A 288358-nucleotide genomic window follows, 5' to 3' on the forward strand; every position below is an offset into this window, starting at 1 on the left:
GACTTGACATGAGTACGCGTCAAATGTGTTTTGCTTCTTCTGACTCCCTCCTCCTCTAGGCATAGCTGTGATCCCCAATACCTAATCACTTCTTTATCTCGACAATAGGCACAGCATGTGTCTTGCAATTGCTCTCTGCAATTGTTTGTATGCAGCAGCAAGTTCAGGGTACCAGGCTATAGTGTAGGATCCTTCAGCTAAAGGGCGGACTCAATTACAGTACATATGTTTGGTGTGAGCATACATAGGTAGCACTACTACAGCCAGAGTTATATATTGCGCCAGAAGATTGCCAGACACCATTCGAAAGGGTAAGCAGCATCAGGCCCGCAATATTGTCATTAATTTATTTGCAACCTATTTAGCTCTCTGTGTTGATCCAATTCTTCAAGCAGTCTTACGCTTCCCCAGTCATGTGGCACCACCAGGGGGCCCTGCACATGCCCTGCTCAGTATTCCTTATAAATGTTTGTGAGTATAGATCAGTCAGGAGTTTATGCATACCCCTTCGGTGCAGGGGGAGTAGCCACAGTCACGTTGCTTCTGTTCAATATTGTTAGTACACTGACGGCACTTCCGTCATTCCAGGTGCACACAAGTACTGCAAGCATGTCTGGGGCAGCGAGGGGGGAAAGGGAAGAGCGGGTGTATACAAAACGGGCCACTGTTTGTTTCGGTACCTCATTTGAGCTGGAGCGGTCTCCATGGACTCGTTCTGCCGTCAAGTGATTTTTGCAGTGGTTTCAGCTCCAAGGGCTATTCACAAGGAGATTGCGATGTCACGTTTCTCATTCTCGCACCCAGCAGTCAGTGGCTCGTCCAATATGTTTGCATCTAGCAGCTGCTCACGAAGACACGTCTCCAATCGAGACCCTGCATTGTCCATCAGCCGACCGCAAGGTTTTGTAGCGTTCTCAAAATACGGGAGGCCATCGCAGCAAGGAAGTACCGCAGCAAGGAGGCAGCTAGTTGTTGCTCGCTGTAACTCTCACGCATCAAGCAGGGGGTCTTCTCGGATCCACTGCTGGCCATTTTCATTCTTATGATGTGCTTTAGACAGGCCATATAGCATATGTATTAGGTGCCTCTCCCAGGAGCTCAGAGAATGGCAGCCATCTTGCGGCTGCTCAACAGCGCCACCCGGGGGTCCAGTTTGATTCTCACCCACAATCTAAACATGCTGGGTCTCTCTGGTGAAAGACAAGAGCTGCAGATTGGATGAGCCAGGCAAGATTCTCCTTCCCGTTTATGATGCAGGCCCAGGGTTGGTGCTGCGCAAATGCAGGGGGTCCCTGTGCCCCTCAGGGTAAACGTGAAATGGTGTTGGTCCAGAATCACTCGGGTGACCACCCTTGAGTATGGGCCAGACTGTTGCTTTTCACTCATCTCTGGATGACCAGCATTGCAAACCTCTGAGTTATGCAAGTCGTCTCCCAGGGTTACCGGATAGAATTCTCGATGATACCAGAGATGACTGGGCCATTTCTCACCCTTCCTCCAAGGTATCCAATGAGGAGAGCAGCTCTGGTCATGGAAATGTAATGTTTGTGCCTGGGGAACTATTGTGAAAGTCTCACCCAAAAAGAGAGTATTGGGCGGTAGTTCAGTCCGTGTCCTCAGCGGGATTCCGTCTAGTCTTAAATCTAAGGAGGGTCAACCAGGTTGTTCGGATGGATTGCTTCAAAATGCAGAGGATTATTCCCCTCATTTCCACATATAACCTCCTTAATGTCCATTTTCTCATTCCCATTCATCCTTCATGCTGGCAGTTTCCGTTGGGAGCCAGGAACATTTTCAATTCTAGGTTCTTCCTTTTAGGCTGCGCTCAGCTTCTCATGCATTCACCAAGGTGTGGGCTCCTTTGGTGGGGAGACTTCACGAGGAGGGGATAACTCTCTACCTTTATTTGGATGATTGGTTGCTAGAGAGGACCTCCCGCTTGGAGAAAGAGAAGAGTGTCCTCAGGTCCTGCGAGATGATGAGGTCACACAGCTTTCTCATGAACCCCAGGAAGTTTCATCTGAATCCAACCAAAACATTACAACTACTAGGCGCTGTGACACACACAGATGCCCAGCGTGGTCCACCTCCGAGAGGAGAGGTCTCTCTGCCTTTAGGAGGGGAGTTTGGAAATTGTGTCAGCTCCCTCAGGCCTCATCCCTTTTCAGGTTATAGATCCAGGGAATAATGCTGACAGACAATGCTCCCCCTGTACAGGGACTTTGAGGCTGTGATCTCTGGTTCCCCAGCTCTGGTGGACCAATTGAGGCAGTGACTCTTGAGGGAGAACCTTGTCAGGGGTTTCCCATTGAATCCTCATTAGGAAGGAGCGTTCGCCACAGGCGCTGGTGCCACGCAATGAGGATGCAATTTAACCAGAGAACAACTCTAGGCAGCTCGTCATTGAGGGGAGAAGACTCTCCTGTCGAACTGCAGGGAACTATAGGCAGTGAGGTGGGCTCTCATCTTCAGGAAGGAAGGCCAGGGTTGCAGGGGCCTGGTCAGGATGGACAACACCTTGCCTGGATACATCACCAGGGAGGGGCGAGATCCATGTCACTGAGCAATATTGTCTGCTCCTTGGGTGCTTGGGCGGAGTTCAAACTCCTCTCTGGCAGAGCAGTGTATGTCCGCGTGGTGGACAACTCCTTCCCAGATGCCCAAAGCTGCTCTTTTTCATCATCCACAGAATGGTAACTCTTGAGGAGTACCTTTGTCTCTCTGTTTCAGAAGTGGAGCATTCCTTGAATGGACATGTTTGAATCATCCAAGAATGTCCTCTTGCCCTGAAATTGAAATCGTTCTGCTCGAGGTTCTAGGGGCAGGGGATCTGGACAGCAGATGGTTTGACTTTTCTGTTGGCCAAGGAATTTGATCTTCTCCTTATCTCTGATGTGGACTCAGATAATTATTGTAATACCAGGTTGGTCCGGGAGGCGGTGGTTTGTTCACCTGTTTCTAATGTCAGTTTCTCCTCCCCTAATGCACCCACAAACCCGCTCCCCCTGTATTGCACCCAGATAAATCCCCACTGTTCAACATTTGGCTGAGGGGAGCCTGGCTATTGAAAGTAAAGGCCTGAGACAGTTTGGAGCTTGGTATTAAGGGCAGGGCTTCCTCATCTGTTCAGAGTTCTAGCCATCCTATGTTTGGCATTGGGCAACCTTTGTCATCTAATGTAGCAGCCAGTTCTCTTGAGTACGGGCTTGGGGCTTTTTCCAATTTAAGCAGGAGAGTTTTGATCTGGGGCTATAACATTCTCCCCGCGGAGCACAGGGGGTGGCTAAAAGGGCTTTTGGAGAAACTTTGCGGCGGGGTTGTTACAGCCGCTACGGCAATAGCTTGTCTTCTGAAGAGTTTTTCTTTTGCTCGTACTAAGGTGAGGGTACTAGCCATGACTTGGGATCTTCCTCTTGTACCTCTGGCCCTTCAGATACCTGCCTTCGAACTTCTTTGCTCGATCGACCTGACATTTCTTACACTCAAGACAGTCTTGGTGGCGATTGTGTTGGCGAGAAACAGTGGGGAGTTGGGGGCTCTCCTCTGTTTCCCTCCTTCACTGTTGGTCTCTCCCGATGCCATCATGGTAAGATGCGGCCCTGTTTTCCACTCTTAGGTGCATCCCTCCACTGAGGAGGAGGCCATTACAATGGCCCATCTGGATGTCCGAATGTCCTTCTTTAGTATCTAGCATGGACAGCTGAGTTTCGAACTTCGCCCAACTTGTTTATTACTGGTACTCTTCATTAGTTCTCGTTCTACTCTCCCTCGTCCTAGTAATTACGTCCTGCCCCCTCCCTAGTCCGAGTCGCATCCAATATCATAGTATTCCAGGAAGTCAGATCGAAGGCCTGTCCATTTTGGGGACATTGAGGTTAGGTGAGTGTTGGAGCTTAGAATATTGGGGTAGTTTAAGCAGAGACATGTGACGCCTTAATCTAGTAAGTACTGGGACGAGAACCTGGAATAATAAAGAGCACCAGTAAGTAATCCGTGCATTGCCCAGCTCCGCTAATAACATCATGATGGCGGGCACAATAGTTGGTTGCGGGAAATGTCAGGCAAGGCAAGACTCCCATCAGTGCTTCATTGTGAAAAACAGTACAGCGACATGTATGTAATATTGGGAGGAAAGTAGGTTGCTGGAACCAAAAAGGGGCCAATGGCCAAGCAGTCAGAGTGACATAAACCCGGGGCATCATTAGGAAGGCTGCATGTTCTCTGCTTCTGCCAAATGTTGAAGTTATTCATATGGTTTACACTCTTGAGAGCATGTGTTTCAATCCATTGCTTGTGAATTTGTCATTGAAAAATTGTGCTGTTATTTATTCAGTAATAGAAGTCAAAGCTTATACATTTACACTTTCCGAGATAACAACTGAGGTAGAGGTCATGTGACAACAATTCAACTAGCCCTGTGAATTTGGTTTAATAATGTCAGTGCCCATTGATCTGATAAACCAGCAGGGCTTGGGTGCTAATCACGACCCCCTTTTTAGATTGAGCTATAAGGTGGCGCTGGTGCCAACTATAAGCCGAAACGATTGCATTAGAATGCAGATTGGGAGAAATGGCATATGAGGAGGGACACAAAGCTTGTAGGTGTTGTTTGGTATTTCCCCACCCATTGACTGCCCATGGCCATGTTAATCCCTAAGGCCATTCGCACCCTGTTCCTGCCCCACCCAAAACACCTCCTCATGTGAACTCTTTGAGCTTGCTTTAATCAAGCCTTACCATCAAACTTTGCACTCGACTTGCCTGACAGTGTTTTTATATTGAAGACCTGTTAAAAACAAGCATTGGCAAAGCCACCCGTTTTGGCTTGTGCATAAGTATTAGACATTTGGCATGCCCTGCTATCAAATGCCCAGGTACTCGCACCATTTTGCATCTGCTACTATCAATGGTCAGTAAATACCACTACGTTAGTGCCTGGCAAGTGCCTTTCCCATACCTACAAAAAGCCCAAACTATTGGCATTGCCAGTGCTTGTTTTAAATCCTCCTGCTACTGTGTTAGGGCACTGCTGTGTTGCAGTGGGTCATGTGCTGCTGTTTTCTGGGAACAGTTGATTATGACTTCAGTTTAGTGTAAAAGTCAAACATAGCTCCGCGTTTGACCTTTCTACTGGCACCCTGCTGCTCCCTCCCGGCCTCGCCTGTCCCTCCCAACACCATTCAAATATTGACCTGTACGTGCGATTCCTGCAGCTAGTTGTTTGAGTTCCGCCGCGGCCTCCCCCTGGCCACGGTGACCAAAGAGCTCACACCCAGGCCTGGCGCCGATCAATACCTGGAACGCAAACACTGACGTCACCGCCGCTTCCACAGAATAAATATGAACTCCGCCCTTTAAAAAGACAAAGACACATTTTTCACTTTCTGTATTTTATTGTCTTTCTTAGCTTTGTAACTTTGTCTTTTCACATTCAAGTGTTAACAAAAAAGCAATACAATCACATTGCACAAAAGAAATTGAAAGAGTTTGACCAGTGAGAACGTGCATCGAAAGCCCCTTGCCTTCTTGCCAAAAGTAATATCTTAAATACTGGTTGGTCTTTCGGAGGATCTGCAAAGCATCCTACTGTATGCTCGCCTGCTCCTTCCTTCTAAATTCTTTCATCAAGTAAATTACCTCTTGGTCACTTACTTCACTGAAATTACATCGCGGCATTTCATCGATATTTTTTCCTAATGGGCGTGTCACTCCGGCACCCTCGCCATTCCTAGTCTCCCTCCACCCAACCCTGACCTATAACCATAAACATGTTTAGATTTTATATCACCACAATGCAATTTCTGCAAATTAAATTACCACGCGTTTTATGTACCTCTATTTCTGTGGGGAATATTGTTCCATGGACAACATTTGCAAGAAGCGTTTTTTATTTATTTGGATATGCTGTTTTACTGTTCCTCTATAAAGAATATATAGCCGCATTCACAATTCATGTGAAAGTGCTCTGTGACTTTTGAAATGTCAGTTCTACTAGATTTGTGTCATTACATATGCAGCTGCGTGAGCGTGAAACTAATCACCACTTTAAATTCGCTTTCTTTGAAAGTCTTAACCACCAATGTGTTTTGCTGATACTTTTATATTAACGAACAGATATTCACTTGTTGAAAAACGCAGAACATTGGCTTCCAAAGTTGCACATCGACTGGCCACAGATCGACTCTTTCAACAAAAGCACTCTCTCGCAAACCACCAACAGCGCCCACACACGTGCCTGACCTATTTGGGCTGCAAATCGAGCCTAGTCAGCCACCTAAGTCCTAGACCGGCGAAAATGCACACACGCATCTCCTAATCTAAAACTCTTAGAACCTCGGCACATTGAGGGTGTTCCAACCACAAAGCGCATTGAGGCCATACAAATGGGGAAAGAGCGCTATATAAATAACCAAATAAAAATACAACTATGACACAAAGATATATCTCAATTTTTAGGGGGTAACCAAGGTTTCCAAGGAGCATCACCTAGTTGTGGATTGCCTTAAAGAAACAAAGGAAGACATTCACAAAAATCTGGGCTCTTACTCACAGGACCAATGAAATATTCTCATGTTGTTCAATTGGCCAGAGTCCATGGATCATTTTCCGTGGCAGCACAAAAGGTGCGCAAACTCAGAGGTCTTTGATAGCGACATCTTTTACTTCCGAACTAACTCTGCCACTAGAAACACCTCCCACCACTTAGCAGGATTCAACTGCTACCGTTGCAGCAGGAGAAAATGGCCTTCATCCTAGTGAAGGTATCATCACGTCGTGATCCTTGCAATGATTTATACACAGTTATCCCGCAAGTCCAGAGAGCACAAAACCAAGAGTCAGAAGTACTCTTTGGCTAGCGCTCCTCGTGCTGCGCCAAAGGCCACTGAACAAGGAAATATCAAAATCCAAGACATTCTCCATGCTGCAAAAGCCCCTGCCAAGACACAATACCATGGGCCTCATTACGAGGACCCAGGTCCGGTAGAAATGCTGGAATAATTGACGGTAATACTGGCAACCAGCATTTTTAATGGACCGGGGAAGCCCGAGTTTGCCGGTGGGACTCTGATCTACCGGCAGGCCTAACCTCCTGTTAGATCAGGCCCCTACAGGCAAAGAAAGGCCAGAATCACCGGCACCAGTAGTATGGTGCCAGCAGGGCTTTAAGTGGGAAGGGGCCAGCTGGGACAAACCCCGGCTTGCTCAGAAATCTCGTTTTGAGGAGGGGCCCTGCCGGGGCTCACTAATCTCCCCTGGCAGCCCCGGCCACTACATGACCAGGATTTTTTTCTAAAGCCTGAAACTCTCGCTCTTGTGCGAGAGCTGCAGGTTTCAGAAAAAAATGCTTTTCATCCATAATGGTGGCGCCACACCTGTGAGGCATCCCTTCAAGCAAGAGATGCCCGTGGGGCGGTGCCACCATTATGGAGAGAAATGTGAGACCGCTAGAAGCAGAGGCCTTGTTTTCCTAATCCTGAAGCACCCCCGCATTCGAGGGAGTTTCAGTCTTCAGGAAAAAGGCCTCTGCTTCCAGCGGCCTCACCCTTTCAGTCTTAATGGTGGCGCTGCCCCTCCACAGCTGACGAGGGGCAGTGCCACCATTAAGGCTGAATAGGCGAGGCGCTGTCCCCTGCCAGGCAAGCCTATAGAAAATAAATGCAGAGATCAGCACCCTCTCCCCAATAGGGGAGAGGGTGCTGATCTCTACAAAAGGCTGCCTGGCAGGGGTGCCAGTAGCCCATTGAACAGGGGCTCGTCAGGGGGAAGTGGCCTAATGGGCCAGCAGTTGACCCCCCCCACCTGCCATTAGGCCACGTCCCCTCGATGGGCCCCAGCTCATTTTGCAGTGCCACTTAAGGCACTGGGTGCTGGTAATTCCGGCAATACCATTCCATTGAGTCTTATGCAACTCCATGGAATGGGAATTTACCACCGTCTGTAATATCTCAGTAATACCAAGATATCAGGCGGCGGGGATGATAGGGGCAGTTTCCCGCTATCCTGCTGGAATTACAAGCATGATACCAGGAAACATGTAATGAGCCCCCATGTCTCCAGCGATCATCCATTCCTCTTTCCAAGTAGACCCCTCAGCTTGGCTGCTGCTCTATAACGGACTCACGAGCTACAAGTCTAGAGGCACAAGATCAGAAGGCAAAGCGCTCCATCTTATGGATGCAAACCAACAGGGTTCCTCCCTCCTCAACCTACTCGAAAGGAACTCCCTGGAGTCCAGGAAAGGACTGAGCTCCCATATTTTTAGAATGGACTTCAGCCAGGATGAACAAAGACCCTTGTCCATTGTACTTGGCCTTACACCGAAGATTGACTGACTGACGGCCAGGTGTTTGGTGGCCTGTTTCAACAAGACTGTTCCATCAACAAGTGCACTCCTATATTAGGTCACATCCGAAAGGAAATAGATCAACCCCGCCTTCATGGCAGAAGCGCTAAAGTGTACCTCTAGTGCCATTACTGGGTTATGACGTTCAAGCCAAGGCATGCCTAGTATTAACTGAAATCTCAGAGCGGTCATTAGGTCAAAGGTTATACTTTCTCAATGGCCGTCTTTACACAATATCTCTACCTCCTCGGTGCATAGCGAGACGGGTCCTGATATCAGCAGCGAAATGATACGATGTTCGATGAATAGCGGCGTTACCTCCACAAGCGACCATTAGCAGTTCACCGTAAAATAACCAGTTCTTAGCTCTGTCGTCAATTTCAAGGGCATTTAATGTCCGGGTTCAGACAGAGTAGCGGCGGGACACCTGGGATTCAGACTGCGTATCAAGAAGAGAGTAAGAACTGGAGGAGTCTCTACGGTGCAGTCGCCTCACGCGGAGACATGGACGGAGTGGACATTATCCGATTCCATTGACCACGAAGGCTCCACTTCCAGCTCACATTCTGCTAAAGAAACTGAAATAAATACGTATGTTTTCTGCTCTCCTCTGGCACATGCCGCCCCACACATTTCCTGACCAGCTTCTCTGAGGATTGTGTTGCACAGCACCAGGCGAGAGGGGTCACTACGGAAACCAGCTCGCCAGAAAGCCTGCTTGCATTGTTTTGCTGCTCACGCGCTAAACCCAGCAGGTCTCCAGCTTTACCCGTTAGCTCTGCGCCCTGGTAACCATGCTGAATGGTGATTCTATCCACACCGCTTTTGAGGCGAAGCAGTGCCACTGATCTGCTGCTACAGCCAGCTGACTCTGCCCCAGGCCTATCGGCTTTTCAAAGACCCCCTTACGCTCCCAGCTCATTAGCAAATACGCTTTACATGAATACATTATGTAATTGTTAACAACCCTCACAGTCTCACATCTCCAGCCACAGCGTCTCGAGTACCTTGTATTCTATACCTAAAAAAAAATAACATTTTCAAAACTTCATCCAGCTTTCTTTACATGTAGTTCCTTTTCCAAACTCGAACTTGCGCCGCTCATTTTGAGGTGGGCGGTTTATGTTCCTTTCATTCAGCCCTGCTTCTCTCTGTCTGATTCCCATAACATAACATGGCGTGTGAGATGCTTCAGCAAAACCTGCACCACATTACCCCCCCCCCCACTGCACCCCGCAAGTTGGGAACCCCAATGTAACAGTCATACCCAGGACCGCGTGCAGTCACTAGCCGGCGGCAAACAGATATTGATCAATACAATGTAAAGAATGTTACATTCACCTAATGTTACTGCTTTTACATTGTGCAACTTCTGCTATCAGCATTTAGGCCCTTTCTTAAGCAGGCTTCTAGCTTAAGTTGCAAGCTTTCTAATGGAAGCTGCAACCCACCTTAATATCTGAAGTCACAATTTGGTATGGTCATTATCATTCATTTTTTTAGATCATGAGAATTGCATTAGTCAGTCTGATCTTAATGAGTTGCTAAATATTTGAACGACTGTAAAAACTATTCAATTGGTGTTCATATGTTGTCGATTTGCTTAAGATGTTGCATGGTTCCTTATGCAATATTTCCTGTGGATGTAAACCTTTATGGTATGACTTGTTTTTCCCGAATTAAGAGTGTTGACTGACCCAGCACAGGGCGAGTAGCGTGCATTGATCCTGGTGGGCCCTTCTTGGTCTCGGGTGCCTTGGTTCACGCTACTGCCTGCCGCGCTAATGGAGGTATGCCGTGATTTTAATGAATTCAATTACAGAAAATGCTGTAAGAATGAAAATGTTAGAACGAACAAATATCGAATGGTAAGGGGTTAAAACGGGTGGGGAGGGGGTTGGGGTGGATTTAAAAGCATAGGGAAACGGGGTTTAGGGGGGACCCCATAAATAAAACATTTGATCTTTTTTTGTTATAACAGTTTCGTTAGTACAGCATTCTCTGTGATTTAATTTGTTAAAATCACATGTAACCCTAATGGACCCCCTTCTATCTTTGAGTGAAGCCTTTCTCTCTGTGCTCTGCTTCAACTTGATGGGCTGAAGACGGAACTAGAATCTGCAGGATAAATATCAAAGGATAGTCAAATATCACTGGCCTTCCTTTCAACTTGAGGAGAGTATGGGGATGCGTATCCTAGGATCAGAAAATCCTGACCTTTGTATCAGAAGGCTTTACAATGGATCCTTCATTATCAACTCTTCAGTCATACTTAGCTTCTATCAGAACTTGATCTGGGTTTCTCCCTAACATTTCTAGCACTCTTCATGGGAGGTCATGGAATCTTATGGTGGTCCATCTTCATTACACATTCATCTCTTCAAAGCGCTGTAAGAAACAAACATGAACTGACTCTTCTATTTGCAGAAAATACATGGGCCATTCTTATTGGTGCATTTTTCATCACAGATATGGCATTCTCTCTGGATGTGCTCCTAGGACTTTAACCAGGCTTCATTCCCAAAGTCTTTACTCAATTAAGATGTCACCGTATCCATGTCCTTCTTCATCTGCAAGGAAAGAGCGTTCCTGTTCCACCAATCAGAATCCCCTTTCATATTGATTGGAGGCACAACAATGGGGAGAAACCTTCCTCTGCTCTACGACCCTGGATATAGTCAGCCATTCCCATGCGATATTCCCAGGCCAATATGCCATTACTGGAGTTGCCTCAGGGCCCTTCTGCTGTATGTATGGTGGCATTGTGGGTCGAAGCACAGGGTGTGTCCATGAGAGAGATCTGCAATGCAGCACCGTGCGCAGCTCCACACGCCTTTGTACAGCACTACCTGCTATCTCCTGAACTTGATTCCAGGATCATACAAGTCAGCCAATTATGAGCAGTAGCATAATACATTCACATTTGTGCATCTCCTATGTTTCATGGATCATTTTTCAGCCTGAATGTCCGACTGATGGTCGCACTGATGCTGTTTGGTGCATGCTCACATAGGGATGACAGTGTGGAGGAAGAGGGTTTGCTGTAATTAATTGTAGCTACTATTATTGTAACTGTTCATCCCATATGTAACTATTGTACCTTCTCAAGAAATGCGCCCAGACGTCTCCGGGCCAGGCGCGCAATACAAATAAACTAAATACAAAATGACAAGATTATGTGTTGTAATAATCAATGCTCCTACTACTTGAGACTCGTCACAGTCCTTGCATCCTGCCCTCCCACCCCTGCTCACTACTTGCCGTCATCGGCTTTCTACACATGGGCGAAAGGTAGAGGAGTGAGTGCCGGGGGCTTTTGTAGTCCCCCTTACAGGTCGGTGATATGTTGGAGAATTTGGGGCATGTGGCCTGGGGCAGCCTGCGCAGCAGGAGGTCAACCTCCAGCTAGGAAAGTCTTTGATGAGCCGGGAGGACTGGGAGCAAGGACGATTACCACACTGTACGTAAAGTTGGCAATTACATGTATAGAGTTTGTTAGCACTATGCCGTCCACCGGTCACAGAGAAACAGACAAGAAGGTAGGAGAAGACTTGCAATGGAAGGGTTTGTGGAGCTTTTTACATTTAAGGACTTACGTGATGTCTCAGACCAATAAGATGCTCTCTCTGGGAATGGTAGAGGGTAGCACCAGATTCTGACGTGATTAGCGTTAACAAGGAAAGGGCTGTCAGTTAGAAAAGGGGCTTAATTGATAAACATTCATTAGGTCAAGAAAACCATTTACTTGCAGGCTTCACCTTGAGAAACGTCACAGTGGTTCCACTCTAGATGGCTAATGGCTTATGTCTGACCATGTCCTAGCTTGGTATAACCGATTCAGTATGGAGAGGCTCTGCGTTAACGCAGGACAGGCATGTCCTTATGTTCTATTTGTGATTGTTTCAATTACAGTTGCCCTTCTGCTACTGAGGACATTGTTGTCTGTTACACACGCATGGCATGGGAGGGCAGGATGGGTAACAACTGAGAGGAACCAAATGAAGGCATACAGAAGGGTGCCAGGCCAGTATGTCCGGCATCTGTGGAGGTGAGTTAATCAGATGCCAGGCCCGTGCTTCTGAGAGACTCGTGCAACAGTATAGACTCACATAGCAGGCTAAGGCTTTCAGGGATGGGATCGAGTCAGTCCCTAGTCATGCTCAACTCTAAAAAGCTACTACTCAGCCAGATGCCAGGCTCGCCACTGAAGGACCGGGCGAGCTGGTGCAGAACCCTGTGATCCGAGCCATGGTTCTGAAAGGCTCCTGTATAATCAGTCTGCTGCCTCTGAAAGACTGATAAGGCTGAGAAACGTCAGCCACAGATTAAGCTGGTGACTTTGAAAAGACTGTGGGCTGGAGCCTAGGCAGTGCCATATCATATTTATTTCTTTATTTTCGACACTTATACAGCACTCCAAGCCGAAGGCATCTAGGAGAAGGGTCCAATTAACCACATGACAGGCCAATGCTTTCGAAAGGGGAGTGGCCTAGGGTGAAGTCGGTCACATATCAGGTTAATGCTTCAAAGAAATGGGCAGGGACGGTCGCAGCAGTCAGCCAGATGTCAGGCAGCTACTATGAAAAGGCTGGTAACAGGTGTCATAAGAGTCATAACAGAGCAGGGATTCCTTTGTTTCTGTATGGGGGCGGAGGAGGGGTGCTGAAGAGCTGTCATTCAGGCTGGTGACTCATGAAGCAGAAATGCTTGCTTGAGCCAAGTCTAAGTGTACTCACGCTTTCCGTAAGCCTCTGTTTACATGTCTTTCCCTTTCTGTCTTGAATGGAGCTTTGCGTGCAGCGTTCGGGTCTTCAGGTTGGCTGCCCATTTCCTTATGCGCTGCCAGGGAAGTGTCATGCACTGTGTGCTGCTTGCCCATTACCGCCACCACAGCAGACCTCGCCTGGGCATTGCACTCTTAAGCGCCAGACATCCTACGTAAATGAGGACCCATCCATATGTCCTCCTCAATCAAAGGGGTTACAACATTATTAACTCACGTGAGAAAGCCAGCCCCACGAATTCGCCGTTCCGCTCCAGGGTGGCAAGAGTCTAAGTGTTAATGCATATTAAAGCAAAGCACCCCGCCATTGTGGCAATGCCCACTCCCTTAATTAAAACACCGTGGTTCTAGGAGAATCTGTCTAATGAACAGCAAAACTGCATATCCCCCGTGGTTCGAGTCTCACTTGGAGAGCCGCCATTTTAAAACAAACCATTGCGCGCCTTAAACATTTTTCAGTTCAGGTTCGGTTTTTCCCCCCACTTCGGTCCCTTGTGCTTGGAACATTTTGCCTCCTTCTGGTGGCGCCCTGGGCAGCTGCTTGTGATTGGTCGATTGTAACCCTGGCTCCAGGCATTAAATATTGACTGCATTTGAAGTGCTAATGTGGCAGCTGACGTAGAGGCAAAGGTTGTTGAATGAAAACATTGCACCTTTTTTTCTGGTGGCTTCAATCAGCCTTCTTTTCCATGTAAACTGGGAAAACTTGCAAATACTGGATTTGGCTAGCCTAATTAACAAATCGACACATTGTTTCTTTTTATATAGCGTTTGGCTAGCATTATACAAGCAACTTAAGCTATAATACATATACACAAAGCATTTTACGGTATCTTATATTCAATTCTGATATATACTAGGTCCTTATGCAGTACCAAAGGTAGCCAGAAGGGTGCTTGATGTCTCAAGCAAGGATATGGCTAGTCAAAATGAAGGCTACCCAATGGTAGGCATGAAAAGGCTGGAGCAGTTTTGTAGAGGCTAATTTGAAGAGGTGGGTCATCAGTGCCCTAAGAGCTTGCAGGCCGCATAGAAGTTGCACAAATGATGTGCAATGGTGCTTCAAGGGCTTGGGACTTGGACCGCTGGGGCACAAAATCTTTAGGTGCAATGCATAGCAGGATTTTCAGGGTCTCGTGGTACATATTTGGAGGACAAGACTTCAGACTCAACCCAGCTCCTAATTGGTAGTAGGCATACATTAAACAATCTAGGCACCATGCCATTTCAGGACAGTTATCCATAACTGAAGGACTGCCCTACTGGACATGGGTTGTAATCTATGGGTTTATTATTGTGGGGCAAATAGGTGGAGTTCCCCAGTACAGTCTTGCCCAGACAGGAGTATGATATGATATTTTATTTATATCGCGCTTGTACACGGGTGTTCCAGAGCGCGACCAGGCAAAGGGAGGGGAACAGAGGAGAAAACAAAAACAACGATCTTACTAGGCCCAGTGTGGCTCGGATAAGTGAATTACAAAGGGAGTGATGTTTCTTCTTTGGCCAAGATGGGTTTTTGATGATTGGACAATGGAATTTATAGAACCCCAAGCGGTCATTAAATTTCAGCACTGAAATATAGTATAACCCAAACAATTGGTTAGTTTTTCTTTCTTTTTGTTGGGATGACTTAGCTACCGTTCAGTCCGTAAGGTGCCCACCTCAACTTTATAAAAGTGCAATAATGTTATGTGCAATATGCACAGTAAAAGTTATGCAACCAGAAAGGTCTTCCCCCTCTCAGGTTGCTGATTTTATTTCCCAAAACCCACCGGAGCTGAGAAAAGTAACCTGAATGTACCTCGGTGGGAGCGCCGTGCTGCCAGCAATGGCATCTCCTGAACATAGCACTGAGTGCCTCCTACACAGAACATCACCCGGCCTCTAACAGATCATGTGGCATGTGAGTCGATGTACAGTGTGGCAGCCACACAATAACAGGTTACGTTAATTAAAGCTAATTCAGGAATACAAAATGCTCATTCTAAAAAGCCAACCCACTAATCAGCTGTACATGACAAAAAACAAGGTCCACTGTGCACTGCCTGAAATGATTGCATGTAGGGAGCGCAAATATAGTTGCGGGCTTTCCCGTCAGAAATGGAGCACGAGGAAGGAGACAGCTTCCCTTAATGGGAAGAGTTGTCTCTATGGGAAACTAGGGGTTTGGGGGGGCTATAGCCCCGGGTCTATTGCTTGTAGCCCGGGATAGAAGCTCATGGGCTACAATCAAAAGGCTAGCTAGCCACGAGTTCCGACAGTCCCGACATGAGCGGAGCCCCAGATCTTTTCCAGACCTAGCAACAGCCGTGTTAATGGGGTTGTGCATTCTGCACGGTATAGTAACGGGCTAACCAACATTTTTCGTGCCTATTTTATTTATTTGGGAGATAAAGAATTGCTCAAGGGAACAAAATATTCTGCACAAAATCAGACGCTCAATAAGTAACCCAGGCCTACTAATACATTTACAGAATGGAACAGCGTGCGAGGGGTTTTCATAGGCCTCAGGGCCACCATCCTATGACTCACTTTTATCTGAGCACAGGAGGCAATGAACTCCAGTAGATAAGCTCTGAACAATCGCTGGATTGGGTAAGAGAAACACCTGGCATGGCGCACTTGCAAGGAAGGTTTCATCGTGATTAGCAGTATACAACAGATAGGAATGATATTTGTAAGAATGAAAACATTAGGCAAAATAGATTTTTATCACGCATGGTAGCAAATCAAAACGGAAGTGTGGATGGTAGTAGCAGGCTCTACCAGAAACGTGGACGTTTTGACCTCTTCCAGTCCCACGATCTCTCCTGCCCAGACTGGCTATGCAAAGAAAAGGCTTACCTGGGCACATCCTGGCAATGTTTTGTCACTCGTGCCTTTGTCTTACATTGAAAACCTCTTTTGTGTGTTATATGGCAACTGACGTCTAGTCGAAAAAAACTTTGTTTTAGTCAGACTTCTGAAAGAGCACTTTCCCCCATGCTGGTATTCCCCATCATTTCAGTCACACCATCTTTTGAGTTCTTCTGTCTTTACAGAATCGAATAGGAACCATTGCCTACTCTTCAAGATGGCCGACAATCCAGCTCACAGAAGAGGGCCAATGCTTCCATTCTCTATTGGCTCTCACATAGCGAGGGAAACGATCTAGCATATTCCGCAGATTCTGATACAAGATGCTTCAAGCGTTTGCTCTCTTTTGTGGATTCTGAAACAAGATGGCCGACATGTCGGACATACTACATACTTTTACATATCATGCCTGAAATGTCCAAGCATACCCTCCAGATCATAACACAAGATGACTGGCAGGTCTAACATACTGTTATGTAATGTTACTGGGTTTTATATAGTGTACTGCTGCCATTATCATGGTCTGTTGGCAATTCTAAACTTGGAGGGAAATGGGTGTGGAGATGAACAATCTGAAAAAAGATGGCATTTGCAACACGAAATCCATTCTGTGCAGACCATGAATGAAATTGACGTTGTGGCGAAATATAGCAAACACGATACAACAGATTTAAGAAAAATCAAACCATTTGGTGCTTTTTTGCCAATCGATGGCAGAAGATCACAAACTACTACACATTTGAGATCGGTGTTGTCTGATGTATCTCCACCACTGCAACACACTCTCCACAAAATAAAATAAAAGAAACAGTCTTTGGGTCCTGGACTTCGAGGTCCTCTGATCTATGTAGATAGTTTCTGTCCAACTCTTCATTCACTCTCTCATTAAAACCTCACTCCTTCATACCCCAGCTCTGCCAATTTATGCCATCTCCTCTTTCACAACTACTGCCATAAAAGCAAACATATTGTGCCATGAGTATCACCGGGATCACACTCAGTTGCCCCACGGCCAGTCCAGAGTTGGGTCAGCAGCCTTTGCAAAAATGGGATTGGGTGGCCTCTGAATGTTAATGGCTTATCTGTAAAGCTTAAGTGGCCCATTACCCCTTTTTTAGGCAGGGAACACAAGTTTGTAGATTACTGCACTTGGTGTCCTGGATTCCAGTTTCTTGTGCAGTATTTAGGCATATATTAAAAGTCTTTATGCATATGTATATCCATGTACATTAATTTATCCACCTAGTCCACCTTGCAGGGGCTAGAGCTAGTGCCCTTCATGGCAGTGCAATGACCCTGCATGAGTGTGACAGCAGCAGCGACTGGGAAGGGGCACGGGTGGCACTGCAGCCTTCTTGAGGCTACTCAACTTCTTGGCTTCAAAGGCGTCCCTCTCGTCCCGGAGTTTCTTGTTCATCTCTCTAAATAAAAGCAAGACAGGGAGAGTTGAGTTAAGAGCTGGACGGAGCCCTTGCATCTACACTGCGGTTAAAACCCAACACAGCATTCCACATTAAAGCAGCCATGATGTGGAACAACCTACCCATCTCTTTAAGACTAGAACAGAAATACACAAGTTTCCGGAGAAAACTCAAGACACATTTGTTCAAATGACAAACCGCTCCTAGGAAACTGATACCCCCAATGACTTACTGAGCGCCTTGTCCTGTGATTATATGTGTTTTTGTCCCTACGTCTTCATGTCAGCGCCCTGATGCTTGCTAGCTGCTGGCACTATATAAGCAAATAAATAAACTGAAGATAGGTGACAACTGCTTTGGAAATTCGCTTGACTGCTTGACTGATTCAAAGAGATCAATTGCGATCAAACAGGCATGAAGGACATATTCTTATAGTCATTCTGGACACAAGCCCAAGAGATCTGTAGGGCCATCCCGGTAGACATTGACGACCACAATTATTGCGATAGATGACAGAGTTTTAGGGTTAAGCTTATGCCATGTTGCTGCAACTCTCTTGAATGCTCACTCCACAAAGAAAGTGAATGTAACATTACATTGCTGACCAGTGATTTTGTAGCCTACATTACCCTCAAACTGGGGCATGCAAATTGATCTGCATACTCAAAAGATGGTGGGCAGGCATGTGAGCCCCATTGCAATAACTTGCCACTCTACACGGTGAAGGCTGCTTCATTTGGCCCCACCGGACCGTCTCTGCAGACGCTGCAGTACCACTTTCATCTGAGAACCTATACAGTCCTGATCGATGGCACCTGCCAGCTCATAGTTACATGAAAAGTAACAGTGTACTCCAAAATACTTTGGTGTTTCCCTGAAGAAGCATGGCTGGAGAGGAAACGCACATCCTCATGGGCTAGGTAAAGTCCAAGCTCTACATTCCAATGAATTATCTTCCAAACCATATCAGCTGTACTTGATACGTCAAACCTGGGAACATAAATATGTCTAATCGGCTGATACCAGATACCTGGCAAGAAGACCTGGTGCTGAAGAAGCAGCTGTTACGGGTCCAGTGTCGCACCAAGCTGCTCCATCGACTCAGCATTTGTACTTAACAGGAATACTTTACATTTGAGACTGTGCTTGTCACGGTCTAAGATTCGGACCCCAGTTTTCATGTTAGGCTTCCTGGAGGGTACCTGGTGTCTTGTGGAACACTGTATTGGTATTCTGACATCCGCCCTTGAGAATTCCCAATCACAAAACGCTCCCCCAGCTTTCTATCTCCCGTGGGTTCATTTTGCCAACTCTATCATGGCGTTGATCCCTTCTGGGTGAAGAGTAGTTGTCCCAGAAAACCCATTATATTTGGCACGTGCATGCAAGTGTGTTTGCGTTGCTTCCTCAAAAGAGCATCTCGTGGTATTTTGCTATGCCTCATTTTACCCATTGCATTTTTCCTCCTCTGCTTCTCGTTGTCCCCTCTTCTGACCTCCCAATTGCTCTACTGTGCCCTTCAGTTGCTGATCGACTGGACATCAAGTTCATCTCCAGCTGGTCATCCGTGTGCCTACTTGGAACCTTACACAACCTTTGTCCTCCTACTTATAGAGGCTGTGTCTGCCATTGGCCCCTTTCCGCTGATGCTACTCCCTTCTGGGCGCCTTTGACATTACCTGCCATGGAGGTAACACTGTGACCTCAACAGAGGGCCGACCATACCCGTGTGTTCCTCTAGAAAACCAGAGAAGATCAGGTAAGGGCCTCAGTCAATTGCATCCTCTCTGCCTGTTCAGCCAATAGGTCTCTGATACCCTGGACCTTTGTTAAAGGAGGAGCAATGTTACTGTGGCTTGGAGCCCTAATTGCATCATCCTGGTTATGCTATAAGCATGTTCATGGTAAGTGCGTCTGATGTTGCAAGAGCATGACTTAATGACTCTCTTGAACAGAGATTCATGGGACATGTAAAGAGTGTGTACAAACCAAATGGTTAAGGGCACTCCAGAAACTGAGCCTGATGCATACACATAGATGTCCATCGCTGTTACCAGAATCTTGGGATTAAGCTGAGAAAACAAAGTGAATCCTAACTAAATCTACTCATTATAAAATTCAGAGCACTGTGGACGTATAATGATGGAGACCGCTCAGTCCCACGTACCGCCTAAAGCCATTGCAGTAGTGAAGTGATTCCGTGTACCGAAGCTTAATTGTTCTCTCATTTCCTCCTTTTACTGCAGCATGGGGCCTCATTTCCTCCTGCATCTACACAGCATGGTTAACAAGTTCAGCCCCCATTTCTTTCCCCAACCCTCTCACCTGAGAAGTTCCAGCTGTCTCAGAAGACTCTGTTTCTCTTTCTGCATATTCTTTGAGACTTTGAAAACAACCCTGTAGGAAATACAAATGCCATGTGGTGAAAAGGAATCTCTTACATGATGATATGCCTTTCCATCCAAGAATACGCAGCAACACAGTCAAGCCCCAACTTCACCCTCCCGCATCCAAGCGGATTCAGTAATTTAGTATGGAAACAATAACCCAGCCCTAACCAAACAATTAAAGAACTCGTCTACCTCAAAGTCAATAGGCTTGATATGCTACTCACTTTCCACTGAGTACCAGGCACTCCTACAATTAGATATGGCAGAATATACCTGATCTTCTCTGGTTTTCTAGAGGAACACACGGGTATGGTCGGCCCTCTGTTGAGATCACAGTGTTACCTCCATGGCAGGTAATGTCAAATTAAGCTCCATCACACACCATCAACCATTGTAGCCAACCAAAGCCTCCCGAGGCACCTTGCCGCCCCCTTAAGATCGTCCCCTTGAATGCAATGTAAGAAGCTCTCACTGCCCTGGCATCCTCCTGCACTCCAAATGACAACCCCCTAGCCAACACTCTCCATCACACCATAAAACATGCTGCCAAGACGCAAGAACGTATAAAGTTATAAAAGAAACAGACTCAAGACCATTGCACGTGTAGTCTTACCAACAACAAGCAGACCATCCGCTGACTAGAAAAGATCTGGAGAAAAAAACAAGCTTCATCTCGAAGATCTTATTAGGATGCAAGACAAAGACAATTACTGCTGTTAAACCACAGCAAAAGCATTCAATAAGAGCAGATTCCTCAACAAAGTCTTCAAATACTGCTTCAATACTTTGCTGGAACCCACTATTCCTGGATACACTGACAAATGACACAACATCAGCAACCTCTTACCCTATCAAATAGACACTTTCAGACACCATATCAATAGCTTCAAACACACCAGAGATGGGCTCTTCCACTCATCTTTCCATGTGATAAGACATGATGGAGCAGGTTCAGGTTCATAGCCCAGTAAGACCTGTCCAAGATGTACATAACCTCAAGGCCACCTCTTATGACGACACAGACATAGGTTCCCTGATGTTCAACTGAGGAGAAGCATGTTCTCCACCCTTCTACACAAGCCATGACTTCATCCCCACTGTTCTAAGTACTGGTCAAATCCTTTCCTTGCTGAAAACAATCGCTCTCGGGCCATATGACATAGTAAATTACTGTCCAATCAGACACATACCTTTGATAGGGAACAGCAATGAGAAACCCTTCTGCCCAACTAGACGAGAAGGTCACCCAACATATCTTCTTTCATAACTACCAGTATGTCTATCGAACGAGATGTCACAAAGAGATCGCCAACATCTGGGTCATCAATGGCACCTTTATCGTCATGGACAAGGAAGACCAATGATTACTGAGCATGCTCAACCTTTCTATTGCTTTTGAAACCATCAGTCATAAGGTTCTCCTCGATATCGTAGCCCAGGGGTCTGCAGCATGCGACTTTCCTGGTGTTTTGAATTGCGACTTCCATCCTCCCTCACTATTGAACATGCTGGGTACTGCTGGTGGGAGATGTAGTTAAAAAAATATGGAGAGTCAAAGGTTGCAGACCCTTCTAGCCACTCACATGAGATTCAACTACATGGTGCTGCTGTGGTTCACCTCCCACCTCATAAGCAAACTCCAACTTATTCTGATGGCCATATACAGATACCAATTCCACTTGAGGAGAAACTTGAGGAGAACCATCTCCGGTTCCGGAAGCACCTCAAGACCTTCCTCTTTGCTTCTGCCTTCTCTCTTCCTCTCCCTTGCTGATTGCCTGCCTGAAACTGCACTGGTCACCTGGCTACCCTCTGATCTAGGGCCCAGGTCCTAGCCTGCCCAATTTCAAACCTGCACTGCCCCCCCGGTAACCCTTGAACTTGGGTCTGTATCTGTAACCCTACAGCCCCCTACCAGCACTTGGACACTTGCTGTATGCACTTACCCTGCACCTGCCAATCGTTGGCCGCACTTCTTGTTATTGTGGGATCACATGTACAGCACTTCCCCCACTCTGCTTTCCCCTCACACTTTTCCCCAACCCTCGCCCTGCACTTGCGCGATCTCAATGTCACTTGGCCTAGTATGATCGTTAAGTCTGGTACCTACGGTCATGCCAGCTAAATGCAGAGTGCTAAACACATCTATGCTAAACCCGATACTCTATGGGCTCTCCTCACACCTGAAGGAGAGGTCAATAAAGACCCAATGGAGATTTACTTTGCACAAGATTGCAGGCAGTTGCTTGCAGATTTGGACCTACATGATGTCTAATGAAGGAGAATAAGAAGGATCATCGCTTAAATATGGTCCACTTGAGAAAATTAAAATATGCCCAGGAATGTATTGTCATTATAACAGGTGGACATTCCTAATACATTGACCTATTGCCTAATACTCGAATATTAAGACTTTACATGGTACATTGGAATGTGCTGCACCATGACAGAAAACTCCACCTGAACATCACATCTGTACATTGTGTAAAGACAGGTTCTGTGCCATATCTTGATGGATGGTGAGTGTTTGATCTGTTTCCAGGGCAACTCTACGCCTTCTGATCCTATGTATGATGATCTATGTGGAAGATTTCTGAGGGGGGATAACAACAGGCTGATAATGGCTGGGAATGCATGCTGGCCACGAGATAAAAGTGCACATTGTTTTAGACTGTAATTGCATGATAGGATAACCATTGATGTTTTATAGTTTCAGATTGATGTATCGATATCATTGATAGTGTCAATGGTTTGCATAAATTGATAAAACAGTAAGTACATTTTAAAAAAGAGAGCTTCCCTTTCGGGTTTTGAAAGCGAATCAATCCCAGGTTTTAGGTCCAAGCATCTGTTGCTTTCCTGTGGTTGTATGACATGTCTGAGGCCAAAACTGGGAGGCGGGATTGTAACTGTTCTCTGCTGCTCTCTGTTGCAGCCAGCTTTGCACTGTGTTGGCTGGAGCAAGAAGAGCCTATACGCGTAAGCTTGCGTTCGCCTAATGTGGGTGGTAATCAACTGACTATTAGTGGTTTCAAATTTGGTGCTCTAGTCTCCAACTCCACAGGGACCCCTGAACCCTAAGGTCCCGTTTTCTGTGCTGCCATTGTAGCATTTGCTCTTTCCATCTGCCTTGATTACTAGCTTCTGCAGCTCTGTACCTGGCATACAGGCTGTTCTGCTTTCCAGGATTGCCTTGCTCTCCCCAGAGTTTATGCCCTTTTCCCTCCTCAGCTTCCCTGTATTGTGCTGTGTTGGCAGGGACCGAATTGTGCTTTTAACTGTGTTTTTTCGCCAAGGCTTTCCTACACCTCTGCTTTTTGAAGCCTCAGGTCAAGGGCTGTGTTTTCTGCATCCGTCTTCTCTGCTTTCACTTGTATGGCCACACCAGTTTTTTTTCTCCATTCCAAATCTGTCCACTGTTGTTGCATTCGCCCACGCTAGGTAGAGAGTGTGGTGCTGGGTAGTCTCCACCCAGCTCAAAGAAGCGTAAGACTAGTGTCAGACCTATGTAGTCTGTTGAAGTCTTACCGTTTGACCAGTCTGTGTGGGAATGGGAGTTTTTGCTGCAGTATATTTGGTCGAAGGAGAATGCGTTATGTTTTTTGACGCATATATATGTGGAGGATGGGGGAGGGAAATAATGAATGTGGGAGGGTACAGGGTAGACGAAGCATGGGGGTCTCCCCCCCCCATATATATGTAGCAAAATCAACCTATTAAAAATAGAAATCAGATGAATTCTCCTTCGACCAAATGTTTTAGATCAGATCACCCTGAACCGCCTGTGTACCCGTCACTCAGATACATACATTGCGTACAGCAGTTTCTTCATCATGTCTAATCTGTGACTCTTCTGTTTGCCTGTTGTTAGTTAGAGTAATCTGTTGGTTTAGCTCTCAAGTGCTTGGCCTAAGCCACCCAGAGATGGCTTAGAATATAGCAGTATACCCCTTACTTGTTACCCATCATCAGAGGCGTTGCTAGGGAGGCTGAGGGGGCTATAGCCCCCGGACTTTAGGCTGTAGCCCCGGATAGAAGCTCAGGAGCTACAACCGAAAGGCTAGCTATCCCCGAGTCCTGATAGACCTGACATTAGCATAGCCCCAGATCTTTTACAGACCTAGCAACACCCCTGTCTAGCATAGGTCTGCTTGTTTTCTGTTTATTTCTCTGCAGCCAGCACCAGACTGCTGCAGGTACTGTGTACCTTTCTCCTGACCTGTACTTTGTTCTACTTATATACTAAGGGACGCCTCCAGAACCCTCTGCACCTTCCATGCTTCGCTGCAGTCGCAGGCAGGGGATCACACATGTAAAGAAACTTCACATAGGTTACATGTAGTGTCCTGAGGCGATCACCAGCAGCAGCCCAGCCGGCCCTGGCTTTACCTGTCCTTCTGTTCTTGTTCCAGCTCGGCCTGCCTCTGGAGGTTCTGCAGCTGGCTCTGGGCCGTCTTGAGGTCCCACTTGGTCTTCTCCAGCTGGTCCAGGAGGTCCTGATTCAAATGACGAAGCTGTTCATTCTGGACCCGGGTCTCCACCTGCTCTGAGTTCACAGCCTGCAGCCGCTGCTCCAGCTGTCAAAGGAAATACACAGAAAGCGTCCCATGTCAATGAAGGATGACATCGGCTGTATACATACCTTTCAACCTGGTGAAGCTACAAAGTGGGTGAAATCACATTTGTTTTGTCGGGTGAGAGCAATGGGAAGTCTATAGAGTGGTATGAGGCTTATTGCAAGTGTGAACCAGAGCGGGTGATACCTGTCAAACAAGGGTTAGCTGAGAGGTATGGGTACATGGGTTTAGAGAGAATGGACTGATAATGCTTACTGTGTACACAGAAGTAAATTCTGATTGCAAGGGAGTCGGAGGAAAGACAATAGAGAAGCCAGGGCTGGCACCCAGAACCCGTCCCCGTCTGCATGAGAATAAACAATTGCATATTGATCCGTATAAACCACTTCTGATTGTACGGAGTGGAAGCATCTACAGGTCATGAGAGATTGGATCATTACGCAACAAAGGACCCAGAACCCACTACTGACGTGCAAGAGTCTTAGAGCCTGCAGTTTCATGGGGATTGGCCCATTATACCATGCTGTCCACACAGTCAGAGTCTTAGACATGGTAAGGCCTGAGCATGCAAGGCCCCTCAATATCTGTAAATGCCCACTCACCAGCACTGTGTGGCCATTTACAGATGTTACTGTCACTGGGCTGGCCCCAACTACATTAACTTCAAGTAATTTTGTAATTGGCTATTTATAACACGCTTAATACCCAGAGGTTTCTAAGCACGGACCCGGGGATCGAACCTGTGTTGCCCCGCGATGTCTTGCTTCCAAGGCGAGCGCCTTGTCCCCGAGTTATCCTCCCAGCCAGCCTCACTGGCCCAGCTTGTTAGACAATCCTGGCTACGCCTCTGCACACAGTATGTCCCTGATGCATACGAGTAAGACATTCTATATGGCATTACTCATCGAATGAATAAACGAATCCTGATGTGTGCACAAAACACATTTATGACTGCACAGTAGCAAAGGGCTTCAGACATTAAGTTAGTCCACCCCATGACAGAGAAACCATCCCTAAGCGAAGCAGAACGAGGAGAAGAGGAAAGGTGCACATATGACGAAAAAGGGAGGAGCATCCTCCATGGCAGAACTAATATAGGGCATTTAAATATAAAGGAGGGTGACTCGGGCACCCAGGAGCAGCCACCTGTAATTGCTTGCCTTTTGGATGCTCAAAGCGAGTGAAATAAACACATTGAGGAATAAGAAAATAAAGAATAGCATTCTAAAGAATAATGATGTTGAAGGAAATTGAAAAATCCCTGAAAGGTATCAGGACATTGTGAGGTGTCATAAGTTAGAGTTGGACACAAAGGCATGATTTTGTGGCTATAAACATTTATTTACAAAGGAAGGGTTGGATACATTCAAATCATTTCTACAGCTATTAGGGTGGTTCACTGCCTCAATAAAACTAACAAAGCTATCAGTCAGGATTTTCAAGTAAAATGTCTTCTGTCGTGTGTCCAAAACTCTAATCTGACCCGCAAACTTTAAACATACCAAGACGAGATGAGCATAACATTCGTTAGCCACACTTTTAAGACCTTAGCCTAGCCCATCAAACACAAAGTTCCAACCTGACAAAACAAAGTGTAAATGTTCAATTGTTCCCAGAGAAACAGGAAAGAAGGACTTTTCCCTTCCCCATGAATATTACACAATGTTCTAGCGCTCAGACTTTCAAACAATCCAAGTTGCTTATTAGGTTCAGTTTCCTTTGGGAACACCTGGTGTAACCTCAAACCAGGAATCCCAATTCTCCTTAAACAATTACAGGTTTCTTTAGAATGCCTGGTATACTCTCCTGCCAGAATTCCCAATTCATAATTAAGCAATCTTCAGTTTCCTTTGCAATACCTGGTGTACTCATGTGTCAGGATTCCCGGTATTTCATTAAGCAATTTTCACTTACACAAGACCTGGTATACTCACCTGTCAGCTTTTTAACTGTTTGCAATGTGCCTGGTATACACTCCTGCCAGGACTTCACCAGACTTCTAATAGTTTTCCTTTTCTCTAGTATTGGGCCCTTGACCTTTTTCTCTTGACATTTGACAAGATTACTACAATTTCCTTCTCGCCCTTTCTCAGGGTTCTCAACCGTTCAATGGATTCTCAAATGTCTTTCATTAAGGGTTGTCTCCCCTCTTCGAAATCTTTGAGTTTTTCACATTTTAGTTATGGTCTTTAGCAAATGTTTGTTCAGCTCCTTGATTTATCTGTGTTGTGTTTTCAGTGTCATAACCATTGGTTTTATACAATGCTGCTTCATATACCTGCCTTCCTTTGCAAATACTTTTAATGTCATTACTATTGGCTTTTAACAATACTTGCTCATTCACTCGGCTTCCTCTCTTCAAATCTTCAATGTCATCACTATTGGCTTTTGACAAAGTTTGATGATTCCGTTTGTTTCCTTTCTTTAAGCTTCAATGTCCTTAATATTGACTTTTGACAATGCTTGTTCATTCATTCGTTTACTCATCTCTGTCGTGCAAAGGCTTGCTTCTATAGCTGGTTTGTGGTACACGCACTGAAGCACCCCAGTCCCTTTATGGCATCCTGAAGGCTAACCGGGTCGTCTTGGTGACTTATGCGTCCTCCGTTTTGTGAGAGTTGCGGGTTGAACCTCCTCCTTTCAGCGAGTGCTCCAGCCTGTTTCGGCCCGCTCACTGCTTCAGCCTTCACTCTGGAGCTTCCCCTGGTCCCAGCTTTGCGACCACAGTCTCAGACTCTTTGCCACAAGTTTTCTCTGGTTCTCTACCGTCTGCCTGACCACATCACGCCGTTGCGGCTTCCCGAACCGCGTTGGGTTACAAGAGTGTCCATCTTCTCGGTTCCCTCACATTTTTAAAGTTCCCGGTATTGATCATATGATGAAAACAACTAGAATGTTCTAGTGGTTTCTCTGAAGGAGTAATCTTCATTACTCAGTTGTTCTTCTTCTCACTACATTGACGTATATAATCGCAATCAAGAGTTTACCCCTGCCTCTCTATCATACAATATGACACACACACAGAGGCTAGTGTAAAGTTATAGTTGTTATTGTGAACTAGAGGGGAATTGTATGTTTCCTTTTGTAATAAGGAACTCTCTTCCTCCCGGGGTTGGTCTCTCCCCAGATCGCCAACCCCAGGGGTGGTGTCAGGTATCTTCTGCACTTCCCTGTTCACCTGGGAACAGACTGTTCCTGAGAAGTTAGTGATGTTACATTCAGGTTCATCACAACAGCTACCGGAGAGGACTTGCTAGCAGTTCCTGGCGCATCCAAATGTCAGTGGGAAGTAGACAGGACTGCTTTTAGCGAGCTATAAAAGCAGGTACAGGGAACACAGAGTGCTTGCCCAAAAGGGCATTTCTAATGCAAAAAACACAGCTGGAAAGGTAGGAAAAGGAAACGGGAACAGGAGGCTGAAGCAGGCAGAGTCGCAGGGGAAAAAGGGAGGTATAGATTGAAGAAGAAAACAAGAGGTTCCCATGGAGTAAAAGGTGTGAAGGCCACAGCTAGGTATGGTCTGGAAAGCTCCATCTTGAGTTGGGTGCTTGCAGAGCTTTCTGGCAGGGCTAAAAAGTGGGTGATAAAGTGTGGAAGGGCAAAGCGCCCACACAAGTAGATGGAAGACGGTAACTGAGGAAGTAATAGTAACAATTAGGTTAATAGGCAGGTAGTGTTTACGACAGTTTGTGAAACAAGAAATGAAAAACAGGACCATGTAACCACACTTTCTGCATGAGGGGACGAAGAGCAGTCTGGGGTGAGAGAGGCTCCTTGAAACAGAGAAGATCTAGGAGGTCACAAGTGCCTCTACCACAGTGCAGAAAAGAAATGACGGACAACGAACAGGTCATCCGGAGTGCAACCGAAGGAAAGAACACGGGACGTGAAATGTAGGGCACCCTATCGAACAGAAAGAGAGAACATGGAGCGACACCCTGAGGACTAACCCTCTCAAAAAGGAACAGTGGCAGCCATTCAGGTCAGCAATGAAGGCAAGAGTATGTATGTTATTCCGTGGAAAGCAGAGAGATCAGCCAGAGAGTGGGACACTGAAACCGGTTGAGACAATAGTGTATAATAATGCAGGTCAGCCTCTGGTCAGGAGAGAGATTCCAAGAAAAGGAACCCAAGAGAAGGGTACAGAGAAGAAAAAAAGGGGGAGATGCACAGGCATTGCAGAGTAGCAGGGGCAGGTGAGTTCAGGGATTGGTGTCAGTAAAGTGTGTCACAAGAAGGAAGGATGGGAATTCCAAATCCGTCAGGAAGGAATGTGGACCAAGGGGGTGTGGCTGTGGATGGAGGTCGGGTCATAACACAAGGAGAAAGGGGAAAAGCAGGGCCGCCAGTAGGAAGTGGGGAGAATGACCAGTAATGAAGGGAATCGAGAGAAAGAGGATGAAGCCAACAGAACAAATGTAAAGGGAAGAAGAGGACCATGGTGGCAGGTGTGAGATATGTACACAGCATGTTGGAATAGTGGGAAACAGAAAAGGAGAAAGACACCTAGCTCCCACCAATGGCGCATGTCAACACCGAGCTCCCACCAACCCTGCACGTAGACACCTAGCTCCCACCAACCCCTCACATAGACACCTATCTCCCACCAATGGCGCATGTAGACACCTAGCTCCCACCAACCCCTCACGTAGACACCTAGCTCCCACCAACCCTGCATGTAAACACCTAACTCCCACCAACCCTGCACATAGACACCTAGCACCCACCAAACCCGCATGTAGACACCTAGCTCCCACCAATCCTGCACGTAGACACCTAGCTCCCACCAATGGTGCATGTAAACACCTAGCTCCCTCCAACCCGCTACGTAGACACCTAGCTCCCACCAATCCCTCACGTAGACACCTCGCTCCCACCAAACACGCACGTAGACACCTAGCTCCCACCAATGGCGCATGTAAACACCGAGCTCCCACCAACCTTGCACGTAGACACCTAGCTCCCACCAAACCCGCACGTAGACACCTAGCTCCCACCAATGGCGCATGTAAACACCGAGCTCCAACCAACCCTGCAAGTAGACACCTAACTCCCACCAATGGCGCACGTAGACACCGAGCTCCCACCAACCCTGCACGTAGACACCTAGCTCCCACCAACCCCTCACGTAGACACCTAGCACCCACCAGACCCTCATGTAGACACCTAGCACCCATCAAACCCGCATGTAGACACCTAGCTCCCACCAATGACGCATGTAGACACCGAGCTCCCACCAACCCTGCACGCAGAAAACTAACTCCCACCAACGGCGCACATAGACACCTAGCTCCCACTGTATTCAACACTCTCTTCTTGACTTCTTGTCTTGTTGCATGTTTTACACATGGAATCGCACAAATGATGCTTCATTAAAGCTACCAATGCACCTGCCTGTCTCCATGCAGACATCTGGGGCAGCGTGTCTGCTGCTTTTTGAGGAGGCTTCGAAGTGAAGGTGGACATCCCTGTCTAGAAGTCGGATATAGTTGAATGCTTGGCTGGGGGAGTCTTATCTTCTTTTGGGCATTTGAAACTGCATGAGACACCTCTCTGCACAGCCCATATGAAACTTAAAAAATGTGGAACCACACTCTGATGTGGGTGGGATGTACCGCAAGCAGACATCTGCCACGTACTATTGTTGCTTTCTGTATCAGCTGTGTCAACCCGGATGCATGAATCACCTTTCAAAGGAAAAGTCTGGCGAGAGCATACCTGACACTCAAATCTTTTGGTTTCTCCGAATGCAGATGCGGGACTGCGTTTTCAAGGTGGTCAAGCAGGTGAAGGAACGCATGCTACAAAGTTAAGTGGTCAAGTTGAATGATCCCATAGTTGTTGCTAAAAGGGGGTCAAGATGGGCCATCGCTAGACTAGGAGAGTTTTTTTGATCCGATCCACAGAGGAGGATTCGAAAGGAGGCGAAAGGAATTGAGAAGCCCGTCTATAGTGCAGGCAGACTGGCTGGCCACCAGATTGGACCAGGAGAACAAAGACTAGGCTTTCATATAGAGTAAGGAAGTCCAGGAGACCAGACAAGGCCCAGAAATGAGGACCATTTGGTGGCAGAAGGAAAGTTTGGGTGGGAGGCATGAAGTCATTAGGAGTATGGGATTAGAGAGTTTGGAAGCTCGAGGTCAGCAAAGGAGTGGCCATGAGTTTTGGGCGGGGTAGATATGGAAATGACCATGAATCAGTTTACCATTTTGGGGCATTTTGCACCTATTGTAATTGGGCCAGTGATGTGGCACTTGTGCATGGCAACTTTCCTCTGCAATCTTTTACTGACTATCTATAGCACAGTCCGAGCAGATCATTTGCACTGCTCTTGGTCTCATCGAGAACTCGGCATACGCTGCCAGTCTCATTACCGACCGTACAGTGGAAATATCACACGCAGCCCATAGGGGGTGGTAGCGAGCAAACTGCCTTGAATGTGGTTCCCCGGGAAGCAGAGTGCTGTAAATGAGTAGTCTGAAAGGTACGCATCAGCTTCATTCCCTTATCGTGACTGTGGCTGGGCAGAGCTGTGCCGGAAAAACGATGGCACTCAGCCCAGATTCCTGGGCCAGGCCTTGTGCCAGGGGAAAGCCCAACCACAGCACACCCGAGACACTCCTGCGAACAAGGGCCCCTGAGCTGCGGGTGCACTTTGTACTCTAATGCATACCAGCACAGTCTGGCACTTCCCTCCTGACACCAGTTTTTTCCTCTTTGTGCCACCCACTTCTTGAACACCCTTCTGCTTTGATGCCTGGTCACTGCACATGGCTAGGCTATACCTCCCCGCCCCCAGTAGCGCACCATGCCAAGCTACTGGAAGTAGTGAGGTGGACCTGACATTTCCTAGCCCACTGCCGTGAGCCGGTGAGACACCAAAGTCCTGCATCATAGATATGTGTGGGACCAGAGGACAGGTCGCGATTTTGGCATTTGGCAAAGCCGTCTCACTGTTTCAACCCTGAGAAGATGACAAAAGAGTTGTATAAAGATGGACACCATCCACACTTGCTAGATACAGGCCGATCAAGCTTGAAACACAACCCAACACAAACCCATGAGCACTAAAGCGTATGGAGATGTACACCAGGTTAAATTTCAATGACCTTTTAGAGCCCTCAAATCTGCTCATTAAGAGCATACAAAACTATTGGAGTAAAGCTTATGGTGCATAGAAAGGTTTGACGCGGCGTGAGTCCAGGTTTAGAAATTTGAGGGGAGCTGGGAGCTATTCAGCTCCTCCTTTTGGCCTAGAAGAGCCTGGTGAGCTTGGCACCAACAGCGACCAGGGGCTATTTCTGGCTCCCCAGGCCAACAAACACACTTGTGTGATTTTAGTTTTGCTCTTGGGACAAGAAATAACTAAGCCTAAGGACACATCTATATGACATTTAAAGCATAAGGGGTCATACAAAAATAAGCAAAATGTGAAATGTGCCTCTTATGTGGAGTTAGATTTGCGGAACGCTGTGTCCTAGCACCTGGTTCCCAGTGTTAGCTCCTGCTCACTGGTTAATGACGGAAACCCAGGAGCTGCTTTTAGCTCCTGTTGATCTAATCTGAATTTCGACCCCTGTAGTCCAATTTTAACATTCAAAAGGATCAACGTCTTGATTCTATGCTCGGATGTGCACGCAACTTCGAAAGCTGCTGCATTGTATAATGTAAGCAATATTTTTGTTAGTCATGTAAAAGGCTGGATTTTTGTTTTGTTTTGAAGAGCAATTTTCAAATTTTAATAAGAAACTAAACACGTTATCTGCAAGTTCCTGTAAGTTAATTTCACACCCACTTTACACAGGGCAGTTTCAACTAAATGCTCTGAATGTTTCTTTTTTCTTTCTCAAACATAGCGGCCGCGTTGCATCAGGGCGGCCTTGAATTTTAGCAGCCCAGTGCAGTTATTTGCTCAACCCAGACTTCCTCAGCAATTTTGGCAGATTTTTCTACTTTTTATAAGCCCTTATTGAAGTTTGTGGTATGAAACCTAACCACTTGGCTCTCCAACTTTGTTCTATTCAGAACACCTTTTTTGTTGTAGTTCTTTGTTAGTGTAGTTACCCATGAGGCCAAGTAATGTTGTGTGTATTTTTACAGAGATACTGCACCTTGGTTACAAAAACGTAGTACCACAGTGCAGCATGTCGCTGTGAATGCCTCTGTCCACACAGCTAGGAAGCAGGCAAGCAGAGACACCCATGCCCTCTGCCACTGACAGGCGAAGTGAGAGGTGCCAGCTATTCCTGCTCTGCCCTGCGCCCTCACTGCCCGCTGCAGTTCCCCCTCCTGCCATTACGAGGCAGGCATATAGAGGGAGGTTGGGGTGGGAAGCAACAATGACATGCCTCTCTCCATGCTGAAAGCAGCAGACGCAGACAGCAGCTTCCCTGCTACTACACGGAACTGCAGGTTACCTCATTATCTCTGTCACTTTAGGACATGGAAGCATGGAGGTGTGGGGGGTGGGAAGCTTAGAAATGCGCCATTCTAGCTCCTCTCTTGAGCCCGCACTTAAAGACAGCAGGACCGGGAAAGAATGAGGATGCTTCACGCTCTACTGACGCGCTGCCTGCACTTTAGCGCTGCCAAGTGCAGGAAGACTCGCACACTTGCATAAAGAACGAGATAGCGAGGTGTAGACAGGGCACTCCTTGCATTTGATGGCAATCACTGGGTATGTGGTGAATGCCTGGGATTCTGATGCCAATCCCTGGCAATTGAGGGATGTACCTTAGCATTTAATGTCAATCATTTGCAAATGGGTGAAGACTTGGATATTTGATGGCAATCCCTAAAAAGTGCATAGGTATTTGGAATTTGATGGCAATTCTAGGCAAGGTTGTGGGTATCCGGGCATTTGATGGCATTCCATGAAAATGCCATGGTTTACTTGGCAATCTGACAGAGGTGGAAGTACCTGGAATTTTGATGACAAAACCTGGAAATGGTGCAAATACCTGGGCATTTACCAAGAAAACCTGGGCAATGATGTGGGTACCATTGACTTTCATGGCAACACCTGGTAATTGGTGTGAGTACCTGTTCGTGGCTTTCTAAATCCAAGAAATCGTGTGAGTCTCTGTGTATTTTATGGAAATGCTGCAAATGGTGTTTGCACCTACACCTTTGATGACAATCAGTGGCAGCTGTTTGAGAATTGTGAGAGCACCTGAACATTTGATGGAAAGCCCTGGCAAGGGTTAGAGTTCCCAGGCCTCTGATAAATATACTTTATAATGCTAGGACTAGCGGGACTTTGCAGGTAAATGCCTGGCAATTGTGTGGCTACACATTGTATGTCAACTGTGAGAGCACCTGGGACTTTGATTTTGAGCCCTTTCCAGGGACGCGAAGATTGGAACAGAATCGACTTTCTTTCAGAAATGTCAGAAGTCGTTGCTGTTCTTTTCTGCTTTAGACTCATGTTTTCATCTCATTTGGACTTTGAGCATGGTTCCATGTCATTTCCACAAATTTACTTCATGGAAATTACTTTGACTGTTTAGTTCGTTTTTTTTCATTTTATTACGGGGTGCCCTTCTTTCACCTTCACTAAAATCCTTACCCCAAACCCCTGTAAAGCCCCCCTTTTACTCTTTAACCTACACACAAATACATTTCGAAGCAAACTGTATATGTAATTTCCGCAAACTGAATTACCACGTAGGAGTTTACTTTGTGGAAACAATACGAGATCTTGAGGATTGCTTCAACTTTAGTGGTTTTCCATATTCCTCCTTGTATCCAGCTGTGCCACATCTGGCTGCCCTGAGCCAGCACTTAGCCATTCTTAGAATCTGTATGTTATGTTATCGGCGCATTTCTAAAGTGCCGCAACTGCAGCGGCTCCTCTGCACCAGAGTAGTAGAAGGATAACACAAGCGGAGTGAAACACAGACGCGATTAGGCTGAACACAGGAAGGTTTTTAGACCTTTTTCTGTAAACGAGAAGGTCTTCATGGAGAAAGGGTTTTAAAACGTTACAAGGCTGAGGCGGCAAGGGCTTTGACAGAAAACATTATTCTGAAAGTCCGATTTCTCGGATACTTTGTGTACATCTACTCAGGGATAAAGGACGCTAAGGAACAATATCCCAGAATTTTGTGGTCGACATTGATTTTGAGGATGGAAAGATGCCACGCCCCTCATGCCTGAGTATACCAAAGCAACGCCGTGTAATAAAGAGTTATCCCCTCACTAGACACTGCCCACCCAACACTGCGCATGAACCCTGACGCCCGGTCTTCTCACGTGCGCCACCGTGCAAGTTACACAGATACTTGCATATATGATTGTCCGGCTGGCCATTGTTGAGGACCGCGAGGTGACTGGGTGCAGGCGCGGCTCTGAAAACTGACGGTGCATTCATTGAAAAAAGCCAACCCATGCAAAGGTTTTGGAGCTAGGACCACCCCGTTAAGGCACTTGAGGTGCTGTATTTACAACTTTTTCAGAACAACCAACCCTGAATCTGTGCAGGGAGGCTGTGCCAATTTGGTATTGCCAACTCGGTAGGCGGGAGAGCACATTTCATCCAGTGGATCTTTTCGGATTGCTTCGATAACTGTCATTAGCAGTTCTATGCATAGGGAACATGCGCAACACCTAGAGCACCGGCAATGCTGTGGACTATGGAATTCCTGACCGACTCATATGAAGGCAGGCAGACGCGCTCTGCTAGAACCAATGAGTGGCCATTGGCCCTTTCCACCGCAGCTCCTGGCCACTGGGCAGACTTCTATCCCATGTGGCATCCCTCCATGTGATCCCTTGTAGCGGGCTACCCTCTTAGCTGGGGGTCAATCTGTGATGTGTCACAGGGCCTGCTAACCAAAATGGTGCCTTTTCAGACCCCAATTAAGGGATGGCAGGGGTGCCCAACTTTGCTGATGCACACTGGTGAAAAGTTGCTTTGTCAGCACCATCGTAGTTTTTAAGAAAATTTGCAGTATTTATTTCATTTTCTCTATAAAAAAAAGAAATAGCGTAAGTACCTATCGCATGTTTTGCCCCAAATTTGCTGTTTTTTTACCCCATGTGCTCATCCAAAATCCAAAGAGGAATAAAACCGCTGACCTACACACACAATTTGAAATTGTGCAGGAGATGTATTCGTTTTCTGAAAAGATCAAACTAGAGTATAACTCACTGTGTGCCTCAACTCGCTAATTCCCAAACAACGTATCCGCGGATCATGGCAGAAGCAATGGGTTTTGTGGCGGCTTCTAGTCACGTACGGGGAGTGGTGGGTGGATTATCAAGGCTTAGTGCTTAAGACGGGTGTTGGGTTCAATGAATCCTCAGCGTACAACAGCAGTAGATCGAGCAAATAAAGCCATGCCCGATCATTGGTTTATGAGAGGAAAAGGACTCCTTTACACACCTCACAGCGCTGGCATTGCCACCGTTCCCCCCTCCACTCTACCCACAGAAAAGGGGAATTCAAATCTGACCCTTCCTTTGAGTAACTCTGTATTCAGCGATTCCCTAGCATCGATGATTACCTCAACATCCTCTTGATACACCCGCCATCTTGTTGATGGCCTCATGTTGGACGATCTTCTCGGCAGCGATTCCGTGACTGACCCCGATGGCAGGAAGTCCCAACCTGAGGTAGGCATCTACTTGAAGGAGGACTGTGGAAGGCTTGTGGCCAGCACAGATGGATCTGATTACAGTCAATGGCTATTTTCAAATCTCACAAAAAGAAGTTGGAATATTCGAGACCAACCACTAGCGGGTGCACTTATGACCAGCATGTGACTCTAAAACAGATTCGAGCTGCAACGATGAATTTGTTTGTTGCCTTCATATGCCAGGGCTGCAGCCATGATATGCCATATTTTGACCCAGAACAGCCATCATAATAAGCTGGGTACATTACAATCATATGCCAGTACAGATCATGTGTAGTTGCAGCCTAACCTGCTTGTGCATTACCATTATATACCAACAAAGGGTGGGCCCTAGTTTGGAACACTTCCAGCGCTTCCCTCTGAAATAGGGTGAGTTGGTTGTATAACTGCAAAGTCAAGGGTTGTGGGAGGTGGTGCCCTCACCTCCTTTTGTAAAGAGTAAAAGGCAGGGTCCCGGATACCTCGCATTTGTTTTTCAGGAAAGGATGAATATCATCCTTTCCTGAAAAACAAGTGCGAGGTATCCGGGACCCTGCCTTTTACCATTATGTACCAAGTGTGGTTTGACCGACCTAGGTATGCCAACATATGTCATATGTAGCCTGATATGTGATGTATAGACATCAAATGCTAGATACAGCCTGCCATATCCGGGTGCTGGTATCATACGCCATATGCAACCTCAAATGCCCTGACACTGCCATCATTTGGCAAGTGTATCTCCCATTGCCATCCCATTCTCACGTGCAAGAACACTCAGCATCGATGCCTGGACAGTGCCATGGACGGTGGGCCGGTGTGGGAGAATCACCCATGTTCATCTGCCGGAGCAAGAGACAGTAGAGAATACGCAATGGCGCGGAGAGAACGCCTCCTCCTCGCACCACCCACTCTTGCCCAACAATCTAGGGTCCTACGGGCTACATATTCAACAAAATACAGAATTCAACCCTTAGATAGAGGATGACAGTATATTCACTTGTTCTTTTTATATATAGTCACAAATGATTCAATATTTTCATTTAGAAAAAACATTTTAAAATATTTTTTGTATCAAAAAGCACCCAACGGTGTGCAAATTATTAAAACATCAACCATAATTTACATTTATTTGAGATCCACACAAACATTCAACCCTACATACCATTCATTTCACTTTATCATACCATCATTCACACAAACATTCTGTAACCTTACACATTAGGTCACCCTACAATATTCTAAAATATCTTTGTTCTATTTAGAGCCTCTTAGTACAATCTTAAACTATGAGTATCTGTCTGTCTCTCAATCAGACAGACAGATGCTCAGTGTAATGTGTAAGGTTACAGAATATTTGTGTGAGTGATGACCACCCACTCTTCTGCAGCATGATCATGGCCTTTCCAGGGAAGCTGGGTCCACATGTCACCCACCCTGCCCGGTCTCTTCATGGTGGCATACTTTTCTTCTCTCTGCCGTTTCCTGTGGATGTCGAAGAGGGCGGCAATGCAAGTAGGAGACTGGGCTGTTATGGCAGGGGGAGAAAAAGGGCAGGAACTCAAGCCCTGAAAAGGGCCCATTGATTCCTAATGCTCCACAAAAATCAATCATTAATTTCCATACCTAAATTCCCCCAAAGCCTCCCCATCTCTTCCTCCTTCTTCCAGACACCCTCAGCCCCAGTCACAAACCCACGGGTCCTCTTGGAGAGGCACGGGCATTTGTTCTCCATCTTCTGGACATCCACATTGCACGCCTTCACCCGTTCGCCAACAGCAAGACTTGAGCTCACATTACGTTCCATGCGGGCAGAAATCTCATCAACTCAACTTGGCCTCAGCTGGTCAACAGCTGCAAAGCTCTCCTTGCTGGATCACTGCAATACACTCTCCTTCCCTCTGGAGAACATCCGTCAGTTCACCACCTGAATTTAATGTTTGACCGACCACCCCAACATCAACATCGCTATTCCTCCTTCAAGCAGACTGGTCCTCACTACAAAAGAGTGCCCTCTTCAAATTCATCCAGAGGTCACACAGACAACATCACTCTAAGCCCCTACCTGATGATTGCACATGCAATGCCAACACCGACGGATTGCCCCCAAAGCCCCACTACCCTGCCAAGCGATTCGCGATATTCACTCTCCTGCACCTGCAAGTACGGCTATGCCCTGCCCTAGTACTACAGCTGATATGCCACTGGCAGCATTCAGCACAGAACTCAAAGACCACATATCTCTTTAGGCGGCTGCCAACGCCCCTTCCCTGCAGGCACTGATCACTGATGCCAGTTCTTGCTATGCCCTGAGCAGTGTGATATGCCCACCCCTGACAGTCTCGTCAGCTATCAATGCCATCATCCCGATGATCTCATGCCCCACATTTACATTTACATTATCTCGGCGCAAAACGTCTTGTGCAAATCCTATTCCTCTCCTATTCTTGGATAATTTGCCAGGTACTTTTGTCAAAGCAGAGCACAATTAAGCGGCATACCTCCACCTCTGATATTAGCACAAGCAGCCCTACGAGACACTTTCTCTCCCCAAGAATAAGCAAATACTCCCAACAAAAAGAAATGGCGGCTGAACGTGCCCCCAATAAAACCAGGAAACCACGAACACTGTGGGGCCTGTCGCTGCTGTCACCCACACAGCTCCACTGATACATTCGTGTCAGCGGTACCTGCAGAGCAGCGCCTCAGGAAGGACTTCCTTCCCTGAAAAGCGACTTCAAGGGAACAATTCACTGTTTAATATTTATGAATTACTAGGTGGGAAAGTGGTATGGAATACCAAAGGATATGTATTTGAGTTCTAATATGTTTGTACAAATGAAAAAAAAGTCCCATTAGGAATTAACATTTTACTCCCTAAAAATAATTTTACTCCCAACTTCAAAAAATAGGGAGTAAAATACTCCACTTCAAAATCTTATCTGGAGCCCTGAGCACAAGTGATTGGCAACACATTCCCCCAAGGGATTGCACCATGTGCCTTCTCTCCTTGGGCCGGTGGCTTCTCTTTTGCCCAAGTGCCACACCTTCATGCCCCAAGCCTCTTGCGGCCTAGGAAGTGTCCCTCACCTCAGAGCCAAAAGCCATCACAGTCAGTGTCATTCACAGAGCCTATACTAGCAAAGGCTGCTCACCGTTTAGGAAACGCAGCATATCAGACTGAATCCAACCCTAACCCCTTGGTACAGAGCCTAACATTATTGGGTGAGGTGGAAAGTCAGGCTAGTCGTGTGAAACGACTGCCTTCTCTCGTCCTCTCCCCTGCTGATCTTTGTCTGTGACTGCATTGGGCACCTGGCTACCCTCTGATTTCGGGCCCAGATCCCTGCGCAACCTGCCACTTACCAGCGCTGCCTCCTGGCAACCCTTGCACTTGGGTCTGCATCTGCAACCCTACAGTCCCCTCACTTGCACTTATTAGACACCCGTTGTCTGCGCTTTAGTCATGCACTTGCCGCCCCGCTGGCCGCAACACCTGTTATTATTTTGTTCTTGTGTTGATCACTTTCCACGCCTCCCCTACCCCCTACACTTTCCCCCTTCCCTGCACTTGCGCGTCACTGGGCCTAGTAAGATCGTTTTTATTTTCCCTCTCTGTTCCCCTCCCTCGCCTCGTTGCGCCCTGAAACACTTGTGTATGGACGCGATATAAATAAAATATATCATATCATATATTATCTTAAAACCCTTAGTACCCTACCAGGCCCCTTTGTTTATCAGCACGGTCTCACCTTTAGGAGGAAACGTCAGGTGATTTGGGGGAGAAAACAGACGAAAGGAGAAAAACCACATTATGAGCTCTATGAGGCAGAGTGCACAACCGTTCATTTCTGAAGCCCTCCCACCCCCGCCACCCTTTCTTGGTTCACTCCCAGTTCTCCTTGATGGTTTGTGCAAGCAGGGCCTAAAGGAAGGATAGCAGGAGAAAGTAGGGCACTAACGCATCCCCAAAGCAAAGAGGCCCTCTACTAGGCTTCAGTGGGCCTCTCATTCACTGCCCAAGCACAGGCACCTGGTTGGCCGCAGAAAGATACAGATTTCCTTGAGTTCAGGCAGAGCCTCCTGGTGGTTCGTATTGCGCTGAAGCCTGGTTACCTGCTTCTGTCGAGTAATGATGTTATCCAGCTCCTGCTCCTTGTTCTTCAGCTCCTTCTGTAACCGTGTGTTTCTGCCATTCTGCTTCAAAGAGTCCTGGTGAAGGGGGGAGAGACAATCGCAGAATGTCAACATGGCCCAGTAGCAACATGGGAGCAATTGTGAACGGCAAGGAGGAAGAGGGTGTGAAAATCTCCTCAGTTCCAACTGCCCTCACCTTGACAGTAGGAGGCAGTAAACGCAATCCACAAGGCAAGTGAAACAAGCATTTACAATGCCAATAGTTGTGGCTTTTGTATGGGCACGAGAAAGGCATTTGTCACGCACTGCTGTAGTATTATTAACTGGCTATCGATGGTGGCAGCAGCAAAATGGTGCGAGTACCTGGAGTTATATCATAGCAGTGCCTGGCAAATGTCTAATGCTTATAAACAAGCCAAATCTCTTGGCTTTGCCAGTGCTTGTTTTTAACAGGACTTCAGAGAAGAACATACATAGTGCTTATAACATGAGTGGGTGAAGGAATACATGGTTAAGGCATTTTTATTACACAAGTAGTACGATTACAGCTTCAATTAAGTCCTTCACTCCCAGAAGACTGCTTTGAAAAAACACTGGTAGGAACTTCAAGCACAAAGTTTGATGGCAAGGCTTGTTTAATCTAGCTGAAAGAGATCCCAGGAGGATGTTTTTGGCGGGGAGGGGCAGGGTATAGGTGTCAATGGCCATAGGGATTAGCATGACCATGGGCAGTCAATGGGTGGGCACAAAAAACAAAAAACACCTGCACACTGTGTATCCCTCCTCATGTGTAATTTCTCCTTAGCTGTACTCTAATGCATTAGGCACGGCTTATAGGGGGCACAATAGCACCACCTACTAGACAAAACTAAACAAAGTTGTTCCGCCGCCTCTCTTTTTGAGTGGTAGTATGCGTTGACGATGGAGTCGGACTTGATGTTTGCTGTCATTCTCTAGGATTTCTCTGGGCACTGGGAGTGTTTGAGTACCCCACGCTGCATGTCTGCAGACCACTGCCCTGCAAGCATGGGAGGTCTAAACATAAGGCTTTAAGTGGGCCGGGGCCTCCCGGGGCTGAGCCCCGGCAGTCTCCGAAATTTCGTTTTGAGGCGGGGCCCTGCCGGGGCCCAGTAATCTCCCCTGACAGCCCCGGCCACTACACGAAAAGGCATTTTTTTCTACAGCCTGAAGCTCTCGCTCGTGTGCGAGAGCTTCAGGCTACAGAAAAAAATGCCTTTCAGCCATAATGGTGGCGCCGCACCTGCGAGGCATCCCTTTAATCAAGAGATTCCCGTCGGCCGGCGCCACCATTATGGAGAAACGTGAGGCCGCTGGAAGCAGAGGCCTTGCTTTCTAAATACTGGAGCTCCCGAGGATTCGCGGGAGTGTCAGTCTTTAGGAAAAAGGCCTCTGCTTCCAGCGGCCTCACCCTTTCAGCCTTAATGGTGGTGCTGCCCCTCCCCAGCTGGCGAGGGGCAGCACCACCATTAAGGCTGAATAGGCAGGCGCTGTCCCCTGCCAGGCAAGCCTACACAAAATAAATGCATACAAAAGGTTGCCTGGCAGGGGTGGCAGGAGCCCATTGAGCCGGGGCTCGTCGAGGGGGCGTGGCTAACGGGCTATCAAGACCCCCGCTGTTAGGCCACGCCCCCTCGATGAGCCCCAGCTCGATTTGTAGTGCCACTTAAGGCACTGTCTAAACATACCTGTTCTGTTGCGACCAAAGTTCACAGATACGTGCAAGTAAATGCAGAAGGTTATTGTAAAAGCAAGTGCAAATGTGTATTACGCACACAATATTCATTTAGTTTAATATGAACACTAATTAGAAAAAGGCGGACCAGTGGTGAATTGCCTAATCATCAGTTCATGAATTCCTTGGGCGAGTGATCAGTTTATGATTGCCCCGGGTGATCAGTTTGTGACTTCTCCTAGTTTATGATCAGCCCAGGAAGGCCTAATGTATTTTTACCCCAGTCCAGGGTGGATCAGGAGGTCAATTCATGTATGGCCTCTGTGAAGAGTGGATGAGGCCCCCAATTAGGGGTTTGTGATGCCACACGGATGTAAGCCCCAGGTGATCAGTTCTTGACATTCAGATTCATCAGTTCACAACTGCCTTGAAATTAATTCAGGATGCCCCAACGAATGGGCTCGGTGTGACCCAAGCGTGCAGTCATTAAATAGTTAATTTCACATCCTTTCTGTTCATGGCCTGTAGGAATGTCATTGTATTTTCCCTTGTTCCCTTCCTTGCCTTGAAGCGCTTTGAAACACATTGTGTATAGGCACTATAAAAATAAACTGTCATATCATATCATATCATAGACCAGCTGGTTGGGGTATAGTGCCAGCTAGTGCATACCAACTAATACAGAGTTATGTAGAGGGGCTTTGCTGATTCCCGCATGAGGCTCCTTTTCCTGTCTGTCCCTGCTAAAGCTCCTGCTGTCACCTCACACCCCCCTGTGAGGCTGGGAGATAACACCCCCTTCCACCTCCTAATCTGCAGGGGGCCAGCTGACATGTACAGTAGATCCCGCCGGGGCCTCAGAAACTCACCCAATAGTCTGTTCCGGGTGAGCATTTAAATTGGGGTGCTGTTTTTAAGAGATGGTTCATTCATGTAACCATTGCTTTCTACCCGATTCTAAGTGTCGGTTTTAAGAACTGCAATCAGGGCATTTTTATGCCTAACACCCACACAAAGCACTAGTCAGCTACACAAATCTTCAGGACCATTACAAAATGTGACACAAATGGCCTCATTACGAGTATAGAGGTAGCCATGGCGCTATTAGCGCCATGGCTGCCTCCAAACCGGGCTCCATTACCGGGTTCCTGCAATGAGGACTTACCGGGTCATTCCGACATAGGAGGACCCGGTAAGTCCTCCTTGCAGGAACCATTCCCCATTCGCATTTGAGCCCCCATAGGGCTCAATGGGAATGGGGAGGGAGGTTATAACGGGCCCGTTACAACTGGCCCGTTATTACCTCCCTCTTCCCCTCGCGGGACCCGGAAAGGACGCCTGATTTTACCAGGCGTCCTTACAGGGACCCGCAAAGGGAACCTCGTAATCGGCGCTCCCGTAATGAAGGGGGCCGGTCCTGTACTGGCCCCCTTCATTACGGGGGCGCAAGGGTCGTAATAAGGCCCAAAAAGTAAAATAATAGCTCCCTTGTTTTCTTCTAAGCTTATTTGACACGCTAAAAAGCATTTCTTTTTTGTAGAATGTCACATTTTCCTCACCTCATGTATGAATTAATCAATCAAACAACTTTGTTCGACATAAAGTTAAAATACAACATATAGAATCATAAAATACAAAAGCACCTTATTAGAAATACACACATACATTCAAGTAAGATGTTATTGTCTTCAGCCAATTCATAGTTAGATACATCACAATTAATCACTTCTTGGAAAGGTGACACATTTCTAAACATTTTTTTCTTCCAAGACAATTCATAAGACCAATAAAAATGTTCAAATTCTTTCCGAGTAGCCATGCTCTGTGAATGTATTTTCCTACAGTAAGCGTTGCCTCCTCATTCTGTGTGTGTTTGCAGTAGGAGCCTCTGTCATTCAATGAAAAACAACATAGTTCCCCTTTCACAAATTATTTTTGCTGTGATTATTTAAGTCTTGAAAGCACATTTCCAAAATCCACTTGCCAGTTATCCTGGTGGTGAAATTGCATTCTGGCATTTGTGGTCTTTGCTTCAAGCTGGAGGCACATAAAGCTACAATCATACTCTTTTAGCAAAACCTTTTTCAATAAAGGAATTCTATTTTAATATTTGTCTGAGTACTTTATTAGGATTTGTGTACTTTTCAAGTCGCCTCTATAAACCAAAGTATTGTTGAAAGCCAATGTGAGGGTAAGGGAGAGAAAGGATGGGAACATTAGCTATGGTGGTTCACCATGGACGTGGAATACATTGATTGCCCTTGTCCCAGCAATGTGCTGATTTTGCAATCATTTGAAGACCTGCAAAACTGCCTACTCTAACTTCCTCAAGAACTCCCTCGAAAATAGGCTCTCCATCGATCGCACTATAAGCCAATGCTGCAGCTGAGGCACTTTGCTCTGTCTGACCCAGGCCCAATCCTTGCCCTAATGTCGTTGGAACCTATGGTCACAGCAAGGAACATTTGGCCTCATTACAACTTTGGCAGTAGCCTTGCCGGTAAAACCAGCAGGCTGCTGCCAAACTTGCACATTTTTATGGTACCTGTGAATGGGCGATTACCGGGTCATTACAGCCCTGCCGGACCCAGTAATTGACCATTTGCGGGCGCCGGAATGAAATGGGAACAGGGAGGTCAGATGCACCAGCACCATTCAGACAGGTTCTGGTTGCGGGTGCCGGTACACCATCCAGGCCAGTCCTGGCGGGAGGGAAGGCACCGCAAGCAGAACTCGTAGTTTGCCGGTCTGGGAACAACGGTACCGGCAAGCTTACCGGTACCATTGATACCGGACCGGAAAACTCATTTGAGGCCCATTGTTTAGGTATGCAACTAGCTTTATGTTTTTAAAATAGTAAAAGCAATGGGCCTCATTACAAGGTAGGAGGTAAGGGATTACCGGCACCGGTAAGGATGCCGGTAATCTCTTACCTCCATATTTCGAGGTCACTTAGTGGGTAGCACTTGAAGGTGAAAGGTTAAGAGGGAAGGGCAAGGAATAAGGAGAGGGGCAAAAGGTCAGAGTGGTTGTGCTTGGGGGGAGCAAAGAACCCAGCATTCTCAAAAGTCTCTGATGCTACCCAATGTAAGAACTTTTGTTTGTTTGTTGAACTGTGTAATGAGAGGCCTATACTTGGGGAAGGTAAACCTGAGAGGTCTGACCTGAACTGTTTATTCTTTTTGTTTGAAACTGGAAGTCTGAGCTTTGGGGAAGGAAACCCCAAGGGACCCAAGGATATTGTGAACTTTGTTGATTTGCTGCATGAGCCCTGCATTGAAGGTTCTGAGGTCTCACCCTTTGGAAGTTAACTATACTACACCCACTGGTAAGACTATCTGAAACCAGCTGTGGTTTGCATTTCCTTTTCTTTGAAACACTATTTTTCCTTTGTCAAAGGCTTCCCAAGACATTTTTTTCAAGAGTGAGGGCATGCATAAGTTTAGACACTGATCGATTATCATTCTGGACTTTCAGACATTGGCGGCCCTTTGAAACATCAGTTAAGGGAACCATCCCTTTAGAGTTAGGGCCAGCTAGGCATTACACCAACCCAGGAACCTTAGTAAATAAAGGTTTTGACCCTAACATCTTTGGGTCTGTGTCTCTCTTGATACCATGCCTGTCTCACAGAGCACATAAGGGGATTCCTGGCAGGAGAGTATATCAGCAGATCCATGAAAGTTGTTGTTTGTTTGAATAAGATCCTTTCTGTTTGTGCACTCAATCCAAAGCTGGAACATATTGTTTGCCTAAGAACTTTACTGAACTGAGTACAAACATCCTTAAGAAATTGTTGTCTGATGGAAACTCTTTTACAATCCTAAAGGAACTGTTGTTTGAAAAGGATACCCATGCCATGTTATCTAACCTATCAGGGGGAATGGACCCACCCTGTGGATCCAAGGATTTCTGTCATGAGCGCTACTCCCAAGGAGCCAAGACTGGCCCAGCGTCCCCGGAAGCATGCTCATCATCCACACCCCCGGTTCCAGCAGACCCCTACAGGGGCCCTTTGGACCATGTCCTGGCGCCTCTGGCGCCAGGCTCATAAGTAACCACAGTCCCGGCGCCATGGGCGCCGGGCTCATATTCTTAAAGTGTGCAGTAGTGATTGGGTGGACTTACCTGTGGCAGACCATGCTGCATACTCACCTAGAACAATCCAAGCTGGGTGAAGTCCCAGCCACCGGCTGGGAGGGACCAATCCTCTGTTACAGGAACTCTTTTTCTTACCTGGGTGGGGCTGATGCTAATCCTCTGACACTGGAACTCTTTTCATAGCAGGGTGAGGCTGGAGGAAGAATACGCACCAAAGCACTTCTCCACTATTTAAACCACGCCCGATAGAATTCACGTGCTTCGCGTTATTCTGCAACAGCAGCAGGACGCTCACCGAGTCGGCTCCTGCATTCCAGGTCCAGACACACCCTCAGCTTCTCGAACAACAACCTGTGGATGAAGAAAAGGCACAGGAACATCTACTCACCAGAATTCAGCCACAAGAGCCCAGTCTCCGACAACCTGCAAATAAAGACATAAGGTTAGAAAACGGGCAACACGCTCGCAGCTGCGCTCGCTTATCTTATCCATCCGTGATCACACCGGAGTTTACCACGGCCTTCGCTTCGGCAGCATCGCAGCACCTGGAAGACAAAAAAGACATTGTTAGTGGTGTCCGAGCCGAAGGGTTCGCAACTCAGTTATACTTACGTGCTTCTTCACACGCAGCAGCGGCAGCATCGCCCTCAGCATTTCGGCATCTGAAAGAAAGGAAAAGACATTATTAGAGGTGCCCATTTTGAAGTGGCCACAATTCAGTAATACTTACGCGCTTCTTCACGCGCAGCAGCGGCAGCATCGCCCTCAGCATTTCGGCACCTGAAAGGAAGAAAAAGACATTATCAGAGGCACCCATTTGGAAACGGCCACAATTCAGTTATACTTACGTGCCACCGCACGTGTAACAGCGGCGGCATCGCCCACAGCATCTCGGCACCTGAAAGACAGAAAAGGACATTATATATCAGAAGCGGCATCAGATCTTCTATACTCACGAGCCTCTTCTTGCACAGCAGTGGTGGTGTCACCAACAGCTCCTCGGCACCTGAAGGACTATTACAAGCCACAAAAGGACACTGAGCCTAAACACTAAAATCATCCAGTGACGTAACTGGATTCCACGCGCCCCTGCACCAGAAGCAGGATGGAGAGTTCGGCTTTACTAAACCAAAGGTGAGAGTTCGTGGAGACCAGTCGAGAACCAAGAAGTGGGAAAAGCAGAAGATTGGTGGGAGAACTTATCCAACCAGCTTGTAATTACCCCTTTTTCTTCCACCTGCAGAAAACTCACCTTACAAGCCAGACAGTCAATATTCGGAGGTCCTGCCCAGAGCGTCTTCCGAGTTCTAAGCCTCATCATAGTCATAGAAGCAACTGTAGCAGTTCAGTTTGGGTCAGCGCCTCCGTGGGAATCAGGTGAGCGTTACAGAATGCAAAGCCTACCCATAATCTCCTACCCAGGCGCTATGGAAACTTCCGACACAGACCAATTGGCCCAGTTGTTGGGGGAATTAAGAGCTGAAGTCCATACTGCTCGCCAGGAAACGAACGCCCTTAAGAGGGAATTGATAATGTCAAAAGAACGAACTGACAATCTCGCCAGACAGTTATTACAGAGTCAAGCGGGGCAAACTCCTCTACCTAACTCAGGGGGGAATTATACCCCAGTTACTTCAACCAATCCCGTTCAAATCAACCTACCTGGAAATGTGCCATTGGCACCACCTGAACGCTTTTCTGGTGACCCTAAAAGATTTGCAGTGTTTATAAACCAATGCTGACTGCACTTTCTTTGTAGACCCGCAGCCTTTCCAACTGACCAGACCAGGGTAGCCTTTGTACTTTCGTATCTTAGCGGCAGCGCCGCTGATTGGTCGATCCCTCTGGTTACACAGGATGACCCAATTCTTCGGAACTTCTCAGCCTTCCAGGCGAGTATGGAGAGACTTTTTGCAAGACATTCCCAAGGGCAGGCCCTGGACAACAAACTCCTCTCCCTGCGACAGGGCAACCAGGACCTCTTAGCCTACATTGCATCTTTTAATAGGTTAATCGTGGAAACTAGATGGCCCGAGGCTAAAAGGACCACGCTATTTCACAGAGGTCTGCGTGGTGAACTTAAAGACGTCCTTGCCCAGGTCGTGAATCCTCCTCAGGACTGTTCGGAATATATTGATTTGGTGGTCCAATTGGATCATAGGCTCCAAAACAGAAAGGCAGACCGATCCAGGTTTGAAACCCGAGTATTCACGAAAACACAAAGCAACGCCAAAGGGGTCGACACTGTTGAACCTATGCAGATTGGGGCCGTAAAGGGTCCCTTAACCCAGAAAGAGCGTGACAGAAGACGACAATTGCAATTGTGCCTCCATTGTGGAAACTCTGGACATTTTCTTCGAGATTGCCCGGTAAAACCACCTAAGAAGACAGTAGGAGCTTCTGACAAGAACTGAGCCGGGAAACAACCTCGCCCGACAAGTGTAGAGGTCCGCTTGCCGAGCTTAAAAACCAGTTCTTTGACCTCGCACTTCATAATGCCTATGGTCCTCGTAAACCCAAAGCAACCAGAACGTTTGCATGCTATTAAGGCATTCATTGATAGTGGAGCAATAGGAAATTACGTGGACCGCGAATTGGCTTCCAGGATGAACCTACCTCTTTGTCCAAAGACGGTTAAAGACATCATTACCACGGTGGATGGGACCGAAAACGCCTCCGGACCGGTAACCCATACCACTGCTGAAGTGACGTTACTAGGCCAAGACGGGCATCGGGAGGTAATTGTGTTCGACGTGATCAAGGCTCCTCAATTCCAAGTAATCCTAGGAATCCCTTGGTTGGAGAAACACAACCCTCAGATTGATTGGCGAGCAAAGACGATAATGTTCCCTGAGTGTGCACCAACCTGCTATCCACGACCCAGCATTGGCCTAGCGTCAGCAACGACTGACGGTCCACAATTACCTCAAGAGTATCGAGAGTTCCAAGATGTTTTTCAAAAGGAACAGGCTAACACCTTGCCACCTCACAGATCATACGATTGTCAGATAGATCTTCTACCCGGTGCAACTCCCCCTTGCAGTAGGATTTACGCCCTCACCGAGCCTGAGAACCTTCATCTGCGACAGTATTTAGACCAGTATCTGGCCAATGGCTTTATCCGCCCGTCAAAGTCTCCTGCATCCTCGGCTCTGTTCTTCGTACCAAAAAAGAAGGTGACCTCAGACCCTGTATTGATTACCGTGCTCTGAATCAGATAACAGTAAAAAACAGATACCCCTTACCTCTGATCCCGGAACTCCTCGACCAGGTGAAAAACACCTGTATTTATACCAAGCTTGATCTCCGGGGAGCTTATCATTTGGTACGGATCAAGGAAGGTGATGAATGGAAGACGGCATTTCGCACTAAGTATGGGCTATTTGAATACCAAGTGATGCCCTTCGGACTATGCAATGCGCCGGCCGCCTTCCAATATTTCATGAATGACGTCCTCAGAGAGCTCATTGATGTCTGTGTTGTCGTCTACATAGACAACATTCTTGTGTACTCATCTTCGGAAGCTGATCATCGAAATCATGTTAGGGCGGTCCTTGAAAAACTTCACCAACATAAACTCTTTGCCAAGCTCGAGAAATGTGCCTTTCATGTCACCGAGGTAGAATTTCTGGGATTTATTCTGACACCCAAAGGAGTCCACATGGACTCGAGAAAAGTTGACGCAATCCTCAAATGGCCATCTCCTACTTCCGTGAAAGGCGTTCAAAGCATGCTAGGCTTTGGCAATTTTTACCGCAGGTTTATTCCAGAGTTTTTACGAGTGGTACAACCCATCACATCCCTCTTAAGAAAAAATAAGCGCTTTGAATGGTCTGCAGAAGCTGAACAAGCCTTCCAAGAGATAAAGGCCAAGTTCACCTCGGCGCCAATACTGAAACACCCACGCCCGGATCTCCCTTACATCGTTGAAACCGACGCCTCCAGCTTAGCAATGGGAGCAGTTCTATCACAAAGGGATCCAGAGACTAACCAACTGCATCCTGTGGCGTTTTGGTCTCGAAAGTTCTTGGCGCCTGAGATTAATTACACCATCACAGACAAAGAGCTTTTAGCTATTAAATCTGCCTTTAAGGCCTGGTGGCATTATCTCCTCGGGGCTAAACACACCGTTACGGTGATCACCGATCATCGAAATCTACAGTATCTGAAAACCGCCAAAGCTCAATCCTCCAGACAGCTTCGCTGGGCTCTATTCTTTGCTGAATTTGACTTTGTGATCACTTACCGCCCGGGCAACAAGAACGGCAAAGCGGATGCTCTTTCCCGAATTGGAATGGGAGATAACGTTGTCAATCCCGAACCCGTACCAATAATTCCTGAACAAAGGATCTTGGGTCTGACTTCTTTGCAATCTATCGAGGATATTGAGGCAAAAACTAAACAACTTGTGACCCCATCAGACTTACAGAGCTGGTTACAAAGAGGAGAGAACTTCACCGTAAACAATGACTTGCCTTATTTTCAAGGACGATTATTCCTACCACACGCCGATTTACAAAAACAGGTAATCTCCTGTTATCATGATTCATTAATGGAGGGTCACCCTGGCATCGCCAAAACCACAGAAAAAGTGAAGAGACACTTCTGGTGGCCTTCATGGAGAAAAGACATAAAAGAATTTGTGATGTCCTGTGGTGTGTGCGCTCAAAACAAGGGTCAAAAGAAAAGGCCGGCTGGTCTTCTGCAACCATTAGACATTCCACCGTGTCCCTGGCATACGCTTTCCATGGACTTCATCACAGACTTACCCTCTTGTTCCGGGTACAACACTATTCTCGTTATTGTGGATTTGTTTTCTAAAATGGCCCGCTTCATTCCGCTAAAAGGCTTACCTTCAGCTTCAGTACTAGCCAGAGAATTCCTTGAAAACATTGTCCGGTTACATGGCTTCCCGTCGGTACTAATCTCTGATAGAGGAAGCCAGTTTATTTCTCACTTTTGGCATAGTTGTTGTCGGTCAGCTCAAATCGATGTAAGACTTTCAACCAGCCATCACCCCCAGACCAACGGGCAAACCGAGAGAACAAACCAGACTCTCGAACAATATTTACGATGCATGCTACAAGAGTCTGAAAGCAACTGGAAGGACATCCTTTGGATAGCTGAATATGCATACAACAATTCAGTTCATTCGGGAACCGGGAAGAGTGCCTTCTACATCTTGTATGGAATTCATCCTCGAACCTCCAACCTCGACCCACCTCAAGATCTTGGAATACCCGCCGTAGATCAGTTGCACTATGTTATTACCCAAGCTTTCAAGGAAGCGACTGCACATCTACAACAAGCTAAAGAAAGGTACAAAAAAGGAGCAGACCAACACCGAAGCGATGCCCCTCAATACCAGGTTGGGGATCAAGTCTGGTTGTCCACCAAACATTAATCGCTAAAAGGACCTTGCACCTTCAACCCCAAATACCTGGGACCATATTCAATTACGGCCATAATTAATCCAGTGGCCGTTAAATTAGATTTGCCAACCCATATGAGAATACATCCTGTGTTTCACGTATCTCTTTTGAAACCCATGCAACCTGGAACCAGACTGACCAGACCTCCAGAATCCATTCAGGTGAATGGAGAGCCCGAATTTGAAGTTAAAAACATTTTGGACTCCAAGATCATCAAATCAAAACTATTCTACCTAATCGACTGGAAAGGCTACGGACCCCAGGAAAGATCCTGGGAACCCTATGACTACGTCCATGCTCCTCGTCTAGTCAGGGAATTCCACCGAACCTTTCCCGATAAACCAAAACCCCCGGGGAGGACAAGTTTGGGAGGGGCCTTAAGGGGGGGTGCTGTCATGAGCGCTACTCCCGAGGAGCCAAGACTGGCACAGCGTCCCCGGAAGCAGGCTCATCATCCACACCCCCGGTTCTAGCAGACCCCTACAGGGGCCCTTTGGACCATGTCCTGGCGCCTCTGGCGCCAGGCTTATAAGGAACCACAGTCCCGGCGCCATGGGCGCCGGGCTCATATTCTTAAAGTGTGCAGTAGTGATTGGGTGGACTTACCTGTGGCAGACCATGCTGCATACTCACCTAGAACAATCCAAGCTGGGTGAAGTCCCAGCCACTGGCTGGGAGGGACCAATCCTCTGTTACAGGAACTCTTTTTCTTACCTGGGTGAGTCTGGAGGAAGAATACGCACCAAAGCACTTCTCCACTATTTAAACCACGCTCGATAGAATTCACGTGCTTTGCGTTATTCTGCAACAGCAGCAGGACGCTCACCGAGTCGGCTCCTGCATTCCAGGTCCAGACACACCCTCAGCTTCTTGAGCAGCAACCTGTGGATGAAGAAAAGGCACAGGAACATCTACTCACCAGAATTCAGCCACAAGAGCCCAGTCTCCGACAACCTGCAAATAAAGACATAAGGTTAGAAAACGGGCAACACGCTCGCAGCTGCGCTCGCTTACCTTATCCATCCGTGATCACACCGGAGTTTACCGCGGCCTTCGCTTCAGCAGCATCCCAGCACCTGGAAGACAAAAGACATTGTTAGTGGTGTCCGAGCCGAAGGGTTCGCAACTCAGTTATACTTACGCGCTTCTTCACGCGCAGCAGCGGCAGCATCGCCCTCAGCATTTCGGCATCTGAAAGAAAGGAAAAGACATTATTAGAGGTGCCCATTTTGAAGTGGCCACAATTCAGTAATACTTACGCGCTTCTTCACGCGCAGCAGCGGCAGCATCGCCCTCAGCATTTCGGCACCTGAAAGGAAGGAAAAGACATTATCAGAGGCGCCCATTTGGAAACGGCCACAATTCAGTTATACTTACTTGCCACCGCACGTGCAACAGCATCGCCCACAGCATCTCGGCACCTGAAAGACAGAAAAGGACATTATAAAAGGTTGCTCCTTCAGAAGCGGCCTCAGATCTTCTATACTCACAAGCCTCTTCTTGCACAGCAGTGGTGGTGTTGCCAACAGCTCCTCGGCACCTGAAGGACTATTACAAGCCACAAAAGGACACTGAGCCTAAACACTGAAATCATCCAGTGACGTAACTGGATTCCACGCGCCCCTGCACCAGAAGCAGGATGGCGAGTTTGGCTTTACTAAACCAAAAGGTGAGAGTTTGTGGAGACCAGTCGAGAACCAAGAAGTGGGAAAAGCAGAAGATTGGTGGGAGAACTTATCCAACCAGCTTGTAATTGCCCCTTTTTCTTCCACCTGCAGAAAACTCACCTTACAAGCCAGACAGTCAATATTCGGAGGTCCTGCCCAGAGCGTCTTCTGAGTTCTATGCCTCATCATAGTCATAGAAGCAACTGTAGCAGTCCAGTTTGGGTCAGCGCCTCTGTGGGAATCAGGTAAGCGTTACAATTTCCCCCTGGAAAAGACTGTTTTGGTTAAGTTCATTTTGTTTTAGTTGTGAACACTTTTTGCCAAACATAACTCAAACATTTCCTTGCACCCTTAGTTGTTTGTTCCTAGTGTGAGGGTCAGATTAGTATGTTTCGGAAACAGGGACAGTTTATATGTTTTGAATATTGGACAAGGACTGGTCTTTAGTTTTAGTTTTCTAGGTAGCAAAACTCTCTTAAGGCTAGGGACAGAGAGGCCTTTATTCAACCCTTTTATTTTAATAAAGATGTTTGATAGTGAAAACATTACAACTTTTTGTCCGTCTCTCATTCCTGACCCCTCACATTTGTATTGCAATCCTGGCTTTCCTCAAGCTTTGGATCATAGGGTGCAGCCTACCCCCATGGTCTGGACACAGCACTGTTTCCCTCTTCTTCTCTCACTAACCTCTTTCTTTGATCAGAAATCTTTGCTTGGAACACTGTCCTGTCTCCCACAAATTCAGCCAACCTCTGCCTCCTTTTACATTCTGTTTGATTGGGTGATTGACTAAACGTGGATCCTGATTTGTGGACCCACTTTCCTATGCGATTTGTGTCCTATGATTGGACCTTGGGTAATAGGTCTACCTTCTGTAATGGCTGCTATTTGTAATTCTCTGCCCTCTGTAGTGCATAATCTGGCAAGAATGGTCACCATTTAGTTCCAGCACAATGTAAGGGGGGACCCCCACGCTCTTCCTACCATTCCCCAATCCCCACCCTCTTCCCATCTCATATGGCCTCACCCAAACTAACCCAACATTTTGCGACAACAAAACAGTTTGATAAAAAAAAGATCTGTGGTCAGTTTTGTTTGGTAAAAAGACTGGAAATACCATAGGCCACATTACCACCAGGTTAGCCGGGAGCAATCTCACATGGTCATGCGACCTGCAATAGTTTAGTACATGTTCTAAGGTGTCCATTGCAATGACCTGGCACACACCCATATGGCTGTGGGAAGTGGGCTTGCTCCAAGCATCTGGAACAATGTTGCAAAGCATCAATGTTTTCTGGGGTGACAGCACTGTCTGGGGCTGGTGTAGTGTTTGGCTGCTGGTGTGAGGGCCACTGTTGAGGTCTTGGGTGTTCATCCTAATCCCGTGCATTGTGCTCCATTATACGGGGCCACAAAGATGTGCCACTTAAGCACATCTCCAGTATCATGTTTTCTTGCACAAAGAGCGGCTTTAAATGATTTTCTTTTGAAAGTCTGCAGTATGGTCGACTGGTTTTGGTTGACCTGAATTCAACCTTGTTTTGTTGTTATGGAGGCCACCCCTCCACCACCATGCGCCCCCTCCCTACTCCGCACCCACACTTCCCCCACTCCCTACCCCCATCTCCATTCTCCTTCACTTCTACATACACATGTACATATCCATGCATATGTATGCATATTTGATCGAGTCGACCAAAATGCAGGCTTTCAAAAGAAAGCCTTTTAAACAACGGGATACCAGTGAGATGTTCTAGGTCTTTTCACTGCTCATTCAATTCCACACTATGGATTTTTGTGGTGGGCTAGGAAAGTGTGCGCATGTCTCAAAAGCATGGTGTTGGATGTCTGCCTTCCACATCCTGAGGGTTTGCACTTTCAGATCTTAAAGTTAGTGTTTGAAAGACATTGTACACAGGTGTATTTCCCTCCCATCTCTGTAACTGTGGCATTGTGCTCCTCTTCGGCATCAGTGGTTCCATAATCATGTTTTGCATCCTGACCTCTGATGGGCCTTAGTTAGTCATCATCGTCTTCGTTATTCAGACTTATTGGAGGTGGTGGTGCAGACCAGAAACTTCACATAGTCCTGTACACTGTTTATTGTGTCTCCTGGCACGCCAGCTCATCTACACGGTGTGTTTCTCACAGCTCAACCGACCATAGATACAATCTGCACCGCTCCCCACTTTGTGCGCAGAGATAGTGAACTAAGCATCCTCCTCCTCCTCTGCCTGCAGCAGCAGAGCAACAGGTCCTGCTGCCAGTGAAATGGATTCCTACACACTCTGGAATGCCCAGTGCACACAGCATTTGAGATTCAGCAGAGATGCTGGCACTAAAGATGGTTCTTTCTCCTCCCACTGACAAACTATCATGTACGCGTGTCTCCCAAGGTGGCCACCGAGATTCTCGCCTTACTAGTACTGGTAGCCACTAGATGGGAGCACGCGTGCCTCACGCTCAGTTACAGCCACCACATGTCATCTTCGGCCTCCAAACAACTCCAAGATTTTCCTTTTGCTTCTGGTATTTGGTCTCGACACAAAAGTGAGAAAGCGCTACGAGACAAAAGTGATAGGCAAAATAAGTCATGCTGTTGTGCCTACCGAATTGCCTGAAAATGTTTGTGCCTTCTGTATAGTGTCCGCATGTATTTATTGTAACTTGTGTACACTGTTATTTATTTATTCAGTATTGTGTTGTTATTGATATGTGAAACATATGTGACATTATTAGATGTTTAATGAGTAATAAAATACAGCGTTTCTGTAACATATCTTGTTATGGAGCTCCTCTGGATTTGACACCGTACTGCGCTATTTGTGCTCCAAGTGATTAGATGGATGTATTCCAAATATTAAACAGGTTGTTATTAATCTCACGTGGTAGCTCTCTTTGTTGAGCTGTCACAAAAGTCTGACACGCTCAGTTACAGCCACAGAAAGTATTTATCCATCTCCACACAATTGTAGGATATTCCATTTCATAGTATTTTCTATCTCACCAGAAAAGGATGGCACACTAACTGAAGTGTGCCATCCTTTTGTGATGCCATCCCCTGTGAGGTCATCCACTGAATGTTTATCCTGCATCGAAACAGTTCAATGATTTTCTTTTCACGACTACTATTTTGCCACAAAAAGATGGTACACTCAATTACAGCCCCAGAATGTAATGTCATTGTTGGCTCAAAAGAATTCTGGGATTTTGTCCTCAATCCTTAGAATTCTGGGATTTTGTCCTCAATCCTTAGAATTCTGGGATTCTGTCCTCAATTCTTAATCACTAGCCAGGAATTTCATGTGTATGAATGCTATTCAAAGTGGCCATATGGATGATCTCCCTATGTGTTAAAAAAAAATATGACCTTGTGTATGTCTCACTTAACCAAATCACATTTTAATGTTCGACCTCGGCTTCAACTACATCCCATTTTAATTGCCCAACTCTCCCTGAACTAAGTCCTATTTTAATGTTCTCCCTCTCCTTCAACTAAATCCAAATTAAATTGTATACCTCTCCATCTACTGCTCTAGCAAACCTCTTACTTCTACCTACAAGACAGGGCCACATTAAGCACTTTTGGGGCAGTGGCATAGACATCCTTGAGGCCCTGCTCCACCGAACCACTTGAATTAAGGTATCCAGAATACCTGGACACCCCCCCTTTTCCGGGATCACAACTCATAGCTTGATATACTGCCTTGCAGCGATCACAATAAGAATGGGTACTCCCATTCAGTCCCTTACCCTCTTCATTCTTGCTGTAATCGGAATGATAAGCAAGTAGCATTTTAAGGGAAACATTATCAGTCCACGACAAGGGTCCTTGTTTTCTAGAAGAAGTATAGGACACTTTTCAAAATTAGTACCCAGCGGGCGGGGGTGGGAGTTGTAGAGGAGGGGCAGCCTCTCGGCCAATAAGATGTCTCAGAATGGGGGCATACTCCTTCTGCTCCCAGCCTCCTCAGGACTGGAGGCCATCATTTTCCCTGCAAGAAAAGGCTCCCCTTTCCCTCCTCCCCTGCTCCCCTCCCCCTCTACAGATATTCCTTCCCTCCCCTCTCCCTTCCCTCCACTTACCTGCTTTTTTCATAACCTTTTCGGGAGCAGACGTGCTGGAAACACTTCTGCCTCCAGCGCGTCCGCTCCCGATCTGCGACACGCCACTATGGAAAGGAAGAAGGGACTATGTGTAGTACCCCGGCCCCGATGGGCCGGGGTACTAATAGCAACAAGCCCCTTGCCAGGGGGGCATTATCGCTTCAGGTCTTCGCTCAGGCCTGTAACTATGGGCCCCGGGGCATTAACTGGGGCAGCAATGCTGCCCTGGCTTGGGGCTTATTGCTTCAATAGCAGCCCCGAGGAAGGTATTCTGACCATAATCTAAATACAGAACACAGATTGTATGTTAAAAGGTCCACATAATCTAGAATAGACAGATGGCTCAGGTTAGCTACATCACAGAATGCAAAATAGTTCAAGCATGGATACAAATATCAATTGGATGCAAGGAGAAAGATATGCATACCATAGCATAGATAGTGGATGGAGTTTAGAAGCTACTGCAAATGTGTCTGTATCCATATACACTGAGGTTAGAAGAGGGAATGGTTCTCAAGTAGTGTTGCCATTAGAGAGCAGGGAAAAAGTGGCTGTGGTGTGCAATATATCAGTGCTCACTATTGTCATAGAGGAAGCAACACTATAGCCAGTGAAACTGTAAAGCTTTTTTTAAGCTCATACCCTGAGAACTAAATCACCCTGAAGAGTGACAATTTTGAAAGAATCAGAGACCTGCAATTTTGACAAGTATGGCAATACGAGATTAAATGCAATGCCCCGGATGACACATTGGTTAAGAGGTGATGCTGGAATTTGCACCCACCCTGCAATGCTGACACTTTATTGCTTTATTTTCCAGTTCTTACCATGAACTAAAATAATCAAATTTTATAGAATTGACTTGGAAGGTGCACAAATAACATAACCACAAGTGGCAATTTTTAAAAACAAAATGGTATAGAAGTAAATTATGCAAAATTTGAATTATTCTAGCTTCATTGGCTCCATCATCACAGGAAATACATAAGGGCCAGCATAATAATTGGTGTGATTCTAAAAGATTTTATCTGGTTTTTGCTTTTGTATTTACCCCAAACACAGGCTTGTGCAGCTACTTATAAACTTGCAGGAAAAAAATCGGAATTGTACAAAAAAGAAAACAGTTTTTTCTGTCATACGAGCAGACCTTAAAGTATGCTTGCCAGAGGCTTGCTATAACCTGTTCTGCTTTCTTCTGTCTAGAACCCCTTTCACTGAAATGGCCCAAAAAAAAAGAAAGATCCAGTAATGGGCTAAACAATGCCATCAGCATATGAGAAGGCAAACCATTTCACAAAAGAAGACAGCACAGTAATGTTAGTGATAAGATGATTTGTCCAGGATCACTATATTGTCTGCTGGAAAAGCCAAGATACAAGCATGAATGCTTTGGTTCCATGGTCCTGAATATAGATACCCAATCACCTCTCTATACTAATACTTTATGCTCATCATTGGAGGTGTCTGCCTAGGTTTTACAACTCCCCATCTGAACAACCCAATTTCTAGTTTATTTTTAAAGTGATCGCTATCTGGTGCAGGTACATTGCTGATAATAGCACCCGTTGCGCTACAAAACAAAGTACATATGCATGCAGGCTAATCATCTTCAGACATGGGAAAGACTGAGTCGACCTTGCTGGAATATGGTATTGTAATCTTGCACACTGCGCTATCTTTTGAACTCACTCAGATTTATCAATATGCATTTCAACTTATCAATATAATCCCCACAGAAAGGTTGAATGCTTCAGGAGTTGTGCCAAAGTGAACACACACACTACGTATACCACAGTGAACACAGAAAGCATTACAGAATGATTTCATCAAAGCAGAACGGACTTGTCAATAACAGACAGCCAATAGGTTTAGTGCCTCAGCAGCACGCCCATAAACTATTTGATGTGTGCTATTTGAGTTTGGTGATTAATGGGAACTGACCTCTTTAGCTCAGGCAACCTTGTGGGCCCCCCTCCAAGGTGGGGCCCCGGGGCAAGTGCCCCTTTTGCCCTCCCGTAAAGACATCTCTGCTACCAGACTGATCACCAGCTGCAACCGTACATGCTTGATTTATTAATTTGGTGCTCGACTCACCTGAATCATGTGTCCGAAACCCGGAAGAAAGTTCAGAGATGCTCAGCTCGACAGAATGACGCATAATTCGGCCGATTCAGTATACAGCTAAATACGTTCGCCAGGGCTTAGTTACAAGAACCAGATGAAAGATACATACCTTGCCCAGCAGTCGTTCCTTCTCAGCTTTGATCTGCTGCTCCATCTCCTCATAGAGGCACCTAACCTCCCGCCCATGATCTGTCTCCTTCCTAGAATGGGAAAGAAGGGGAGCAATTAGGGGTTCATGAGATGTACCGTGGGAGCCGATGACAACCTTCCATACAATAATGAAACCGGGATTCTATAGCTACGGGGGATGACGGCAAAAGCACTTAGACCTTTCTATTTCAATACTGATCAGTCTGGTCATGATCATCCCTTTGGTGATATGCTATGACATGATAATTTATTTATATCACACTCATACACAAGTGTTTCAGAGCGCGACAAGGCAAGTGAAGGGGAACAGGGGAGAACGAAACAACGATCTTACTAGGCCCAGTGACATTGAGAACGCTCAAGTCCATGGGAGAGGGCGAGGAGGAAAAGTGCATGGAAGGGGGGAGAAAAGGAAAGTGCAGAGCAAGTAGAAACAGATAAATAAAAATACATTAATTAATAAATAATAAAGGCAACAAACAATGGTAGTGCAGCCAGCAAGTGGCAAGTGCTGGGTTAAGGCTGCAGACTGGTTAGGTCTGAAATAATTGCAGGAAGAAAAAAAGGGGCGAGGGGACTGCATGGATACAGATACACACCCCAGTGCAAGGGGGGCCCAGAGGCAGTGCGGGAGGGTTGCAGGGTGAACAGGTACCTGTGCCCGGAGCACAGAGGGTGGCCAGGTGCACAGTGCCAGGGGAGAACAAAATCAGCAGGGGAGAGGAGAGGTGAAGGCAGAAGCAAAGAGGAAGGTCTTGAGGTGCTTCCGACACCAGAGATGGTTCTCTACAAGTTTTAGAGTGGCAGGGAGGCTGTCCCAGAGGGTGGCCCCAGCCGTGGACAGAGATCTACCCCCAGCTTGTTTCTTTTAAAAACGACTGACCCCGAGGGAGTTAGAGGTAGAGGAGCGGAGAGCTCGAGAAGGGAGGTATTTGAGGAGGGATAGCTGAAGGTATGTTGGACCCAGGTCCCAGAAAGCCTTGTGGACAATGCAAAGGGTTTTCAATTTAATCCTTGCATCCACTGGGAACCAATGGAGAGATTTCAATCTCTCCATTGGCTCCCAATCCCATGCCGATAGAGATATTCGATCCCAGGCCAAGGACAAGTCTTGCTGGACCCTTCCCAACTCCACATACACATGGGTTATATATACAAGTTGCTACTTCAATGAATTTGGCACCCAAATCCTGCTACCAAAATTGCTGTGATCGTAACTGTGCCAACATGACAACCACAATACCGTACAGAGGCATATGCACTTTTTTAATGTGCACATTACAGAGTTTATAAAATGTGAGGTGTGAACTCTAGTAATTGTACTGTAATTAACAATACATTACAATGATAGAGGTAAAATAGAGGTAAAATAAGCTATTTCGGAGGCAGTAATTGATCACAGTCCAAGTGGTTGGATGAATACTGAGTGTTAAAAGTCGTAGTTGTTCAGTTTTTGGTAGTAGTGCAGTGACTATGTGTCAGCAGCCCTACTCGTTATGAGAACATGCACACAGAGTCCTTGTGATTGGGTAAAAATGCGATCATAACCACAACAGTCAAGCTAATATATTGGAGCACAGTGATTGTGGTGGGATGAACAGTGTGTTCTGCTCAAAGTAATAAAAACTCTAAAAGTGTACACAATTCCCCACAATTCTTCTCACCGTTTTAGCGCCTGCTCCATGGACTCCTTCTCATGATGTACTTCCCGGATGTACGAGGAAACCCGAAAGAGAAATTCTTCAAAATTGGCCAGGAGCTCCGGCCGATCCTTCCGAAGCCTGGCCCAAAGCTCCCGGACTTCTCTCTGACTAGGAAAAAGAAAGAAAAGACAGTAGTTGAATGTCATCTGTTTCAGCCACATCCAGATGGCAAACTTGCAATTGGGCATTCCACTGAAGCAGGGGAAGACATGAGCTGCCCACCTTTTAAAAGCACGCAATAGGAATTTGAGAGACTGAGTGATGTTTTGTTGTTTCTGTATTTAAGGTCAACAAGCAACTACACACATTCAGAAGATATGAACCCTTTACTGAAGCTCATCAACAGAATGAGGGCTTTCAATGTGGATTGATAAAACTATCCCCACAATACATTAATATCAGTATCAGAAAGAATGTTCATAGGCTGCACAGCCCCAAAATGCTGTCCCTCTTGACTTGGACACCGAAATGATTAGACCGTAAGAATCATAAAATGTCACTCTCTGCATCCTGAAATTTTATCCACCCGCACACCATCCTTCTTCCTCCCATTAGTACCCGGTGCACCGATGCTACGGGAAACACTGATGTGGATTGGCTCAATTGTGAGCCTTACCACAGTGTAATCCCGTTTACGCATTGGCGTGCATCTCGCTCACCACTATCCTCTGCCATTTCTAGAAACAAACTTGCATAACCTGCGAGCCCGATGTTGTCACATCTTACTACATTACCTCCCCATTCATTACTACGGATCAACTTGCCCCAATATGGCACCCTTTGATCCGTAGTAATAAAGCAGTACACGCGTTCTAGTCTCTCCAGAACTAATGCGTACTGCAGCGGCCGCCTTTTCAAATGGCACAAACAAATGCTGATTTAAAAATAAAACAACACCATTAGTATCCCGGAGCTTAAAATCCCGGAATACTAATGGCAATAAGCCTCTCGTTGGTGGGCCATTACCGCCTGATGGGCCTACGCTCGGGCCTATAACTATGTGCCCCCACAGCATTACCTTAGGCGGTAATGGCGTCCCGGCTCGGGGCTTATTGCCACATTAATGCTCTGATGCGGCCAAAAGGCGAGAAATTGCTTTTATCACTTCCCGGGATCCTTCATGGCAACCCTGCTCTAGCTTGGCACGGTTCTTACAATAACGGGGACCCCATCTACTGAAAAAACGTTGCCTCCAGGATCTTCACACTTAAGCCATTTCTTTCCCTGTGAACACTTGCACCTGACTTCTCACCCAGAACTCCCATGTGTGATAGCTAAGAATATTGTTGAAGACATCCTTGTCACAGTCACTCATGAAGTCCTTACAATGCAGAGCACAGTCTTTGAATGGCACTCGCACACATCTGCCTGTGTGTTGCATGTGATGAACATGTAACACATAGGCTCACTAGCTCCGATAGATGTCTCAGAAATACCACAAAGTGCCTGTAGAGCAAACATCTTAATGGTTGCTGACAAAAACGTATTACAGGTCAATGCTGAGAAATATAGTCAGAAGATTGTCCCATGCCATCCTTTGATTACCCAACCAGAAAAGACCTCAATCACTTGGAGGGCACCCTAGACCCACATAACCAAGGCAACCAAAAACACCAGAAATCAGACAGATTAATCAGACCATCCACAGGGACAAATGGCCATTCAGTCACTAGACATAACTCATAGGGTAATTCCAGAGATGCCTTCCCTGACCAGCAGAGTGAAGGGCTCCAAGAAAGAACACCTCACATGGGACCTCAACCTACATGATTGAGGACGATTTTCCTCAAGAGGGTGAAGACAAAATTGTAAAGTGGGAGCCACCGACATAACTTACTTATTAATATTTCTTAAAGGGTGACCACATCGACAAAATAATGAAAAGAACTATAATTAGCAAAACCTTTCAAACTAACAATGCAACATATCCATGAGGTATGCAATGAAAACGGAGATGACAAATAGTGTCTACAATAAAATGCATTTTTTATTTTTCTGAAAGAACATGTAATCTTCATCCAACCTAATCTCAATCGGAACTGAGTTCCATGAAAATGTTTCTCTGAGCCTCTTGGACACCCCCCCCCCCCTTAAACAAGGGACCTCCAGCCCAAGGTCATCCCGACTGGTGAAGTGTCTTGCTCTTGTCAAGTATGTACCTCCGTCTACTATCTGCTAAGAAGAAAAGACCCTACATAACTAGAGAGGTCAGAGGGATTGAAGATAACAAACTACTCTGGGGCTACCAGGACAGCCATCCTATTTTCAACATTACAAATGTAGTGTGAAGTCTAAAGGTTGAGAACAATTCTTCATTGCTACAATTGGAATCCTCAACTCAACCAAATACAACCATATTTCCGAAAAACCTTGGGCAACTCCAAGGGAGCAAATCCAGAGTGGACCAGGAGACACTTTTTGACTACATAGTTGTTTGTCCGAGAATCCAAACTTGAAAAATCGCTGCCTGAGGTTTGGCATGCAACCCTCTGGGAAATGCTTGCTGATCCACAAGGAGACCCTTAGGCTTTGTGTGGAGACTATCCCACGAAGTTCAGTCCAATTCCCAAGAAAGCTGGAATATGCTATCATTCACTTCGAGAAAGTGAAGCCTTTAAGATGCGCTACCTAGCACTGCCATTGCGGCATTGATTTCTCCCACTTAGTGAGAAGAGGAAAACTACATAGCAAGAAATAAAGTAGCCAACAAATGTGAAACAACCTTGCAAAGACAAGGCACAACTTTGTAAATCATATATCACTTAATTACTTTGGTGAAGCAAACATTGTATTTGCATTTCATAAGGGGCCCTTAAGCAACAGATCAAGACCTGGTCCCAAACACACCAGAGATCAACCTGCGAGCACCACAATGGATGCCAAAAAATTCCAAAGGTGAACTTTAAACCAGGCCTCAGTCATTGATGCAATGTAACTATGAAAGAATGGCCATCTGGTGAGGGTGGGATAGTCCAGGTTTTTATTTATTTTTATTACATTATAATTATGCTGGCAAATCGCTTTCTGAAAGGGAGCTCTGCAAATCAGACAAATTTCATAAAGGCTGCATGCCAATGTTATAGTGAAAACATGTGCCTACTGATACCTTCACCACCACACCTGCAGCAGCACAGGACAGCGTTTAAAGGTTGCATGTGCATTTCTGACTGCTGCTGGAACACAAAGTGACACAGGCAGAGGTCGTTTTTTTAATCTTCAGGCACTCTGGGTATGATTTCAGAGGGCAAAAGGCATTTGTTACAAGAGCGTGGCTTTGTTCTCCTTACAATGGGCTTCATTTGGGCCCATCTATTTGGACATTTTGCCTTTATAGGGAGGAGGGAACCTCTCCTTTGATTCATCTTTAGACACTCAGGATTCACTGGATCTCTAATGGGGAGCAGCCTATCCCAAAGACCTCTGCCAGAGAGTTGAAGGCAGATGGAATCCAAGGGCTCTGAACCCACACTATCCCTACAGAACAGTGGTGGTGAACTGCTGCCGACCGAGCCACCTCTGCTAGCATTTGCACTGGAACCAGAATTCAGCTCATTGGAAATGTAGGATCCCATCCTATGTGACAGCCAACTTCCGGGACTGCAAGCACAGAAATTAAGCACTCACCTTCTCCTGGTGTCGGTGTGGTCGAGGAGGGTCCCCATTATTATGAGGGATACATTTTGCGCACAGCATATTGATGACGGGGGATGGCAGCGTACCGGGGCAGTGTTGCAAATCCATATGAATTGAAAGGAGTTAAATATATGTTACTTTTAGTGTTACAATCATTGAGAATTTATACATATTAGATCTTCACGCACGTAGAAAAGATACAATATTAAAACTGCAAATACAACACAAACCCCCAAATGGGGTGCTTTGCTCCACGGTTAGCTGTTACATACGAATTCTAAGTAGCAGGGACATTCTTGATGAAAGAATAATGAGTTACCTAGTAAGAGGTCAGTGTAAGAATAGGAGAAGGTTTACAGTCCCGGAAGGGAATAGATGTTATCTCGCCCTTTGCATTAAAATCTTTAGAGAGGGTTAGTCATTTGTTTGGTGGTAATAAACATGAGGCCCGAGGCCAGGGTCCGGAGGTTACGTGTTTTTCCAGGTCATCAAAGGCTGCATGGGGCCGCATAACGTAGGTGGTCTTTTAGAGGCGACAGGAGTCTGGGGAATTGAAATTGCAATCGGTAGTTCAAGGAAAATCCTGTTTATGCAGACCATCCTCTAATTTCTAAAATATGTAAGCAGACCATGTGCAATCACACTTAAAGTTAAAGGCCTTAGGCCAGTTATTGCTAGCAGTGAATTATGTTTTCAATACCATTGTTTAACCATGTACTGATGTCATGACCGACTACGGACGAATCCGATGAAGAGGTGTGTTTTGAATATGAACAGAAGATGATAATCAAGATAAGACTGGCTAATGAAAATGGAAGAATTGGGAAAAGATTGCATTTCTTTGAAGAGGTTTTGTCCAATTATATTTGGGGGTTGGATGGTAATAAATTATCTGGGAGTGTTTTACGTTGTTGCAAAAAGTATATAAGCTGCCAACTGATGTTATATTGTTCAGACTCGGATTAGTTTGGTAGTGCAACAGCATCTGAATGCTCCGGAACATTGTACAATGAACCTGCTTTATGTACAACCGTGTTCTCGCTTCTTAAGTGTGGGCATGTTTTGGGTTAAGGTGGTTAAAGGCCCATCCCCACACTGGACACCCTGGATTGGGCCTGCCAGCCACCCAGAAAACACAAAGCAGCTTGGACCACCCCGTTTTATCCCCTCATGACATCTGCAAGTAGGCACAACCACACTCGATGCATTTCGAGTCGCCACATCCATGGACTCGCCCATCTCACAAGCTGACTCAACCGCCATCATGAGCCATTGGAAGCCATTGATTTGATCATCACGAATGCCAACTCGACCCAGCGTGAGCCCACATATTGAACAAACTGCACGCTGACTCACCAGTGTGAGCCAACTGCAGTGTAAGTGACTAGAAGCCCTGCTCAATGCTGTCAAGCACCCACAGCCAACAATGATTGTATTTTGAAGATGCTCATAGTGACTTTTATGCCTTGTTACTTTCCAAGTACATATGTTTGAACAATTGACATTGTTGCTAAGTCTCTTGCTAAAAAACACCCCTGATTATTAATCCAGAGGCCCCTTTCACAGCAAAGTTTTTCATTTTCTGTGTTTCTTTTACAGGGGTAAGTTTTTTACTGTTTTTAATTAGTTTGCTTGGATTGATTGTTTTATTAAATGTCCTATTTTTCTAGATCCATTGTGCTCTGTTTTGATTGTATTATTATCAGGTCACATCCTTGCTGAAGAGTATGGGTCTGCCATTGGGCCAAGCTACCAAAAGAGCTGAAGGATTTATACCTGTCGAGTTGTGCCTCTTTCATCTTTGTTATTGGGGGTCACTTCTGGTTTAGAAGTAGGGTGGGGCTGAGTATGCGGTTTAGCCACTACTCAGTGTTGTGCTCCTGCACAGCAGTAGTCATTTCATCACAGTAACAACACTCACTGATCATGAACATAAATTGTGCAGTGACATATTGGAAGAACGCCTCAGCACCCCTGCTTACGGGGTACTCACAGTAGACAAACCTCCATACAGTGGGAGATGGCCCATTCAGAAAATGGAGGAACCAAAGAAACATGCATTGCAAATGAACTTGAAAACAGAACAATATTTAGGTGCATAAGTTAGGTGCATAATCTCAACATCAGCACAGTGTGACTGACACCTGTAAATAGATACCGAAGGCTTACATTGCAGGTGACTGATGTTTGACTCGATTGAAGGTAATATATCCTTGGTGTTGTGTTTGACCAGAGGCATTTTTAATGTAAAAGGCTACTATGCATAAGCCAAATGACAGCTGCCACTGTGTAATAAAATGACTCAGATGCCAACAATACTTTTTCACCATTGCATAAAAAGGGGCATTTTTCAGAAATTTGGTGAAGCCACAGGCATCATGCGAGAACGTCCAGGATCCCTGCGAATTTACATCATAGTGTGCTTTAGGTTGCCCTGCCCTGCCTCACTTTATAAAATCAGGATAGGTCATTGCAGCTTTAATGTAATGTGTAAGTGATCCAGGAGACATAAGTGAGAAGGCTCACCCGAGAAATCAACAACCAATCTGACGCCCTCCCTCCCCCCACTCCTCTCCACATGGCTCTACCCTGGAATGCTTAGCCTCTGCCAACACAGGAGAGAAAAACGAATTAAAACGGGCTTTTAAAAATCTGCTTATCCTCAAGTGTGAAGGCTGTGCGCCCTTGAATGTCAGAGAATGCTAGTTCTCAAAATGGCACGGCTGTAAAACCAGAAGTTAAATTATAACCCTCACCACCCATAACTGTGCCATAGCCATTTCTACCTATTCCACTCCCCTCCACGCCAGAATGTTTTCCTGCGATCAATAATAATGGATCTTTAAATCGCCTTATTGTAGTTAACGGGATATCCAAATCTCTACAGCTAATATGCACTCGGTCAACCTTCAGGGATGCCATTTCACCAAAATGCCAGGGGTAGGGGAAGCGACATCACACGACCCTTGACCTCTGATGACATCACAGGAAGGGACAACACAGGAAGCAATGGGACAATACCTTTCACCCCCTGACAATACAGGAAGTGGCATCACATAGCATTGCTCCTAAGTACACTGCGAAAAATATGGTTACGACATCACTGTAATGTGACATACATTTCATACAAGAATGGATCACCATATGTATCGTTAAGATCAGTGTGTATAAACCCATATTACCAAATTACTGTGAATGCAAGCAGACGTCCATGACCAAATGATAATGATGTGTTATTATGCTTAAGTGCTTTATATAGAATAAATATACATACAATATCACCCAACCTGTGTTGATAGTCATTTATCAACATCAGAAAGATGAAAGGCTGAGTTGGCCTTGCTGGGATTCTAACATGAAACCTGCAGATCACACACACATCGCAGCAGCGAGCACTCAACCCACTGAGCTATCTTACCAGCTATAGTAAAATGAGCAATTATATGTCTGAATGTTCTCAAAGTCAGAAAGAAAATTGCAATCTGTTCTGGATACCATTAAACTGGTAACTGAAAGGTCAGTTCATCTGCAGGTCTGGTGCAAAATTGGCCACATGTCAAGCCTGCGTGGATCTACTTTTCAGGCTTCAGAGGTTGACAAAATACTTACCGTCGGAAGGGTTCATAACTGTGTATTAAAGAATTTAGAGTAGCAGAGGGAAGGCAGTGCACTCACACGGCATCCCGTCCTCTGGGCTTTCGTTACCTCATACATGCAAACAAACATCCTGCACAGCATGCCAGGGAGATAGGAAAGATAGACACATTACACAAAGCATTAATTGTGGCACAATGAAATCAAGGGCCACTTGATGTGCTATGGTCAAACATTTCTACACTGTACACAAGCTTTAAGGCACAAGGATTTTGTCAAGTGACCGAGGACACCGAGATGGAATGTCTTGTGATGATCGTAACAGAGACAACGGCAGAAAAAAATATGCTAATGCTATAATTGCAACCTGTGAAAAGCAAAATATATACTCCGAAATGGATGCTTATTCTACTTTAAATGCTTTCTGGATGTTTTTGTCTGCTTTGTCAATTTGAGGTGTTTAAGAACAGACTAAACTAGTAACTCACCCCCTTAAGTGTGCCTGAAATAAACCTTTAATGAGTCTAGCAATTATTGTACAGAATTCCAGAAAGATACATTATTGGTTATTCCTATTCTTATTTAGGGTCACTGCTCAAAGTCTTACACTTGTGGAACCCTCTGTTATTTTTAAGAGGCCTGGACAAAAAAACGCCAGCCACTACAGAAACAAAGAGCCTCGTGGCACTGGCCACAGCCCAGGAGCTTCAATAAACAAAAATGTAAAACATGTTTAGGGGTATGAAGGGAGACCAAAGGGGGAGCAAGGGATACCACAGGGGTCGCAGGTGCAATCCCTGGCAACCCCCAGATTATGTCCCTGTCAACCTCTCAAGGATAAAAGGCTAAGCAGGCCCTGCCAAGAGTCAACCTTGTGACCTGAACCATTCTGCCTGCATCGGATGCAATACCTTATCAGCTTTTCCCTGAATTGATATATTAATGTAGAGCAAGAGAGCAACAGTGTTTGCACAGATGGAAGATTAAAATTAATAGCATTTAAGGAACCCTGCCCTAGTCACCGGACCATTTCATGTCCACGCTTGAGACACAGACACTCTCCAGATAGCTCACAAGTTTACCGCCCTCCTCAGACATGCGGTCAGGCTACACTTCGCCAATTCAAATCGTCAGCCAGGGCCTCGATAAATTGAGTTCCATTGAATTGGAATAGATTAATGCTGCATGAAGTGTTATAGGTTATTCCCTGTGATCCAATATTTATACAGCACTCACCACCCCTGTGGTGGTCTTAGGGCACCTGGCCTTGTCTGAAAGATGGAATATTGTGACCCTGACAGGGTGTCTCCAGACCTTAGCGTGTGGAAAGGAAGGAGGGGTTGAGGAAGAAGTGAGAGGAAAGAGAAATTAGACAATAAAATGACCAAAATCAGAAAGGATAAACAATTGGGATGAGTGGGCGTGGATATCGTTGTCGAAGTAGGGCGCAGGTTTCTTAAATGTGATTAGCTATTGGTAAGAATGAGTGAAGGACTCAGGGGAGTGCATCTCGGTTTAGAGCAGAGTTCTATTTTGATGGCAATATCTAGACCCCCATGAAGCATGGTACTAGGTGTAGCTGGTTGGTAAATGTTTGCATGATGGACTTGCGTTGCTCAAGAATTCCCTTGGAGTGTGGAGGCTTTCAACAGCTTCGTTTGTATGAAACAATCCCTGTATCAAGGGAGAGCACTGGGTTTGCCAGGACAGCTGACGGAAATGTTAGTGCCAATAGTTGGACGTGTATAGAGGTATGCCTGCGTAGGACACGGAGATAGTAGTAGGAGAGGGGAAGAGGAGACACGATGGACTTGTGTTTAGCACACATTAAGTCCTGAAAGCTACAAGCTAGGTTTAATTCAATGTAACTTAATACAATAAAATTCATAATTAAATAGCTCACGAGACCAGCTACTGAAGCTAGGAAGACAATTACAATGCTAAGCGGAACGTTTATGGCTTCTTTCAGGAGGAACTCCAACACACACTGGCTACGCAACACCACCATTCTCCAGATACGACAGAAAGCGCCCGCAAGGCGAGTTGTCTTCTCATTAATGCTCATTCTGTATCCAAATGACAACAGCATCTATTAACTACTACTTTAGGACAGCACACTTTTACTCTTTGTTCTACCCAATTAATATAGTCAACCTCATCAGTAAAAGGAGAGAGAGAATCACCCACAAACAAGATTACCTTGACAGTGACATTACCCACCACTAACATCCTGATTATGACGCCTGTCAGTATTTCATGTCATGGTTATCACAAGCATTTTAGAACACTAATTATTACTAGCTATTGCTGGACTGTTTGCATTGGTAGACTGGTGCAGTGAATGGGACCCAGAAAGGTATGGAGAAGGAAAGAAAGGAACTGAGAGGTTTTGCAGCAGAGAGGGAAGGTAGAAGAGAGAGTAACAGCAAGGAAAGCAAGGGGCAGATGGGTGGAAAAGGGAGGTGGACACAGGAAGAAGAAAGGTACAAATTAGACAGACGTGGAGAGAAAAAAGTAGCAGAGAGAAATAAAAGGATAAGGAAAAAGGATGACAGGGATAGAAAATGGTAAATGGGTGAAGGAAAGTTAAGGGAGAAAAGAGCAGAATAAGCTATTGGAGATAGAGTGGAGATGGCAAGAAAGGAAAATTGAGGTAGAGGGAGTGAAAGAGAGGGAATAGTGATATATGAAGAGAGAGGGTGAGTTACACACACACACACACTTTGAACCCATATCTCCATCTATTACAGTCAATATAAACACACAGATCATTACGAAAAGCTTTTGCATATTCTGGGTGGGCAAGCGACAGTAGGCAGGCAGAGCTCTCCTTTATTGAGTGGGTGTCCAGTTAAAGGGTCGAAAGCAAAAGGGTCGAATGCAAAAGGGTCCAGTGCATTCGACCGAAAACCAAAGGATCGAAAAAAAATTAAAATATATATATTTTTTTTTTGCTCTAGTGTAGCTTTAAAGGGTGTTTTTACCCCAAAGAAATTCTATCCTTTTTGCGGTCGAATTGCCTCGACCCTTTTGTCATTCAACCCTTTTTTTTTATCCTTTGACCTATAACCTATTGAGTGTAATGCCTTGCCTCTGAAGCATGAGGCTGTGAAAGAGGTCAGTCCTTGAGCCCAGCTTTCAATGGTATCCAGTCATTTTATCAGAAACAAAACAGAGTGGTAGATAACAGAGTGGACAATAACACCGAAAAACACTGAAAAGTTAAAATAAATATATAAATGGTAGTGGGATAAGGGGTTAAAATAGGTCGGAATGGGGTTGAGTGGCTTTAAAATGATGGAAAAAGGGTTTGGGGGGGGGGCCAAATTAACAAAACAACAACAGAAATCGGTGTTTTTCTGTGTTTTGTCCACAATGAAATGTACCACTCTGTAATTGGGGTCGGTAAGATCACATATAACCCTTTCAACCCTGTCTCCAAATGCTCAGGATGCTAAACATCACGTGTGAAGTTCAAAATATTAAATCACGTACTTCATGCATGTTTGCTTCACCAGGGTTCCTCTTAGGGCTGGCCAGGACTCCACCTTATCAGATCGGACCCAGCCCTATATTTTCCCACTACTGTTGCTTTTATACATGCGCAGCATATTTATAGATTTTTTCCGCTGTGTTCATTGTGTCAGAGACCAGCAAAACATCAATGTTGAGCGACTACCTCCTGTAACAGAGTAGTTACGACAGCAGCCTGCAGCAAACATTCTGCATGGCATGAACTGGAAGCTGAAATATACATTCTCTGACACCTTGAACATATTTGAATATTAGCAAAATAAGTACACAATGGGCCTCATTATAAAATTGCCGGTCCCGTAACAACAGTGCCGGTAGGCTTACCGGCACCGGTGTTACCGGACCGGCAAAGTACAAGTTTTCAGGCAGGATGCCCTCCCACCCGCCATGTCTGACCTGGCGGGGTCGGCCGGCACCCGCCCGCAGACTTTGACGGATGTACTGGCACTGTTGCACACAGTGTCGATGCCTCCGACCTCCCCATTCCCATTGAGTCCTATGGGACTCAAATCGGAATGGGCAGTAACTTTTTCCGGTGCCTGACCGTAGGGACCGCCGGGTCTGTAATGCCCCAGTGATTCCCCATTGCCAGGCACCAGCTATAAAACGCTATAAAAAGACATATTATTATGAGGCTTTATCTGGCACTAAGTGGCATTACGGGGTAATCGATGCACTTGACACATGAATGCAGTAATCAGACGTGTGCCTGGGCCTTAAATGTAATCACTATAAAAAAACAATAACCCACATAAGTATAATTTCTGGTTATTTTATTTTTATTTATTTATAAAGCGCTTAAGCCTTTGGGTGTCAAAGTGCGTCCAACAATCAACAAGGACAAGACAAAGAAAACATAGAAAACGTACACAGAAGCAACAAGGCAGTAAAGACTGGTCCTCAGAAAAATCCAGCCAATGCGCGACTACATGCGAAGGTTCCATGTGTTAATACCCCCGCAAAAATACTGCCATACGCATATTTCTGTGGTGATATTAAGGCATGGAACCTGCGGGGGACACCCCCATCGCCCCCCATATTATTTTAAAGTGTGCGGCGGACACACCCGCAACCCCTGCTCCCAAAACCCCCAAATATTATCCCCACTAAAAATATCGCCTATGGCCCTTCCCGACAACCACAATTACAGCAATATTTTTGGTGGGGATAATATTAGCTGATACCCATGTGAAGTGATCTCTCAAAAGATGTGTTTTCAACTGTTTCTTGAATGGTCTGATATGGAATGGTAATGTTTATTTATAAAGCGCCTATACACAGGCAAGTGTTTCAAAGCGCTCAAGGAGGATGGGAAACATCGGGAAAAAAACAACAGTCGCTCAGAGTCCTTGAATTTCCGCGACGATAACGTTGTGCAGAGGCAGATTAAGTGAAAATGATACATTTAACAGTTTAGAAACAGCAATTAGGCCTGACGGCGATTCTGCTGTTTTTTTCAAGTGCTCATTAAGGGTTGAACACAAGGGCTCGCCTACCTAGCCTCAAAGGGGAAGTTTCCTCCTTGGGGAGAAGGGGCTAATTCCCTCGATTCATCACAAGTGTCACATATTTATGTTATTTTAGATGAGAAATATGGGGCAAAGTTGTCAGTAGTGAGAGAGGAGGATAGGCAATTGTCTTTTGTAGGGAACAGCGTAGCCTGAATTGAGAGCTTGTGTTTGGGAGGTGGGAGCAAAGACGTTTTTATGGGAGGGCAAAAGGGGCACTTGCCCAGGGCCCCCACCTTGGAGGGGGCCCCACAAGGCTAGCTGATTTGAAGAAGTAAGATTCCATTGTTCACCATTCTTAAATAGCACGTCAGGATATTTTATGGGGTCTGCTGAGGCTCTAAAGCCATTGCCTTTCTGTTTTGGCAAGTGCATTCTGCCTTGATCAATTAATCATGTATTGCTTTCTGTGTTCACTGTGGTATACATAGTTTGTGTGTTCCTTATGGCACAACTCTGTAGCATTCTTTCCTTCCTGTGGGAATTATGTTGATCATGTGCAATAGGCAATGGTAAAATGCATATTGATAAATTGAGTGCCAGAATGGTTCAGAAGTTAGCTCAGTGTGTGAAGCACCCATTGCGGAGATATGTGTTCATATGCAAAATTAGAATATCAAATTCCAGCAAGGCTGGCTGAGTTTTTCCTATGTCTGAAGTTTATAAACCTGCTGCATATGTACTTGGTTTTGCAGAACAACATCTGCTATTATCAGCAATGTACCTTTACCAGATAAGGGTTGCTATAAAAACTAACATATCATCCGTACGGTGAAGGTCTAGAAATTGGTTTGATCAAATGGGGTGTTGTAAAACCTATGCAATTGCCTCCACCGATGGCATAAACTGTTAGTCCAGGAGGTGAATAAGTATCTAAATTCAAGACTATGGAAAGACAGCCTTCATATTTGTATCCTGGATTTGCCAACAGATGATACACTGATCCTGGTCAAATCATCTAATATATCTTACAATACTGTGCTGTGTTCTGTGAGGTTTGCCATCTTGCATGCTGCTGGTATCGTTTAGCCCATTACTTGATCTTTCTTCTTATGTAGGCCATTTGGGTGAAAGGGTTAGTAGACAGAAGAGAGCGGACCATATGTTGCAGGCCTCATGCAAGCATATTTTAAGGTCTGCTTGTTTGACACAAAAATTGGTTTGCTTTTTGGTAAAAGGTCAAAGGTTTTTATGCACGTTTATAAATGAAAATGTCACAAGCCATTGTTTTGAAAGTATTTAAAGCTTTAAAATACAAAAGACAAACCCAGATTAAATGTGTTAAATCACATTGATTGGTATGCTGGTTCTTATATACTTCCCTTGTTGATGGAGAGAATGAAGCTAGAATAATTCCCATTTTGCATAACACCCTTCTATAATATTTTGTTTCAAAATGATCATGTTTGGTAATGTGATTTGTGTACTTTCCAAGTCCGTTTAAAAAAAAAAAAAATGAGATCCATTTTAGTTCATGGCAAGAACTGGAAAAGAAAGTGTTCAAATGCAGACATTGCAGAGTTGGAACAAATCCCAGCTTCACCCCTTCACAACTTAATCCTGGGCATCTCTTTTAATCTTTTATTGCCTAACCTCTCAATATTGCCAGTCCCTAAACCTTTCAAAATGGTCAGCCCTTCCGAGTGATTTACTTCTCATGGTATGATCTTCATAAAAGCCTTATTAATGGTTTCACTGTGTTAATAGTGAGCATATTTATATCGCACACCACAGGCATTTGTTCATTTGATATCTAATGGCAACACTATTTGAAAACCATATCCCACTTCTAATCACAGAAGACACCTTCCTGGTAGCTTCTAATCTGGCTCCACTATCCATGCCTCGGTATGCGTAGCATTCTCCTTCCTTCCAATTGGTCTCCTCTATCCATGCATGAGCACCTTTGCATTCTGGGAGGCAGCTAATGTGAGTTCTCTGCCCAAAGGTAACTTTGGGTTACATGTACCTTTTACATACGGTCCTGCATTAATACTACATCTACCTTCCTGGATGTTTTTGATAACACTTATCCTGTATGTACTAGAACAGTAACCCCTTTGTAGACTGCTAATGTTGGTCTTCAAATGCGACTTGTTTATCATTCTTATTAGAGCAAGAATGAAGTGGGCAAGGGGACTTAAAGGGAGTAAACATGCTTATTATGCTGCGAGACAGCATATCAACCTATAGCTTGTGAACGTGACAGGTGGGGGGCGCGACCAGTATTCTTGATCCCTTCATTCCTTTGGTTTGGTGGAGGGGGGGCCCCAAAGATGTCAGTGCCCAGGGCCCCAAAACTGCTTAAGATGGCCCTGGGTGGGAGCGGAAAGAGGCAAGGAGGTACATTTAATAAACTGTTTGGCAGAGCCAAGGGTGACTTTGGAGACAGCACTTACCATATGATGGCAGCATCTGGACCCGTTAGGCTGTATCTTACATAATGTGAAATACCTGGCATGTGAGGTTATTACAGGTATACAATGGTAGCATCGGTTTATAGTAGGCAACACTTGGCATATTATGCACATTAAGCATATTATGACTATGCCTGCTGTGTAAGGCTAGAACTATATGATGGCAGTAGATGGGCATATGAAGACAGGGCATCAAGCCAATGTTGGTTCTTCTGCGTGTAACCTGGTCACATCATGAACTCGCCCATGGTATGTCAACGCAGCCCCCTAGTGATATATGTTTGGTCACAAAAATAGGTATTTTTCTGATTCAGTAACTATTTATTATTTTATTAATCGTAAGATTTTTTAAAATGTTTTTTTACATCTGCAATGTCACTTTCGGGTGTGTCACCGAAGTTGATGTGCCACCACTTCCTGTGATGTTATTGCATGTGTGTCGTAATTTCTGCTATCCCTGGCATTTTGGTAAAATGTCATCTCTGTCACTCGTTCAGTAGGCAAGTCAAAAAGACAAAAAGAAAAGACAGATTCTGCATTGTTGCTGCTTTTAGAAGACATGTATACTTGACACAAGATGCCCTGCACAAAACGTAGTATAGCGAGGAAGTGTTTCCTATGGCTAACAGTGTATCTTCAATGAGGAGGTGACCCATACAAAATATACAATCAATGTATACAACAGTATTTGTATTTATTTAAAAAGCAGAGATGCCAATTGCGATCAGAAATTACTTACAATAACACATTTACAGATGGCGGAAGCATTCCCACAAAGGGTGCATGTACAATAGCATAAATATGAAAACAGGTAGAGAATAAAAACTAGGACATATACCAGGGACAAAATAAAAGAAACAGAAACAAAATGTATATAGGAGAACGGATGACTTACAAAGGTCACATTAACCTCATCTGGGAAGGTGCTTCAAACTAAAGTGGAGTATTGATTAAATATACAAAATTAGATTATTAAATGTCACTGGAGGAAGTGGTGGGATTAGGCAGGGAGAATGGGGAAGGGGGTAGAGGAGCTCTCTGTGAAGGTTAAGGACAGCTTTGAAGAGATCAACAGCTGGGCTTGCTTTGATTCTTATGGGCAGTGGGTTCCAGTGGAGTGAGTGAGTAGCGAGAAAGAGTGTAAGTGAGAGGAGGGACAGGGGGGGTCTGTGACTGTGAGGTAGAGTGCAGCGAAGGATCGGAGGGAAAAAGATGAATACACTGAGGTACAATCAGACAGGTACGGAGGAGCAAGACCATTAATAGCTTTGTAGACTAGGAGAAGGAACTTGAAAAGAGAGCTGTTGCACATAGAGAGCCAACCAGCATGTTGTCGGTAGGTAGAAGTGGGTGACGATCTGGGTAGGTTGAGCACTAGAGTGGAGATTAGAGTTTTGGTAGAGTGGTTAGTAAGACAAAGATGAATATTCTGAATGTGGAGGAGTTTAATATGCGCAACATAGGCAGTGGTGAATTGTTGCAGTTGTAGGTAGGGATGGCATTGGAAACTGAGAGAAAGATAATAGTTCAGCATGAGGCAGCAGAGAGACATCCAGTAACGTATTGCAGTGGGGCAATTCATAATCTGTTCTGAGATGGCTGGGGTGAAGGAGGACAGGAGACAAATATTTGAGTGTCAAAAAGATGATGGTGAAAGCCCAAGGATAAGATAGGTCTTCCTATGGTAGAGGTATACTGGGTGAAGAGCAGAGGTTGAAAGACTGATCCTTGGGTGATGCAGACAGGGAGAGCGATGGGTCAGAGGTTTGCAAGTTCCAAGAGATTTTAAAGGATCAACCTTCCCAGTAGGAGTCCAGGAAAGCGCAGATTTGCAAACCCCAAGGTCCTGGAGAGTGAAGAGGAAAGAGGAAGGTAGCAGAAAGGTACAAAAGCATGAACGCAGAAGATAGCTGGGAGTGGTGAGCATTAGGGAGAAAGTTGGAGACATTCAGGAGTGCAGTGTCAGTGGAGTGTTTACTACGAAAGCCAGATTGAAATGGATCTCCAAGGCCATTATCTTTAAGGTTCTTAGTGACCTGGTGGAAGACCACGCACTCACTGGTTTATGAAACTGTGGAAGGAGAGAAAACTGGGCGATAGTTTGAGTTGACATTTGGGTCAGCAGCGAGTTTCTTCAATAGTGGTAAGACAGGCGCAGATTTCAAGGAGGCATGGAAGAGTCCAGTGGGAAGAGAGAGGTTAAAGAGCAATAAGGGCAAGGTCAATGATTGGAAAACACATGGGACCTGTGTATTCCTCTGCAAATGCAATCCTCCCCACACCACAAGCTTTTGAGGAACTGTTTTAGATCACGCTACATGGCACCAATGAGACACCTGACAGCCAAAACTAAAAAGAGCCATTAACAAATATTAAGAGAAAAGATCAAACAACAAATCAGACGCATTTCAGCCTGCCCTTCACGTGTAAAGAGATCCACATGGCTGCCCCGGCTCGTTAAAAAGGCATGCTGCCCTCATCAGACCAAGATGCACCTCTCAAACCATGCATCAAATGAGGTCAGTATCAGTACAATATGTACCCTGGGGTTGGCATCCTGAGTGAGGTGGCCTCATGATCAAAGGCCTGTATAAGCTCAGTCTCTTTGGACCCGACCTCCCAGCTACCCCTATGGCAAAAGAAATCTGCATGAGCACAAAGCACCCAAATGCCAAGAGACAACGTGCAAGGATGCGCAGAAGCATACCTCAAGGGCCTGGTAAGGCATAAATAGTGAAGGATGGAATTCAAAGAAAAGACAGAAAAGGATATAGAGGAAATAGATTGAAATGAAGTAATACATTAGCTAAAAGCAGACATGCATGGTCTAAAATTAAAAATAAATACATCTAACTATTAGTGGGGAAACAGGAAATGAACAAATGACAAAACAAATGTAAAAGCATAAAAAAGACATTGCAGAACTAAACTAACATTTAGATGACATCACCAAAATGTGGAACATGAAAACTACAAATCTGACTCGATGACAATAATTGGGGAAAAAGCATCTACCCGGGAAAATAAACAAACCCTCTAGATGTGTTAGAATACAACTTCCGTGACCCCTCACAATTGCCTGTGCTGTTTAGGGTTGACCAGAGTAATAGTCCAGAACATTTGAAGAACCAAAGGATGTAGACCCCTGATCTAGAGGAACACAACTGCACCAGGGTGCTTCTCTAAATAACACGCATGGAGGTGATTGCAAAATCACTAAAAACACAGCTTACATGCACTATATTCATTTGCTCAAATCATTGATGAAAGTTGCCAGATGATCGTGAATTAAAATACCAGCAATATAAGACTTCACGAAAGAATTTGAAAAGACACTGCTTTGATGCACTATTCATTTGCCCAATTCATTGATGAAAGTTGCCAGATGATCGTGAATTAAAGAACCAGCAATATGAGCCTTTAGGAAAGTGAATTCATATGAAAAGACACTGCCAAGAAAGACAAAAAAGGAAATACTACCAAACAAAATTATCTCAGCACGAACAGAACCTGTACTGAGTGAACAGTACTCAAAATGCAATAAGCAAAAACAACCAAAGAGATGGAAAAAAACAAAAAAACAGGTACACCAAACAATAAAGAAATGCTCTTTCGCCTATGCAATCAAATTTATACTGGTATTTCCTATACTTAGTTTGGCGAAAGAGTTCATAAGAAGGTCTGTTTAATGTTGTAGTGAAATGTGATGCCATCTCACATATCACATATCAATGACCGAAATGCCAGGGACGAAAAGGAGCTAGACTTCAGACGCCGACAAAAGATAAGCAAAACTATGAGGCGAGTGTATATAACGTTTCATTAACATGTTTATCAAAAACCTCAAACAACTATGGCAGACGGTCATCAAAAGCAGTGGCAGGGCATTAATAAACATGAGAAATATTGTATTTTAAATTCCCAGTGGCCGGCAAAATGGAATTATCTAGGAATGTGATAATCGACTCTGCAATCACTAACTTGAAACTTAAATAACTATTAGGGACCAATAACTGAATCAAGTATATTTGAGAAATAGTCCCAAAATGTTTATATGCACAAACAAATAATTAAACAAATGATATATATATATATATATATATGCATAAATTATCATAACTATGAGACCGCAAAGTGCATTTATATCAGTCAAAGAGCCCCTAAATTCGAAGGCACTGTCACCTAAAACTCCATCCCCCAAATTACTGTCCAAGGAATGCAAAAAGAAAAATGACACAAATAAAAAATAATACAACCACACAAGATTTTGAATTCACAGATAACAATTTCGTAAACACATCACAGAATTCCAAATATGTGAAACGAGCATCAGGAGATCCTAATGCACTCTACATCCGTCAACAGTCGAATCAATAAAGCAAGCATAAGACAAGCAACCTGCCTTGATTAACCTTGTAAAGCTCCTGGGAAGTGTTATGCAATCATTGGCTATCCAGATGTTTCCAACTACAGCTCCAATCAGCACTAGCCATCATTGTCAATCATAAGGGTCCAGGAGTGTTGCTCTCCCATGAGCCCAACGCTGATGAAAAAGGTGAAACAGAATTTATGAAAACACGGGCTATATAAAAGGAGACCTCAGAGATCATTTATAAAGACACTCATCCAAAATACACACAGATCACCCTGGACAATTTCCAGCAACTGTAAGAACATATGAGATGTGAAATCGTCTCTCCAGACAAAACACATTGTAGACAGGTTACAATTGCAAGAGAAAGCACTGAAACATCACGTCCTTAGATAGACCTATCCTTGTGCAGGAAAAGAAAGTGGGTTCGGGTTCAGGCGTGATCCTAAAATATAGCTCTTCACAAAACCAGCAAAGCTTGCCAACACTGCTTAAACTAATGCAATAATCTGGCACAATACTCAAAGATATGTGTCTAATCCAAGTAAATCCCTAAGGGTCTGTGTCAGCAGAGCAAGAGTCTGTGTCAGCAGAGCAAGAGTCTGTGTCAGAAGAGCAAGAGTCTGTGTCAGCAGAGCAAGGGTCTGTGTCAGCAGAGCAAGAGTCTGTGTCAGAAGAGCAAGAGTCTGTGTCAGAAGAGCAAGAGTTTGTGTCAGAAGAGCAAGAGTTTGTGTCAGCAGAGCAAGAGTTTGTGTCAGCAGAGCAAGAGTCTGTGTCAGCAGAGCAAGAGTCTGTGTCAGCAGAGCAAGAGTCTGTGCCAGCAGAGCAAGAGTATGTGTCAGCAGAAGTTTTCAAAAACACATCATCATTGATGAAAATTCAGTGCACATTTTGGCCAACACAATCCAAACTGTGCGCCAAAACACTGAAGCACTGCACCATTATAACTTCACTTTACAAATAATAAACAACAAAGACGACAAAGCACAGCCTCAGGTAACATATGTGCTAGAAAGTGCTGTATTCTGGGAAAGTTGGAAATCCCATGGCAACACACAACTCATGTATTGGTCTGTCAATTGTTTGATGAAGGTGCACGGCACGTATACGAAACTGCTGCCCTCCAGATGTTTTCCGCCCACGACTGCCATGGTCCCTCTCTGTTGACTATGCAGGCGAGGTCTGAGGTGAGTTGTAGGCCAAAAGCATCGGGAGAGTTGCAGGTTGCCCATCACTGTTATCAATATCAGTGCTGGTTTAGGCGTGATCGCAACCTCTATCTCAGGTATTTACCAACCCAGCTCCCTTCAGTGGGACCACACATCTAGGCAAAACCGACACATTCTCTCTCCCGTTCAGGAATTCCACTAAATGAACCAGACCGGCTTGAGACCAAGTGCAAAAAACAAGACGTGCTGACCCATTTGAAAAGGCACAAAATCAAGATCTTCCAAAAAGCCAAAAGCAATGCAGAGACATTTACATTTTACATTAATGATAAAGAAACATCACAGTAGGCAAAACCAGCTAAATGAACACGCCTGGGAGACATTAAAGGGCTGTTAAATCCATTCAGGAATAAACACTCTGCATTCCATAATATGCAGAAACCTATGGACACCTTCAACTAGTCTTATCCTCTGCACGTCCCATATAATTAATACAAAAACTATTTGATAGTAGAATTCGGCTCATTATATTATTTTGGGGAGCATTCGGGGTCCATATTAGGACAAAAGCCCATAAAAACACTGCAACGAAAAGCCTGCCATTACAGACCACAGTACATATAAACTGCGCGAACAATAGCAACAGAGCACAACTAACACAGTTTTGGTCACAATATGAGTTTACGTCTCTATCTCTTTTCTCACTTTCTGCAAATGAATCGAACCCTGCCCAGAAACACAGACACACTCCTATGTGGGCAAGCAGCACTCACCTGCATTTAGTTTAAAATGAGTGATATGCACACACATGGCAACCTGGAGGTTCTCTCCTTCTGCAGGCTTCCCTTGTGGTCTAAAGGTATCTAATATACTTCTATTTCTGTAACAGTGCCTCCACTGTGCAGAGAGACCTGGAGCAGGAGACACACCTCCTTCTACCCGCCTCTACTGTTTCGCCACCCCCACCCCCACTTAGCCCCGGAAGCATAAAACCATCTCTTCCATGCAAAGCCCCGGCGAAGTCCTGGCAAAGTCCCAGATGTCTGCTTCAGGTAGCAGCATGCACTGTTTTCTCCACCATGCTATTTCGCTACTAATCTTCTTTGTTGTTCCACATCCTTCTACCGCCTGGTTTCTCTTATTGCCTCCTTTAGCCAGACTTCAGCCTAGCCCTTGCCTGCCTAATTCCAACTGAAATTGAATCCCCGGTATTACCATCTTTGTGTCCATTCGCATGCCAATATTTCCTTCGATATTTTCGATGTCTCATTCTGGAACCCTAGCCCATTCCTGCCACTGTGCATGCACCCAATTTTGCCTCTTCTCGCAACCCTGCCAATCTCATCTAACCTCCCTAACAGATCTTTCCACAACTCTTGATGTGACTCTCGGGAGCACACGTTCTTTGAATAACAAAGGTCACTCTGTATTGCACATTTTCTCTGGTTTTCATCTGCACTTTCTTTGTTTATCATAAACCTGGATTCCTCCAACAAATTCTGTCATTCCTGCTGCACTGTCTTCCTCCTCATCTTTGTTCTCACGTACTCCCCCCACCCCCCGCCAGTCTGGTGGTGTTGTTAATCCCTCTCAGCCACCCTCTAGTTCTGTCTCTGGTCCCTTGAGCAAGCCAATATTCTCTTACTTTTGAGTACCACTATTCTACCTTCTTCGAACCTGGCCCTCTGGCTTTTCTTGTTATCTATCGTCCTCCGTGCCTGTATCGTCATTTTGCGATGACTATGATGCTCTTCTTTTTTTCGCTTCTTCTTTCTAACTCTCCTCTTTACTCTTGGGCACTTCAAACTCATCTTTCTTCCTCCCATTAATCTGTTCCTTTGTTATCCATACTTGACTCTTATGATCTTTTCCATATTCCTACTCGTTCTTCTCATACATCTGGTTTCACCTTGGATCGAATTTTCTCTACTATTTCTACTTCTTCATCTGTATCAGCTGTACCACTCTGTTCCAACTATCACTTTCTCCTTTCCTTCTCATCTATCCTCCCTCCTATTCCTGTTGCCTCTCCTGCCTCTGCTACCTTCTTCGCAGTGATCTCCATGCTTTTCAAATTTCTTCCTTCACCTCTCCACTCTCGTCTCGCCTTCCATCTACTGAAGTATTTGTTTCTCTATCTATTGACTCTGCTTCTTTTCTCTTATCTTCGAGCCTTGCAGACACTCTTCATCTTCTCTACCCCACCTCTGCTTTGTCCCCTCTTCTAAACCATCTCAGCCATGGATGAACCCTGCACTTCGCTCAGCCTGTCGCTCTCTGTGGAAGGCTGAGCAGTGTGGCTTAATTCTAGGGCTACCTCTCATCTACACCGGTTATCTCTTCACAACTCCTATGATTATTTACTTCTTGCTGCTAAGCAAAGCTACTTCAATGATTGGTTTCCTCTCTTACCCATTACCCTCAATGTCTATTTTTGAACCTTAATCACATTCTTTCACCTGCTTCTCCCGATCATTCAGCCCTCTGTTCTCTTTCAGCATCTGACTTTCCCAACTACTTCTCTTCTGAAATGCCTCTTGTTCGCTCTTCAATTCCTTCAACATCCACGTCATCTTTCCCATACCTCTACCTCTCCACCTTCTCTTATGAGCGCTTTTTCTCCTCTCTCTGACTCTGGCATTCCTTTCTTCTTGCGTAAAGCCCACCACACTGCCTCCCCTACCCACCCTCTCCCTTCTTTTTCACTTCTTTTAAGCATGCTGCTATTCACCCGATCCTTAAAAAACCCACTCTTCACCCTCCTCTACCCTCTAATTTCCACCCTATTTCTCTTCTTCCTTTTCTCTCAAAATTACTTCAGTGGATTGTCTATTCCCATGTCTCTAACTTTGTCTTTCTGCACTCTTCTCCCTGCTTGTCAGTCCGGTTTTCCGGGTCTACCACTCTACTGAAATGGACCTTCGACCTGTTTCGGAATTGTTGCTATCTTCCCGCTATTCTAAGCACTCCTCACATCTTGAATGATCACTCGCCTTTAACATGGTTGATCACTCGGTTCTTCTCTCCTTTTTCACTGAGTTTGACTTTCGTGGTCCCGTTTGTGACTGGTTCCGCTCTTACCTTTCCAACCATACTTATTCTGTTTCCTGGGTTGGGCACTCTTCTTCTGTTTTTCCTCTTCTCACATTGTGTCCCAGGGATCTGTCCTTGGCTTTCTACTGTTTTCTTTGTTCACTATCCCTCTTGATGCCATTATTACTTTGTTCGGTTTTACGTATGACCTCTACACGGATGATACACAAATCCTGCTACGATATGATATGATACGATATGATGTTATTTATAACGCACTTAATTGCCACAGGTTTCTAAGCGTGAAGTCGGGGATTGAACCCGTGTTGCTCCATGTCGTCTTGCTACCAAGGTGAGACGAAATAAATAACCCCTCCCCTTTACCCTGGTCTCCTGCGTGACAGGCGGGGACACAGACCACTATACTAACGAGGAACCGCTGTCCTTCTCTTCTTTCTCTGAGTTTATCTATTGCCTCTCTGTCTAAATGTCTGCTCTCCATCCAAGCACAGAGGTCTTCCCAATGCTTGCATCTGAATCCTTCAAAAATGGAGGTTCTCTTTTTTTCCAGGTTCCACTATTCACCCTCCTCTTCCCCCATATCCATTTCTTTCCCTTCTTCTCTTCTCCCTAACCCCTCTTCTGCCTGTGACCGAGGAGTAACATTTGATACTTCTGTATCTTTTTCCCTGCACATTGGTTCTACCTCTCAGACTTGCAGCCTTCAGCTTTATGACATCCACAAAGCCTTTTGCTTTCTTACTTTTGAAGCTACTAGGCTTCTCATTTCTTCTCTAGTGTTCTCACATCTCTTATATTGATCCAGTCTTCTTGGTCTTCCTGCCTATCAGATTGCCCCACTTTACTCCATCATGCTTCCAGACGTGTCCTCAGTACTCTCTCTCCTCGTGACTATCTCTGCCTCTTTGCAGTCTCTTGGCTGGTTCTCCTTCGTCTACCCTTCAATTTCTTGTGTATAGTGTTTAAATGTTGTTATCTCTCTTCGGAGGAGTAGCCAGGATTGTCTAGCAAATGGGGCTTGGAGCTAACGTAGTTGGGCCCACTGCACTGACAAAAATCTCTATTTTAACTCATTCTACTCATCCCCTTCGTTTGCAAGCTCTCTTTCTCTAGTGGTACCCATCCTCCCTGTGTTTTTTCCTGCTTCCGTTCGTTCTCACTATTAGCTCCAAAACATTGGAATTCTCTTCCTTTGTCTTTATGATCACTCTCCTCTATGCTTCTTTTTAAATCCCGGCTCAATGACCACCTTCTATCTGCCTAACTCTGACTTCTTGTTTATTTTGCTTTTTCCCCAACTATTGAACTGTGAGTTTGTTCTTCGTACAGCGGCTAGGGTTCAGATGCTAGATGAATACAATTTCAATATAAAAAAATACCTCAGCTTGCCAAAGACAAGAAAGCAGGTGCATAGACATTCCCATACAAAAAACATCACAAGTAATCAATGTGTGTGATGAATTATTTATTTCAGAAACCATTTCATAACTGCAGCGACCAAAAAACCACCAGGAAAGCTCTCTTCTATTATTGCCCTTTTATATGATGCGGTATAATGAAAGACAGAGGACTGAAGCATTACGTCCCTGTGGCAGAGACATCCATGTCATCCAAAATTCTTGTGTGTGATGGGCTCCCGTCTAGAAAGCTAGTACTGACCAAAGACAGTATTAAACATTGTTATGACCGTTTTGCTGCACTAGATAAACTGTGATTCATTTGTTGATTCTTTCATTTTATGTACTCTGGGTGGTCATGATCCTTAACTGACCACACTGAGTGACAAGGGATAGCCTTCTTTGTTTTTAAAATACATTGAACTTCCCTTAGCATACAGCATGAAACACAAATGTTGAGCTATTCCAGATATCCCTTACGTCATTGAAAGACTCTTCGGGAGTTATTACACTGAGAACTCTCAATAAGATTTGCACCCATCACATTTATGCCCAGCCCAGGAAACAAGCCACTGGGTATACCAATGAAAGTTCACCACACGCTGAAGCTGCCTTGATGAATGCCTGGTCAGCAGTAAGTAATGCAGTTGCATTGGAAGAATTGGATAAACACGAAAACTTGGATTTCCTGTTCATAACCGAAACATGGTTTACTGATGCCTCCTCCTCTATGATCCATTCTCTGGTACCTTAAAATAATTCGATCAAATGGCTTAATAGAGCAGCCCACACAGGTGGTGGTATTGCAGTAATATTTAAGTCCTACTTGAATCTATCAAATCTTGTTAAACTTAGTTGGGATGTTACATCTCAGATTGGTCTTTTCAACAATTGTATTGTCTTCGGTGTCATCTTTCAAAGTTATCTTGTGCTACCGCCCTTCCGGCTCTGCCGCTACATTTTGGAAAGCATGAAGGAATGTTTGGCCTCTGATGCTCTTAGATATTCTATCATCTTGCTATTAGGTGATTTTATTACATGGCTGGATGTCTCACATTTACCTGATTCAGTCTGGCTGTGGGACATATAACACAGTCATGACCTCTGGACTCCCAAGTACATCGCCCTACCACTTACATGGTCATTGTCTGGACTTGGTTTTCCTACGTGAATCTGGAGTTAGTATGGGGGATATGTTGACCATCTCTTGGTTGGGTCATTTTATTAAGTCCATTCAAATTAAGTAATGTCGGCCATGCGTTTACTCATCCCAAAGATATGATTCTGATACATCATCAAAAAGAGTTTGCCAAGATTCCGGGGGCTGAGTTAGCCTCTATGGCCTAAAGATGTGATAAAGGCTCGACAAGTGATGTTTATTTTAAGGCAGTCATGAATGAACCGAAACTAACCTGTGATAAATTCACCCCGCTCCTGCTTAGACCATGGAAAAAACAGTCTAATCATTGGTACTCTCTAACGCTGGCAAATCTAAAACAAAACTACAGGCAGAAAGAAAGGGCCTGCAGAAAAACTAGAAATTTAAATGCCCTCGGCATTGTGAAACTAGCCTTAAAGGTATATAAGAAGGCTATTTTCGAAGCAAAATCTAAATTCCTACAAAGCAACATCACAATTGCAGTGAACAAACCCAAGGAATTATTTTCCATCATTACTAAATTTCTAAATCAATTGTGTGGTGTTTCCAGACTAACCCCATCTATTGATTTAGCTAATGAATTTAAAAAAAGATTTCAGGGATAAAATTGAAATGAATCAAGAAAGATCTGTTTCTCGTTTCTCGCCTAGCCAGAGAGAACCTCCCAGCCTCTGATGGAGGCACCATTTGACATTTCATGGATCACTGCAGACACTATCCCAATGCTTTTACTGAGCTTAAAACCTATGTCACATATATCTGACACAATTCCAGCATGCACTGCTAGGATGCATGCTACCCATTTTGCATCATCTATAACAACATTTGTGAATTCCTCTTTAGAACAAGTTGTGGTAACAATGGAGCTGAAGTCATCGGTGGTCACCCACTTACTAGAAAAAACGTGCCTGCACTTTAAATTTACAAAACTACCGACCAGTCACTGGGCTACCCTGGCCGGCAAAAATACAGGAAAAAGTCTTGGCTCTCCAATTGCAAGCTCACGTGGACAAATCCCAAGCTTGGACACCTTTCAGTCAGGCTTCCCTCCTTTGCATGGAATAACTCTGATGAAGGTGATTTAACACTGTTGATCATGCTAGATGTATCAGCAGCGTTTGATACAATAGACTCAGATATTATGAGGTTACTGGAATCTCTGAACACCCCTTTTTGTTTTGCTCTTTTTACAGCAATCATTTACAAATTACTCATCCTTGCTGATTTGGTCTCCCTATGACATTCACACCCAAGGTCAAGAAGCTAGGGTGTATTTGGCAGGCAAATTTAAGGTGTGATCTACAGGTTGGAGCAATTGTAGAATCCATTTTTTTACAATTTGAGGCTGCTCATGCACGTCCTCCCATATATTCTTTGAGCAGATAATGTTATGGTGGTGTGCTCTCTGGTTAATTGAAGTATGGATTATGTGAATGGCTTGCAGCCAGGCATATCAGGCAAGAAACGTAATCAATAACAGAGGGCTCAGAATGCACCAGTTAGACCTACTTTTTAAGCTTCCCAAAGTAGCAGCAGTTTCTGTATTCTAGATATCCCCGCATTGGCTGCCTTTCAGGCAGAAGATAGCATTTAAGGTATTGTGCCTGGTATCCAAATATCTAAATGGATTGGCCCCACCATATCTAGCTAATAATATTGCCCATTATCAGCTGACCCCTGCTCTACATTCAACTAATTTTCACTTGCTAAGGATTCCATCATCTCACTGCGTCTCTAGAAGTGATAGAGGTTTATCTCTCTATGGGCCCCGGCTGTGGAATGCACTACCACTCCCTTTGCGCAAACCCCTCTCTTTTATGATCTTTAGGAAAGCACTGAAAAACCTTCTTTTTCAGTGATTCGTGTTAGTATTTTATGGAGCATTATCTTCATTCAGCTGAGGTACAATGTTAAAATCTGCACATAGATGTGGTTTGGTCGGTGGAGTGGGTGATCTAAATACATTAAATCAAATAAAAAAAGAATCAAAGATGAACATGCAAAAAGGGTTAGTTTGCATCAAAGTGACCCATTTCTTTAGCACAAAAAGACTTTTAAATACACTGTGGCATCTTTTAGTTCATCTTTTCCAGCAGACCTAAGAGGAGGTTTCCATGTATTTACATCTGTGCCTTTACATGTTTATGCATTTGCGTTTTTTAAATGGGGGAAACAACCCCCTTTTATTTGTAAACCCGTAATTTATAAAGTACAGTATGGACTTAAGTAAACAGTTAAAAAGAAAAATAGAAATAATTACAAATTTTTCAAACATAAAAGTTCAAAGAAGATATGCTTTTAGTGAAAAGTGAGTGGAATGGAAAATGCATAAGCAGGGTCTGAAAAGAGACAGAAAGAGCGTTCCAGAGTTTAGGAGCGAAACGTGTGACGGAGCGGAAGCGTTATGCACAAGGAGGACACGGAACACTCAGAAGAAGCAAAGAGGTGGAATGAAGCGTATGAGGAGGTGCAAACAGTCCCGCAGATAAGGGGTGTATCATCCACTTCTACTCACTAAAAATAGGCAAACACTCTGTGGTAGGTCAGAAGAAGGGCACAGACTCTGATTAGACATTCTACTCATGATTTTATTAAAGAATAAGATAAAGCCTGGTTTCCATATTCTATATGCTTCCCTACCTAACGAAACTAACTAGAGTGCTCGTCATGCCTCAGTGAATGTCCAAAAATGAAGAAATGTCCAAATCTATCCTATCTAACCCTACCACTGTTCTAAACAACTTGAAGGCAGGAGGATATCTCTCCTGAGGTCTCTTGGCATTACTTTTAGTTACTCTTTAATAAAGGAGCTTCAGATAGTTCTTAGTTATTACTTTTATCAGTTCATACAGTTCATTTAGTGAAGTCTTGACTTTAGGTTTCTTCTCTTGATTTCCCTTATAATGGTTGATCCCTCGTTCATTTACTTGGCTGCTTTACCAAGATTTACTTTTCCCTCCAAGGTTATTTCTTAAGAGTTCATCTTTCTCAATTCGTGTATTCGCAACTTTCTGTGTTACTTTTACAAAGTATGGTTCATTATTAGTTTCCTCTTTTAAGGCCGACTATGGTATAATTTCTGGATTTGCATTTGTACTCTCTGGTACATTTTTTCCCACCGGACTGCGACGAGTAGGAGCTTCACAAAACGGACTCTCAATGTCTCTTGATATTCTTTCTTTCTCTTGACTGGGACAAGCAAGAGCATTCAAATAACTATTCTAATTTACTTCTATTATATACTTTACTTTTGTGACTATGATGAGTAGGAGCTTTCCAGTAATGATCGTCATTCACTTTTCTTATCTTGTTATTCTCCTAACTGTGATGAGTAGAAGCATTCCTGTGATGATCGTTATTCACAATTGTTATTTTATTACTCTCGTAACTATGACTAGTAGGAGCAGTTGAGTAATGATCTTCATTCACTCTTGTTATCTTATTACTCTAGTAACTATGACGAGTAAGAGCAATGAAGTAATGATTTACATTCCCTTCCCCAGGTCTCCCGTTATCTCCTTTACCTACCATGGTGAGGATTAATGTCACTGGGTTCTTCACGGGTACCGAACTGGATTCCTTCTCGTCCTCGTTGGTGTGTGTCTGCCAGTTTCACTCTTCTCGCTTCTTTCGGGTTTGTGGTCAGTTATCTCGGGTTTGCACTCTTCCCGAGCCTGTCGTGGATAAATGGTCTTGGTGCTGTTGTTTGGACCTCCGGTCAACCATGTAGATCCTGTGCTCACATCACCGCTCTGTGTGTCTCTCTCTCGTCTCTTTGGGAGGCTGCGCATCAGTGTCCTTTCTTGTCTCAGTTCTTGCTACCGACTGTAGCACTTCCGACAGCTTGAGACTCTACACGACTGCAGAACGCTGCATGTCTCGCCTCAGCTGTTCATATTCATCATACTTCACCTTTTGAATCTCAAAGGCTATATTTTTACTTTGCCATGCTCCTCACCTCTCTGGGTGACATAGCTGGAGAGCTTCCCCTGTGTGAGAAGCCATTTCTTCTTCTCTTTCTCTACTTGGTTCTCTATGCCTCTAGAGGGCATCTTCTTCGTCCCAGTAGCTTGGGATTGTAAAAGGATATTGTTTCTGTCAGGTTGGCAGTAACACATTTTAACTTATTCTTCAGAAGTTTGTCATCAGAGAGATATACCAGTGTTATTTTGAGGGATCCTCTAGGCAGTTCATCCTGAGAACGGGAGTCCTTGTCCCCAAAGGGGAAGTGTCTCCCGGTGAGGTCCTGCCTGCCTCTACCCCTATGGAGGGTATTGTGGAGCTGACTCACTTCCCTAGTCTCATAGAGGGGCTCCTCCTTGGGGGGAAGGGATGAATTCCTGTGACTTGTCACTACTCCCAAAAAATAAAAATGGGGTGTAAAAATATGTCCAATGAAAAAGTCGAAACAGACACCTATGGTGCCGGCCTCCCTGCTTTCATCCACAAAGCTCCATGGATATGTTTGGACCAAGAGTCCATGTAATGCAACAGGAAGAAACTCTACTATTTTAATGCCTGATCTTAAGATGTAAAAGTGTATCTTTTAATGTGCATGAATAGCTAGCTGCAAAAAATATTTCAGTTTAACAGTTAAGACATAGTTTTTTTTACTCCCTAATAATTCAAGTAACCCCCAAATTAGAAAAGGGAATAAAATCCCCCCAATTCAAAATCTAACCTGGAGTACTGCGTACCAAGACTGAAACTAGAGAACAAAGACAAGGAGGTGCAAGTCCAGGGATACACGTAAAAGTGATGCACAGCGCGGGAAACTGAAGATGAGCAGAAAATAGAAGCCAGTGAAGTGCGGCTATGGACGGGACAATGGAAAGCGGGAAGAGACCATACAAAGCAGGCAAACAGCAGTATTGAACATAGACTGGAGGGGAGCAAAAGCATAAGCAGGGAGCCCTGCAAGGAGAGACGAACAGTAAATGAGGTGAGAAAACATCATGGTGAGAATAAGGGGTTAAGCAGCCGAAAAGGTAAGAAATGATCGTATTCTTAAAATGTTTAAGAGTTGGCAGCGCCAGGACCCAGCAAGAGTAGAAATATGTTGGGAAAAGGAACGAAAAGAATCAAAGACACGACCTAAGTCACATGCAGAAAACTGGGAGGGAGACGTGGTATAAAAGGAAATACATGAACGAGGGCTGTAACCATGAGGGGAAGGGGCAGGAAAAAGAGAGTCTCGGGATTGGGAAGAAGAGTGTGAGAGAGCATCCAAACCTTGACAGCTGAGAGACAGCAGGAAACATAAAAGTGTGAATCTGAAAAGGAAGAAAACGATAAGACGGTCTGAGGTCATCCAAACAGAGGTCAGACTGTAAGGCAAATAACTAAACAATAGAGGAGAGAGGACTAGTTTATAAATTAAAGAGTAAGGGCTCGAGGACCATACACCTTTACCTCTGTATTTGTTCTATAGCACTTACTCTTTTTAAAATCTCTTTTGTTCGTTCCCTGAAAATGAGCAAAACCAATGTAAATGCACAGATGTAAATTCAGCATTGGAAATGCATACATATTTAAATGCACAACTGTAAAGACACATCATGAGCAGGAATATATTCAATGTAAGGAATATATTGATCTACAAGACCTTTCTACCACCAAGGATTTCAAACGGATTCAGGGAGTGTGTTCACTAGTCTTTGCAAGTGCTTACATTTGTGAGGGGTACTCCAGATCACCTTTCGTTGGCTTATATGTGTTCCCTTTTTCCTGGGCATTGCATTTAGTTGTGTCTCGGTCATTCCTGCATTTCTAACTGTGCTCATGAGCGTGCAGAATCGTATAGCCTGCAAAGTGAAAATGTGCTTGTATGCAGTCCTCTCCATGCTATTTTGATTGTTTTTCTGATTCCATGTAAATCCTGCATTGGGTGGAGATGAGTTTCCATGCTGTTTTACACAAAATGGCATAAAACATTGAAAATGCTGTATACTGTGTCTGTGCACCGTAGAGTGCTTTCCATGAATTTCTATGGACTCCGCCTGGTTTTGACAAGGTCATACAAAGAAGCATGTCGATTCCATGCAGGGTGTGGCTCTGGGCTTTAGAAGAGTACTTTATGCAATCCCCCCCCCCCCCCCCCCCAAGTACTTTTCTTGAAATAGACTAAAACTTCATGGTCCATAATTTACCAACAGTACAAAATGCTCCCCCTCTGCATGCATCAAAATGATACCCCACCCTCTTCCACTCAGCTGGATTTGATTTGGAAAGAAAAAAGCAATCCAAACAACTCTACTCCACCATCTTGCAGTTCCATATGGGTAAATGTGACACAAGCTCCCTGCAGTACCAGGCATGCAGTGAATACAAAAGCCACCTCAAAGTACTATACAGAAACACTGCCAGGGTATGAGAACATCTAACTAGCGCATGGGCTAGAAAGTCAATACATCATCCACTGGCAAGGGCAGCTGCAGAATCCCAACACACTGGTTGCTTATAGATCTGTGTGCCTAAACTGCAGCTCAGAAAAATAGCTCCCTTTCCTAGACATGCTGTCCACATGCAGAAGAATGAAACAGGTCAAGACAAACAGTAGTGGTCGCCTTGGAGCAGCAGCATCAGCATCTAGTGCTGTGGTCTGCAACCTTTGGCTCTCCACATGTTTCTCACTCCAATTGCCATGCTATCTGGCTACTGACTATGCTGATCATAGTCAGTAGCCAGATGATGGGAGTTTTAGTACAAAACATCTGGAGATCCAAAGGTTGCAGACCCCTAGATCATGATCTAGTGCGACATGGCAAAAACAGAATACGAGCCTATGGTTTTCGTCTCTGTGTTTTGTACTGCATTCCAAACAGATACACTTTTTTCATACCCTTTGTGCTAGGCTCAGCGATAACAAAAGCCAGTCGCAAAATTGTTTGGTAAATGTATCTTTAAAGTGGTGCAAAGACCTTTGCCTCGTTGTTTGCGTCCAACCCGCATAGCGCCGCCAGCCCACATCAGGGGCCTGTCCACACATACTCAACAGTCGTCCACGCCCTCTTGTCCACACTCCATCGATCCAGTGCCCCTCCTTCCCCTTACAAACCCACCGTCCCCCCCTAAATAAAGAGGCTGGACCAGTTGGCTGAGTGCACCAAGCTTTATTGAACATACATAAAGCCAGGAGTTATCTTATAGGTGTTGTGTTTCTCCGTCACGCCTCACGATTCTGGTTGAGCATGGCATCCTCACCCCCCCACCCCCACGGTCCTTGAGGACCATGTTGGGGGCCACCTCCCTCCCTAGCCGCCCCTCTCTACTCTTGGCCATTTTTCACTTTACTTTTTTCACTTTACTTTTTACCCTTTACTTTTCACTTTCCTTCCCCTTCCTTAAACCCCAGTGCTGTCCATTTTTCAACGTTTACCCTCCCCCCGGCTGCTTCTCCAATTCTGTCTTTTCACCCCTTCTGACCCTTCCCCTAGTCCTTCCTACCATCCCACTTGGGAGAGGCCTCTAACTACTATCCCCTGACCCGGTCTATCTCCCTCTTCTCCCCAACCCCCCTGCTTTCGACTCTGGTCCAACCTCCGCAAAACTCTCACTTCCCAGCTCCTTGTCTTTTACCCAATTCTTTCCCCTACCGGGTTCAAACCCCATTTGCTACCGTCTCCCAGGCTTCCGTTTCCCAGCACCTTCATCATCTTCATCCCCTTTCCAGTTCCGACCAGTCCTTCCCAATTCTTCCCAATTCCTGCTCCTCATAGCCCCACTTCCCACTACATTCCAATATCTGCATCCTTTCTGTTCCCAATTCTTTTCCTATGCTGATCCCTTCCGTTCCCCAATTCCCTCCTATCACAGATGCTTTCCGTCCCTCTTTCCCAGGTTCCATTCCCCATTCCATACCTACCGTAGATTCCCCACTACTTCCCAGAGCCCCGTTTTCCCCTAAAAGGCTCAACCTAGCGTCGCCACCTGATGACGCTTCTGGCCCCCACCCCAACCAACCGTGGGTGGTGCGTTCAGGATCCCCCCCTCTTCTCCTGACCCGGGCCAATTGGGCGTCCACGATAATGGCGGCACCCGCCAAGAGCCTTTTGCAACGGCGCGGGAGCCTGGCAAATGATACATTTGTGGCAAATCAAACATTATAACATCTTGTGTAATGTCCAGCAAATTAATTTCAAACGTGTAGGTTAAAATTAGGCAAAATTACATACTGACCCGTGGGTATCTGGAATTCAGTAAGCGCAGGCCAAGGTCAACGAGCCGTCACTGTGTTATACCAGGCACTCTTGAAACAGCAACTTTTAGGTTTCAAAATTGTACTTAGTACATTTTTAAAGGTCTACATTTCGAATTTCTTTAATTTGTTGTGAGTTAACAAGAGGAGTGTGGCATGTGGTGGCGGCGTGTGAGAACGTCGTGTTCTCCATGTTGGGCTGCAAACCCAAATGCACCACAGGTCTTTTTTTCTGAAGTAAATTCCTTTCCCTTGGCAGTGATTTCCCCCTCCCCCTCTCCCAGCTATTTTCTATCTATCATGCAGGGCCTTGTGCCGTAAAATGAACCCGAGACATAATCTTTGACTTTATTGCACATATGTTGGTTCTCTTTTACATATTCTGTATGGTGACCAGATGTCTCGGTTTTGCCAGGACAGTCCCGGAAAAATCTCCCTCCATCCAGGGGTCCGGAGAGTTTTTTAATTTTATAAACCCAGTCCTGGGATTGAAAGGGTGGGTGGCTACGATCCCGGTTTTTGACTGGATCCGATTTCAAAATCCCGAAATCGGGGCTTGGCTCGAATCTTCTTGTCGATGAATGGGGGCGTGAATGCTTTGCATGCCCCTATTTCCCCCGCTTTCCCCTCCCAGGCCGCTCTCCTCCAATGAGAGGAGTGCGCCTGTGAGGAAACAACCCCTCCCACCTCCTGCAAAAGGCCAGTGACATAAAAGTAGAACCAGTGTTATTTATGTTTACTTTAGTCCTACCTCTATGTCTATGGCCTGTCCCGTTTTTTTTTTTTTTTATCTGGTCACCCTAATGTTCTGTATAATTTGCAGTCACCCACATTTTCTCTGTAACTCACGTTCGAACCATCTTTGTTGGTGTCACAGCCCGCCCAATCCGACATTTGTGCTAATTCAACCTTCAAAATATCTTGTAAAAAAACTCAGAAGAGATAGTGTGCCAATTAACCTTCGTTTTTCCCCCTGAACATAATTTGAGTATGATCTTTGAAAACACTATTATAACTTATGAAAGCTAACGGTCGATCAGAACGAAGCCCCGCGAGCGAGTAATGCTGCTTTCAAGGACAGCGAAAGTATGTGCTGTGTGTGCGTGTGCAGGGCCACGGAATGTGTGAGTGGGAGGAGGCGTCGCATAAAGGACACGGCTCGTTTGCGGTTTGAAAGTAAAAGAAAGCGCCTGGGTGTGTGCAAAGTCGCCCCACAGAGTCGGTAAGCCAGCAGCGACCTGTGAAATGCGCAACTGACGCTTCGACAATGCCAACTCCAACAACGAGAACAGGTTGGCCCACCACAGTCTATCGCCTTTGAAGTCCCCGTACTTGGCACAGCAATGACCCACGAAGCAATCCGCCCTGCAGGCTTCTTCAGCTTTCCCAGCACAAAAGACTCCTCGCTCCCGACGACCGTCTCCGGCCACCAGGAGATCACGCACAGTAAATGTCCAGCATCTTTCGGACCACTCCTAATTTGGGCATTTATTGGAAATTATGAACAGAGAACTTAAGCGATTTGCCTAACTCTCACAATTGGTCAAGAAGAGAAGCAGGGATTAGAAACACAGACTCAATGGTGAACAATTCAGCCCCTACACCACAACTTCTCTCTGCACAGGTACACTGTCCTGCAGACAGGTCTGCCTGCGTGTCAGGGTGCGTGAAGGAGGAATGGAGACGCCTCAGGGTGCAGTTGTGATAGAATGGGAGACGAAACCCCCACTCTACATGGCTGAGAAACTCACCTTCTCTACAGGCCAACACACCACCAGAAACTGTGACATGGCGAGAGAAATTAAACAAAGAACTGTAAAAAGGAAACAAGCGAAGAAACGAGTATTTCCTGGTTAGGCGCCCCAAGGTACCAGTGCAGATAAGAGCTCCCTCGATCTTACACACGTGGAAGATACCACACTTCAAATAACATCTCACCACTCACTGATAGCTCCACTCATCCCCACTTCTACCCACCTGGAGCTTCACTTCCATACTCCGCTAATGCATTCCACATTGCTCGTTTACCCCCCAACCAGGCATGCATCCCCATGTACAGCACTGTGTAAATCCCATCCATAGATACATGCATAATGACAACATGAACTGCACTTGGAATGAGCAGGCCCCGATCTCTCTTTCTGGAGTGTATTGCTTCTCCCTGATCCATTGAGCTAAAGGTAAAACTAACGAAAGGCCCAATAATGGTGGCCGTGCAAGAAATAATAGCCCTCGTGTTGGGAGGCGATTACTAAGAAGAATTGGGAAAAGAACGTTTAGGCCACAGAGTGCTTCCTGCAAACAGTGACCGGGAGGTATGAAAGAGCCAGAGTTTTGAAAACCAATAACAGTGGTACTTTGAACAGCACTACAATTTACCATTTACAGTTTAAATACCACATATCAGCAGAAAGTGTGTGGACGGGGTGGGACCAAAGGACAAGGAAGTCATATTCTCGAGCGTGACCCAGGAATAGGGGGAAAGTGAGTGAGAAAGTGGACAGAGAATGGAGGGTCAGAGTCACTCGGAGCTAAGCTCAAAGGGTACCCTCTGGATGCTGAATGGGGAAGGGGGCAAGGGTGTGGGAAATGAGCGGGCAGAGAAGTAGAGGAGGGCCAAGAATGATCAAGGATAAGCTTGAAGGCTGTATTCTGGGTCCTAACACAAAGGCCATGGAAGAGAGCAAAGTGAGAAGTGAGAAGAGGGTCATGGATGGTCACATTTTAGCTTGAAGGCTGTGTTCGGATCTCTACTGCGGAAGAGGAGAAAGGCAAAGGAAGAGAGTGATAGAAGGGAGGGGATGGTCAGGGGACAATCACAGCTGGGCCCGAAGGTCACATTATGGTTCCTGACAAGACAGAAGAGACTATAATAGTGGTGGGGGGGGGGTTACAGGAGAGAAAAACAGGTTGAGGTGGGGGGACAATTCTCTAAAAGGATAGACAATAAACTAGCTCTTATGGCACATGTAGAAGGATGTGGGGCAAAGCAGGGCGTTTCTGAACAAGAACATTGTTAAATACACGTATTTGAAGAAGGAAGCACAATTATTGAATGGGTGTACTATTGAGTACTTATTATTACAAATTATAATTATTGAGTACTTAAGTGCAATCGCAAATATTCCCACTTTGCCCCATATCCCCCTACATAGGCCATAGGGACTAGTTTATTGCCTAAATCTCAAATCAATGAAGTAACAGCAGCCCTTTTCATCCAAAATGGCCTACCCTGAGGTACAAGCCTCCAGACTCACAGATCTGCAAAGTACCTCTCCGCTTCAGCAGAGCACATGTTTGCTTCATTGTTTTAGCAGCCCCCTCATTAGTGTAGCAAGATGACTGGGGGAGCAGTAAAGAGAAGAGATTGGAAAAGGTGAGGAAGGAAGGGCTGCCACACCACCATCCACTGAGGTGGTCTTACCACAGAAAGAGATATGGTGGCAATGTTGGCCAGCTGTCTTGAGAGGAGTGAAGTGCTCATCAATAATTGACTTGGCAAATGAAACACACAGGGTAAGGTTTTAGGTAATCCCAGAGCCATAGTTCTGGAAACAGGATATGGACCACTACATTTAAAGAGAATTGCATGAGAGAAAGATCTTGGATTATCAATTGGCTGTACAGCTAGGAATGCCTGATGAACTGTTCACAGGAAGTTGCATGGCACGCAGGCAGGAAGGCATAGTGGATTCTTGTTGCCTCATGGAAAAACTGTTCCATGTGAAATAATGGAGGCAGCGCTAATTCATTATACTGAGAATTGTACTAGATTCGTTTTGACTTGTCCTAAAGATGGCTGCTTCTACTGTCATGCAGGGTCGCTCATATAATGCTTCTGGGGTAAGTTAATTAACCATAAACCTGGATGTGTATGTTATTGTGCTTACAGGGCAATGCGGGAAAAGCCTCCAGTTTGGGCAGGGAAGATCCCCAGAGATTCTGCTGTTCCACAAGTTGATTCCTCGTGAACTCCATGAGACACAGTCCTACACACCTGTGCCTCTTGAGAAATGTGACATCGTGGCTTGGGTGATCCCCTGTGCATGCTGCTCCACAGCCGGGGGTGGGGAGGAGATGCAACAAAGAATGTTGCCACATAAATCATGGAGCCCTTAGTCCCAGTCCTTAGCTGAAAGAAGGCAAAAAGAACAAAGGCAGCTTTGGCCAAGATTTGGCAGACCAACAATCGGAAGGGAAAGGTCCTTAAAGGAGGCCTTACTGGGAACAAGACATACACCGTGTTTTACAGAAAACTTTCAATCACAAGGTTGCAGAGACAGGACACGGTGGGCTGTGGGATGTTTTTACCCATGCATCCGAGCCCTACCAAAAAAAAAAAAAAAAACTGTGCATTACTGGCATTAAAATCATCATGATGGCCAGAGCTTCCCAGAAAATGCCCAGGGAAATGCATGAAGAATAGGCTGCCACCCATTTTTGCCGATGTTATGGGCACAGAAGGGCACTGCCTAAAACCACCATTGGACTACCCACACAGTAGCCTGAAACCATTGAGAATGGCAATGCTGATTGCCAAAAGCAACCTAGAACTGTTCGGAATTCATTTTCTTAAATCCCAAAAATGGTTGCATTACCAGTACTCACCACTATCAGAAAGCCAGCGTTTTAAAACCACCAGACTTTTGTGTAAAACTGAATAAATGAACCCAAAGCAGGCCAAGGAAAGACTTACTGAGAGGTGGATACAATGTAAAGTTATATTCTGAAGTGACTTGAAGGTTTATAACAAGACTGGCTGAGCTCTGCAGGTCTGCAGCGGCTTAAACTGATACTGGATTTAAAATTACCAAAAATCGAAATGTGTAAATAAACTGAGGGACAGACTTGTGACTGCCACATAGTTTGTCACTGTTAAAATGTCATAGTTTTGAACTTAGAATCAGCATTCTAGCTGCATATGTAAACATTGTTAGTTTTATTTGAATGCAGAAAACTGGGTAACTAAAAGTGACATTAGCTGGGGCCTGGCTTAAGGAACTGGATTCTGCTGGACAACTTCCCCCCAATTGGAGTGAAACTGGATCCACAGCAGTTCTCAGGCCTGGCTGCATTCTGAGGGGAGGTTACCCCTCTCTGATTGAATTACCAAGGGACTGCTAGAGACTAAACAAAGGACCCAGGCAGACGGTTTATTGGGGGAGGCCATAAATGGCTTCCTCTTGAACAATGGGCCTTCCAGGGCCCAGGCAGATGGTTTATTGGGGGAATCGTAAAATAGCTTCCTCTTGGCAGAAGCTGGGAGGGGCAGGGTCTCTGAGCTTGGCAGAAACTGGATAAACTGGTTTCTCCACCATGTGACCTGGGAAGACACACCCCTGTTGGCCAGAATATGATTTTAAGAAAGATGTATAACTCGTGGTGCGGACTTGTCAAAATTATTTAAATTATACCATAATTCTTGTGATTTTTCTGTGCACGTTTTAAGACGCGTTGGGAATTTGTGTGATGTTCTGGGGCAAAACCCTGCTATTTATGTATACTACAGACTCTGTGTTTAAGCTAGAGACATGGGGATTTACTGGAGTATGTATGGACAGGCCGTGTATATGTGTATAATTTTTAATGAAAAACCAATATTGCAAAACCAGTTAAAAAACGCAAAATGTTGCCGTTTCTGAATGCAAGCTCTTAGAAACATCAGAGTTTGAACAGAGTATACCTCATGTGATACGTGATGGGTGCATGTAATTTCAAACCACTGTGTATCTATGAAATATGTCTTTAGGTCAAATATAGATTTGTGGGCAAACTGACCAGGGGAGGATCCTCTGACCCATAAAACCTACAGCATCACCATGACACACATTTCCTTCCCCCAATCAAAGCAGTGCGGAAAGCTTGACCAATGGGCAGTTGAAAGAGGGGCTGGCTAGTGATGCTGCACACACACCCACTTTCAAAAGACATAAAAAGAGCCACTGGAAGCTAGAGAGGAGATTCAATTCCATTTGTTGCGGAGCATGCTGCCGGACCATACAACATCCAGAAGATACCAGATTCAACACTTAGACTTTAAAACTCCAAAGAACTTGATTCAGAACTCAAGGCAAGGGCCTAAACCCACAAACTGAGAACTCTTCTCAGTAGGCCTCAGCATCTAGCAAACCTAACAGCCGTAGCAGCATCCAGGAGCCGTGCAGATCAGCGCTGGGTCCAGAGAAAGCTGTGCAGAAAGATCCAGAAGCAGTGCTGTACCCAGAGAAAGCAGAGCAGTATCCAGAACCAGAGGCCAGAGATCCAGAGTGACCCAGACCACTGTTAGCAGAACCAGAGAGCTGACCCAGATCACTGAAGTGCCGAGACCAGAACCGGAGTCCAGTACAAAACCTGACCAGATCCGTGGGGAGGCCTATTTCAAAATATATTGTGAGTACCTAGCAGAACTGTGCAGAACCAATCTCTTAGTTAAAATAATATAATTCAATCTATTTTAAATCTACCCAGAACTGCCTCCTAACTGTCACCTGTCATTTGCAAAGCTGTCACCTGTCATTTTCTAGCTGCAAGCTGTAACCTGTCGCTTTGAACTTTTAAAATTTCAAATCCGAAAAACTACCTTTATTTAATCGTCCGTATCTCTGGAACCGTTTGTGCTAGGAACTTGGTTTAACTTTCCTCTGAAAGCTTAGAATCTCAGCTTTCCAACAACCGACTTGCTACTCCTGATACTTTTGCCGTAATCACGATTCTCGCACTCGCGAATTTTGCTGCGATTTGCGATTTGGCCTGATTTCTTTACTTGGAAAAAGATAGCTGCTTTTGCCTGAACTGTTAAATTTCGTTTGCCTCTTAAGAACCATCCCTGAATCATTGCTAGAGTGAGCCTGAACTCATATTAACTAGATACCACTCACCCTGAACCTCCTGAAGGGAATTAAAAGTATTTTCAGCATATTCTCGCTGCATTGTCACCATATTCAAAGCATTTTGCCTGTGTTTCAACTTCTATCCGTAGTCTAAGCTTGCTGGGGTGAACTGAATTACATTTGATTGCATGTCTGAGAACTGTGTGCTACTCTTCATTTCCTTACATTGTATAAGGGGGGGGGGAGTGGATTGCCAGAGAAAAGTGATTACATTTTTTGTTCAAATCATATTGAGTATTTTCTGTACTGCCTTTCATTCAACATTGCATCCATCTGAACTTATATAAAGCATTCTCTACCACCTTATTCTTCTGTTCCTATTCACAAGTGTGCTAGTGCCAGACTATCCATTATTGATTACTGCTCAGATTAAGTGTGATATTCGCTTATTAATTCATTATAAAAGTGTGATATATATATATATTGTTTACATTCTCAAATAAACCTTTTAAACTTGCAAAACAGAACTACTTCTTGGCTCAGTGGGGTCAGGGGGATTCCAAGAGAGGGGTGTTATATAGGGGTAGTCGTCCAGAACTCATGAACTGGACATAAAGATATATCAATAAGGGTTTCCATTCAGCATCACAGCATTGACTTAGCTGTAGTGCTGGATTGAATCCTCTTACAGGGCGAGTGATATGCCAGAAAGACCGACAATGCTGATCCCATCAAGTCTGAAGATTCTTCAGCACTCAAATCTTAACCAAAGCACACATCGACCATACACCCTGCGCTGTAGCTCACTTTCCAACCTCTGCCCACTGACCACCCGCGCCTCCTCTCACTTCCACTCCTCCTCCCTGCACTGGAACTCCCCTCCGACCTATATGAAAAATGCTGCCAATATGCACACATGCTAATCTGCACTTAAACTATTTTGCCTCCTGAGTCAAGAAGGACTACCTTCTAACTACTCCCACCTTACTCCTCTTCCCTAACCTCACTGATCCCAACTCCGTGGTGCAGCCTAAACGTATTCACAGCCAGTCGCCTCTGGTGACCGTGTCTATTGTTCGTTATGACCCTGCCATTTGTAACATTTACACCCCGTCATCCGCCGGTCAGTTGCTGACTGTCCCCACTCCGATGTAGCCACCTGATTCAGGGTTGCCCTGGTGGCTGTGCATTGCCTTGTAGGTGTTTCTGGGAGAGACACTGGTTGCCTGCAAATAATAACAAATGCCAATGACATGGGCAACATATAAAGTCATAATCAGAGGTGATATCAAGCTTTTCTAGAAAAAGTCAAAAAGAAAAAAGGCAAATGCTAAATGAAGCGACCCAGGATCTCTGGAGGTGAGGTGTCAGGTATCAATCAAATGTGTCACCTTTTGAGAATGGATCATTGTTAAAGAAAGACAAGGCTCACCCTTCAAAGATTTGGGCTGCCCCGAGTTGTTCCATCATGGAACAGAAGCGCTTCTCCTCACTTTCGGTATCATCCATGTCATCCGACCAGCCCGACTCAAAGGTCTCCTCCTGTCTGGAGTCCTCCATGCTGTTGTCCACAGGGAGCAGATCAATCCCAAAGAGTTTTCCTGTTAGTTGGGATGGAGGGAAAAGAAAGACAGAAGTAGAGATCAATGAGGGAAAAAAATAGGCCTCTATGAACATTTGGACAACACTGTCTATGCTCCTAGAGAGACACGTCTGCCTCATCACGAGTTTGGCAATAACCCTTAAATGGTAACGCTATTACCGCCGCATTTAAGGGTCCGCCCAATCACATGCTTGGAGGAGTTGCCCCCAGCTCTGAGCTCGGGGCAAATCCGCTGTGATTTTGCTGATTTTCTGTAATATTACCGCTGGCAGTAATACCGCCGGCAGTAATAGCGCTGAACATTCCACATTGGGCCCAATAGGTAATGGGGAATTCTCAAATGGGCCCAATGGGGAATGGGACTTACCGTCCCGCCAAACCTGTGATCCGGTGCTAATAGCAGGGGGACAGGGGGGTTGGCAGTAACCCTAATAGCCCTGGTGATAATACCGCTGGGGTTACCACCCAACTCGTGATGATGATGAGGTCCTATGTAAAAGGTAGGAGTTCACATCTAAATGGCTCTGGCTCGACAGGTCTTTGGAGACATTCTGAGACATAACGTACTCATAATGTTCAGTATTATGCACGTTTACAAATCATTTTTGTCAATAGTGAGGTTATTGATGATATCATACATTTGTGGTCTCAGATGTGATGTCATTCACAGAACCTTATTATTTGGATATCTAAAGTTTATCTAACTTAACCAACCAAATACATTGGGCCTCATTACGAGTCCAGCGGTAGCCGTGGCGGTAAAACAGGTAAGCTGCCGCCGGACTTGTGGGGATTTACCGGCTCTGGACTTGCCCGAATTACAGCCCCGGTGGTCCGGTAATTCCAGAGCCGGCATTCCGTTACTCCCCATTCCCTTGGAGTCCACTTGGACTCCACGGGAATGGGGGCTGTGGAAACACCGGCACCATGTGGTAATGGTGCCAGTGTTTCCACGTCCGTCTGCGGCCGGTGGCGTTATGCCTGCCAGGTCAGACCTGGTGAGTGTAACACCACGCGGCCACAAAACCTGTAGCTAGCCGGTCCGGAAAATGGTGCCGGTACGGTTTTACCGGCACAGTTAAATCCGGACCGGCTAACATTTAATGAGGGCCATTTGTGTTTCTGCTCTGGGAAGCCAGACATTTTACTTTTGTCTGAAAGTTGGAAAAGCCTTTAGGTGGCCAAAATATTACAGAAGTGTGAGGTTCCTGTATTCCCGTAGAGATATAGAGCCTTTCCTAGGCGTTTCCTCATTTTTGAGCACATCCCTTTCACAAGTGAAAACAAGTATGTTGGGGCATTTTACTTTGGTACCACCACATTTGAGTTGAGATACAAATTGACAAATTTTTGAGGTTATATGCATCATCATTGGGTAGCTAAAGAAATACCAAATTAAGTACATCCATCTGTGCCCTAATCAGGCAGGCGGTAATCAAAGGTGGTATTGAAAAAATCTGTTTTTAATGCAACCGTCTGTCTCATATATATATATATATATATATATATATTATTTTGTTCCTTTTATAAATCGCAGAGAACTCTGGGGAATCAAGGTGATGTTACAAACCAGTTACACACAAGCAAATGTCAAAATGGGGTCCATACAATAGTGGGGGCCCTGGAGGCCTTTAACGAACAGCCAGATGTTTAGGGCTCTTTGGAAGGACAAGTAAGATTGCTCCGCTCTCAGTGCGTTCCATTGGATCACTGCCACAGTAGGGAAACGTGTGCCCCCACCTTTGGCTCGTCTGAACTTTGACTGGTGTGCGTAGGACAATCTCGCTGGCCTGGACGACTGGACTTTCGTTAATTTCTGTGATAAGAAAGGCGGGACTGAGCTGGTGAGGCAAATATGTGTAATAGATAAAGATTTGAAAATCATCCATTCACGGATCGGGAGCCAGTGGGCATCTCTTCTTGCCGCAGAGATGTCCTCTCGTTTTTCCTAATGTTAAGGGAGGCTTGGATGGCATTTTTCTGGATCACCCGCAATGTGACCCATTGCGATGAAGTGAGGAAGCAGGGATTAGACATTGGGTTTCGAGGTGTATAACTCATGGCACTGTTCTCCCTCTACAAGAACCCAGCTGGCTCTGCGCCCAATTAACTCTTTATTTGCAATATTCCTGGTCGCTAATGTATTAATACATTGGTCTTTCTGTGACACCACTGTGCAAGACTAATGGATTTAAACCAGATTATGAGTTGTTTACAAATAATCAAAAGGGCGACTAGACATGAATCACACTTGAGCGCAGTCACCTACCATTTCACGTGTTGATATTGTCCACCAACTAAGAGTTTTCGTTTCTCCCCGCTTCTTGGAGCAAGAGTTTCTGTTTAATTTTTTATCTATTTTTGACTGATTTGAATTCATTATTCTCCCTAATCCATACATTGGAATTGGATTGCCGAATCTAGACAGTGTGCTTCTTGCAGTGTTTCTTTACCACAATAAAACCAGGACTACAGGTACCAGAATACATGGCAACACCAAGGCTAAAAAAGCTGCAAGTTCCTGAAATGAAACAGCTCATTATGAGGCCAATCACCGTATTTAGTTTTGGCCGAAGGTTGGTTAAGCCACCTTAGTGGTCAAAATAAAAACTATTGCACAATGTGTTCACATGTGTGCAAGGGACACACACTGCCCCCCGCAGCACAGACACAAAACATGTGAACTCTGTCTGGGAACTTTGGTGTGGCATTCCAGCACAGAGTTTTCTTGCACCTGGAGATTGTAATGTTGCTAATTTATTCCACAGGGTAATAGAAATATACGGTCCCATTAAAAATATGCCAGTCCTGCTGTTGAATGCTGGCCTGTCCCACCAAATGTGCAGTAGCCTGTCTGAGAAGTGCTGGTTCTGTCCGGTATAAAGTGTAGTAGTTGATAGTGGTTAAGTGCTCCTACTGCATTTACTGCAGATTTGGCATTTCAGCTGGTAACTGCATATCAGCCCTTCTACAGCTGTCTCTCTAGATCAGCTTGGCTGATAAGTGATTTCAATTGAATTATAAAGGCAGCAAAGTGGACAGGGGATATTAATGTCAAATAAAATGCATTGCAATCTTGCAGAAAATGGTGTAAGCCTTTCACTCTGCCTGCCAGTGTGCATCAAATGTGGTAGTGGGATTGAGGAGTGAAGACTGCATGCCCAGTGATTGGTTGCCCCCCACATGAGACTGACCCACAAGTGAATATCTCCTTCACATAGATCAAGTTTGAAAACTATAGACACCGCCCACAGTAAGTAGGGGAAAGATTGACTACAACAAACCCACACACAGGGGAATGCGCAGGGAGAGGCCCGCCACATTGAAAACCTCAAGCCAGTGAGTGATCCTTCTTTGCGTGGGAAACCAAGAGAATGCACAGTATGGTGCCCGTCCAACCAAACTCGCTGCTGAATACAGTGCCTGAAAGAATAACAAAACCTAGCCAACAAAAAACCCTGCATTGAAGATGCCTCCATAACAAGCCATCAAACACAATCACATCATTTCCAGCAGCCTCAAAAGAGAAACTTCTGGAAAGGTTTTCCAAATTGATCTAAAGCCTTGTGCATTGACATCAGGCTGAGACAAGTGCGTCCTGCATTAACAAAGAATGCCATATAGGGAAGTAAACTGCCAATAACCAGCAAAGAGTGTACCATCCCAGGAGATACCTACGACAATCGAGAACTTGACCAACAACAAAGAGTCGTGGCCACTTTTCAAGGTGCTGCAGTCAACGAGCACATGAAATATTTTTGAAGGCTGGGGTGTGAACCGTTAGTGAGTCATGTGTGGGTTATTTGGGTCCTTGTAGTCAGTCCATGTGGAAAACATTCGGTTGAATTGTGTGTGTGTTGACAGTCGAGATGTATGTTAGTATGAGAACACAGAAGCATCAGGCCCTATATTGATATGTTGCCATGTCTAATAGATGCACTCCTGGACTGATTCATGAAAAATAAAACAACTTGTTAACCATCACCAGTCCAGTCGACCCTTTTCATATAAACTAGTGTCCTTGAATCACGCATTTTGAATGTTTCCTGATTGATTCAATTATTAGTTGCCATTGGAACTCTATGTGAATTAGACTAATACAGCCAGGGCCGCAGACCGATAACCAAGCTATACTTTAAAAGAGTGTGCTTGCCCTTAGTTTACTTCGGTCCCTTTTTTATGTCTATGGAAACAGCACGGTCACATGGGGTTTCAGTGTACCAACAAGCAAACCTGCTTCCTTCTTAACAGATAAGAATACCACACATTTAAAGCACTTGAAGGGTGTTTGTGTTTCTCTGGCATAAACCAATAACATCTGTTCCGCTGTTTCTATGGCCTTTATGAATTTGTAAGAATACTTTTATTCCAGACGATTATATTATAATTAAGCCTGTTACCGTATTTTTAATGTAGCATTACGCCCAGGGGTCAAGTCCTAAAAATTTAAGTGCGGGGATTCATTAATAAACATTTTGGGATGTGACGTGGCCAGAAATTAGCATATCATTGTGAAATATGCACCTTTCATTAAATTGGCTTTGCATTACCACCCAAATTGCACAAGACAAATGGCATTTGCCTTTCATGAAATTAACACAAACAAAACCAAGAGAGAATATTTTCTTTTAATAGTGTTTTTGAAAATGTTAAAAGGTATGCTTGTTTTAAACTCAATACAAATGATTTCCCTGGAATTTGCAGTACTGAAATGTGACATTTCACCTTTAGTGTGTTATTCTTCACCTGATTATATACTGCAAACCTGACAACTGCGGTTTGATCCCCTTGGCGTTAATTCATGAATTCAAATAGGACATTCAATGTTTCCCGTTTTAGCTGGGGGGATTGAGTCCACCCTCTGAAAAAATTGTGTGGACTCCGTCCCCCCGCGTGTACCCTCGACTTGAGCCCTGGTTTACGCCCCACTTTCGGCCGTGTTTTAGCGAGGTAACGGCCTGCCAGGCCGAGCCAGCCCGAGCAAAGCGTGGGTATCAGCGAGAAGGGCGAGGGGAGTAATTGCACTCATTAGCCTGGTTCGATGGGAAGCAGCACCCAGCAGTTTGGAATGCGGGCTCATGGGGGGTGGGATTTAAGACACTGATTGGCTGGCATACCCACACCGGGTGCTAATTGTATTCCAGTCTTGATTATATTGTTTTAATGATGTTATTTTAAAGGGATCTGATGGCGGAGTGTAATGTAGTTGATGTTGCAAGAAAGAAATTGTCCTCGGATAGAACGGGGTCATATCTACGCGGAGAGACTGTTTAAGCAAGAAAGAAGACATTCAGTGTAGAGGGGCGGTGCTATGCCATTCAGAAAATGTAGGGTTGCAAGGAGTTAAACATTTTTTGTGTGAAATTCTGGTGAAAGAGTTAGTAAAATCTGCTATCATTTGCTGCTTTTCCTAGATTGTTTTAGTGTTTTTAGGTTGTCCAGCAGAGGCACCATATTTTTTCATCAGAAGCTGAACGCATACGCTTCGTGTCCCACCAATGCCCATTACGTTATTTACCCTCAAACAAAAGGTTTGTGGATGTTGAAATAGACAAAATAATTGGTCCAAAGAACGTTTTTTTCAGCAGTAATGTGATGGGAACCGTACTTTACTGGGGTGTGACCAACTGGTTTTTTTCTCCCCCCTGGCAGAGTTTACTTGAAGGGAGTGGTTGAAATGGTAGCGAAAGGGATTATGTTGGGACCCCGTCAGAAGGCCTGGTTGAGAGCTTGAAAAGAGTAGACCCACCAACACATTAAAGATAAGTATCCTCTCCCTCACACTCTCTCACTTGATGTTTGTCTTAAAAGTAGTGGTTGCTTTTAAGGAAGTGAGTCTTGGTATACTTGTGGAGGACAAACATGACCTCTTTTCTGACACTATCGGCCCCAAGCACTGGAAACCCACTCCGATTGTTGGCCTGATGGGGTATGCCAAGAAGTCAAACCACTGCGAGGAATTCAACCATCTGCACAGTGGCTGTGCGTTCGCCTGGGCTTTTTTAAAATGTTTAATCAAATTGAATAATGGTAGATCAACCTCCGGCAAATATGTGCAGCTTATCTGCACACATTTTCCTATGCTCACTGCATGACATACGCATAGGCCCATGTACTCATGGTGGAAACAGCCTACAGGCGCAGTCCCCGCTGTCATATTTAGTTGGGATATGACAGGAGGAGTAGACGATGCATCTCGAGAAGGGGAAGGGCAAACCTTACCCCTGTCATGGCCAGCCTAATTAACTAACAAAGGTTCCATGGATCCACCCTGTCCTTTTGTCAGGCCCTGTAGCTGGTGGCAGCAATTCACTTACTAATCTGAAAGTAATTTAAACAGGCTGACATGGGGCCTGGCTACAGAGGCTAACAAAGGAGACAGGAAACCCCAAAAACCTTTCATATGTAACTGTGTCACCCTGATGCCACTCCCATCCTCAGTATCAATAGTGAAATGTCATATCTGGAACTGCATGTTTACAGTAGTCATCCTCGCAGAGGGACCCCATTCAGAAGGTACAAGTATGTGGTTTGATGGAGCCAGGAAGTCTGGTCTCGCCGCAGCTTCAAGGCAGACCTGCTGCTTTAATCAGGAACCACAAAGAGCCCCATTAACAAGAGGGACCCTTTGATCCACAACAGACCGGAAGATGGGTGGGACTTAGTATTACATGTTTTAATCGCTTTACATTTTGTGTTGAAAAACTCTCTGGTTATGACCTCACCCATACAGGAGACTTCAGACTTGGTTAAGGTAGGCTTAGCCTACGCCAATCCCTGTGGTTCATTTGGCTTTAATAAAGGGCCATGCACATCTTTTGGCAGATCATCTGAAGACTTTGCAAGGAGTAGAAAGAAAAACGAATAATTGGACCCTGGCTGAATGTACAGTCTGCCTTACATCTTCCGCCAGTGAAGTAAGGCCAGGACCTCCGAGACGGAAGCAAGATCCCTCCCCTAAAAACCTCTCATGGAACAGAGGAAGATACAGAATCCAGAAGACCCTCCAGCAGCTCAAGAACCGGTACCCAAAGAGCACATAGCATGCCCTGCTAGGTTCTGGAGCAAGCTTCCTAGGTGGGAAGTGCCAGAAAGTCTCTGAACCTAAAACCAAGGACAAAGGCAGATAACCAACACATTCCTCAGCTTTGGGCCGTTTGCCTTAAAGTATGACACAAGCCCAGTGAAGAAGCTAGGAGAAGTGTATCGATGAACATCTACCAACATCCACCTTCAAGGACATTTTCAAGCCAGTCGAGTTCCTTGAGCTGCAACTGGCTGCAATGCCGACCGTTGTTACGCGGCTGTTGCTTAAAGACATCCAAGATGTCTCAACCAATGTTTTAGAACCGCCAACCAGCACTGAGATGATTGCTGACCCCAAGCCGCTGTGCAGGCCAGCCTGCAGCCATCCAATCAGCTGCGCTCGATGAACTGTTTGCCGGTTGATACCCGCAGCTGTCTCCCATCTTGAATTCTGTCACAGAAGCTGCAAAGCAACCTGAAACTGACTCGGCCCTGTCGAGCACGAAGAACACCTACAAGCACAAGGTACATTGTGGTTCTGTCCCCGTGGTCCTTCTCCAAAGGGCCCTAGAGACATTTTAAGACACATTGCTCCCTTTGTGCTGAAGCCAAGTATCCTTGAACTGATTATTTACTATACTGACCCTCAAATTGTCAGTATCCAGAGTAAATCCCTGTCCTCTGCATTTCTTTACAGGGTGGGTTGTATTTTGTAGTGTTGCTATAACTGTCAGTTGTGATAATAATAAAGAAGAACTTTTTATACAACCTTGTCTGGAGAGTCCCTTTTATCATTGGTTAATAATTGTATTTTTGCTGTGTTGCAACTAACCAACGATTCATGACCTTTTGGAGATAAGAATGCCGTTCCGTCCGCATTACCAAAATTGGACAAGGAGGTTTATAATTTGCTTGCGTTTCCAATCTGATCGGATCCTGTCTGGTGTACTAGAGGTATGGGGCTGATTGATGGTTTAGAAACCGATATTCACCCCTGGATCACTGGTGCCCCGGAAGTTGATTAGTCACAACCACAACATGTGCAAGCTTGGGGCAACACAGCTTTTTTTCTTTTGCCTGCACTTCAGTGGGTCACTCAGAGCACACATACAACATTTGCCCTGCACATATGCTGCTATGATAGCGAAGGTGCTCAGACCATATTCTTGCATAATAAGCACTTCAGTAAAGAGACCTGCAATGAAGAGGTGGCAATCACACCAGAGGATGCAACCACCTGCACAGACAGCCCTACCCACACACACACTCAACCACACTACAACAAAGGTGGTTGTGAGACTCATTTCTGTTTCATTGAAAGCATTTTGTAGTCTGGTCACTAATCTATTTTGCACTAGACAGTTATTGTGACAGGTGGCGGATTCAGAAAATAATACTACCAGGTGGTCCTGGAAATGTGGGTCAAGAAAAGTGTACACATGGTACATTTCATGGTCATTGATTGAACAGATGTTTGGATGAGCTCACAAGAGAATTTTTCCACATAGGGTCTCCAATTCCTAATCCTCTGCTGCATCATCTTGCACACACCCTGAGCCCCTGTGGTGTGTGTTGCCCAGGCACACCTCTAGAAGGAAGGATTTTACCAACGCATGCTTCATTGTGACTCACAGTTGCCTCCTCGAATGGCCTAAGCACCTTGCACAGAAGGTGAATGAATTGGCACTGACGCCCCTACGGAGTGTTACCTTTCTGAGGTGCCATTGTGTAGTCATTTGTGACAATAAATTGTACAAGAAGGTGTTAAAGCATATAGAGAGTGGCGCTCCAGTGAATGGCAGCCTCCAGTTTGAATTGGGGGTGTGGCAGATGGTGTGTGTCCTGGAAATGGGCCAATGCATTCCAATCAGTGTAGGAGTGGCTGTAGTCTTTGCAAATCTTAGAAACACTATGCAGCATGTCAGCAAGGATGGGAGCTGTGATGGCATCCTTAAGCAAGGCACAGACAACAGATTCAAAGTTTGAAACAAAATGATGTATTTAAGTAAATGTCACTATGGTAGAAGGCCTAACTTGCCCTATACTAAGGTGGGATTTCTCCACCTGAACACAACTAAGAAAGTCTGAGTCAAGGAGTTCAACTTAAAAGTCTGTCTGTGTCCAAAACCTATGCTTGCCCTCACAACTAAAGCTAAACAATGCGTAGGGATGTCAATAATAAAAGAAATGGTGATTATCCTAAAGTTCTGAGCTTCGTCCAGCTCTTAGCTTCCTTCTCAGCTCCCCTTCCCCAAGTTCAAGAAAGTTCAACAAAAGTCTCAAGACTACCTTTTCCCAGTTCAAGGCAATACAGTTCCACACAATCTTCGGGGTTCCCTTCCCCAAGTTCAAAGTAACACATTTCAAACGAAAATGGTCGTGAGGCCCTGTCCTCAAAACAGAATTTGCAGTTCATCAAATATCAGGGTTCCCTTCCCCAATATTTCAATGTAAAAACATACATGGTTTTCAATCTTTCAGCAGTTCAACACAAAACTAGGTTCACTTGACCCTCCTTATGATTTGCTTTCTCTGTTTACCAGTGGTCACAGTGTGCAAAAAGAAGTAGTGGAACTATGTTCCCTACAGGCCTGCCCCCATTTCCCACATACCCCATCACCATGCCCCCTCCCATGCACAATACAAACCACCAAACACATGTGCCTGCTGTTTAAGGGAACGTACAGTGCAGTGCACTGAAAGTGCAAGTTTCAAGTTCTTCCTACACTTTCATTTGAAAACAAAACCATTCTGTAAAGTATTAGGAACAGTAAAAATGTAGTAAGGATGTAGATGAGCGCCGCTCGCAACTGCTTCCGCCCACTTCGACCACTACAGTTTACTCACAGTGATCCGTCTTGTTTTATTTCACAGTGGCTTTGACTTTCACCATTTAGGACTCCCTGGTCTAGGCGCAGTTGTCAGACCACACTGTTCACCTATCACAGGTTGTGCAACCAGCAACCCCGACTTGTTTCTCTTTATCAGCCTCTTGGCTCTGTGTGGACTTTCACATCCTCTTGGTTTTTCCTGGTTAGCCTCTTGGCTTTGCCACAACGTGAATCAGTCTTTGGCGTTGCCGAACTGTTTCATTCATACAATTCACTTTGTGGTGGTCTTTCTCACTCCCCACCTTTCTATTGTATTTCTTTCATACTTGTGCTCTTATGTTGTATGTTGCACTTTCATATATTTGATATGGCTTTTGCCAATACTTGTTCCCTCTGGGTCTTTTGGCAATGTTCATACTTTATTGGCTTTAGCCAATGCTTGTTTTCTCCTCTTATACATTCTTTTCTTAAGGGATCTGCTTCCCAGGCATTCTTATAACTTATATGTATTCTTGAATGTTTTACGAGTCGCCACACTCCGTAAGGCTTGCAAGTGTTGTTTTGTATTTTCAAACAGAGTGGGAAATTCAAAATTGCTTTTCCATACAATTTCATTCACACGAGTGCAGTCCTGAATTACGGATCAACTTGCTTTTATGCGCGGTCGCGGAGGGAGCACTTCAGGCCATAAACACACAATGGACTCACTGGTATGTTGGGCTCTCCATCTCAGTACTCTGCTTACTCCTCAATCGTTATCTCTCTGGGTTTCTTTCTCCCCGTCTTCCTTGTCGGGAGAGAGTGTCCTTCGCTGCTCGTCGGTACCAGGTAAAAGGGTAGCTTTCTTTGCCCCCAAGCAGTCTCTTGCACCTGCCAGCCTTCACGGCTTCTTCATGCCCAGGTCTCCATTTCAGACCTATGGCAGCCTTTTGGGACAGCCTCTCGCCTCTGCGTTCGTGTTCCGCTGCACGGATCAGGTCTCCTGCTCTCTCCCGTCCCTCCTCGTACTGTTTCTTGGCATGCACCAACTTGCTCCCTTGGCTTCTATCTTCTTTCTTGCTCACCTCTATTTGCACCTGAGGAAGGTATTTATCCTGCCCAGCCTTGCCTAGGTGCAGGTCATTTTCCTCCCATTTTTGATTATGGTACTTTTGGTACTCAAAGTCCATCTTCCTCATTTAAGTACCAGACTGGTTTTTCATCCTCTTCTTCGTCTCAGTACCACAGTGGTGTTCTGAACTTCGATTGTGAAAGGGAGCATTGAGAAAGGGTCTGCAATAGCCTAAGAATGCTGGGGTAGGTTGCTTGTCAATAGGGGAAGGTGGATACCATATCTTGCCTGTGAGCACCCCACCCCCAATCCCCAACAACCCTCTACCAAGGTGTTGCTCCCTCGCTTCTCCACCCCCACGGTCGGGTTCCAAGAGCGATGTCCTTTCCCTGGCCCCCTTAGCAAAGGATCCAGGGGGAGTAGGAGTGAGAAGATCCTCAGGTTTCTCACAGAACCATATGACAATAAGGTTGATCACATGAGCAAAGCATGCTATTTGGGTTGTGTCAGCCTGGTTCAGGGCCATCACAAAATTGCTGCCATTGTCTGCCATGACAAAGCCAATTTTAAGAGTGCATGAACCAATCCATTCAGTGTTCATCTCTTCAGGTTTCGAGAGTATATCTGTTGCCTTGTGTGACATCGAGTCAAAGCTCTAAACAGAGCATTCTTTGTTGGCATTATGTGCTGGACGACGTGGCACGACAGTGTGCTGGAAGATCCATCACAGCTTGTTATCTGCGCAATGTGTGGCTTGGCAAAGGACAACCAGTGTGCAGTCACAGTCACTCAGTCAATGCTCTGCGCACTCGTCACATGTCCATTGTGAAATGCACCTTCTCCTCTTCCGACTCTTGAAGTGCTTTCCGTAGCTCTACAATAACCTTTCAAAATAGCTTTGGAACTGCAGTGGCAGCTCAGAGTCTTTCACCAGAGTGCCACAAACAGCATCAGTTCACAGAATCTACGGTCTTCAACAAAGGACAATGGCGGGAGATCCACAGCGAACATCTTCTCTGTCAGAGCCTCGGGTTGGCGAGCAAGGGGATGTTTGCTGTATGGTGAATGAACCAAAACCCGTCCGATAAAAACAATCACAAATAGGCAAATAATTAACGCACCTTTTGCAAGGAAAACAATGTTTTATTACATGCAAAAGTGTCAGACGGTCCCATAGAACCGAACTAACACAGAGCTCACCCCACCCAAAGAAGTTACATCTTTTATAGCAAAAAAACACAAATGAACAGAACTATGCATAGAGAAATTACAACATGATCCCACACTCCCCATTGGCTAACACCAATACACAATTCTAATTATCCCCTATAGTCCATTACCCTATTGGCCACATATTATCTAAACTCATTCCCCTAAACATGTGACCTATTACATTGTCACTATGAAACGTAGGAGTTGTTTAACTACCAGGTATATTGCAACCATAATACATGTCTTTAACGAGTAAAACATTCCTGACCATCACGTGATCTGCACCCCTCTGTCGGGTCCTGATCAAAGTGTGAATAGTGAGGACAACTCTGCTTTGATAATGTAATGGCCCTCCTCATTATACCAGACACTGTGGCATGCACAAACAGGTCCCTGAACTTGGAGATACATTTATTGGCATCACCTCTGCTCATCCCAAATCATAGTACAGCCCTAGCACGTCTACCCCCTATCGCTCTGGGAACCCAGGTGCCCATGAATGACGCGATCGGGGCACCACTCTTTGGTCTGAATTTTGCTTATTTATTAGTTCCTAGAGTGCAGCCCCTGCAGATCAAATAGGATTACCACTGTTTGGGTGAGGGCAGTAGTGCTCTAAATCTTCACCAAGCCTCTTAGTATCACAGAACCCCATGCCCTGCTCACATGAATTTAACTTTCAAAGGACGCATCCCTACCCTTCCTCCCTGGACCCAACGAACCTTTGACAGCTCCACCGAGCTCTGCAGCTTCACTCAATTAACTTATCTACACAGCATGGCTGTCTGTAACCTTGACATCCTAACTTAAATCTGGGGGGAAGGAAGGGGGACTTATCTCAAGATTACCTGGACAGAGCAGCAGTTCCATGTTGAGCCTGTTTCTGATGCATTCAAAAACACGTCCTGTAACATGACTTAAAATCCAGCATGGCAGATTTCCTGCTTCATTAGCCCCCGTACCTGCCTTTACCACAACACTTCTCTGACTCCATCTCAAATGCCTACATCTGTCTACCTGCTCAGACATCCCTTAAAACATAACACTGTACACTACCCCTAAATGCAAGCTACATCCCCCTATTTTCAACCTCTGCAATCGCCTCATAAATACATTCTGGCTCTTTCTGTATGCCAACATGATGTTTCTAAAATGTGCTAAAGCTAATTACAAATGGGTACATGCGCATTCTACTGCACCCAACGAGAACTTCTAGCACTGGGACGCCTGCTAAGATATTGTACGCAGTCTACATCTCTTCACCTGACTAGGCCTTTGCATTTGCATCCCAACATTACGATCATATGGGGTTTGCTTTTCTAATGCCTCAGTCAGCATAGACTGACACTTATACCCTCAGTTCCCTTGCATTGCAATTGTTGCAGCCTGCATTGCCTGCTCTTGCACCAGAAGCCCATCAGTGGTATTACTCATATTGCCAGGTTGGCCCCATACCAACTTGCAGGGCTTTCTCTTGTGTGATATCATGCCCGATGAACCCAGAAGGGAATATAACTTGCCCCGGCTAATCATCTTCTTGAATAGGTAACAAACTGCAATGTTGCTCCTTGGTTAACAAACGTGAAGCAGTGCCACATTGCTGAATTTGTGTGGGATGAGGTGAATTGTCTGTTTCATTCGGTTTGGTTGGCCTGGGGTTGGCACTGGTGGGGTACAAGCTTGTTGTTTGGGGTTGGGACATGTTTCTGCCAATAAACTCCAGTGCCATTAGGGGTTGTTTGTTGAATTGTAGCTGGTAGCAGTGTTCTGCAAAGGATGGTATTTGTAATGAGATGTAAGGCCTTCCTTCCGCCTCCGTGACTCCCGGAATTACCGGGGCATTACAACCCCGGTGTCCCGGGAATTCCGGAGGCAGAATAGTGTTAATCCCCAATCCCATTGAGTCCCATAGGACTCAATGGGGATGGGGATCATGGAAACACTGGCACCATCTCGCGATGGTGCCGGTGTTTCCTCGTCCGCCTGCAGGTGGGCGGTGTTAAACCCGCCAGGTCAGACCTGGCGGGTTTGACGCCTCTGCCTGCAGGAGTTGTGATCGCCCGGCATCAGGGGCGTTGCTAAGTGGGGGCTAAGGGGGCTATTGCCCCTGATCTTTTGGTTGTAGCCCCGGATAGAATCTCAGGAGCTACAGCCAAAAGACTAGCTAGCCCTGAGTCCCAACAGTTCCTACATCAGCGTAGCCCCAGGTCTTTTCCAGACCTAGCAACTCCCCTGCCCGGCATGGAAACAGCGGTGGCGGCGGGTTTACCGCCACTGTTTCCATACCAGGCGAGTTATAATGAGGCCCATAGTGTCTTGTGGTGGGGACCGTACGTTTTCATACTCCGTGACAAGCAATAATATTATTGACCCGAGAGAGGCATAATAATATTGTTAAACAATATCCTGGCCCCTTATATTGTTTAATCAAATCTCCGGTGGGCATTTTCTTTTACTTATTGTTTTTTTGTTCTGAAAAGCCACCGCGTTTCGGAACAGAAAAAATGCTATTAGTACCCCGGGCTTGCGGGCCGGCGTACTAATAGCAATAAGCCCCACGCCGCGGGGGCATTACGGAGTCAGGTAATGCCCCAGGGCCTTCATTAAGGACCTCGCTTCGCTCATGCCTATAACTATGGGCCCCGGGGCATTAGCTGACCCGGTAATGCCCCCGCGGCTCGGGGCTTATTGCTTAAGTAGTGGTAGTAATAGGACTAGTAGTAGTAGTAGTAGGAGTAGTGGTAGTAGTAGTAGAAGTAGAACTAGAAGTGGTAGTAGTTGCCGTCTTAGTAGTAGTAGCAGTAGTCGTAGTAGTAGTAGTAATTCTGGTATGCAGGATATTTAGTGCTTCTTCCCTCAATGTTTCAGTGCATACATAAATGAAACGGATGGAAATCAACATGTTGCATTGCAATGACCAGCAATGGTTTCTGTTATCAACGCTCTGTCAGCCAATTGAAAGCACTTCTCGAAAAGACTAAGTTAAAAATACCCTTTCCTGCACTGAAGGAAATCCTCAGGGATATGAAGTGTTTGTGAATTTGGCAGAACGGAGTTCATGTTTAGTTTACGACTTCTGTCTCCACCCCAAACAAGCTCTTTCACAAGATAAGCCACTCACTGAATACGGCATAGTTGGGTCTCATCTCTGATAAAACAGGACAGCGTAACATTCTGCAACAGCAAAGAAAATAGAGAGTGTGCGGAGAGGGTAAAAGTGAGGGAGGGAGGGAGTGAAAAGAGAAAGGAGAGACAGACAAGTGTCGGGGAATGACTGTCTTGGTTTTGTGCACTAGTAGTTAATCATTCTACTAGTAGCCAGTGTAGCCTTCCTGTTTTCCTTTTCTTCGCCATCATAACCAGCTTGGGTAGCATGATCAGTTATATTATGCTGCAGCCCCAATCTCTCCTGAGTAATTCATAATGAAGAAAGAGTTTGGGTATAAAAGCAATACTTACAGGGGGTTATTAACCAGCCTATTTTAACAGAGAGCGAATTTAATGACAAGTTGGACTGAAATAGCAAACACTAGGATTCAAATCTGTGTCTTTCGGCAGATGCTTGCAACCAGAATGGGGTTCCAGAAAAAACAGCTCTACTTTTGGGGGATTTCAAAAGGTTCTCAGCCTTTCATTCGTACCAGGCGATTTGGCCGCTGCTGCAAGGTCAAAACTGATCTTGTGTCCAGCTAGAAAAGTCCTTAACCAACATCTGAGATTACGAGCCATGAAGTCACTAAACAACATCTCCCCGGAGGCCTAATTTTGTACAGGAAGTAATCAATGTAACATTACTCATAAAGTACAAACCAATCAATTGGGGTGAGACTTGTTTTAGATGAGCAGGGAATTATAGTTACAGTAATGAAATGGCCCCTTTAACCAGAACAGTCCAGGCAATAATACACATTTTTCATTGCAGATTTTTAGTACTCCAAAGGCTGTTTACATTTTTAGATATTCCCACACTTTGAACACAACTACTTGCTTTTGGCCTGAAAATCTAAAGGGTCAACTACGGTAGAAACCCACACACACGGGTGGACATCTTGAAGCCGCCCGTTCCATCCAATTTCCATCTCATATGGCACGACTTGAATTAGTGCATTGAACCCTATGCTTTAGGGGGCGCAATGAAATTAGGGTAGTTAGTAAATTTCAGCATGGTTATTAATGGTAGATTGTAAAATAAGTTAGCAGGTTGAACACTTGAGGTCTGTGGGTCGTCTCCAGATGGCAGGTCCAAATCCTGGCAAGGACAATTCAGGATTCCATCCTTCCGAGGTCGTTAAAGGCATACCAACTTTGGCTGGGTAATGATAATTGTATAGAACATTTTTCTATGTGCAGCACTTTGGTCAAAACGCTATATAAAGACTACAATAGTATTATTGTTATAATTATTAATAATGAATTAAGTAATTATGTAGATTTCATTAAGCTGAGCTTCTGTTTCAAATCCAGAGCAAGAGGAAACTTCACAAAACTCAAAAAGAGAAGAACGCTAGTGGAAGACCAGATATACAATATGATAGTTTTATTGGCAAAAGAGAATGGGCCTTATTACGAGTCCGGCGGTAAAACCGCCTGGTTACCGCCAGACTCGTATTACCATTCCGCCTCCGTGATTCCCAGAATTACCGGGGCATTACAACCCCGGTTTTCCGGGAATCACGGAGGCAAAATGGTGTTAATCCCCATTCCCATCGAGTCCTATGGGACTCGATGGGAATGGGGATCATGGAAACACCGGCAGCATCTCGTAATGCTGCCGGTGTTTCCTCGTCCGCCTGCAGGCGGGCGGTGTTAAACCCGCCAGGTCAGACCTGGCGGGAACATCACCTCCCGCCTGCAGGGGTCGGACTCAGGCGGTCCGGAAACAACGGTGGCGGCGGTTTTACCGCCACCGTTATTTCCGGACCGGCTGGGTCGTAATGAGGCCCAATGTGTTATACGAAGACAACGATCAATTGCACTTCTATGAGTCATTTGGGTTCATATCTAAAGAACTTTATGTATGATTAACTCTTTTGCCTTACCCTTTTTTGAATCTTGAAATTCTGAAATGCAACACTTCTATGGTAACATTTATGCCCAAAGAATATCCTTCCTTCTCGCTCTGCCCCCACATCAACCTCTGTGACATTTATATTTGCAGCTCCGAGGCTTTCATCTTTCTACTAACATCCAATGTGTCACTCTATTCAAGACCACTTTTTGATCATTTTGGGCTGTGGGTCTTTTTGTTGATTCTTGCCTTTTATGTAAAACTTCAAGACAACCCCAAAAAAGATCCAATATGCCAATTTTGGGAGATTAGTTATCAAGAAATGTTGATAATCAAAGCAACGTGAGTGTTCACACACAAAGGCAGAGATATAACAATTCCGTAACACAAATAAAAAAATGGTTGCAAGCCTTAAGTGGTTTAGTTAGTGGTGTTCATTAAAATGAAGAACGTAAACTCTTTTTGGGGTGTCTTGACATTTGCAGTGGGAATGGGGTCACTCTCAGCCATAACCCTTATTGATCATGTAAGCCAGATTTACAAGTGAAACTTTAGGCCTGGGGTTGTTAACCAACAGCAGTGCACTTAGGACACTCTGGGCAGTGTTTTACAGGCACCAGGACAACATTACGTAAGTTACTTACGAAGAACAAATGTACCACTTCCATTGTGGAGCGCCATTCACCACACCATGCAGGGAAGTACAAGTTCAAGGAGGCCTTTTTAACAAACAAATAGAAACGCCAAAAAAAGGAAGGTGGGGCTGGTCTCAGGATCTCCCCTATGTTTACAATAGTAGAATGTACATATTTGAAACTGAGCTGTGTCCCCTATGCAACACAATGCACGTCATGCTATTCTATGTTAGGTTATAATTCTTGGCTGATCATTTGGAGTGAGGATCAGGGTCAGTCAGCAACGTGGCACGAGGACCGCAGCACTGTTTCCGGGGACGCAAAAACTATACAGTGCACAAGGACAGACTGAGAATTGCTCAGCGATATTCAGGAGAATAGAGAAGGGCTCATCGGACATCTGTGAGGAGCAGTAGGAGGTTCCCGCCAACACCCATTAGGTGCAAAAACAAAGAGGGAACAATCCACATGCTTGACCAGAGATAGAGCTTGGAGGCGTGCATCACCAAAGGCCCTTTTGCCTGATATCAAGATGGGGGAACTCAGGTTTTAAACTCTTTGGGCCTGATCACGACTTTGGCGGTAACCCTTAAATCCGGCGGTAGCGCTAATACTGCCGGATTTAAGGGTCCGCCAAATCAGGACTTCGGCGGATTTCGCCCCAGCTCTTAGCTGGGGGGAAATCTGCCGAAATTCGCGCTATTACCGCCGGCGGAAAATCCGACGGCGGTAAGAGCGCACATTTTCCCCATTGAGCCCAATGGGGAATGGGGCATTCCCGAAAGGGCTCAATGGGGAATGGGGATTAACATTACCGCCGAACTCATGATCCGGCGCTATTAGCGCCGGGGAGTTCGGCGGTAGGGCTATTACCACCAGCGCTAATAGCGCCGGCGTTACCTCCCAAGTCGTGATGAGGCCCTTTGTCTGCATTCAGAGAAGTAGTTGGGTGACTAAGGAGGAACATGAGGAAAAACATCTATACCCCGAAGGAGCTGCTCTAGAGAATTAGAAACATTGGGAAAAGGAAGGATACTAGATAATCCCATCCAATCATGTAGCACTGCTCCAAAAAGTAGATTTCCTGAACCAGTACCCATTGTACTATAAATGTTAGGGGATGACAAAGAGACTATTAAGTTGCGGAGAAGAACAGACCTTGAGGGAGTTGGGACAGCGATCCAGAGAGGTTGTGAAGAAGGAGAGAGATCAAGCAGCCACAGCTTACTGCAGACTATGACTCAGTCCCTGACACGAGCCAGAAAGAAAGGAGAGCTCATTGCAAAATGTGCTTGTAGCCTGCTCGCGGCTATAGCCCAGATCCTGGCAGAAGCCTTTTACTGCCAGAAAGAGAATAGTTGCAAGCCAGCTGGGGAGATAAACAAGACTCTGGCAAGAGCTGGTCAGCAAGAAAAAGATAGAGACAACGTGTGGTGTAGACTCAAGCCCAGAAGGGTCACCATTGGCTGGTGAGTTAAATAACTTCAGTCTGTCTAGAACCCAGGCACGGAGCGAGAGGTTCATGATGACAAGGTATCCATTAATGAGGCGAAACTAGTACTTGCTGGTAGGTGAGTATTACCTTAAGGATCGTGGGAGGGTGATCCGTTTTCAGATGGTCACTTCTTCAGACCCCGTAAGAAACCTGTCAGAGAACCAAGACAAGAGCTGGATGCACTACATCAGGACTAGGCAAGTTTAGGGAGTTGGGACTTGGACATTAGGTTTTGTTAGAGACTAAGGCATTCTAGACTCTGACATTAGGTCTTGCATAGAACACAACGCTAATTCACATATTTGTGTAGGCCTCCATCTTGGCACTATTCTTGTAAGATGTCCCTTTTGAGTTCAGTGAGACTAGTAGCCGTTCATCCCACCCCACCCCTTCACAGTGCTAATCCCAGGAGACAGATGGGGAAGATGAGAGAGCAGGTACGAGATGGAGTAAGAGAACGAGGGAGAGATGGCATGGCCCGTAGGTGTCCCATGGAATCCAGAACAGTCACTTAAGCCCACACAGCCATTTGTGCACTGTGACTATATAGCAAGCTGGGTAGGCATTCCCTTTCATATAATGCAAACACTGACACTTGCACATTCCTCTAACCTCTCCTTTTAGTGCAATAAAAGAGTCATCTTGAATTGGAGTCTCAGATGGTCTGTTGACCCTGTAGAGTCCCACCCAACACTGGTAATCTTTACGCATGAGCTTGGTTAACAATGAATTTGGCATAGAGGTTTGAGCTTTTAGCCAAGCAGGTTCCCCGTCTTAAATAAGGGAGCATGTAAGTCCCTTTTTTCAAGAAGTGGTTGGGCGCTGTCTGCCTGGGAAGTAAGGCGTCATACTGGGGCAAAGCCTTTCAAAAGTCTATAGATGGAGCTGCAAGTTTGGCTAGACGCTCTGGGGCCGGAGGCAAGAATGAAAACCGGTTTTAGGAAAGGGGTCTCCACAGCACAGCAAATCTAAGCATTTGATCTAAAATTCCATTTTGTAGAAAGCACATCTTCTGTATATTTGTTGTATAGATTTTGAAGCCACCTTTGACCATGTTAACAAAGTAAGCTTTGTGATTGGGAGGGACGCTGCTCGAATCCATCTATGCCCTGCCTGAGGGCACATGGTTTTAAATCAGGACCAGCTTTAATAAAGAATTGTGACAGAAAATCACGAAGCTTAAAGATTTTCCGTCAGGGGTGCATGTTAGCACCCTTACTTTTGAAACTTAATTTAGCAGATTTTCATGAATCCATTGAAACATGGAAAATGCTCCCGCTGACGCTTTATGGTCATGCTGCCATATACAGACCTCATGCAGAAGATAGTGTTTTGTTCGATCAGACCTTAATGGGGAAGCACCAATCCACCTCATGATTACTGGTGCTTAGTCATCTTAGTTATCGAAATGTCAATTCAAATGTTGGCTGTTAGCAGGGGGAAAATTACCTCAGTAAGTAAGCAGACTTTGAATAATTGGAAAATACATACATTTGGCAAGAGTCTTTGACGTCAAGTTGTTGTGGAATGTCCTTGTGCCGGAACGAAAACAGAGCTGGGTTGATATTGATATTTTATTTGTATCGCGCTCGTACACAAGTGTTTCAGAGCGCGGCAAGGGAGGGGAACAAAGGTGCCTACTGCAACAGGTGCCTACCTATCCCTGCTTATAATCCCAACACTGAATCCTGCCCCGAAATTGGATAATGCTGAGTCAGGCAATTTGTTTAGATATAATGAGCCTCATTACGAGTCTGGCGGTAACCAATTTCCAGCAGGTTACCGCCGGACTCCTATTACCATTCCGCCTCCGTGATTGCTGGAATCACCGGGGCATTACAATCCCGGTGACCCGGTAATTCCGGAGGCAGAATTCTGTTAATCCCCATTCCCATGGAGTCCCATAGGTCTCCATGGGAATGGGGAAGTGGAAACACCGGCACCATGCTGTATGGTGCCGGTGTTTCCATGTCCGCCTGCAGGCGGGTGGTGTTAAACCTGCCAGGTCAGACCTGGCGGGAATGACACCTCCCACCTGCAGGATTCTTAATCAGCCGGTCCGGAAAGAACGGTGGTGGCGGTTTTACCACCACTGTTCTTTTCCAGACTGGCAGGGTCGCAGTGAGGCCCAATGGTTTCAAAATTGAAATCAAGGGCTGTAGCTATTGTTGGATAACTTGCCTATGAGCAGTCCTGTGCCTTATAAAATAAGAGGGAAGAGCCATCAATGATGGTAAATATGTATAGATCACATGACCTACAACCACAAAGGCGTTCATGAGAATAGCAGGATATACAGCTTGTCGGAAGCTTGACTTGGGACAACTGCCCAAACCACCTTTTGCTGTGCAGTTCTCTTTTGAATTCACGTATCTGGGGTTTATTTACACAGCATTAGCTGAAAGAAATCTATGTTCCTGAGGTTTGCATAGATTTCTGAAACTTAGTTCTAAATTCCAATATTGTCAGTTGTAGTCATATGATAGACAGGTTTACATAGGTCACAGTGATGCTTATTGTGCAGACTCCATGTAACCATGCTCCACTTATTTGGTTGGTTTTAGTCTAGTAGTTGGATCAACTGAGAACAAAACCACTTTGGGGCTCATTCTGAATTTGGCAGTGTGGGAAAAATGTGGCGGTAATTCAGTTATTGACACTTTTTCAGGCGGGAACGGAATTACCTAATTTTTTCCAGCCCCACCAAATTATACGTTTTGGTGGAATTACCATCGGTGTAAATCCCACCAAATTTTGCTGGAGGTAAATCCTCCACCTTTTCTCCCAAAATCGTTAGAATTACCACTCTGTAATTCCACCAGTGGTAATTCCCACAGTGGTAATTCCGCAAAAAATCCCCAATGGAAATGGGGACTAACACTGACCTACCAGCACCTGTAATCCCGCCAAGTGGTGGCAACAGTGTGCAGTTTAGGCAGTAATTCAATGAAATTACCACTGAATTATCACCAAATGGGAATGAGCCCCTTTGTACTTTTGACAAATAAGGAAGGAAAAATGAAATCAAATATGTGTGAATGAAGGAACTGGGTCAAGTTTAATTTATATGAAATGATAGAAGTCGGTAAGGGCCTGAGGAAAAGGTAATTGCATAGTTTCAATGCAATTGATTAGCAAATCACTTTAATAGATTCCAGGCAATTGTAGATGGTTTGAATGTAATTAATGACAAATACAACGTGGATGATTAAATGTTGGATAGTAAATGAATTGTTTTATCTAACAAACAGTATTCAATTAGACAAATATATTTGTGTGTACATTTCCAAGGTTATACGCTTTTCCAAAACTGTGAATCTCACTTTTGAATAGCTACAACTAGAAATCCTGTGGTAGATCCAGACGCATCCAGCCGCAATCGCTGCCAGTTCCTGAGCGAAAGATTGCTGCATTTCTCGGCAGGTCGAGGCCACTAGCCTCGGGACCCAAGCATATGCTTCCAGCTGGGTGCTTCCTTCCGTAAGTAGAAAGCTACGCCCAGGCAAAAAGATAGACTGTGGCCTTTTAATGTGCTTAATGATCTTGACTCCTCTGCTCCTTGCCAGTGCCTCCACAATGTCATTTCCAATAGAACTGTGCCAAAGTAAAACATTCATTCCGTTCTTCTGTATTTCTTTTTGTACGGATTTCTGTTCATAAAGAGGCCATTATCCTAGATGATTTCCCCACGAGCACAATGTGCCGCTTACAAAATGGAAACTGTTCTACGTTGTTTGATAGGTCTGTTTTTTGGTAGGGGCCCCCCATTACTCCATGCTTGCCCCGCCCCCACCTTCCTATTCTCCTACCCTCATACAGACATCTACATATATATGTAGGAGCTGGAAATAGTAAAATGGGACAACATAAGGCAGACATTAAATAGCTCTTCAGTAATTAAAGTATGTGGCTGAGACCCGAAGGTGAGGCCTGCACGTGGGATGAGAGGGACCCCTCGTGCGCCCCCTCGTGCGCGGGAGCGGCCACCTGCTAGGTCGTTCCGGGTTCCCCATTCTTGACCTCATGCTTAGAATCAATAATGTACCCCATGTAATGTGTAGATGAAAGAATGTGGGTAACAGTGGGAGGTTTGAGAACTTTGCGTTTGTGAATGATGGCTGTGATGGCGGCCACTTGCTGCCCCGAAACAATTAGGACACGCATGCGGATCACAGTCTGCACCACAACTGTGCACAAGAGTGTTACCAAGTTTCACCTCCAATAGAGAACAGAAGTGACTTGCAAACTGCTTACCACAGCAATCCTAGGGAAACTTGGCGCATGCGCTATTGGAAAACCAAATCCCGTAATCAGGAGCAGGCAAGATAGGACTTCCCGCCTCAAAATAGTGTTGCTCCATTTAAGCCTTTGCCCTGTAAAGCCATGACCCAACAAGGAAGGAAACAAGTTAGCACTTAAACTGGGGAAGGGGCGGGACGCACAGTCATTAACCAATCACAAGGCCAGAATAAAATTGTTACACTGGTGTCTGCATTTACACCCTTATTTTCTCAATTTCCTGTCAGCCGCTGATGTAAAACGGTGCCACATTTGGGACCAGATTTCAGTGGGAGTGTGGAAACTAGGAATTAGCAGCAAGTTGTGTGGAGAAACAAGCAGAGGAGAGGGGAAGGAGGTCAAAAAAGGGGGCAAGATTGAGAGAGTGAAGGAAGAAGAGGGGAAGGCAGAGATTATGTTAGAAGAATGGGAGACCAGTAAGAGAAAGAAGGAAAGAAGCCAGCGGAGGGCACGAAAATCCCTGGAGGAAGGAGAGAACAGGGCGAAAGCTGACAGCAACGTGAATCCGGGGCTCAAGGAATGACCAGGGTCAAACATGAGCAGCTGTAAGACCAGACTCAAGCTTTCTGGAAGAAACATTCAGGATGCTGGAGAAGGTAACAGAACCACAAAAAGAACATTCTTTTAGGTTGCTAGCAGGCCACGGAAGGGGGTCCCCAACTAATGCCGAGTCAAAAGCCTGGGGGCACACAATGACTGAAGTTGACCTATGACACAAATAGACTGCCATCGGTCCGAAGTGAAAATGTAGCTTTATTTAGAACGGAAAAAATAGATCGATTTAGAAAGACCTCTCTGTGACTGCACAGAGCGGTCGTTCCAAAACGAACTGGCATGCCTCTGCCGCACACGAGTGCACACAGGGGCTGACAGGCACGTCAGGGTCAGGACCCGGAAGAGCTGTCCCAGGAGAACATGGAAGTAATTATGTGTGTGTACGTGTTGCGTGTTTGTGTGTTTTATGTTTCTGGGATTTCTTGGGTTTGGAGGGAGGCGGCAGCCGAGGAAAAGGAATTGGGGGGGCGGGGGGGGGTGAGACCCCCTGATTACGAAGACATCCTGTGAAAGAGGTTGGGGGGGGGGCAAAACAATGTCATATTTTTGCTTTATGCAGGACGCATAGGATAGGCCGAAAAAAAAACAGTAATTTTATTAGGCGACCTACAAAAAGCAGAAATATGACATAGAACCCTGCCATCGGAAGTGACCACCGCCCAGGAGATCCATCATATGCTAGCAACCATCTGGAGGTGTGCCTAGGACTCTGAACCCTTCAGAACGTTGGTACACCATGGGAAGGGCACACCTTGAATTCAAATTGTTGTATATTGGGACTTTTGACTTTTGATTATGGTCCTTACCTTCAACTGTTTTTGCTCTTTCTCAGTTATCAAAGACCAGGTTTGCCTTAACCTTAATCCCCATCTAGGTGTTCTATATAATATATATACTTGTCTACAGCTACTACCTGTGACAAGTATGCACAGATGTATAGTGATCTGCTGTCCAGTGCTGACACTGATTGGAGTTCATGAAGGTGGGGGGGATTGGTTGATACAATTATAAGACTACAGAAGATGGTTCTTATGGGGAATTCCTAATTTTGTCATTGTTGGAACGTCCCCCATTTCTGTGGTTGAGGACTTTCGGTGATGGGGTTGCACGGGGTGTGAAGGAGCGAAAGCGGGAGGCAGCACAGTGTAGAAAGCCTACCTGTTCTTTAATAGTAAGATTTCGGGCCAAAGAATCCGAGGCCTGAGATTTCAGCAAAAGGTCACCCTCTGCCTTGATCTTGGCAGCACTTTTTACCACTGCGTTGGAGGCAGATCTCATAACAGACGGATTGGCCGAATGGTCACCAAGGCGCAGTCCCTTCAGCCTGCTTCTAACATGGGTAACCCACTTCAGAGAAGTACTCCCTTGCTGAGACATAACATCCAGCAATGCCTCTTGATATTTACATAGAGTTTCATTTGTCCACAGCCGGACCGGATAAAATACTGGTCATAACTTGGAAATGGACTCAAACCCCTGCATCCCGGTTTCTAAAAGCACTGCTGTGCTAGGCGCACAAATTGGCAGCCCAAGTACATTTTTCAAATATTTATTTTCCACCACTGAAAAGGGCTGTGCATTAGTCTGTCCCCAACGTTCCGCCCCATACATTGCAGCTTGCCGTGTCAGCACTTTGTATGCCTCCAAGGAGACATGGACTACGCCATTGTCATGTTCATTCGTGAACCTGGAGAGGGCACCACAATGCTTGGCTAATGTAATCTTACCTGTCTCCATATGGAGAGACCAACCACAGGATGACATACATCTCAGGCCTAGATAATTACAGGAGGAGACTTGCTCAATTGCTCCTACATCCAGGACCAATCTAATGCCCTCTCGCTTCTTCCTGGGGTTGATGTTACATATCATGGACTTAGATTTGGTGATATTCAAACAGAGCCCGTTCTTCTTACAGAAGGCAACAAAAATGGCCAGCTGCTTGTGGACGCCATTGGGTGTTAAAGATAAAAGAACTGCATCATCCACAAACAGCAGGACTGGTAAATTGTCACCCGCCAAGGATGGGGCATCAGTTTGCACTTCAAAAAGCTCTCTCAATACCGCATTGGGAAAAATACAAAACAGCATAGGGGCCAGGACGAACCCGTGGTGGACACCCTTCTGGATGTCAATACTACCAAAGGTGCTTCCATCAATTCCCCAACAAACCACTGCAGTATTGCCGGTATATAAACTCTGGATAGCAGACAAATGTGCAGCCAGGATACAAAGTTCCTTCAACACCTCCCATAACCGTAGTCTGGGCACTGTATCAAAGGCAGTTCAGAAATCTACAAAAACGACATAAATGCTGATCTTTCTCAGAACAATGTATTATTCGCATACCAGCCGCAGGCGTAGGGTTAGGCCTTCACAAAAACATTCCTGGCGGTGATCAATTATTTTGTTGTCCTTAACCCAGGCATCCAAGCGGAACAACAATGCTCGGGCGAATGTTTTCCCTCTGGTGTCCCAAAGTGAGATTGGCCTGAAATTAGCAGGGTTAGCTCAAGCGCTTTTTTTTAATGTATTGGGATTCAATTTGCGCACATGTCCATGACTCGGGAACCAAGTCTTTGCTCAAAATAGCATTAAATAACTTGGTCAAGTACGGCACACAGACTGCGAGCTTGTTTTTGTAAAAGTCAATCAGAACCCTATGCGGCCCAGGTGCTTTGCCAATCTTTTGGGTTGTTGGTGCCTTTTCCACCTCATATGGGAGAGTATCAGCAGGGCCAATGTATGCTCACTCCCTGCAATTTCACTCATTGATGTTGAATTAGACCTCATGGAGATACCCCTTCAGCGTTATAAAGGCTCCCATAATGCTCTACCCACTTTTGCTCTGGGACAGCTCCATGCAAAACATTCTGACCAGATCTTCGGCCTGCCCCAATCAGCCTCCAAAAGCCATTGGAATTGCCTCTTTCGATTGCCTCCAGGAGTGCTCTCCATGTAGCCTCGTGCCAACCCCTCTTCTTGTCCTTCAGCAACCTGCGATATTCCCTTCTAGCACGCTGTGCCTCCCCACCCATATAAGACAGAGGGTTCCTCACGGCTACTATGAGTCACCCCTTGGCCAACCTACACTCCTTATCCTACCAAGGGTAAACTTTCTCTGTGAAATTACAGACAGTTTTAGCGGATTTGGAAAATGCGTCCCACTCGTGCCACTACTTCCTCATGTATGGAGATCAGCAATACCACATCACACGGGTCAACCCTCGCCCAATATTTCAATAATAGGAAATATCTTCATAGGCTCGCGGCAGAGCTACTGTGAGATCCAACTTTCCCCACTTAACATTTTTCCTAGTATGTCCCAGAATTTCCAGGGCCACTGCGGTTTCCCCGGGGCCAGGTGAGCTACGTCTTGGAACACCCTATAAATGCCCATTCGTCTCCAGGAGCAATGGGTGGTGATCGCTCTCAACCCCCTTGATGACGAGAATGCTCTTATCGCACCCCACACCTCAAGGTTCACCAGGATATAATCAATTTTGCTCATGGTCAAATTGTTCTCAAATGTTGATACTGCTGGTGAGTCCCCACGGAATCGGCCGTTGCACGCCCTCAAATTAGCAGACAAACATAACGGCTATTTCCTCTGCAAACCTGCGCTGTTTCTCTGGAAATACAGAATTTAAAAGTCCCAATCTGCAATGGCTATCCTCCTTCTCCATGATATCAACAAACCCCTGGAGGGGCTCAACCTGAAGATTGAGATCCCCCATAACTAACATTTTCAATTGTCCAGTGTAACCCAGCCTCCAGTCCAATACTTTGTTCCCTATTATCTCAATGAGCCCCATGTGAACCCTATTGTAGAAATTAATCAACAATAATGTCGAATCGTCACGCACTTTTATGTTTAGTGCGATATAATCTGGGGAATGCATATCGATTGCGATAGCAGCTCTGAACAAAGCAACATTTATCCACGTCACCTAACCCCCACTCGGACGACCCTTAACCGCTGGGATGCAAAATGTAGCATACCCTTGAATATGGGCATGGTCCAAAGCCCAGGATTCTTGTAAACAAAGCACCTCGGAGTCCCGTACGAAGGCTAGTCAGTAAGTATTGGAGAAGTGTTTATTCACCCCTGCCATGTTCCAAGACATTGCCCGCACCCCAGGTATAATCTAGGTCACACCATCACCCATTTGGGGGCTCCGAGTTGCTCGCAGAACCCTTGGATGTGTTGCCAGGGTGAGAGCAGATTGAACTAAACACTGTCCCTGCCCGGGGCACCCCGGCCTTCATTCGCTACAACCCACCTCCTGGCTCCCGCTGAGTTGCAATAGCCTGTGCTGGATCCCAACCGCATTGGGCTATTACACCCTTGAGCCTCCTCCACCACTATTGGGATCCATTGCAAAAAGAATTTCTTATGTATGACTATCTTTCTGTAAAAAAAATACCCAAGCATTTTTTACACAGCATAAGAGATTTAGTCGTATACAACGGGTCAGCTCAAATGTACAGACTCCGATATTTTAGCATGGTAAGTAGCAGAGATGTACTGTATGAAGTAAAGTGGTTCTTATATAGTTGTGCTTTCAATACATTGATGCACAAAAGTAATGAATGAGAATGGGTGGACAAATGTGCAAATGGATAACGATTAAGTAGTTTTCTAAATAATAAATAATTTACTGATGAATGCGTATAGAAATGTTCTTATCGTTTCTGACCGATTATGTGGAAATGGTTGGAACTGTGAAGGCAAGACACCAAACACTCATTGACAAAAGGATCTGTCCATACTTCTAACATTTGGCCGGGAGGATAGCTCAGTGGCAACGCGCTCACATTGGAAGCAAGACAATGCAGAGCAACACAGGTTCGATCCCCGGGTCTACGCTTAGAAACCTCTGGGTATTAAGCCCGTTATCAATTACAGGAATTACAGAACACACTCCTTGGTGGATGACGTTTAACACAAGATGTGTGTGATGAGATATTGTATGCACGGGGCACACCTAAACTAAATGGAGAGATTCTAATAGTGCGAGTCATAGAAAGGATCTCAGGCAAAGCTAAATTCAGGAAAACTGACCCATCCCATCCGGTGATGTACTTACCTAAACCCATGCTGAATTCAACGGGTGTCAGGTAGCCATTGTTACTCTGGTCTAGACTGTCAAACACTGACTCCAGCTGCTCAGGCGTGAGGGGCAGTTCACTCTGGAGCCTCTGTGGACAAAACAAAACTTTAATGAGTGCCTGAACAGAGAAGGAACAATTCAAGACCTTTCAAAATGGTCTGCTACTTTTATTGAGTCGTGGACTATACTTAGGCCTGCAATGGATCACAGTGGAGTCCTACCTTCTGCCAGCTGTGGGAAGCCAGTGACCCAACAGTCAACAGACCCAAAAGTGAAAGAACTAATCATGATATTCACAGACAGCTGCTCAGTCATAGCGTTCATGAAACTCTGCTCATTCATGAAGATTCATGAAAATATTATGAAAATGTGGTTGTGCCACCCCAGAAAAGATTAATTTATCCTGGATTGTATAACACCCCTATACTGACCCCTCCCCTAAAAATCCAACATTCTTTAAGGCTAAGCCATAACTGAAGCCCTCAGGTCTTCAGTGGAGACCAGGAGCAGGGTATTGGGTAATGCAGAGTTTCAGGGGGGCTATTCTACTGAAAAGGACAGTGCACTCATACTCTGGCAGCCCAGGGTCCTAATTATGGCAACGTTCATAACCACAGCGGAAGAATACATTGTGTGCCAAGCTGCCGCGCATTAGCGTGTGCAAGAGGAGCCGCAACTGATCAGGTCAAATATCCTCATGCCCCGTAAATGTCTGGACTCCATGTTCTGCTAGATCTAACAGACCAGTTTCCAAAAGCAACATAGCTCAGACATATATTCCCATGATCCAGCTTTTGTTGGGTTGTCCACTGTGACACATTTTATTAACTCAACAAAATAATTAACAAATATGGACTACTAACCACTGTGGTCAACAAAAGCGAATTCTCTGGCCTTCTGCTGAACCAACACACGCAGTATGGTCTGCACAGCTGAAATCTTTCTATAGTGGTACAATGCGAGGTATCCAGGGAGAGGACAAAGCTGGGCTAGTACATTACCATTAGGAACTAAGATAGATGATTTCTTCTGATGCTTGTCTTCACATAGGTTTCCCTCCCTTTCTTCACCCTTGCTCATGCTATTCGTCTGGGGATCCCGGGTGCCCTCGATGAGGATCCTGCCCTTTGAAACTACTACGGTGGTCATTATTTATGTATTTATTTATTTATTTTATAGCATTTGTTAGAAGCCCAAACCTACAGGTATCAGAGCCTTGGTTGCTTGAGAACCTCACCTGGTACAGAGTTAGGATAATGGTTACATACATACATACAGCTACACCATGTTAAAAACAATGACAGTATAAGTAACAGTCTTAGTCAAATTTGCCAAAGAGCCAGGTTTTGATCAATGTCTTGAATCAATGGTGTGATTGCTCATTTCTAATGTGTGCCGGTAGCGAGTTCCAGAGTGTTGGTGCTACTACTGGGAAGAAAGAGCCTCCCACCCATTTGCTCTTGTGGCGAGGAACATTCAGGTAGGTACTGGTACATGATTTAGGGATCTAGTTGAGACCTTTTGGGTTATGCTGTTATTCTATTAGGAAGGGGCATCATTAAGGATACATTTGTGGACAGTGATTAGGGTCTTAAAAAGGATTCTTGCTTTGACAGGGAGCCAGTGGACTTCTCTTGTTTAGCCAGTGGATTAGGCGCAAAACAAAGCAGAGTTGCATAACAGAGGTGGGATTTGCATGTCTGATAAATGTCACGGCACCTTCTTATGTAGCACATCACGTGGGTGAAAATCAACATGAAATAAAAGGCCAAATCATTGGAACGCATGTCACATGGTAGGGAGAGAACAATGCAAAGTTTGCAAAACTGTTTGACATTTTTATCGGCCGACTTAATCAAGTCAGACAAAATTCGGTGAAGCTTGAAAAGCTTAGATGTGGCCAATGATACCTTACCATATAGGTGTTCCGAGTAAGGGTCGGCACAGAGAAGGTAGAGCGTATTCAGGAAGGACACCCCGCCCCTGATTTTGATGGGACATGTGCACTGCGGTGGCGGCACAGGGCCAAAAGCAGCCCACAGGCTTCTCTAAAGGCGGATTTTCATGCTACTGTGTGAGCTTTCAGAGTGCAATGGGAGTCACAGGGAGACACAGTGCGCTACACCTGTTTTCAGCCACAGCACACTGTTATTCAATGCACTGCATGTCAGTAGGTAACACTGCCCTACCTCTGTGTGCCCCCAACACTTTTGAGAGCTAGCAGTAGAGTATGTGACCACTCTGAATGGATTTGTGGAATTTTCATGCTTAATTGGGGCTACTTAGGGGCACAGATGTCAGTGCTTGTGAAGTTGTGCCAGTGATATAGTAGTGTAATGCATGTGAGAATGACACTTATGTGCGACAGACGATGGCAGTTGTTTCTGACAGGACTCCAGCAGATGACGGTTGGAGGTGAAGGGGTCTGTCTGAGGAGAGTTGGGTCCTTAGGGTTCCCGATGGTTTTGAGAAGGAGAGCGTAGATATGTCGCAGGACTAACGGGTATTCCTTGTAACACTCCTAGCTCTACCTACCATTTGTTGGGAGGGCGACCCAAAACATACAGACGCATTACTATGCGTCTGTATGGCTTATTACAGACGGCTGGTATTAAAAAAATACGTTGTTCTGAGAAAGATCAGCATTTATGTCATTTTTGTAGATTTCTGAACTGCCTTTGATACAGTGCCCAGGCTAGGGTTATGGCTTGCTGACTGCCAAGGAAACCTTTCAAGTGGGAGAAGGACTCGGAAGTAATAAGCTTAGGGCCCTTTAGGAACGTGCATATGTAATGGATGGGATCAAACAATAATTCCGAGTCCAAATAACCAAACCAACTCAGGAAGATGGCAAAGTACTGCTTTATTAACAATGATCTAAAACAGGGAATTTACAAGGAACCTCAACGGACGTACGCTCAGTCTCTCAGCGATCTTTACACACCAAAAAATACATCAGAGGTGATGTCATACTAAGTGGCAATAATGAAAAACCTATCAAGGGTTGGGGTTGGATTTTAGTGAGGTTAGTTTGATGGTGTTCACCTTCTGGGCTCCACAACTCCCTCCCCCCACATTTGTAAGCATTAACCTCATTTGCAGGAAAGTCTCTGCAAACGCGATGTATACTTTAATGTGGCAACCATTGAAGCCAGTCAGATTGGATGTTTCGTAGCTTGCCTGTTGTGTCACTGCCTTCATTTTTCCTTCCAGTGGTCCTGAGCAGCTGTCTGATAATAAATGTAGCTCCTATCATGAAGTGCTATGTTGGTTGGTCTTTCCAGTGTGCCTCAGCAGGTTCCCTGTTCTAAATATAGCGCCTCCACTGAAGGTCAATATCAGCATTTCTTTTTGTATGTTTCAGCGGCGCAGTATTCGAAATTCCCAGACTTAACAGCAAAGCAGTAGCCTTGGGAGAGCCATTCCGGGACTATGGACCAGGAAAGGAACTTGGCAGTGAGCTACTCCGGCTACCTACCCCCATGACACCCCACCAGCTATTCTAGGTTACAGGCTGTACTGGGATTCTGGGCACTGCATGATTTATTTATTGAGAATCAGAATGAACAATTTCTTGTGCTTTCACGTGAGACACCATCTTGTACTAGTATTATTGCCCAACCCAGGTGTCTACGAAGTAAGGGGTATAAACATCCATTGTATAATATAGCCACCCAAACCATTCAGTCGATCATGCCTCCTAAGCAGGACACACTTAAGAGTGTACATCTTGATGATGACACCAGCCTTCACTTTGCAGGGATTCGTGAATAAGGCACCCTACTAAGAGGCAGGTACTTGCCTCCACCGTTCAGGGATTTATACATTAGACAGCACCTGAAGGGGAGATAGCCATCATAGTCTGGGTACTTATGCATGAAACACACCACCATATTGCGGAAGCCGCCCTTCACCATACGGGAGGAGGATTGGGGGATTACAATAAAAGGCAAAAGGGGAGATGTTGAGTCACCAATTAAAAGAACACCAAGGAAGCATTTTGGATGGAGAAGAAGAACTGGGAGCGGACATAACAGTGATACCTGAATCATTTTAGGATTTGGAGAAAATATATTAGTATTTCATTGAGTTAAAGGTGACCAGCAATTTAAGCACATTGAGATAATGTATTCGCCTTGAGATGTGTAACTCACAGGAAACAATGGATGTGGGCTAGCCTTTAGGGAAATTGTGAGGTTTGTTGACAGTTTGCTGCCTGTAAGAGGACAGTAGGGCAGGGAAAAGGAGTCACTTGTCAGGATTTCCTCACATGTGTTTGACTTCCCAATCCTACATGCCATTTAGCGATCTTGCTCTTTAAAAGGCTTATAACATGGGCCTGCATCTTGTGGCTCTTCATATGTTCTGGCCTGCTATTTCCATGACCCCTCGCATGGACTATGCAGGCTAGTGCTTCGGGCAGTCGTAGTCCAAAACATTTAGAGTGACAAGGGTCGCAGGCCACTAGTTTATAGGATGGGACAGACTTGATAAGATCTCTTCCGCAAACCACTTTTGGACTGTCTACACGGGCTGATGATAACCTTTGCAAAGAAATATGTTCAAATGAACAGTTAACACATATTTCAAAGGTCAGTGTGAGATTGGAAGTTCGTGGACTTGATGCTGTTATTGATGGGAATGACACAACTGTTCACAGAGGATAAGAGGGAGAGCACATGCACAAAAGATATCAGTTTCAGAGAAATGCTGCAGGCTCCTGGGCATGTGAAACTGTGAAGAAATGACTAACGCTCTGCAGGAGAGCAGGGATGCTCAGCCCACACTACTTCAAAACCAGTAGTGATCCCAATCGTAAAAGTGAAACAGGCACAACCAACAGATATACCTCCTTCCTCTTTTGTGGCAACGTGGGCATAAAGACAGGTGGCTATATTCTTAGGAGGGCTCGGAACTGATAAAAGTAACAACCCAACAGTAATAGTACAAAGGCTCCAAAATAAAAGAATATCGGGAAGGTTCTATACAAATATATATACTTTAATTAAACAATCAAGAATGCAATACCCAAATAGAAAACACAAGCAAAGCCCTCACCTGTGGATGGAACACAGAAAATACATGCAGAACCTGTAGAGAATAGCACTCTACATACAGGCAGGCAATTACATCATTGTCACTTTAAAGTATATGTTGTTTCAAGAAAGGGGCAAAAAGCTGCTTAAAAGTCACTATGGTCCCGGAAAGTGGACCAGGGGGAGGGGGGTCTTCACAGTACCTTCTCCTTGTCTTTGGAAGCTCAACAGTGTTGATCCAGGTTTCTAGGAGCTTCCTGTGGTGATGATTCAGTGTTGTGTTGGTGAGCTGGTCAGCTGGGTCCAGCACACAGTGCTGTCCAAGGAGCAGTTCCAAGTGGCACAACGAAACCTGGCATAGGCAGTGATGTCTGGGTCAGTGGAGCTCACAAGTGATTCAATGCAGCTATCTATCAGGAGCTAGAGCCGTTCCTCGACTTCTGGGTTGATGGGAGGCCTAATCTGTTGTCTCAAAGGACAAGATAAGTCATTCTTTTGCACTACCACTTCAGGGAGCTTGGCTGGCACCTACAGAGTATCCATCACCTCCAGTGAGCAGTGGTCTGTTTCCAGTGCAATCAACAGGCATTAGGCCACAGCAGTTGAGCCCCACTGGTCCTAGGGGAAGACTAGGGGAAAGAGGGCTCCTCTGCATTGGACGCACCTGTCTTCCCCTCTAAAGCAGACAACCTTGGAATGGAATGTACTCTCAACAGGGTTCCAGAGAGTCTTCTTGTTGTCCAGAAAAGAATCAAGAAGGAGTGGGAAACCCCTTCCTTAGAGCATAAAAGTTCACAGGGGATTGGACAGAATTAGGCCTGCTGTGAGGGGTCCAATCCCATTTGCTAATCTGTAACACTCGACCCTTGCCTACTTGCAACACAACTAGAGTGTCTTGTTCCACAGGAAATGGATGTCAGGAAGGATAAAGAGCCCCACAGAAACTCAAGATGGATGGTACACCCATCTCTCAGGTCCCTTTCTCACTCTGGCTACTCTAACTATGCCCCTTTCCACTGCCTGTAACTTCAAAGGCCCTTTAGTGTGCAACCCCCTAATGTGAGGCTGTCCGTTGTTATTGGAGTGCCCATTTGAAAGGAAGATTTTCAGTTAATCTCCTGGTGGGACCTGATTTGCCCGAGGGGAGAGTGAGGGTGCAGCAGTAAGACTCTGACACAAGGATGGTATTCTGATTGGCAAATACTTTTATTAATAACAAAAACAGGGGTTTCGGAGGAAATCCTAACTAGCCCTATCTACAAGAGGGGGTTCCCTACCTCAACAAAACTAGCTAATGAAACTCTTTGTCAGAATGTCCAAAGTAAAGTTCAACGTCATGTGTCCAAATCCTAACTTGTCCCTCACAAACTACACTTAATATATGCTGAAAAGGGAAAATGTCTCTGGGCTGGCCACCCGCAGCCCTGTTTTGTAGTTCTCCATCAAAGTTCAAATGGAAAACATTTGCTACAAACAAAGTTCCCCAAAGTCCAAAGGGATTGTTTCCCTCCATTTCTAGTCTCTTCAGGGTTCATAAAATGTCTCTTCTCTTAGTTGAAAAGAAACAGGTGCCAGACCCTGTTGAGCCAACCTGGCTCTCGGTACAATGATGAATAGGAGCAGCCTGGATACTCTCTTCCAAGCTTTGTCGAGGGTCCCAAACCATTATGAGCCGACCCGGCTTCCAGGTACTGCAACAAAGAAGAACAACCTGGATGTCTTTCCCAAGCTGCATTGAACCTCCCAGATCCTTAGCAGCCTGGATACCCTCTTCCAAGCAGTCTTGAGGGTCCCAGACCCTTATGAGTAGACCCGTCTTCCAGGTACTGTGACAAAGAAGAACAACCTCGATGTCCCTCCCAAGCTATATTGAGGGTCACAGACCCGCTTCCAGGTACCTACTCCTCTTCAGCATGCTTCTTGCTTTGCGGGTCTCTCACAGGTCTCTCACAGGTGTGCTTCTCTTCTGGACACGTCTGCTTCTCTGCTATTCATTTTTGCACATAGCTTGCCGATCTCTCAGTCCATTGCTTCACCTCAATGATCCTCATTACTCCATGCCTCTTCCTCTTCCCAGTGGCCACTACTTGGGATAGACAGCAAAGATACATTGGGGCACTAGGTAGTGTGGTAGAGGAAGGTTGATAAGGGGGATGGAATGGTGAAAGGGGTACTGCGTTCTCCAGGATCATCAGCACTCTCAATGGAGTTCTCCCATCCCGATGAGATCCTCCCTCTGAGTACCATCCCCAGGGGGACTCTCGGGTAGTGGCCTCACCTCCCAGGCCTCATGGAAAGGATCTCCCCCATCAAAAGCAGTGATGATCTCCCAAGATTTGTCACAGGAGCCATTAACTTTCTGACGGGAGATCAAAGGAGGACAGCATCCTGCCTACTGTATTGCTGGGAGCAGTACAGACAGCCAGGCTTCCACAAATACACATTGCTGTCACATAGTTGGTCTGGGCTGGTGGGGCTTTATTAATATTTTGTTTTCTTATCAGTCACCATACGATAACCAGGCATCCCTTATTCTTAGAGTTTACCCTGCCACCAAATGGATAAGGGCAACAATTATTATACTTTGGATCAGAGGCGAAGATGTTGATGTTAAATGCAGCCTTTGTCTGCAGTGACTTTGAGTCACAGCAGCTGTGAGGAATGCACATGTGACTTTTGAACCTGCCCTATGCCACTGAAGGGGAGGTGCAGCAGTTGTCAGGAGAAGCAAGGGCACATGTATGCACTATGCTTTTGGCATGATTAGCAGACCCCCTTTCAGGGACAGAAATACCTTCAACATTTTATTTTTTAACAAAAATCAAAACTACTCAGGCAATTTCACCCCCACCATATAGCAATCCGTCACAGGATGAGTGTAAATCAACAAAAGAGGCTGATTTTTTTAAGCACTTGCACCTGTGCTGGTAGTGTTCCTCCCTGCTGACTTGATTGGGCTTCTAACTAGGTCAAAGGTTATGTTAACACACAGGAAATCCAACCAGCTGGGGAATTATAACTATTAGAGCCCTGACAAATTATCCAGAATGCCAAAGCCCAATTTCTGGCACGGGAAACCACTCATAAACTGAGCATGAGCCATTTCTTCTATAAAAAAAAAAACCAGCAGCTGCCATGGAAATAGTAAACAGAGCTCAGAGTCCATTCTCTAGTTCCATGGATGGCTTTAGCAGTGTGGAGAACGTTGTGGAGATGGAGCCAAGAGAGTTCAGCAAAGCATTAAAAATGGAAAGGAGGAATCAGGGCATTGGTAGTTGTCAGAGATGGGGCAAGGGGCTGGGCGTCCATAGGTTCTGGGAGGCAGGCACTGTTCAGGAGTAAGAAACAGCGACCAAGTATATTGTGGTGCGACAGCAGAGGAGGTGTCACAGGAAGTGCTCTAAGCCTATCAGAGGGCTTGGGATGTGGGCCACTCCCAACAAGTCATGCCAAATTACAAGCCCTCTAAACAGCTGTGTTGCAACGCACACATGCGGGTTAACTATGGCTTTATGTTATTGATGTAGCAAGGCGGGATGATTTATGGCAATGGATCAAGAGTACTCCAAGTCACACCCAACAGGTAGGTGGTGACCGAAGAGAGGACAACGAATAACACTGGAACAGCCCTAAGGACATCTGCCGGCAAAGGCAGAGATGGCAAATGCTGAAGCATGGTTGGCCGAGACCAGGTGGTAGATGGTGTAGATTTCTGGGTTAAACTGGAACCAATCCTAGGTAAGGCATACAACAATAATTTGGAAAAGAATTGCACAGATGATAGCATTTGGCCGGGAGGATAGCTCGGGGGCAAAACGTGTGTCGTTGAAGCAAAACAACAGAGAGCAACACAGGTTAAAATCCCAGTTTCCGCGCTTAGAAACCCGTCCCAACTATTAAGCACGTTATAAAAGATTAAGGTGGTCATTACGAGTTTGGGGGGAAATCTGCCGGAAGACCGCCCAACAAAATTACAGTTGCTGCCGCTTGGTCCGGCAATATAACCGCCAGATTACAAGTGGCAGTGTAAATCGCCATTTCTTTTAGCCCATGGGACTCAATGGGGCATTTTCGGCAGAATTAATGTGGCGGCAATTCTGCTGAAAATGGGCAGAAAGTTGGCGGGTTTCCCTCCAGCTCATAGCTGGTGGTGAATCGGCAGTTGGGCGGGGAATCTCCTAGTTGGCCGGTGCAGTAATGTTACAGTATATGGTAATACCGCTGCATTTTACCTGCCTCGACCAACTCGTAATGACCCCCTAATTCATTGTGGGTAGGTAGCGGTCACATGGAATTGCCTCCTATTTTATCCATCTAGGAACTGATGACATACTGAGTAGATCTTGTGTGATTGGAACTTGACAGTTTCAACAATAATTTTAAATATAGCTACAGCTGGCTTTCCCTGATATTAAAACCGTTCAGTAGTGGCTGTGTGAGTCTCTACCACAGGGGTGCATGGTTCTTACCTGCAGGTCCTGCTTGGTAATCAGCCCTTTCTCCTCCTTGTCACAGAGCCGGAAGAGCTCCTGAGCCTTCTCCAGCATCTCTTCCCGCGTGTCTCCATTCTCTTCTCCCACGCCCAGCAGAGATGGGGAGTCCTCGACATTGGTAGCCAGGTTTTCCTGTAGCCCAGTGGGTGCCTGCCTGACCCGCCGGATGCTCCTCGTCCGCTCTTTCCTGCGTTCTGTCATCTCCGGTGAGCTTGGCTCCGACAGGCTAGTGGCCGTGATAGGCATGCGCTCTGCAAAGTAACATAAACAGATTTATAAATCACCACATACACATACACATTGATGTCACAAATTCCCATCAGTACAACAACAAATCCCTAGCAGCGGGTTCAGACCCAGATTTATTTTTCTGAGGGGAGGAGTATGGACCACAGAGAAGAGGATGGGTGAAAATGGTTGAGGCATTGAGGGTGAAGTGAGGTGAGGGGACGGGGTAGAAGTGGGGTTGGCGGTTCAGCAAAAGGAAATAAGGATAGTATTGTAACGCGAAAACTACAGGAAGGGTAATGCAATTTGGACCAGCCTGGGGTCAGGCAGACAAATAACAAATGTGGTGACGATAAGACTGCTTGCACACAGTGGTGTCAAAGAGGTTTCTTCCAGCAAACCAGCTAGGATATTGCAGCACACTAAAAGGCACAGGCTTTAACCCTAAATCACGTATGCCTCAACTAACTCATATGTCGCTCTTGTCAATATCTCTGTAGAACTCTCACCCTCTCTGGGTCTCCCTAAAATACTCACAGGATTCCCCTCCGATGCATCAGAATCCCAGAATATCCCTCAAGTGTCCCCTGGCACCCTCTCACCTTCTCTCACACATGATCCCCCAATTTATTGCATTGGTCTTGGCCATGTCTGGTTCCAGTAGCCGCTTCTACGTAAATCCCCACATTGTTACAGACTATCGGAGGGTGCAACCATAACCACAAACCTACCTTTGGTATCCAGCTGCTCCTTCAATGTACCCACCGGTCTCTTTTCACCAACGGAACTGTTCTATCCACTTTGCATAACCTAACCTTTCTGTTGATTGGAACGTCCACCCTTACCCTCCCCAACTTCCACCCAGGGACAGGGGTCCAAAGTGTCACAAAAATAATTAATTTTCTCTTAACTAGCTAAACTGTCCTTTTCTGAGTTCCCAGGGCACTGAGTTCAGTCTGTGTCATGGCATCAAAACTGCAACCTACACCCTGCACCAAGCACGCGCATAAGTAGGAAGCTTAAGTAGGTTATTCAAGCATGCTGCATTAATCCAAGCAAAACAAACAGCTGTGAAGCAACAGCCACAGAGCGCAGTGGCGCCGAATTCATGACACGGCATACTCCACGAGGCAACCGATATGGGATTAAAAAATAATCAGCTGTCCAAGCAAGACAGGCATCAGCACTTACTTTAGGGGAAAAGGTCAGGTACTCAATGGGCATGCTTCACTTGGCAAGAGTAGTAGGTATCCGCCTCCCTGTGGCATTTGGCAGCTTCTGACACTCAACATTTGACATTTCTCCTGAGGTGTTCTTTCCCTACCAATGACAGTCCTGCGATGTATAAGGCACACACTGCACAGTAAACTGGCTTGCGTAGAGAACCACATGGGATGTCTCCTCTACCTCCCACCCCACAATACAGGGGTCTCCAACTGCTAGAAGTATGTCTAGAAGATACAAGGTGAATGGATGTAGAAAGGAACTGTGTATTGAAAGTTGTCAGTCATACAATGGATGTTGGGGGGTAATTGCCCCTTTATTATAGACACTTGGGTTAAAAAAACAGTAACCACATAATAAGAGGACAAAGAGGGTGGGTACATGATCAGCATGAAGAAAATGTCATGGTAGCTTCTCTTTTGCAGTAGTAATGGATAAACCAGGGGTCTGCAACATTTGGCCCGCCAGATGTGTTAGCACTAAGATACTGATCAACCTTAACCAGAATAGAAAATGGTTGGGGATCATGGGAGCCATTGTCTAAAGCATCTGGAAAGTTGAAGACCCCTGGAAGAAGTATCCACTTGTACTTCACTAAAACATGGCCATTTGCAAGAGTGGGAAAGAACTATGGGCCTCAGTACAAGTTTGGTGGTGCAGGAAAAAAGCGGAGGTAATTCCGTTACCTCCATTTTTCCCGCACCCCCAAATTACAAGTTTACGAGTGGCAATGCCGCCAATTCTTGGAGGAAAAGTGGAGGATGTACCTCCAGCTGAGAATCCTTTGAGGTGTCATCCCAGAGCTGCACTAATGCATCTGCACCGATTGAGAGGTGGCTGAAGATATGCATCCATTGCTCGGCGTGTAGAAATGGAGGGGGGGTGGTGGTGGTGGGGGGCGGGTGTGTGTGTGTGATATATATATATATAAGTGGGTTGGCGAGCCTCCTGGCACAATCCTACTACCGAAGCACCCTCAGCTTTAGGGGGTCTTATGTTCCAAGCGCTCTGCTGCAGCCTATCATCAGCGCAGGGAAGTCAAGGTGCCCTCCTCCAGCTGCAGTCTCTTTGGCAACAAGGCACACTCACACGGCTGCAGTCTCTTTAGCAAAAGAGGGGATTTCACAGCCCACTTCTATAGGAGCAATCACAGCAGCAGCACATTGTTTCAATGAACTTCTGAGCTGTCCCATGAGACAATGTGTCTGTCTAGAAAGTGAATCCCTTTATTTTAAAACGCCACTGCCTGCATTGCCACCTGCCCTTACTAGAGCCTTTTTATTTGGATAGATTGGGAGTTCGGAGTGCGAGATCTATTTAGGGTTCTTGCAAAGACCTGCATTCTGCTGACAATGGCCTGATATTGAGATGCAGTACTAGACATTTTAAGTCTGTTTGTATTCGTTCCCAGATTACTTACTGCTAATTTACATTACTCAGTCATGGTCTTCCTGCCCGCCAGTCCTGCTAATGTCAGGCGGCCCGCCTCTCGAGAACCCCTCTGCCAAGGAGAATACTCAATGTAATCTTTAATTGGCATTCCGAAGATTCCCCTGGGCCTCAGGGATACATAAAGAATTACCCCAAGCGAGGATTCTTCTGCGCGGTTACATGTGATTACAACGAATCAAAAAATAGTGAATGAAAAAATACCCAATAATACAATATTTTTGTTTTATTTGGTGGGGGGCAGCCCCTCCCAACCCCCCACACCCCATTTCCCCACGCTCTTAACCCCACCCCGAACCACCCCCACACGTTATAACCCCTTACCCCCACACTTTATAACCCCTTGCCCCCACATATTTATTTTTAGTATTTTTTGGGGTATTATTTCATCCGTTTTTTCCCTGATGTAATCACTGCATACCCTTCTTGCCCGCATCGAGCACAATCTGGAGCAGATTCTGGTGGTGGTAATGAAGGTGTGAGGTAGGGAACGGGACAGGGACAAGGTTGAGCAGGAATCAGAGAAGGGGCTTTGAAAGGAGAGGTTGGGGGGCTATAGCCCCGGGTCTTTTGGTTGCAGCCTTGGATAGAAGCTCAGGGACTACAACCAAAAGGCTAGCTAGCCCCGAGTACTGACAGTCCCAACATTAGCGTAGCCCCAGATCTTTTCCAGACCTAGCAACACCCCTGACTCAGAGTAATGAAAATTACCAGTAAGGAATGGGGGCATTGTCCATGGTCCCTCTTCCTCACTCTAGTCCTAACAATGTGAGGTGTCCTGGCAATGGAGACCCCTTATTCCAAAAAATACTGCCAATATAATCTCTAATTGAAAATTCCACTTCTAATTTGTGAAAATATGTCAGGCGAGGTTCTCCAATCTCCTATTGTAGTTGTTGCCCTAAAATGTACCCCATTTACCATTTTTACAATACAGATGTGTTATAAAACTGCTTTGCATTCATATTATTTGGTAAACAATGAAAAGGAGAAATGCAAAACCCTGGCTTCCAATTGGTTACCTTAAGCCTATGTGGTCTTAGAAGGGCTTTAATTTACCCCCATCAAAAAATAAGTTACTCACGGTTATGATCTATATCTCACGGTTATGATCTATATCTCACGGTTATGATCTATATCGTCTTAGTATACAGTCCCCAACAATAATATTCACACCATAGGCAGGCACCACAGGCAACCAGATTTCTTAACATGTGGGCGATATATCCGTGTAGAAGTCTGTATTTCAAGCTCCATCCAGCAGCCCACTACTGTTCCTCACGTCACATTCCCCCCTTTTTGGCCAACCCCCACTTGCCTGTTCACCACCACTTCCCCCTCCTCTTTTAGGCCAGTGCACCTCAGTGTCTGCCATTTTCCACCTTAGAAATGGAAAAGGGGCTAGAGCCCTGGCTGCTATTTCTCAGAGCAGTTGTGGTGGCTATAGTTTCCTTTTTTTTGTTTTGTTTGAAAGATTAGCCGCCTTAGTTAAATGTCCTCACTGCACTCTGGCCTAATAAATTGGGGGGACAATTTACAACCACCCAGTATGTCGCGCCAATCTCATTATTATTGCTTAAGTAGCATAGTGTTGCCCCCGAACGAGGACCAGAGCTCTAGATCAGCATATTGCAATCAAGGGTTTTATTATAGCTCTCCTACAATGGATCCTGTCAGTGACTTAGATCCTTCCTCTGACTTCATGGCAGTTCTAGGAGTTCTCTTGAACCCCAAAGCTGCATTTAGGAGCGGTTTCTAATTGGGTTTGTACAATACTCTGACAAACATAACCGGTACAATGACTTTAATATCCCTTGGAAAAGTGACGTTTTGTAATCCTGAGACGCTAATCCAACCACTAACCTCTCCCAAGTCCACTAACACATGCACAGCATGTGCTTCAAATAAAGCACACACAGCCAACCACTTTTGCTTTGCACCAGGGCTGTCCCTATTCACTAAGGTGCTTACAGTATGACTACATGATAGGTTATTTAAAGGCGCTTAATACCCAGAGGTTTCTAAGCGCATTCCCGGGGATCGAACCTGTGATGCTCGTGTCATCTTGCTTCCAAGGCGAGCACGTTGCCCCTGAGCTGAAGCACCTGAAGAATGCTGCCTCATTCAGGGGTCCTTGTCTTCGACTTTGGCAGAGAGCAGCTCCTGCCCCAGCCCCATGATATGATACGATTTGGCATTTATAAAGCGCCTTTACACAAGTGTTTCAAGGCGCCAAAAGAGTCTGCAGAGTCTAGCACAGTGTGACTCTTATGGCAGCCATTCCTGGCCCTTCTTCTTTCTATGTTTATGCAATGTCTGGCCTACTCTCCCTCACTCTTCTGCAACGACCTCCATTGCCTCATGGTGCCTGCATTTCGCTGCTCACGCTAACTGAGCTCTAGACTGTCCTGTTTTATTCGAATGAAGGGCGCAAACTCAATGCCCACCCCTCAAAAGGATTTTCTAGGACTGATATCAAACACTTGTCTTTGCTCAATCAGAACCTTCCAGTCAGTTTCGACCGCGTTTCCAGGAACTTGGCTGTGAATGTGTGATGGGTACAAAGAGGGTGTAGCTCACCTCAGATACAAAGTGCTTTAGACTTTTTTCCCACCTCATGACAATTCTTTGGGACAGAGGCTTCAAAAGTCCAAAACCTCCTTTAATTTTTCGTCTCCTACCACCCCGCACGGCTCAACTAGCTTTCACTGTCCCACATCCTTCATTAATTGCCATGGAAGAGAGGGTCCTCTTACCAGTCAACATGCAAATGAATTGGGCAGAAGAAGGGGCACATTGTGGTTCTGTATTGGATTGGATATCAGCTGTTTAAAAAGAATGCTCGTTCTGTTCCGATTTCGCACTGAATTGCAGTTATGGCGCCCAGCTCCTGACTGACATGCGCTGGATACAACGAGAGAGCAGGTAACACACCGGACAGTGGGAGAGATGTGGAAACGCATCGGATCCAGTGAGGGCATTGGCCAAACTCAGTACTTAAATGGGTTGCGTGCAGTGTGGCCGTTCTGGCTACCACTTGGAAACGCACCGGACGCAACACTTTTCCAGCCAACGTGTAAGGTATATGGGCCTTAGTCCCAAATAAGGTCCCATCCCATCTGCACAACAGTCTGGAGCACATCCAACGGCTTTGGTACCCCAGGCTCTCCTAACTGGAAGAATCTGTACCTGTCTATCAGCTCCTCAAATGCAGTGTGCAGCCAAAAAACAGGAGGCTTTGTCCGCACAAGATGGATGCCAGCCATGTTTGCTTGCTTTGGGGTGTACGGAAGCACAAAGGACCCCTTTTGCTGGTCAATAGGTGAGTGATTTAATGACCAAACCTAAAAGAGGTCAGGTCAGAAACCGCTTACAGATGTGTTTTCTCCAGTGAATTAGACAACTCTATGCTCTGAGTATGGATGGAAGCGGGAGAAAGATTTTGAGGAAATCCCATGAAACAATTTTCCCCAACTAATCTTTCTTTGAAAAATGGCATCTTGAGTATGGCTCAGTCACTTGTATGGCGGGATTGTCTAGGCGAGAATAGCCGCCACATGTTGGACGGGCAGAGAGGACAATTGCAGCATAGAGTTGTGGAACGTGGTTCAAGTTTTGAACTTCCTCTACTCTTCAGCTCCATCATAGTCTGAGAATCAGGCGTATCTGTTCAGAATTAGGCGCCACATCTCTGCAAAGAAGAAGACAAAAGGGAGAGTTTCCAGAAACCAGTGGCCAAAGCAGAGACTGTCTGAACTCACAAGACCTATCAGGAGGGACCTTCGGAATCTAAACCTGGGCGTACTGGAGGGTAGCGGGCAGGGGTATTATGGATGTTCATATTGCTATATGGACTAAGAGTACAAGAGGCAATCGATTTATAGACAATGGTACTCTAAGAGCAAGGGGGCACAATATGATATGATAGGTTATTTTTAGCACCCTTAATACACAGAGGTTTCAAAGCGCGGACTCAGGGATCGAACCTGTGTTCCTCTGCGTCCTCTTGCTTCCAAGACGAGCGTGTTGCCCCTGAGCTATCCTCCAGAGTCAATACCAGAGTCTCTAGAGTAGCATTAGAAGCTACATATTGACAGAAAGGGCAGCCAATGCACTGTTCTGCCTGAAGTGCTGAAGGAGAGGGGACAAAAAGAGGAAAAAACATAAAAGGAGCAGACTAACAGAAGGAAAATTAAGACTGCTGGGAACGCAAGGGTAAGGCTGGAGACCATGCTAGATCTATGTGTCAGAAGAGGCAGGGAGACAGGTAGATTGGCTTGGCTGCGTGGTTCTTATTAATCATCAAGTTCTATATTTGTCTGTACTTTGACAGTCAGAAGTGTGTTGGATGCTTTCTTTGGAAATCAGAGAACAATACTGCAGTAATCTACTGGGGCATCGAGCATTTCTATGGCTGGCACCTTCCTCACTTTTCCTTGGGTAGAAAACAAGTTGAGTCTGATCCAGCTCTATGCCCGAGTCTCCGTTTGACAAGGAGATTAATGTGTGGTAACCACTTAAGGGTGTGTTCTCAACAGCGTGCCACAGGGACGGACTGGAAACTTTTGGACGGGGGGAGGGGAAGATTATAATTTTCTGGCCCAAAGTGCTTTGGCCAAAGCCCACAATGAGCGGTCCCAACCTGTACAACAAGTAAACTCAATACTAATCCTCTCCCCGTACCACACATTCGAGTATATATAGTAGACATTATTGCCATCACTTTTCTTTAATGCAACATATCTTTCAGTTATGTTTGTGGTTTCTTTGAGACCCAGACCCCAGCAAACTGTCGCACATACCAAACATAGGCCCTCATTCTGAGTTTGGCAGTAATTCCACTGAATTGCCACCAAAATCAGTTACTGTTACTGCCACTTGGTCCTGTGGGTTTACCACCGGATTACAAGTGGTGGTGAGGCAGTGTTAGTCCCCATTTCTGGAGTCCCTAGGACCCCATGGGGATTTTGCCAGAAATGTCCACCAATTCTTGGTGTTAAAGTGGAGGATTAACCTCCAGCATGATGCTGGAGGTTAATCCTCCACTTCAACACCAAATTTGGGATGTGGTTGAGCAGTAAAAACAGCAGCAATTCCCAGAATTTGTCCAAAAACGGTGTCAGTAGTGGAATTGCCACCACTTTTTATTACAGCGCCGCCAAACTCAGAAAAAGGCCCATAGTAAAATGATTTCACCAGGATAATATTATTTGGTGAAATGGAATGCTGGGATTTGAGCCCAGCTTCCCTTCTGTCCAAGCATGCAACTTGACAGTAGGTTACATCTCCTCCCTAGGGCTGGGGGAAATTGTGAAATTCTGTTCCGCCAGCGGAGAAAGTGAAATCTGTAAGATTTCGGTCTGTGTAGCCACAATACGCCATTCCGCCACCCCTGTGTATCCAAAAGAGCGGTGCAAAGTTTCTTGTGCTGTCTTGCGAACCGGAACGAGCTGTGAAAGGTTTCTCCTATCGCTGCACGAACCTAGCATGGATCAAAAAGAGTGACACAAAGTTTCTTGTGCTACTGCGTGGACCTAAGGTGAATTGAAAAGAGCTACACAAAGTTTCTCCTGCACAAACCTACCACAAATTGCTGCAACGGAAACTTAGCACAAATCGAACAAAAAGCTGCGCAAAGTTTCTCATGCTGCAACAGGAAACTAGTACGGATCTAAAATAAGACCACAAAATGCTTCACTAGCACAGATCGCGGAAAACCACACAAAGGTCCTTCTGCCGATGCACGAAAATAACACAGATCGAAAAAAGACCTGCATGAAGTTTCTCGTGCCGGGAACCTAGCACAGATCGAAAAAAGATCTGCACCAAGTTTCTCGCAATGCTACTCAAACCGCAAATTGAAAAAAGCAAGCTACGTTTCTCTTGGCACTGCGCGAAAAACCAACTCTTCCCGCCCCACAAGAAGCCACTTTGCCAACCAACTCCGCATACCCCTCATAAAAAGAGCCAACTCCGGCGGCATTGGCTTCCCTCAAATAGCACCAAAACTTTGGAATGCCCTCCCCAACGCATTAAGAGCGGAACCCTCATTACTCGCCTTTCACAAATCCCTCAAAACCACACTATTCATATAACCCTCACTACACCAGGGCACCCTAACCCTCTCCGCCCTGCTAACCTCCTGTACCCCCATGATGAACCTGTATGCAAATTCTTACTACCTGCCTGACCTATGTATCTCCAAGATGAACCATAAATGCAAATATCAATGTAACTACTCCAAGATGAACCGTAAATGCAAATATCAATGTAACTACTAAACCCATCCTTTGTAACCAGCAATGGATATATGTAACAGCGCCACGATGCCCCTGGGCTGTTGTGCATTTTAAAAATTATGAATAAATAAATAAAAATAAAATAAATAGCACGGTTTGGAAAAACATGCATGAAGTTTATTGTGTCACTGCACGAAACTAACACGGATTGAAAAAAATAGTAAACCCATGCAAAGTTCCTTGTCGCACTACACAAAACTAACATGGGAACAAAACACCACGCTTCGTGTGAAACCGCACAAAACCTGTTGAAATTTCCGTGGCAGCGGAACCGTAATATCGCCTGCACTTTCTTGCTTTGCGGACAAATATTTTGCTCCCATCTTTAGTTTTAGACAAATGTAAAGAGGTGGCAAAGCTAGAGAATGCAATGGTAGACCCGAATCATTGGTGAACCAGGGGGCCGGACTTCACTCTCAGAGGCAAACATGAGCTGACACGGCAAAAGACTCATACCTGGCTTCCTGCCTCCCGAGCCCAAAACACAAAACCCAGACCTGGCACCCCGTACACACACCATTTAACCCTTCACTCATTCCCATTCCCTTACCTTGCATGCACCCTCTCCCCTTGCTTACATTGCTAGGTCACCAATTCCTTGACACTTAACCCCTTCCATTGCCCAGGTCCACATGTAGACATTAGATCACTGATCACCAGACATGACATAAAGATGTGGTCTGGGTCTTACTGGTAATTGTGACTGTACAGTCTGCACTTGGATGATGCAGAGGGGAAACCGCAGAGGGGACTTGGCTTTTATTGTGCTCCCAAAATGCACTTTCTTGGAAAGTCAGCTGCATATTTCAGTTCATGGAAGCCGAGGGAACTGCAAGGGCAAATCACCCTGATTGGATGGAGAGGGAGCAAGAGTGACCTATTATATGTATTTGGCCCTCATTACGACCCTGGCGTTGGACCATGGTGCTAACAGCACCATGGTCCATGCCGGTAACTTACCGACTCCGCCATGGCGGAATGGGGAATTACCGCCCCATTCCGAGGTTGGCGGGGTGGTAATTCCCCATGCCGCCATGGCACTTCCCCATTCCCATTTTTGCCCCATGGGGCTCAATGGAAATGGGGAATGCGCTAAGTACGGTGCCGCAAATTGCGGCACCGTACTTAGCACCAAGGTCCCTTTGCGGGTTGGATTTTAATGCCTGCAAAAAGCAGGCGTTAAAATCGCCAACCCGCAAAGGGACCTCGTAATCAGGCGTTAAGGGGTTAACGGCACCGCCACCTTTTACGGCGCCGTTAACCCCTTAACGCCAGGGTTGTAATGAGAGCCTTTGTGTTTTCAAGGAAGGTGGAGAGGATGTGTGTTTTTTTGTGTATGTTTCAGTTTCTGTGGCTGTGTTGATGTGTTTGAGTGTATTTGTGACTATGTAAAGCATAGGTGGAAGCATGTATCTGTGAATTTGTATCAATATATCTGAATATGTGGTTGATTTGCATGTGTGTATTTCGTTAGCTACATAAGATAAGAGTGTTCTGAACAAGACAATGAAAAAGGAGTTGGGTGGAAAATGGTAAAATTAGCGGTATTTGGCAACTACAGCCAATTGTACCATCCATCCAATTAAGGTTTTGATCAAATACTACCAGAGGTATTGCATGGAACTACTGGCAGCAGTATTTTAGGCAGACATTCTGGAGGAAATACACCTATTTTACCACAGGAAATAAATTCAAATTAGCCCCACATTTTTAAAAACTTTTTTACCACACTAGAATCAAACTGAGTTAGTTAACGCTGCTTTCGAATTCAGCCACACTAGAGTTGTACAGAAGTGATTTCCCCTTGCTTTTAAATTTAGCCACACTAGAACTGTACAGAAGTGATTTCCCCTTGCTTTTGAATTTAGCCACACTAGAACTACACTGAATTAGCTAATGCTATTTTTGAATTTAGACTGACTAGAACTGTACCGATTTGGCATTTGCTGTTTTTGAATTTAGCCATATTAGAAATGTACTGATTTAGATGTTTAGATTTAGTTTAGACGTGTGCCTCTACAACCCATAAACCTGGAGCAAATCAAACTCAGGACAAAAACGAATGAAGAACTGACAATAAAACTACTCACCACCCAGATATGTTCCCGAAACTAGCTAACCACCCCCTTCTCTTTTTCACGCCCTCACACCTCTGACGTGCTACACATGCCCAGAGGGCTAGAGAAACAACCCAACAAAATACAAAAACTGCAGACCCCTCTCTAATCATACCACAAACCCAATAACTGAAGACAACAAACAACTCAAACACTGGATGTGACCCTTACAGACACAACAGGCCCAGTGCACAGAACAAAGCATACCCAGAAAGCTCACATGCACAGACGCCAGTTGCTCAGGGTCTGCACGCTTGAACAGATGAGCACAACCTCTATCCTATCGCTCTCTCCCTCACTACCCAACCCTGCCCACTTTTCTTACAGAGCCACGTGCACAGTATAAATCAACATAACATAAGTGCTTCCCTCAGCAAAACCAATAGGTGATGGCTGGAAGGTTTTGAATCATTCATAAACAATGGCACAGCAATGGCAACCCTCGAGACCATTGTTTTTCAGTCTGCCAAGTCATTACAGAAGAGGAAAGACCATTTGCAAATGAGACTTGGTCCCACCCCACAAGAGGCCGTCCAGCCCAAACTACTGGGTCACATCCCTTCTGCATGAGACCACAAGCATGCATTTGAACAGACAGAATGGAATAGAATTGATCTGGCTTGATAACATAATTGAGATTCGATTTACTTGATTTTAGGGACATGAATATTGGGGTTAAGTTTTGCAGAATACTTTTATAAAGCAGAGATGGCTGCCATGTATTGCTTAGGAGCTGGACAGCCAGCTATTGGCAGATTAAACAATTCCTGGCTAACATTTTGGTGCCATCATGGCTGTCTACCTGTATGTTGTTCCACACGAAATCATCTGTGTGTTCCAAAATATCCAATAGTATTTATTAGATAACCAATTCTTATGAAAAGGTTCATATGAAAGCGTGAAAGTAACTGGATGTAACCAATCTCATGACGACATGTACCTGTCTGTAATCATATTCTTAATCATAAGCGCCCAGATGCCTCAGGGTTAGGTGCGCTATATATATGTAATAAATAAATAAATATATATGTGTGGGGCTCCATTTACTCTGGTTTCCTGGATAGGTCTTTTGCACATTTAATGTGGGCAATCGCTGAGGGTACTATGTCTGATGGAATATATGTGCATAACTGGGGTCAGTGCGACTGATGGGGTAACTGTGCCTGATGGGGGATTACCCCACAATACTGCCCGACAGTACTGGCCTATATAAATCACAGGACCCTGTAAGCGCTATGCCCCAGGAAGATAGATGGCCCACTAAAGGTGTGGAATTCCATTTACCAGGTACACATTAGAAAGAATGTCCCCAGGTGCTGTATTCAGTGCCTTGGAAGGCCCCTCACAAAATGTCAGCAAGCTTTGGTCTCCCCCTTGAATGTCCTCCACTCACCTAAGGTAGCTGTGGTCAAGCGGCCAAGGCACAGCTCTTGTATGGTTGTGTAGGCCACACAATGTGTAACACTTTATTCCAATGAATAAACAAATAGCTTTGTTACGTAAATTCAGATACAACGTTCAATTTTTGGTAAGTAGAACGAATATCTAGAAGAGCGGCCAGGTAATGCAGGTTAAATATCAAAACGAAATGTAAAGAAAAAGTGTTTAGGTCAATGTTGTTCAACAAAGCTTATGCAGCAATACGCAGAAACAAGGAAAGTACAGATCCTTGGTCATCAAACGCATTGCCCTATGTTGGACTGCATCTTTTCTGCGTGACCGAGGTGTCCAGAGCAGGTCAGGGTCCTTTCTCTCTGCACTTAAAATCTCGAAGTGTGAGGGCCATTATTTCTCCTTCCAACCCTGTATGAGTGGCCCACAGATTGCTTTCAGGCTAGTAGGCGGTCGCGTCAACGGTTCAAGTCTGATTGCATTTTGCTTCACCGGTGTCCGCCACTGAATGCCTGTGAACATTTGCATCATTACAGCAAACATTTTAATCATGAGAGATACCACTTATCCCACCAACTTCTCTGCCCTTTTCTTGTTCTTCTCTATGGGTTTCCCAACTAACCTGGTCCTTGAGGCTAGGAACTTGCCGGCTATTCATGACGGGCTCTTTTCCTGTACCCTGCAGGTCCCAAAACGCTGACATTGCACTCCTAGCTCCACACGCTCAAGTAAATCCTTTCTTTCCTTCATTTTTCCCACAAGGTGGAAGTAACAAGGGCCTTGGGCTTTGCTAGGATTGGCCACTGCAACAGCGTTTACCTCGGTCTGCCTACAATGCTACACCACCAGATGCAGGTCATAGAGTGGGCAGACTTATTGTCGGGCTGAAGCCTAAAGACTTCATTACGCTCGTCAGGAAATCCCTTTATGAACTCCCAGTAAATGCCTGGGTGGTCTTCAAAGCCCTTTGCATCATCCGTGCTGCATGTTGGGGCACAGGCCATGCAGACAGGGACCAGACACTGCCGCTCTAGGCTCTAAAATCTGCCTCTTTCAGAGTGCTGGTGCTGCCCGCTAATCCTCTGCATCCCCCCATCTTGAAAGCCTTACACTTGTTGCCCGTGGTCAAAAGGGTTAAGTTTAGGGCCCTATGTATCGGTCATTGGGCCTTTTACAAAACAGGGCACGAATATCTCCAAAACAAATGTGGTCAGTATTTTCCTCCTCGCCCTCTAAGTTACTCCACTGCCCTGCCTAGCCTTGTGCCACATTTTAAGTACTCTCATGTGGGAGATCACTCTTTTTCAGTGGCCGCTGCTCTATTAAGGAACTCCACCCCGCTGCCCCTTCGTGAGATTTCTGACCATTTGTCCTTTTGACGTGCCCTGAAGACTTTCTTGTTCTCAGTTTGAGTCCAGCTTGTGTTGTGGTTGTCTGGCAGTCTCCTTTAGAGTTCAACCTCCTTAGTGACATGATGCCCTAGCTGGTGAGGGCTGCACTTTAGAAGTGTATCTAACAACATAACTTATCCTTGATCGGCATGCACTCAAAGAAAGAGAAGTTGCTTTTGGCCCTCATAGTGGAAAAAACACTGTTGCTTCAGAAAGTGACTTAAGTCTGTTCTCTTAAAGAAAGCATTTGATCTCCTGTGGCCTGTGGTGCTGGCTTCCTTCCCTTACTTGCATACTGTGTGGGAGCCCTGCAGCTCTCTCTCCTTTCTTCGACTTGCTTTCCCGACCTTCCACCATGCTCTGGTAATATTGTGTGTTCCTGGGTTTCTTGCACTTATTTGTGCTGCCGCTTCCTTCTGTCCCTTTGCACTTCTCTCCTTCCCTTACCATGCACTTACCTGATCGGAATGTTCTACGGATATGAAGATCAGTTCCCTACACAGGCCCACTTCACTTTTCCCCTTCCGCTTGGGGAGCATATGAAGTGACTGTGTTCACACAGGGAAGCTTCGAAAATCTCCTATAAATTAGCAAGCAAAGCGCAGAAAACAACAATGATCATATTTGAGCTTTCCATCAAAGCAGAAAAGTGTTGAGATCAAAGCTAAACTTGCGCTCACCAAGAAACAACAATCCTTAGAAGAAATCTTCTGGTTCATAATGTTATGGGTGCTACAACTCATTGGTGTAGGCAATCTGTGACTTAAAGAAATGTAGTGGCAGTCATTTGTTCATAATTCTTTCATGTTACAAATCAGCTGGTGGGCCTCATCAGCAAATAGCTTGATGTCACGTGATTGAATTTGTGTTTCCGGCTCTTCTCTGGTTCCAGGCCTCACCTTTGGTTCGAGTTCACAGTGCGGTGTTGCAATAAAGGCCTTATGCAATGATCCAGCCGGTGAGGCAGTTCTTCGGCAATGGCAGTGCTACAATTACTTCAACGGGTGGGCCGATTCCTTTTTAAATAGCCAAACACTTCACTCTGGATCCGCTCGGGTCAGGTTCTCCTCAGATCTCTCTAGCTGGTTCAGGGATTCAAAATGTGTTTTGCTGCGATATACAGGTTTCTTTGTGTAGCTCTTGAAGTGTTCCCTGGCAGTCTCTGTTGCTGCTGTGGTGGTTCCAGAATCTGTGGCTACTGTTCGATGCTGCAGCAGGTGAGAGGGATGGCTCGGGCACTAGGAACTGTACCCTGCGGGACACAGATGATTTTTGAAGGCCCACTTACGATGCTTAACACCGCCACTGGTCACAGACTCTAGAGGGTGGTGTTGCACTCAAAGTTCTTGTATCCACAACATTTTGAGTCATGAGCCATGTAAAGTCACAGACAGTTATTCCAGGGTAGAAGGTCCGGAGAGACAGCAAATCAGAAGGTTATGCCAGGAGATGGGTAGAGAACACCATGACAGGCTTCTCTCTGGTGACTGGAAGGCTTGTGTGTGCACAAGCTGGCACAGCTTTAACTCAGAAAGGAGTCTGGGAAGGTTGCACGCCGGCATAACTTCCTCGTGATTCAACTTGGGTTGGCTTTTTCTGCTGTTATGGAATTCATCCACTGGTCCTACTTGCATCGCTTCAAATGATCTGCATGCAGACCCTCTGATTAAATGGGAATCTGGGCAGCTGAGTGGCATCTCAGCTTCCAACCACAGGCCTGAATGTAATCAACCTTTTGGAAACCCCCAATCACTGGGGATTGCCACATTCAAATTTGCCTGGGCACATTTCTGGACTTTCTCCCTGATGTGAATTCTACCAAGGACTTCAGAGGCCATTCAGATAACTGGTGACATCTGGCTCTGCAGCTCTTGGTCTTCCAATAGAAGTAGACCCTGCCACTAGTTTAATGAGTTTAATCCGACTCTCTTCTCCTGATGGGTGTGCTTTTACACTTGTCTTCGTTTCTTTTAGAGTTCTTGTTAATTTTCAATTTTTAAATAGTCTTTTGTTATCCCTTTTTATCACTTCCTGTAACTCCCTCATGGGGCTGGTATTCTTTCTTGCCTCTTTAGTATGGGATTTCTCTGCCTTTGTCTGAATCATTTGTTTTGTTTTAGAGGGTTCTGAATAGTCTTGTATAGTGCCTTCTCCTCTGGGGCTTTGACATTCCAAATAATGATATTTCGCCTTATCCTGGTATGGACTTTCTGGTACAAGGTTTACCCTAGGGATCTCTATGGTATTAGTTCAAAGTTATCGCTCTCTGTTATGGTCCACTCTCTTTCTTGGATAATGGGTTATTTGCCCTCTTTGCAAGGTTGTGATACACCAATTCTACTTCTCTCCCTCTTTGGGGTTTCTATGCTTCTCTTTATCACATTAATATGGTTCAAGTTGCTTAACTTGGTTTTCACGCTTTCGCATTTGTCATTTGTACTGGAACAGGTTTCGTGGTCAGGCCACCAACGGGCTTTCTGCTCAATCCGTCTTCTTGTACACAGCAGGCTTCCAGCGCTTATTTCTCCTGCTCGCAGCAGTTCTGAATTCACTGTCTGCTTCAGCTCCACCTCCTTCAGGTGTTCGAACCACAGGGGGCCGCCCCTGTCTGCGTCTGCCTTCCACTCTCTCTCGCTCTGTCTCCTCTTCCTTTGGCATGTCCTCCCTCTTCAAAGCACTTGTCGCAGTTAATTGGAGATTTTTATGTAAAGAGGCAATTTCTCTTTCTGGTAATGGCATAAGTTAATTTTCTCGTCATCCCAGTATTGAAACTTGTAATTATTTTGTGCATTAGATAGTATATTAGATAGTCCCAAATGTGCCATCCTGTGAAGGGTATCAGTGAGTACCCCATGGGAAAGGGAGGGCTTGTCCCCAAAGAGGGAGTCTCTCCCAGTGAAGTCTCAGTTGCCTCAACCACTAGAGAGGGTGTTGCGGAGCGGGCTCACCCCCCTGGCCTCATGGGAGGTGGGGGGGTTTGGGGAGGAGGGATGCATTTTCTCGATTCATCACAATATATAAAAGGATACAAAATGTTTATGCCTAAAAGACAGTTTGGGACGAAAAAACAGGGCCTCTGGTTTTTTTATAATTAAACAAGGCGCTTACACAATAGGGCACCCAGCTCTCAAATTCTCAGAGAAGACGCGATCAATACCAAAATCACATATTTAAAGGCTGCAAACTTGATACAGTGAATAAGGTTAAAGGAAAGAGGCTGGCGAGTACACAAAAGGAAGGGAAAGTTCCAGCTGAGAGCTGAGGGTGGGGGCTGGTGGGGGGATTGGTCGCCGTAACACAAAACCTTTTTTAGGAATTGAGATCCAAGGGAAGAGCTACCTTGAGTCTTCCCCAGGAATCCCACGAAGCCTTAACAGTCAACCATTTACTTCTGAGGGTTGACACAAGCAGGGGGAGGGAAGAACCATCATTGATGACCTTGAGATTCAAAGGCTGGGGATAATCCAAGGGAGGTAAAAGAAGCTGGGGCAAGCACTTTTCAGAGGAGCTCCAGTGTTTGGAATAGGAGGACAGAGCAGAATGGGACTGCGGAACTGCTACGGCTGCCTCTTCTAGTGAGCCCTTCTTCCTATAATCGCTGCCACCCAACCTCAATACAACTAGAGGGAAGGGCCTCTGAGGGAGGTCATCCGTTCAGTTTATTGACCTTTTCAAAAGAATGTCATTCAGCCCACAATTCATAAACACAGTTATATTATGCAGACATAAAATACAATTCAATCCTGGGGTAATATGGCTCTGCCCTCTTGCACATTTCTGTCAGAACCCTGAAAATCAGACTGAAAGGGGAAAAGCCATTAGGAACCTTAAGGAATCCTCAGGAATATGTGTTGCAAATGCCTGGCCCTGGTTGTTCCAGCAATACTGAATCTAAATCTGTATGGGGTTGGCATTTAGCCTGGCCCATGGGATGATAAGAAACTGATGCCGGCATGTAGTGCTGGACTTCGAGCAGGTTCTTGTTACTGCATGAGTTTGTCAGGTGCGGAGTCAATGCTATAAAGGAGCGTCGTTCCATAAGAGCGACTTGACCAAATGATGTGCAGAACCACGTTGCCAATGAAGGTCAGATTCTGGGTGGTATAAAGATGGGATTAGCGCCTCAATTGATGAGCAACCCAACAGTCTGAAGAAGTTACCTTATGGTAAACTGTTGGTTTGTGTGCAGAGCTAAGGAAGACATTGATACCAGCCAGTCGTCCAAATATAGAAAGGGGACATGTACAAAAAACGGTCTAGAATATTCATGAATACTTGCAGAGCAGAATTGATCGTGAAAAGGAATGCGCTGTACTGGAAATGCTACGTTCCAACTACGAACCTAAGGTACCTCTGAGGTTCTTGTGGATTGAAATGTGAACGTATGAGTCAGCCAAATTTAATAGTACTAACTGGTCACTGTGGGGTATTAGAGAAGTAATCTTCTGTAGGGTTTACCTCTCCAAACAGGTGAAATAAACGTAGTGATTAAGCTTGTGGGGTCCAGAACTACGTAAAAGCTTATGATAGCTTATTTACCAGTGTGATGTTATGTTAGCACCCTGCGAGTGGGACCCGGCCAATCAGGTGGCTGGAAACGTGGGCTGATACTCCCGATCTAGCCTGCGTTACAATGCGCCTGGTGGCCGGCTCCGCAGCCCGCCATCTTCCCTCCAACCCCTGTTCCCTTTTTTTATCCAAAACCCCTCCTCAGTCCCACTTACCTGATTGTGGCGGCCATCTTGGCAAAACATTTTCATTGATTGAACAGGACATGCGCCTGTCCTGTTCAATCAATAAAAATGCTTTCTTTTTTTTAGCACCCCGGATACCTCTTTGGTAACCCGTCCCAATGGGCCATACCGGGGGTAACGTCCCGGTGCCCTCATTAAACGCCCTCGCTTTGCTATGGCAGTTAACTGGCTAACTCGGGCTGCTGGACCGTTACATGCGGTAAGGCCAGTGGAACGGGTTAAGAACGCCATATTAGACTACTGCCTTGGGGGAGGGCTTGTCCCCAAAGGGGGAGTCTCTCCCAGTGAGGTCCCTTCTACTTTATTCTACTTTATTCCAAGAACGGGATGATAACTTGCTGTGCTTGGAAGGCCTGGATCTCTTATTTCATTGCCAACCTCTTCAGGGAAGAATAGGAACATGATTTAATCAACTTGATCTTGTGTGTGGGTGTGGTTCAGAATTCCAAGCAAGGAAGAGTTTGACATCACCTGTGACAAGCCCCTCCAACATGAGCGGGGAGGGGCTTGACTGTGATTATTAACCATCTGGCCTGTGCCCATTAACCCTGTTTTAACCGGATAAGCTAGCCAGTAAAAGGACATTAATGATCGTCCCCATACACTGACTCCACTCCAAGGTCAGCCGAATCCCACTTTCTTAACCCTTCGATCACTGGTCCTGGTTTACTCCCTGGGAACTCTTGGGACACCAGTCACAGAAGCGGTGTGGCAGTAGGTGTCTGCTCTGGTGACGTGAAACTGGGGGAAACCCAGAACCCACTGGGAGTAACCAACCTCTTTCGGGTAAACGCGGTGGTAGTTGGGATAGAGTACGGTCTGCCATCAGTCATATTCAGGCGTCGTCAGGTTCAAGTAAGTTCGCTCAGCGCGTGCCCCTTAGAATTCAGGATAGCGAAGGCTTTTTGGCAGGACCCGCTTCCTGCGCATTTAAATGCCGATTCCAGTGGTTTTCAAGCATAACTCTTCGCCAAACACAGCCATCTGGAATGGGGGATACACACACGCACACTCAAACAACTTTGACGAGATAGCACACAGGCATTTAGAGGACAGCGCGCGACATGTCTCACCAGATGGCAAAGTGCAGCGTGGTTCAGCATCCTCGGTGGTGCCAGCCCGTGGGATTGCAGCCAGGGAGCCAGCAGCTGCTCGCCTTCCTTCTGGCGACGTCCCTGCCCTGGCAAACAGAACATCCTTCCAGCAGACAGCCTGTGGCGCACTACCTAGATCTTGAGGTGGGGTGTCCTGCAAGTTGTTCCCCATCTTCCTCGACACCCAGGGCTTGCCTGGCACACCCGACACGCGCTGCCGAGAGGGGCATGAAGTTTGTTTTAAGAATACAAATGCGTGGGATGAACAGGGTGCCCACCCACGCAGATTCCGGGTTTCTGCGCACTATAAGCCGCTTGACCGCATGCACGGACATACATGGGTCCTGGAGCCTGGGAGTCGCTCCGTGCTGTGCTCGGTCGGCATGGTGGCCCAGCGCTGCTAGGCGGCGCAGTTCCGGTTTCCCCCGCCTCGCGAGTTTCCTGGCTCTCTTCTAGCCCTGCCCTCGGCTCTCAGTCACTCGGCAGCCAGGAGATAGCCGGGGGCCAGCGCTCGGTCTCAGGCACAATAACAGTTTTGACAATGACCACGTTCTGTTCCCACCTTCTTCTTTTTCATCGAATTGTGTGATCCTGGACACGTCACTTGAATATGAAATGGGTGGCTCAAGTCTTTACGCTGTTTTCCCGGATTGTTTTTTTCTTAAACCTGAATTTCAACCCCCCCCCCCCGGATATACCCCCCTCCACCCACGCCCTCGATTGCTTTTTGCCTACCCTAAATTCTGACTTTGGACCCACAAGTATGGCTATTTTCCATGTAATGTTGATTAACTTAGTTTTGCTTTTCTTTTTTTCTGATGTAACATTTTGGATCCCCTCACCCCAAAAGACGCTTTTTTGTGTGTTTTCATTTTTCCCCCTCATGTTTCCCCATTTTTTTGTATTCCGCACCACTGCCTTTAATCCACTCCTCTCTCTTGAGCCCCTCACCCCCTGCTCTAGTTCGAGTACTGTGTTTAAATTTCTTATAACACAAAAATGATTTTCTGTTAATGTGATTTGTACAGTCCAACGGTTCCATTTGCATTGCCTCCAGGCGCTCTCGCAGATCTGAAAAGAAAGAGGGGGAGGGTGGGGTTGTTAGTGGGAGGAGAGCGAGAGCTCAGGAGTGCTTTTGCTGTTCTGTTTGTAGTTTTAATTCTGAAAAACTGGTCACTGTGTGTTGAGCTTGCTTCTAGGTGGTGTGGGTGGTGGGCGTACTGGTGTCTGAGTCTTTATAGGTTTTGTGTTACTGTGACGTATGGTTGCAATTGAGCATGTTGTAATTTAGTGAGTTCTTGCATTTTATTGTAGGATTTTTGAGTTTGTGTAGTAGTCGTGTGTCAGTGTTGCATTTGGTAGGTGTGGTGGGTTTACAGGACTATGGAGAGTTTTAGTGGGGTAGTGGTGGGAAGGGAGAGATCCTTATGCCTATGTTGCATGGATTGTTTGTTGTTCAGCCTGTAATTCCTTGAGCTGTGGTTAGCAATATTATGTTTTATTTTGCTGGGCCTGCCCAGTTTGGTTGACTTGACCAAGGAGGTGCCAAGGGGACCCCATACTTTGTGGTATACTTCTTTGTATTGAGGGCTGCACGCTTCTTGTACACTTTTTCTCTCAGGCTTTTTAGGCGGGCAAATCAAAGAGCCAGGTTTTTAGTGATTTCCTGAAGGTCAGAAGTTCCTTTATCGTGCATATTTCCTTGGGAGTGAGTTGTAGAGTTGTGTTGATTTGTATGAGAAGGCTGGTCCACCATATTTCCTTTTGGAATATTGTTTGGGTTCACGGTGCATGTTACGGCTGGGTCTGTTTGTGTGTATAGTTTTCTTGGAGGAATTCTGCTGCTTGGCCATGAATTTCTCTGCTGATGATGCAGAGTGCTTTGAAACAAACCCTTTTCTTGACCTATGGCCATTGTTGGGGTTTTAGTGCTGGTGTGATGTACTCTCTCTTACAGAGTCTGAGGAGAAGTCTTGCCGCTGCATTCTGTATCCGTTGCAGTTTATTGGCGAGGTAGTCCTGCATTCCAAATTAGCTGCTGTTGGTGTAGTCTGTACCTGACTTGATGAGAGAGATGATGGCAAGTGGTCTGCGTGGGAAGGTGAAAAAGGTTAGTATCCATTTGATTATGCATAGCTGGAGGAAGCATTTCTTCACTACTGCATTGACTTGCGGTTCTAGTGTTAGGTCGTTGTCCATTAATATTCCGCTATTTCTAATTAGTTTGGATGCTTCCAGTCTAATTCCCATTTCAGTAGGCCATGCTATGTGCTGTTGAATCAAGCGGTTGTTGGCCGTGATCATCGTTGCTGTTTAGTTCGGGTTGAGTTGTTGCTGCTCATCCTTGCGTTGATTTGTGAGAGGCAGCTGGTAAAGGTTTGGTCAGTTTCTCTGCTGGTGTTAATTTTGAGAGGATTTGCATGTCATCTGCACAGCTGTAGCAAGTGAGTCCATGTCCTTTGAGTTTCATGAGCGGGGTCATGTAAATGTTGAAGAGTAGTGGTGAGCAGGATGAGCCTTATGGAACCCCACAGGTGGGTGTTCGAAGTGCTGAACTGAAGAGTGGTAACCAGGTGATTTTGCTTCCTTCTGTCTGGAAGGATTTTATCCATAATAGTGCTTTGTTGCTTTTCCCTATTTCTTGGATTCTTTTGATGAGGGTTGCGTGGTTGACTGTGTCGAAGGCCGCTGAAAGGTCTAGTAGTATGAGTGCGGAAGTAATGTTGGAGCCCAAAATCATTTGTATCTTGTCCCAGATGGAAACTAGTGTCGATTCCATTCCTCTCACAGGTCTGAAGCCGACTTGTGCCCTGGTCCAGCAGATGGTTGGTTTCTACATATGTCAGCACTTTCCATATGCATGTGTTTCTAAGAGTGTTGCTGGTAGGGGATGTTTGATATATGTCAGTAGTTGGTGGGACTATCTGTTTCTTGAGGGATTTTGAGAAGTGCTGTAATGTAGGCCACTTTAAAACTCCTCCCTATGGTTCCTGTCACAAGCGAGTGGTTCATTAAGTTGCAGAAATATTCTGCAAGCGTCTGTTGGCTGAGGATGTTCTTGTAGAAGTCTGGTGGGCAGGGGTCTACTCGCAACCCAGCTTTGTTGCTTTCCTTCACTAGTTTAGTGAGGTCGTCTGTCGAGATTGGTGTGAAGTAGTTTAGTCATGTGGTTGCCTCTGGAGTTGGGTCATTGGTAAAGTTGTTTCACATGAAAAGGGTTATAGTTTTGTGGGTTTATTTGTATGTTGGGAATGGCAGAGGCATGGGTGTTTTCAGGGGCATTAGACCTTTTACAAAAACTCCATTCAGCTGAAGTAATTATTAATGATCGATTATTTGCATCATCCCATTTACATTGCCACCATTGTCCATGTGCCCCCATGGCCATCTGCCTCATCGTCAGGGTCATCCACATGCTTGGCATCCTAGCAGACATAGGCACAGTGTGCCTGGTGGCAATTTTATTTAGCGCATGATGCAGTGCAGTAAGTAGGAGGCCGTGTTTGACATGTATTGAACTCCATCCCAATCCTGTCGGGCACCCACAGTGGTTATTTGGCACCCCAATCCCTGGTTCTGGTGCTGATGTGAGCTTCACTGTTACAGTGCCGCCTTGCTGTTACAGACTGGCAAAGTGGTGTCAGGATCCACGTTCATAGTGGGTTGCAGAATCCCCTGGATGGAGTGCAGGGAGATATGAGCGATAGTTGTGCTTGATACACTGACTTGGGCCTGGGTTCTGGGAGGTGTGGGTATTTTCTACTTTTTAATGAGACCGAGGCTGTCTCTTGGAGGGTTTACATCTATTTTTAGAGTGCATAACCAACAGGTTAGACCAATTAGTTAATCAAAGGTCAAGGATTACCATAAAGGTCTGAGCACTTAGGAATTCTGGAGAACTCCTTGAGGGCCCTTCCTTTGTCATTACAATTCACCATTGGTGCGCCAGATGAAATGGTGTGGTCATTAGTAGGTGATAAAATACTTTTTTTTGCTACAGTATGTGATTGCCTTGAGTGACCTTGTTGAGCATGTTGTCTCCCCTCGCCTCTTTTTCCACTCATAAGTGAGTGTTGTATTGGACACATATGCAGCAGCCACGCCCCCTCTTACTGTATACTCCCTCCATGAAGCCTGTCAGACATCTGTTGCACAAGATCCTCCTGTCATGTGTTGATCCTGGGAAGCGTGCATACATGTGTGAATAGTAGGTGACAATCCATTTCCAATATGCTGCTGCGCTGTATGTGCCTGTTCTGTAAGGCCCGCTCAGAGGTCCTGGGGATCGAGTGCTGTGTGTGTGTAGTTCAGGGCATCAACCACATTAGGGAAAGGCCACTGCATTAGGGAAAGCAGTAATGGCATGCATGGAAGCTGTGTCACTGGGGAATGTTATAAGGTGCTCTGTGTGTCACATATGGCATACAGACCTCTGTAAGGATTCTGTGGACATACATTTCAACGAGTCTGCACTCTCAGCTTTATGCTGGTGCTACAGCAGACTCTGTAGTGGTTTAGAGGCCAACTAGTTAATTTCAGGAAAATCACACCTCTTGTTAGGATGTGTACTTTATGTTAGGACTAGTTTACAGGCCTGTGTACACGGGCCAAAGTGCAGGTTTTCATTAACACAGTAGGACCGCTATGGATCCTAAGCCTACAGCTCCGTCTAGTGGTGACAACAGGCGATGCAATGCAAATTGGACCACTGTATATCCTAAGGCAACAGCTCCCTCTAGCAGAGCATTCTGTGCGTTCGTGAAGCCTCTACTGCGCATGATGGCATCAGACAAACATGCATCTGGCCTTTTATTATATAGAATAAGATGTGCAATAGCAGTAGCTGGTGTTTTACACACACAGCAATGACTAAAGAATGTGATAAATACTGGGCAGATTTATTCTACTAACGTCTAAACAAACCAACAGCTTTTTTGTAGCTCACCTGAGCAGGGGTTAAATACACAAAACATTGCAACAAAGGTGCATTATTTGTGAACATTGATTACAATTCAGATATTTGGACATGTGGATTTCAAAATCAGCAGATCGAGTTACAGACTATGGGCCTGATTCATGGAAGTGTTTTACGATGGCGCAATCCCATAGGGAAACGTTCCATGAATCAGGGCCTATATCTACAGGTGTAAATCATTATCTGCTGCAAGTGCTCAGCATATTATTTTAACCAAGGATTCTGGAGAAACAGCGCTGCGTTATGCCATGTCCAAGTATTGTGGTGCCATAAAACAAGCCACCTGCACAGGTATGCAAGGCACTGAGCAGCTTCAACATGAAAGACTGGGCTTCCAGCAGATTTTGCCTCTTTATGCAGGCATCAAAATGTGGATGCTTGCAGCAATGATGCTACGGATGCCGGCAGCCAGATTCTGGGTTGTCTGAGACTGGAGCCCAGGGTCCCCTCTGAGCATTATTATTATTAATATCATGGTGTTTATTGAGCACAGACATAGCTTCGGGAAGCAACAGAGCGCTTTACAGAGGTAACAGAACAGTTATACAGTGGGGGTGGGGTACAGAATGGCACAGAGGAGGGGTACAGCTGTATCGGGGGATGGGGAGGAGAGGGGCGGGCGACGTCTAGTGAGTCAGGTGGCACAAGGGGCGATGGGATGGCCTAGTCGTTGAGGCAGAGAGATTCCTTGAAATTCACCTTGTCAAAGTCATGCCATACACCATAACAATACAAGAGGAGGTGAGGAAGGTTTCAAGGCTCAACTATCACGGTCTCGGGAGGATAGCTCAGCGGCAACGTGCTTGCCTTGGAAGCAAGACGACACGAAGCAGCACAGGTTCGATCCCTGGGTCCGCACTTAGAAACCTCTGGGTATAAATAACCCATCATATCATATCACTTTCATCACTAGGGGAAACCCACTACCAGCAGACTAGAATCTGCCATGAAACCTATGGCTCCTTTCATCTTGCGGGACCTTCACTCAGCACACTTAGTCCAGTGACATAACACATACATACCCTAATAGAAAATACACACAAGGATTTTAGCATAGTTGTAAGACTTGACAGTGAGTCCCCTCCTCCCCCCAGGAAACCCACTAGTGTTAGACTCGGGTCTGCCAATGAACACGATTATATGACACTACTCTACGGCGGTGGGTTTTAGGAAGGCCAAAAGACCTAGCACCTCCGAGTGATCCTCCCTTGGAAACGCCACCACTGGTAGACTTAAGTTGGCCAAATAAGCCAATGGTCGCCTACTTTAATAGCCCAAACAGCCTTCAGTGGCCAGAGGCCCTGGTGATGGCAGATAATGAGTTTTAAAAATACATGAAAGCATAGCGAAGCCCCCCCCCCCGTTTTCATGAACCAGCCTATCCTGTGAATTATCCGCTGCAGGTGACTGCAATGATTTTCTTCACTAATAATTGATAACAGTCACCTGGTTGAATAGTTAAGTGGAAGGCATTGCTTGGACCATTGGCAATCACAGGCATTAAGAGCATGCACATGTTCTGTACTTTTAGGTAACTGATGATGAATTGACTGCAGGTAATTTCCAGGAACTGATACCCCAGTGGTAGAAAATAACCCGAGTAAATGTGCAACTTCCAAATGAGTGAATGAGGACTGAGTGGAGTGCTCTCCTTTTAACCATAATAATTGTCAGCAGATGCTGAGTGAATCATTTATTAAGGGGACAATGGGGTGAGGCAGAGAACAGGACCAGAGACATGTTTGAAGGTCAATAATAAATAAACATTAACACTTGCTTTCTTTGTATAGCACTTTCTGCACCAGTGCTACAGCTTCAACAGATGAAAAGCTGACCCTTCTCTCTCCCATCCATCGCTCCCTCTCCTGCAGGAATGCACCAATCCCTTACATATTTCATTGCATGGGGATGTTTTTGTCTTTTTTCACAAAGACCTTTCTCTGAATCTTGCATTTATTGTACCTATCATTTTGTGGGTCTGTCACCATACCAATCATAGCCAGCCTATTGACCCCTTCCTATTCCCAGGAGTTGCGGGAGGGGCTAGGTAGTGATGGCAGGCTATCCCCTTGTTTTCTGGGATCAGACTAAGCGCGGTGGCCATCCTTTTCCCCCCACCTGCATGGTCTATCGGCCTCTGCACCAGGGGCATAACCAGAGCCTCCGGAGTAGGAGAGGCCATCTGGACCTCTTCGATCAGTGATGTGCTCTTCATCAGCGTTGGAGTCAGAAAGAGGCAGCAGGGGGACCCCTCGGCCCCAATTGCAGCCCTCTGCCATCATGGTGGACCCACCCTGCCACATGCCAGGCTGGTGCTACCAGCACTCTTTCATTGATTTTATAAAACTGTGCACTGGAGAGAACTCCTAAGCGGGCCCTGCAGCCCATTTGTTGTCATTGCTAGGATACCAAGTGGTTCCCCACTGCGGCCGCACATAAATATGTATCCCTCCTTACATTCCTTGTTTCGCAGCGCAATGATGAGTCCTGCACTCCGAGGCGCGCGCTTGCGTGTTTGCGTGTTTGCGTGTGTGTGTGCGTGTGTGCGTGTGTGTGTGTGTGTGTGTGTAAGGCTATGACAATGCCACCATATTCTATATGGATTACATAATAAAAGTGATTTATAGAATGGTTGCTGGGCTATATTGTGGCCACAGCTTCATAAAAGTGATTTACCTGGTGTTTATTGTCAGTGCAGCATCACGGAATTCCTTTACAATATGATTTCCAGCATATATATGAGGTGGGTGCAGTTTTACTATTATTATATTTGGATTTTTGTAACACGTTTAATACCAAAGAGGTTTCTAAACGGGGACCCGGGATTGGAACCTGTGTTGCTCTGGGTCGTCTTGCTCCCAAGATGAGCGCATTGCCACTGAGCTATACTGCCTGTGCCTCCAAAAGCTTAATGAAAGTAATTTACCCTAGCTGGTCTATGTTGTGGGTTCAGCCCATGAAAATGATTTGCATCGGCAATGCTGCTCTATTCTGTGGACAGAGGCATCAGGGAAATATGTAAAATGCTACTGTGTACGAACATCTTTGGGATTTTTTTATGTGGTATCTTAGAGAACCAATTGTCTCGGAACAATTGGGCTCTAAAGTGCACCACTGCAACCCATGATTTGCAAAATGTTCTCTGAGGAACCCCCGAGAGCCCCCCAAACCCGCTTGCATTATTTTGAGCTCCCTACCTATGCTCTGCTGCTCGCACTTACCCATGCTTTCTTTATGTTCCTCCACCGAAAGTATTCACCAGCCGCCACTGACCGCGAATCATTTTGAACACACGTGTCCCCTTCGAGGTGCCTGAGGGGGCACCAGAAGCTGCCTTTGCCACTGCTCAGCCTCGGGCAGCAGAGTGTATTAACCCTGCTTGTGATACTAATGGCACGTGTTGTTGTTGTTTTAATATCGGTTTGTGAAATGAGCGTTACAAGTACAGGCATTCCATTGAATGTCAATGTTATTTAACTTATGCCAACGAATGAAGACACCCTGCTGTGTCTACAGTTGGTCTGTGAAAACTAAATACAGGTGTAGGGGGGTCACTGTGGCCCTCTACAGGGGGGCGCCATCATGTTGTGTTCTACTACTGCTCTCCCTGTAACATATGTTGGACTCTCTCTTGCCATTCATGACACTATATGATTGCTCAAACTATTCCTTAACATGTTGGCTGCTTCTTCACAGTTCCAGTGGGGATGTTACAGGGCGCCCCAGGGAAATAAAGAACCACCACCACAACGTAGTCATAGGGTAACTGAGATCACCTACCTCAGGGCCACAGTAGAGCCCTCATTTGGTCTCCAGAAGAATGTGACACTATAACTGTAGAGTAGAGGGTACTCGGAAGCAGTAAACAATGGAGAAGCGGCCTTTAATTGCATCAAAAAAAGGCATAGTGGCAAAGCAGACGTGGCCTTTGACCTGGAAGAAATATGTCCGGAAGGGATACCATTCAACTGGAAGTTATTATATTATTTTGCTGGGAGTGAGACCCATCACCCGGAAGTAATTATAATGTCAGTGCAATAATCGCCTTATTCCTATGAAATTACAGCCGCGATTATTAATGGGTTGCCTGTTGGTAAAATGTACATTTCATCAATGAAACTTAACGGGCAATGGGTACTGTCTTGCTGTGCAAATGTTTTGCCTGGGGAATGAAACGTTTGGGTTGTCAGCCCTGGGTAAGTAGCAAAGAAATCTGCAACGACAAGCCTGGCTGCACGCAGTGTGTCATCCATGCTCATCCAACGTTTCACGTTCAACACATTGGAGCCACCTCCAATGTTCATACTATGCCGGCGACACAGCATACCCCGGCGATTTCTGTGGAAGTAAGTACCCTGAGGCACCTTCAATGTTCACACGATGCTGGCGACACAGCATACCCCGGCAATTTCTGTCGAAGTAAGTACCCTGAGCCACCTCCAATGTTCACACGATGCCGGCGACACAGCATACCCCGGCAATTTCTGTCGAAGTAAGTACCTTGAGCCACCTCCAATGTTCACACTATGCCGGCGACACAGCATACCCCGGCAATTTCTGTCGAAGTAAGTACCCTGAGCCACCTCCAATGTTCACACGATGCCGGCGACACAGCATACCCCGGCAATTTCTGTCGAAGTAAGTACCCTGAGCCACCTCCAATGTTCACACTATGCCGGCGACACAGCATACCCCGGCAATTTCTGTCGAAGTAAGTACCCTGAGCCACCTCCAATGTTCACACGAAGCTGGCGACACAGCATACCCCGGCAATTTCTGTCGAAGTAAGTACCCTGAGCCACCTCCAATGTTCACAAGATGCCGGCGACACAGCATACCCCGGCAATTTCTGTCGAAGTAAGTACCCTGAGCCACCTCCAATGTTCACACTATGCCGGCGACACAGCATACCCCGGCAATTTCTGTCGAAGTAAGTACCCTGAGCCACCTCCAATGTTCACACTATGCCAGCGACACAGCATACCCCGGCAATTTCTGTCGAAGTTAGTACCCTGAGCCACCTCCAATGTTCACACGATGCCGGCGACAGAGCATACCCCGGCAATTTCCGGTGAAGTAAGTACCCTGAGCCACCTCCAATGTTCACACGAAGCTGGCGACACAGCATACCCCGGCAATTTCTGTCGAAGTAAGTACCCTGAGCCACCTCCAATGTTCACACGATGCCGGCGACACAGCATACCCCGGCAATTTCTGTCGAAGTAAGTACCCTGAGCCCCCTCCAATGTTCACACAATGCCTGCGACACAGCATACCCCGGCAATTTCTGTCGAAGTAAGTACCCTGAGCCACCTCCAATGTTCACACGATGCGCTCTGCCGACGCACGTCGTTCTGCATAGACCCAACGCGCAGCAGTCCGAGTCGTAAGGTCCCTCGTACAGAGAAGTGCTCAGCTGGAGTTCCCAAACGGAGGACTGTCAGCATATGAAGGCCCGCGAAGGAGGCCGCAGGCTGACGATGAACTGAGGAAGGAAGCTACTGCAAGAACTGCCTAGGAAGCTGTCAGGTATCTGAAATGGATCCAACTTTCGGTGGAGGGGGATTTAGTTACCCTGCCAGATCTGGAACCCAAAAGGACCTGTTCTGTTTAAAGGCATGGGTGAGCCTAAGTGCTAAAATAGGATCTAACCAACTGCAGGCTTCCTGTGGTTACCTTTCGGCATCAGCGATCAGGCTTTGGTTCCTTGCACAAGCCTAACGTGCATAGATGGAGGAGGTGTGGGGGGGGGGATATCACGCAACACAATAATGACCACTCACATGACTGCCGCTTATTTTGCAGCCTGTGGCACGTCTGTGCTCAACAATTTGAGGGAGTCATACGCATGACAAGGCCTGGCCGCATTGCTCCGCTCTGCAGGCTTTCCAACCTAGCACTGCAATGCATGCGTGCCGTCCACCTTGCATGTCCTGTGCTGGACCCGGGTGCTTTCGGAGACGGCTTCTGTCATTGCACGTCAGGCTGGACTCTTTGCAGGAGGGGGTGCATTGATTTGTCGAATGCAGCAGTTCATCACTCCTTTGAATATCTGGAAGTATAATGTGGATCATCAAATGTATCAACTAGTTAGAGCGTTTCCCTTCCTTGTTTCTGGCACTGGAGTGCAGCGAACAACGCAGACAGGTTCTTAATCCGCATAGTTTACAGAGTTGCCTTTGAATGGCATGCATTCTCATGTCTACTCATTCCCCATTTCAGGTAGAATCATACTTGTTTTGCCTTGCATGTTTCTACAACGATGTATTATATTCTGTAAGGTTGGTTCACCATGTGGTTTGGTTCTTTGCAAGCCAGGCTTTTTTGGTCAGAATACTAGTTTAGCTCTGGAAAGACTATTATGATAATGATGTGTTATTTATGTAGCGCCTTAATCCAAAGCGCTTTACAGAGCATATATTTACATACAATATCACCCAACTGAAATTGGTACTCATTTATCGACCTCGGAAGGATGAAAGGCTGAGTTGGCCTTGCCAGGATTCGAACCTGCGATCGCAGCAGCGAGCGTTCAACCCGCTGAGCTATCTTACTGGCAAAAGGATTGCACGTTGGACAGCACAGGCGGAAAGACAGTGTACTGCCAAATAAAAAAAAACGAACCAGAAAATATTGGATTAAACCTTGGCTTCCCCGCTTGGGCACATTGTGTAGTTCCCTCCAAATCGCTTTACCGCACGGTGCCTTATTTTAATTGGATGCTACTGGTGGGAATCAAATAGAAAGGAATGTGTAATGTGCACTGTGAAAAAAGTCTGAGACTAGTATTGGTCCATATATGATAACAGTGACAAGTTGTAGAGCACACACCGCAGGCTAACTCGCCACTTAGCTCGTTCTTATTATGATGGTGATAAGTGTTATGATTAATATCGTTAATAATATATTGTTGTTCCTAAAGCAGAGTACGCAGGCACTGCGTGTGCATGCTTGATAAATGACGCCCTGCCAGTGCCACCTGTTCTCCCATGCCCCCTGCCTGAGGGCGGAAGGCACTCAGAAGCAGGAAGGCAGCCAAGAAATACTGACACTTGAGCTCACCCACAAAGCCCCACGCCACCAGCGGCCGATGCCCTTCCTATTGTGGACGCTTGCTACGCTCCCAAGGCGGAACACCAGGAGACTTCTCCAATACTCCCCTCGCCCCGGACTGATTGTCTCCGTGATCACAGACGCCGCTTTGATGTTTGCCGCAAAATGGGGTTTTCATTGCACCCATGGAGGCCAAATATAGAGAAGCCCCCAACAGATGTCGCCAAAACACACCCCTCCCGCAAGGCACTTTGGTTTTTCTGGCCTAGGTGGGCCTGCTGCTTGTGAAAGCATATTTCGCCTCTCCCATAACACCTCGCGGTAAGCACCAGGAAAACGTTTAAACCTATCTGGGATGCCCACAAGGCAAGGCATGTTAACTAGCATCCATCAAAGAGATTCATCAAGAGGACAGCCCGGACCAGTTCTTCCATTTTGAAAACCATCATTGTACGGCTTTTGTTGTTGCCTTCTTTGTCCCCTGGATCGATGTCCCCGAGAATGCGGCATCAGGTGACTGCCGGAGGCGACAAGGCCTGGGGCGGCTTGAGAACAGAGAACCCTTTATTATTATATCAGTGCCCCGCCCTCTCCCCCACCGTCGAGTCACCACTTTCTGGAGTAGTTTAACGTCAATAGTCCTGTCATTTTCTCTTATCCATCAGAAAATCCCAGCGACAGAAACATCTGGTGGAAATCAGCGGGGAAGCGACATTTCAGAGGGTTGGTAAGTACGACAGCAGAGGTCATGCCCGTGTGTCCGACTCATCATAAAAGCATAAAAGCCTGGCGGCAGGATATGTTCTGAAAATCCTAGGGGTGGGAACATTTGACAGGGTAGGAAAATAGGACGGCAAATGTCTGTAATGTTCTCCTGCCCCTCAGAAAATCCTAGCAGCAGGAGCGTAAGCTGAAAATCCCACGTGCAGGAAAGTTTGACTGGGTTGGAAAATATGAACGCATAGGCTATGTCACTTTCTCCCATTGATCAAAAAATGCCATGGGGTGTGTACCATCTACACACTCATGAATGTGCCCATAACATCTGCCTCAGCTGAAACACACGGAGGAACATTTGACAGTGCAGGAAATCTGTCAGTATAGGTTGCCACGCTCTCCCATGGAGCAGAAAATCCTTGTGGCTGGAAAAAAAAACACACTGAAACATGTGGCTCCTGTCCCAACGACATGCCCATGAAAGTGCCCCACAACATCACTCTCAGCTCAAGCAGAGATGCAGGAAGGGGTGCGGGAGAGAGGTGATGGTCAGAGGCATTCTCTGTGTGGCTGGGGTACTACCCGTAGGTGACATCATGTGTTTGTGCTTTTACAAATTAACAAGGGGGGTCCTGGGAGTCCCTCTGCCAGACATTAGTCCTGGTTACGAGAGACTTACCCAGAGTCTTTAGCTCACTATCTTTCACAGAGAAGAAATATCCCAAACATATCAGTCTTTGTCCTGCCCTGGGGCAGTCCAGCACCGAAATGCTAGGCAATTCTCCTCTGAACAAGAGTACCAACAGAAACCCCAGACACGTGTTTCGGTCTGGTTGGACCTCATCAGTAGGGTGGATCTGTGCCTCTCTAAGAGTAGTGAGCAAGGGGTCCACGTCTGGATTCCCCTAGTAACTTAGGGTGAGACCCAAAGTTACTTAAAACTGCAAATTAACAAGGGGGGTCCTGCGAGTCCCTCTGCCAGACATTAGTCCTGGTTACGAGAGACTTACCCAGAGTCTTTAGCTCACTATCTTTCACAGAGAAGAAATATCCCAAACATATCAGTCTTTGTCCTGCCCTGGGGCAGTCCAGCACCGAAATGCTAGGCAATTCTCCTCTGAACAAGAGTACCAACAGAAACCCCAGACACGTGTTTCGGTCTGGTTGGACCTCATCAGTAGGGTGGATCTGTGCCGCTCTAAGAGTAGTGAGCAAGGGGTCCACGTCTGGATTCCCCTAGTAACTTAGGGTGAGACCCAAAGTTACTTAAAACTGCAAATTAACAAGGGGGGTCCTGGGAGTCCCTCTGCCAGACATTAGTCCTGGTTACGACAGACTTACCCAGAGTCTTTAGCTCACTATCTTTCACAGAGAAGAAATATCCCAAACATATCAGTCTTTGTCCTGCCCTGGGGCAGTCCAGCACCGAAATGCTAGGCAATTCTCCTCTGAACAAGAGTACCAACAGAAACCCCAGACACGTGTTTCGGTCTGGTTGGACCTCATCAGTAGGGTGGATCTGTGCCTCTCTAAGAGTAGTGAGCAAGGGGTCCACGTCTGGATTCCCCTAGTAACTTAGGGTGAGACCCAAAGTTACTTAAAACTGCAAATTAACAAGGGGGGTCCTGGGAGTCCCTCTGCCAGACATTAGTCCTGGTTACGAGAGACTTACCCAGAGTCTTTAGCTCACTATCTTTCACAGAGAAGAAATATCCCAAACATATCAGTCTTTGTCCTGCCCTGGGGCAGTCCAGCACCGAAATGCTAGGCAATTCTCCTCTGAACAAGAGTACCAACAGAAACCCCAGACACGTGTTTCGGTCTGGTTGGACCTCATCAGTAGGGTGGATCTGTGCCTCTCTAAGAGTAGTGAGCAAGGGGTCCACGTCTGGATTCCCCTAGTAACTTAGGGTGAGACCCAAAGTTACTTAAAACTGCAAATTAACAAGGGGGGTCATCAACTCTTTTGTTTTGCTATTGTCACCCCGAGTGGGAAGGGTATGCCCAGACGTGGGTCCCTTGCCTGCTGGGCCTAGAGACCCAAGCTACTCCTCACTGATGACGCCCAACAAGGCTGAAACATGTCTGGGGATGCTTGTGGTCTCGTGCAAAAGGGATGTGACCTAGCAGTTCGGGCTGGACTACCCCTTTGGGGGTGGGACCAAGCCTGATTTGCATATGGTTTTTCCCCTTTTGTAATGGCTTGGCAGGCGAAGAACGATGGTCTGGAGGGTTGCCCAGAGCAATGCCAGAGGTCAAGATTTATTCTAAACCTTCCAGCCATCAACTCTTTTGTTTTGCTTTTGTGCTTTTACAGCCATTATTTGTCACTCTTGCTCTTAACAATTTCATCTTAGCATTGATGGGGAAGAATGGGCGAGGAAAGGGAGTTTGCTATGTTCCTGCTATGTAGTGTCGTGTACTGCGGATCATGGTCTAGTGCTGCTGGTGTGACTGTGTGGACGGTGACCAGAGGGGAGTGGATGCAAGTTTGGAGCTAGTTACATTTTTGTATAGAGCCGTACTGGAGGCTCCCCTTCAATGCATGGGTATGCCTAGTGCCCAGAGGGGCACCACTGCATTAGTTCCTTATCCAAATTGGGCAACGAATGTTGTGCTGCCTTTATATAAAGTTAGTTGGCTGGCCGAGACCTCCGGTAGTGTTCACATCTCTTGGGTACACTCTTGCTGATGAGGCGAGACAGTCTGTCTGGGTTAACGGTGGAGTATGCGCCTAAGAGAGTCAGGCTGTTAGGTTCGAAATACTCCCCTGGCCATGGATGTTCAGACTTTGAACCATATTTGGAAAGATAACCTAGGAAGATGATGGTGGTTCAGTTGATGCCCCCACCCCACCCACTAAACATACATGGAAGCATGTAATCATTTAGGCATTTCCACTTTGCCGTTCTAAGGGTCTGGTTGGCCAGGGTATCTCCTGCAACACTCCACTGAATTGCCAGAGTTAATGGTAATTAGCCAATGTCAGTATCTGCTGACCTACAAGCGTGCTCTTTTGATACCCATTATTTCATACCCTGGCAAATGGGGTGAATGATATTTCCATAACCCGAAGTAAGGACCGAGTATCTTCTTCCTTTGCAGAGGGAGCAGAGTTGAATGGAGAGGATAGACCGGTTAATACAGAAGCGCCTTTGGTGTACTGTTTGACTCAAATATACATAGTGAATATAATTTGCTGGGTAGGGATCAGCCATCAGGGATAGCTTTGATACTTATATGTCACCCCAGTGGGTGTTATGAATGTTAGCCCCACACAGGATGGATACCAATAGTCCAGAAAGTGCACCGTCAGTGCCCCCCGTTTCCCTTTGGCGTTTAGGATAGCTGATATGTGAAAGCGTGTGTAACCCGATTGTACTGTGGTTTCACTGCCCACATTCTCGAAGACCCCATATTAGGAGAGGACTCGTCTGGCGTGCAAAGGCAGACCGTCTCTCTTTTGCGGGAAATTGAACATAGTCACATATTTACCATTCCTGGGCCAGTTTCTAGGAAGCCCCCACTATGTTCATTGTAATGATGAAGCAATTGAAAGAACTCATTTGCCAAAACCGAATCAGAGGAATTCAATATCTCACTAACTACGCCACAGTCTATTAGGGTGCCACAACCTTTGGCTCTCCAGATGTTTTGGACTATAACTCCCATCAGTTGTAGTCAGGATTGTCAGTGGTAAGGAATCATGCAAGTTGTAGTCTTAAACATCTGGCGAGCCACAGGTTGCAGACCCCTGGAAGTCCCTCCAGGCTCAAGATGGAAAGTAGGGATCACGGTTCTCTTGAGGATTGTCAAAGTATCTGTAATTTGCAATGTAGCAACATGGAAACCCACCCACATATTTTGCAATAAATTACTGCTTTGAGTTCGATGGCCGAGGGAATGCCTTGTCTTCCTTCCTGGTGGAGGGGATGTGCTTGCGGTTGTATTCAGTGTTCATTAATATTCAAGATTCAATGATGTAGTTATCAATCATAAAGATGAATTATTAAATTCGTACTCATCCACCTCCCAAGCAAATTCAGGAATAGGAAGAGGTGTTATCACCCCGGTATCGTTTACTCGGAAAGCGGGCTAAACCTCACAGTATAAGCCCGCGTTCTGAGCAACCTTGGAGCTTCCAGCGCCCGCCCTACCATTTTGCCTTCTTCCCCAGCCGTCTCTGCGTCTCTCCTCTCCCCACACCTCCCTTCCCACGTACCTGAAGTGGTTGCGCTGCCACTCCTCTCATGTCCACCAGCCACCATGCAAATGGGAGAGGAGCTCCAAATGGAACCTTGCTTTCCTTTCCGTGGTGAATATGTTAGAGGAGTATTTCCTTCAAAAACAGTTCCCACGCTCGTTGAGACCTGTTTTTTTCAAAGAAATAAATGCCTATTTGCACCTTGGGACATAAACCGAGGGTGCTAATAGCCTTAATGACGAGTTACCTGGGGTGTAGCGAGTGGTAACGTCCCAGGGCCCCTGTTGAAGTCCCTTTCGAGTCACAACCTTATTCTCCTTCTGCCACAGAACTTGAGTCTGAGCCGTCACTGCACTAGATACTGGGACAGTGGAATAGTGGTTCTCTTGTCTCATTTTCTCTTGTGGCCACACGCATTTCTGGCTTAAAAAAGCAGCATAAATGCCAGCTTTGCAATAGATATATACCTTTAGCTATAGATTTTACAAAAGGATATATATTAAATCTGCTTCAGTGCTTAGGGTGTCCATGTTGTGTCTAATACACTAGGGTTTGAGTGCTAAGTATATCACATACAGGTCTTTGTCACAACGAATGGCAACTGCACTAAATGCTACAGTAGGAATTCCTGGGGCAGATGATGAGTTATTCAAAGTGTTCTGTGATAACAGTCCTAGGAGGATCTAGCAAATCTTAGGAATCTTAGGAAACTTAAACTGATGGGACATGCCTCTTCAGCCATCCTATGCAGCACAGCAGAGTGAGGGCTGGAAGATTCAAAAACCACTAGCAACGTTCCAAAGTATCGTTTTTGTGACTGCCATACCAGCACAGAAGGGTAAAGAGCATACGCAAATCAGTCGTAGTCCCACAAAAGGGGGAGTCCAAACTGAAATGCTATGTCACATCCCTTCTGCTCGAGACCACAAGAAACCCAGACATGTTTCAACCTCATTTGGCATCATCAGCGATGTGTAGCTTAGGTCGCTAGGCACAGCAGGCTCAGAATCCATGTCTGTGCAGGCATGTCCCACTCCGGGTGAAAAATGCAAAACTGAAGGTTGATGGCTGGACGGAAATAAATGAACCAGAACCTCCAGAAACCACACCTTAAAGGTGCAAATCAGTTCTCTAATCCAATTGGTCAATCTATGGGATTGGACAGTGTTCTAAAAGTGACATCACACCAAATCAACCTCTCTGGTGTCATTGGGCATGTTAATGAAGGGACAGACTGATTGGAGTTCCCCTACCATTTAATGGGATGTAATCTTGGAGATTTCTGCATTAAACATTTGTAACTTTTCAATACAGTATATTCCCCACATGTGATCATATCACTAATCAGTTTAGCAGATCTCTCTCATTCAGGTAAATTAAATGATGCTAGTCTGACCTTGAGATGATTTGTGGTGCATGAGTTATACATATTTTGGCTTTTTCGCTATGAAAACAGGTCTACAAAAATTGGCTTTCCATCTCAGAAATAATGGGCTATCTGGCACAAAGGGTAGGATATGAGACCCATCAGCATGCACCATTTCTGCACAAATCTATCCATATTTGCCTCATTTGCATAATGAAGTTAACTTAAAACAATTGTTGTATGACCATCAAATACGTCCTTCCAAGCTGAATATTTTTAAAAAAATATCTCTCTACGATATTTTGAATTAAAGTTATCAACAAGGAGGCCGTTTGGGGGCGCTTTGATGCTGGCAGTACAATAACATGCTCCCGGCCCACTGAACTGAAACAGGCCCTGAGCCGCTGTCTCCCCCCCACTCTCCCAATGACCTACAATACAAGGTGAGATTTCCCTTCCCGACTGCACGCTGGTCGAATCCGGGGCTCGCTGAGTGTAGCGGTTTCCTCACTGTGGCAGCATTGAGTAACGGCGACAAGAGGAGTTTCTCCAACGCTATAGAGGGCTCCACAACACATCACAGAGGAGCCTGGGCTCCACCGCTCTCTCCATCTGCAGGCCGTGCGAGTTGAGAAGCCCACTCTGTGGTCCCAGTGCCCGCTGAACAGGGATGGCAGCTGCGGCCCAGCATTTGCCAAATGGCCTCAGGGATGACAGAGATTGCGGCGGGAGGCTCAAGATGGCCCCCCACAACCAGAGGATCTTCCATGCTGTCATGAGCCCAACCCCCTCTCCTCTCATACTACATCATGGGCACTGGCAACCATAAGTGGGGCCCGCAGGACCATTTTGTCTCTGGAGGATGGCCCCCTTTCCACAGTCTGATACCTAACTATGAGAAACACCGGGGGAACACTTCTCTAGACTGAATCATCCCAGGGGAGAGCAGCCTCGGGGCTATATCCTGCCCCACCACCACAGTGGGGCCCTGGACATCACAAGTCACTAATTGGGCTTACACAGAAAGTCAATTGGACTGGACTTGCAACCCGGAGGAGCCCCTTGCGCCATGTGAACCCCATTCAATCTGGATGGCTCTATCTGTGTGTCACCCCCATGTTGGCTCAGGGCTACAGTGCTGGGATTATGTGGTTGGGGAGGGGGTCAATGAGATATTTGGCTCCCATATCGACTTCATTGAGGCCTGTTTGACAGGGCCACTGGCTGAACTTGACAACACTGATAGACAATCCGGCAGACCAAGGAAACCCTCCCTCTTTGAGCATAGCAGGGCCAGTGGGGCCAAGGAGCCAGAAGCAGGAATTTATGCCATATAGATTGATGGTACTCTTTCACTTTTCACTTAATATCCACAACAGCTGCCTGTAGTCCCAGGAGGGGGTGAGACAATTCCGCTCTACAGCAGGCCACTCGGCGGAGGAGTGGGCTCGCTACCCCACAATGAGTTGAAGAGAATCGCTTCCGTAATCCACAAAACAGGACATTGCAGCTCTGTTAAAAGAAATTAGAGGCATAAGAACAGACATTGGTCACAGGCTGGATGAACTACATAAAAGAGTAAAAGCTATGGACGATCGGCTGCAGGGGACATATTGGAGACACGGATAGATATGAGACTCTCAGAACTAAAGAGGTGCAAGGAAGCAGTGACTCTCAAAATGGATGAATTGAAGAACAGGGAGAGGCGCAACAACCTCAGATTCTTTGGTTTTCCTGAGAGAGAGAGTGGAAATCAGAGTGATATAATAAGAGCTATCTATGATGTCATCAAGAAGCTATTTGTGGGCGAGAATACCATGGAACCAACCATCAATCAGGCCCACTGCCGGGGTGAGGGGACCAGAGGCCTGAGGTCCGTGTTAGTGTGCTTTCACTACTATGGCAAAAAGAAATAATCATGGAAACGGTTAGGAAGGAAGGGCCCATAGACATTGGGTATGGAAGGATAGCTATTTTTCAAGACCTCTCCAGTTTTCCATTGGCAGAACATTACCTGTGTGCCCCCCTTACTCAATAGGCTCACCAGCAAAGAAGTGCGATATTGCTGGGGATTCCCGTTCTCAATCACTTTCGAGTATGAAGGAATAAAATATTGTCTCATAACTGAAGATGACAAAAGAAGGGTCCATGTGGAACTGATGGGGGAGCAACAGACAAAAGACATTGATCCAACCCAAGAGTGCAGAGAGTCAATGGGCAGAGAGAAATAGAAGGGCAGACAATGGATTCCAAGCACCATTAAAGTTTAAAATGATGAACACGCCTGATAGGTATTGGAAGTAGGGACCTTGACTGTGATCGTCAACGAAGCAGCAAAATCATGAGACCAATAGCCTGAACTTACCCTCATAGAGATCCATAAAATGGGACCAGATACTTCGGAGGGCACAGGCCAAGAGGAGGTGAAGAATATGGTGCGGGGAAACCAGAGGGACGTTTAATTGTTGTGTGGATGTGGTGACCTCCAAATTGGGAATTAGAGTACACAAGGGGAGACTTGCATTAAAAATCTTATATAAATGATGAAAGGTGGTTCAGGTTCATAGAAATTCTTATGTTGCTGGCCAGTGGGCCGCAGGACGCTGGTGATCCAGTCGGAAAACAGGTACTTGGATGTCTCCTGACTGGATGCCGGTGGAGGATTGGGAGGGCGGTATGGTATTGTTGGGATTTGTAGGTTGTTTTTGGGGAAGTTCTACAGTGGTTGTATTCTGGGAATTCTCTGGGTTTGACGTTGTGCTTGTACATACTATGGGTCGATATCGGGATTACTGGGAGACACTGACTAAATCAGCTATTTCCATTAGTGTCGGTTCCCTCAATGTAAGAGGCCTGAATTCCCCCACGAAAAGGTCTGCTGAATTGAAATGCTCCAATTTAGATTTATTATTTTTATAGGCGAACCATTGGATAAAGGGCAGGGAGCCAGTTCTGAGGGGTAGTTCAATAGAGAGGACATTTCGGCATTGGCCCCAGTGAAGAAGAGAGGGGTGGCCATAGTTATGTTATTTATACGTGTAACACGCATATTCACTAAAGGTATCTTAGCACAAGGAAAATGCAGGCAACGCAAAGGCAGCCAAACTAAAAGTCAGGTTTTGAGAAGACGACAAAAAAGAAGATGATTGGGTGTATGCCTATGATCAACTGGGATAGAATTCCACAGTGTACTCGCAGCTAATGAGAAAGCATGGCCTCCAACCCTGCTCAACCCGGTTGTGGGCACCACTAAGAGGCAGTTATTCTCTGAGCGCAGAGACCTAGCAGGGACATATGGAACAACCTTCTCTCGGAGAAAGCTAGGACCTACTCCATTGTAGGCCCAGGGAACTAGACAAAGTGATTTAAAAACAATCCTTTTCTTCACCGGGAGTGGTGGTGGCGAGTTGTCTGGGCTTGGAAGTCGAACAGACACTAACAGACCAGGAGGGGAGATAAATCTTTGTAAGGGGCAATCTTCAAGGGAAAAAAAGGTGACCCTGGGGTCAGTATACTGCCCTAACATGCCCCAAATCCCTTTTTGAGTTTCAGTGGCAGGCAAATTGAAACTGTTCATGGAAGGCACACTGATCATAGGGGGCGACTTTAACATGGTGCTTGACCTACTCAAGGACAGGAAGAGACTCTGGGACCTTGCACTCCCACAGACTAGGGACAGAGTCTCGTCGCTTTGCTGAGATTAACCAAGACCTGGGGGTGACAGACTCACTAGTGGGACGAGTGAGGGGGACCCACCTTGTACTGTTTATTCCAAGGTACCCAACTCCTTTTCCAGTATTGACTTTATTTTGGTGGACACGATTTTAAAACCCTATGTTGTATAAACGAGGGTTGAGCCGATACCGTGGTCCGACCACGTTATGGTGCTGGCGACAATTGGGGCCTGGGCACGGAAACCACGCATGAGTAGGTGGATGTGCAATTAATTCCTACTTAAAGACAGAGAGACAGCCCAGGGGTTACTCTCCAGTATTAAAGATTATTCAGAGTTGAATTACGACAACGAGGTTGGAATAGCTACCCTGTGGGAAGGTTTTAAAGCAATGATTAGGAGAGAACTCATTAAGATTGGCTAGATTGGCTCCCAGAAAGGCAAAGAGAGGAGACAGTCCTTAGTGGGAATATAGAGACTATCCAACCAGGCAGACCCTCGAGCAGATATATCACACCAGCATCTGCGGCAAAATTTAAATGTTACAAGTCTCAACTTAAATCCATCCTTGTACAGGATACGGAGAGGAAACTCCTTTTTCTAAAGCAATAATATCAAGAGAAAGGGGAAAAGGCTGATCAAATTCTGTCTTGGAAGTTTAGAGAGAATAGAAAATCAAAGAGGGTGGCAGCGATTTGCCCACCTGCCGGCCGTACTTCATATGATGCGGACGGCATTGAGAGTGAATTTTTGGAACTTCTTTGAAAGCCTGTACAAGGCGGACTATAATGGGGATGGTTCTCATGTCACTCAATTTTTAGACCAACTGAAGGTACCTGGTATCTCCTCGAAAGCCTTGGCTGCCTTAGATTCCCCAATAACAGACAAAGAAATACTTTGCATGATAAGGGGTACCACTCTAGGAGACAATGGTTTCTCAGTCCATTTCTATAAACTTTCCCGCTCCACTCAGGCACCCTATTTGGGGAGGGTAGCCAACGAGGTTCTCGAGGGGAGGAACTACCAACCTCGATTTTGGGAGCTATAATAATAGTGATCCCAAAAGAAGGGAGATACCCACTTCCTGCTCCTCATACAGACAAATCTCCCTTCTCAACACAGATGTGAAGATCCCTGCGAAAATAATGGTGAACAGACTGGAGGGGATCCTTCCCTTGTTAGTCCAAGATGACCAAGTGGGGTTCGGCAAGGGCTGGCAAGGATCAGACAACATTGAAAAACAATAGATTTCGTGCACCATGCCCAAGAACAGGAAGTGGATGCCTTCCTGGTCTCGCTCGACTCTGAGCAGGCATTCAAATGGCAATACATGGCTAAAATTGTAGAGAAAATGGGGTTGGGACCAAACTTTCAAAAATGGATAGGAGCCCAGTTAGGAGTGCTGCTGTAACACATGAGGGATGACCCAGGGACATAGTAGTCTTACTTGGAGGACATGGGTTACCCCACTCCAAAAAGGTGAGGGGCTGGCTCTGGTCCGCCATGAAATCTATCCCCACCAAGATTAGGAACCACCCGACATTGGAGGTACTTTGGTCTTTGTGGTAAAGGAAAAGCTTAAATGAGAAGCTGACCACTTGGCCCTCCCCATGAGCTCTCTCTGCGGTGGACCGCTGGATCCCTCTTGGAAGGAGTTCTGGGACACACAAAGGTGGTCTGACAGCAGCCTCGAATGAGCGGGTCAATTGTTCATGGAGGGTAAACTGAGGGACTATGAAGAAGTTGTGGAAATGGTAGGCCCTGATGCCATGTTCATATTTGAATATTTCAGATTTAAAGGGATACTTTCCTGCCCGAAATGGCAATCCAACTTGGCTCGTGACCTCACACCGTTTGATTCGATTATAAACTTAGTGGACTTGAGAAAAGGCATTCTCTCCAAACGATATAAAGCGCTGATAATGACAGACATCTAGGAGAGACAGAAATATAAAGTATACTGGGAGGGATTGGCTGATGCTGAACTAACGGAGGAGACATGGAGTAAGATCTACAAGGCGATGTTCCATGGCGATCACTTTACAGCGGCGACGTAGCACAACTTCAAGATATTGCATGGATGGCACCGGGATCCCTTAAAACTCTCCAAAATGTACCCTGGCGTTTCTCCATTGTTCCCCCGTAAATGTGGGCAAATAGGCTAGCTGGCACACATGTCGTGGCACTGTCCTCGAATCCAGAGTTTTTGGGCCCACCTCCCTAGTTGGAAGAAAGAAGTTTTAGGGGTGCAGCTCTCACTAGACCCTCTTTAGGTACTGTTGGGAATTCTTCCCCCAAGTAATAGCAAGCAGTACCAGTTCCTGAGAATGTTGGAGGCAATCTTTAGAGCAGGGAAACTAGCTATAGCTCAAAACTGGAAAAACCCACAAACACCTGACAAGAAACACTGGTTCCAAAAATTGTGGGATATCTTTATAATTGAGAATTTAATGGCTTAGGTAAATGATTACATGGGATAATTCCAGGTAGAGTGGGGCCCCTTTATTATTGAATGGGGTTCTACGAGGCCTTAGGCCGAGATGGGCAAGGGAAGCTCTAATGTGCATGTCACAAGAAGCAGACCTATTTTTACTAGGTAGCCACTCCAGTTGAAGATCTCTCCTCAGGGGGAAATACAATTGGGGTGGTAACGAGTGGACAAAATTGCATTGTTTTTGGGAGCCGGAGAGCGAGGGATAATAACCGATCATGGTGAAGGTCTGCGCACACGGATTCCTGACACTACAAAATGTACAAAATGATGGTAGAAACTGAAATCCCGAAATGTTAACAGCAATCGGTTTGGGGGTGGTGGTTGGAAGGCAAGTTGTTTTTTTTCTTTCATTTTGGAACAATATGTTTTGACAATGTTATGATTTGTAATTTGATAATTTTGGGGAAATCTAATAAAAACAACGTTAAAAAAAAGTTGTCAACAAAAATATGAATACAATGTAATTTCTCTGGTGCATTTTTTTCCAATTGACAAAATAGTACATGGCAACTGAATTTATCTGCTCAGATACGGAACTTCAGGTGTGAGTTCCTTCCTGTACAGAGTTGAGGAGTGTATGACTCCTGTGAATGCTTGGTCACAATGGCAAATATTCTTTGTAGTTAAGCTAGCAGCTTTCTATTTTATTGCCTTCAGATCCTCCTTCTTGAGTGATTCCAAGACTTGACTGCCCCTTTGAGGCAAAACTCGAAGCTCGAAAGGTTGTTAAATTCTTTTTCGAGGAGAGCCCTGGCTGAGTGTGATATAATATTAAATGAGAGAGGACCACAACTGACTGGTTTTCACAGTAAATTCAATGTATATTTAAGGATTTGAGCCCAACACATAGACAGATGTAAGGTGTACATGGGTACCATTTGTTCTTAAGGCAGTGGCTGGCTTCCTGAGAGTCATCAGATTTTATGGTTCAGTTTCTAAGTCTTGAGTTTCATTTCTTTCATGAGAAGGTAAACCAACCCCCAGTTCTGTTCTTGCTCTGTTGCTAGTGGAAGGAAGGAATGCCATTTGACAATTTAAGCCTACTCCAATTCAGGTCCCATCATTTAAAGTCACCTCTGCCATGTATTGGGATGCCATGCAACAATGTATCTGCTAAATGCATGACTCACCTGAGACTGACACTTGTAGATCTCTCACAGGATGCATTTAACACCAAAGAGCCTAATTGCAGTCCCACTGGAGCCTGGCAGCTCCATAGCTATTTCCTCCCCTAAAGGGAATCATCTGTCCGAGGTGCTTGCGTTAAGTGCCAATCGCAAAAAGCGCCTTAGGGAACAGAAAGGGACTGAAACTGTTCAGGAGGTTGGAGTATGTCAGCATTCTGAACAGAGGCAGGAGCAAGTAAAGTCAGCATATACTCCATCAGGAAGTACCCATGGTTGAACATTATTGAGTTCCATGCCCATGCAAGCCCCCGTGGAAAGGGTAGAAAAAGCTATATTGGTTTCAGAGTCACAGTCTCCTAAGGAAGTCTGGGGGTATTGGGGATGAAGAGAACAATCGCACTATGCAAGTTAGCTCAAGACAATGGATTCATGTCAAGGAGAACATCACAGAGGATTTAAATCAGAGTAACAACTTTGCAGATTTTTGCCAATGGGTTCAACTATTGGACAGGTGTGCATCACAACATCAGCCTGACAAGATAGACAACTTCTGCCAAAATTATCAAAACCATGGTATGGATAAATCCTATCAGACTGACCTGGATGGGGCAAATACTGTTCAACCACTGAAGGATAAATATACAAAATTACTGGAAGTTGTACCTGACCCTCAAGTGTTGATACCATCTTTGCCCATTGCAGTTGGAGAACCAACACAAATAATGACACCAACACCTCCCGTTATATCTGGAGAAGTAGCACAAGTATCTTCATGTTATTTCCGACCGGCTAAATCTTTACTATATGCCCGCGTTTGCTGATAAAAATCTAAGAACGTTTGTTATGGACCAAAGAAATTTCATCATTACTAATTGCCGGTAAGGAAGGAGCCTAAGGAGTCCCACAGAAACAAAGTATTGGCTGGCTCCATCAGAAAACTGGGCCTGGGATTGTTAGGACGACTGACCTAAAGGTTGTCCGGAGGATTGAACATGATAATTGGTGCACACAGAAAGACAGGGATTGCATACTCGTGGAGTGTGGGTGTGGGGCCAGTATCCTCCGGTATTTCAAACAATTTCCAGCAGGGTTGCTCGAATCTGAAACTGGTAGTAGATTTTAAGTAGGACCTATAGTACAGTATGGAATATCCAGTCCTGTGTATTCTTATTCTATGAATGTATTGCTATTAGCTGGTTTTTCTTGATCGTACTGTTTACTTATTTTGTGTAGTTGTCCTTAGATTAATTTGTTTGCTTTATTTTGTACATTGTTTGTCTTGTCTGTTGTATTTTGCACTCTGAGACGTTTGGGTGTGTGGAGCATCATACAAATTAAAATAAATAAATACATTGCAGCCTTAAAAGGTCCTTTTGTTCTACATGCTGTAATTGTCACCTAAAACAGCACATTATAACATTGTATTTGCATATCAAAGGCCCATCAAAGACTTCATATTTTTTAAGTATCGGTTTTATAATGCTGATTCTTAATCCTGGAAAGGAAATGGAAACAAATAACAGCAGAAAATGCAGGCCCAATTCAGTCATTGTAAAAGCTCTGCTTTTCATCTCAGATTGGACTTTATTGGAGTGTTTTGTCATTTTAATAAAGGTTGCTGGCTACTTTCTGGTAAATGGTAGGGATTATTTTCTGGCTTTATGCGTTACCTTGGACCTAGACTCTTGCAGATGGGCTGCAAACATTGCACATTCCCTCGCACGTGTGTTTCTCAGATGTTGTGCGCAGGCTGCCGCCCACATGTTTGAACTGGCGCTTTTCTTTCTACAAGGGACTGCCTCATGGTGTCCCCCAGGTATCTACTCTGCATGACTGCTGCTGTCTTGTTTCTCTGTGATTTTTCACACTGCTGGTTTGCAATGCTATCTCGCCTCACTGGGACTGTGTACCCATTGTTGACAGTGCCAGGTGCCCTCGGTTGTCTGCCCATGAATGCAGTCCCGTTTTTGCTGATCACTGGCAGGAAAACCCATCCACTCTAGGCCATTTCAGAGCCCAAAGATTACTACCGCTCAGATGACAACAGGGCAAAACTGAACAGATGCACCAAGTGAACATTGAGGTCCACATGGAGCGTTTCCTGCCAGGCTCAGACTGGCCTATAGACGAGTAGGGCAATGTCAGAAGTGCAGCCCCAACATGCTCATGTGGGCCAGGTCTTTCTTTCTAAGTGGGCCAGTGTGATGAGTATCTTTGCTGTGCAGCAAGTACTTTTGACCAGAGTTACTGCACAAATATTCTTTGAAATGTACAATTGGCAACACAGTTTACCTAAAATCTCCTGCTTGGGTACTACTCAAATTACACAAAAGGAATGCCTTGTAATTGGTTTGACAGTGGGCCACTCTTTCATTGGTACCCAACACAATTTTATGCCAGGGTCTGACCCTGCTCCTTGCACCTACATGCTCAAATTGTGCTTCCACGTGTAATATGCATACTTTTACTCAGGGACATCATTTCACCAAAATGCCAGGGGTAGCGGAAGTGACATCACACAACCCATGACCCCCTGATGACATCACAGGAAGTGATGTCATTTGACCCCACCCCGAAGTGATATTGCGGGTAGTGATATTGCGGGTAGCGATGGAACACGACCTTTCACCCGTTGACAAAACAGGAAGTGGCATCACATAGCATTTTACACTACGAAAAATATGGTTACGATATCACTATAATGTGCTGTACATTTCATACAAGAATGGATCGCCATATGTATCGTTACGATCAGTGTGTCTAAGCCCACATTACCAAATGACTGTCAATTCAAGCAGACGTCCATGACCAAATGATAATGATGTGTTATTATATAGCACTTATGCTTAAGCACTTTATATAGACTAAATATACACCCAATATTACCCAACCTGTGTTGGTACTCATTAATCGACCTCAGAAAGTTGAAAGGCTGAGTTGAGGCGTTTAAGAGCAGACTAAATCAGTGACTCACCCCGTGAAGTGTCCCTGAAATTAAACTAATAATGAGTCTAGCAATTATTGTGTAGAATTCCAGAAAGACACATTATTTGGTTTTCCTATTCTTTCTTATTTAGGGTCAGTGCTGAAAGTGTTAAACTTGAGGCACTCCTGTTCTGATTTTTCTTCTTCTTTTTAAGGGGCAGAACAAGAAAGCCAGCCACTCCAGACGTTAAGAGCCAAATGGTGCTGGCCACAGCCCAGGAACTTGCATTACAAAAAAGAAAGGTTGCAAGCGAGAACACCGAGGTTCTGGCGACCCCTAAATGACATCCCTGCTTTTACTTTACTTTGTTATATTTGTGTAGCGGAGCCATGGACCCTTAGGCATTGGGGCGCGTAACAAGACGGACAACAAGAAACACAGAAGGGGGAATAAGAAGTAGGTTGAGTTCAGAGTACAGAACTAGTCAGGGGGCAGGGGACGTGTTAGGAAAACAGCCACGTGTTCAGCTTTTTTCTGAAAAGACTCAGAGAGGTAAGACCGTGTAGCTTGGAAGGGAGCAAATTCCAAGCAATACCTACTAAGCCACCCATTCACAGCAATTGGACACCCCACCCAACAGGCAGCAAACATCAGAACTCTACATCTCTCCAACCAGCTGGTACAAGACAGTTCCAGCCAGCGCCAACCAGCAAATCCTCACACTACGGGCCTCACTTCTTCAAATGCTCTTGACACAAATCACCTAGAAGCAGAGCCACACACAGTATCCCGATTCTTCCAACCTGCAGGCAACAGCAGGCAGCAAAGCTTTCGTGTCTTTTCCCCTCTGTCATTTAAGCCCAAACGACCCTGCAAATGGCAGCCAAGAGCAGTCCAAACCCCAATAACATAAGGTATATTAAAGACAAGTTAGAAATAAGAGCTATGTACTCATACATACAATGCATATAGTATGAATAGAGTATAGAGTATGGATCCTTTGCATTTCCTTTTCCCGTGTGAAAACAGACTGAGACTGTGACATGTCTTTCTGCTTTTTGGGCTCTTTTGAGCTTTGGTATTGTAAACATTTTGAGTTCAACTTTTTTGGTATTTTTTCTGTCTATTTCATCTGAAAGGTTTTTAAGGCTGAGGCCCGGGCAGTCACATGTCAGTAATCTGGAAGGTGACTGATCCTGTCCCAGCCCCACTGCCCTTTCAGAGTCACACTCTTTTTTGAGTTTGAAGAAGCAGATCCCTTTGAAAGATTTGTCTCAGGCTGCCTTCATTGTTCTCAGGGCTGGAAGGTGCCATGTTGGGCATACCTATAGTGGAGAGTGGGTGTAACAGCTTCCAACAGTGCTTCCTGGTGATCTCACACCTTCTCCCAGCCAGGACAATGTAACTATGTTGATCATGGTCAAAATGATCTTTGGAATAGTGCATATTCCATCGAACACAAAAACATGCCCAGCCACATCAGAAAAAACATGAGAAGACCCAAAAAAGAGAAACATGATGGGAAGATTATAAATTATTACGAGTTTACATTTGGGCTCTTTGACAATCACGGACCAATGAAATGATTGTATACTTTAGTGCGTGGGGGTGGGGGGCTCTCCTGGAGGGTATGCCCCCCATGATCCCAGCCCACCTGTGCATGCATCAGCCTTTACCGATGCAAACGCTCTCGCTGCCAAGCAGGGTTTTAAGTGGGCAGGGGCTGGCCAAGGCAGAGCCTCAGCAGTCTCAAAAACCCACTGCCGAGCCGGGGCTCACTCGGCCCCACCACTTGCTGAGCACCGAGGCTGGGTTCTTGCACAGGTACAGGCGTTCAGCAATTATTTTATAAGCTATTGCATATAGGGAAAAATAATCAAACATTTGGGTCTCATTACGAGTACAGTGGTGCGAGGAAAAAACTGCGATAATGCAGTGGTAACTCTGTTATCATTGCATTACCGCCACACTGTACTACAACATTGGTTGTAAGGTGGGGGATTTTCCTCCAGCTAAATGCTGGGGGTAAATCGTCCGCCTTACAGCCGAGAAAAGGGCAAAATCGGCAGAATTACTGCCAGCGGTAATTCTGCTGAAATTCCCATGGGGCTCTATGGACTCCACAAAGTGGGGACTCCCACCACCTACCACCACGTGTACTCCTGCAGAGTTTTATTTACAATAGGCAGACTAGATGCAAACAAGGCCACCAGACACCACGCAGAGTGACATAAAATACATATTTGCATGGTCTTGTGTATTGTTTGGGACAGGTGACTCCCTTTAGGCCATGGCAGAAGACTTTAGGACACTCCCCCTTGTTAGTCCTGCCCCTCTCCCCCTCAGCCCCCCTCTTGTTTTGGCTTTCCACTTAAAGCACTGCTGCCCTGGGACAGGTCGGTGATTCACTCCCCATTCCTTTACATGCAAAACAGCCAGTAAACATGCATTTCCCCACAGCTGTGGGAGTAGACACAGAATTCTGCTGGCGCGTTTCCTCAAAGAGTTCTGTCACAAAATCCGATACTTCGTTCTAGGGCAGGCGCGCAACGCCATCGAGCTAATTCGGCTCCAGCACCCCCAAACAGTCCCGAAATGTGAGCTGAGGGGCAGGGCTCCTGCACATCTCTCTTTGTTAGTCAGAGAGGGGAGAAAAACCTCTCCTGAAACCAGCAGATTTAAAGTGTTACTGTGTTTGTGCAGCAAAAAAATTATTTGCACAAACGCAGCAAAACTTCAAAGCTTCAGGAAGTTTCAGGAAAGGCTTCCATAACTGCTATGCCTTACAAAAATCAAATGCAAACATCAACCTTCTCCCCACGGATGCCAGCGAACATATAACAACCTTATGTGTTCTTTCACATCCGAGGAAGGGGGCTGATGTGTGCCCTTGCTTTTTGCTAGGCAGCTAGGCAAGGACGCTTTTTCAGAAACTGGCAGTGTTAAAGGGTGTTGCATGTTAGCTCATTATGTATGTATGCGTGTGTGCAAGCAGTGTGCATGTAATGTATGCGAGTCAATGCCGGCTCATAGTGCGCTCAGGGTGTGCGGCCACACAAGGGCGCCCTGGCGCAGCAAATAAAGGGTGACTTTCCTCCAGTTTATATGACACTGAGCCTAGAGGCTCCAGCTCAGTGACATGAAAACTTAAGCATCGGTCTGGCCCAGCGACTATTAAAGAATCGTGCTGCGCCCAGCACGGGTCTTAAACACACTTTACAAGAAAAAGAGTTTCTGTTCTGTTCTGCATTTGTGGTGGGTTGGCGCTCCATCCCAGGCAGCCAGCAGCTGCATCCCCTCGACTCAGGGCACCCCTGACCAGTGCGGTCAGAATGTTGGGGAGGGGTTACGCCTAACAATCTCACACAGGGCTCTGGCAGACCTCGGGCCAGCACTGATGTGAATGTGTGCGAATTAGTGTATGATGTTTGGGGTGCTGGGTGCACATGTCTATGAGCGATTGTATGGTGAATGGGATGTTTAACTGAGTGAATGTGTAATTGTGTGTGTGTATGTGCGCCTATGTGTAATACTGGGCTGAGGAGCTGACTCTGGCGGGTAGAGGGTGGGAGGCGTGGTGGTTGGCAGGAGACGGATGAGTGGGGAAAGGGCAATTTCGCTAAACATAACATTTTAGTGGTCATCCATACTAAGGTAAGCATGATATGTGTTATGTGGCTCTAATGGCCTTTTGGTGCAGTTAGTCTAGTCATTTATTACTATGGCTTGACAGTTTTTACTGGGATGGCCATGTTTTCTTACAGTATCATTACTGGCATTATGCCCAATGCAAACATGAGTATGTTCTTCTATGGGAAAACTAGGGTATAATGGTGCAGTCAGCATGGAAATGTATGGACACAGCCAGCGTGAAAATGTTTATACTGGCATATAACGGAATAATGAACAGAAATGATTTGTATCTCATGTGGCAGTTGGGTCAGTGGCATGGAACCCTGGTGGTCGACTTTGCTTAAAGAGGTGATGCCTGATTGGATACCTGGGCTTTAGATATAAAAATGATCAAAGCAACTAAATGTATGTGTTATTTTGAATCCAATCACGTTGTCATTCTCACTGGCATATTGCTCTTTAAAGTGTATGATTCGATACTTGGGCCCCACGCCAGACAACCCTTGGGGTAGAACAGAGGGTGCAGGATCTCCAAGTTTGCCCCACCCAGTTTGTGAGGTGGCCCCTCCCATCACCAGTTAGCCCACCCCCTTGTTGCGCCCCAGTTCTGGGTGGGGAGCAGACTTTTGAATTTCCCAGAGGGTGCCAGTGGACAGAGTTTAGGCATGCTCCATTGAAAGAACAGGACATTGTTAAGACGGATTTCTGAACTCAACTCTGTCCTGGTAGGCGCAGAAGTTCAGAAGGCCAACCTAATTACTTGGAACAGGGTAACCTCTGGACGAGCCAGACCAATCAAGGTAGCGATCGCGGCGGTCAAGACTAGGTCTCAAGAGGGGTGAGGGTGACTGAAAGCCCGCAATGAGCACACAAAGCAAGAGCGCTTACAAACTACTCCAAACAGTTGTTATATCAAAAATATATACACATTTATTTTAAGGCCTTTAAAATAATGACCGTAGCGAGAAAGTCACAATATCACAATACTAAGCCAACACATACCATATCAACACAATATATATACAAATACGACAGTCGCAAGCGTTATATGCACGAAATGTGTAGTCCACCTGAAAGGGAAGGAAAACAGGCAGTGCGATAATGCTTTAGACTCAGTTCGCCTTCAGAGACACCTAACTAGATGGAAGTCCGAGCCCTGCGAAGAGTGGAGCCTTGTGCTCAAAGTACCTGCACACGCTGGTGCCAACGGGCAAAAGGAGAAGCTCTTTCGGAGGAAGTCAGGCAGTTCGGGTTAGTGCACAACAGAAGAAGAACAGGTTCCGCGACTCAAGCGCAGCCTCCACAGCGAGCAGAAGCAGAGCGCGAGTACGGACAAAAGGGTGCTGTTTTTACACAGCGGGGAAAAGCAATGGGCTACTGCAGGAGGGCGACCAGATCCTAGCTATACTACTCACCGGTCCCCGATGCAAGCAGACCCAGGCTTCTCCACGTTAGTTTCAGCAGCTGGCAGGTACAGAAGAGCCGGGAATGCCTCGTCGTCGTGTAGAGAAAAAAGACGTCCCAATCGAAGAAACCTGCACAGTTTTGTCACCACAGCAGGGCAACGGAGCGGCCGAGTGTATCTGAGCCAAATGTACACTACTCACTTCAGACTTGGGAACGCCAAGTGTACGAAGCGTGTGAGAGTGACAAGGACTCCAAATACTACACAACCTGGCGGCGGTTACAGAGCAGGACTCCCGTGTAAGCTGGTCAGTCAACTGGATGGCCCAGAGACGCTTCCGAAGGCTTACTGGCAGGAGATGATGAAGTCGCCGAGAATAGCTGTTCCTGCTCTTCCAAAGGTCGAAGCACCAGTACAGGCCTTCTGGTTCGATCAAAGGAGGAAAGGGTTTCACAGGACGACAGCAGTGCAAAGGAGGAGTCCTTCAGCGGGTCACCAGCGATTCCTCGGTCCAGCCTCGTGGTTGCAGGATACTTGGCTCCTGTATTCCTTTGTTCGTGAGAACTCAGGAGATCGACCTGGTAGTGGTGTTTCCAGCCCCCTCTTATCCACGGTTCCCTTCGCGCCAAAACGGAGGGGAGCCAATGGGAGATCCGCTCATCAACACACATACCATTCGTGGACCAATCACGGACCACGGTGGTCCCAGGCATTCACACCACCCTAGACTCTCGGGCACCCAGGATGTGTATTGGGACCAGACATCCCAGTCCACACCCTGGAGGCACACAAAAGACATGTAGAAGCCTGCGAAAGCGTCTGTGTTTTGCGGGAAAGTACATGCCCAAATAAGGAAGGCCCCGGGTCGCTCGACCTGGGGAAGGTGAAGGGAGCAAGACGGTCAGTGGACAGGACAAAGGAGCCTCGTGGTCTGGCCATTTTGGGAGCCAGGCCACCATTTTGGGTTCAGCGCGAAAAACGCGCTTAGAACGCCAAAAGGAGCTCAAAATACACAAAACGATCGCTGCCACCGTTCCAGTCCCTGAATGACTTGCACCGATCAAATACCATCCTAAACGAGTATCTTGGGCCTGTAGAAGGCTAGAGACCCAAGACAGCTGTAACTTAGCTTACAGTGCCCTCTTGTGTCATGTTGCACGAAAGCCGCAACATGATAAAAGAAACTACGGGAAACAGCGTTCCCCGGTACTGACTGTTTTAAGGGCATGTCAGTTTCCCCGTAAGAAAGGAGCGAAAGCCCAGAGGAGTGCGGCAGAAGGCTGCACTTCTCTGGCAAAGTCAAGAACAAGGTGAAAAACAACAGCAAAAAGTTTAGGGGTTGCCACATGGAAGGAAAATTACCTACAATTACGAAATCTTTCCTAACACTCGCCCCTCCCAGACTATGGACAGGGGGAACTAATCCACCCCTGGATGAGTCTCTTGTTCAGGTCGGTTAAACATTCTGGACAACCCATCAGCATTGCTATGTTGGACACCTGGCCTATGCTCAATAGTGAAGTCGAAGCCTTGTAGACTTATGGACCACCTAAGCAACTTTGGATTCTCCCCCTTCATGTTCATTAGCCACTTTAACGGCTTATGGTCAGTTTGCACAGTGAAGTGGGTCCCGTAGAGGTAGGGCCTCAGCTTCCTTAGGGCCCACACAACAGAGAAACATTCTTTCTCTACCGTGGACCATCTGAGCTCTCTGTCCTTAAGCTGGCGATTAATAAAACCGATAGGGTGTTCCTTACCCTTCTCATCTACTTGTGATAGTACAGCTCCTATCCCAGTGTCAGAGGCGTCCGTCTGCACGATAAAAGGTCTTTGATAATCAGGGGCCCTTAGGACAGGGGCCTGGCACAAGGAGTCTTTTAAGCCATTGAAGGCCTTCTCACTCTCGTCGGTCCAAGTTACCTTCTTGGGTTTCTTCGGAGTTGTGAGGGCAGTCAGAGGAGCAGCTATGGTGCCATAGTCTGCCACAAAATTGCGGTAATACCCCGTGAGTCCTAAGAAGGCTCTCACTTGGGTTTGCGTAGTGGGGGTAGGCCAGTCTTGTACTGCTTGTACTTTACTGGGTAGAGGCTGTATCCTCCCTCCACCTACTTCATGTCCAAGGTAAACCACTGAGCCTTGTCCAATCTGGCATTTACTAGCCTTTATGGTCAAGTGGGCTTTCTGAAGAGCCTGGAGCACAATCCTGAGGTGTTTCACATGGTCTTCCCAGGTGGCACTGAAAACTGCTATATCGTCCAGATATGCAAGACAGAATTCGTCCAACCCATTCAACACATGATTCACAAGCCTCTGGAAAGTGGCAGGTGCATTCTTCAACCCGAACGGCATTACCCGGAATTGGTAAAGGCCGTCTGGAGTAGAAAATGCTGTCTTCTCCTTGGCATGTTCTGCTAAAGCTATTTGCCAATAGCCAGCAGTGAGGTCAAACGTGCTGAGGTACTTGGAGGCACCCAAAGTATCCACCAGCTCATCGGTTCGAGGCAAGGGGTGTGCATCTGTCTTGGTGACAGCATTCAGAGCCCTGTAATCCACGCAGAACCTCAATTCAGAAGTGCCTGTCTTTGGAACCAAGACCACAGGGATGGACCAAGTACTACTAGAGGGTTCAATCACCCCAAGGTCTAACATCTTGTTGACCTCGGTCTTAATATAAGACCGTACTTTGTCTGACATCCTGTATCCCCTACTTTTGGTAGGTACACTGTCTCCTGTGTCAATGTTATGTTTGCACCAAGGTGTCAAACCAGGCGACTGTGAGAACAGGGGGGAAAACTGCCTAAGCAAACTTTTCACCTCAGCCTGCTGATCAGAAGTCAGGTGAGGGGCCACTCGGACACCCTCAATGGAGCTATCTGAAGGACCTCTTTGGAACAGGTCGGGGAGAGGTTCAGACTCCTCTTCCTCAACGTCTGAAGCCAGTAGCAGTGCTGCGATTTCGACTCTTGGGACGAAAGCCTTCAGCCTATTCACGTGAAACACTTTTGGAGCCTGTCCAAGCCTTCCAAGGTCCACTAAATAGTTAACCTCACCCAGGGGCTCCACCACTGTGTAAGGGCCTGACCATTTGTCCTGTAAAGCTCGAGGCCTTATGGGATTCATGATCAGGACTTGCTGACCAGGTGTAAAGTTGATGAGGGAAGCTTTCTGGTCGTACCAATGTTTCACCAGCGCTTGCCCTGCCTTCAATTTATCACTAGCCAAGCCCATCAGAAGTACCATCCGTTTTCTGAGCCCTAGCACATAATCAACTACGTTGGTAGTAACAGGGGGAGTGGGCATCTCCCATCCCTCTTTGACGATGGCTAAGGGTCCCCGTACGGGATGACCGAACAGAAGTTCGAAGGGGCTGAAGCCAACACCCTCCTGTGGTAACTCTCGGTAGGCAAACAGTAAGCATGGTAAAAGAAGATCCCATTTTCTTCTCTGGGGCTCCTCCAGAGCCCCAATCATGCTCTTTAACGTTCTGTTGAAACATTCCACCAGACCACTGGTCTGGGGGTGGTATGCAGAAGAGAACTTGTAGGTGACCCCACATTCTTTCCACATAGCCTGCATATACTTCGACATGAAGTTGCTGCCACGATCTGACACAACTTCTTTAGGGAAGCCAACCCTAGTAAATATGCCGAGTAAAGCTTTTGCAACTGACTTGGCAGTTACAGTCTTCAATGGGATGGCCTCAGGATACCTGGTTGCATGGTCGACCAGCACCAGGATAAACCTATTGCCCGAGGATGTTTGCGGGTCAAGGAGACCAACGATGTCGATCCCTACCCTTTCAAATGGTACCCCCACAACTGGGAGCGGTACCAACGGAGCTTGGATTGTCGCGCCAAACTTACCAGACAACTGGCAGGAGGCACAACTCCTGCAGTGACTTTCTACTTGCACCCCCATCTTGGGCCAGTAGAAGTGCATGGATAACCTTTGCTTGGTCCTCTTCATACCAAGGTGACCAGCAAGGGGAACTTCATGCGCCAACCGCAGGACGAAGGGCCTAACAGCAAGGGGAACCACCAACCTCCTATGGTCTCCTTCTGTAGACTCTGTGGGCTCACTATACAGGAGTCCACCTTCCCAATAAATCCTATGCGTCCCAGGAGGTTCACCCTCAAGCTGGGAGCAGGCCTGTCTCCTTAGGGCTTCCAGAGATGGGCACTCACGTTGGCCTTTACTGAATTCGTCCCTATCAGGACCTCCTTCAACTAACAAGTCTTTTAGTTCAGGATGATCGTTGGGGTCGAATATTTCAGGCATCGCCACCTCCTCGTCAGGCCCGGGCGATCGACCAACTTCCTCCACCGCAGTGGTAGGCGAGCTCGGGGGAATATTCTCTTTCCCTCGTCGTGACTTGTTGACTCCTTTCGCCTTGGGTTTCCCCTTCGGCTGGGGCGGCGTATTGGACTTGGCCAATGCTGCCCGTGCTTGAGACCGTGTGTAGGGTCTTTCGGCAGTGTCTCCTACGAGCCCTAAAGCTCTGAGATCATTAACTTACAAGACCTTTCCCAGGACGTTTCTCTGAATGCTCACTGGAATCCTGACTGCTGTACCATTTAAAGTAAGATTTACAGGTATTACTGGAAACATACGGAGGGGGCCGTCAGCCAACTTAGTGGGCATCAGAGTAGCTCTGGCAACTTCCTCTGAGTCTACCAAGGTAGAATCCACTACAGTGCGACTGCACCCACTATCCCTAAGAGCTGGAGTATCTACTCCATTGATCAGCACACTGTCTTTAAAGTAGTGCTTGGTATTATCCGGAATCCTAGCATAAGCCTCTGCGACTTTAGGCTCCCAGGAACCCAGGGACACTAAAACTACCTCAGCCTCTATCCCGCTGGGAAATGAGTCTGAGGAGAAGGATGCTCCTGTAATCTCTTCTTCCTCGTAGGAGGAGAAGGCCAGATTAGCGGAGTGGACCCCCAAAGGTCTAACCTTACAATGGGGATCCCCCTTCACGTGGTCAGTTGCTCCACAAGCAAAACAAGCTCCATTGGGTCTGTTTACGTAGGGAGGCTTATTGTGACCAGAGTTCTGTTTCGGAGGCTGACCTCCACTACCCTGTGAGTTCTCTTGTGTCTTACCCTTGTTTTTCTTTTTGTGGCCCTTATGGGAAGAAGATTTAGCAGATTCCCCACCCTCCATATCTTTGGACTTTTTCCCTTCCTCCTGCTTACCAGGATGAGTTTTGTCCTTATGGGACACTCGATGTGACACCCATAAGTCGGCTGCAATGGCCAGCTTCTTAGGATCAGTCTCCTTCGAATCGGCCAAATGCTGCTTAAGCTCCGGGGAAGAAGAAGCAAAAATGTGTTCCAGCATGACAAGATTTATCATGCCTTCGAAGGTAGAAACCTTATAACCTTCGACCCAGCCAGTTAAGTTTTTCAAGGATTCAGCGACATAAGATACCCAAGTACCACCTTCCTTTTTCTTATACTCTCTGAAACGTTTCAAATATTGGGCCGGAGTCTTCCCAAACTTTAAAATGAGAGTTTGCTTTAACATTGCGAAATCAGTTCGCTCAGCCTTCGACATTTCCATGATGGCACTACAGCCAGAATGGGGCAGTCTGCTGAGCAACCAGGCAATCTTATCAGCATTGTCAACTTGTTGAACTTCGCATGCATACTCAAACGCATTCAGCCAGTCCATAATGTCATTCCTTTCTTCATACACACTGAGCAGATCTTTCGGAAACCGTGGATGAGAGGAGGCCCCAGACCCATGTCCAGGACCCTTGGACCCATTTGCAACCTGAAGCTTGGCCAGTTCCAACTGGTGATCCCTGTCTTTTTGTTTTTCTGCCTGTTCGATTTTTAGTTTGGCTATGCTGAATTCAAGCTCCTGCTGCCTAAACCGCAGCTCTTGCTTCTTGAATTCAAGCATAGCCTCCCCATCAGCACTGGCAGAGGAAACATTAGACATCTCGTCCTCCCTGTCCTCGTGGTCGCGATGGATCAGTGCGGCGGCAGAACTGTCGGTTCTACCAGTGAGAGCAGCCCCACCACCTTCCGCACTGTCCTCAGAAGTTATAGCGTCAAGCTGCGCTTCTTGCCACGCCACGATTCTTTGGATCATTTCCAATTTCGTGCCTTGAGAGGAAACACCTCTCTCCGCACACATCTTTTTTAGTGTTTCTGATTTAGAAGCATTTAAAGTTAACAAGGTACTTGTTTCCATACTGTTTGATAGGACTATGGCCTTTTTAAAGTTATACTACAACAATTCACTACGTGTACTGGTTGGAATAACCTGAAATGCCTTAGTTCGAGCGCAACACTGGATACCTTCAGTCGTATCCCACCGCTGTACACCAATTTGTTAAGACGGATTTCTGAACTCTGTCCTGGTGGCGCAGAAGTTCAGAAGGCCAACCTAATTACTTGGAACAGGGTAACCTCTGGACGAGCCAGACCAATCAAGGTAGCGATCGCGGCGGTCAAGACTAGGTCTCAAGAGGGGTGAGGGTGACTGAAAGCCCGCAATGAGCACACAAAGCAAGAGCGCTTACAAACTACTCCAAACAGTTGTTATATCAAAAATATATACACATTTATTTTAAGGCCTTTAAAATAATGACCGTAGCGAGAAAGTCACAATATCACAATACTAAGCCAACACATACCATATCAACACAATATATATACAAATACGACAGTCGCAAGCGTTATATGCACGAAATGTGTAGTCCACCTGAAAGGGAAGGAAAACAGGCAGTGCGAAAATGCTTTAGACTCAGTTCGCCTTCAGAGACACCTAACTAGATGGAAGTCCGAGCCCTGCGAAGAGTGGAGCCTTGTGCTCAAAGTACCTGCACACGCTGGTGCCAACGGGCAAAAGGAGAAGCTCTTCGGAGGAAGTCAGGCAGTTCGGGTTAGTGCACAACAGAAGAAGAACAGGTTCCGCGACTCAAGCGCAGCTTCCACAGCGAGCAGAAGCAGAGCGCGAGTACGGACAAAAGGGTGCTGTTTTTACACAGCGGGGAAAAGCAATGGGCTACTGCAGGAGGGCGACCAGATCCTAACTATACTACTCACCGGTCCCCGATGCAAGCAGACCCAGGCTTCTCCACGTTAGTTTCAGCAGCTGGCAGGTTCAGAAGAGCCGGGAATGCCTCGTCGTCGTGTAGAGAAAAAAGACGTCCCAATCGAAGAAACCTGCACAGTTTTGTCACCACAGCAGGGCAACGGAGCGGCCGTGTGTATCTGAGCCAAATGTACACTACTCACTTCAGACTTGGGAACGCCAAGTGTACGAAGCGTGTGAAAGTGACAAGGACTCCAAATACTACACAACCTGGCGGCGGTTACAGAGCAGGACTCCCGTGTAAGCTGGTCAGTCAACTGGATGGCCCAGAGACGCTTCCGAAGGCTTACTGGCAGGAGATGATGAAGTCGCCGAGAATAGCTGTTCCTGCTATTCCAAAGGTCGAAGCACCAGTACAAGGGTTTCACAGGACGACAGCAGTGCAAAGGAGGAGTCCTTCAGCGGGTCACCAGCGATTCCTCGGTCCAGCCTCGTGGTTGCAGGATACTTGGCTCCTGTATTCCTTCGTTCGTGAGAACTCAGGAGATCGACCTGGTAGTGGTGTTTCCAGCCCCCTCTTATCCACGGTTTCCTTCGCGCCAAAACGGAGGGGAGCCAATGGGAGATCCGCTCATCAACACACATACCATTCGTGGACCAATCACGGACCACGGTGGTCCCAGGCATTCACACCACCCTAGACTCTCGGGCACCCAGGATGTGTATTGGGACCAGACATCCCAGCCCACACCCTGGAGGCACACAAAAGACATGTAGAAGCCCGCGAAAGCGTCTGTGTTTCGCGGGAAAGTACATGCCCAAATAAGGAAGGCCCCGGGTCGCTCGACCTGGGGAAGGTGAAGGGAGCAAGACGGTCAGTGGACAGGACAAAGGAGCCTCGTGGTCTGGCCATTTTGGGAGCCAGGCCACCATTTTGGGTTCAGCGCGAAAAACGCGCTTAGAACGCCAAAAGGAGCTCAAAATACACAAAACGATCGCTGCCACCATTCCAGTCCCTGAATGACTTGCACCGATCAAATACCATCCTAAACGAGTATCTAGGGCCTGTAGAAGGCTAGAGACCCAAGAGAGCTGTAACTTAGCTTACAGTGCCCTCTTGTGTCATGTTGCACGAAAGCCGCAACATGATAAAAGAAACTACGGGAAACAGCGTTCCCCGGTACTGACTGTTTTAAGGGCATGTCAGTTTCCCCGTAAGAAAGGAGCGAAAGCCCAGAGGAGTGCGGCAGAAGGCTGCACTTCTCTGGCAAAGTCAAGAACAAGGTGAAAAACAACAGCAAAAAGTTTAGGGGTTGCCACATGGAAGGAAAATTACCTACAATTACGAAATCTTTCCTAACAGACATGTATCGCACATGGCTTTTACCTGCGGTTACCTGGGCCCCAGAGCACACGCATACTCCACGCCCCTGACTTTATTACTGACGGAGCACGCAAAGACACAGTGCCCATGCTCAGTTAGCAAGCATAGGATTTTTTTGTACGAGTAGGTTACATTGACCTTATGCAGAATTTATTTGAAAGCACTATGCCAAACATCTCAATGGAGTACATCAAAAAGGTGTACATTGGCCAAATGCTGGAAGCTCATTGGCTGACAGCCGCCCTATAACAAATGGTAATCTCTGAAAAGAGCCTCAACTGGCTCAGAAAAAACCTGAAGAATATTGACTAAAGCACTAGTCTGAAATATACCAGTAATTTCCAAAAGAGCAGTCACATGCTTTGTCACATACTAGGACGAAATTAATCACAAACGGTGCAGAGTGAAAACGTTCAATTTTTCTGCAAGTTCACAAATACGACTGTGTAAAAAATAATGTAATGTAATGTAACGTATAATCTGGAAATCTCTTGTAATGCGCCTAGATACCCCCGGGTTTGGGGCGCTTTTAAAATAAACAAACAAACAAACAAACACATTGAATAACTGCTTCAACAGGCAGGTTAGTAAAACAAATTGAAAACATCTTCATCAACGCCCTGAACAAAATAAAGTTAGGTTAATGATTGTGAGCTTTCCTTTATGGTTTCATTGTTTTTGAATGTTTTCATGGAAGCTCATTATGGATGTTATAACTTGTTTTATTAACTCTTATCAATTGTAATGTGTTGAAAGAGATATTGTAAAAGGTATTTTTAACCAAATATAATTAAATAAAAAAAGCTAAATAAAATAAAAAATACAAAAAATAAAATGCACTCGCTGAGGCATGCCAGCAAAACCTATTGTCATGATTACAATTTTGGCACTAGTAGTAGAAAAACATATGTTTTACCGCTCCAGGAAACTATGAGCTTCAGCAGTGAAACAGGCCTCGATTCAAGGAATTTGTGGTGCAGGGCAAAGTGACATTTCACTGTTGCAAAGTCACTATGCACTGCCAACCTACACCCTGATTTACAGAGCAGTGCAAATTGTAATTGTACAGTACAAAGTCAGTACAAAGTCACTATGCACTGCAAAATCAGGGTGCGCAAAAAATTCCATGAATCCGACCCTTAAGTTCCTCCTGCTTTTGTGTGGAGGTAATTCTCTATACATAAAATGCGGTAATTGCCACGTGCATTTATATGAAATCTTCGGGTGTCGATGGGACTGCAAAATAAAGACTGAAGTCTTTGCACGACTCTGAAGCATGCAGATCCTTCAAAACACCACTCGTGGTCACAGAAATTCCGTTTTTTTGGTATTCACTCGGCCAAGATCGTGATTGGGCTCTATGGATTTCTGGCACGATTAGAGTGATTGAAACCTAATTCGACATGTCTCTTTTACAATAGCAATATTCTCCGCTCTATGTGATTAAATTGCGGTGGAAGTAAACGCGGATGAAAAATGCGAAACGGAAACTTCTGCATACTCAAAATTTCGAATTCCATTATTCCCTAAACCCACAACCCATTTACCCCCATAACACCCATGCCTACATTCCCTGCACTTAACCTCTTTCGGCTCCCTGCGTCGGCCTTCTCCCTGCGTCGGGCTTTTTTCTTTTATTGTCCCCCACTTTACATGTAATGGAAGCGGGGGACAACCTCGCAACCCTCAAGACCATAATGTCGAAAAAAAGGAGAGTAATACAGAATGCACGTGATCAGCAGTAGTTCAACTGGTGGTTTTCCATCAGAGCTACATAATGTGTGCCCTTGCGCTAGATCGTTGCACAAACACAGACAAAATAGTCCAGAAGAAGTGTTCATTTCATTTGTGGCAGGTTCAACTGTGCAGGGACGTCATTTGAGGGTTGCCAGGGGTCTCCCTTGCTACCCCTAGGGTCTCCATTGCTACCCCTGTGGTCTCCCTTGCTACCCCTAAAAAAAAAGATTTTTTTATTTTTTTTATTTTCATTTGACATTGAAGCTCCTGGGCTGTGGCCAGTGCCATGTGGCTCTTTGTTTCTGGAGTGGCTGGCATTTTGTTGAGGCCTCTTAAAAAAAAAGAAAACAGGCGGTTCCACCCAAGTGTAACACTTTGAGCAGTGACCCGAAAAAAGAAAGAATAACAATAACAAATGATTGGTCTTTCTGGAATTCTATACAATGCTAGTCTTATTAAAGGGGTGAAAGGTTGTGTTCTATCGCTTCCCATAATGTCACTTCGGGGTGGGATCAAATGACATCACTTCATGTGATGTGATCAGAGGTCAAGTGTCATGTGACGTCACTTCAGCTACCCCAGTCATTTTGGTCAAATGACGTCCCTGCAACTGTGAGGACTCCTGTGTGCTCCAGGGCTTTAATTGGTCCAGGATTTTCACACTAGCTCAAGCGTTAACAAGCTGTGAAAGGAATATGCGATGTTAAACACAAAGCTATTTTCCTCCAAAAGGAGAGTCAACGCCTCATGCCCAAAGGCTGAGGCCATCCCAATAAGTACATATGAAGCATGGTTTGCAGACATTTTACTATTAGGATGTTAGCACAAATGAAACGAGCAGCAAGGCCAGTGTGCATTGCGTGCACAGAAGGGTTGCAGTCTTGAGTCACTATCACAGACATATGTGGTCATTTGTATGTTCCTACAATGCTTTTTGTTTTTATGTGAAGCAGCCACAAGTCTACATTTGTACTATTTGTCCCTCGTCCCCTTTCTCAAATGTGATTTCAGTGCTGGGCTGAAGATGGGGCCTGTTTCTAAATGCTAAATGTTTTTTTGAGGGGGCTCACTTATTCACCCCCTACTGTCTCCCCATCAGACCATCTGAGGTAGCTGTGTGATGCATAGATTATAATGGCGATGTTTCCTAATGCATACTCTAATGGGTGATTTTGGTGGGTTTTATCATTAAGATTGCACAGCATGAGCCCCACCTTGAACTTTATAATCTCCAAACATATTTCCTGCCCCACTTCCAATGGCTGAAAGCAGGGTAAAATAATGTCAGTGATAAAGAACACCTTTAAATGAGGTGGGTCTTTGACTGGCAAAGGCACATTTAAAGTGGCACATCCTTTAATTTAAGAAGACTGGTGTCTCTCAGGCAATATGTACATGTTATCAACTCCACCTTGTGGCTCCATTCTGTGGCACAATCCCTGTCATGTTATTTGAATTTCTAAAGCGCGCTGTCACCAGAGGTATCTTGGCGCTGAGGAGGAGATGAGGATGACCAGCCAACACAGCCACATAGTATTAAAATAACAAGGTCTTCACGGATTTTCTAAAGGCTAAATGATTGGATATAGCCTTGATAGAAGGAGGAAGAATATTCCACATTTGAGCTGCCGCAATTGATAAAGCCTGGCCTCCAATGCGTTTGCGGCAGTAAGAAGGAACTACCAGCAGCTCTGCTGTGGAGGAGCGAAGCATACGAGCAGGAGGGTAACGAACACACTTAGACAGAAGGTATTCTGCACCCAGTCTGTGGAGTGCTCGATGAACAATGCGCAATGACTTAAACTCAATTCATCGACTGACCGGAAGCCAGTGCAAAGCACGTAGCACAGGGGAAATATGGGATCCATAGGAAGATCCAGTGGCAACATGAGCTGCCAGATTTTGGAGACGCTGAAGACTGCAACAACTGGAGGGTGGAGAGTAGCAGGAAGAAGCGGTAGAACCTTTTTCAAAATTTTAAGATGGAAGTGGCCTGTCTTGCACACAGTGGAAGCCTGATCATGCATTGAAAGAGAAGCAGAAAGAATAACACCATGGTTCCTAACCTTTGTCACAGGAACCGGCAAAGAGCCAAGAGAAGAGGGCCAGAACGAGGACACCCAAAGTGAAGGATCAGGGGGGGCACCAACCACCAGCACCTCTGTCTTGTCCCCATTCAGCTTCAGCCAATTCCTGCTCATCCACTCACCTACAGCAGTCAGGCACTGATGGAAGTGCGACGACACCTCAGTAGGAGCTAAATCCAAGCGGATTAGGAACTGGGTGTTGTCGGCATAAGAATAGCACCTGACGCCGAGGGAGCGGATGAGACAGATAAGAGGCCAGATGTATATATTGAAGAGAATGGGTGACAAGGCAGAGCCCTGTGACACACCGCAAGTGAGATCGAAGGAGCGAGACAAAAAAAAAATCCCTGATAAAGCAGTGGCGTCTAAAAGGGCAGGCTGAAGCCTTGGTGAGACATTTGCAATCCTGCAGAAAACAAAATGCCATTTGGTCTTGTTGAAATAAATCAGTGGCTGAAGGCAAACCTGACTAAGACATTTTTATTACACCAGTAGTGTGATTACCGCTCAAATGAATTCATTAATTATCAGAAGACTGCTTTGAAAAACACTGGCAGGCTATTCGAGCACAAAGCTTGATGGTAAGGCCTCATTAAAGTGATCTCAAGAGATTCCAGGAGGCTATGTTTTGCGTGGGCAGGGCCAGCAAGTGGGTGGGAATGGCCATAGGGATTAGCATGGCCATGGACAGTCAATGGGTGGGCAAATAACCAAACACCACCTAAAAGCTGTGTGTCTGTACTCATATGCCATTTCTCCATAACTGTACTCTAATGCAATAGATTCGGGAGAGCCACCTAATAGCCCATAATAAAAATGGGCAACTTCCCTCTTTGTTCTCCGACAACGGAGAAGGAACATCACTTTGCTGTCGTAGAGATATTTACAGGTTTCATTTTCTGACTGCACGCCCTAAATGAACCTGTGTGCAGTGTCAATGTGGCTGGACATGAAACACTATTGGCTTTAAAGTCACGTACATGAACTGCACTGTTGCTAATACAGTGATTTTGAACACAATCAGGGATCCACATCAGAGGCTGAATTGTTTGGAAAGTAGAGTGATATGTCTCTAAATTAGAAAGCAACCAAGATAGCTCAGCAGATTGAGCGAATGTTGGTGAGATATTATGCGTTTAAAAGTACCTGTAAAACATATGGCTTTTTGCTATTGCCTCTAAAAAATGATCTGCTGTAAAATAAACTGTTTGACCAGGAAAATAATTGGCCCGGCCACTCGCTCGTATTCACTGTGAGGGTGAGGGCATATCCACTTCCCTTGAGAAAAATCAAAGGTTGGCACCCACGACCCCGCAGCTCAATTTCCTTAGAACTGCTTTTAGCACATAAGAAACATGTAAAGTCGATTGAGCAGATTGACAAGCCAATGGCATCTTTAAAAGCGCACTCTGGGATGACATACTCAAAGGAAGTGGGGCAGGAATGGCAGGTTTTGTGATGGTATTCTGCCGAAAAAATAAAACACAGATTAAAGTAATCAACGTGTGGCTTTAGGTTTAAGAAACTTTTTCAATTTGAAAATGCCTTTTTTGTTTGTTTCAGTTTCATTTATAAGCAGCGCATTTGCCAAACAATAGTGTGACCAGCATGGGGGAAATCCATTTTAAAATAGATGACACCTGCCCCAATGATATCTGTGGCCCTTCCTTTCCCGCAGTGTCTGCTTTAGGCCAGAAGAAAGGAAAGCCAAGCAAACAAACGAGCTGTTAAACAGTGAATGCTGGCTGGTCAAAGGAGCATGCTTACAGCTCCTTAAATATCTTTAGACTAGTGCACAGGCCTGTGTGCACGAGCCAAAGTGTGGGTGTCCATCAACACAGTAGGACTGTGATATATTGTAACCCTACAACTCCCTCTAGTGGTGACAGCAGGCAAAGCTATGCAAATTGGACCACTGTATTTCCTAAGGCAACAGCTCCCTCTACCGGAGCATTCTGTGCATTCGGGCAGCCTCTACTCTGCATGACAGAATGGGAAAAATATACATCTGGCCTTTTATTATATATGATAAAGGGGGACACCAATTAAGGGCGGCAAAGCTTCAAATAGGAAGGGTTACTGACCCACTTTACCCCACCGTGGGTACACCGATGATTGAAAGGCTCCTGAAAATCATGTTGAAGGATGAAAGGGCCGGCAAGATAGTGCTACATTTCAAGGGATAGGTACCAATTTAGTGCAAGTTAGATGTTCGCAAGAAAAGGACCGGTGCAAATTATAGGGATCGCTGAGTGCAATGGGAGTACACAGTAGACGTGCAAAACATGAACGAATATTGTCCTGCGTGGGCAATATAGCAAGTGCACATGACACAAAAAGGAAAAGTAGCCGCCAAAGATACCATGAGAGATCCGGAAGGATTTCAATTAATTTATATGCCAATAACATACAATACACCCACAGGCTGGGAGTAGTTGAAGTATGTCAGCAATTTCTCTGCAGCACAACTGCCAGAACAACAAAGTGTTGGAAAGAAGTAAAAATAAACATGACTGTTGAGTATAAACGGAGCACACAATGAACGAGCACAATCAGGGATGTTGTCAGGGTATTTCAACCTTTTTACTGCCTTTAGTTTAGGACATTAAATGTAGCCCATGAAGCGTGTGTCTGTGGATGTTTTTGCCGCTACTTTCTCTGCTCCTCCTACACTGATGGCTGACTCACACTCCGACACAGCCCTCTCTAACCTTCACCTTTCTATCTCCAACACTGTGGACATCCTTGCCCCTGTCATGAGAATTCATCTGATGCCCATCTCCAAGTGCAACTCTTGGTAGGACTCTGACCTCGATGCCCTGAAATGCAAGTGTAGAGTAGCTGAGAGGAAGTGGAGGGCATCGGGCGCATCTTCTGACAAACTGGCCTACCGCCTTCTCCACAGGCATTACAGACTCTCTGTCCTGTCAAAGAAGAGAGCCCTCATCCAAGCCCATGTCTCTGCACCTCTAAGAACACGGACAAACTCTTTAAAATCTGCAAGGAGCAGTCCAATCCTTCTGCAGTATCTACCTCTCCTGTTCCCTCCCAGGCCCTCTGTGCAGCTCTGGCTTCTCACTTCACCACTAAAACTCAGGACATTCTGTCCTCTCTCTCCTCTTCCTCTTCCTCTACCACTCTTGGCACCCCTCTGGCCACCTCTCCCTCTCCTCCTTTCTCCCCTTTCCCTCTGACTACACCTGACAAAGTTTCTAGACAAATCTGATCTATGAAAGTGTCATCCGAACTGGTGAGCTTATGCTTCTACAGAACCTTCAAGGAACACATTGACACCCTTGCTCCAGCCTTGGCTGATTTCTGCAATCACTCATTTGCCACTGGAACTTTCCCCTCTCTCCACAACCACTCACTTGTGCACCCCCTCCTTAAAAAGCCTTCTGCCGATCCTACCTGTCTGGCAAACTATCACCCCACTCTCGATCATTCCTTTCCTGGGCAAATACTGGAAAAGCTGGCCATCTCCTAGCTTACTCTCTACACTGAATCTGTTGGTTGTCTACATGACCATCAGTCTGGCTTCAGAGTAGTTAGAGGCCTGGAAACTTCTCTCCTGAACACCCGTGAAGATCTGCTTACTAATCTCGATTCAAGCCTTCATTCTGTGCTCATCCTTCTTGACCCAGCCTCTGCTTTTGACATGGTCAATCACGCCATCCTGATCAATCGACTTCGAACCTGGGCATCACAGAGCAAACCCTGTATTAGTTGAGATCCTTCCTCCTGGACCAACCCTCCCAGGTCGAACTTGGGTCCTTTCTCTCCACCACCTCTCTCTCCACATGTGGTGTTCCCCAGGGCTCTCTCCTCTCACCCTGGCTTTTCAATGTCTATTTGGCCCCTTTGGTCCACCCTATCTCCACCTACTCCTCTAACATCCAGTGTTATGCGGAAGACACTCAGCTCTCTTTCAGGCTCCCCTCAGCCTCTTCTCCTCTCATGCTCATTCCTGACTATCTATCCGCGATTCAGGATTGGTGCGCCTCCAACTATCTCTGCCTTAATGGCACTCACTAGGACTGAGATCCTTCTCATTGGGACCCCTGCTCCCGCTTTCCCTCTCCCATTATAGCCGCCCTCCTTGGGCCCTCCTCCTTTGCTTTCCTGCGAGGCAAAACACCCTTGTGTCATCTTCGACCCCACTCTCTCCTTCTCTCCTCACATCACAGACCTGTCCAAAAAGTTCCACTACCAGCTGCACCTCCTCAAAGGTGTTCTTCCTTTTCTCACTTCCCCCAGAAGCTCACTGTCTCCAGAGCCCTGGTTCTCTCTAGGATGGACTACTGCAACATCCTCTTCCTCAATCTGCCTTCCTGTACTCTCCGCCCTCTGCAACTAATCCAGAACAGGACTATGAGACTTTTCCTTGGCCTCAAGTCTACCGACCGTATCTCTCCAGCCCTGAAATCTCTCCACTGTTTCCCAGCAGCTCCAAGGATCAAGTTCAAGACCCTCTGCATCATCCACAGGGATATCTGGTGCCAGGGCCTGCACTACATCCAACTCTCTCTTCCAAAACACCTTTCGTCTCAAGCCCTTTGCTCAGCCACCTCAAGCTCTCTGAGAGGCAGACCCTTCTCCAGGCAGAGAGTGGGAGATCTATCTCCTCTGCAGGTGTCTCCCTCTGGAATGGCCTTCCTGACCCTCTCAAACTTGAGCCAGACCCACTGAAGTTCACGAAGCAGCTCAAGACCTTCCTCTTTGCCTCTGCTTTCTCTCTCTCTCTACCCTGGTGGCCTACCTATCTGCCGTACTGACTGGTTGCCTGGTTACCCTCAGAGTCTCCCTGGGTACCAGGCTCCTCAATGACTGGTCGCCTCTGCACTGCCTCCAGGCCTACCGTGCACCTAGGGGCTTCTGAGTACTCTGATGTTTCTTCAGATTGGCAGATGAAGTGTCAACTAGTAGACTATTACAATAGTCCAACTACGAATTAATGAGGCCGGAGGCAATCAGAGCTCTATTCTCCTTCAAAAGATAAGGGTGAATCTTCTAGAGTAAATTGGTGGTGTAGGCACATACAGAGCGCAAGTGGGCAGTATGCTTCTTAAAAGACAACTGGGTGTCCACATAGAGTTTTAACATGAGGGGCCACCAGAATAGAGCAACCAGAGATAGAGAATTGGCTGTAACAAGGATCATGCTTACCTAACCATGCGCCCGAGTAATTCTGTTTTATTATCATTGAGCACCAGGGAATTTGCTGCCATCCAGGACTGGATAGACAAATACATTTTGTTAATGGCTAAGGAATCCTGTATGTAATAACCCGATAGTTCCATTAAAATCTGAGTCTTGTCTGCATAGTTTGTGTAGCACATCCCCAGGTTATCTAAAAGATCAAACAAAGGCTTTGTGTAAATAATAAAAAGAGTCAGGAAAAGACAGGAACACTGTGGTGCAACACAAGTAAGGGAAACGGAGGAAGCTTGAGAATCACCCACTGCAGCCCTTATGCATCGGGGTCCCAAGAAAGGGTTAATCCAATCAGTGGCCCCCTGAGAACAACTCCCGAATTCGATCCGTTATTTGGTGAGCAGGGAATGATCAACAAGATCGAAAGCTGAGGACAAATGCAGCAGCATCAGAAGCACTGTGTGACCATTGTCAATAATACCTGCAATATTGGACTTGCGGTCAAACAGAGAAGTCTCTGTCCATGCTTCACACGGAATCCCGATTGCCGGAGCCCTAATATATTATACATTTCCATAAACTCCTGAAGTTTTAAGTATGCAATCCTGTCAAGGATTTTAAGGAGAAACTGAAAATGTGTGATAGGCTGGTAATTAGTGGCAGTTAAAGGATCCACGTTTTCCTTTTTAGGAGTTGGGTAATACATGCCTCCTTAAGACAATCCTTGAGTAAAATCATCCATAAGATATACTATTATTTTAAATCTTCAAACCCAAACTTCAAAACATGTTTGTACCAACTTCAGCTAGGAAGATACTTGGTCAAGTACCTACATTTCAGACTACGCTCGAATTCCAGCTTCACCACTTAAGCAAAGTGTGTGAGGGGAGGGGTCAGAAATGAGAAGTGGACACAAAGTTGTAATGTTCTCATTGTCAGACATTTTTATCATACAGAAAATGTGTTGGAATAACACCTCTGTAGCCCTATTCTAAAGAAAGAGTTTCCCTACCTAGGAAACTAAAATTAAGAATCAGTCTGTGTCAAGTAGTTAGTAATTTAGAAACCGTCCTTGTGTGAAAAACATTTTAATCTGACCCTCACACTAGAAACAAATAACTAAAGGTGCAAGGAAATGTCTTCTGACTTGATGTTTTGGTAGAAAGAGTTCATAATCAAAATATGAAGATAAATCCAACAAAAGGGGTTTCCCAAAGGATAAACCCTTGTATCCAGAGGGTGGTTCCCTGTCCCTGGATTTTTAGGTAGGATGGCAAAAGTGTTTCTTTTGAACAACAGTTTCTTTGTATCAAAACAGTGTCTCGTTATCCAAAAGTTCCTTTGGGTCTCTATACTGGAGTTACAAAGTTGTAGCTCAAATAATACAGTCCATAACACCCAAACCATTCCTTTGTTTCTTTGCACTGGATTGACAACGTTCTTATTCAAAGGATACATTCTATATTAGTCTTTCTTTCACTTTTCTTATACACTTGAAGGGTTGTCTGGTATACTTCTCTACCAGAAATCCTCTTATGGGCCTTTTTGATCTCCTGGAATTCTTCCCTGCCAGCAGGTATCTTTCCAAAATGTTTGTTTCTATACAACTTCCAATGCCAGGTGTATTCATCTACCAGGACTTCTTTCATGTGCTTCTTAGATTCCCTGGTGTACTTCCCTGCTAGGTATTTTCCAACACTATTAGTCTTTCTTCTACAACTTTGATGGATCGCCTGGTATACTCTTTTACCAGGGATCCTCTCATGGGCTCTTCATATCCCCTGGTATACTGCCCTGCCAGGTATCTTGCCACAATGTTAGAGTCTTTATACACTTTTGGCAGAGGGCCTGATATACGCCTCTGCCAGGAATCATTCCTTGGGGTTTTGCAGATGTCCTGGTATACTTCTCTGCCAGGTATTGTCCCCCCCAAACATCAGCTGCCTTGTGTATTTCTTTTACCAGGATTTCTTATTAGTTTCAATGTCTTTTTCACTAGGTAACAGTAGCATCTACTTTGTTGTGTTAAATATATTTGCATAGGGTAACACTTGCTCCAGCTTTCCTGCATATTGACATCTCATGCATATGTATTTGATTGAGTTTTGTTGCTGCACTTTATCTCGTCGGTATTCAAATATTCTTCTTATTGGACTTTGAATTGACATTGAGTTTGGTCTGTACTTGACGATTGTCCATATCAGCAATCTCACATAATTAATTCACTTGATTGTATGCTTGTCGGTACGCCTCGTGGTCCCCAATGACTCTGGGCAGACTCACTGGCAGTTCACAGTGTCTCCGAACTATGGCAGGCCTCTGCGGTGAAACTTCCTCCCTGGGTCAGCTTTCCATATGATGCAGACGTTTCCCCAGCCTTTCCTGCAGCTCCGCGTTCACTCGCTGTCTTATCTCTGTGGCTTGGACCGGAGAATGCTGTTTTCTGGCAAGTCCGTACATCCAGGAGCTCTGCTGCAGATACCAGTGGACCCAAGGTCCTTCAGGTGTGCGTGCTGTGCCTCTACTTCCTTCACGCCATGCTAGTATTTGTGACTTGCTTTCACAAGCTGCCGCTTGGATATGCCCGTTCTCTCTCTGTTGATCTTCTCCCCTCACGGTTCTCTCCCATAAAGCTTCGCTGTTTAGAGCGAATCCCATTTTTAAATGTCCCAGGTACTTTAGGTTCAACAAAACAACTAGACTGCACATTAGGCTTCTGGCTTCTCTTAGTTTGCAGCAATGCCTTCCTCCTCTTCTTCGTCTCAGTACCTGAGGCTTTATGGGAGCTGAAGTGCATATATGTTATTGGATTTTTAAAAGGATGGTGTTCAAAAGTTTAACAATGATAAGAAACAAAATGAACAGGGTCAGAGATCCCTTGTGAACACACTCCACTCAGATATACAATGACAGCCTTGGTATTCGTTAGTTATACTCTGGTTTGACTCAGACTTCACTATACATCATAGCAGGGTGCTCAGTGTTTATACATAACGAACAACAAAAGGACATTTAATATACAGCCAGAGTCACATATCATCCAGTTACATTACAAGTACAAACCCTGAGAAGAACTCAGAAAAGGTCACATGGGGATTACAATACAATCAAACAGTACATGGTGCTTAAATGCAACTGCAAGTGAAACCAGTGTGAAAAGAGCACTGGGACTCAGAATCATATGGTCAACACAACAGTGTTTGGGCCTTGAAGTGCTTTATTGGCAGCTGTTCTTAGGTCGGCCTTCATCAGGACAGGAAAAGGTGCTTATGGGAGCTTCCTGCAGGCTTGTGATGTGTATGTACCATGGTAGGGGGTGGCAAAATGTAAGGACTATATCAATTGGTCCTGAACAAATCAGTGTCAATCCACTGTGTAGGTCAAATCTGATATGTAGTCCTGCACAGGTTCGGTGGTCGGCGCACACCCTCAGTGTGAGTCAGTTTCTGTGATCTTAATTAGTATTGGAGTTTACACAGGTCACTATCTAGTCTGGTGGCAAGATATCTGTTTTCATGATGTGCTCGTTGTTCAAAAGTTGTTTAAATACTTGTTGTTCAAAAGTTCCACTGGAAGATACATCAGAAACAGAAGATGTTATATGTGTTTTGTGATTGTTTGAGTTATGAATGGGATTTTAACTAGATTGACAGTATGCCATTAGAAATCTGGGTATCCTAGGGTTTTCTTCAGGAGAAAGGATGGAATACTGTGTCTCACTCGATGGACTCCAGGTATTTCCCAAGAGGGTGTTTACATCCATGTGATCCTCCCTCATTCAACCGCTCCCAGGGTAAGGATCAGGTAAGCAACACAGGTTCGATCACCGGGTCCGCACTTAGAAACCTCTGGGTATTAAGCGCGTTATACATAACCTATAATATCATATCACATGGGAGGAGGTCACCATCAGGAATACAGTGATTAGTGCATCGGATTCATCACAGTGACCTCAGGCAAATCATTTAATCTCACTATGCCTTTCCTGACAAAATTAAGTGCCTCAGAAGTGTTTCAGTTTGTAGTGTACACTATTTCAAAATAGGCCTCACTGAAGGTTTACTAGACTATTTTTGCTTCATATAGAATAATAGTCTGCTCTAGCACCTTGAAGCGACTTATGTGCTAGATGGAATTACCAATAGTGATGTCAGACCCAAATAACCAGACAGACTTAACGAATATGCTAAAGTACTACTTTATTGTCAGCTTGAATAAAGAAGGGCAATCTGGCAAACCACAAACTGCAGCCCGCTCACACACACTTCAATTTTGACTACAAAAAGGTTTTATATCTCAATGTACGTCATCTATGATGTCATCCTACGTGGCAAACTGTAAAACCTATTGAAGGGAGGGATTGGTTAAGGGAACATATGTACCTATATAAGTATTATTAATATCATTGGATGCCCCTTATCTAGTGGGCACACCTTGAACCACCTCTAAATACATATAATACAGTTTATAGCAGAATAACAGCAGCATGTTGGCCTTTGTGCCAAAGTATAGCATGTTGATACATAGACCTTCTGATTGGTTGCCATTCTGGCTCGCTAGCAGCACGTAAGCAAAATGAGACTCAGGTACAGAGAGCAACCTAAGACTACTACCCACTTGCCCAATTAGTACATCATATCTCATGGGTCAGGCCCTAAACCAAGGTTTCTTCTTCATTGTTGACCTTGCAGCCTGTTCTTGGTTCTGTGATGTTCAGGGGAGTATAGGTACACCATTATCCTCATCTTGAGCTTAATGAATAGCTCTTGTTTTCGACTTCTGAATCACGTGTGAGGAGACCACAATTTTGTCCATTTCGTCCTTCTAGTTACTACTATTTGATTTAATTAAGCTGGGTGTCATTACTCCTCTTGGCCTCTGGAGACTTGCTCACTCCACCTTGCATACGCCTTTCACATCTTTGATTGTCCAATACTTGGCGCTTGCAGAAGTTTTCATTTTTGCTTAATCTAAGAGAAATATGTCTTACGTACATGGTTTATCCTCTTGGCTCCCCTTGTACCCTGCAATTGTTCCTTGATGTGTCATCCTTGATCCCAGGCCAATAGACTCCTCTGTGTTCCTCACACAATAATCTTTTTCCAACGCCTTCTGACTCTGCAGCCCTGCTGTCTCTGAGGTAGCATGAGTGGTTTCAACACGAGTCTGCCGTCCATCCTTTTCTAATGGCCACCTTAGCCACGTTATGCTTGCTTCTGCAGCAAGCTTCTATATGTCTCAACTACCTTGTGTTTCTGCCTATATACATTCATTTAATCTCTCCTCACTTATTTCTTTAGTGCATATGATTTCTTAGTCTTTTGATTACATGTTTCTCTTACTACTTCAGTTTCATCTTTATTCTTTAAGTATTTGCATATCGATTCAGTGCCTTCTTTGTGCCTTTCCCTCATGGCACCACTCTGAATTCATCCAATTTCATGTATAGCTCTTCGATGTCCGATGGTGTGTGCAGACATCCTTCCACCCTTTCAATGCGGGATCATATTCGATACGGTTGTCTGTGTGTATATTGTCTCCCATACACTCTATGCAGCATTTGGACAATATCTGGTGTCCCACATAAGGCTCTTCTCCTGCTGTTCCAATATGATGGAGGTGAGGGGGCGGGAGCTAGGGATGACGTGTCCACCTGCTCCTCTACATTAGTAACCCTTCATATTAAAATGACAAAGTAGCAGATTTTGTTTCCAAAGAGTAGGTCATCCCGAAAATATTGGTTACATTTCCAATTGCTGTTGCATCCTGGCTCTCTCTACAGCATACTGGCACTCCTTCACAACCTAAACTCAATTAAAAATGTGCTTCAAACAAACAGCAAAAATACAATTTTGTGTTTTCAAAACCATGTACTAAGCAACAAAATGTTACATTGCATGTTGCAGTATTCTGGGGGGGTCTGTATTCCACAACCGGATGCCTGGACCCGAAGCCTATCCTCTGCGGCCTGCTGGGAGTAGCCACATTCCTCAGGGGCACATTGTAGTAGCGCACCAAAGCTGAGAAGGAGTAAGGGCTAGGGGCCTCATTCAGTCCTCACATAAGAGAGGAGGCATCATCCTCGACTCTCCCCAGCCAGGCCACGAAGACATGGTGGGGGTGCAATGGAGTGGTGGTAAAGAATGTAGTTAGGGGGAGTGGGTGGAAGGTGACTGGGTGTGGATGAAATTGAAGAAGTTTCTATACTACTTGTCTTGCTTCACTTTTGCTCTGGGTTTGTATTTCTTTAGCTCAGTTTATGCCTATATCTTAAATAAAAAGATACACAACGTTATTCTTTGGGATGATGAATTGGTATTGATCTGTGGTGAACGGTTTTCATTGTTCATGCTGGCAAAAAGCAGATTTCGTTGTGGGAAAGGGAAGAGTGGCTGGAAGGTACTGAGATTAGAGGATCAAAGGTGAGAAGGGTGGGGGGACAGAAGGAAGATGAAGAGAATGGAAGGTGAAAGGTGTGAGGGTCCTATGGTAGATGAAAGGGGAGCAGATGCAAGAGGTGAATGGAAGATTTTGGAAGGGGTACAGGAGAGCATGTGATTTCGGAAGGGAGGAACATGTGCAAGGGGAGAGCAGCTTTTACACTTCAACAAATTGAGTGATCCTGGTGCTTTTGCACCAAGATCTTTTGAGGAGACCATGCTATGTCCGGCCTGTCATACCCCTAAACATACAACTTTAATAGTAGAAAAGAAAACTCACAATGCATGGAACATCTCCCTCTCCACCAGACTAACCCTATCCGCCCTCCTTCTTGTTTATAGATCCCCCAGAGCGCCTGGGGACGGTGCGCTATATGGTTTTCGAAAAAAAAATGTGACAAACAAAAATGTCAAAAAAAAATGTCGAAAACAATAATGTCGACATCCTATACTTATAATGTAAAAAGTCATTTTTTAGAAAAAAAAATGTCGACACAAAAAATGTCACTTAGAACTATCAACACCTCACCCAACACCCCCCTGCAACCCCCCCCCACACCCCCCACCACCACCCTCCCACCCCTCATACTCAACACATACTAATTATATATATATTTATTTATTTATTTATTCAATAATTAAATAAATAAAAAGAGTATCATTTACTATGGGGGGGTCCCCCCAACCCCCCCTCACCCAACACCCCCCTGCCACCCCCCCACACCCCCCCCAACCACCCTCTCACCCCTCATACTCAACACATACTAATTATAAATTTATTTATTTATTTATTCAATAATTAAATAAATAATAAGAGTATCATTTACTATGGGGGGTCCCCCCAACCCCTCCTCACCCAACACCCCTCTGCCACCCCCCCACACCCCCAACCACCCTCTCACCCCTCATACTCAACACATACTAATTATATATTTATTTATTTATGTATTTATTCAATAAATAAATAAATAAAAAGAGTATCATTTACTATGGGGGTGTCTCCACCAACCCCTCTCACCCAACACTCCCTGCCACCACCCCACACCCCCCACCACCCCTCATACTCAACACATCTAAGTTATATATATTTATTTATTTATTCATACAATAAACAGTCAAAATTTCGAAAAAATATCGAAAAAATGTCGACATTATTGTTTGTCGACATTATTTTTTTTCGACATTTATTTTTCGAAATTTTGACTGTCGACATTTTTACTGTCGACATTATGACTGTCCACCGCGCTATATAAGTACCTTTAACATTAACATTAATCAATTTTACACTTGTGCCAACAGTTAACTCCTCCCAACCTATGCCCCGCCCACCAAGAGCCCCCTGTCAATCTTTCCCACACGGTCCTTCGGCTTAAATCTGCCAATGGGTGTAGGGACAGAGATGAGTCAAAACCTGAAAATCACTTATCCAACTATTCGCTTTAACAATACTTGTTTTTCCGCCGCATCTACTGTTTTTGTGGCTGGGCGTGGGGCGCGCGCTTCACAGCCTTCATGCATCATCGCTGCCGATTACCCGCATCAGGTTCTGCTGGTCACGCGGTCTAGTGACCTGAAGCAATGCAGGGAGTTGCTTGATTTAGGATTTTGGAAATAAATAGTCGCTACGTCACTGATAATGACAACAGAGAGCCAATAAGTATTTAAGGATTTAACACGCCAGAAGGTAGTTTACTGTAGAATACTTTTTTTTGTTTAAGAAATGCTGGTTTCTTACGCTCCTACACCAGGATAATCTTGAACTCACAATGTTGAATTAGCACTTTAAAATAATAATAATTCACGTTGCTTCACGTGGTTCCATGTAATAATGTCGCTCTGAAAAAGTCGTCAGGTTCTGGCGATGTTTTTCCTGGCTACCAAAATTCTTTCCCCAAATATTCTGGGCGTGGTATCATTATATATTATTACCTCCAGTCCTAGAATATTTGGGGAAAGTGTTTGACAACCCGCAGGGTGCATCATTAATGCATTTATTTTTAAAGTCCCCACCTTGATGACTTTTTTCATGACAGCCTATTCACGACTAGCACAATTCAATAAAAACAATGGGTCTCATTACGAGTCCGGCGGTAACCATTCCGCCTACGTGATTCCCGGAATTACCGGGGCATTACAACCCCGGTGACCCGGGAATTCCGGAGGCGGAATTCGGTAAATCCCCATTCCCATTGAGTCCCATAGGGCTCAATGGGGATGGGGATCATGGAAACACCGGCACCATCTCGTGATGGTGCCCGTGTTTCCACGTCCGTGAACAGGCTGGCGGTGTTAAACCCGCCAGGTCAGACCTGGCGGGAATGACACCTCCGCCTGCAGGACTCGAGATCACCAGGTATGGAAACAGCAGTGGTGGCGGGTTTAACGCCACCGTTATTTCCATACCGGGTGACTCGTAATGAGGACCAATGTCCTTTAAATGCCATTTTGGAGATCCATGAAAGAAAGAGATGGGACTTTCTTTTGATGAGAGGGATTAGAAGCCTATATTAAAATAATTTCACACAAGTAAACGGATGCAGTTAGATATTAGCGATTGAGCAAGGATATGAGCTCATAACACAGTTTATGTTTTGATGAACTATAAAGTCAATAGGAAGATGTTTATTTTAGATTATTACCCGGCGAGAGTCAAGCAGAATGCAACAAGCATTCTGATTGGCTCTCGCCGGGTCCTTACCCTTCGATTCTCGGCCTGGAATCCAGATGCCTTGTCCTCGGCGGGGGGCGTGGCAGCCCCTCACCCAATGAGGATGCTCGAAGCAGGGCCATCCCCGCTCTGAGTCTCCCCACGGCTGAGAGGCTGCCTTGGCCCCCTGCCGGGGACTCGGGTAAGCTTTTTCTTATTTTTCTTTTCTTCCCTCCGTCCCTCCTCCCTGCCCTCCCCACCCCAGTTACCTTCTTGCTCCTGCATCCCCGCTGGGGGACGATGGCAGGCTCCAGCAGTGTAGAGACTTGGAGCAGGGCCATCCCCGCTCCGCGCCCCCACACGCTGGAGGCTTCCATCGTCCCCCGCCGGGGACGCAGGTACATTTTTTTTTCCTCCTTCCTTCCCCTCCCTCCCTTCCGCCCTCCCAACCCACTTACCTTCTGCTTCTTTTTTTTTGGGAGCTCACCCGCTTAGAACACTTCTGTTCCCAGCGCGTCTGCTCCTGATGGCCGCCATGGAAACGGAAAACGGACTCTGTTTTCCCTTTCCCGGTGGGGGACAGAAAAAAATTGCCTTTAGTGCCCCGGTCACGCATATATTGCGGGCAGGGTACTAATAGCAATATGACCCTCGCGGCGGGGGCATTACCGACTCAGGTAATGCCCCCGCCGCTCAGGTTATATTGCTTAGTTATGAATGTATCAATGCCACTGGTCTTACGAACGTCAATAAATGGTTTTGTACTTTTTACAAAGTTAATGACTACGTTGGTCCAATTTAAGACATTAGAACCTCCACAGATAAAGGGTCCAAGAAGCCAACACATAATCGTGTGATAATGCACACCACACAAGACCATCAATTTACCACAGTAAAAAGGTTATAAAGCTCTGCAAAATACACAGGTAATCTAAAGCATCACAAATAAAATAATAACAGCACATATCCTATTTATTAAAAAGCCAGATGTATGTTTGTCCAAAGCCATGCTCTGCTAGAGGGAGCTGTTGCCTTTGAAAATGTGGTCCAATTAGCTTCACCTGTTGTCACCACTAGAGGGACCGGTAGGCTGAGGATAAGACAGAGATCCTTCTCATTGGGATGGCTGCTCCTTGTTTCCCCTCCACTCTCTGGCCCGACTCCCTGGGTACTCTCCCCTCACCCACTTGTGAGGCAAAAAACTTTGGGATAATCTTCAACTCCTCTCTTTCTTTCTCTCCACACATCATGAACCTTGTCAAGAAGTCCAATTTTCAGCTACACAGGGGCATTCTACCTTTCCTCACCGTCCCCGAGAAACTCAATGTCTCCAAAGCCCTGGTTCTCTCTAAGCTGGACTACTACCACAGCCTATTCCTCAACATGCCTCTTTCCTCCCTTTGCCCCCTTCAGCTGATCCAGAATAAGACCACAAGACTTATCCTTGGTCTCAAGCCCAGGGGCTGCATCACTCCAGCCGTAAAATCTCTCCACTTGCTCCCAGTGACGGCAATGGCATCCACAAGGCTATCTGGTCACTGGGACCTCTTTACACCCAGCTTCCCCTCCCTAAATACCTCCCGGCTAGAGTGTTTCAGTCTTCTGACTCAAGCTCTCTGCAGGTCAAACGCTTCTCCAAGCAGAGAGTCAGAGGTAGATCCCTTTCCTCGGCTGGCTCCTCCCACTGGAACAGCCTCCCCCACCCCTCAGACTTGAGTCAAAGCTTCTTAAATTCCAGAACCGTCTTAAGACTTTCCTTTTCTCCTCTCCTTCCCTCTCCCCCTCCCTTGCTAACTCTCCATTTGCCGCTGTGACTGTGGCCTGGTCCCTTCAAAGTCATACAGGTGCCAGACCACCCCCCTACCAGTCACTCCAGCATCCTTTGCCAGCACTTGCCCCCAGGCTCCCTTCCTCGGACTAGCCCAACTTGGTCCTCCCTGTCCACCAAACTCATCCTCCCTTCTCCCCCTTCCCCTGGCCGCCTTGGCCTGCCCAGAACTTGCCCAACCCCACCCTTGGGGGTATCCCACTCCTGCACTTCTGCCTCTACCCCCTCTCCCTTGCATTTACCACCTTGTCATGCACGTGCATGGTAGGATTGTCACAAGGCCAATAAAACAGTCTTTGTTGTTCTACTTTTTCCGTTCCCATGCCCCCCACCCCAATCTTGTCTTGTGGTGCCTGAAAACTCCTTTACATAGGCGGCATACAAATATCCAATAAAAAAATAAAATATATTGTGGTCCTACTGTGTTAATGAAAACCTGTACTTTAGCCTGTGTACACGGGTCTGTATACTAGTAGAATTATAAATGGGTAGCTAGCAAGTGCATGGAGGCAATCCACTGAAGGGTTCCAAGTGACATCTGACAGGCTGGGAGGGTGAAGCTCTAGGTTTCTATGGTGGCAGTCGGCACTCCAAGGTGGAATGCACAGCATAGGTTAAAGATACCTTCTATATAGGTTGTGTCCGGTCCTGTGCATCCATTTCCACCTTCTGAAAATACCAGGTTGACGCCACCCTCATCCCACAACAACCTAGAAAAGAAAAATATGCCAGGCAGATAAAATGCCATTTCCCCTGCTGTGATGTCACAGCAGTTGAGTATGAATTGCCTAATCCTCTAATAAAATGTCACAGCAGGAGGATACGCCATTCAGAAAGAGGAATAGCAGCTAACATCTCCTGGATAGAAGCCAAACTCAACAAGAATCATCTCTCCAAAGAAATGCTACTCTATGCCCACTATGGTTCCTTAGTCAGTTTGCTGGCCCATGGTCATTGATAATGGGCCTCATTCCGAGTTTGGCAGTAATTCAGTGCCAATTCTGCTGAATTACCACCAAAATCAGTTACTGTTACCACCACTTGGTCTTGAGGGTTTGCCATAGGACAGTAAGTGGTGGTAGGGCAGTGTTAGTCCATAGGACTCTATGGGGTTGCTGGCAGAATTACCACAAGCGCTAATTCTGCCACAGATCTGTTTCTCAGCTAATTCAGCAAGTCAAATCTCTCTGCAGCTTTGAGGCTTCTCCAATTTACTCTAAAGTGGCTTTGCCGTCCATTTTTATTCAAAATAGCCACTTGTTACTGTTACATTTCTTCATTTAGCAAGTTTTATGTGTATATCATTCATCTTGCGTTTCAGCATATACATTGACTGGGTTATGTTCCTTGTGTCTATATGGTGCAGGTAATATTCCTCATGTCTAAATGCACATTTGACTTAATTTCTGCGTTTCTTCATGGTGAGTGCACATTTCTTTCATGTCTATTGCATGTTCGTGTGTCAGTTTGGCAGTGATGTCACTTGCTCTTGTCATCTTCAGTTACAGCATGTTTTTACCTTCTTGATCGTACAGATTCATTTCTTCTTCTATTCTTCCAGGATAAGGTCGGTAGGGTTACCTTAGTGAATAGCGTCTCTTGTACTTGCGGTATAGAGGCTGGGAAGGGGCCAATGGCATAAATGACATACTCCTCTCATTTCTACGATATATAGAGGAGGGGGAGGGGCTGACACCATAAATGACGTATTCATCTGCTTCTTAACAAATTAGTAGCAATCCCAAATAGTCTTTTGCTCACTTGTCCTGTACAGCATTCATGCATGCCTGGCAAGAGCCCCAATATCAACTATCCTACTCAAAGCCGATGTGCGTGGAATACCAAGAGTTGGGGGAGGGGTGAAAGGACAAATGCACAACAGTTTTCAAATTCACCTTCTGATCAGTGTCAGGGCTAGAGGAGGCCGGTTGTCACTCTGGGCCTGCACAACCTGGCCTGTGGACCTCATATGCCAGCCACTTGTCCTGCTGACAGGAGGAGAACAAGCAAGTTGCATTCCTGTTTCCATTACACCAGAGCCACAACCTGGCAACGCAGCACCCAGCTTCCTCGTCGAATGATTAGCATGCTATGCTCTATTAGCATGTTATCATGGAATAATTAAAATGCTTTACAGAGAATTGCTGACATACATTGTGACCACAGAGATTATGGAAGTGTTTTAAAATGCAATGCTGGCATGTATTGAGGGCATAATGGTTATCCAAGTGTTTTAAAGCACAAATGCTGCTATATATTGTGGGAACAGTCAGTACAAAAGTGCTTTAAAATTCAACCGTGGCATACACTGTCAGCACAGCAATATTAATTTGCCTTAATTGAAGCATGTAGCATAAACTAACCACTCAAAACAGCACTACTGAACAAAGTCAGAAAAAATACTAGGCTGAGAAGATAAGAGAACATTTGGTCGACCTTTGATGTGTTTAGGAAATCTCCTTGGAAAGAGACATTCTCACCCTTCAGATTTCCACATGCATATTTAGTCAATTTGGAGTTGTCAGGGGTCAGAAATGTGAGACGGACACACAGGTATAGTTTTCTCAAAGTTTGTCATTTATTAAAATAAAAAAGGGTGAGATAAATGCCTATCTTTCCTTATCCTAATAAGAATGTTCTCACACAGCAAACTAAAACTAAAGAAAGATGACCTAATGGCCAAAGAGCATCTGACCCTCACACTTATACATATCAAAAATGTACAAGGAACATTTGGCTGTTTCAGTTCAACACAAAATGGCAAAGGTTCAAACCTATAAGATTTTGAAAGCACTACTTGCGACCAGGGTTGCACTCCCATCCCCTGGATCAATTCAGGAATACCTTTGGGAAAAGTTCAGATTCAACAAAGTTCTGTCTAGTTCAATGCAAAAGGTTTTCTCCATCAACTGAGTCATTTCACTTGGTAAAGTAAATATTTCCTCCGCAAAACACTGGTTCATAAACCTAAGCAATTCCTTTTCTCCACACAGTGGGAGTCATTACAACCCTGGCGGTAGGGGGTTAATGGGGCCGGTAGAGCTGCCGGCCCCATTAACCCCCTACTGCCTCATTACGAGGTCACCTCGCGGGACCCGCTAAGGACGCCTGATTTTACCAGGTTTTACCAGGCGTCCTTAGTGGGTCCCGTGAGCAGACCAGGATGCAAACAACGGGCCCATTGTTTGCATCCTCCCCATTCCCATTGAACCCTATGGGGGCTCGAATGGCAATGGGGATGTGCAGAGTCTGGGTTCCTGGAATGTGGAAATACCGGGCCCTGCAAGGTCGGAATTGCCCGTTATTTCCCCATTCCAGGAACCCGGACCTGGTCCCAGAATGGGGGTAACTATACCACAAATATCAGCATGGCTACCTCCAGGGTCGTAATGACCCCCACTGTCTTTATCACAACTATTCTTGCAATGGAAAGCTTTGGTCAGGATAGCACAGCAACTACCCATATTAATGCAACAGTTTGTCAGCAATTTGTCAGCATGAGAAAGTTACCAATGTCTTTCCACAACAGCTTCTTATCACAATGACATTTCTTCAAAGCAACTGTTTCTTTCCTGGTGTACTCACCTGCCAGAATAACTACACATGGTCCCTTTCCTGGTTCACTCTCCTGCAAGGACGAAAACCCCTAATGCTACAGTTAAGCTCTTCTCAGAGGCAATATGGGTTACAGATTTCTCAAAACCGGTCTCTAAGGAAAGGAGAATTGCACCCGTGTTGCCCTTTTATCCCTTGGTTATAATGTCTGTACTGCTGGCAAAGTGGGTTACAGGTTTCCCCAAGTTGGCATCTCATAAATGGATAATTGTGCCCGCTATGCCTTCCTACTTCTTCGGGGTGACCTCTTGGCTGTTGGCAATGCAGGTTACAAGTTTCCCCAAGTTGACATCTCAGAAATGGGGAATTGTGCCCTTAATTTCGCCACTTAAGGGTTTTCTCAGGCATTAATTTAATTCTCCTTGCCTCACCCTCCTTCTTTCACTTTGCTCTCAGGCTCCCCGTGACTTAACTGTGAGAGTGGAAAATGGCATGAACCACCTCAGTGCTCTGTATCTCATCTGAGACTCATCGGTTACTGTTGGCAGCTTTGTCGTCCTCCCCAGGTGCTGCATGGCATTGCGGTTCTCCTTGTCAGTGTCCAGCATCTCGTGGACCTCTTCGTTCTCTTGTCGTCAGGGACTCTCTCGCTGGGAGCCTCTGCTGCTGCGAGTTCAGCACCCACAGCTCTCCCGGTCTCCCTTTTTCTTCACAGGTACTGCCTAATACGCTTCTTCGTCTCTCTGCACACCTGCTGCTTTTCACACAATCCAACCCCAAGCCACAACTTGGGAGAGTGCTTGTTTAACCTGCAGCTTCAATCACTTCGGGGTCTTCCCGCACTTCTACCTCTGATGCTCCTTTTCTACTACCTCTACTTCTTCTCCACAACTGTGGTTCACTTTCCGATTTAAATTTCCCACTCAGGTGCCTTGCCTTAAAATAACTAGACCACACTGTGTCTTCAGTGGCACTTTTTATCTCCCTTAACTCCTGGTCCTTCTTCCTCGTCCCAGTACCACAGGCATTATGGATCTTGCAGTCAATAATTAGATTTAAGTATTTTGGGTATGCTCACTTCTGTTTTATTGTTGAACTGAATATTATTACAGTTAGGAGATGTTATATGAGGTATGTGTAACTTATCATTAGGGCTAAGATTCCTACTCCATACACAGTCATGGCCATTAGAGGATATCACATCTAATTTAGGAACTCCCCAAGTATATAACTTATTATGCCTAGGTAACTCTTCACAGAAGGTTCTCTGGGTTTCCTCATGAGAGGGACTTTTGTAATGACAGCAGGCTATTAGATATTTGGAGATTACAGGACTCTCATCCCCACAAGAAGACAAATACTGCACCTCTCCCAAAGGAGTCACCACTTCCCCCTAACAGCCATCTCCTCCCATGTGATACTCCCTCATGGTACCATCGCCAGGGTTGGGATCAGGCAGCGACTGCCTTCCCCTGGCCACATGGAAGGAGATCTAAGGCTGGGGCTCAGTGATGACTCCGGAGGAGTCATCACAGAGTCTTCAGAGTAAAGAAGACATTTCCTAGCTGCACCACCAGCAGCCTTGAAAAGATGGGGTAATAGTACCAGTGGCATATATAGTTGTTGCCTAGGACATGAGGAAATTTTCATCCATGTGATGCTTACCTCGCCCCTCTAAAAATGAAGTTGAAAAAAGAAGACTTACTTTTGAGGAGAGAAATAGGCATTCTGTCGATGAGAGAAATGATGGGCACTCACTGGGATATTACCCCCAAAGTTGCTGCATGTTTATGTGAAGTGTGGAACCTGAGAAAAAGGAAGATAATACAGATCTAATAAGCCTGATGGAAAGGGAAGTAATCAGGACTGGCGCGGTTTCAGAAAGTTGCCAAGGACCATGTTAAAAAAGAAAAATCTGATACAGGAAGCAGAAGCCAGTTGTGTTGCACCTTTGTCCCAACAGCCTGGCCCCTTCTTCCCTATTCTTATACTTTGATCGCCCTTTAAATAAAAAAAAAAACCCACCAGTCTCTTTCTCTCTGCCTTACCCGCTCGCTGCTGTTGATCTTGTCTTTAGTTTTGGGTCTAAATGTTCTCTTTTCCATTGTCTAGATTTAGTTTTTTTAACGTGTATGCATTTTTATTTGTACATGTATCCTATTTTCAGAGTGTTCAGTTTTAAGATCAGTTTCTTTTTCTGGCATGAAAGTTGTCTGCTGAAAAGGCATAAGTAAGTGATAGCAAACATGATCATATATTTTTTTTAAAGTGGCCCTGCTGGCATATATTGTCGTCACAGCCTGCATGAAAGTGTTTTACAGTGGCCGTACTGGCATGCATTGTGGGTGAAGGGATCATGAAAATGTGTTGTTGGTGACCTGGCATCTATTGGACCTTTTCATTTGTTATTCCACATGAGTGACTTTACATTTTTAAGTTCTTACACAATTGTTTTTAAAAAGTACCATAAAATGCACCATTTTAAACAAATATTTTGAAACATTTCTCTGGGTAGAACCCACCGAGCTCCCCCCTGGCATCTTTCCAGCTCTTTAAATACACTAAGCCACTTGCAGTAATTAATGACCAATAATAACGCATCTCTGCTGTAAAAAATAATCACAAGCTGACACTGCCCTTGAATAATTTAGAATTACATTGAGATGCTGCCACGACCACAGCTTCATATAGCAACCAACATTACATTGCATAGTAACTTCCAATTCTCCAAATCTGCATTGGAAACACAACCCTAGTACCACGTCACTTTAGGACATATTGGGCCCCTCCCCTTTGCAGAACCCTGGTCCACCACATGGGACTCACATGCAGTCATGCTATCAAAAAACATTCTTCCCCTACTGAACCCTTCCTTGCCTGATGTTTCATCCTCAGTTGCCTGCTTTCTCATCCTCTTATCTTTCCACTGCTTATTCTCTTTCCTCTGACAGAGTAAGGTCTGGATACCGCTGGCGGGGGCACCGCGTGCCACTTCACGGACAAGGCTAGGTGCTCTGAAACTACTACCGTGGTGATTTGGAGCCGTATAAAAGCATATTAACATACCATATACTTAAGGAGAGTTAGAGAGCCCTGGATTTAAGCGAAGTTTGCATCTCCCTAGAAGCCAGCTGTGGCTTTAAGACAGAAGGTCCAACTTGCAATGGGATAAAGCATAGCTCACTAAAGATCTGACCTTGCCTGGTGGCAGCTGCTTCCCTCCAAGTTAAGTGCCTGTCTTGCAAACTTCAGTCAGTCATTGCCAGGCCGTACACAGCACCTAATACATGGATGTCTGCCAGACAACAATTCCAACATGCTGGCCATGCAAGACAGCGCGCCCCTTGACTCTGCACATAGCTCCGCATACATACTTCATCCTAAAACTATACTATCTGTATAATGCCTGCACAATACACAAGGACCCAAAATACTCTGATGCCCGATTCTGGCTTGACCTGCAATTAAAACGAAAAGCCTGTACCGTCTGTTGGTGGAGGGATGAGGAGCAAGACCCCTTTTAAAACCACGATGGCCATAACATAGAGACAAAAATAGGACTGGGCTGGAAACGCCAAATAAAATGGTACATCTTGGCATGTATGCATTCTGGCCACTGCTCAACTCTGTTCAGACCGTTTTTTTAAAAAAACCTGATGAAGTTCATTTTTGCCTGTTTGATGCACAAAACATGCATCCATGTTTGTGGAACTGCAAATGTTACCTACGTTATGTATAATAACAATTAACAAGCTGCATGCCTGTGGCAAACGATCACTACCAGAATATGAACTTAACGCAAGTGCTTTGCTGGCGTGCTGGGGTGTGTCTAAATCTTGAAAGTAGTATATCTCTTTCGGTTAGTTCTCTAGTGCTCCCATGCCAGACCTGAATATAATTCACTGGTCTTGTCTTTTTGTCTTTTTGGCTAACTTCATATTGCATTCTGGTATTTGTAGTTCTATATTTATAAACTGTAGAGGAATGTAAAAGGCTCTTTCATGGTGCCAGGACTTAAAGAACATGGTTTGAGTGTTCGCTTTCTGACTATATTTTATGAAATAAGAGTGTAAACTAAGTGTTTCTGTGGTTAAGGTGGGCAGTGGTCTGTCTGCATTTGAGCGTTGGAGCGCATGTTATTGGCCGCTCCCATTTAGGAGCCCAAATTGAAGCTGAAGGCACTTAACGTTGGAGTAAGGCCCAAAAACATGCAAAAGCGGGCTCTAATACCATTATAATATTGGTGAGATAAATAGAAGGAAAGAGACCTGGACGGAGGCAGTGTGGCTCCAAAAAGACAGAAACATAACTGCAGAAGGGAGGCCCAGGGGAGTACATGGATGCATCCCCCCACCCCCACGTGGATTTGGGTGCTGCACACCGGCCAGTGAGTGGGGCTGGAGACAGAATGCCCCCTCCCATTATAAAGAGGGGCAGGGAAGGTTCGAGAACAAGCAATGGCTGGGACTGGTGTCTCGTTTGTCGCTGCTCCTGTTCCGTCCCTGCTATTGTGGGGCCGGCGGAGGTCATGCGGACTGCCTCAGTGGTGCTGGGTGGCCCAGCACCATGTTGGTGTGCAGGGGTCAACCGGACTTACTTGGTTGCAGGGCAGAAACCTGTGAGGCTGTGGGGACACAGCCTAGGTGCCGGAGCACCTCAGGCACTGGCAACCTCCTGGATGGTGGGTGCCTAGGCTGGACACAGGGCACCAGGCTGCTTTGGGGGGCCCAGGCCAGCAGGGACCTGCAAGGCCATGATCACACAGCGTGGGCCTGCAGGCCAGGGCTGCTGGACCGTGATCACAGGGTGTAGTCCTTCAAGCCCAGAATGAGAGACAGAGACAACAGGAGTTCCATAGTTTGAGTCTGCAGCCGTTCTGATGCCCATGCCTTTAGGGACTCCTTTTATAAGCTTGGGCCATGACACATTCATGGCTGTGAGAATCCTGAAGGTGTCACCCCGACTAGTCCCCGAGGGTCTGTCACCCAGGTGGCCAGGACACGGATTTCGCTATTGGATCCAGTTCCTGGGGGTGGACTAGTGAGGGAGGATCACCTGGATGGGGGGGTCCACGGGGAGTGGAAGTGATACACTGATGGGTGGGACGGAGTATCCCCCTTCTTGCAACACTTTTTCCCCATCCTACCACGTAGGAGATTCAGAAACACTACCCTCCCCTTTTCCACACGAACACATTTGCACACCGCGAAAGACAACAGACTAACACCAGAGCTGTTTCCCTGACATGTCCCAATACAAGGGTCAGGCAGAGTCAGGCAATTGTCCAGAATCACACACATACCTGATGGCCCTTTCCCTTTCCCACAGGGATAAAAGGTGGAGCACGAGAGAACAGGACAAGCAAGGCAGACGGCACGACGAGAGAGCTAACTCAGCACGGCAGTTCAAGAGGAAGAGGAAGACAGCGCGAACCGAGAGGGCGAAAAGGAGAGAAGCGACCTTGCCCTTTTCAAGCCAGGCCCGTGAAACCTCTGCAGAAGGAAATGTAAGACCGCCAACAATAGCGCAAGTGTGTTGCAGCAGATGTCAATGGTGCACAGAATGTGCCTACTCTGATAAGCAGGACAGAGGGAGATGCCTGCTACCGTGGTACCGGCCTTGACTCGCAATACGAAGAAAACCAAGTGGTTCATCACAGCTGGTGAGTCGAGGGGAAAACCAATAAAGAACCCGGGCTGTGTTGAATGAAAGTCACAAAGTGGCACATTGAGGAAAGTTCAAAGAACTATAAACTGTTTAGGGAAGACCAGTTGCAGAGGGGTCTGGCACCACGTGAGTGCTCACTCGAGAGACTCTGATCGTCCCATGTTTGAAGGAAACTACTGATACCAGAAGGCCTAGGAGAGCCACTAGGAAAGGTCAAAGTGGTCATAGATGGGTCTAGCAAAATACCCATACAGTCGAAACTCTTTGACCAAAAAACCATTGAGAAACACAGGGAAGTGAATCCCACAGCAAGAGAAAGGAATTGTGAAATGCCAAGAGTGAACCCGAAGAGGGGTGAAGTCTAAAGTCCCAAGAAACAGTGTGTTGACAAAAGTGAACATGGCAGAGGGATGTCCATGGAAAACTGTTTAAAAAGACATTAAGATTTGTGAATGCCAAGGAGAAAAATAACTTTGCAAAAGCCAGAGTGAACCCGATGAAGGGAGGCCAATATTCAGGAAGGGTCTGAGCCCGGCCGAGGGAGATCCATGGGGTAGAAAACCATTTCCCCATCAACACATGAAGGCAAGAATAAGAGATCTTTAGAATACAAGCCAGAGTGAACCTGACGGGAGGGAGGCTGATATTCGAGAGGGGTTTGCACCCGGAAGAGGGGGGCCCAGGGGTGAAGAATCGTCACCCCAAGTATAATTCGAAAGAACTTTTTATTTATTGTTTGAACCTATCAGATCCTCGGAAGCAGGAAAGACAACTTCCAAAGATCCTGATATTGATAAGAACTATTTGAGGGATCTGCGCCCGGAAGAGGGGGACCTAGGGGTGAAGCCATCACCCAATGTACATTTGGAACAGAACTTCTTTTGTTTGTTTATTTGTTTGCATCAGGTCCCTGAAGGCAAGAGACTTTCAGGAGAAAAGAGACTTGACCATCGACGGTCCTGATAGCTGAGAACGGAACTGTCGTCTTGTGCTGGGAAAGCTCGAGAGTGTGCTATGCTCAGAAGTCCCATCTTGTCCCGTGTTCAAAACGTGGGACAGGGAGACCCTGGCTAGACATCGTGACTTATCATTTGTGAACACTTCTTTCTTTCTTGTGAACCTCATCCCACACTCGTCTTTTTGTATTTAGCGCAAGGACTGGTAATCGTTTTTTTTTTTAGTATAGGCACTTTTATTTTTGACACAACGCCGCCAGTACTGCCTTATTTTTCATTTGATGGTTGTAGCTTGCTCCCATCTTAGCTTTAGGTTTAGATTAGGTGTTTTCCAACCTGCATATTCAGTTTAATAAACACCATTGAACTGCGATCACTTGTGTCTGCCTTTACTGTTGCCACCATGAGTTCCTTACATGGCCCATCTTAAATGGGCAATACACGTGTGAGGGACACATTGCATTAAAAGGGCAATACACTTGGGAGGGTCACGGATAACATTCCTCCTTTTCCATAACGAACAAAACAAACGTTGCTGAGATATACACGATTCCCCCATTACAGAACGACAATACTTATATCACTTGGGAATTATGGGGTAGACAGATAGTAGGATATGCCACTGACACATACATAGGGACTCAGGTTGTTGCAGACATAAAACATATTAACACACTCTAAACATACTCAGCAGTTGACAGTTGTGGTTGGTGAACCGCCAGTGGAATGTTGGCAGTTCTACCACATTTTCCAAGACCCTTTATTAAGCTCGGATTAGTGGAACTTCAACCACTGAATGATGCCATCGCTAGCTGCTGGCACCATTTAGAGCATGCCTACAAACTACGGGAGCACAGATTCACGTCCATTTAACTGGGACCACTTTAAGCATAAAATCTACATGCAGGCTCACTGCATCTAAACTCATGTTTGCTCAGTCTCTTCCGAGCACTTGCAGGATTGCTGGAGACCAGTTCACTTGCTTCAGTGACCGTTCAGGATAGTCACTATCACTGGTCCACGTCTATTGATGGTACAGTTCAGAGGCCAGCAAGGCCGCACCTGGGAGCACCAGGGGCCGCATCGGCTAGTTGCTTGACATTAGGGCAGGCATCGAGATGCAGGTATCGGAGGGTGTCTAGGCTGTGCCAGATTCAGGCTCAGTTAGTCCCTTGATGTTGTGGCAGGCAGTGAGACACAGGTATTGCAGGGCGTCTAGGCTGTGCCAGATTCAGGATCAGTCAGTCCCTTGATGTTGGGGAAGGCAGCGAGACCCAGGTAGCAGGGCGTCTAGGCTGCGCCACATGATGTTGACAAAGCATGGGGTGACAGCATGTTACTCACCCCCCTTTCTTGGCCATGCTCCCCCTGGCAGGAGTGTCACTGCAGTGGCACAGTGGGGGGGTGGGGGGGCGCACACGCACTTGTGCAGAGCTGCAACCCTCACTTGCCCATTGCCCTTCTTCTTGGTGACGGGTGTCAGGTCCCCTTGCGGGGCAGTCAGGGCGACACAAGTGGAAGGGCTTTGAGGCCTCTTGCTGCTTAGTTCTCTCCACCAGGAAGGAGTGTGGGCAGGAAGCAGCCAGTAGCAGAGGGTGCACACCAGTGGCAGGGTGATACTAGTGGTAGGATGGTGGGTAGGGCGTTGCTCGTAGCAGAGGGTGCACACCAGTGGCAGGGTGACACTGGTGGCAGGACTGTGGGCAGGTCGCTGCCCGTAGCAGAGGGGGCCCACCCGTGGCAAGATACTGGGCCCACTTCATCTTGCACCCCTTTGCAGGCGTATTCCTCACCGGAGGCCTGGGTTGATTTTACTTTCTTTGCTCCAAGCCGGAGCACCCCATCATGCTCACCACCTTGGGGGCCCAGGGTCTTTGTATCTGTGCTCCGACATGGAACCTAGCAGAAAACACACCGCCTTCAGAGCCCGTGGTCTGCAGAGGGCCATACACTTTATTGTCATTGCGCCATCCTGGAGCGCTTCCCTCTTGACAGGGAGCTCCGGCATGGAGCCAACAGAATGTCTCCGCCAGCTGGCCTGGAATCTTCTTGTTGGGAGTGCTTCTCCATTTTCCTGCCGCTCGGATGTCTGGAGCACTTTCGCTTCAAAGCCAGGTACCGACTGCACCGAAGATCTCCCACCGAGCAGCGGGCTAAGTGCCGGTGTGTGCGGGCAACCTTTTCCTTCTGCTCCGGATTGGAGCATCCATCAATCATCGCCCGGCAGTGCAGGATCTCGATGGCGGCTGCCAGCACAGCAAACCCAAGCGCTGTCAGTGGCGCATACAGGGTGGGTGTAGACACTCACCTCCTCCTTTTCTTGGCAGCAGATGCCGCTTTATCTCCTTGTTTCCCCAGTGGGCTTTAGCTATCCATCGAGGCACAGCTCCTTCCTTCTGGGGGCAGATGGTGTTTCACCCACCCTGTGACACGCAGCAGTGGCTGCACAGTTACTGTTACTTTTACTTTATTCTTCTAGCGGGGCTGCCCCTCACCCTGGCTACACAAGCACCCTCCCCCCAGAGGGCTGCGGCCAGGGAGGATCCGCTGGCAGGGCTCCCGTCATGACATCCCCTCCCCATCTCCACGGCAATGGATGCCGCTCCTCCTCCTTTCTCCCTCCTCCTTTTCTTTTTTTGAAAATAAAAATGAGGGACAACAGGGACGGGCACATCGCAGGGATTCCTCCTCCTCTTCGTCCCCATTATTGTGGGGCCAGCGGCAGTCACTCAGCAGGCCTCACTGCTGCTGGGTGGCCCAGAACCATGTTGGTGTGCCGGGGTCACCCGGACTTACTTGGTTGCAGGGCAGGACCCTGTGAGTCTGTGGGGACACAGCCTGGGTGCCTGAGCACCTCGGATGCCGGCAGCATCCTGGATGGTGGGTGCCTGAGCTGGACCCAGGGCACCAGGCTGGTCTGGCCGACCCAGACAAGCAGGGACCTGTATGGCCATGAGCACACGACATGGGCCTGCAGGACTGTGGTCACACGGTGAGACCCAAAATGAGAGACAGAGACAACAGGCGTTCCATAGTTGGCGTCTGCAGTCGTTCTGATGCACATTCCTGCAGGGGCTCCATTTATTAGCTTGGGCCCATCTTAAAAGGGCAATACACATGTGAGGGACACATTGCATTAAAAGAGCAATGCACTTGGGAGGGTCACACATCACACCTGCCTCACCTGGCGTTGTGGGTGGTGTTTAGGCCTGGTCAGGACGTTGGATTTGAGCAGGCAGCCGGGTGTGTGGGTAGGCATTTATAAAAAAGGAAATATATAATGAAGTTACTTTTAAATCTCCGTACAGCCAGTCAGCGCAGGCCTACCTGCTGCTTGCATCTCCCCATGGGGCAGTTAGATCTTGTCTGGTAGATGATGCAGCAGGGCTCTGTGCCGCACTAGAGCGGGTTCCCATGTTGCCAGCGTTTTCCTGTCCCTGGGGGGCGGCGTGTGCTCCGGGTGCCTTGGGTGCTGGTAGGGGGCAGCAGCCCAAGCCAAGGTGGAGCGTTAGGTTTTGGTTTCTGGGGAGGCCTTGTGGGGCCATTTTGACCTGTTGCGGGCCCAGCAGGCTCCCTGTGTGGTGGCAGTAGTGGGAGCTCCGGTGTGCGCAGAGAAGGGCAGGGAGAGTGTGGTGCAGTGAGCCAGCCACCGGGTGGCAGTGTTGCACGCTGTTTCTGTGGGTTTAGGCTGCTGTTTTCGGCACATTCAGGATCCGGGCCCCAGAGAGCGTGAGAGCCTGGGCATCGGGGTGCCATGAGGGCAACTGGGGGGGGGGGTGTTTGGGGGCAGGTACAGGGTTTTTTGTTTAAAAATACAAAAAAAGTAATAAAAGAAAAGGATTTTTATGAAGATTATAGAAGGACACAGGGATAACTTAAGTAATGGGCCTGGGTTTCAGGACACCTGCAGCAGGGATAGAAGAAAAAGGGGGGGTGAGTGGAGGCTCCATGTCTGGGTGGGTTAGTGGACACACGGGCACTGCGGGAGGCATTGAGCCTCATAAGCAGGATATCAAAGACCCAGCTGGAGGAGGTAGTGCAAGATATTACAGGGGTGAGGGGGTCTAAGGGAGGTAGACCCCAGCACAGGGCGGCCTCGGACGGGGCCTTTGTGTCAGTGGTGGCTTGCAGGCCCTCAGCGGGGACTAGGGGGAGTAGTGCTAAAGAGAAGGCAAAAGGGATCAGGAGAAGTAGGCCGGACATTCCACAGCAGGCTGTTAGAAGGTCTCTCGGGGATAAGGGTGGCGAGGGTCAGGAGGTGCAAAGTGTTGCAGGAGGGAAGGTGAGTTGCGGGATTCTGTTGGAAGGGAGGGTGGGGTTGTAGAAGAGGCTAATGTAGGGGAGCATAACGTGGCGGCGGCAAGGGAGGGCAAGGGGAAAAAGTGTCTGCGGAAGAGTGCGGGGGGTAGGAGGCGGATGCCCTCCCCAGTAGTTAGTGGAAGAAGGGGAAGATTCAGGACGGTCTCCCCGGATAGCGGAGAAGAGCAGGCTAGAGGGCGCAGCATGGCCCCTAATGCAGCAGAAGCGGATGACAGGGGTTGGATCAGGACCGTCCCTCCAGCCAGTAGTGAGGAACAGCATAGAGGGCATAGCACAGCCCCTACCACAGAAGAAGATAGGCCAGAGGACAGGACACCTCTGCCAAGAAGAGCAATTCAGGAGGGGGTTGGGGTGGCCCCTCCAAGAAGACACACCAGAAGCATTGGGGTGGTGGCTCCTTCCTGGCAAGAGGAGGATCTTCCTAGCCCAAGTGGGCCCACGGACTAGGAATGATATATGGAGGTTGAGAACAATATGGTGGATGAAGATTGGATGGCATCAGAGGAAGAACGTCATGAGGATTGGGGAGATGATGAGAGCAGGGAAAGTTTTGGTCAGGTGGTGCGAGAGGACGTGGGGGTGACAACAGAGTTTTAGCAGCTGTGAGCGAAAGGTGATCTAGGGGTTGGCCTAAGGGGCAGGCTAACATGCAGAGAAGATCTGCTGATGTGTTTTGCCCCGCAGTAGGAGCCCCATCAGGAAGGAAAGGACAAGTGGCAGTGATGTGACAGACCGCCAATAGGTAAGCAAGGAAGGAAATGGTCAGCTGCGTGGGTCAGGTTGGGGCGAGGTGGGGATCGCAAAGGAGCGGGGTGGAGAGCAGACGTTGGGGAGGAAGGATGGCGAGGGGGCTGCAGGGGCATTGGTGAGAGCCGAGGTGCGTAATGTGAGCACCGTAGAGGTAAAGACAGATAAGGTACAGGATGAGGAGGTACCAGCGGTGGCAGAGGTGAGCGCTGCTGGGGCGAATGAGAGTAAAGAGAAGTTGAAGGAGTTATCATATATGGGTATCACAAATCCACTAGTGGTGCATTTAATTGCACCCACGAAAGAGAAAATTTGGGCGGGGGAATTTTTGGATGAATTCAAGCTCTGACACAAGTGAGGTGAAAGAGGGATTAAAGGAAGAGGAGAAAGAGTTGGCATTGAGGCCCAAGGTGCCTGTAACGATTGATAATTGGACGTCAGCCTTTTTGATGTACGATAGTGTCTACTGTGAGAAATACCCAGAGAGGAGTGTGGCACCTTTCAAATATATGGATGTCATTAGGAAGGCATTTGTCAGCTTTGGAGGTTTGTCATGTGTGAGGTATGATGAAGAATTTAGGGCAAGGATGGGAGAGGATCAGGTGGCGGTGTGGGGTGCGATCGACATGGATTTGTGGTTAAATGGATGGCACCAACGCATATGGCGCCCACTTTGCACACTGCAAGCGTTTTGCCTGTGCCTTACCGGCCCTTCATGGTTGCCCCACCTTGGGCGGGGTGGAGGGAGGAGGGAGAGGGTAACCGTCAGCAACATGCTGGGCATTCAACAAGGAAGGGTGCTGTAGGGCTGTCTGTAAGTTTAGGCATGAGTGCAGCAGGTGCGCAGGATAGGACCCTGTCAAGCAATGTTTTGCATCAGGGGATAGAGTGAGGGGTACGTGTTCAGGGAGCAGGATTGCGGGGAAAGGCCTATACTCCAGTTAGGTTGGAGAAGGTCGAGGAATTGTTTTGTTTTTAGCCTGCACTGACCAGAAGAACACCCTTGCCCTCCGAGGTGTTCTCACCCTTGGTTGCCATGGTGCAGCGCCTATCTACATGGATAGGAGAAGGGAGTTTTACTGACCCTAAAACTACAATGAGAAATGTATTCTGAATAAAACAGCTCAGCCTGGGAGCTCATCCCAGAAAGCAGCAGAACGGGGGTGTTTTTTGGTGAAACCGTAAACGGGGGAATATTCAAAAACTGGGACCGTGCCAGTAAGTTTATTCACCCTGCGCGAAGTGTGTTTAGCCTACCCATAAAAAAGCAATTGTCTTAAAAGAAAAAGAGAATTGAAATACTTTGAAAAGACCAATGGTCTTTCATATTTGCTACATTCGTCTGTTGCTTTTTCTTTAGTACATTCAATTCCACAATATGGGTTATTTCATTATTTCACAGGGGAATTTCGAAATATATCTCATAACACTTAGGGATATCTGCATATTCTTTAGGTCGACGGGTTTCAATGATATGTTATTTGAAATCATCTTCTTCAGGACTGATTTCTTTGTTTGAGGCATCAGTCATCCACCCATCAGATGTGACTGGGCATTCAGCCCAACCTGGGGGATAGAGTCTAAATTATCTATTTTAAGCCGGGTTCTTTTAAGGGGAGTTCATTTTTTAATATAAGCACAAATGCAGTTAACAATAAATTGTACAGTGACATTTTCTTAATGTGTCATCTTTCCCATGAATGGGTATACACCGCACATTCCATCATTTTTTACTCTTAACACTGTGTCACAAGTACGTTGTTGCGCTCAAACCATATATGTAATGCGCATCATTCTTGAAAACAGTGTATCATTCTCAGAGATGGTGTAGATGTATCACCCTTTCAATGGTTGGGAGTCATTTTCTCTAAGTTTACGGGATCCCAAAAAAAAAAAAAAACCATTGAGATGCTTCGCAGACACCTGGAGGCAGACACCAACCTATCAGGAGGACATGCAGCCTTTATCACTGAACTCACAGGGATAGCTCTCACAAAGATGTTTTTTGTATGTGATAATACATATTACCAACAAATCTCCAGCACAGCAATGGGCACTACTTTCGCCCCAAGCCATGCGAAACTCTATGTAGAGTCTTTCAAAATCGAGAATATATGCCCGCCACAAATCCTTATCATGATCGGATAAAAGTGTGGCAGAGATCTATTGATAATATATTCATGATTTTTGAAGGTACCAGAACATATCTAGAAGCCTTCCATCAATGGATCAATGGATGTAGTCCACACCTCAGATTCACAATAGAGTTGAACAAAAAGGAAACACATTTTCTGGATCTGCATTTTATGGTCCATGAAGGCACCTTAATTTAAGTGTATGAGAAAAATACCAATTGCAACGCACTGTTGACTTTTAAGAGCTATCATCCACCTGCATTGCGGGACGATTTCCCCTTTGGGCAATTTCTGCGGTATCAGCGAACATGCACAAATATTGTGGATTTTAATACACAGGCATCTGGGTTAAAAAACCAACTCCTATCTAGAGGCTATCCGAGGAAGATAGTAAACGATACACGTAAGCGAGCAAGAAACATCCCTTGTGATATCACACTGCAACAACACTAGAAAAAAACACCCTTCGAGAACATTACAGCAGTATTGAGCTACTCACCAGTTTTTAACAGCTTAAAGAGAGAAATCAAGAAATGATGGCCTATCCTCAATACAGGTAAACACGTATTAACTCAGTCATCGTTTGCCATAAAGCGGAGTCAGAACATCTGTGACAGATTGGTCCATACTCTAAAAGAACCAAGAGAAGAATCTAGTCATAACACCATCTGGGGTGCAAATGCACCAAGTGGCCATGCCCCATGCGGCAGCTGTGTGATGTGCACACAGACAACCAGAAGCAAGAGCGTTGATATAGGATGGAAGACCCCTTGGCAGCAAAAGAAATTCCGCAACTGCAATAGCAAGGGGGTCATCTACCGCATCACATGCCCCTGTGATCTAAAAAATGTGGGCATGACCTACCGAGCCATGAAAAAGAGGCTGATTGAGCATAAGTACTGAAACACTTGTGTATAGGCACGTTATAAATGCCATATCATATCATATTAGGACACAAAACATCACTGCACCCATGGTAGCACACTTTAAACTGCTGAATCACACAGCACAGCCATTTGAATGAACGATTCTCATGAAAATCCTTAGAGGGGGCAACTACTACTATCTCTTACTGAAAAGAGAGCAAAATTGGATCTTCCATCTAGACGCTGTAAGGAACGGGCTAAATGAGGAAATCCAGTGGAACGATTTGTCTCTGATGAAATAATGAAAACCAACACAGAAATATGATTTGCAAAAGGGAGACAGTATCATCATTACTCTTGGACACTACTACCAATATTCCTTGGCGTTCGGTTATCAAATGGACGCCTAATTTTAGAAAAGCCAAGCAGTGTGCACAAGCAATATAAAAAAAACACAGCAGCCCTTTGTCACTGATGGCAGGACGCATATCTGCATCAATGTGTTGCCATTACTGAGAAGCCAAAATATCTGTGTACCACAATACGGTACTTTGATTCCGATATAATAAGATCAGAAGGGTAGAACCACCCTGTGGCGGGATGCATAGATGCATCAAAGAGTTTGCCATTACTGAAAAGCCAAAACATCTGTGTGCCATAACACGGCAATTTCTTTCGATATAACAATACCATAAGAGTAGAATCACCCTGGTGGCGGGATACTTAGCTGCACTAACATGTTGCCATTACTGAGAAGTCAAAATATCTGTGGGCCACAATATGGTACATTGCTACGATTTACTAACTCCATAAGGGTAGAATCACTTGAAATATTGGCATCAAAATATGCACCCCGACATGCAGTTGTGGGGAGACACTTTGGCCGTCCCTCTGTGAAATCACTAAACTTGAATATGTTAGAGGTCGTTGGTTGTAATTACGCTGCTCCTCCCCAGCTGGCGAGGGGCAGCACCAGCATTAAGGCTGAATAGGGAGGCGCTGTCCCCTGCCCCGGCTCGATTTGTAGTGCCACTTAAGGCACTGACTAAAACCTAGTGAGTACGATGGTTTAACACTTAATATCAAACAATAAAATGGCTGTCGCAGAGCCCTCAAAAAGTCCTTTCTTTTCTTTTTTCTTCTCATTGAATGTACGTACATAAAAGGGGAGGGCCGATCACCATGGCAACCCGACAAAGGCTTTTCGTGTGAGATTCCTTAAGGAGCCTATTAGCACAGAAAGTCCAGGCATAGATGCGTTTAAAGGTAAGCTTTAATGATGCAGAAAATATGACGGCACCCGCGAATGTGCTTAATATAACAACCACTCCCGTTATGACAAATGATTATCTGCGTATGGCGAGGGCCCACACAGGATAAGCCACCGTCGCTAACTAAATTGAGGATAGCGAGGTGATTAGACCCGACCATAAAAACAGACTCTTTTAGTAAACAAGCACCACGCATTACGGTGGTGTGGTAGCAACACCCTAATGGCACGAATTCCATACAAATAAAACCACGGTTTAGAAAACACGGGTTACAAGTATCCCGAGGTTGCAGGACTCAATCAGAGATGCAACGGTACATCTAAACAAATAGTTTTAACGCTACATGTAGCAATTATTGTACGACCAACACAGATCACAGGCAGCCTCTTTGCAAACCTTAGCAGATGGGTGTGTAAAGTGAGAGAACATGTGTTCTCTCTCTCTCTTTGTTTACAGCACACCCTCTATGGAGATACCTGGACTCCCAACCATTGAGAGGGTGATACATCTACACCGTCTCTGAGAATGATACACCGTTTTAAAGAATGATGCGCACACATTGCATATATGGATTGAGCGCAATAAGTGTTAAGAGTAAAAACTGATGGAATGTGTGGTGTGTACCAATTCATATATTGGGAAAGATGACAGATTAAGAAAATGTCACTGTACAATTTATAGTTAACTGCATTTGTGCTTATATTAAAAAATGAACCCTCCTAAAAGAAACCCGGCTTTTAATAGGTCATTTTGACCCTATCCCTCAGGTTGGGCTGAATGCCCCGTCACATCTGATGGGCGGATGACTGATGCCTCAAACAAAGAAATCGGTCCTGAAGAAGATGGTTTCAAATAACATATCATCGAAACCGGTCGACCTAAAGAATATGCACATATCCCTAAATTATATGAGATATATGCAAAAAATGAACAATCATGAATAACCAGTGCCTATATGGCACAAGATTGGTTTTAAATACATTTGTTGTGTCTTTCGAAATTTCCCTGTGAAATAATGCAATAACTCATATTGTGGAATTGAATGTACTAAAGAAAAAGCAACAGACGAATGTAGCAAATATGAAAGACCATTGGTGTTTTGAAAGTATTTCAATTCTCTTTTTCTTGTAAGAAAATTGTTTTTTATGGGTAGGCTAAACACACTCTGCGGAGGGTGAATAAATTTACTGGCAAGGTACCAGTTTTTGAATACTCCCCCGCGAACTGATTCGCCAAAAAACACCCTGTTCTGCTCCTTTCTGGGACGAGCTCCCAGACTCAGCTGTTTTATTCAGAATACATTTATCATTGTAGTTTTAGGGTCAGTAAAACTCCCTTCTCCTATCCTTTTAGAGAGGGGCCGCGCCATTGCAACCAAGGGTGAGAACACCTCAGAGGGCAAGGGTGTTCTTCTGGTCAGGGTGAGTCATATGGAACACAATAATAGTTTTTGATAACTAAATATGAGAAACAATGACCTGTCCCTGTTTTGTGTGATACTGTAACATATATATAACAGGAAGGTATGCTCCCCAGATGAGGCGTATTGAACATAAGAAATAACCCCTTTCCCTGAGTGGTATGTGTGTTTTTACCCTGGCAGGGAGGCAGCATAGATTTTGGGGGAAAGGTTTCAGGAGGGTTTGAGGTTGGGTTATCAGGGACCTAGAGGGCAGATATGGGCAGAAAATGTGAAGTCTACATGGCAGAGACCATACATTGCAAGACAGAAGCAGGAGAAAGAAGTGGCAGTGTGAAAGGTAGTTGGACCTTTTGTGGGTTTGCCAGATTATTTGGTGGTGTCTCCTTTGGGGGTGGTGCCTAAAAAGGTTGAAGGGGAGTTCAGACTGAGCCACCATTTGTTGAGGCCAGAGGGCATGCCAGTGAATAATTTAATTGCCTAAGAGTATTTATTGTCTGGGGTCGTACGCAGGTGTGGATCAGGTGGTGGAGCTCGTGAGAGAGAAGGGAAAGAGTTTATGGCCAAGTGTGACATCAAGTTTGCGTTCCGGTAGCTGCCGGTGCATCCAGAAGACTTTTGGTTGTTGGGGATGCAGTTTCAGGACCAGATTTTTGTGGATAAGGTGCTGCCTATGGGATGTGCAGTGTCCTGTGCGTTGTTTGAGCATTTTAGCTCTTTCCTTCAGTGTGGTTTCATGAAACGATCAGGTTTTGAAGGAGTGTTGCATTACTTGGAAGATTTCTTGTTTATCGGTGGGACAGGGAGAAAAGAGGAGTCTCAAGAGATGCTAGAGGTTTTCCAGGAGTTGATGGATGATTTGTGAGTTCCTTTGACGGAAGCCAAGACAGAGGGGCCGGCAGTGGTCCTGAGCTTTTTGGGGATTGACTTGGATTCAGTGGCGATGGCCTCACACTTGCCGGACAACAAGGTGAGCAAAATGGTCCAGTTATTGGAGAAGGTGGTGGTGCAAGATGATGGCTCGTAGACATGCAGAAGTTATTGGGATACCTGAATTCTGTGTGCCATGTAGTGGCTCTGGGATGCATATTTTGCACAAACATGGTGAGGTCTATGGCTGGGGTGAAACAATAGCACCACATAATAAGGGTCACAGGGGCTCTCAGGGAGGACTGCAGGGTATGGTAGGCATTTCTTGGAGGATTACAATGGAGTGTCAAATGTCGCTGCTAGGGGGCCTGGTGGCCTGAGAGGTACAGATCTTCACTGATGTGTCAGGAGCAGGAGCTTTTGGGGTGTACTTGCAGGTGAGATGGTGTGCAGAGAGATCGACACTGCGGTTCTATGTGAAAAGACCTCATTTTAAAGGTCTCAAGAGAAAAAGACCGATTTACAATGCCCGATTTTCTTTTGATCGTAAAAACGGCATTGTAAAGGTCTTTTTCTCTTGAGACCTTTAAAATGTGTTTGTTTTAAAAAAAGATATTCCTGGGTTTCACCCCCAGACCCCCCCATTGTTGCTCCCTGCCCCTCCTCCACCCCACTCCCAGACTCTCCCATGAGATTTCAGCACCAGCCCCCCCACCCTACACTCCCTGCCCAAACCAAAACACATACATACACCCAACACACACACCAACACACACGCACCCACAGACTTACCCGTTCTCCTCACCCTCCGCTTCCAGGTCCCGCAGAGCCTGTCAGCCCATGCGCACACTCGGGTGTGGCAGGGGCTTGACAGTTTAATTTAGAAAGACCACTCTGTGAGCACAGAACAGTCTTTCTAAATCGGTCTTTTAGTGAAAAGATATTTATAAAAATATATTTTCATTTAGGACCGGTCACTGCACTGGAGAAAAGGAGGTAGGAGCATTGCATTCTTAGAGTTCTTTCCATTGCTGGTGGTTTTGGCATTGTGGGGCAAGGAGCTGGTTAACAATAAGGTGAACTTCAATGGTGACAATATGGCAGTGGTCAATGTGGTGAATAGGCAGTCTGTCAAGGATCAGACGGTGTCCAGGATTTTGAGGGTGTTTGTGCTGTGGTGCCTGAAGTGGAATATTGTGTTTAAGCCGATGCACGTGCCAGGAAAGGATAACTATCCCGTTTTCAGTGGCAGAGATTCCATTGGTTGGCCCCGGAAGTGGAGCTGGAAGGGCACTGGATCCCGGAGGAGCTATGGCAGCTAGGAGAGTGAGAGCTTTGCAGTTTGTGGAGGGTTTGTTGGCTGCAAGTTAACAGGTGGCATATAGGCAGAGCTTGGTTAGATTTTTGGAAGGCGGGAGCGCAGAGTTAGAGATGTGGTGCAGAGGAGAGAAGGAGGAAGATGTTGTGAATTTCATATTGGATTGCATGGATAAAGGATGGTCTAGGGCAACAATAGTGGGGAAACTGGCAGGGATTGCATTCTATGGCAGGTGGTGCTGCGGTTTTCAGCCTAGTGGGGGGAGATGACGAATAGGATGCTGGCAGGATGGACAAGGGAAAAAGGGCAGGTCAAAGACAGGAGAAGGGCAGTAACAGCATAGTAGTTGGGGAGGTTGCGTCAAGATTTTGGGGGATATGGTGGTCTCGGTGGGAGGGGGTCATGTTCAGGGCATGCTTTACTTGGTTGTTTTTTGGGGGCATTCCAAGTGTTGGAATTGGTGTTAAGGGTGGGGGGGGGGTGGCTGGTGGCACGCCTTACTGTCGAAGGACAGTGTAGATATTAAGATCAGCAAATCGAAAACCGATCAGAAGGGCAAAGGGCTCTGGGTTCATTTAAACAGGGAAGGGCAGGATTTGTGCCCAGTCAGGGCTGGTTTAACATGGCAAAGGAGATGTCCAGGAAGGGAAGGTTTACTTTTCCAACATGAGAACGGGGAAAGGGTGATGGCTGGGCAGGTTCTGGGGGTGGTGAGGAAGGTTTTGTCAGCATTAGGGGAGCAGGCTTAGGAATTCGGGACTCATTCTTTCAGGGTTGGCGCGGCATCGGAAGGGAGTTCGCTGGGCTTGACTGAAGGGGCAATTAAGAGATTAGGGTGCTGGAAGTTGTCAAAATACAAGGTGTACATCAGAGAACTGGGGAGGGGAACATTTAAGGGGACTGGAGGGCGGAAATGGGGCAGGGTTTATCAACAAGGGAGCTTGTGTTCTTTTCTCTTGCAGATACGGCTCAGGGGAGCGGTGAGGTTCCCCAGATATGAATCTGAGGCCATTCCATGGTGAAATGGGCAGGGTGTGGCTGCAAAAAGAATTGCTCTGTACCCAGTTGGGGTGCAGTTATGCGGTTGCTTTTTTGAGATAGTCAGGGGTGGGAGATCTGTGGTGGGATCAATTGCCGTCCATGTTGGTGAGTTGGAATGAGCTGCATGGGGTTCTGGAGGTGCTGTTTTTGCACACGGGGGAGAATGATTTGGTCAGGGAGCCAGGGGTGGCGCTGATGAAGAAGGTGAAGAGGGATTTGAGCTGATTGAGGGAGATTTGGCCGATGGTTTCTTTATATTGGACAACGTTGATGCTAAGGAGGGTCTGGAGGGGGCTATCAAGGAAGGGGCAGTTGAGTGCAAACCTGGAAAAAGATCAACCAGAAAATGGGAACATTTTACAGGTCCTGTGGGGTGCATACCGTGGCACACCAGGACATTAGGTACGAGAAGTTTGATTTATTACGAGAGGATGGAGTGCACCTGTCGGTAATGGGTAATCTGAGGTTTGCGGTGAAAGAGTTGATAAAAAGGTGGAGGTAGACAAGAGGTGGGGTGGGGCAGAAAGAACACCTTGGGGGAGGGTTTTTTAGGTGCCAGGGACATGATCCTTTTGGAGGATAGTTTTGGGAATCAAAAAGGGGTATTAATGCAGCAAAGGAGGGGGATAGCGCTGTATGCATGGACAGGCTAGCCCGGCGGGTACAAGAAGGGTGAAAAGGAATGGAAGAAGGAGGGGCATTGACCCGGGGAAAAGATGGGGGCGAAAAGGGGGAAGACGGGTGAGAGAAATTGAGGGGAGGGAACAAGGGACAGAAGTTAATGAATGATTTAATCAATAGTTTTGGTTAATTGTCAACAATATGTAGGCTGCAAGGCCAAAGAGCCAGGTTAGCGTTTTATTGTAAGCTGTTGCTTGTCATATTAAAGCGACTTTTCCACTACATGCAATTCTGGGGGTTTTGTGCAGTTTAGCCCAAGGCGAGAGAAATTAGCAACACACCCTAAAACAGGCAGCTATAGATGATGACAGCTTTGGCCCTGGGAGGCTGTGAGTGGGAAATAGAAGAGAGACTAGCTTGGAGCAGAGCGAAGCATGTGATGGAGGAAGCTGGGGTACGGAAGCAGGCAGAGATTAGAGCGGGCAATGGAGGGAGAGCCAAAGACAGCGCCAGGCCAGGTGGGCATAGGCCAATGGGAAGCATAGAGGATTGGGGGGAAACCGGATGAGCAGGAGGTCAGCGTGGCACCCTTTTTACGAGGCCAAGGTGAGATAGAGGAGGCAGGCAGGCCGGTGAGAACCATTGGTGAGGAGAGGGACAAGTGAGAGATGGAAGGAACGTGGGCTGTCAGGCACGAGCAGGCCTTATTTCATCAGTTAAAGCCTGCACCAGCTACATTCTTGTCAATGGAATAGCTTGGGGAATAGCCAACCTTTCAATGGAATAACTGAATTAATATTGCATGGACCTAGATAGCAAGCAATGGAGTGTTGTAACAAAAAGCGAGCAAATACCGAGAGAGGAAAAGCCTCGGAGAGCCGCGTCAGCAGAGGGGATCATTAATCCTGCTCATCCCATGTGGCTGGTTCAAATGTATGTAAATGTCCCTAGATTTTTTGTGGAGCCTGCATAAGTGAGTCCAGTTTCTAGCTGGGTCCTATTTTCCTTTCATGTTTCCACTGTATCTAAAATGAGTACATTCAATTGGGTGACATAAACATTTGTCATTTACAAAAGGATAAAGCAATTGGGGTCAGCCTGTGCTGCTTCAAGGTCTCTGGCTGAGACAGTAGCACACCACAATCACTCCTCCTGTGTGATATACTGTAACGTACCATAACCGTCTTTTATAGTACAGCTTCTGCCGCTTTTGGAGTCTTCCTGGCAGTGGGCTCTGTAAGGGAGAAGGCGGGGTTTTGTGGCACCAGATGGAGGGGCGAGGTGTGGGAGTGTCCACTGTCTGTGCACCATAGTGTTCTCGCTGAGTAACACACATCGTGTGCGTGTGTTGCTCTACCGGGCCCAGGTGTGAGGCTCCATTGACTATTAATGAGATTCACCCTACGTGTGTGGTTATTAGTGGGGATGTAAAGGTGTGGGTTGACAGCAGGGAAGGGTGGCTAGCCTGTGGTGGATGCTATATGAGCGACTGTGCATGGTGGAAGGGATTGGTGAGCAGTAGGCTGGTTAGTGGGACTCATGGCTTGGGTCACGTGGTAGGTGCTCCTCAGAACCATGCAAGGTTCAGTGGCACCTGGGTTTGCCTAGGTTTCCTTGCATGTACTGTCATTTGTTAGACCGGGTGTTTGTGTTATTTTTTTTAATCAAGAAGCGCAGCCCCGCATCACACAGAAGCACAACCACCAGGCTCCATCTTTTATAAAAACTGAACATGACAAGCAGCAGAAAGAAACATCAGAAGCAACGAATCGTCCACCCTTGCTTCACACACAGAATTGTGCCAGGTTTAAGCCTAGCATAGGGAGTCCAAATATGGAAGCATTTTAGGACCTGGTAACTGTCGGAGGAATCCCGGTTGACACTAGTCAAACATCAGGTTTGGAGTGTGAACTCTATCTATATCCGGGGTAGAATAGACTCATAATATCAATGACATAGAGCTAGTTGTGACAGGTTGTGCTAAATGCTGAAACAGCATACAAAACATTAAATATCAAAAACACATAAGTTTAATAGTTTCAAACATGAGCAAAAAATTGTATGAAATCAATGAACACATAGGGCCTCATTACACGGAAGGTGGTAAACCATGGTGCTGTTAGCACCATTGTTGCTGCCGGTACCATACCGGTAACACCATGGAGAAAAGGAGAATTACCACCCCATTCCAGGGTTGGCGGGGCGGTAATTCCCCCTTTCTCCATGGCCCTTCCCCATTACCATTTTTGCCCCATAGGGCATAATGGGAATGGGGAAGGAGCTAATTACGGTACCGCAAATTGCGGTAACGTAATTAGCACCAAGATCCCTTTGCGGGACCCAACTTTAACGGCTGGTCTACACCAGGCGTTAAGGTCGGGTCCCACAAAGGGACCTCGTAGTAAGGCGGTAAGGGTTAACGGTCACCGGTACCCTTACCGGTGACCGTTAACCCTTACCGCCTTCCATGTAATGAGGCCCATAGATACACACATAAGTGCTAATAAAGTTGCTAAAAACAGTCTATAGGAATACAGAATAAGGCCACAATTGGCAGATATTCAAGAACATGCATACAATAGTCCATGGATTGACTAGTACTGTTGATTTTGCATATTATTAGCATTTTAGGACCCACATGTCTGGGGCACCTTCAGTACCCGAGCCACTGAATGCTTATGTTTGCTTGTCACCGATTCTATCCAACCTTTATTACACAAATGTGCTTTGAAGCATAGCAAAAGATATGCAGATAGCCCATTGAGGGCAACTCTCCGCCAGGCCCGCAGCATCATCAAGCGACTCAGCACCCTTTGCAACACTACTGCTGGTAGCCCAGTTCCTAAGCTGTACCACCGGTGTCTGAAACCCAACCACCACAGGGCTGGCAACTTGAGCTGGTCAATCTCCGGCACTGATAAAACACGAAAACGGTCCTCAGTACCCTGGGAGTACTTTAGTTCCGGACATGTCCAGCGCTTCTAATCATGGGGACCGAGGATGTGGTGGACCTACAGATCATGGCACCAGTAAGGTTTGGCAGGGCTGAATTTAATTGTATTTTTATGTATGTATGTGCTTCGAGCTGAAACACGTGCACAAGATGCATACTGTCATTGGGACAATCCTGGATTGAGGTGCCTTAATGAAATTAAATGAGAAGATGTTTCTATGGTGCAAACTTATCTCAGAGCAAACCATCTCAAGGCAACCTAAATAGCAATACTGGTACTGGAGGAGTCAGCAACTGCTAATTCAGGGGAGGTGGGGGGTAGTAGAATGGTCCTGGCAGGCGAGTAAAGTCAGGGGAGGTAAGGTGCCTTTTCATGTCTGAGTGCAAATTGAAGGACTGGACAGGGGAGGAAGCACAGAGTGAGGAATGAAAATGTTGCAAGTGCTACTGGGTCAGAGGGTACTTGCTAAGGAGTAGTGAGGGATGACACGTACAAAGGTGGAAGATTTAAAGATAGATGAGGGCAGTTGAAGAGAGTGCGGTTACGCATGGAGAGTCATTCGGTGAGGAGAGGTGGGAGAAGAGCATGGAAGGTTATAGAGTGTGTGGTTAGCAAAGTTCAGGATTTTGTCAAGGGGAGAAAGGGGGTAGATTGGGAGGCGCAATAGCAGTATGAAGGGCAGTACTTTAGCCAACGGAGTACAAGAGCAGAGGTGAGATATCTGGTTGAGTGATTGGTGAGAAGAGGGAGGTGCTTTCTACCCACTTAAGTGCTAAGGGCGTGTGTGTTCGTCATGAATTCACATAAGGAATCATTGTAGGCTCTGCCCCCACTCCCGCAGTTAATAGATAGAGTCTGGCTGAGGTCGCAGTTGATGTGATGAATTGTTGGTGCCACTGTTAAAGAGACACCCTAAGGTTGTGAGGATGCACATCCTAGGAAATGAGAGAGTGAGGAGAGGGGAGAAATATAGAGGTGCCTCTCACAAGAGGAGCCCAGTGGGAGCAAAACAGTAGATAATTCCTCTTTTTGAAGAGTTTATCACAAGGCATTGAAGGGCCATCCAGGTATAGATGGCTGAGACAGACGTCACTCTTCTAGAAAGATCCTTGGTGAAGACATGGAAGGAGAAGAAGGTAAAGAAGAGACAGAGCCCTGGGGTGATGTACAGATATAGTGTGTTCCAAGAGATGGACAAGGATTAGTCCGACAGGGAGCTAGCAGTCCCATTGAGAGCGGTTTCTTAGAATTCTCGGTTAGAAAGGGTTGAGAGAATGTCGAAGGCTGTAGATAGATTGGGTGATTGACGCGTCTACAGGACCGATTGGTCATACTCCATCATCCCCTCTCCCAAAACAAGCTCCTCTGAATCGCTGACCTGCGGGTTCCCTTTATCTCACAAAGAATCCACCACCTTTCACCTCATCTATGGACCGCCTCCCAGGAGTGACTCTTCGCTGGTGACATCTCCCACTTACCCTCCTCTGCCAAATCAGCACACACTAATTATGTCTTTCTCTGAGATTTTAACATTCCCGAGTCTCATAGTGACATCCACACTCGAAGCATGCTTTTTGCTCTTACCGAATCCATGGACGTAAAGGAAATAGTGCTCTACCCCATGCACAACAAAGGAGACACCCTAGACTTAGTCTTTACATCATCCCCCTCATCAACAACGCAGACCCTATCCCATTGGACTGGTCTAACCATGCCACCATCCGACTGTCGATCACTGCCACAACCACAACTCACAAAGGTCAGGCTAATCGCCCCTCACTTGGCACCATTCATTCAAAACATTCCCGGTCAATGAGCTAGAAGCAAACTTTGCCGACTTACCCCCACAGGGGATACCTCAGTCCTCCTAGAATTATTCAAAAACTCTGCTATGAATCTGGTCGACACTCATGCCCCCCTGAAAACCATCCTGGCTAAGACCAAACAATACGCCCCTTGGTGCACACCAGAGCTCACCTCAAACAAACGTTCAATCAAAGCCCTAAAGAAATAGTGCCACAAAAGCCGTAACCCTGCAGATCTCACCAACCTCAAATTTCTATGCTCCAACTGTAGGATTCTGATTAGCGCAGCCAGAGCTGCTTACTACTACACAACATTGCAGCAGCCTCTAACCGGAGCAAGGCCCTCTTGGAAGTAGTAAAGCATTTTTCCAAACCCTCACCCAAACCCAAGATGTAAGCACTTCTGGAACAATGCACCAGAATCAACAACTATTTTATAGAAAAAATAGACAAAATGCCAACAGATCATCAAATCAATCTTCCACAGCATTAGGCCCCCTGCACTCCAGCACATGCACTGCCCCATGGACTGAATTGCCTCCTCTCTCTCTCCCAGACCTCCTAGGAACAATCGCCTCTCTCAAACCCATTTCCTACTCCGATGAGATCATCTCAGCCTCCATCCTTTAACAATTAATGGGCCCAGCACACAAGACACTATTCAGCCTCATTAAACACTCTCTCACAGATGGGTCATTCCCAGACACCCTCAAGACTGGTCTCATGCCACTTCTTTTGAAATTACCTCTCCTGAAGACGCCACGCTGTGCAGATGAACATGTTGTGTTCTAACTGACTCCCAGTCTCCTGCAGAGTCCTCCAAGGCTCCGTCCTTTCACCAATCCTTTTTAACCTTTACATGGAGCTTCTGGGTACAAGTATCAAAGACCCTGATATAGCTATCCACCAATACGCAGACGATACTCAGTTGTACATGAGAAAAAATAAATCAAGCAGGACATAATTTGTCTCTGCGATTACCTAGCCATCATCCAGTCCTGGATGTCAGCTGCCTATCCGAAATGTAATCCCCAGTGAAGACCGACTTTGTCATCATCGTTCCACCACTAAACAACAACTTGCCCAACAATGGCTGAATGATATGCGCCTAGAAGGATTTCATCCACAGCTATCAGATTCAGCAAACTCGTTTGGCTCTACCATTGACAGCAGCCTCTCCTTCCAGAAACACATAGCCAAGAAGGCTCAAAAAGCCTTGCTCCAAATCTACACCCTTTGCTAAATCCAATCCTTCATACCGCCGCAGGACTTTCAGACCATAGTGCAGGCCCTTCTGGTCTTGCACATCGATGGGAGAAATGCCCTCCTGACAGGGCTCCCATCCGCTAACTTGGCTCCCCTAAAAGCAGTCCATCATGATGCAGCATATCTTATTATGGGTGCGCAAAAATCCGACCAAATCCCCCCCATCCTATGCAAACTACATTGGTATCATCTACAAAGCAGGCACGAGTAGCACGCAACCGTACATGGCAGCACAGCTCCACATATCTGGTGGCACATGCTCCTTGCACAGCAAATTGGCTAAACGGTTTGAATCACAACTAGTCTGCAAATAGAGGACCTGCAAACAATCCTTCCCTTGCCACACCCACCGTATACAGCTCGATCCCAGTATCGATTCTGAATGCCCCCACAATCCTCCAATTTCACAAATCCCTCAGAACATGGTTTTTTCAACAGCACCTGACCATGGGCTAATCGAAATGGATGCACAGAACACAGCTCACAGTACTGCACTACCGTTAACAGATGCCAGCCCAAACGCTGGCTACCCAAACCTTGTGCAGAACTGCACTGCTCTCAAGGTAGGAGTGTGCTTTGAACAGTAAAATAAAAAATAAAAATAAATAGGAATGGAGGAGAGTTTGGTGTGGTGAGCAGATAAGAGGATGTTTGCAACAAGGGCAATGGGAGTGGGAGAGAGAGGTTGGTAGAATATAAGTGGTGCTCCTATTGAATACGACAAACTCCAGAACCATAGAATATTGGGGAGAAATTAGAGCATGATTAGAACATGATGAAAATGAGCTTTGGTAATCAGCAATGTTTTTGATCATGTTTGATGATGAAGTCCTGTTGTTCATTTCTTTTATATTTTATAAAATTGTGTTTAGTAAAAATCATTTATTAAAAAAAAGAAATGAGATGGGTCAAGAGTGCACATGATTGTCCAGTTAAACAGAGGATTGGTGGAACTGGACTGTCCAGTTTAACAGAGGATTGGTGGAACTGTGTGTGATGTCAATGAAAGTGAGGAATCTCCCTGAGGAGAGTGCAAGATTGAACTGGGAGAAGAGGCTGGAGCAGTTTAGGGGAGCCATATCTTGGCTTGGGTGCGATGGATCATCAGAAGTACAATACAAGATCGCTGTGCAGAAAATGGGAACCAGTTCAGTGGGTGAGTTAGGGGGAGAGTGGTGAAGGCAGGATAGAAGCAGGACAAGAGGTGGAAGGCAGAAGGGGGCGGCAAAGGTGAGCATTGAGGATGTAACGGATTCTAGAATGTTTAGGAGGAAAACAAAGGGCACAGTAATTGGCTGAGAAGGAAAACACACTAAAGCGAGCATAGCGGAGCAGCATGGTTGGGAGGGTAGAGGGTCATTCCTGGGGATCAGAGCAGAGGGAGGAGATGAGTTACTTGACAGTGTCAGGACAACAGTGAGGTTCAGGAGAGCAGTCATATCGCTGATGAAGAGGAAGAGGGGTTTTTTTTTGTGCCAGCGACATACGTCAATTTGCATTTTGGTCTTGAGTAGATGGATATCAGCAGTGATCTAGGGTTGAGGGCAGGGAGTGGATGTAGTAAATGTGTGGGCAGGTTATTGGTGTTCAAAAGAGGATTGTGTTCCAGAATGGATTCATTGAAGGCGTGGTCCATGGAGGATGCCTGAGGATGGAAGAGAGCAAATAGAGAGGACTGGAATTCCGACAAATAGGCGTCCAGGGACTCTAGTTTGAATTTCCATTTGGTGAGACAAGACATGGAATGTAGACATCAAAGTGGGTGAGAGAGTGGAAAGAGGGGGAGGAGTCAATATTTAGGTTGGATGTGATGAGTCTGGTAGAGAGGAAGACAAGATCAAGGGAGTGGTCATGAGTATTAATAGGGATGTGGAGGGGAGAGGAGATGGAGAGGTCAGAAGAGAGAGAGTCAAATTCAAGTTAGAAGGCACTATAGATGTTAGGGGTGAAAGTCCACCATGAGAACAATTGGACTGTTCATCGGGGGTGAATAAAGCTAGGTCAGTGAAAAAGGAGTTAAGAGGGTTTTGGGGAGAATAGAACAGAAATAATGAGGGTAGATGGCCAAAGTAGCCAAGTGTGTCAGTCAGTCTCTCCTATCTGGATTTTACAAACAGTATGTTCTCCAGGAGTTAGAATTCATCACTCCCCACCAGGTCTTACAATCTGCCAGCAAGTTTCACCTCCTCTCTAGGTCTGGCAATCTCTTCTTCCACTCAAAGTCTCCTCATCCTTCTCCTTCTTTTATTCTCGTTTCCCCATCTAGGCTCTCAATTTCACCTACGGCCAGAAATCTTGGTCTTCACTTTGATACTAATCTCTCGTTCTCTCACCATATTTCATTAACATCTTGTTCCTGTCATTTCGCTCATTCTTTTCTTACTTTTCAAGCATCTAAACTTCTAATTTCTTCTATAATCTTTTCTAAACTTTTCTATTGCTCTCCTGCCCTCTTTGGGCTCCCCAAATCTCGTCTTGCTCCTCTTAAATCCGTATAAAATTCTTCTATCCAGCTTCTATATCTTCTCCTGTTTCGGGACTATATTTCTTGTTCACTTGCATCTCTTGGTTGGTTACCCTTTCATACTCAAATTAGGTTTAATTTTCTTTGTCTTGTTTTCAGAACTCTTCATGGTCTTGCTCCTAGTTATCTTACTGCCTTGATATCTTTCTAAACTCCTTCCCACTCTCTTCGCTCTTTTTTCCCAGTTTTTACTGTTAGCTCCTCGTCCTCCTTGTGCCCAGTCTCGTTTTTGCTCTTTTGAGCTTCTTACTCCTCTGTACTGGAATGCGCTACCTTACTCTCTCCACTCTATTTCGGTCTATTCATTATTCCGTGGGTCGTTGAAGTCTCATCTACTGCAATATCCCTGATTGATTGTTTTCTGAATTGTTTTGCTTACTCATTTTTATTGTAATGTATTTGATCCTTTGTACAGTGCTTTGGTTTAAGGTGCTTTATAAAATACTAATAAAATACAAAATACAAATACAATGTTTAAGCAAATTGATCAGAGGCAGAATCCTAGAGCCCTTAATTCGGGCGCGGCTCGAAAGCTAGTCAATGAGGCAGAGAAACACTACTCAGGGTGCAATCCAAGCTTATTAAACACTAAGATTGCTACTCAGTGTGCCCTTGGAGTGAGAAGGAGAAAAGGGGACATAATGTGCAAGACTAAACAGTGCCACTGCTTTGATGTACGATTTGTTACCAAAGTGTGGCCAGTCTCTGGCACAAAAAGAGAACACAGTGTAAAGGACTAATCTGTACCACTATGCCAAAGTTTGGCTTGCTACCAAGAGTGACCTCGGTGGGTGTTGTGTTGTCCAGTGCACAATCGAAACACCACTGCTGAAGGCTTGCTGAATCAGAGAGCTCCTGATGGGCTGCTATTAGCGAGAGGTGGCAGGGCTGGGGCAGAGTCAACCACACACATCCTCTTGAAGGGCAAAGAGTGTCATTGTTTATTTTTTTAGGAATATGGAGTTACACCTGGCAAGGTATGTCCTCCTCACCCTCTCAACTATAAAAGGCACCTTAATCCTTCATATTACCAAAACATTCTGGTTTTACACTTTACACGGCTTGGGGCTTGTTGTGTGCATTGCAAGCTAGCTCCCAATGAGCAAACATGTGTTAAGTATTAATCTCGGGTTTTTAGACCTCAGTTTTGTGGAGTTGCACAGGGCTTGTTTGCCCAATATTATCTGGTGACGGTCTGTGTTTCCATTTCATATTGAGAGGGCTCACTGACCAGAGGCGTTGCTGGGGGTGACGGGGGGAGATGGGCTATCGCCCCGGGTCTTTTGATTGTAGCCCCGGATAGAAGCTCAAGGCTACAAGCAAAAGGCTAGCTAGCCCCGAGTCCTGACGTTCCCGACATTAGCGTAGCCCCAGATCTTTTCCAGACCTAGCAACAGCCCTGCCTCACTCCTTTTGTCGTTTGCTATTGAAGCTTCAATTAACTTGGCATGTGGATTTCTGGAACTGCGGCGTGTGTGCACTTACGTTTTCATGCATGCGGGATTGTTAGGCTTCAGAACACTTCACGTGGGGTTATTTGTGCAACGGTTGCTTTAAAATATGCTAATATCTCTTTTGCAGATGTTTAGGTCCCTGCCGTTTTCCAAAGAATTCTAGCTGGCAGTGTACAGAGCGAGATGCCAACAGCACAACGAGTGAGGGTGCAGCAATATACAGAATGAGAGCCCAACAGCACCCAATGAGAGGGGTACGCAGAATACAGAGTGAAGGACCAGCAGCACCCAATGAGAAAGCAGGGGTATGAGTTTTGAGAATTGGAGGGAGCCGCTCTTAGAGAGTGAGGGCAGACAGCGCAGAGTGAGAGGGTAATAGTATTCAGAGTGGGTGGTCAGTTACACACACACACACACACACACACACGCATACACGTTTTGCCTACCTTGTGGGAACCATGTGTGCAAACCTACCGTGTGGGGACTAACCTTTCACACACACACGCAAACCATAAACTGAAGGCTACCTGGAGCCAGAGGTGAAGGACCAACAGCAAGCACCCAGAGCGGGAGTAACCAGGAAAGTGCCAGCAGTGTGGAGTCAGCGGCAGCCAGAATGTAAGGCATCAGCAGCCCTCAGAGCACAACTCGCGAAATAATTGTCCTCCATATCAGTTTACTTCTTTCTTAATGAGATCTGTTTGCTTATAAGGCTGGTTTAATAGTTTTCACACTATTATCTACTGTCTGTTTTTCTGCTCTGGAAGGCATATATTGTTTTTGTTTAATTGGGGGCAAGAGTGAAGGGAGTGACATAACACACAGAAGATTAAACCCTAATATTTGGGGGTATTTTGGCGACCTACAGCACTTGTCCATAAAGATTGCAATCCAGAGTGCTTCCATTTTGGTTCTTAATCACGTCCTGCTGCTTAATGAACTGCTTGCTATCACTAATGCGCCGAAGCCCTACCAGCAACTATGTCATTCACCTGGACTGAACCTGATCCTCACCGTCTTCCCGTGAGTATGCACTCCATAGCAGTCCAGAAGAGCACAGCGCGTCACGTCTCACTTTCTCTACCAGGCGCTGTGGTATAGGTGGCAGAGGATTCATTCTCTGTTCCGTGGTTCTCCCAACATGGTGTCCGAAGTGTCATGCAACGTTCTAGTGTTTCCAGAAGAGGCGAGTGGTGCTGTCAGCATAGCATCTACAACATGGGTGCACAACATACGGCCTGCGGGCCAGTTGCGGCCCGCCATGCTGTTTTTTCCAGCCTGCGAGGCACAAAGACTTTCCTAATGGAGGGCGGCCCGCAAGCAGCATCGGCCGCCCTCCATAAGGAAAGTCTTTCTTGTCTTCCGGGCCGGACAAAACACTGGCCGTCATTGGCTCAGCACACACGCACCACGTTGCTCCTACGAGCCACGTAGTGCGTGTGTGCTACACCAATGGAGGGCCAGCACTACGGCTGGCGTGGCCAGGGAGGCTTGATGCCGGAAGGCATTTCAGCCTTGCTGGCCACGCCAGCCGTAGTACCACTCACCTTGCCAGCGTTCTAGCTTACCTGCCTTCCAGCACCTCTCTGGTAAGTGGTCTGTGTGTTTGTGTGTCGGGTCTGTTCTGCTGTATGTTTGTGTATGTTGAGATGCGGGGGTGGGGGGTGTGTCGGATGTGTATGAATGTTTGTTTTTGAGTGTTTGTGTTGTGTATGTTCAGATGGGGGGTGGGGGGTGTGTCGGATGTGTATGAATGTTTGTTTTTGAGTGTTCGTGTTGTGTATGTTGAGATGCATGTATGGGTGCATGCTTCAGAGTTTGTGTGCTGAGTTGGGGGGTTTGGGTCTGTATGGGTGCATGTTTGAGAGTGTGCTGATTTGGTCGGTGGGTGGTTCGGGTCTCTATGGGTGCATGTTTGAGAGTGTGTGTGCTGAGTTTGGGGGGTGGGGGTTCGGGTCTGTATGGGTTCATGGTGTATGCTTGAGAGTGTGTGCTGAGTTGGGGGTGGGGGGTTCTGGTCTGTATGGGTGCATGTTTGAGAGTGTGTGTGCCGAGTTGGGGGGTTCGGGTCTGTATGGGTGCATGTTTAAGAGTGTGCTGATTTGGGGTGTGGGGGGTTCGGGTCTGTATGGGTGCATGTTTGAGAGAGTGTGTGCTGAGTTGGGGGGTGGGGGGTTCGGGTCTGTATGGGTGCATGTTTAAGAGTGTGCTGATTTGGGGTGTGGGGGGTTCGGGTCTGTATGGGTGCATGTTTGAGAGTGTGTGTGCTGAGTTGGGGGGTTCGGGTCTGTATGGGTGCATGGTGTATGCGTGAGAGTGTGTGTGCTGAGTTGGGGGGAGGGGAGGGTTCGGGTGTGCATGAATGTTTGTTTTTGGATGTTTGTGTTGTGTATGTTGAGATGCATGTATGGGTGCATGCTTCAGAGTTTGTGTGCTGAGTTGGGGGGTTTGGGTCTGTATGGGTGCATGTTTGAGAGTGTGTGCGCTGAGTTGGGGGTGGGGGTTCGGGTCTGTATGGGTGCATGTTTGAGAGTGTGCTGATTTGGTTGGGGGTGAGGGGGCCATGGGGCATAGTGTTTGGTTGGGGGTGAGGGGGCCATGGGGCATAGTGTTTGGTTGGGGGTGGGAGCCATTGGGCATAGCTTTGGTTGGGGGTGATGGGGCCATGGGGCATAGTGTTTGGTTGGGGGTGATGGGGCCATGGGGCATAGTGTTTGGTTGGGGGTGGGAGTCATGGGGCATAGTGTTTGGTTGGGGGTGAGGGGGCCATGGGGCATAGTGTTTGGTTGGGGGTGGGAGCCATGGGGCATAGTGTTTGCTTGGGGGTGAGGGACAGGGGGCATAGTGTTTGCTTGGGGGGTGAGGGACAGGGGGCATATTGTTTGGTTGGGGGTGGGCCGTGGGGCATAGTGTTTGGTTGGGGGTGAGGGGGCCATGGGGCATAGTATTTGGTTGGGGGTGAGGGGGCCATGGGGCATAGTGTTTGTTTGGGGGTGATGGGGCCATGGGGCATAGTGTTTGGTTGGGGGTGGGAGTCATGGGGCATAGTGTTTGGTTGGGGGTGAGGGGTCCATGGGGCATAGTGTTTGGTTGGGGGTGGGAGCCATGGGGCATAGTGTTTGGTTGGGAGTGATGGGGCCATGGGGCATAGTGTTTGGTTGGGGGTTGAGGGAGCCATGGGGCATAGTATTTGGTTGGGGGTGGTGAGGGGCCATGGGACATAGTGTTTGGTTGGGGGTGGGAGCCATGGGGCATAGTGTTTGGTTGGGGGTGAGGGGGCCATGGGGCATAGTGTTTGGTTGGAGGTGAGGGGGCCATGGGGCATCGTCTTTGGTTGGGGGTGGGAGCCATGGGGCATAGTCTTTGGTTGGGGTGATGGGGCCATGGGGCATAGTGTTTGGTTGGGGGTTGAGGGAGCCATGGGCATAGTATTTGGTTGGGGGTGGTGAGGGGGCCATGGGGCATAGTGTTTGGTTGGGGGTGGGGGCCATGGGGCATAGTGTTTGGTTGGGGGTGAGGGGGCCATGGGGCATAGTGTTTGGTTGGGGGTGGTGAGGGGGCCATGGGGCATAGTGTTTGGTTGGGGGTGGGAGCCATGGGGCATAGTGTTTGGTTGGGGGTGAGGGGGCCATGGGGCATAGTGTTTGGTTGGAGGTGAGGGGGCCATGGGGCATAGTGTTTGGTTGGGGGTGGGAGCCATGGGGCATAGTGTTTGGTTGGGGGTGATGGGGCCATGGGGCATAGTGTTTGGTTGGGGGTTGAGGGAGCCACCGGGCATAGTATTTGGTTGGGGGTGGTGAGGGGGCCCTGGGGCATAATGTTTGGTTGGGGGTGGGAGCCATGGGGCATAGTGTTTGGTTGGGGGTGAGGGGGCAATGGGGCATAGTGTTTGGTTGGGGGTGAGGGGGCCATGGGGCATAGTGTTTGGTTGGGGGTGGGAGCCATGGGGCATAGTGTTGCACTCCAAGAGTGAACTCAATAATAAAGCTAAAACAGGCACAGTTAGGAGATGTACATCCTTTGCTTTTTTGAGGAAACCTGACTCAACGAAGGCCATACTCCTCTTCGGTAACCCAAACAGCAAACTATAGCAGTCCAAAATAACGGAATGTCCAATAAAGGTCAATAAAATATATATAATTTAATTAAACAGACGATATACAATAACTAAATCGAAATAAATGATAACAATGGAAAATGTGTAGTACAAAATGTGTTTGAAATGCAATAAAAATCGTTACCCCTCAAAAACATATTCTTTTTCCATGTGTTTAATACAAATTGGGGGTTGAAAAAGCCTCCTGACATGTCCCGCCTACCGCCCCGCCCACTTTTACTTTTCGGCCCACTATAGCCCTCATGTAAGGTACTTTCGGCCCTCTGTCAAAATCTGTTGTGCACCCCTGATCTACGGCTTCGCGTTGTGTCCAGGAGATCCACAAATCCACCGGAGCCCGGAGCCTCGGCACATTGCTACTTTGTGCCTATGAGCTTCGTGAGTTTGTATTCTTTCTAACCTAACGCATTACTCTGCTGAACGATTTTGTTTGTTGTCCCCTACCTGTCCTTAAACTCCTCTTTGTGTTATTCCTCTTTACTTAGTCATCCTCCTCTCTTTCCCAGCTGCCACGCTCCGTGACTCCTGCAGCTGCTCACACGCAGTAAACACTCTACCCATTCCACCCCATAGCATCCACGTGTTTCCTATTGAAGTAACATTCCATTCTGTTGGCATTGCAGCGCTCAGCTCTGCATTTACTGATCAGCCTCAATCCACTGTGGGCGCTTTGTGAAGATAACAACTCTCAATAACAGCAATAGCGCAGACCTGAACATCTCTCTCGAGACAAGATCTTCAGGCTTCAGCGTTTTTTGCCCCAGAGAGTTTCCCTGGCATTTTTGTGATCCTGATATTGTTTCAAATGGGGCTACACGTGTGTCAGGGAGATTTCCTATTGTCATCGGACTCTGATGCATCTGAAAAGGTTAGTCCATTGTGTGATATTTATTGAGTATGAACACAACCTCTGTCAAGCTCACTCGTGGAAATCCATGCACAAATCTACAACCCAGAGCGCAACTGCACTTATGCTCTAAACAACACGACCGAGCCTGCCCTGGTTAACCTGTGTCCATCCCACCCATCTGGGAATTAATGCACAGAACTATAATTCCGGAACCTAACAGCACTTATATTCAAAACATTACGACTGGGACAGATCACATCATCCATCAGGAATACAATGCAGTCTCCGATCAAGCCAGGTTACCCTGATCAGCCCATGAACTGGTGCAATTTAATCCCTCTCCCAGGGCACAGTATCAACCTTGCTTGGTTAGACCTGCTCTACTCCCCTGTGGATACGCACTGCGCCCTCCGATCGGGGGAGCTCTCAAGCACTCCCGGAAGGGACAATAATGCGAATCAATGCCACAATTCAAGCCATTTACTCAGACAGGAATACCCACCCACCTGCTGCAAACTATCACCCGGGACCTGGGACAATGGGCCCACCAGCACTTCTCACCAAGCTTCTGAAACAGACGGACTCTGTTCCCACCTCACGGGAAGGCGCCCTGAAGCAGGCGAGGAATCTGACAGGGAATTTCTCTCAGAGAACCAGCGCTGCGCAGGAATAGACACAGTCAACTCAGCAAATACTGGAAGAAAATGAAAACAGGGACCTCCAATGAAATCTGCACAGACACTCACACATACCAATATGCTCACTCTCTCCTCTACACCAACAAACAAAAGAATGCAGCTTCACCCCACGATTAAATCGGCCTAGCTGGATACGTAACTACTCAGCTCCAATAACACCTCCACAGTCTTTAGAATGCAGCTGAACCCCACAAAATAAATCAGCCTAGCTGCACACATAATATCATACACAAGCACCACCACCGCCAGAATGCAGACCCAAGGTCAATGGCCTTGCTGCACACATTCTACTGACCTCACACAGCCACCGCACCACTCTTACCATTAAAATGCAGCTACATAACGCACTAGCTGCACACATACTGAGAGCACCCAAGCACCTATACTACCCTCCTTTCTCCGCTAACCTGGACTACGGTCCCAGAGGGCTTCAACCCACAGCGCTTTGAGATCATACCAATGGTATATAAGGCGCTATACAGATGCACCATAACATAACATATTTTTCAGCCAGCCGTTGTTTTGAAGGGGGTTGGGACAGGGATACGATTTTCAAGTGGTGTTGCCATTAGAGAGCAAAGAAACAAACCACTTAGTTGTGTGCAGTACATCAACTCTCACTGTTACCAGGGGTAACAATTTACAAATGCAAGCTAGTAGCCAGCCATGGAGGGCCCCTGGCCCCTCGGTTGTCCATGTGCACGGGGCACACGGTTTCTTGCTCCCCGGGACTCGTTATAACTGGCCAGGGGCACATTTTTGAGACCTTATTTTATTATCTGCCTTCCTGCCTCTTACACTATGTACACAACTCTTGAACCATTTCCAGATCTGCTGTCATCCTCCCACGTCCTTACGCCAGCCTTCTTCCGCGCACTCTTAGCTACCTTTTTATATTTTCTTCACACAATCAATATATACACTCGTGATTAGGTCTTTGAGCAGCCCACCTGTCATGTCGTTCTCAAACCTTGCCCACAACAAATTTAGGATTGCCACGTCACATTTAGGATTGCCACATCACATCTCGAGCCCCTCACACAACCACACTTTACATATACACACACAGCACCTCAACTCCATACTTCCAGCACTCGCTTACACACATGTCCCTGCCTTAAATACACACCATTCCAGCCACAACACACACTATTATCTCGTTCTTTTATCACTATTTTCTGGAAAATGAGGGACTGAGTGCTCCTTAAGTCGGACAAGGTTTACACGCTTTGAGATGACTACGTGATAATAACATGAGACATTCCTGGACTGATCTAGTGGGATTCTCGGACCAGCTTTATTCGGTTAGTCTTCATTGACCCACTAATGCTCCTGCTTGACCTGTAAGAGTACGTGACAAGGGGCAACCTCTGCACTAGTCCTGACTTTCTAGGGGCATTAAAATGATGCTGGCTCAGTGGCTCACAGTTCACCTAGAAGCTGCTCAGTCTACTCCAGTTACGTTGCTGGAGCAGAGTGGGTGAGGGCCAGCATACGTGGCCGCAGCCTCTTAATGTTATAAGGTATTGTCAGGTCAACCACGGCCCAGAATTATCATGGCCAACTTCCCACGGGCGAGAGGCTCTTTATTTATTTATTTTGACTTTTGTAGAGCGCACCTAGCCCTAAGGCATCTTTAGTGATTTGGCGCCATTTCGGTGTCGTGGGGGACTACAAGGGGACGCCTTGGCTTCATCTTTCAAAGCGGAAGGTGGCTATGGAGGCAATAACTGAGGTAGACTCAGAAACTTAGCAGTTGAGATCAGGGCCGGCCTTAGGCCAGGGCGAGCCGGGCGACCGCCCGGGGCGCCCTACTCACGTCTCAAAGGTAGGGCGCCCCGGCACCGAGAGCACTCGGTGTTGCGTCGCTTTGGATTTTTTTTTTTTTACATTTTTTTTGGGCGCCCAGCGCCCCTTCCGTCATCAAGAGGCGCTGGGCCCCCCACCCGTCATCAAGAGGCGCTGGGCGCCCTTCCCGTCACCAAGGAGCACCTGAGATCTCGAGGTGCACCTTGGTGACGTGTCGGGTTGTCGCCTCTCAGGTGGCCGACGGACATTGGACTAATTAAAAAGCCCCCTGCCCTTTGGCGAGGGGCTTTTTAATTGGTCCAATGCGGCTTTCTTAAATCCCAGGGCCTGGCATGCTGCCTTTAGCCTCTGCCAGACTGCCCCAGTTACTCAGGTGAATCCTGTTGGTGCCGTGCCTGGCCTGCGTGCAATCCTGCTGCCTTCCGACTCGCCACCCACGTTAAAGTAAGTGCTGCTTTTAATGTGTAGATGATGTGCGTGTGTTGTGTAGGGGGCTTTTCTTTTAATGTGTGTGGATGGTGACTGCATGCATGTGGATGGTGTGCGCATGTTGTGTAGGGGGCTTTGCTTTTAATGTGTGTGGATGGTGACTATGCATGTGGATGGTGGGCGCAAGTTGTGTAGGGGGCTTTTCTTTTAATGTGTGTGGATGGTGACTGCATGCATGTGGATGGTGTGCGCATGTTGTGTAGGGGGCTTTGCTTTTAATGTGTGTGGATGGTGACTGTATGTATGTGGATGGTGGGCGCATGTTGTGTAGGAGCCTTTGCTTTTAATGTGTGTGGATGGTGACTGCATGCATGTGGATGGTGTGCGCATGTTGTGTAGGGGGCTTTTCTTTTAATGTGTGTGGATGGTGACTGCATGCATCTGGATGGTGTGCGCATGTTGTGTAGGGGGCTTTGCTTTTAATGTGTGTGGATGGTGACTATGCATGTGGATGGTGGGCGCATGTTGTGTAGGGGGCTTTTCTTTTAATGTGTGTGGATGGTGACTGCATGCATGTGGATGGTGTGCGCATGTTGTGTAGGGGGCTTTGCTTTTAATGTGTGTGGATGGTGACTGTATGCATGTGGATGGTGGGCGCATGTTGTGTAGGAGCCTTTGCTTTTAATGTGTGTGGATGGTGACTGTATGCATGTGGATGGTGGGCGCATGTTGTGTAGGGGGCTTTACTTTTAATGTGTGTGGATGGTGACTGCATGCATGTGGATGGTGTGCGCATGTTGTGTAGGAGCCTTTGCTTTTAATGTGTGTGGATGGTGACTGCATGCATGTGGATGGTGGGCGCATGTTGTGCAGGGGCCTTTGCTTTTAATGTGTGTGGATGGTGACTGCATGCATGTGGATGGTGGGCGCATGTTGTGTAGGGGGCTTTACTTTTAATGTGTGTGGATGGTGACTGTATGTATGTGGATGGTGGGCGCATGTTGTGTAGGGGCCTTTGCTTTTAATGTGTGTGGATGGTGACTATGCATGTGGATGGTGGGCGCATGTTGTGTAGGGGCTTTACTTTTAATGTGTGTGGATGGTGACTGCATGCATGTGGATGGTGTGCGCATGTTGTGTAGGGGCCTTTGCTTTTAATGTGTGTGGATGGTGACTGTATGCATGTGGATGGTGGGCGCATGTTGTGTAGGGGGCTTTGCTTTTAATGTTAGTGGATGGTGACTGCATGCATGTGGATGGTGTGCGCATGTTGTGTAGGAGCCTTTGCTTTTAATGTGTGTGGATGGTGACTGTATGCATGTGGATGGTGTGCGCATGTTGTATAGGGGCCTTTGTTTTTAATGTGTGTGGATGGTGACTGCATGCATGTGGATGGTGGGCGCATGTTGTGCAGGGGCCTTTGCTTTTAATGTGTGTGGATGGTGACTGTATGCATGTGGATGGTGGGCGCATGTTGTGTAGGGGGCTTTACTTTTAATGTGTGTGGATGGTGACTGTATGTATGTGGATGGTGGGCGCATGTTGTGTAGGGGCCTTTGCTTTTAATGTGTGTGGATGGTGACTATGCATGTGGATGGTGGGTGCATGTTGTGTAGGGGCTTTACTTTTAATGTGTGTGGATGGTGACTGCATGCATGTGGATGGTGTGCGCATGTTGTGTAGGGGCCTTTGCTTTTAATGTGTGTGGATGGTGACTGCATGCATGTGGATGGTGTGCGCATGTTGTGTAAGAGCCTTTGCTTTTAATGTGTGTGGATGGTGACTGCATGCATGTGGATGGTGTGCGCATGTTGTGTAGGGGCCTTTGCTATTAATGTGTGTGGATGGTGACTGCATGCATGTGGATGGTGTGCGCATGTTGTGTAGGAGCCTTTGCTTTTAATGTGTGTGGATGGTGACTGTATGCATGTGGATGGTGTGCGCATGTTGTGTAGGGGCCTTTGCTTTTAATGTGTGTGGATGGTGACTGCATGCATGTGGATGGTGTGCGCATGTTGTGTAGGAGCCTTTGCTTTTAATGAGTGTGGATGGTGACTGTATGCATGTGGATGGTGGGCGCATGTTGTGTAGGGGGCTTTACTTTTAATGTGTGTGGATGGTGACTGCATGCATGTGGATGGTGTGCACATGTTGTGTAGGAGCCTTTGCTTTTAATGTGTGTGGATGGTGACTGCATGCATGTGGATGGTGTGCGCATGTTGTGTAGGGGCCTTTGCTTTTAATGTGTGTGGATGGTGACTGCAGGCATGTGGATGGTGTGCGCATGTTGTGTAGGAGCCTTTGCTTTTAATGTGTGTGGATGGTGACTGTATGCATGTGGATGGTGGGCGCATGTTGTGTAGGGGGCTTTACTTTTAATGTGTGTGGGTGGTGACTGCATGCATGTGGATGGTGTGCGCATGTTGTGTAGGGGCCTTTGCTTTTAATGTGTGTGGATGGTGACTGCATGCATGTGGATGGTGTGCGCATGTTGTGTAGGGGCCTTTGCTTTTAATGTGTGTGGATGGTGTGTTGTTTGTGTTGCCTAGGTGTTTCAAGATTGGCGTGTGTATTTTTCTTTTTTTGGGGGGGGGCGCCAAATTTTGTTTCGCCCAGGGCGCTGCGGGTGCTAAGGCCGGCCCTGGTTGAGATGGTCAGATCGCTGGGCACTCACTACATCGGGCGCTGCTGTGGAACCCTCACGACCCATGCTGGACCCACCACTGTGTCCACTGTCTGTAACCCTCCGAATCCCTGGTTCCCATTGGATTAACTCTGCCCTTAATCTTCGAACATTCTAATTGTATCACCTTGTTGTACAGAACACGGTTGCTGCCCAGGTATGTCTGCTCTACATAAAACCTAACTCAAACACGTAAACAATGGAGGGTGGGCGTACTTGCTTGTGGAGAAGCCTTCGGCCAAAATGTGACTGTGTCTATGTTGGAGACAGCACTGGGGACGTACAGGCAAGGAAGTGGGATGAGTGGTTTTGCTTCACCTCAGACTCTTGGATGCAGGCACCTGGAAATGATGGCGGTGCTTCTAAACACTAAGAACAACTTCCTGCCCCGGGGCTGCGGCGCTTTGCATGCTCCGAGGCCAGGCTTGTGTCAGAATTTTGCATGGACTCAGACAGTATTTGCATGTAGGCCGGCTGCGGTGACACCACAGAATTAGAGCACTGCCGGTACTGAGATTGCTCAGCTGCGGCGACACGGCAGAATTGCCGGTACTGAGATTGCTTGTGGCGTTACCCCGGCCCAGGAGCCAGCTCAGGGTGCACAGCAGTGGCGCATGAAGAGACAAGGCGGGCGACTTGGGGAGAAAACCGGTGCTTCTCGTACACCGGGATAAGTATTTAGGTGTTACTTTTCGGGCAAATGTTAAAACATTCTTGGTTTTAAAAAAATAGGCCCTCTTCGCTACACATAGCGGCAAGGTGTACTTTTGGCTAGACTCTTACAGGGTAATTCATGGAAATTCGCACAAAAGTGTTGCACGCGGCTGGCGCACAGCGTGCCTGTGCGAATGTCTGCGCCAGCCGCGTGCGATAAAATCAATTTCCGCGCACAGCGTATTCATGGATTCTCGCCTCCAAAAGCAGACGTGGCGCAGAGTGGCGCAGCGAGCCTGCAGCAGCGCCAGTTACGCCCCCAAGAACGCCTTCGCGCAAGGAAAAGCCATCAAGATCGCAAAACCATCGCCAAGGGCTGCGCCAACCCTGGACCAGTTCACCTGACTGGCAAACAGCAAACGCAAAGCGGGGAACGTGTATTACGGGTTTCGGGAACACGCGTGCGCGAGAAGTTTCACCCGCGATCTGGCCTGGGGGAGCATGTGCGTGTATTTCAGGGGTGCATGAGAAGTTCCACACGCGAATGGGCTGGGTACGTGTATTTCAGGGGTGCGCGGGAAGTTTTACACGCGATTGGGCTGGGTGCGGGTATTTCACGGGTGCGCGAGAAGTTTCACACGCGATTGGGCAGGGTACGTGTATTACAGGGGTGCGTGAGAGGTTTCACACGCGATTGGGCTGGGTACGTGTATTTCAGAGGTGCGCGAGAAGTTCCACACGCGATCGGGCCTGGGGGAGCGTGTGCGTGTATTTCAGGGGTGCGTGAGAAGTTTCACACGCGATTGGGCTGGGTACGTGTATTTCAGGGGTGCGCGGGAAGTTTTACACGCGATTGGGCTGGGTACGTCTATTTCAGGGGTGTGCGAGAAGTTTCGCACGCGATTGGGCTGGGTACGTGTATTTCAGGGGTGCGCGGGAAGTTTCACACGCGATTGGGCTGGGTGCGGGTATTTCAGGGGTGTGCGAGAAGTTTCACACGCGATTGGGCTGGGTACGTGTATTTCAGGGGTGCGCGGGAAGTTTAACACGCGATTGGGCTGGGTACGTGTATTTCAGGGGTGCGCGAGAAGTTTCACACGCGATTGGGCTGGGTACGTGTATTTCAGGGGTGCGCGGGAAGTTTCACACGCGATTGGGCTGGGCACGTGTATTTCAGGGGTGCGTGAGAAGTTCCACACGCGATCGGGCCTGGGGGAGCGTGTGCGTGTATTTCAGGGGTGCGTGAGGTTTCACACGCGATTGGGCTGGGTACGTGTATTTCAGGGGTGCACGTGAAGTTTTACACACGATTGGGCTGGGTACGTGTATTTCAGGGGTGCGCGAGAAGTTCCACACGCGATCGGGCCTGGGGGAGCGTGTGCGTGTATTTCAGGGGTGCGTGAGAAGTTTCACACGCGATTGGGCTGGGTACGTGTATTTCAGGGGTGCGCGGGAAGTTTTACACACGATTGGGCTGGGTACATGTATTTCAGGGGTGCGCGAGAAGTTTCACACGCGATTGGGCTGGGTACGTGTATTTCAGGGGTGCGCAGGAAGTTTCACACGAGATTGGGCTGGGTGCGGGTATTTCAGGGGTGTGCGAGAAGTTTCACACGCGATTGGGCTGGGTACGTGTATTTCAGGGGTGCGCGGGAAGTTTAACACGCGATTGGGCTGGGTACGTGTATTTCAGGGGTGCGCGAGAAGTTTCACATGCGATTGGGCTGGGTACGTGTATTTCAGTGCGCGGGAAGTTTAACACGCGATTGGGCTGGGTGCGTGTATTTCAGGGGTGCGCGGGAAGTTTCACACGCGATTGGGCTGGGTACGTGTATTCCAGGGGTGCGCGGGAAGTTTTACACGCTCGCCTAAAAGACGTATTCATGGAATCGAACGTGGCCAATCCGGAAACACGCACGCCAGCAGGAAGTAGGCGTACGTCCACCCGCACAGCATAAAAGTGCACGCAAACAACAAACAAGCTCAGACGCCAGGATGAACATACCGTTCCTAGCAGCAGTGGCCGTGGGATACCGCAGCAGGAGGAGGAGGATAGTCAGGGCCAGAATTTTTACACCCAGAACCAGCCTTTTTGGGATGCCTGATGACCATGTGTATGGGAGGTACAGGTTTCCACCTCACATAATACTCGACCTGGTCAGTAAGTGGGAGGATGACCTCACATCAACCACCCTGTGCTCCCAAGCACTCAGCCCCCTGGAGAAGGTCCTCAATGTACTGCACTTCTTGGCCACTGGATCATTTCAGCAGACAAGTGCCATAGTGGGGGGGGGTGTCACAGGCCACGCAGTCACGCTGCCTACACCAGGTCTTGGCCATCATCACTGCACGCCCATCAGTCCGCAGGCACATATACCTGCCCAGAACACCTGCAGAAAGGCAGGCTGTCGCCCAGGATTTCTACAGGGTGGCACAATTCCCCAAAGTGCTAGGTGCCATTGATTGCACCCATGTGGCTCTACGTCCCCCCAGGGCAACTGAGCACATCTATCGAAACCGCAAGCACTGGCATTCCATCAACGTCCAGGTAGTATGTGATGCCAAGGGAATCATCACCTCAGTATACACCAACTATCCAGGCTCCACCCACAACAGTTTCATCTACAGAATGTCTACCCTAAACCGGGACATAGAAGCTGGGCGGCATGGTGATACATGGCTGCTCGGTGAGTATAAATGCCACTGCGCATGCATGCATGTCAGATACTGAGTAATGTCACAACCCCACTAATGATACCCATCACCACCTCCCCAGGGGACAGTGCCTACCTTCTCAGCACCCACATGATGACGCCGATTCGGAACCCCACCACGCCACCCCAGGTAAGATACAACACAGCCCACATTGCAACCCGGGGCATCGTGGAGCGCACATTCGGAGTGCTCAAGTCACGCTTCCGCTCCCTTGACCGTTCTGGCAGGCAGCTGTTATACGCTCCCCCAGTAGTGTGCAGGATCATAGTGGCAGCATGTGTCCTGCACTACGTTGCAACACGCCGGGGCCTGGCCGTGGACATGGTGGTGCCCCCACATCCCCAACCACATGCATGCCCGCTGCGCATGGGAGGGGAAAGGGCACGGGGTGAGGCAGCCCGTACGCAGTTCGTGGCTAATTACTTCACATAAAATCACACCCCTGTGGAGTGAACACAGCCCTGGCACCTACCAGCTGACAATCAATGATGATTGTAACTGACAATTATGATGTGTCAATGGACAGTCAACTGTCACAACCATACCAGCCTGAGATTGAACATCTGGAAGTGTTCCATTGTGTGCTTCCCTACCTACACAAACACCACCAATGCTGTGTTCAAAAGACACACTTCTATGCTGCTAAAATCATTACCCCCTTGCAGAATACAACATGACAACAGTGCCATGTCACCCAACCCCTCCCCAGCACCGCCACCCAACACACCATGGCATGACATGCCATGTGAGAGCAAACAAAGTCATCCCCCAAACATGACACGTGTCACAAAGTACAGTGTCCCTAATGGAAACTGGCCACACACAATATGCCCACATAAATGTAGAAATAACAACACACATGACCAAATACTTACCACAATACAATCGACATAGCATAAACATGACAGTACTAAGGTAAAGGATACGTAGTCTTACAACATGAGAATGCCAGCACATCCACCACCTCCAACTGTACAGTGTTGTTGCCACGCACATCTGGAAGTCCACTGCTCACAACATGAGCTCCATCTCCAAAGTGGACGGCCTTGTGAAGACATGAGGAATGAACCTGCAAATTAGGAGGGAGACATGGATGCACAAGCACACATCAATACACCATGCAGTGCACAATACAACAACAATATGCACTAGGAATGTATACACAGCATTGACTACAGACTGCCCACACATGTCGTGGGAGTCCAACGTCACTGTGTAAGTCACTGTCACTTGGGCACACCCTTTGCAAGCCCATGGAAACGGGAAGCAGGAAGGGTGTGTGTCTCACGAACCCAAGCATCTAACCCAAACTCAGGACAAGCCTGCATGTGCCCAGCCGGAATACAGTGGATGCCCACGGGAGCCACACAAGGCAACACACTGCAACGAAAAATCAAAAATCAAAAATCAAAAATGGCCATGTGTGGGCCAGGGGGGGGCGGGGGAGGCCACTCAGGAGGTCCGAGGACAGGGTGCCCACCAACAGCCACCGGTGTGAATGTTGGGGAAAAAAAACACCTCCATGGGCTCATGGCCTGCACGGCTACTAAATCGTGGGAGATTCACTGCTAGATTCGCTCTCCTCAACCTCTGCTGCTGCTGCCACAGGAGGTGGTGGTGCTATGGGAGGCAGCCCATGCAAAGCCCTAGTTTGGTCCTCCATGGCAGCAAGCATGCGGGTGTGGAAGGCCTCGTTCTGGAGGGATATGGTGCGGAGATCCCCATGCAACACCCGACGTGTTGCCCGGGCCTCCGCCCGAGGTGCCGGGCCTCCGCCCGAGTTGCCTGCATGTCTGCTGAGAGTGTACGGGTGACGCGCTCCAGCAGCTGTTCCGTCCTGGTGACAGTGGAAGCCTCAAGGTCCACAAGAGTCTGCCTAAGGTGCCGGACCTCTCCCCTCAGGGCTTCCCTCTGTCCCTGGGCATCTAGAGAAATTGATTCCCTCAGATTGTCCAGGGCCGCCTGTCTGTCCCTGATGGACACCAACATGTCCTCCCTGAATTGATTGGCAAATGGAGTCTGTTGCCTGCTGTAGTAGCTCCATCTGCCTTTCTGGGGGGACAATGGAAGTGGCCACCCTCTCCATGGCTTGAGCAATCATTTCTGATGATGCTGCCTGTTGGTTGGCCATACCGTATATGGATTGCTCCCATGCGGTATTGCCCGGTGGCGGACGGCCACCGCGTTGGCGGGCACCACACCTGTCTGGGGCAAGGCGAACTGCGCCTTGCTGTATCGGCACTGCCTGAGGCTGCAGGACTGCATTTCCCCTCTGATCTGCTGGCCCAGGAACAGGATCAGATGTTGCGGAGTGTGGCCCTGCATCCGTAACCACCACAGGCGCACCTACCAACACTGACATCCCCATAGTGGGCTGGTGCAGGTGGGTCGGACAGAACAGTATCCCTTCCATGAACACATACCTGCGAATCCACATAGGTCTCATCCGAATCAACACCTGAAAAGAGTTCTGGGGAGGTGCAGCCAGGGACACCCCTGGACAGTATGGCCTGCAGCAAGAGAGGGTTCTCCCCCACCACCAAACCACGTCCCCCACTGGTGCCTGGTCATGCTTCAGATCCCTCCTGGGCCTGCACCATCTCCTCACCCTCAACAGCATCAAGTGCGTCATCCTCTGCAAAAACATGAAAGACAAAAAATGGAAACAGGCATTAGCACCATGGCACGCAATTAGGCCAGACAAGCTACAGTACCAATACTTGATTTACACATGTCCCACATGACTATAACCCTCCCATGCATGCACTGTCCATGAGTTGGAAGGGGGGGAAAATGTCAGACACTGATGACACCAAGATGGAAGAGCAACACATTAGCTGCATGCTGGCTAGCAGTGCCATCACACATTGGCCTGGGAGTGGCATGTCCAATACACATACATGACACATGCCATCACACAGATGGCATGTACCATAGGCATGTCATATATGTGACAATAGGGCAGAGTAATGCGCAGTAGAACCGGGTGAATTTCAACAATCAGCCTGAATGAACACAGCTAAATACGGAACAATGTTGTTGCAAGATGCCACTTCAAGGGCAACTGGCGCGATGTAGTGCAAAATGCCTACTGTGGGCAGAAGGGATACTGTAATACCCAAATCCCGGGGCGCCGAATGCATTGGATGAAGCACATGGGTGGCCCAAAACACTCAGGCACACACACCCTGACCTGGCACTCAACCAGAACCCCTCCCACAAACAACATACACATGGATCACACACACATGCATGTGCACTCACCGGACAATGCCTCGTAATCTGGCAATTCTCCCACACCTTGGATCTGCTCCTCTGTGACGTAGGTCCCAGCAACATGCTCATGTAGAGTGAGTTCAATGTCCTCTTGTGGAGACCCACCTCCAGTCACCGAGTTGCGGCATGACTTGAGGCCAGCTTTTTCTTTGCCCTGCGCTTATGGTCGTTCCAGCGCTTGTAGCACTCAACAGCTGTGCGCCTCACAAACCCAAGGGCACTTATGCTGTCCGCGATGGACTGCCAGTGTGCCTGACGTCGAGCAGGTGTGATCCTACACCCTGAAGTGACCAACATTTCGGCGTCATGTTCGGACACATACTGCACAAGTGCATCCAGTTCGGCATCATTGAAGCTAGGATTCCTTGGCGTGCCGGACCGTGTAGCCGTGTCGGAGTCATCAGCCTGTACTGGACGAGCACTCTTCCTCTTTCTTTTTGTGGGTGGTGGGGATCCGGAGTGCCCTACGCCGCTCTGGACACTAGAGGCAGGAGCACCGGTGGACTGTGTAGTAGTAGTGTGCGATGGCACACTGACCACATGACTTTCTGCAGGCATTAGCTGAAGTGTGATGATGGCAGGGGGAACCTCAGTCTGATGTACCGGGACCAACACTGTCCTGGCTGGGAGAGTCAGAGCTGGGGTGGACGGAGCTGCAGCTGCCCCTGCAGCCTCCCCACCCCGCCTACTCGGGGCAGCAGATGACATGGCTGCCCCTGTACCACGTGGCTTGGTGACACTGGCTTGCGCTACCACCCGTGGCCTAGACTTGGTGACCTGGAAGTCAGCCTGGGAGTCCCCCTGTGCTAGGTCAGGTGCCACAACGGGCCGGTCCAACAAGGGCTGAGCAGGGATGGTGTCAGCCACGTTTCCCTCAACCATGGGGGATGAGGGGGGATGTGTGTCCCTGACTGGTCCTCCACACGTGGGGGGCTAGGGGTAGTCTGCAAATCCTGCCCACGTCCCCTACCGCGCCCACCTCTTGAGGCTCGGCCACCTTTGCCACCCTTACTGCTTGCTCGCCTTCCAGCCATGGCACTGATGGAGTTGTGCGTATGGGAGTTGCAGTAGACAATTGTCCTGGGCAATTGGGGGTCAAAGGGGTAGGGTACTAGATGGAATTCGTACCCAAGTGCTCTAGCAAGACTGTATGGAACCCCTGGGGAAAGATGACGGGTCACGCAACGCACAGGCACCCCTAAAACAGAAAATGACGTGCACGCGACCCCTCGTAGACCACGTGAGTGGGAAAAGGAACCCGCACTAAGCTGTGGCATCCAGAAACACAAAAATGAACGTATGCGTGTCACACGCAGCCTACAATGACCTCTGAAGGGGTACGCTACACACGGGGCTAGCACAGTTGGTAAATACGTGCGCGACTCACCGTCTGCCTGGGAAAAGAGCGTGAAAAATATGCGCGTGTGCGCGTTGGCAACACCCCCGCCAAAAGAAGATTTGTACACTGTCTGAGGAGACAGGACAAAAGGAGAAGTCAACGCTGTTTGAGGAAACAGATCGAAGAGAAAATCAGAAAAATACTGACAGAGGTAACAGGGAGTACGAACTAGAAACACTGTGAAGTAAATCGCGTGTGAACCGACAAGAAGTACAGATTTCACCCACTCGCTCTCCACGAGAAGCACGCACAAGGAAATGACGTACTACACGTACCTTTTAAACCGCACCACACGTCCAACGTCACTTCCGCGTATACGCACTGAGGTCCTATCCTCCAATTACACGGGCTGACACTCAGACGTGCAGTTTTTGGTCTTGTAACATTCCCCCGGGTACAGGGAAACACCCGCGCGTATCACGACACAGACGCGCCTGCGCTGTCAGGGCCTTTGGTCCAATGGAATCGCGTACACAGGCCAATCGCGTGTGTAACTTCTCGCGCACCTCTGAAATACACGTGCCAGGCCAATCGCGTGTGAAACTTCTCACGCACCTCTGAAATACACGCACACGCTCGCCCAGGCCCGATCATGTGTGGAACTTCTCGCGCACCCCTGAAATACACGCGCCCAGGCCAATCGCGTGTGAAACTTCTCGCGCACCTCTGAAATACACGCGCCCAGGCCAATCGCGTGTGGCACTTCTAGCGCACCCCTGAAATACACGTGCCCAGGCCAATCGCGTGTGGAACTTCTCGCGCACCTCTGAAATACACGCACACGCTCCCCCAGGCCCGATCGCGTGTGGAACTTTTCGCGCACCCCTGAAATACACCCGCACGCTCCCCCAGGCCCGATCGCGTGTGAAACTTCTCGCGCACCTCTGAAATACACGCGCCCAGGCCAATCGCGTGTGAAACTTCTCGCGTACCTCTGAAATACACGCACATGCTCCCCCAGGCCCGATCGCATGTGGAACTTCTCGCGCACCCCTGAAATACACGCACCCAGGCCAATCGCGTGTGAAACTTCTCGCGCACCTCTGAAATACACGCGCCCAGGCCAATCGCGTGTGGAACTTCTCGCGCACCCCTGAAATACACGCGCCCAGGCCAATCGCGTGTGGAACTTCTTGCGCACCTCTGAAATACACGCACACGCTCCCCCAGGCCCGATCGCGTGTGGAACTTCTCGCGCACCCCTGAAATACACGCACACGCCCCGCCAGGCCCGATCACGTGTGAAACTTTTATCGCGCACCTCTGAAATACACGCACACGCTCCCCCAGGCCCGATCGCGTGTGGAACTTCTCGCGCACCCCCGAAATACACGCGCACAGGCCAATCGCATGTGAAACTTCTCGCGCACCTCTGAAATACACACGCCCAGGCCAATCGCGTGTGGAACGTCTCACGCACCCCTGAAATACACGTGCCCAGGCCAATCACGTGTGGAACTTCTCGCGCACCTCTGAAATACACGCACACGCTCCCCCAGGCCCGATCGCGTGTGGAACTTCTCGCGCACCCCTGAAATACACGCGCACGCTCCCCCAGGCCCGATCGCGTGTGAAACTTCTCGCGCACCTCTGAAATACACGTGCCCAGGCCAATCGCGTGTGAAACTTCTCGCGCACCTCTGAAATACACGCACACGCTCCCCCAGGCCCGATCGCATGTGGAACTTCTGGGCGCGTGTATTTCAGGGGTGCGCGAGCCCAATCGCGTGTGAAACTTCTCGTGCACCTCTGAAATACACGCGCCCAGGCCAATCGCGTGTGGAACTTCTCGTGCACCCCTGAAATACACGCGCCCAGGCCAATCGCGTGTGGAACTTCTTGTGCACCCCTGAAATACACGCGCCCAGGCCAATCGCGTGTGGAACTTCTTGCGCACCTCTGAAATACACGCACACGCTCCCCCAGGCCCGATCGCGTGTGGAACTTCTCGCGCACCCCTGAAATACACGCACACGCCCCCCCAGGCCCGATCACGTGTGAAACTTCTCGCGCACCTCTGAAATACACGCACACGCTCCCCCAGGCCCGATCGCGTGTGGAACTTCTCGCGCACCCCTGAAATACACGCGCACAGGCCAATCGCATGTGAAACTTCTCGCGCACCTCTGAAATACACGCGCCCAGGCCATTCGCGTGTGGAACTTCTCGCACACCCCTGAAATACACGCACCCAGGCCAATTGCGTGTGGAACTTCTCGCGCACCTCTGAAATATACGCGCCCAGGCCAATCGCGTGTGGAACTTCTCGCGCACCCCTGAAATACACGCGCCCAGGCCAATATCGTGTGGAACTGCTCGCTCACCCCTGAAGTACACGCACTCAGGCCATTCGCGTGTAAAACTTTGCGCGCACCCCTGAAATACACGCACACGCTCCCCCAGGCCCGATCGCGTGTGGAAATTCTCGCGCACCTCTGAAATACACGCACACGCTCCCCCAGGCCCGATCGCGTGTGGAACTTCTCGTGCACACCTGAAATACACGCACCCAGCACAATCGCGTGTAGAACTTTGGCGCACATTTTTTTCCTGCGCAGGGACGCTACCGCCTGCTTTCGTGTGGCGGACATGTATGGGCCTGTGCGCGTCTTTGGCCGTGCGCTGTTTTTCCCTATTCCATTCCATGAATACGTGTTGTAGGCGAGCGTGTGGGCGTTCCGCGCACTTGCCTCCTGTACTTCCCCCGTGACGCCCACATTTTCACGAGTTGTTCCCCATTCTGCGTGTAACGCCCCGTGTTGCACCTACTTTTGTTATGTGCGCCGCGCTATGTGCGAATTCGCTGTGGCCTTATCGCACGGCGTTCAATGACCTGTGCGCCAGCGTGCGCCGCGCACTTTTTCAGCGCACATCCCACAGTTTGCGCATGCACGGACTTCCATGAATAGATGTGCGCTGTTTTCTATGCGATAATCGCACTTGCACTGCGATTTTCGCTATTTAACTGCATATCGCACGTTTTCGCACGCGTGCGCCGTTTTTTCAGCGCACATTCTTTCCCTGAATCGGCCTGTTAATATGTTTATTTACCAAGATTGACAAAGTGGTGTGTTCCAAATAAAATTGTTAGAATGGTGTCATGAATGCAAACGGTTTTTGTGCTTGCTTCAGAGTTAACTTAAGACATCCGTTTGGAGAGGAACAAAAAGAAAACCCAGTTGGCAGAAAAAGCCTTGGATCATTATAAAAGAGGCTGGCCACAACGCTCTTTAAAAAAGTCACAAGACTTGGCAAGTGTGCCACTCTGCTTCAAAGGATTGGGTCTTTTTGAGACGCGTGATGACGGAAGTTCAAGTCAGCCAGAGTGGGGTGATCTGAGTCTAGATACCGCGCTGCACTGCAAGTAAGCACTGCGTCACATCCTCTTAACCCTCACACGTCCAGTGTTCAGCCGCGTTCCCTGGATTCTCTGCCTTGTTTTAACCAATTAGAGATGTACCTCCCCTTACAAATGTGATCATATTAAATGAGTGTCCCGAGCTGGCATTCTAGTACGCCAAATTAGTGATCAGTATGCCCCCCGCCGATTTCCTATAACCAGCCTTTTAAATATTAATCTCAAAACCAAACAAAGCTCGGGTCGTGCCTGACTTTTACCTAATTTAACTTTGACAGCACCATAGTTGTCAAGTGTCCCCTGTCCTGGGTAACACCTTCGGCCAGTCCTGGTTGGCCATTGCATTCTGGGATTTGTAGTCCCATTTTCACCATTGAAAATATAGACCTGCAATCCCCATCATGCCATGTGCAAAACCAGTACTGCCTGAAGGTGTCACGCATGGCACAGCGCCACCTTGCAGCCACGCAGAAGCCAAAGGGTGCGCTCGGCTGACCCACTGCCTCGCTTCACCAGAAATTGCTGTTGCGTTAACTGTACCCCGTCACAGTGCCGCCAGACTGTGCTCACTCCAATTTATCACCCGTCAACCCCATTATATCGACTTCTTCCGTGTTTCTATTCCCCTTTAACCGTACCAACCGACATGCCAAGGTGCCACCTCCTGACCCCCACACCGGATTGCCACAGCCTTTGCTCCGGGCTAATGGTCATCCCGTCTCGGGTATTGTTCTATATGGTACAGTAGCTAATTTCCGGCCATGGTAGGAGGGCGCTTAAGGAGAAGTAAGGACGCTGTCGCCTGGAAGCAGCTAGGTCCGCTGGCAGGATGCGGGCTGAGCATCCCTTCCCAAGCTCTGAATTCCCACTTGCCCAGCCTCAGGACTTGTACCTCCCATAAATAAAGCACTGTTTGTATTGAAAGCAAGAAGGCAGGGCGCTGCTGCTGGTGTTTTGCAGGTTGCTGTGATAGTGAGTCATTCAGGCAGCAGTGAGAGCTATCACGAGGCCATACAGAAAGGCAGAGGTACGGGATAAGTACGCCCCTGGAGTCGCACAGGGCGTTTGCCACAGCCACCTCCAGTGCTCAATGTGTGGAGGTGTTTGTCAGGGCTCAGCCCCAGCACTTATTTCTGAGCTCCGGCACTTATTTCTGAGCTCCGGCACTTATTTCTAAGCTCCAGCACTTATTTACGGCACTTATTACCAAGCCACGGGCCCATGGCCAGCCTAGGTGGCAGCAGCACCCTGGGCGAATTGGTGCCCCCCTCCCCATGCGCCCCTGGTCAACGGGGGGGGGGAGGGGCAGCAGGATGCGCCACATTTTTTCCAAACTCCTTGCTCCGGAGCCTGGCAGGGGGCTAATCACTGGAATAGGACACTCATGCTAATGCATGCGCGCCCTATTCCAATGCAAACCACCTAGCTCCTCGTCGCTCTGAGGTAATCATATGAATATGCAAAGCATCAGCGCCCGTTGCTATTAAATGCGTCCTGCTGCGGGCGCATTTAATAGCAAAAGGGCACCTGCCACATCTTCTCCCACTACGCCAGCTTGGGGGAGCCCTTGATAGACTCCCCCGAGCTGGCGTGGCAATGGGCTACTGGCGCCTTGGTGGGCATGGGGCCCCAGGCGGTCGCCCGGCCTGCCCCGCCCTAAGGCCAGCCCTGCACAGCACTTATTGTCTCACTCAGAGTGATTATGATACATCTATTTAGCGTTATTGTTTTAACTGTTAGTCAGTCATGGTGACCCACAAGCAAACACTGTGCGCACTAGCCAGGGTCTCTGCATCTGAGGTGTATTAGAACATATTTGGGCCCTGGTACTTATTATTATTATTTTTTTTACAAATGAAGAACTGGCCCCCTCAACTTGGAATAATCCTAGCCAGGCCCCCCACTGCCATTCCTCTGATACAGAACAGCTTCCAGGGGCAGAGTGGCATATACAGGGGGGGGGAATGCTTCTGAGGGCCGATGTGGGTCGATTTGAGGAGTTAACGCACTGTGAACGTTGTCCAATGTTACTGATCAAATGTGCTTTGATATGAACCGCTCCCTCAAATGATTCCAAAACTCTGTCCTCGGATAGTACTCAAACAATTTGTCGAAAATAAGCCATGAAGAGTGATTCGCAAATGTGTGCCACTTTTTTAGTTGAAGGCCTTATTTTCTGCGTCAGTTTGTCGCCAACAAGATGACATACTTTACATGAATAACGTACTTCTTTTGGACACTAAGGACATAATTCCGAGCAAGGGACCCGGCCACCGAAAACCTTCCTATATTGATTTACAAATACTGGCTATATATTTAATCCCTGCGGTTGAAGAAAAAGGCCTATGTAGCAAATTAAGGCCCGAAGCTTGCTCGCAGGTTGCTAGGGCCTTGTACGCAGTAAGCAGTATTTGCTTTTTCTTATAGAAATGGCGCTGTAGCTAACTGGTATTTCGCCTGGTTACTCGAACTACTAAGGTTTGGAAGCAAATGTCCTCCATGTCATGGGGTTGAGGTTAGAAGGGCACAAGTGTGGGGTGCCATAGCCTCGTGCAGAGCACACTGGGCACTGGCCTTGACATTCGAGGGCCTTCGGCACTTTCCCCGAATGTCAGTGGGTTTGCCTCGGCCTGGAATAAAGTTGGAGAGGAGTCCCATGGCAGTGGAGCGCTTATCCTGGAAGGGATCTTCTTTGGTTTCAGCTTTCTTTGTGGGTTGGGGTTCCCTCAGTGGTGTTACATAGTTTGCAGAATAAACCTTTGTGTTTAAGGCTTTACGACTACTGTGGATATTTTACATGGTGTGTCCCCTTAATTGAAGGTCGGTGTTGAGGACATTGGTCCGCCAATGCCTAGCGCCAGCAGTGGCTCCTACACTCAGTTTGCTGCGAACCAAATGGCACAGAGGCCAATCTAGCGCATGCCATGCCCTGATAGTGTACATCATTATCAGGTGGGTTGCAATCTTGAGAGCAGCGCGGCCAGTCTGGTTCTAGGACTATGATCCATGAATGCTCCTGAAAGTCTCTGACCTGATGATGATGATTGGTTATTTTTTTTTTTGTTGTGTTTAATTGTAACTTTGACAATGTTTACAAATTTAGGCAACAATGATCATCATGCTTGTGCTTTGGCAATCAGTCTTTTGAGTTTTTTCCACATGAGTGGTCATAGTTTAAGCCTTTCCTTCAAGTGCCAAGCTCTGTAGGAACTTTGCTGTAGCAATGATTGGTTATTTATAACGCGCTTAATGCCCAGAGGTGTCCAAGCACGGACCCGGGGATCGAACCTGTGGTTCTCTGGGTTGTATTGCTTCCAAGACGACCGTTTTGCCTCTGAGCTATCCTCCCGAGACCTGACAGTAGGGCTAATAGCATTATTGACTTTGGAGCAGGTCAATAGCACTAGCCACTGTACCTAACTTTCCTTGTGCTCCTCACCCTTTGGCTGAAGCAGCCCATTAGTCAGGTGAGTGCGAATAACTTCAGAAACGCCATTGACGGGTTCCTTGGTGAACTGTGCTACAAGGTGGGCAGAGTCGGACTATTCTAAATGACACCAGCAACCCGTCTGAAGGTTCCAAGATACAAGGAACACAAACCCTGTGAGTAGGTCGTGCCTTTTTCCTCGTTTCAGATTCACCTAATCCGTCTCTTCGCTTCCAGATCCCCCAGAGTGCCTGGAGACCGGGTCAAAGGCAGTGGTGCAAAGTATAGAGCCTAGTAACATAGCATAACAGAGCCCGGAATATCCTGCATTATTAGCACACTGGCTAGAGTTTAAATGCCAAGAACCATGGTAGCTAGTGGACTACTCAGCTAGTCCACCACAGGCTCCCAAGTGACCACTAACGATGAAGATTCTTAAACATCTAGGCTATGGAATTGCTGTACACCCAGGTATTATTTTTCTATTTATGACTTGCCATCCTCCACAAACTCCACCCGTGCACTCATCTCTCAGCGCAGATTATGCCAGTTAGTTCCTCTGTCACCTGATGCTTTACCAATTTAGGAGGATTTTACCTCTTAACCGCTCTTCCTCCCGCTGGCCCGCTCAGTTCCTCTTGCTTTGTTCCTGGCTCACCACTTCTAATGTCTCCCGTCTCTCCATTCGCTTATCGACCACTCACACCCTCCGCCCAGTCTTGTCATATTGAATGAACCATTCCTGATCTTTTTCCGGACTCTCCTTTCTCTGCCAAGATCCTGGTGCAGACCCACGCAGAGACCGATCAACTGGCAAAATATTTTCAAGTTGACTCTGTTCTCGCAAAGTCTTACAGATCCCACTAGATCTGCAGGGTGAGTTCCCTATTTTACATACTGTCAACCTAAGAGGGATGCACTCACCCCATGGTGATGGGGGACAAAATAATTATCAGTGCTTTCTGTAAAATGGTGCATGTCCCCAAAAGCACATTTCATACTTGGGGCAATGCTGTCACCCAAAGGCCAGACATGTACAGTAAGACGTATTTTCTATTTACTGCAAAGTCTGAGTAACAGGCATTACCTCCACGTCTACCCTTCCTCGTCCCAGTACTTACTTCATGAGGCCTCCGACACAGGACCTTCTTCTATTTCTTTTGTTCTGCATAACTCCTTCCCGTAACCCACGGCCTCCAGTTTAACATATCCAAGCCGGAGCATGGGATCCTCCCCCACCCCCCGCAGGGAGGGAGAGGAAGGTCGTCAGTAGTGTGACGAGGAAGAGTAGGACTAGTAGTAATGAAGATTACGGGTAAGTAATCAGAGCATTACCGGTGGACAATTGAGGCATTACTGTCAAGTCATCTTCCATGCCTCAGTCCTTACTTGCATGACGACATAAGTAAGCAGCCAGCTCTTGTATCAACAATGTGAAGCAAAAAGACACAGGCATACTTTACTAATACAGTACAGCTTCAATCTTGCAGTGCAGTGGAAATACCCTCTGTTCAATTAAAGGTATCAGGAAGGAAGGGCTAACAAGGGTATCCACCCCGATAGCAGAGTGTGCGTATACTAGTTGGCAGCCCTGCATATATCCTCCAGGTATATCTCAGCCCTGCATATATCCTCCAGGAATACTTCAGCCCTAAACCGTAATGGCTCGGCTTGCTGCTTGCCCTTAAATGTGTTGTGCACATGAGCCTCCAAATTACACCCGAAAAGCCCCAGTCTGGTGAGGGCATGCGTGGCAAGCAGTTCCTCTGAGCCCCACCCACCTTCCGGTGTTTCATATGACTCTATTAGTGGACTGGGACTGATGCACCCACTCACAAGCCCAAGCCCTTTAGCCTATCAAAATAGACAGGCAGGAAGAATGTGTTTTGAACCTCAGTCCTGCTAATGTGCTCAAAACAGTCTTCACCCTTTGGGAATGCCCAAAGCCACTCACTTGGAATCTTTGCTGCGGGATGAGGAGTGCATGCACAGATTCAGCTAGTGCCCTGAACACACGGTTGAGGTCAGAGAGTGATTACCTGAGTGCTGGCTCTACCTTTTCATTGACTGGGTAAGCAGCAGGGATAACCTCCATGGCAACGGAGGCCTGGCCAATTATGTTGACCATCATGGGATACATTTTACAGCTCGCTCCGTCTTTATGAATAGATACTGACATGTCATCAAATGTGGGATTCATATTTTTTATTGGTCCCGCCACGTGTAGATCAGGAGATCCTGAATCCTGAGGGGACGGGAAGCCTAAGAGAAGAGGAGTGATGGAATTGCCCCTCTCTGCTCTATATTGGAGTAGGAACTGCAAAAACACAGAGGGGCCTCAGTTGCAGAGCCTACACTTTTGGCAAGGGAGGCTAGTATGCTCTGGAGTTCAGCCTCTTGTGTACATCTCCCCCTAAGCTTGATAGGCCCCTCGGGATCAGCATCATATTCATTGGATAGCTAAGAGGTGGCCAGTGCTGAGAGAAGAGACCCAGGAAGAAGTCAAAGCCAAGGTAAGGCAGAGCTATGTCCATTCCTATCAGCACCTCTCTCTACCTGGTCCAATGCATCTGTCCGAGACATCATCGTGGATTTAAGATAGCTCCTCACAAAGAAGGAACTACGAAGACAGCGGCCCCATGCCCCTCACTGTTCTTGCCCTGAGAGACAGACTCTCTCCGTGGGGACAGACAGAGGGACACATTGATGCCACGGACAGGATGACGTTCCGCTGCCTGCCCTCCTCTGGGAGCTGAAGGACTGGTGCACAGAGTGATAGAGATGTCCCTCATCCAAAGGCCCCTCTTATGCTACTTGTAAACCCCCCTGATAAGCATATTCTTATCGCCATTTGGGGGTTCATCTTCTTACAAGTCGTTGCATCTGGGCGTGGCATCGCCCTCTAGGAATGGCACCCGGGCTCTGCACCTTCGGTGTATCTGGAGGTCTATACGTCGGCACAGCCCACCTACCGAATTGAACACCACACCTGTGCAAAAACGGTTAAGCATATCGCCCAAGCTAAGCAGATGACCCGGGATATATTTTATTTTCTGTAACTGACACAACCCTATGCCCGGCAGGGGACTAGAAATACACAATCGTCAGGAGGAAAATATTGTCCTACCCTCGATCAAAACATAAAGAAATAATGAGAATCAGTTGGCACACCTGCAAAGCACGATGCACAGAGTATGCAATGGCGAGAGACACACGAGCGTGAATTGTGAGAGATATGGTTGTATGTAGTTGCTCACAGGCTGTGGGAGGAGTTTATGCATGGGTCTCATGGGGTACTCCCTTCATTTAAGTGAGAAGTGCGACAAAGAAGGGGCTGAAGAGGTATGCAGGGGGGGGGAGACTTCACAAAGCCCAACAAACCACCTGAAATACTTGTGTATGGGCGCGTTATAAATGCCATATCATATCATATCATAAATTCAGGACAAATGAAAGATCAGCAAAGCAGAACTAGCAAGACAATAGAAGCACAGGCGTTGCCGCAAGACCAGGCAATACAAGATCACGAGGGAAAAGTAATACCCTCAAAAGTCCTACCAATGAGTGGAGCTGTACTGCTGAGGTCATTGGGACACCTAAACCAATACAGCACAAAGCACAGCTAGCAAGACGATAGAAGCACAGGCATCGCCGCAAGACCAGGTGATACAAGATCATGAGGGAAAAGTAGGACCCTCAAAAGTCCTATCAGTGAGTGGAGCTGTACTGCTGAGGTCATTGTAACACCTGAACCAATACAGCACAAAGCACAGCTAGCAAGACGATAGAAGCACATGCGTCGCCTCAAGACCAGGTGATGCACGATCACAAAGGAAAATTAGGACCCTCAAAAGTCCAACCAATGAGTGGCGCTGTACTGCTAAGGTCATTGTAACACCTGAACCAATACAGCACAAAGCACAGATAGCAAGACGATAGAAGCACAGATGTCGCCGCAAGACCAGGTGATACAAGAT

The 288358-nt window shown here is 46.5% G+C and overlaps 1 protein-coding gene across 2 annotated transcripts; it reads right to left on the reverse strand.

The window, feature by feature from the left end:
* Window positions 1-9885: 9885 nt before the first annotated feature.
* On the reverse strand, window positions 9886-162768 carry CRACR2B (calcium release activated channel regulator 2B). 2 transcript variants are annotated; one of them, XM_069624020.1, is made up of 10 exons: window positions 162256-162768; window positions 142305-142579; window positions 132776-132887; window positions 103403-103571; window positions 61068-61214; window positions 59363-59453; window positions 40109-40204; window positions 24187-24374; window positions 19733-19804; window positions 9886-17407 (listed from the first exon to the last, which is right to left on the reverse strand). In XM_069624020.1, the coding sequence occupies exons 1-10, from the start codon at window positions 162446-162448 to the stop codon at window positions 17254-17256; spliced, it is 1497 nt and encodes a 498-aa protein (XP_069480121.1). In that variant the 5' UTR covers window positions 162449-162768; the 3' UTR covers window positions 9886-17253. The 2 variants fall into 2 exon arrangements, with proteins under 2 accessions (XP_069480121.1, XP_069480122.1); XM_069624021.1 differs by lacking the exon at window positions 162256-162768 and adding an exon at window positions 143288-143361.
* Window positions 162769-288358: the final 125590 nt, after the last annotated feature.

Source organism: Ambystoma mexicanum, chromosome 11 (assembly GCF_040938575.1).
Source record: "Ambystoma mexicanum isolate Mex_15411 chromosome 11, UKY_AmexF1_1, whole genome shotgun sequence".
Lineage (NCBI taxonomy): Eukaryota > Metazoa > Chordata > Amphibia > Caudata > Ambystomatidae > Ambystoma > Ambystoma mexicanum.

Bases quoted from the DNA above. Each gene is read 5' to 3' on its own strand.
- CRACR2B (XM_069624020.1), bottom strand. From the start codon at position 162,448: ATGGGGAACAACTTGCAGGACACCCCACCTCAAGATCTAGGTAGTGCG. The intron at 132,888-142,304 runs GTAAGAACCATG...TTTTGTCCACAG, and splicing joins TTACCAAGCAGGACCTGCAG to AGGCTCCAGAGTGAACTGCC. The intron at 59,454-61,067 runs GTGAGAAGAATT...TTCCCATTCTAG, and splicing joins ATGGAGCAGGCGCTAAAACG to GAAGGAGACAGATCATGGGC.